Source organism: Erinaceus europaeus, chromosome 2, assembly GCF_950295315.1.
Source record: "Erinaceus europaeus chromosome 2, mEriEur2.1, whole genome shotgun sequence".
NCBI lineage: Eukaryota > Metazoa > Chordata > Mammalia > Eulipotyphla > Erinaceidae > Erinaceus > Erinaceus europaeus.
Genome location: NC_080163.1, coordinates 140,442,978 through 140,686,770, shown reverse-complemented (window position 1 = coordinate 140,686,770; position 243,793 = coordinate 140,442,978). Strand labels below are relative to the sequence as shown.

Below are 243,793 nucleotides of genomic sequence, written 5' to 3'. Positions count from 1 at the left end.
AAATGGTAACTTCACCATTTTCAGCCGATCTTGGATGGACCTTGAAAAAAATCATGTTAAGTGAAATAAGTCAGAAACAGAAGGATGAATATAGGATGATCTCACTGTCAGGCAGAAGTTGAAAAACAAGATCAGAAGAGAAAACACAAATGGAACCAGAACTGGAATTGGCATGATCCACCAAAGTAAAAGATTCTGGGGTGGAGGGGAGAATACAGGTCCAAAAAGGATGACAGAGGACCTAGTGGAGGTTGTATTCTTATATGGAAAACTGGGAAATGTTATGCATGTACAAACTATTGTATTTACTGTCGAATGTAAAACATTAATTCCCCAATACAGAAATTAAAAAAAAAAAAGAAAAGAAAAATTAAACCTGGGTGAGAACATTGCAGGTAGAAAGCACTTTTACAAAGGAAGCCCAGTGCATATACACATGTGGAAAAGCTGAGTGGGGGTGTGGTAGGAAAAGAGCAGTTGGGGGCCAGGTGGTGGTGCACCTGCTTAAGCGCTCACATTACAGTGCACAGGACCCAGTTTCAAGTCTCCAGTCCCCACCTGCAGAGGGAAGGCTTCACAAGTGGTGAAGCTGTACTGCAGGACTCTCTTTCTCTCTTCCCCTCCTCTCTCCCTCCCTCTCTTTCTCTCCTCCCCTTTCAATTTCTCTCTGTCTGTCCAATAATGAATAAATAAAAATATTTAGAAAAAGGAAAAGAGCAGTTGGGACATGAAGGCTTGGGAGGGTTAGGGGTGGGTGGGCGCTGCTGGGTGGGAGATGGCAGAGAGCTGGTCTCGAGAATTGTGACCTGGGGGAGTGATAATGTAATTTTAGGGCTCAAATATCACAGATTTTGGGGAAGATGCTGTGAAATCTAAGGTGAAGTTTGACTGGTAGAATGAAACATTAGAGATGGAAGCCTGCTGCGAGCAGCTGCTCCAGCTGTGCAGGGATGTGACAGTGTTGGTGCTGCAGAGGGCAGGCAGTTCTCTTCAACTTTAGGGTCAGAGCCACTCCGTCGGGTGACAGCTGAGGATGTAAAGCACTTAATCCGCTGCGCTACCACCTGGCCCCCAAATACTTATTTCTAAGCCCTGACTTTTTAGAGCTATCAGCTTTGTAGAGAACTTTTTTTGAAATTCAAAAGGAACTTTCTATAATTGAAAGTGACACTACAGTAACACTTTCTGTATAAAAGTATATATTCTATGTGATTTATTCTTTAAATTTTTTTTTTAAATTTTATTTATTTATTTATTTATTCCCCTTTTGTTGCCCTTGTTGTTTTTTTTTATTGTTGTAGTTATTATCGATGTCATTGTTGTTGGATAGGACAGAGAGAAATGGAGAGAGGAGGGGAAGACAGAGAAGAGGAGAGAAAGACAGACACCTGGATCCTTTTGCCAGTCCTTGAGTTTGGCGCCACCTGCGCTTAACCCGCTGCGCTACTGCCCGACGCCCCTCTTTTAAAAAATTTAAAAAAATATTTATTACCTTTTGTTGGCCTTGTTGTTTTATTGTTTTTGTTATTGATGCCATCGTTGTTGGATAGGACAGAGAGAAATGGAAGACAAAGGGAGTCGGGCGGTAGCGCAGCGGGTTAAGCGCACCCGGCGCAAAGCTCAAGGACCGGGATAAGGATCCCGGTTCGAGCTCCCGGCTCCCCACCTGCAGGGGAGTCGCTTCACAGGCGGTGAAGTAGGTCTGCAGGTGTCTCTCTTTGTCTCCCCCTCTCTGTCTTCCCCTCCTCTCTCCATTTCTCTCTGTCCTATCCAACAGTGATGACATCAATATCAACAACAACAATTACTATAACAATAAAAACAACAAGGGCAACAAAAGGGAATAAATAAATATTAAAAGACAAAGAAATGGAAGACAGAGAGAGGGAGAGAAAGACACCTGCAGACCTGCTTCACCGCTTGTGAAGTGACTCCCCTGCAGGTGGGGAGCCTGGGGCTCGAACTGGGATCCTTACACCAGTCCTTGCACTTTGCACCACCTGTGCTTTATCCACTGTGCTACTGCTTGATTCCCATGTGATTTATTCTTATCAGGTGAAGTGCAGTACTGCCTCATGGATAATCAGAGTCTACAAGTGACTAAAGAACAACATGGGTAGCTAGCGCAGGCTGCCACCTCCACTCCCTATAGTTTATTCACATAATTCAATTGAACCTTTGAATTTTTATAGCATGATAAAGTCAGTATTCAGGTGGGTTTTTTAATGTAGTCTTTAAAAATTGTTTCACAGAAGATAAATGTTACTTACATTAAAAAAATGATTACAGGGGGCCGGGCGGTAGCACAGCAGGTTAATCACATGACACGAAGTGCAAAGACTGGTGTAAGGATCTCGGTTCAAGCCCCCGGCTCCACCTGCAGGTCTACATAATTCCCTACACAAATATGTAACCTTAACCAGCTCCCTGGAGGAAAATGGCCCACAGACCATATCCTTCCAGAATGACTAGAGTGGTCATAGCAATCAAATCCACACAACCAAGCAACCAATGGCAGGGGTGGAGGGGGGTATGCTGGAGGGGCCCTGACTTGAAGCTGGGAAACTAGGAATGGTGGCACTATGGGCAGTAGGGGTTGGCTAGAGAGGAGTGACCCAGTGGGAACAAGCATGGCCCTGGAAGAGGTAGGCTCTTGGAAGCAGAAGAACAAGGAAATAAAGGACTTACCCATGGGTCACCACTTGGCTAGTCAGGATGGTGGAAGTGGCCTTCAGTGCCACCTGAGCCATATCCTATGAAGGAGGAAAGATTTTGACCATGGGGATGTGGACCAAGAGCATTCTAGGTAGAAGAGAGTTCGAGATAAGACTTGTGGGAGTCGGGCTGTAGCGCAGCGGGTTAAGCGCAGGTGGCGCAAAGCACAAGGACCGGCATAAGGATCCCGGTTCGAACCCCGGCTCCCCACCTGCAGGGGAGTCGCTTCACAGGCGGTGAAGCAGGTCTGCAGGTGTCTATCTTTCTCTCCTCCTCTCTGTCTTCCCCTCCTCTCTCCATTTCTCTCTGTCCTATCAAACAACAACAACAACAATAATAACTACAACAATAAAACAAGGGCAACAAAAGGGAATAAATAAATAAAATATTAAAAAAAGACTTGTAACAGATGACTTTTCTGGTCTACTATGTAGCTGAACCCCTGGATGGTCTTGAATATTATTACACTAAGGTGTTTAGAGTTTCTTTGAGCCAGACGTGTGAGAAGTCTGGAAAGATTGGGGCTATCTGTCACTTTCCCTGTCTGAAGCAGTTATGAAGGAGATATACACAATTTGTAAGGGTAATGGCTATAAGTCTGCTATCACTGAGTCCATGAAGTCCAGAGCCCCCATTCATTTTTGGGTAAGTAATGGGAAGCTGGGGAGGGTTGAGGAAGGGGCTCAGTGGGGAGGTTCACCTCTTATTTTTATGAGCTCAGTGGAAAAAAGACTGCTGTGAATAGATTCTGCTGCCAGGAGAGCCACAGAGATGGGCCTCATGAGTCACTGCAAACTCAGCCCAGAGCCTGCTGAGGTCAGCCTCCCAGGCTGGCTCCAGGCCCTAGGATTCCCCACTGGACCTCAGTATGTTCCCATTTCCATCTGTATCTTTGCCATCCTAGAGCTATGCATCTTTCAGCTCTCTGACTCGTCTGTGTCCCTTGCATACTGAACCTTTGAGTCTATCTCAATTTGTGACTCTGACCTCCACTTGACCTCCATCAGGGAGGCCTAGGAGGGCCAAGTAGTGGGATCCATATCAGTCTGGCTAGAATAAGCATGTAATCTGTATCATGTCCTGAACCGAGAGATGGAAGCACAGAGGCAGAGACAACAGTCTCTGTTTTTCATGGCGTTTACAATGCACAATCTCTACGGCTCAAGGGCTGCCCTGCTCTGGAATCTGTTTGCCTATGCACAGGGCTGCTAGGGTCAGCTATCGTCTGTGGCTCAAAGCCTCTTACTTTCCACTGGTAGTGAAGGGGTTTGTATGCCTGCCAGCAGCCCCCTCCCCATCTCTTTGGGCTCCTGGTAGAGCTGCGGCTGCTGCTGCTGGTGGTGGTGGGGCAATGGGAAGCAGAAGGGGAGGGACAGAGCTGGAAGCAGTGACTCAGTGGGGCGGCTGTGGGACAGTTGGGGAATCGGCCAAGGTTAGTCCTGATGCTGAAGTTAAAGGCGAATGGGACAAGGACTGGGAATGGAGCAGGACAACTCCCAGCCTCCTGTCTCAAAGTCAGACTAGTTCAGGAGGAAGGCTCCCCAGTAGCTAGTCTGGGAGTCCGGGGTGCGTGCTAATGTAGCAGCTGGGATTGGGGGGCCAGTGCTGTTGTTCTGCAGTGCCTGTTTCTGATGCCCAGGTTCCTTCAGGAGGGAGATGCCTGCCTGACAGCCAGAGAAGACAGTAGGCTCACTTTCCTTAGACCCCCATACTTCCCCCAAATACAAAAAACCAAGGGCCGTGGTTATGCTGTTTGGCAAAGCACCGTGGCCACAGAACCAACCGTCTCACAGTCTTTCCACTGCTTTCATGGAATTTCAGACCAGGCCCATAGGTCTCTAAAAGGAGGATCTCAGAGATCATCTATCGAAGTGACTTCCAGCTGTTCAGGATCCCACAACTGAAGGCAAAAAGAAGGGCAGGACATGGACACAGCCAGAGTGCTAGGTGTGAGATCTCCCCTAGGCTTCATGGCAATACCAGGAGAAACAATTATTTATTTATTTATTTTTTAATTTACAGGTGAATAAAGTGAGGCTCAAAAAGGACAGGATTGTTGGAGTATACCCAGGTAAGTGGGGGAAGAGGCTTGGGTTAATGTTTCTGTGGTTCTAGCACCTCAGTTGGCTCAAGCACCCCAACTTCCTTGGCAGGAGTTTGTGTGTGTATGTGTGTGGGGTCGAGGGAGAAGCTGGGGAGTGTAATGACTGAAATGCCTGGGAATGCTTCAGAGAGGGGCCTAGTGCACTGGTGGATTCTGACAGGCTTCCCACCCCAGAGGCCTCCAGTACAGAAAGCACCCCTTCCCATGTCATCCTGAGGGTCATACAACCTGTTTCTGGGTGCCCAGGTCTGGAAAGAAGGTAGGGGTGCTAACCAGGGGTGCCTCTCTCACACCCCACTGTCCTGGGTTTAGGAAGTCTCTCTTTCTCGGGGTTTCAGGGGACACGGCCCAGACTTTTCTGTGGTCTGGAAGGAGCAGAGGTTCCCGGTTTTGCTGGGGCAGCGCCCTTCACCCCGCGCGCATCAACACAAGAAGCTGCGCCCCCGCATCGGGCAGCCCCCAGGCTCGCTCACCTTCTCCGTCTTCCCCAGCCAGGCCGCTTCCAGACTCTTGTCCCGGTGTTCACCGCGCAGGTACTGGGAACAGCCGCTGTCTGCGGTCCCTGCGGTCCCTGCGGGTGGGAGGAGCAGCCCTCCCCGGGCCTGGGAGCCGGGATGGGGCAGCCGGCAGGGGGCGCTGCGGGCCCCTCGAGTCGCGCTGTCGTGCTGTGGCCGTCAGGCTGTCCTTCCGTCCTCCCGCCGCCAGGGGGCGGCGCTGCGCGGGCCACGCCCTACGTTCCCCGCGCCCAGGACGCGTGTAGCCGCCGCCGTCGAGGCCGCCGCGCAGGTTCGAGGGCTGCAGAGCTTCCTCGAGACGCGGGTGTGAGCGCGGCCCGCGGGACAAGCCGGGAAGGTCACAGCCTGGGGGGGGTCCCCAGGCCGGGCGGGAAGCAGTGAGTGCGAGCTCGGGCCCCAGTGGGGGCCCCGGCTGAGGGGGACCCCTCCCCCCAAGGCCCCTGGAGCGCGACGCGTGGGTCCGGGCAAAAGGGAGACCTCTGTCCGTCTCTCATTTCCCCAGGGCCCAGCTGCACCTGCATCTGCACAGCTGTGCCCTGGCACTGGCCTGCCAGGCGGCGCTGCGGCCTAGTCCGTCTGTCCGGCGGCTGCCCCATGAGCTGCGGCGTCAGCTCACACCGCCACTCTCACTTGCCCTGAGCAGGCCCGGCCCTAAGGACACGGTGATGGAAGCGTCACTGGAGGATGGGGATGAATCTCCTGGTGCCCAGGGCCACGCCACCGACTGGAGGTTTGCTGTGTGCAGTTTGAGGGACGCATGGGACGAGGAGCCACCTGCTCTCCAGAAGGAAGTTGAGGAGTCCAGTCCTCTGAGACCACCAGCAGGGGCAGCTCAGGATGAAGGAACACAGAGCAGCCCTCCGCCTGGGCAACTTCAACCTCCCGCAGGACAGATGGCCTCAGACGGGTCAGGGGATGGCCAGAGGGGCATGTTGTTAGGAGGTTCCTCACTCCAGACAAAGGAACAGGACCCCTCTGGAGTGGAGAGCCTCCTGGGCCCCATGTCCTTGCATCTCAGACTGGCCCAGGGAGAGAGTGACAGCCAAGGTGGCGGCTTGGCAGGGGATCCAGTTCCAGGCAAGGCAGTGCCAGCTGTCTTGGGCCCTGGGGGTTTGGACAGTGACTCTGTGGGCCCTGGAGACACTTTATCTGCGACATCATCAGAGCAGCTGGAGACAGGTAATCTCTGTTATTCCCAGACTGGGCCAGGAAAGTCTTGGTCGGGGAGTGGGGAAATCTGAAGGTGAATGCCAAGATTTGGGATGAGCTTTGATCCTACTCAGGCTGAAGCATAGGGTCAAGGTCTCTGGGTAGTTGATCCAATGTAGACCCATCTCCTTTCCCAAGAACTCAGCAAATTCAGTCTCCTTAAGCCTACTGACTACCTCCTGGCCCAAGACCTCTCCTGGGAACTGCTGGCCAGTGGCATGGCTACTTTGCCAGGTAGCTGGGAGAAACTAGAGGTGGTGGAGTGGGGGTGACTTGATTGGATAGGCATTCACTGCCTTCTCTCACAGGGACTCGGGATGTGGACGGCCGTGCAGTGCTGATTCTTTGTGCCCATAGCCCAGCCTGGCTTCACCCCAAGTGCAGCAGCCATGAACTCATCTGTTTCCTGCTCTACCTGAAAAATATCCCCAGGTTAAGGGAAAGGAATTAGGGAGGAGAGGAGAGTGTCTGAGCCAGGAGATGGCAGCATCCTGGAATTGGATACTGAACCAGAGCTTGTTCCTTTAGCCCCAAAGTGCAGGCTCTGGGACTGACTGTGCTAGTGGATGCTAGAGTTTGTTTCCCGAACTCTTCTCTCTTGTGGGGCCTTAGCCAGCTGCAGGTAAGTACAGGGTTATAGCCCCACACATACTGTTTTGTGAGGGGTTGGAACACAGCTGAGGTCAGATTCTTTGCAGGAAGCAGCCCCAGGGTCAGTGCACCAGGTACTGTTAGTGGGAAAAATGCCAGAGGAGGTCCCTTCAGGACTGCAGGTACTGAGCTGTGTTGGCCAGGGTTAGAACTGGGGTGCTTCTCCACCAAGCTTCAGTCACTAATGCTTCTCCTGCAGCTAGAGCAGATGTCCTCTCGTCAGAGCCTGCTGGCCCACATATCTGCTACCGAATTGCCTGCTTCATTGGGAGGAAGCCTACCTTACTGCCATCAGACTTGGTTGGACTTCAGGATGGTCAGTGCACTGGCTGGAACATAGTGGGGGTTTGCAGGCAATCTGGCCTGTAGAGCAGCTTCTTGTGGGGTGGCTCGAGCAGTACAAAGCCGCTGCAGTGGCCTGGAATCTAGGATGCTTGGGCCCAGTAGCACCTGGCACTACTTTGGTCATGACTGTCCCTGCTTACAGCGCCTGGAAGTCCTACTGCAGAACTGCCAGGTAGCTTGTGCCCTACTCCATGGGGCCATTCAGAGCATGAAGACTTTGTCCAAGCCCATGGAGTCCAGGGTGAGCGCTCCCTCCTGACTCCAGCTTACATTTCCCCTTTTTCTCTCTGTTTCTCCCACTCCCACCTCCACTGACTGTCCCCCTTAATCACAGGAAGTTGGTCAGCTGCTGCAGCAGGTACAGGCCCTGATGCAACATGTGCTAGACTCACCGAGACTGGCCTGGCTGCAGAGTGAGGGGGCCTTAGAGCTGGTCTGGTTGAAGCAGGAGGTCCCAGAGGTGTTCCTGAGCCCAGACTACAAGTAGGTGCAAAGCCAGATTCCAGGCCTTGTCCCAGCCCACCACATCTCATGCCAAGGGCTCAGTGACTGACGCAGAGCCAGCCAGGACTGTGTTTCCAAAACAGAGTGGAGTATGACCAAGCCACTGATAGGAGCCTTAAGACTATGTACTCTGTCCTAGGCCAGCACTGGAAGAGGTGGTCAAACTGTATGGCTGCGTAGATGAACTACTGCACCAACTGACCCTGCAGGGTAACCGGCGAGTACAGGCACTGGAGTTGGTCCAAACACTAGAGGCCCAGGAGGGTAGTCTGCACCAGGTGAGAACTGTGCTCCCAGGTGGTTGCTGCCCTTGACATCAAGTGCGACCTATTCCCTTCTCTCCCCAACCCCCCTCACCCCCAAAGCTACTCTCCATTCTGTTTGTGCCTTTCCAGATTAAAATGTGGCTGCAGGAGGTGGGCTGGCCAGCTCTGGAGGAACCAGGGGTACCCTCGCTGGAAATGCTGCTCCAGGCCCAAGGTTCTTTTCAGGAGCTGGACCAGGTTGCCCAGGTGAATTTGGTCACTTGTTCATTCTTATTTTGAGGCACTATTGCCAGGCACTAGGAATGTAGAGTGGGTAAAAGCAAATCTCTTCTCCTTGCTTTTTTTTTTTTTTGCCTCCAGGGTTATTGCTGGGGCACCGTGAATCCATTGCTCCTGGAGGCCATCTTTTTCCCATTGTTGTTGCTGTTGTTGTTGTTGTCATTGTTGTTGGATAGGACAGAGAGAAATGGAGAGAGAAGGGTAAGACAAAGAGGAGGAGAAAAAGATAGACACCTGCAGGCCTGCTTCACTGCTTGTGAAGCCACTCCCCTACAGGTGGGGAGCTGGGGACTCGAACTGGGAACTCAAACTGGGATCCTTGCACTAGTCCTTGTGCTTCGCACTATGTGCGCTTAACCCTGCGCTACTGCCCAACCCCCTCCTTAAATTTTTTTTTGGGGGGCACACTGATATCAGGATTTCCTTTGCTTTTTTTGGGATTTACAGTCTGACGGAGTTGGTCAGTTGTAATCAAAAGTCCCCGGCTCCCCACCTGCAGGGGGTCACTTCACAGGTGGTGAAGCAGGTCTGCAGGTGTCTCTCTTTCTCTCCCCCCGTTTTCCCCTCCTCTTGCCATTTCTCTCTATCCCATCCATATTCATGTAATACATATAGATGCATTTGCAAACCTAGATAAAGTTGTGAACAGAAATAATACAGGTAGTTTAGAGTTAGAAAAACCTTACTAGATGGGGTGCTGGGATAGCATATTCTATTTCTCTCTCTCCCCCTCCCTCCCATCCCCCTCTCTCTTTAGTCACCACCGAGGCTTCATTACTCCAGTGCTGACTTTTTCAGATGGAGAGTCAGATACCACAACAACAAGGTCTCTTCAGTATGGTAGGGGTTAGGCTTGAGCCTGGGGTGTATTCATGACAAAACAAACACACTATGCAAGTGAGCTATCTTTCTGTACCAGTTGGGCTAGCATTCTTAATATTTTAACTTTTTAATAAAGATTTTATTTATTAATGAGAAAGATAGGAGAGGAGAGATATATAAAATCAGATAGCACTCTGGTACATGTGCTGCTGGGGATTGAACTTGGGATTTCATGCTTGAGAGTCTAATGCTTTCTCCACTGTACCATCTCCTAGACCACAAGATTTTAACTTCTATTTATTATTTATTTATTTATTTATGATAACTGGGGAATGACCCCAAGGCCTCATATCCGTACATGCTGCTGAGTGATCTTCCAGGGGGTAGGTTTTAAAGAAATTATTATTCACATTTTTATTAGTGATTTGATAATGGTTTACAGGATTATAAGATTGTAGGGGGTGGTCCAGAAGGTGGTGCAATGGGTAAAGCATTGGACTCTCAAGCATGAATGAGGTCCTGAGTTCAATCCCTGGGAGCACATGTACCCTCTGGTACATGTCTGGTTCTTTCTCTGCTTTCCCCTTTCTCATGAATAAGTAAATAAAATCTTTAAAAAAAAAAAAGATTCTGGGGATATAGTTCTACACTGTACCTACCACCAAGGTTCTGTGTTCCAACCCTCCCATTCCTCTGACAGGCGGTTTTTTTTTTTCATTCTGTTTTCCTCATTTCAATAATTTTTCATTTTATTCATTTTTCATTTAGTTTTTTGAGAGGGAGGAGAAAGGGAAAAACAAAGACAGAGAGATAGGGAGAGAGAGAGGAAGAGGGAGAATGAGAGAGAGAGAGAGAGAGATTGGGGGATATCAATTGATCATAGCACTACTCTGCTTTCCATGTAATTTCCCTGGCACTATCTGTCATGTTTTCATGTGGTATTGGGGCTCAAACCCAGGGTTTCATGCATGGCAAGATACATTTTCTTCTGGGTGTGCTATCTTCCAGTGCCAAGATTGTGATTTGAGGTGAAAACTATGGGTAGACTCAGGTTAAGTTGTCAGTTGAGTGTAAGAGATACTCAGACTGAGGGGAGCAAATAATATGTGTAAAGATTCTGTGTCAGGAGGAAGCATGGCTTGCCTGAGGGGTCATAAGGACAGTGAATAAGTCATATAATTAGATCTGTGTCCCAGGAAGAATCTAGGTACTGAGTAGACAGTGATTTGGAGGATGCTTGTGGAGATACCTTTTCAAAAAGGTAGATGCAGGGCTGAGGAGACATCATAATGGTTATGCAAAAGACTTTCATGTCTTTCAAAGGCTTTGAGGTCCCAGGTTCAATCACCAGCACCTCCATAAGCCAGGATAGAGTAGTGCTGTGGTCTTTCTCTCTATGTATTTCTCTCTCCTTAAAATAAAATAAATAACCACAACAAGGGCAACAAAAGGGGGAAAAATGGCCTCCAGGAGCAGTGGATTCATGGTGCAGGCACTGAGCCCCAGCAACAACCCTGGAGGCAAAAATAAATAAATAAATAATAAATAAATAAAATCTTAAAAAAAAAGAAGAGGTAGGAGGGTGTGGAAAAGTGAAAAGAAAAAAAAGAAAGAAATAAAAGGTAAATGCAATGATCTAGGTAGAAATGAAGCTTGCTTTGGCCAGGATAGTGTCAAAGGAGCTGGATTTGAGAAATGTATAGGATTTGATGGTAGATGTATATATGAAAGGGTGAGGGGGGGTTAATAAGAGAGAGGGACCAGGAGACAGTGGTCTTCTGGGGGAAGGGTATTCGTCAATCCAATTTGTGTATGTTTCTGTATAAGTACCACACGCTAACCAATTGCACCACTGGAGCTCCTTGGGTATGTTTCTAACATACTCCCTTGGTTATCTGGATGTAGCCACAGAAGGCCATTCTGAGGATGTGGTTGTATGGATGACATTTGAAGTATGGTCATATAAGACTGTGTGGTGGGGGAGAGAGTAACTCCACTCTTTAAAAAGCACGAGATGGGGAGCAGGTAGAGGAACCACTGGAGAAGAACATGGAGAATCAGGATAGTGGGAGTGACAAGAGAGCCAGGAGAGAGGTTTGAAAGACACTGAAAGGTGAAGTTAGCCAGGTCTGAGACAGGCTGGAGATGAAGTGCAGAAGGAAGAATAGTGAGGTCCAACAATTCCTGTAGAAGTCTGGTTGAGAAGGAAGGGCAGAGAGAGAAGAATGGGGCAGGGGACGTGCAAGTGGAAGGGAGATCTTCAGTCACAGGAGAGACTTGACCAGGATGTATAGTTGTTAGTAGAAAAGGCCAGCAGGGCTCAGCTAGATCACCAGACCTGCACTGACTGAATCTATTTTCTATTTCTAGGAGCAGATTAGGCAAGGGGAAAAGCTTCTACAGCCACTGACTGGCTGGGAGGCAGTTGAACTGGGCCCCTTTGGGGCCCGCTTTCTGGACCTGCAAGCTGAGCTGACTGAATTCTCTAGGGCTTTAGCCCTGCGGCGGCAGCGGCTGGCAGATGCTGAGAGGTTATCACGGTTCTTCAAGCAGGTCGGTGAGAAGTTCTGTCCTTGACTCCAGGTGGTCAATGAGGTGATGGCTAGTTGTCCAGCTCTACCAACTTTGAGCTCTTCCTGGTTGTCCAGCCTGTTGACTTCTTGACTTCAATCTAACCACTTGGGAGGTGACCTGGGGCCAGTATCCTGAAGGGTTAGGAAGTGGGTAGGGGAAGGCACAGCAGTCTTGGTGAAATCCTCCTTCAGTACCTGTGTGGCCTTGGTTTTTTGCAGGCCTCAACTTGGGCTGAAGAGGGACAACGGGTGTTGGCAGAACTGGAACAGAAGCGCCCAGGGGTTGTACTACAACGACTACAGCTGCATTGGACCAAGCACCCTGACTTGCCTCCTGCCCACTTCCGAAAGATGTGGGCTCTTGCCACAGGGCTGGGTTCTGAGGGTATCCGCCAAGAGTGCCGCCGGGCCTGGGCGTGGTGCCAGGACACCTGGCTGGCCCTGGACCAGAAGCTAGAGGCTGCACTGAAGCCACCACCGACAGGCAGCACAAGTAGCCTATGTGTCAGCCCCATCCAGGCTGTACCTACCACCCCTCCCCTGAGGAAGGCTTATAGTCTTGACCGGAACCTGGGTCAGAGTCTTAAGAATCCTGCCCACGACTGCCACCCTGTGGGCATTGTGGGTGCCTGCCGTAGACCAGAAGCTAGAGATGGTGCTCAGCTAGGGCCATCCCCTATCATGCCTCTGCTAGGCAGCTCTGACACCAGGAGCCCCAACAGGTATGGGCAGTGGGCAGGGCAGGAGGGTAGTGGCAGGGCAGACACCTTAGGTCCTGATTTTGCTTACCTGGCAGGCTTCAGCTCGTACTAGTGGAGATGGTGACTACCGAGCGGGAGTATGTCCGAGCCCTTGACTACACCATAGAGAACTACTTCCCTGAACTGGATCGCCCTGATGTGCCCCAGGGCCTTCGTGGTCAGTGTGCCCGCCTCTTCGGCAATCTGGAGAAACTGCGGGACTTCCACCATCATTTCTTCCTGCGTGAGCTGGAAGCCTGCAGCCGGCACCCACCCCGAGTGGCCTATGCCTTCCTGCGCCATGTAAGCCCCACAGGCCAGGTGGCCTCCAGCTGATTCTGCATTCAACAAAAAAGATGTTGAGCACATACCTGGTGACAGGGCTGGATTGGGTACAGCTAGAGAGGCCAGTGAGTTGCCTGTTTCTCAGGCTGCTCGTAGTTTAGTGGAGGAGATTTAAAAGTGAAAAGAGTAGATTATGGTTGGGACTAGGAAGAATATAATCAGGATAGAAAGCCATTGTGAGTTATCAGAGGGGTAGGGATACCCCTTAAAAGAGAGCAGTTAGGCTTCTTTAAAGAATTGATGTTTGGGCTCTGAGATCAGAGGGAAGGGCTGGAACCAGAGTATTCCTTCAAGAGGAAAGATTAAATGCAAAGCTCTAGGGCAAGGAAGAAGCCCTGTGGTCAAGGAGGAGACTGGTCAAAGTGGCTGAGCTTAGTAAGCAGAGGAGGAGTCTGAAGTGAGGTAACCCCACTGATGTCCTCAGAGTTTCTGAAAGAGCGGATCTATATGCAGGACTTCTTCCTTGGGGCCATGAGCACCCCCCACCTTAGCATATAATTAACTGTTCTTGCCAGATCACCCCACTTAAAGCAGGCAGATTGACCAAGGGTATGTGCTGTCCATAAGAGCCATCTGTAAGCATTTTGGTCTTCTTAAGCTGAGGGTGGTCTGTCCAGCCTTTGGGAGTGGGTCCACTTGCACCCAGGCTGAGGTGCATGTCTTCACAGAGGGTGCAGTTTGGAATGTATGCACTCTACAGCAAGAATAAACCTCACTCGGATGCCCTTATGACTAGCTATGGCCACGCTTTCTTTAAGGTAAGTGAACCCGAGACTGGAGGGAGAAGGGAGTGGAGAGAGTATTGGGGGAGATAGGGGTGAGGAAGGATTCTGAAGCTGCCTGATGGCTCCCTGGCCACCTGGCAGGACAAACAGAAAGCACTGGGGGACCACCTGGACTTGGCCTCCTATCTGCTGAAGCCTATCCAGCGCATGAGCAAGTATGCACTGCTGCTGCAGGAGCTGGCAAGGGCCTGCGGGGGGCCGGTGCAGGAGCTGAGTGCCCTGCAGGCTGCCCAGAGCCTCGTGCGCTTCCAGCTGCGGCACGGCAATGACCTGCTGGCCATGGACGCCATCCAAGGCTGTGATGTAAGTCATCCCAGGGAGACGTGGTCAGGTGCATTTGTGGGGAGGGAGTAAACAGAAGAGTCTGGGCACCCACTGGACTCCAACTTGGCAGGTTAACCTCAAGGAACAGGGGCAGCTGGTGCGACAGGATGAGTTCACAGTACGCTCAGGGCGTCATAAGTCCCTGCGCCGCATTTTCCTCTTCGAGGACCTGCTGCTCTTCAGCAAGCCCCGCCGAGGTCCCACAGGCATGGACACATTTACCTACAAGCGCTCCTTCAAGGTGGGCCTGCCTGAACCACACACTGCCTCTCACATCGCCCCACACCCTCTCCCCAAATGCCTCACCAAGCCCCTCTCCTGGTCACACAGATGGCAGACCTTGGGCTCACTGAGTGCTGTGGAGATAGTGACCTGCGCTTTGAGATCTGGTTCCGCCGTCGAAAGGCCAGGGACACCTTTGTGCTGCAGGCTGCCAGCTTAGCTACCAAGCAGGCTTGGACAGCTGACATCTCCCGTCTGCTCTGGAGGCAGGCTGTCCACAATAAGGGTGGGTCCAAAGAGCTTACTTTGTTCCATAGGGGCCCAAGGAGGTCTCAGGGGCCTGGAAATAGTAGGGAGGAGGCTCCTAGCATCCACTGCAGGGGAAAGAACTTCAAAGTCAGGCAGTTTTGTGCTGTCACTGTCTGACTAAAGACACAGTTCTAAACTCTCTTGAATATCAGAGGCCTGCCTCATCTTTAAAAGGGAAATGGCTACCCCTGCCTACAGGATTGCTGGGAGGAGAAAGCCTAGCACAGGATAGTTGTACTGGGAATGGGTGTACAGGAAAGACTTATTAAGGGGCAAGGATAATAGAGGACTGAGGAATCCCCCCCAGTAAAAATTACCAATAGTAAAAAAATATAGAGAGAGGACTGAGGACAAGGCTGCTGCACACAAGGGCCCCAGCTGTGTACTATCTCCACCCAGAAGTGCGCATGGCTGAGATGGTGTCCATGGGTGTGGGGAACAAGGCCTTCTGGGACATCACCCCCAGTGAGGAAGCTATCAGCGACCGCACCATCAACTATGTCCTGAAGTGCCGAGGTAGCAGGCGGGGTACAGGGGGTGGGAGGTAACATGGGTTTTCAGCAGCCATGGCCTGTGCTTCCCTTGGGACTTTGACCCAGGTGCACTCTGGCCTGCCCCAACCTAACCCTTTCTCTTACGCAGAAGTTCGCTCTCGGGCCTCTATTGCTGTGGCCCCACTTGACTATGACAGCTCCTATTTGGAGGCCTCAAGCCCCCTTCCTGGAGACCCTGCTTCTTGCTCTGTACTGGGTCCCCTCAATCTACACCTGTACAGAGACCCAGCTCTTCAGGGCTTGCGCTGGCCTCTGTATTCCACCAGCTTCCCAGAGGAAGCAGCACTGGAGCCTGAAGCAGAACTGGGCAGCCAGCCATCTTTGAGTAGGTCTGGGCTTAGCCAGAGGCAGGAGGGCATGACTTGGAGTCTGGACCTCTGCTGCTGGCAGCTCACTCGGTCTTTTCCCCTAGCTCCTGAAGATTCAGAGGTGTCATCCCAGTGCCCATCAGCTAGTGGTTCCAGTGGCTCTGACAGCAGCTGTATGTCTGGGCAAGCCCTGGGCAGAGGCCTGGAGGATGTGTCCTATGTGAGTGCTATGTTGTTCTCTTATCTACCCACCACCCCCACAACCCAACCCAGCACCTAAGGTTGCTTTGCCTGAGATGGAAATGGGGGTGGGTGGGCCAGGTCACTCACCACAGACCCTATCTGACCCCTGAGCCTAGAAAATAGCTATTAGTATCAAACTTGGTGCCATAGGTCTGAGCGTGGGCTCGAAGGCAGGCAGTGGATCCAGCAGTCTGTAACTCCAAGCAACATCGCCGTTCTCTGGATCTACTGTGAACAGGGCGTGGCTAGCACCTGGGCCACCTCCACTTTACATGTGTATCCTTCTCGGCCACCTTTTTCTGACCTCTGTGCCCACTGGACAGATTAGCAGGGAACTCCCAGGGGAGTTTGGCTGCAAACCTGAACTGGCATCCTGAACCTGAGCTTCTGGTCCTCTTCTGTTCCCTTCTTCAGTGCCCACCCCAGTTATGAGCTCGGATTAGGCTAGAGCAGTGTATCTGCACTGTGGTTTGGAGCGGGTATTATGTGGTTCAGTGACTGGGCCACTCTGCCCCTTAAGAGAAACACAGGTGTGTTCCTAGTAACTGCTTCCCAACCCCTGGTCTTAACCATGCTCTTCAAACTCGGGTATGTTTACTATATTGGATGCTTACTTTTGCTGCCCTGGATCTCCAGGCCCAACCCTTTCTTGTGTCAGTTTGATTATATTGACCAAAACTGTTTTGAATACTTTTAATTAGAGTTGTCTAAAATTATGTTCACTGTTGTTAGGTCTTTGGCACCTCAGAGTTAAAGTTCTTGACTTGTAATTTACTCTTTATTGTTTACAATAAAAAATAGACTGTTACACACTCTTTGATGGTCACATGCATTCTGGAGACATCCACAGTTAATGAACCTTGGCAGGTGGGTTCTTCAGGGCAGCATCTGTGGGCATCTTATCATTCTTGTAAGTACTTGCCCAGGATAGAATAAGAGACAGACCTAGACAGGCCTCTTTGGATGAGCAGATCCACACAGCGGCCGTATTTCCTGGCGAAAGGCAGTGTGAGCTGGAAGAAAAGGCCTGTCTTACCTCTGACTTATTGGCCAGTTGCCTGTCTTAGCTCCATGTGGGCCAGGTCCTCTCAGATTGGGGAGAGGCATAGGGCAAGCCTAATAGTTGGAGATCTTTGTTGCTCTTGGGCTGTTTTGTTCAAAGGCATCTCATAGGGTTGTGGCTAACAGGACTGAGCAGTCTGACCAAAGGGTAAAAATGCACAAGTCCGGGGGCTGGGTGGTAGGTAGTACATCAGGTTGAGCGCATGTGGCACAAAGTGCAAGGACCGGTGGAAGGATCCCCGTTCGAGCCCCCGGCTCCCCACCTGCAGGGGAGTCGCTTCACAGGTGGTGAAGCAGGTTTGCAGGTGTCTTTCTCTCCCCCTCTCTGTCTTCCCCTCCTCTCTCCATTTCTCTCTGTCCTATCCAACAATGATGACATCAATAACAACAACAATAATAACTGCAACAATAAAGCAAGGGCAAAAAAGGGAATAAATAAATATTTTTTAAAAACTGCATTTGATTATATAAATACTAGATTAATGAGAAATTCACTTAACCCTTTTAAACTTACAGCGTCTAAGTAAAAGCTTTGAATCCTAAAGTTAATTTAAGAAGTAAAAAAGTCTTTGTACATAAAGAACATTTCCATAGTAAAGAATGCTTTAAAACAGGGGCTAAGACTGAAATTGCTATTGTTTGTTGGAAAGATCTGGCCCTCAATACTCCAATTTCAGTACCTCCCAAAGTCTTGGACTCATATGATGCTTTTCCCTGAAGGACTGTTAGTAATGAAGGCAAAAATGATATAATTGAAAGAAAACTCCAAAAGTTAGTAGCCCAAATTGTGTGTGTGTGTGTGTGTGTGTGTGTGTGTGCACGTGTACACACGTGCACACACACACACACACACACACACACACACACACACACACACACACACACACATCACTCTGGACTAATTTTGGCCATCATTCCTCCATCCCTGGGACCAAAGACCAAAGTCTAGCTGCCTGCCTCACTTTCTGGGTGAGACTGTCCTGGCCTTTGTAGCAAGATAGTGTCTATCTGCAGTGTCTATAGGGCTGCCATTCTAAGTGGGGTGCAGGTGGCTCTCACCTCCACCCAGCTGTATAGACGTTCCTGGGTATGCCGGTCATCCTTGAAGCTACTGATGGCCAGCAGATCCACCACAAACTGCTTGGGGCTGATGTTCAGGGTCTGCCAGGAAAGCCTATAGTTAGAAAGTGCTGGGGGCAACTTCCCACCACACATTTATTCCCAGTCTCTCAGCGGGACACAGAGCAGGTACTCTCCTAGGCCTGCTGAAGCCTCGGGTCAGGAGACATTGTCTTCCAAACTGATTTTTGGGCAAAGCTCATACCAGATAACACGGCCTTGTTTTTCTCTTATGTTCTTTCATGCCACCCTTCTGCCCCTGTTTTATACCCCTTACCACTGCCCCAGTTATGACTTGCTTTCTGTTGTCTTGAACCACCACTTATTGTATGGATGAGGAGACAGAACAGAAAGAAGAGTCTGGGACTATCACACGTACCCATAACCGGTTGGCCAGGGAGACCACCTTGGCTGTGATGGCTTTGGGGTCTTTTTGTCTGATGGAGTCCAAGATAATGTCAGTCAGGAATCGGTGGCATTTCTGAGCATAAAACATCTCTTCCCAGGACAGAGAGAAACTCAGGAAAGTGACCTCTGTGGAAAGAGTGGATATAGTCACATCTGGAATCTAGGGCCTTAAAGCCAGCCTGGGATAAATGGAACAATAAAAGGCTCCCAAGGGTGACTTTCCTTGAAGGACCCTGGAGGGGGGGAACCAAACATCTCCTGAGTAAATACAGGGTCAGGAGTAACTTCAGAGCCTTACCTCGGGGCTGGGGGCTGCTTGTGGGCAATGTGTGCCTAAAGTTGTCCATTTGCGTGGTGTAAATGATACTGTCTTCAAAGAACATGCAGGAGCCATCACTGCCCACCACAGGGGGGTGGCTCACTTTGAGAATGACCCCTGCACTGTCCATCTCACTGCTGTCAGGCAGAGGCTGCTCGGGGGCAGGGCTTTCTGTGAAAACAACATGGGAAATAGCTTTTCTTAAGCACCTCAGAATCTAGGCAGGAACAGACCAGTACAGTAAGTCACCCCAGCTTTCTAGCAGCTGCTGCCACCAGCTTCTTAGAAGTGATACCCTGGGCTGGCAGGGCTCTGTCCTGGTTCTTCTTTCTTAATTGTCCTGGAATCATTGCAAACTTCATCCTGAACTTCAGAGCTTCAGAGAATTCTGATTGCTCTGCTGAACTAAGCCTGGTATCAAATAGGACTGATAATAACAAAATTATGAACTGCAAGTATTTGTAAAATGAGAGTATTTTTTTTTGGGGGGGGTGAGGTACAGTATGAAGAGTCTACTTGACAGACACCTTCAAATTCACAGGTAAAGTCCCAAAATACTCCTTTAGGCATGCCTGAGGCACTGAAAGGGAATGTGACAGAATACTGTGGGATTGTGTTGGGGGGCTAGAGAAAAGAGTCCATCATGTTAGTTCTCAGCACACCTCTTGGTCTGTCTCTGCACTTATCCATCAACATACTTCTAGCCCAGGCCCCATAAACCTCTGTCTCATGGCCACCTCCACCTTATATGCAACATATCTGTTTTCCCAAGTCCTACTTCTTTTGTGCATCCCACCTCAGTGACAGCCCACCCACTTGCAGTCACCCAAACCAGAAACCTGGCCCTCCTAATGACCTGATGTTTTCCCATTTCCTCCCCCAACTGCCCCCACTCCCACTTCTGCTCTGCTCCTGGAGCAAGCTTTCAGAAGGCCTATCTCACTTCTGTTCTGTTTAAAATGTTTAGTGGGTGCCAACTCCCCTTAGTTGAGAACAAAGTGCTAGGTATTGAACTTGACCCACAAAATCATTCCATGTCTTCAGCCTTAGCTTCCACTCCTTCACAGGAAGCCTGATACACTAGGCTAAAGAACTCTTCCCACCAGCTAGCTTCTGCTCCCTTTCCCTGTAGTCTCCCCATCTCCCAGCCTCCTTTATGTTCTTATTCTCCATCAGCCTCTCACCTCTCACCTATGCTTTCTGTGGCTTCTTGGCCCCTCAAGTCATGCGAGTGTGCCTGCCAGTCAGAGTTGTGTCTGCTTCTTGGCACAAAGCTGACACTGGCGAACTGAAGTTCTAGACTTCCTTTGTCACTAACTCTGGCTAAGGTTTGCCTTTTATATTGTAAATTAGACTTAGGTCAAGGATGGAACAGGTCTTACCTCTCTCCTTTGGCCGTTGCTTGCTCCAGTCCTTCAAGGTAACAGTTCGTTTCACAGGAAAGTATGGCTTAAAGGTTGGCTCACCTCCCTTTTCTTTGACTCCAGTTCCTGTCTGTAGACCTGGGTCCTTCTCTGAGGCTGTGGAGTGGCCCTTCCAGGAAGCAGAGGTGCTGGGTTGGGGTGAAGCCTCACTTCCCAAGGGAAGCTGCAGAGAGGCCTCCTCCAAGGGGCTTCCCTGGGGGGTTGATAGTGGCTGAAATTCCCACTGTTTGCTGTTGACCATGTCCCATTCCCTCACCAAGGAGATGAGTTTTTGCATGGGAGTAACAGGAGGGTCTTTGGCTTCAGATTTCTGTGTGAGATTGGTTGTGGTGCACTTCTTCTTGGGAGGACTCTCAGGATGGGACCCCCAGTGTCTGGGATTGGCACATAAACCAGGACATTGAGAGTATGTGCTGGGATTGCCTGCCCTCTTGGCACCTCTGCACAGAGGCACTGGGATGGTCCGGGAATACTGTTCGGCCTTCTCTATCTGGTTGGACCTGGCCAGGGCCCCCTTGACCTTGTTCCATGGAGTCCTGTCATTGCAGTCTTGAAAATCCACAGGCATGCAGGCTGTGGTCTGGGGAAGAAAGGCACTGGTAAGCAGCTCTGGGCATATTGTGCTTCCATATGGAAATCATCCCAAGAGCTAATAAACTGGGTCTCTCAAGAATTTATTTGCTCATCTAGAACAATCCTCTCCCTAACACGAGGCAGCTGTTTTGTTGGTGTATAGTCAGACCACTTACAATCTGAGTGAGGGTGATAGTAACTTAGGAGTCTCTCATATTCCACTTTTTTTTGTCTTTTTTCCTACCAACCTAAGACTTTGGAGACTTCAGGCTTGAAAGGTTTTTCATAACCACTATGATACCTCCTTAGTCTCTAAAAGGTTTCTCATTAAGAGATTTTCTTTTTTTCTTTAACCATAGAACTGCTCAGCTCTAGTTTATGCTGGTGCTGGGGACTGAGCCTGGGACTTCAGAGCCTCAGGCATAAATGTGATTTGCATAACCATTATGCTATCTCCTCAGCCACACAGAGCCAATATTCTTTCTTCCCTGTCTCATTTGAGATTCAGAAACCAATCACTGTACTAGCAACCCATGTAGGTCCTGCTCTTCATTTTGCTATGCCTCTCAGTGGTGGGCCTGCCCTCTGAATTTGTGATGGTGCTTTTTGAGAACAGCATCAAACCAAATAAATCTGTGACTTACTTCTTTAGCGTCTCTATTGAATCCTACTAATGACCCTGACCCTTCTGTCACCACGTGCAGCCTCCTGATGGGAAAAGCTTCTTCATTTTCAGATTCTTTTTCCTGGGTCCATGACCTGCAAACTCCGAGTGGGGTTGGTTAGTGAGAAAAAGCTACCATTAACTCAACTAGTTTATCAGATCTTCTCTTTGATTATGAATGGACTCTAGACAGGGGAGAGAAGGGCTTTTAGGTCACTAGCCTCTTTTATTTTTAAAAATTAAAAAAAATATTCCCTTTTTGTTGCCCTTGTTGTTTTATTGTTGTAATTATTGTTGTTGTTATTGATGTCGTCATTGTTGGATAGGACAGAGAAAAATGGAGAGAGGAGGGGAAGGCAGGAGTGGAAGAGAAAGATAGACACCTGCAAATCTGCTTCACCGCTTGTGAAGCAACTCCCCTGCAGGTGGGGAGCCAGGGGCTTTGCGCCACCTGCGCTTAACCTGCTGAGCTACCACCCGACTCCCTCTTTTATTTTTTTTTAAGGCACTCAAACAGAGTAAAAACAAACAAACTCTAGGTCTTATTGCAAAGAGATAGGTTTCCCAAGAGAAGTATAAGGGTCTAAAGTCTAAGTCTAAGACATGGTATCTGGATCAGAGTTTTCTTACTTGTATGCCTCACACTGGGCTAGGGCTTCTGAAAGGGATGGGATGTGGTATTCTTCCACCTCCTGGCAGAAAAGGGGCCATTCCCTGTGGAGGACAAGGAGATATCTGACTATATGCAGCCAGAGTGGGATCACAGTTGGGATCATAAACTTCCAGAAGTGCTGCTTTGAATATAAGTTTACTTTTTTTTTTTTTTTTTTAATACCAGGGTTATCACTGGGGCTTGATGCCAACACTACAAATCCACCACTCCAGGCAGCCATTTTTTTCTTTTTTCTTTTTCTATTTTTTATTTGAAAGGACAGAGAGAAATTGAGAAGAGACTGGAGATACAGAGGGAGAGAGAAAGATAGATACCTGCAGGTGGGGAACGGGGCTCAAACCCAGATCCTTCCACATGGTGCTATGTGAGGGTGCATCACTACCCACCTCCCACTGGTCACATTTTGGAAATACAAACTTAAGTCTATTTTGCTATGGTGGGATGGGGTTTTATCATACAGTTTTCTTCCTTCACTTACTTAAATTCAGATGGCAAAAACAGTTTTCCAAGTCTCAGGAAGTTGAGAATGTGTCGGAACATTTGGCCATCACCATGGATCAATAGGGTCTGTCCGTATGTGATCCAGTGCACTCTCTGAGGGTTGGATAGCAGTTCTGGATACTGCAGGAGTTGGACACCAGACTCTTGTTAGTCTTTTAGTTAAAGGACTAGAAAGGACAGGTCAGTAGATTTTACTCACTTCATTTTCCCTAAGACTTTAGGGTCTCTGCCTTCCTGTCTTGTCAGTCAGAGGGAACCATAATGGGAGGTATAACAAGCAGGTAGAAACACATTCACTTCTGCTGCAAATTTTGCTGGTTCCAGAACATCCTTGTGAGGCATTAGGAACTCCACCCTATCACCTGTTTGAGTCAGGCCCTTCAAACTGTCTCCTCCATACTCAAATTACTGGGGGTCTTCCCATTGAGCTAGTCATATGATAAGAGCACTTTGGGCTATGGAAAAGGGCCAGAATCCTCATCCAAGTAAGTACCAGAAGAGGCTCAGCTCAAAAGTCAATAGGAAAGGAGGGAAGCAGGGCCACCAGTACCTTCAGTAGAGTCTGCAGGGTGGTTGCATACCAGTGACTCCCAACATAAACTTTGACGATCTGTTGGGGGGAGTACACAGTGATTTCTGCAGCCCAGTCCTCATCTAAGAAAAATAATCAGAGGTGACATGGTTAGAAGAGAAATAAGGGGCTGTGAGGTGATGTACCTTGTTGAGCGCATATACTACAATGTGCAGGGATCTGGGTTCAAGCTCCCAGTCCCCATCTGTAGGGGAAAGCTTCAAGAGTAGTGAAGCAGTATTGCAGGTGTCTCTCTCTTTATGTCCCCCTTCCCTCTTGATTTCTGTCTCTATTCAATAAATAAATACTTAAAAAAGAAGAGCAATTAGGGCATTTTGGTCATAAAGTATTCCATATTAAGATTCAGAATCTCCACAAGTCTTACAGTTGTGCTTACTATGAGAAACAGAAGAAATCCCTGATAACAACCTGTCACTCACGCTTTCCCTGGGGCTCACTTACAGTTTATGGGATGGTGAGGTGGGTTTCAAATGGCAGCTCTGAGAGTTGGTCAATGACTTGAGGTGTAGAGAAGGTAAACCCTCTGGGATTTCACTTCTGGGGACACTCTCCTTATGTCCCCTGTCCCACCTCTCTCAGTAAAACTGGGCTGATTATCCTGCCTAGATACATTGCTAGCTGCAGGGGTGGGGGTATAGCTCAGGAGTAGAGCGTTTGACTGAATACGTTGCTAGCTGCTTCTGATTTCTGTTGGGTGTGTCCAAAGTGTGTAATTTTTCATACCTCGGACTGGAGGTGTATTTGTGCTTGTGGTCTGGCAAATGAATCATCACCTCTCATCAAACCATAGTTGGAGTTTCAATACTAAATTTCTAGGCATGTCTGGAAGATGGAGCTTTATGCTGGGCAGATGCACTCATAGCCCTTTCCCTGGTGGTGATGTAGGTAAGAGGTATATTAATTAGATTGTAACTCCATAAGACTAGTTCAGTTTTTCCCATTTCTGTACCCCCAATATCTATTTTTTATTTATTATTGGATAGAGACAGAAATTGAGAGGGGGGGGGGAGGAGATAGAGGAAAAGAGACAGACACCTGCAGCACTGCTTCACTACTCGTCAAGCTTTCCCTCAGCAGGTGGGGAACAGGGGCTGGAACCCAAGTCCTTATGCACTGTAATGTGTGTGCTTAACCAGGAGTACCACTGCCTGGCCCCTCCAATATGTATTTTTGTCCTGCTATATTATAGGTGTCCAATAAATGCTGAATGCTGCTGAGTGAATAGTACCACATCTTAGCTTGAACTAAAAACAAAAACAAAAACTATTGTTAATAAGAGATTTTAAAAGCAGCTTATGAAAACAATATTGGGAGCTGTTGAGGCAGTTCACCTGGGAAGATGTCTTCTTTCCCATGAGTACAATTCAGGTTCAAGCCCATGGTCTCCCTGGCATTGGAGAAAGCTTCATATCATAGTTATCTTCCCTTCTCTTTCCCCTTCTATCTAAAAAGTCATCCCAGAACAGTGATGCCCCAGCAATGAAAATCTTCCCACCTCTCTATCTTCCAGAGAGACAAAGCAGAAAATAACAAAAACAAAAACCCAACAAATAGTAGCTTTGGACATAGTATCAAACCCTAACTCTGGGGTGATCTAACTGCAGTTTGAGCACATACCTCCCTAAGCTCTGCTTCATCTTAGGGACTGAGCCTTTCTGGGTGGCTATGAGGACTAAATGAGCAATATGTGTAGGCTCAAAGAGTCAGAGCAGACCTGTTCTTGAGGGTGCACTGACCCCATACTGGGCCAGTCTGAACTACTTCGTATGTACTGCTCAAGGCTATTCATGGACTTGGGGTGAGGAGGAGTCACTTAAAAGCTCACAAATGTTTATCTGGAGATCCTTTCCTATCCCACCTTCAGTCCCTTAGTCCTGGTCATCCTCAGCTTTCCTGTCTTATCCCTAGATCCTCTCCTTATATACTAAGTTCAAACCAAGAAGCTTCCTCATTTACTGAGCATGTCCATGGGCACCAGAGTCCTTGGCTCCAGATGTGTTTTCAGAGCCACTTTCATTGGCTCATAGGTGATGTCCCTCTTGTCCAAGAAAGCACAGAGCTCGTACACCTCAGAAATGGTCTCAGTCAAGGGCAGCCGGCAGGTCCCCAACCAATTCCTGGCCAGAGGGAAAAAAAAGCTGTCACAGAGCCATGGAACTATACCCCAGGGCATCCAGCCTGTCTTCTTTTCTTATTTAAAATATTTTATTTAATAATTAATGAGAAAGATAGGAGGAGAGAGAGAGAGAGAGAGAACCAGACATATCTCTGGTACATGTGCTGCCAGGGATTGAACTCAGGACCTCATGCTTGAGAGTCTAATGCTTTATTCACTGTACTATCTCCTGACCACACACCTTTCTATTTTCTGTATCTAGAATGTCTTGCCCCCATACTGGCTCAGACTTGTCATTAACATGATTTCCTTGATTTAACTAGAAAATTGATGATAGCTTCTAAGAGAAGTTTGAACATACAGTCTCACCTTTTTGAGTTGAGCTCTACCCATTTTTGCAAAGCCCTGTAAATCTACTAATTGCAAGCTTCCAGGCCCTTTCTCAGGTTCAAGAAGCCAGCTTAGGGCCTAGAAATTCCTTTTCTGCACCCTTAGTACCTACCCAAGATACACTATGTAGCAGTCTGCTATTGTTTTGAGAGATTGTACCTTCACTTTTAGTACCAATGTATTTTGTGACTCTAGGAGTTGTTTTACTCTGAACCTCAGCTTACCCTTTTATTGAAAAAATGACTTGTTTATGAATTTATTTACTTCATATGGTGTAAAAAGATGAGAGAAAAGAGAGAGAGAAGTCAGAGTACCATTCCAGTACACATGGCACCACACTGCGAGTCTGAGTCATAGAAACCCTGTGCTCTACCAGCTGTACTATTTTCCTGGACACCGTCTGTCATTCTAGGACACAGGCTGGGATTCCTCTGCACTAACAGGAACATTCTGAGCTCATCTCTCATGGTGAAGATCAGGTGTCACCTCCTTTTGGAAACTTGCCTGGTCTTGTTTTGTGGTGGTTGGGGCTTGGCCCTTGTCTCTCACCTCTCTGTGCTATTAGTAAGCAGCTTGAATTTTTGGGAGGAACTTGGTAGGAGGGTTTGCATGATAGTGGGGGAATATCCTCTATTTTACGGTTGTGAATATAGCCTGTCACTCCAGACCCAAAGTAGAGCTAGAACCAGAGCCAGAGAGCAAGAATATAAAGTATTTCAAAGGGGCCAGGTGGTGGCACACCTGGTTAAGTGCACACATTGCAGTGTGCAAGGGTCCAGGATCAAGCCCCTGGTCCCCACCTGCAGGGGAAAGCTTTATAAGTGGTGAAGCAGGGCTGCAGGTGTCTCTCTGTCTCTTTCCTTATCTCTCCCCCTCTCAGTTTCTCTGTCTTTCTCCGATAATAAATTAATAAAAATATTAAAAACATAAAGTACTCGAAAGCCTTTGAACCTTGCAGACCCTCACAGTTTAGCACTATCCCTCTCTTCTAAGACTTTAACTTTAATTCAGTGGTGGTGGGAGTGGGGTGGGTTTATTCCTAAGAACACTAATTCTCTCTGACTCCTGGATAAGGCCCCAGGTAGCTTCCTAGAGAAAGGCGAAGCCCAACCTAAGTGGAACCAAGATATTCATTATGGAGGGCCTTACTTGACATGTTGAAAGAGGACCCCATTCCCTGTGATGTACAGTCTACTTCCATCCAGTGTGCTTTCTATGCGGAGCTGTCCTAGCGCAGAGTCTGGGTACTTGACAAGCAGACCCAGGGCCATCATGTACAGTGGCTTTACAGACTCCAGGCCTGCTGCACGGACCCCCTTCCCAGGACTTGAGGGAGGACAAGAGGTTCGGGAACAGCCACCTGTGTTAGAGAGAAAAGGATGGTTCTCAGAGCATAATGGCTATTGCTGTGCTAAAAGCCTTGGGACCTAGGTCCTACTGCTGCCTTTAGTTAAAACTTAAAGAGGTTTAAAAGGAAGTTTTCCTTACATAACCCAAATCTGGATATTTTTCATAGTTACTGCTTTCTTCTTTTTTTTTTAAGTTTTTTTTTTTTTTATTTATTAATGAGAAACATAGGAGAGAAAGGACCAGACATCATGCCGGTACATGTATTGCCAGGGACCAAACTCAGGACCTCATGCTTGAGAGTCCAATGCTTTATCCACTGTGCCACCTCCCAGACCACAGTTTTTGCTTTCTTTTACCAGAGCACTGCTCAGCTCTAGCTTAAGATGATGCTGGGGACTGAATCTGGGACCTCAGAGAAAAAAAAAATTTTTTTTTTTTTGCATAACCATTATGCTGTCTCCCTAGCCCCGGACCTTTTTCAGATCAGTGCATTTTTTTTTGTATGCTCAGGTTTAGAGGTCAAAGTATTTGATAGGAGGTGGGGGGAGGAATTAATTTACTGTATCACTAAATTAAATTTCAGAAATTTCAATATAGCAGTCATCTGGCCTCAGGGCAAAGATTGGTACCCATAGCAGAGAGTCCATGTATGCTACAAGGTCTCTGGGATCAACAACCCCTATTCCTGGAAAGACTTTAACGTACACACTATGTGATACTTTCAAGTAGGATAGTTGGGTTGATGGCTCATGGTTGGGATAATGTTCTCCTGCAGGGGACACAATGCACAGTCTGTGGGACCCTGTTCCAGTGGCAACAGTGGGCTGGTGGTCAGGCTGCTGGGTGGTTTTCATCTACTGAGGGTGATTTTCAGTCCCCAGAGAAACCCAGCAGAGGGGTGGTGGTAGCCTTGTATCACAGATGAGGAAACTATCCTGAGATAATAGTTAAGTACCTCGATCCACACTACACAACTAAGCAGGAGCAAATCTGTATTTTAGAAAGTCAATATGGACACAAGGCCTATAGGAGCTGCTGCCCTTAGTTACTGTGCTTTATAGAAGGTTGTAAATAGGCTTTGTGGACAGATGCACAGCTTGCGGAGACTGTCTACTAACACTCTTCCCTCCCATGTTTACACAGTTCTTATGAAGCAGCCAGCACTCTGCTAGTTTCTCAGTGGCCCATGCTCTGAGCTACACCCCTGGGAATGGGTTTGAAATCACACCCCGTGGGGCCAGGTGGTAGCACACCTAGTTGAGTGCACATATTACAGTGCACAAGGACACAGGTTTGAGTCCCTGGTCCCCACTTGCAAGGGGAAAGCTTTGCGAGTGGTGAAGCAGGTCTTTGGTTGTCTCTCTGTGTCTCTCCCTTTTGTCTCCCCTACCCCTTTTGATTTCTGGCAGTCTCTATCCAATAAATAAATAAAGATAATTAAAAAAACACATTAAAAATCACACCCTGTTAAGTAGACTGTCATCATCTAGGACTGGCTCTTGAGATTTGCCATAGGATGCCACTTCTCTCAAGTAGGGCAGGCAGCCATTTTCCTGGGAAGAGGCTAGGAGAATCACATCTAAAGACAGAGGAATTTTCCCATGGAATCAATGTCTGGAGATATACAGGTAAACTCTACATATGCAAGACAGTTCCACACATTCTCAGAATGCCAGCTGAGACAGCCCCTTCCTTGCAACCTGAACAGTAACTTCTGTTGATGTGAAGGATTTGGGGGGGGGGATGATAAAAGACATATTAACAATACAGAATGAGGTAGGACTGGGAGCTTGAAGGCCTGAATAGGAGGTGTCAAGAGCAGGCAGATACAGGCTCAGCAGCCAAGGATTTGAGTAAAGTTTAAGGGGACTTCGGGGGGGGGGGGGCGGATAGCTGAAACCCTGGTAGGAAATTTGCCTCAGTATTTCTCATACCCTACAGCTGTGCCTGGGAGAAGGATGGGAGTGGCAGGTGGTGCTACCAGTTCCCAGTTGCTTATCACTTTTACAAGCTGGATAGATCTCCTTGGTTCCTGCGAAGCTTGCATTTGGGTCCAACCTTGATCTTCATGACAATCTGCTTTCCCCAACCAAGTTCAGCAGGGCACAGCTATCCATAGTGAAGAGGGGAGTCTGAACAGATAGAGGGTACACAGTGTTTCACGCTAAAATTACTCCTTCAAATTTTGCCAGTCGAAACACCAACACTCAAAGCCTAAAGTAGTTGTGGGAGGGGAGATGTTTGTTTTAGGTTATTCTAGCTCAAGCCTGACTGTTAAGGGCAGGGCAAGCTTCTCTTGGTACATACCTGTGTTCATGCGGTACAGTCTTATAGCTTCAGTAAGTTCAGGGATTTCTAGAACTTCTACTTCTGCTTCTAATACATCTATGTTGGAGAAATTATCTGGCAGTAAAATCTTCTGTGAGCGGAGAAAATTCACTTGAAAAGCAAAAGGAAATAAATTGAATTAGCAAGATTCTTTTTTAAAAAGAAATGTATTTATTTATTTTCCCTTTTGTTACCCTTGTTGTTTTAGTTATTATTATTATTGTTATTGATGTCATTGTTGTTGGATAGGACAGAGAAATGGAGAGGAGGGGAAGACGGAGAAAGATAGACACCTGCAGACCTGCTTCACTGCCTGTGAAGTAACTCCCCTGCAGGTGGGGAGCCGGGGGCTTGAACAGGGATCTTTGCGCTGGTCCTTGCTTTTTGCTCCACATGTGCTTAACCCGCTGTGCTACCACCCGATTCCCAGCAAGATTATTTCTGTCTTAAGTGTATGTCTAGGTTTTGGTGCTACAACTTATCCTAGAGCTTTTTATTCTGTAGTAATTTTAAACATAACTGGTTAGATTAGCTTTGAGTCTGCAACTTTCAAGGTGAAAACCCATTACTTAGTTTTCTTGTGTCTGAGTCCATAAATGTGGCCTGTAGCCTATGCTGGGACTTCCAAGCCAGGCTTTCCTTTTGAGCACACTGGCCCTGAGTCTTACCTAGTCAATCTTGACCCAAGAGCAGGTCATTCCAAAATAGGGAGTTGTTTTATTGCTTAGAGAGGAAAGGCCTGGTCAAGCCTGTACTGGCGGGTTGCACTTGCAGTCTGCCCCTGCCTGGATTGCAGTGTGGGAGGCAGCGACATAGCTAGTGCTAAGGTCCTGTGAGAATCAACTTGGAGATAGAAGCATATCACAAACAAATTTTCAGATGACTAATTATGAATGGGTAGGGTACCAGGACTTTGGGTCCCTAGTGAATCTAAAGTGTTTTACTGTCCCATTCATCTAGGCTACAGCCACATCTTGCAAACTGTTGGTATCTTCTAATTCTGCTTTTAAAAACCCCTTCTGTTTCATTTGGTTTAAATCCCTCCTGCTTAACACTGCATTCTATTTACATAACCACTGTATTCTATTTACATAACCACTGCCGTCTATTTACATAAATCACTTACATTTACATAAAGCACCACCTTCCCTCCAGGGCATTGGTGGTTTAGTGGTAGAATTCTCACCTGCTCCACCCCCTCTCCTTGTCACACCCTGATCCTCTCCTTGTCACACCCTGATTTTCACCAGTCACTTTTCTCTCCACCCTCTCTGCGTCACATCCTGTTCACACCCTACTTGGGAAGTATATATAAAGACAACATTGTTTGTTTTAGTTAGTTGTTAGTTTAGCTTAGCTTGGTATAGACTGCGCTGCGTCCTGCATGAATAAAGAGATACTGCGTACAGCTCAACCATGAGTCCCTGGTCGTCTGTCTCCTGTCAGTGAAGCTCAGCCCGACAGCAAACAAAGAGAGCAACACACACACACACACACACACACACACACACACACCCCTTATCCTAGGAGGGAAAGGGACTTTCTTTTGTCCAGAGTTGAAGATCTCCTCCCTCCTTAGACCCCTAGTTTAGGTAAACAATTCTATAATGATTCTGAGGAAGGTTTTACTATTCACCCTCTTTCCGTTTTATTCTGAATTTAGTGGGAGCAAGAACGGGTAGGGAACCATCCTTTGAGGGGGCCTTAATTTCCTTATTTTATGATGAAAGAACTGAGTCTAGTTACATATAGGCAGAACAAGAAGAGAAGTTGACTTCAGAATTCCACTTCAGGGCCTTACCCTTCACACCAGCTCCTTGACTCTTTAAACCACCAGCGACATCTTCTAGTACTTGTTTACACCCTTACCATCCCATAAAGAATAGTCTAAAACTAGAAACTGACTTGCCTCCTAGAAGACTCTACCCAGTCTCTATTACCTCTTCCAAAGGAAGCTCCTAAGGTCTAAGTACCCAACTGGGCCCTCATGGAGTGTGGGGTAGAGTAAGGTTGATGGACACACACCTCCCACATAAAACCACCCCGGGATAGAGCAATCACCAATGAACCGGAACTCGCTGCATTCACACTCAATCAGTGCCACGGTCTCAGCTAGCCACAGCAGGTTGTCTTCAGTCACCAGGCTTGGATACTTGGCCACTAGGTCTAGGGGCAGGAAACAGTAGTGCACTTCCTCTTCTGTATCTAACAGTGGTGTGTCCATGAGCCCCAAAGGCGCTTTATCATGCAGACCTGGAGGACATCATGAAAAGACATGTAAGCCCAGGAGGTGGCACAGTGGTAGAATTCTAGACTTATAAGCATGAGATCCTGAGTTTGATCTCTGGCATTGCATGTGATATTCTGGCTCTCTTGTGAAATAACTAACTTTAGGGGCTGGATGGTGGTATACCCAGTAGAGCATACACAGTACTATGGGTTCAAGTCTCTGTTCCAAATCTGCAGGGAGAAAGCTTCATAAGATGTGGAACAGTGCTGCGGATGCCTCTTTTTCTCCCTTTGTATTTCTTTGTCTCTATCAGAAAGGGTAAAGAAAAATGACCTTTAGGAATGGTGAAGTTGTCATTGTGCCTGAAGCCCCAGTGATAGATGTGGTGGCAAAAATAATTAAATAAAAAAAAAGAGGGGGGAGTCGGGCTGTAGCGCAGCGGGTTAAGCGCAGGTGGCGCAAAGCACAAGGACTGGCATAAGGATCCCGGTTCGAACCCCGGCTCCCCACCTGCAGGGGAGTCGCTTCACAGGCGGTGAAGCAGGTCTGCAGGTGTCTATCTTTCTCTCCTCCTCTCTGTCTTCCCCTCCTCTCTCCCTTTCCCTCTGTCCTATCCAACAACGACAACAACAATAATAATAACTACAACAATAAAAAACAACAAGGGCAACAAAAGGGAATAAATAAGTAATAAAATAAATATTAAAAAAAAAGCTAAAAAAAAGAGGTATTAGTAGCTCCCAGAGACTAGCCTTCTTAGAGGCCACAGGGCTGATACTAATCAAGAAGTCACAGAAGAAATGGGAACTAGCAGGGGAGTCGGGTGGTAGCGCAGTGGGTTAAGTGCACATGGCATGAAGCACAAGGACCAGCATATTGATCCTGGTTTGAGCCCTCAGCTCCTCACTTGCAGGGGAGTCGCTTCACAAGTGGTAAAGCAGGTCTGCAGGTGTCTGTCTTTCTCTCTCCCCCTGTCTTCCCCTCCTCTATTTCTCTCTGTCCTGTCCAACAACGACATCAGTAACAACAACAATAATAAGTACAACAATAAAAAACAAGGGCAACAAAAGGGAAAATAAACTTTAAAAACATTTTAAAAAGAAAGAAATGGGAACTATTGCCTACCAGGTGTCTCCTTCCTCTCTTTTCAAATGTAATTCTAAGGTTTGGCAGGAATATAGTAGGGACTAGACACAGAAATCTTTTATTTTATTTTAATTTTTTTTGTCATGGGACATATTCTATTTTCATTTATGTATCCAAAGTCATTAAATTCAGATTGTTTTCCCCTCTTTGCTTTTTCTGAAATGATGAAATCAACTACTTTGACTCACAGACAAAATTCCTTTTGACCCTCTTGGGAGTTCAAAACTGACTGATAGCCAGGAGAGGCTATTCTGCTGTTCCAGAAAGACTAACCTGTGCTGTAAGGTGCAATCAGACAGTGATCATTGGGACATTCCTTGGGTGTTATTAGAGGTGATTGAAAGTTTGGTGGATTTGAAAGCATTCCCAAGATGCTATGAGGAGGGAGCATGCAACTTGGTCTTGCCCAAGTGAAAGCAGTACGCAGAGAAATGAATGTGGCAGAGGATGTTTAGTTACAGTGTGTAAATAGTCATGGAGAGGGCATGTGACAAGATACAAGATCAAAGATGGTCAAGCAGAAGTAATTCAGAAAGCAGGGTACTCTCTGTGCAGAGTGAGGAGAAGGAAAGCTGGCCTGCGCTTCTGGAAGCATTGGTTGTGGTTATACCTGTGAAGGCTGGACTTTTTATAGGGAATTCTGAGGGTTTGCTGATACACTTCCATGTTCTCCAGTAGTTCAAAGATGCTCTCTCAGCAACAGGTATATCTGCAGGCCGCACACGTAGATGATGTTTCCCTTCCTTCAGATTATCTAGAGTCTGTTAGAGAAGATTACTGCCTTGAAAAATTTAGATTAAGAAACTGAAAATCATAGGGTGAGATACCAAAGGTAAAAATAACATTTTCTGAGGCACTGGATAATTAAGAAGGACAGTGTGTATATAACACAGCAGAAGAGTATTTCATTCATTTGAGAAATACGTACTGTCATTGTGGCTTACTTTGGTAAATTAGTTTGAAATAAATTGAGTCAACAACACAAAAAATGTAAAAATTTGGTCTAAAATGGCATACTGAAAATAAAAATCTTAATGATAACTTTCTATTCTGACTTCAGAAAGTTTTTGTTTGGTTTTAGATAGAGATAGCAGTGAGAGAGAGAAAGAAAGAGAGATAGAGAGAGAAAGAAGAGAGAGAACACAAAAATGAAACAGACCACAGCATTGAAGCTTTCTTTAATACAATGTGAACTGGGCTCAAACTGAGGTTGTACACATAACAAAGAATCTTACAATCCAACTGATATATTTCATTATTCCTGACTTTTGAAATAGTATTTTGGTGTTATTATGTTTATTAATAGAAACTTATTTTTAGGTGCCAGGTGGTGGTGCACCTGGTTGAGTGCACATGCTACAATGCACAAGAACCTGGGTTCAAGCCCCTGGTCCCCACCTGCAGGGGGAAAGCTTATCAAGTGGTGAAACAGGTGTGCAGATATCTTTTTGTCTCTCTCCCTCTCTATCTCCCCATGCCCCTCTCAATTTCTGTCTCTACTTAAATAAACAAATATTAAAAAGAAACTTATTTTATACTTTCTAAAGAGTAAAGTTTATTTTTATGAGAAAAACCAGAGCACTGCTCAACTCTGGCTTATGTGGTATAGAGGATTGAATCTGGGACCTCTCAGGTTTCAGACATGCAAATCCTGTGCTCTAACATGTCAAGCTCTCTCCCTGACCATGAGTAATTTATATGTATGTATATAAATATATATAGTGTATGTAAGGATACTGTATAACCAACTCTTCTTTTTTTTCTAAGAGACTCATAGTAAATAGTATACCTCAGATTCAATATGAAACTAAAGAACTTAACTTCATTAGTTGTACAGGTAAAATTGAGAAGTTGCTTATGGGAATCCTGAACTTGAGAAGAGTCCCCTGGTGGCCATAATCACAACCTGCACCCACATAACTGCTTATGGTCTGCAAAACGAAATGACCAGCTGGAGAGTATCTTCGTCAGTATGGGTGGCTGGCAACTTGAGAACTGAATAGTGGTGGGATCCAGGCAGTGCTTTTCTGAAGCACTGAAACAATGGGGAAACACTGTATATGACACACCAGAAGAGAACATTCCTTTCATTTGAGAAATACTGTGTACTGCCAGGGACACAGTCAAATCAACTAGCTGGCCTCAAGGAGCTTTTCCAGCTGGAAAAACAAACAAAAAACAACAACACAAAAGTCATTTTAAAAATTTAAGTTTCATAAGGATCCTGGTTCAAGCCCCTGGCTCCCCACCTGCAGGGGAGTCACTTCACAGGCAGTGAAGCAGGTCTGCAGGTGTCTATCTTTTTCTCTCCCTCTGTCTTCCCCTCCTCTCTCCATTTCTTTCTGTCCTATCCAATGATGACATCAATAACAACAACAATAAAACAACAAGGGTAACAAAAGGGAAAAAAGCAAATAAAGATTTAAATTTAAATATATAGATACAAAAAATAAGTGTTTTCCTTGGCTGTGAAGTTCCTCCAGGAACCCTGGGATTCCTTTCCACACTATCAACTTTAAAAAAAAATTTTTTTACATTTATTTATTTATTTATTTATTTATTTTCCCTTTTGTTGCCCTTGTTGTTTATCATTGTTGTTGTTATTGCTATCATTGTTGTTGGATAGGACAGAGATAAATGGAGAGGGGAGGGGAAGACAGAGAGGGGGAGAGACAGACAGATACCTGCGGACCTGCTTCACCACCTGTGAAACGACTCCCCTGCAGGTGGGGAGCTGGGGGCTCGAACCGGGATCCTTATGCCGATCTTTGTGCTTTGTGCCACCTGCGCTTAACCCGCTGAGCTACACCCGACTCCCGCACTATCAACTTTTTAAATTATTTGGGGAAACAGTGATTACAGGACAGTTGTTGACACTTTGGGTACAGTCTTTTACCTCCCTGTGATAGGTGTCTTCACACCACTGCTGCCACCAACACAAGTCCCACTTCACCTACATGCACTGGATATCTGTACTACATAATTGATGCCACCCCCATCACTTCCTAGTCCAGAGCTCTTTGCTTTGACTCCATACACCCCACTCAGTCCAAGCATCACCTGTGTCTCTCTTCTTAAGTACCATCTATATTTCAGAGAGGAATGATATGAAAATGAAGGAGATGAAGCTATCACCACAGCCTGCATTCCCAGCAATAGTGTAACAAGAGTCCCTACTGCTTCATGACATCGCCAATGCATGTCACCTCCTGTTTTGTTGATGTAGGTCATTCTCACAGGTGTGAGGTAGAATCTTAGTGTGTAGTTTTAGTTTGCATTTCTCTAATAAGAGAGGTGGAGTATTTATTCATATTTCTGTAGGTCATATGTATCTCTTCTTTAGAAAACTATTCAGTTATTTTGTCCAATTTTTATTTTTTGTTGTTGAGCTGTATGAGTTCTATATAGATGTTTGATATCAGTCGCTTTGTCAGATGCGTGATATGCAAATACTTTCTCTCAGTTACTGGATTGTGTCCAGGCACTTTTAAAGGGAACCCTCCTATTATCCTATTATCTTCCCACTCACAAAACAAACTTTGATATTATCACTCTCTCTTAGCAAGAGAAGGGAATTCTTACTTTCCCAAATAAAGGGAGATAATAATAGAACCCAAGACTCTAGAGCTCATGCTGTTAACTACTGCTCTTAACCAGCTGCTCTCCACTTGTCACTTTTTTTTTTCCTCCAGGATTATTGCTGGGGCTCAATGCCTGCACTATGAATCCACTGCTCCTGGAGGCCATTTTCCCCATTTTGTTGCCCTTATTGTTGTTATTGTTGCCATTGTTGTTGGATAGGACAGAGAGAAATGGAGCAAGGAGGGGAAGACAGAGAGGGAGAAAGATAAGACACCTGCAGACCTGCTTCACTGCCTGTGAAGCGACTCCTCTGCAGGTGGGGAGATGGAGGTCGAGCCCGGGGTCAAACCAGGCTCCTTGCACTAGTCCTTGTGCTTCACACCGTGTGCACTTAACCTGCTGCACTACCGCCTGGCCCCTCCACTTCTCACTTAACCTTTCTAAGCTTCTGGAACCTATTGTAAAGATTAAAGGGAATAAGACAATTGTTTACTTGCTTCCTCTTAGTGGTCAAATCCCACACTGCCTCATCTTTCATCATCCTTTCTGCTTCCACCCTATTATCAATGACAGTTAATTCCACAAAATTCCACAGACCCATGTCCTGTGATCCCTCTCTACTTTATGCATGCTGTTCCCTCATCAAGAATACTTCTCTTCCCTTTTCTGGCTCATGAGCCGGGAGCCTCCCCCACCTGGGATGGGTTATCCTCCTCTTTTGTTCTCATAGGCCCTGTATGCTTCTCGATCCAGGCTTCTGGCTTGATTTTAGGCCTGTCCTCTTCTATATACCAAGACTCTTCAAGGAGGGGATATGCTGGTGAATTCTGTTATTTTTTAATTATTTTTTATTAAGCTTTTTTAAAAAAAAATACTCCCTTTTGTTGCCCTTGTTGTTTTATTGTTGTAGTTATTATTGTTGTTGTTGATGTCGTTGTTGGATAGGACAGAGAGAAATGGAGAGAGGAGGGGAAGACAGAGGGGGAGAGAAAGATAGACACCTGCAGATCTGCTTCACTGCCTGTGAAGCAACTCCCCTGCAGGTGGGGATCTGATGGCTCGAACCGGGATTCTTGAGCCGGTCCTTGCTTTGCGCCACCTGCGCTTAACCTGTGGCGTTGCCGCCCAACTCCCATGCTTTTTAAAAATATTTATTTATTAGATAGAGATAGCCATAAATTGAGAGGGGAGGGAGAGATGGAAACGAGGAGAGACAGAAAGACACCTGCAGCCCTGCTTCACCACTCATGAAGCTTTCCCCGTGCAGGTGGGGACCAGGGGCTTGAACCTGGGTCCTTGCACACTGTAATGTGTGCACTCAGCCAGGTGCACCACCTCCTGCTCCCCTTTTTTTTTGTTGTTTTTAATTATGTATTCATTCATTCATTCATTTATTGGATAGAGACAGAGAGAAATTGAGGGGGGTGGGGGGATAGATAGGAAGAGACAGAGAGACACCTGCAGCCCTGCTTCACCACTTGTGAAGCTTTTCCCCTGCAGGTGGGGACCAGGGGCTTGAATCTGGGTCCTTGTGCACTGTAATGTGTGTGCTTAACCAGGTGCGCCATCACTTGGCCCCTGTTTTTTGTTTTTTTTTTTACCAGAGTACTGGACAGTTCTGGTTTATGGTGATGTGGGGGATTGAACTTGGGACCTTGGAGCCTTAGGCATAAGAGTCTTTTTGCATAACTACTATGCTATCTGTCCCCACCCTGTGAACCCTCAGTTTTTAATCTGAAACTTAGTGTGTAACAATTGCTGTGTTAAATAAGAATGCAGGGGTTGGGTGGTAGTTGAACAGGTTAAATGCACATGGCACAAAGCGCAAGGACTGGTGTAGATCATAGTTGGAGCCGCCAGCTCCCCACCTGCATGGGGGTCACTTCACAAGTGGGTCTGCAGGTGTCTTATTTTTCTCTCCCCTTTTGTCTTCCTGTCCTCTCTTAGTTTCTCTCTGTCCTATCCAACAACAATGATAAGGGCAACAAATGGCATCTAGGAGCAGTGGATTCTTAGTGCAGGCATGGAGCCCCCAGCAATAACCCTGGAGGCAAAAACAAACAAAACCCCCCCACCAAGAATGCAAGTAAGTGGAGGGCTGGAGAGTTGAGTTCTCTGAAAGAAAAGCAATTCAAGACATGAGAGTGCCTAAAAACTAATAGAGAAGCAGGGTGCTTTCCTCTCTCTCTCTCTCTATCTGCCGGGGGGAGGGGGGTTTGTTACTCTGGACATATGTTTTCAGATAGAAAAAGAGTGACAGAGAAAAACACCATAGCACTAAAGCTTCCCCCAGTGCAGCAGGGGGCTGATATATGGCAAAACAGGCATCCTCCCAGGTAAATTATCTTGTTGACCCATGCAGAGTGTATTCTTAAAAACTGGAAATGATGTTGAATGTCTGAAATAGGAAATATCAGCACAGGATTAAATGACTAGAGCCCAGAAAGTTCAGAGGACAGTAAAAACAATTATTTCAACTTGGGACCTGAATTCTAGAAGGAAGGTCTCGGAATGAAGGAGGTCAGGGAGACAGATACTGGAAAAGTCAGACTGGATTTGGTGATGGACAGAAAAACATTACATCCAATAGTGAAAAAAATGAATGAAATGAGGGAAATTCTGGAAGATAGCTCATGCTAAGCTAACCACATCAGAAGAACATAAATGTGCCATTGACTTCACCTGCAGATTCAAATCTCAAGATCTGATATTAGTAGAGGAAACAAAAGGGTACCCTTGAACAATTCCACATTGGCCATAGAGGAAGGACATTTTGAGTGGGGGGAAATCCTGGCCTGAGAGAACAAGTTTGAGGATGGTCCCAGATACTTAATTCGGAGGTGCCATTTGGTATGCAGGTGTGTTCTTTGTGATGGGTGAGTAATGACAGTCCAACTAACTTGGGGGATATATGCTAGTTGAGAAAATAACCCATTTCTTACTATTGGGTTGTCACAAAAGTCATGACGTCTTTTTGCTTTGAAAAACATAGAAAAATACGCCATAACTTTTCTGACAACCTAATATTTTCACTAATGTAAAATGTGAGCAGTATAATTTCTCTCCAGAAAAACTATGTCTAAGAAATATTTATTTATTTATTTTTATTTTACCAGAGCACTGCTCAGCTATGGCTTAGCCTTAGGCACTAGAATCTAGTTAAATAACCATTATGCTATCTCCTCCACCAAACAAATCTTTTTTTATCGTTGTTGTAGTTATTATTATTGTTGTTATTGATGTTGTCATTGTTGGATAGGACAGAGAGAAATGTAGAGAGGAGGGGAAGATAGAGAGGGGGAGAGAAAGACAGACACCTGCAGACCTGCTTCACTGCCTGTGAAGCAACGCCCCTGCAGGTGGGGAGCCAGGGTTCGAACTGGGATCCTTATGCTGGTCTTTGTGCTTTGCGCCACCTGTGCTTAACTTGCTGTGCTACCGCCTGACTCCCCAAACAAATCTTAAATAAGAAGGAAGCCTGGAGAATTAGCTCATTCAGGAGGGTGTCAACATTGCCATGCATGCAAAGCATGTCTGAGCCCCCAGTTCCTGCAGCACTATGGGAAATTTCCATGCTGTGATGTCTCTCCCTATCTCTTTGTCTCTCTCTGCCTGAAAAGTTTACCTTGACTGGTGAAATCTTGGTGACATAAGAAAAGAAAACCCAAACAAATCCACAAAGAATACAACTCTTGCTGACTAAGTCATCCTGTATGTATCCAAGAGGCCCAACAAAGTAGTTTTCTAAACTCTCCCAACCAACCCTCATTCTGACTTAGGAAAACAAGGAATTCTACTCAGGGGAAATACAGAAGTATTCTATAGGAAGTTTTCCCCAGTCCTCTTACCCTGCCCTTACTCTTCTCAATAACACCTATTATATTTACTTTACCATATCATTGCTCATTCCGGACTAAGTTGGTGCTGGAGATTGAACCTGGGATTTTAGAGTCTCAGGCACAAAAGTACTTTGTATAGTCACTGTGTTATTTTCCTCACCCTATGCCTATTTGTTTAGTCTTCAAGTTATAACCTACCTCTAAGAGGAGTCTGCCTTTTTTGTTTATTGCTATATTTGCAAAATCCCCACCAATACCTGTGGGAACTCAACACATTTTGTGGAATGCACTGATGAATGAATGAACCTAATAATGCAACAAAGTCTAGGCTTATAAGCTGTCCTTTGACTTTGCTATACCACAGAGTGTGCAGCTGGTTTTCTATGGACTGACTTCAATTCCATTTCTATCTCCATGAATATCACACTTCCAGGACTTTTACCTTTCATATGTTATGACCCAGAAAGTTACTAGAGGGAGTACCAATTCTCTATGGAAATACAGACGCAAATTCAAATGGCTTACTGTTAACACAAAGATAATTAATGTTGATTTTGGGCTAGAAAGATAGGAGTGAAAAAATATGTCAGTCAGAAGCAACATCAGACTGACGGCATGGGGTGTTTATGTGCATGGCTGCCAAAAGATGGCTGGCAAATGCATTCTGCTAGCAGAGCTTTGAGAATTGACAGAGGTTTTCCAAAGAAGCAGAAGTTCACAGAGATAACTTATACTCTGATATGGGGTAATTGGAAGGAATGTGATGGTAAAGAAGTTTGGGGGAGCTTGCAAGTCTCCACTTGGCAAAAACAAGGATGGTCTGAACGACTTAAAGTTCAATAAAATATCAGTCAAAGAAGCTAAGTAAAACATAGCTCTGGCATTTAAAACCTGTGCCTAGGGTGGAAGAGATAACATAATGGTTATGAAAAAGACTTTCATGACTAAGGCTCCAAAGTTCCAAGTTCAATCCCCTGTGCCACCATAAGCCAGAGCTGAGTAGTGCTCTGGTAAAATAAATAAATAAATAAATAAAATCAAGAATTGGGCGGTAGCACAGTGTAAAGATCCGGTGTACGGATCCCAGTTCGAGCTCCCGGCTCCCCACCTGTAGGGGAGTCGCTTCACAAGAGATGAAGCAGGTCTGCAGGTGTCTATCTTTCTCTCCTCCTCTCTGTCTTCCCCTCCTCTCCATTTCTCTCTGTCCTATCCAACAACGACGACAACAATCATAACTACAACAATAAAACAAGAGCAATAAATGAGAATAAATATTTTAAAAATAAAAATAAATAAAATCAATGTCTCCATTGCTGGCTCTAGTCCCCAGCCTGTCTCTGCCTTTCCCTAGTGGGGTAGGGCTCTGGGGAGGTAGGGTTCCAGGACACCTTGGAGAGGTAGTCTGCCCAGGGAAGTCAGGTTGACGTCATGGTAGTTTTTTTTTTAACTTCTGTCTATGAGTGATATCATCCCATATTCATACTTCTCTTTCTGACTTATCTCACTTAATATGATTCCTTCCAGCTCCATCCAAGATGAGTTGAAAATGGTAAAATCACCATTTTTAATAACTGAGTAGTATTCCATTGTGTATGCCTTTGATAACTCTTTTAAATTTTATTATCTTCAGCCCATCTTGGATGGTGCTTGAAGAAGTCATATTAAGTGAAATAAGTCAGAAACAGAAGGATGAATATGGGATGATCTCATTCACAGGCAGAAGTTGGAAAACAAGATAAGGGGAGGGGTAGATAGCATAATGGTTATGCAAATAGACTCTCATGCCTGAGGCTCCAAAGTTCCAAGTTCAATCCCCTGCACCACCATAAGCCAGAGCTGAGCAGTGCTCTGGTTAAAAAAAAAAAAAAAAAAAGAAAGAAAAGAAAGAAAAAGAAAAACAAGATCAGAAGAGAAAACACTAAGCAGAACCTGGACTGGAGTTGGTGTATTGCACCAAAGTAAAAGACTTTGGGGTTGGTGGGCGGGGGGAAGAATACAGGTCCTGGAAAAGGATGACAGAGGACCTAGTGGGGGTTGTAGTGTTATGTGGAAAACTGAGAAATGTTATGCAGGTACAAACTACTGTATTTACTGTCAAATGTAAAACATTAATCCCCCAATAGAGAAAAAAATTTAAAAAATTTTATTATCTTTAATGTATTTATTGGATAGAGACAGCCAGAAATTGAGAGGAAAAGGGGTGATAGAGAGATGCCTGCAACACTGCTTCACCACTGGCAAAACTTTCCCCCTTAAGGTGGCAGCCAGGGGCTCAACCCAGGTCCTTGCACATTGTTCACATGTATGCTCAGTCAGGTGTCTCACAACCAGCCCTGCTCTTTCTTCTGATTGCAGTGATGAGGACCCGAAGAACTGTGTTGAGTAGTAGGGGAAATATCAGACATTCTTGTCTGGTTCCTGATTTTAGATGGAAATATTTCAGATTTTCCTCATTGAGAATGATGTTAAATATGAGTTTGCCATAAGTGGTCTTTATTATGTTGGGGAACTGTCCTTCTACTCCGAGTTTCTGGAGGGTCTTTATCATAAATGGGTGTTGGATCTTGTCAAATGCTTCTTCTGCATTAATTGATATGACTATGTGGTTTTTTATCTTTCTTTTTGTTGGTATGATGAAGTTACATTGATTGATTTGAATATGTTGAACCATCCCTGCTTCCCAGGGATTGAAGTTACATTGATTGATTTGAATATGTTGAACCATCCCTGCTTCCCAGGGATGGATGAATCCCACTTGGTCTTGGTTAATTATTCTCTTGATATGTTGTTGGATTTGATTTGCCAAGATCTTGCTCAGAATCTTTGCATCAATGTTCATCAGGGATATAAGTCTATAGTTTTCTTTTCCAGTAGAGGCCTTTCTTGCTTTGGGGATCAAAGTGATGCTAGCTTCATAGAGCATGTTTGGGAGTGCTTACTCCTCTATCTTTCTATAAATTCTTAAATGTTGATTACATGTTGAAATTATAGTATTTTAAACACATTGGGATAGGGAGATTATTAAAATTAACATCACCTTAAAATTGTTAAGTGTAGGGAGTCGGGCGGTGGCGCAGTGGGTTAAGCGCACGTGGCGCAAAGCGCAGGGACCGGCGTAAGGATCCCGGTTCGAGCCCCCGGCTCCCCACCTGCAGGGGCGTCGCTTCACGGGCGGTGAAGCAGGTCTGCAGGTGTCTATCTTTCTCTCCCCTCTCTCTCTGTCTTCCCCTCCTCTCTCCATTTCTCTCTGTCCTATCCAACAACAAAGCAACGTCAACAATAGCAATAATAACCGCAACGAGGCTGCAACAACTAGGGCAACAAAAAGGGGGAAAAATGGCCTCCAGGAGCGGTGGATTCATGGTGCAGGCACCAAGCCCAGCAATAACCCTGGAGGAAAAAAAAAAAAAAAAATTGTTAAGTGTAGTTTATTAGAAAAAATTAATTCTGGGGGCCGGGGGGTAGTGCAGCGGGTTCAGTGCACATGGTGCAAAGCTCAAGGACTAGTGTAGGGATCGAGCCCCTGGCTCCCCACCTGTAGGGGAGTTGCTTCACAGGCGGTGGAGCAAGTCTGCAGGTGTCTTTCTCTCCCCCTCTCTGTCTTCCCCTCCTCTCTCGATTTCTTTCTGTCCTGTCCAACAACGAACGACATCAACAACAACAATAATAACCACAACAAGGCTACAACAACAAAGGCAACAAAGCGGGGGGGGGGGGGGGGGGGATGGCCTCCTCCAGGAGCAGGGGATTCATGGTGCAGGCACTGAGGCCCAGCAATAACCCTGGAGGCAAAAAAAAATTTTTTTTAATTCTACGTTTGTTATACATATACAGTTCATATATTTGTATGGGACCACCCCATGTTTTTCCTAAGGCCTATAAGAATAATGCCTGGTACCTGAAATGCTCTCATTATATACTGACATTAAGTTGACTTGCTTGAGAAAAGTCTTTAAACTTAGCAAGCTACATTTTTCTCCCAGCAAAATATTTTACATTTTGGACAGTACCTGGAGTATCTGGACAGGACTTAGCAGTGGGGAAAATGATGGAAATGTGTGAGTCTGCTCATTTGCTTGAGGCAGCTATTGATTCTCCAGCTGTATTTACACTCTTCAATGAATAAACACCACTTGAGCTGGGCCAACCCAAATGTTTATTACTTTGAAAACATGGCTTCCAAAACATAAGCACTGGTTTGACAGTCTGTTTTAGGGAGGCAGAGCCACATAATACTTTTACTGCTCAAACAATTTGGAATTTGGAATCAGGCGAAATCACTGGCCTCTTAGCTGCTATTTTCCATTTAGAAGTTGCTTCTCAGATCTTTTTTTTTTTTTTTTTTTTCTAGTTGGGAAGTAAGGACAGCAAAAGAGTTAAAGGGCTTGATAAGCTGTTTATATAATTAGCTTGTGTTCCATAAAATGGTTATTTTAGCAATTGCCTTGATTTCTTTGACTTTCTTTAGTGAACAAATGATCTGCCCCCTTTGTCCTCAAAATGCTGTTTTGGCATAGTCATAAGCAATCCTGACATGCTAAGCCATGTGTTTTAAAGCAGCTTGTAATTTTTAGCTGTATCTTTCCTGGTAAAGTTCAATGATTAAAAAAAAAAATCAGATGGATAGCTTTACAAAATAATAAAAAGTGTGTTCAGGGAGATGGCACTGTGGCAGACTACAAGACTTGCAGGCATGAGGTTATGAGTTTGATCCTTGGCACCCTAAGTGCCATAGTGATGCTCTGGTACTTCCTCTTTTTCCATAAATTGAAACAAATATTAAAAAAATTATTATCTTTATTTATTGTAAAGAAATAGCCAGAAATTGAGAGGAAAGGAAAGAGAGAGAGAGAGAGAAGGAGAGACACCTGCAGCACCACTTCACCACTTGTGAAACTCTCCCCTTGCAGGTGGGATTGGGGGTTTGATCCCAGGTCCTTGCACTTTTTAACATTTGCATTCAACCAGGTACACCATCACCCGGCTCCATAAATAAACAAATCTTAATGCCACTACTGCAAATACAAATAACATTACAGGAAATTGCACTGGTGTATGTTAAGGCTTGTTTTGATTTACCAATATGTAACTTTGAAGAGGAAACATTGACTTAGTTTCTTCTATAGTTTGGAGAAACACAAGGAAAGAATATAATATTCTTTTAAAAAATATTTATTTTCATTACTGAATAAAAACAGAGAAATTGAGAGGGAAAGGAGAGATAGAGAAGAAGAGAGACAGAGAGACACCTACAGCCTTGCTTCACAATTCATTCACCACTCCTGCAAGTGGGGAGCAGGGGCTTGAACCTGGGTTCTTATACACTGTAATGTGTGTGCTTAACCAGGTGTGCCACCACCTGGCCCCATGATTTTCTGTAAGTGAAAGTTGTGTACCTAACATGCTTGATGTGAAACAATATTCTTGATTCTTTCAGATTTTAAATCACAAAGTGTACTTTAAAAAAAACTATTGTTTCTAGTTTTCTCCTTTTAAAATTTAACAAGTCACTATGAAATTCTTCACTTGGAACATGCACTTCCACTGTATTCCTTATTATTCTGACTCATTCATCATACTTGCCTGTTGAGAAGGTCATCTCAGCAGCCAAGACACAAAAGGATGCAATATTTAGTGGTGTAAGATCTTACCTGCAGCAAAGGCATCAGCTGCAAACCCAGTGCTTGCTCATACAGCAAGTTTAGTTCTGCACAACTGGAGAAGGAGAGTTTGGAGGTGTAGAGGTAATAGTGCACATGCCTAAATGTAGAACCATCTCTGTCAATGAATAACCTCTGGCTTTCCAAAGAGGTCAAGGCTGATGCCTCTTTCCACAGCAGGGAATCTGGGAACTGAGCGAGCTTGCTTCTGGGAACAGAGAAATGCCAGCCCCCGACATTGAAGTGAAACAAATCCTCTGTTGACTCATGAGACATGCCAGGCTCTTCCTGAAGGGAGAATGAAATGAGAGAAACGCAAGAAAAAGTAATAGAAAGCACTCATAATGGAAAGAGGACTATCTTTGTAGAAATAAGGTTATTTGCTGATAACATGATCTTAAACATAGACCAAGGGTGGGGAACATCCAGCCTATGGGCCATCCCACAAAATCATTTGGTCTGGTATTGCCAAGGCTACAAGTGGGACTCCAAATTCAATAAATCAAGGAACACTTTTCATAACAATATTAAGTGTTACATTTTAAATGGCTTATAAATGATATCCAAAATATCCAAATGGCCGATAGCAGGAAAAAAGGTTTGCCATCCCTGACATAGATAATCCTATGGAGTTTGCAAGATTGCAGTTCTACAAGATCGAAGATATAAAAAACTGTATTTTAGGGGCTAGGCAGTGGTGCACCTAGTAGAGTGCACACACTACAGTGCTCAAGGATCTGGGGTTCAAGCCCCCAGTCCCCACCTGCAGGGGGGAATCTTCATGATCAGTGAAATAGTACTGTGTGCTTCTCTATCTCCTCTATCCCTCTCAGCTTATGTTTCTATCCAAAAAAGTTAAATATTAAAAAATAAAAATTGTTCTTTAAAAATATTAAAAAATAAAAGTGAAATAATTTTTTGTTTATAACAGTATCAAAAAGAACAAAATGCATAGGAATAAGTTTTTCAAACAAAAGCAACACTTGTACTCTCAAAACTTCAGAACACTGCTGAAAGAAATTAAAAATACTAAAAACAGGGAGTCGGGCTGTAGTGCAGCGGGCTAAGCGCAGGTGGCGCAAAGCACAAGGACCGGCATAAGGATTCCGGTTCGAACCCCGGCTCCCCACCTGCAGGGGAGCCGCTTCACAGGCGGTGAAGCAGGTCTGCAGGTGTCTATCTTTCTCTCCCCCTCTTTGTCTTCCCCTCCTCTCTCCGTCTCTCTCTGTCCTATCCAACAACGACGACAACAACAATAATAACTACAACAATAAAATAACAATGGCAACAAAAGGGAATAAATAAATAAATAAAATAAATTAAAAAAAATAAAAAATAAATAAATAAAAATACTAAAAACAAGGGGGAAAAATTCCCTATTCATAGATTAGAAGAATAAGCATTGTTAAAATGGCAACACTCTTCAGATGATTAGTAAATACAATTCTCAGGGGAAGAGACCTTTGGGAGGATGGTACTAAGACATCTTGGTGTCAGGGTCCAACTTCCCACTTCCCAGAGCTGGTTAATTAGTGGTCAGGCTCTAACATAGTCATGGTCAACAAAGGCACTTGAATAAACTTCTCATGTCATGTTAATGCAGGAATCTGTTAATGGTTTGGAGGATTTGCTTATTTTCTTAATTGTCAAAAGCAAATTAAGTTTTTTAAATTAAATAAACCATCAATCAACTTTTAAAATAAATAAAACAATTCTCATGAAAATCCAAACCTGTTTTTTCTGCAAAAGTTGACATTCATAGAAAGTACTGGGCTCCCCAAATAATCCAAGCAATTTTGAAAAAATGAAAAGCAAGTTTGAGGAGTCACACTTCCTACTTTCAAAACTTAATACAAAGATATAATTAGATACTGTGCTATTGACATCAAGGCAGACATAAGGCTAAGTGAAATACGATTCAGAGACCTAAAATAAACCTATACATCTATGGTCAATTTCATTTTGACAAAGGAATTGAGACAATTTAGTGGGTAAATAATAGCCTTTCCTGGGGCCGGGTGGTGGTGCACTGGGTTAAAAGCACATGGCGCAAAGCGCAAGGACCGGCACAAGCATCCTGGTTCTAGTTCGGGGCTTCCCCACCTGCAGGGGTGTCGCTTCACAAGCAGCGAAGCAGATCAGCAGGTCTATTTTTCTCACCCCCTACCTGTCTTTCCCTTCTCTTTCGATTTCTCTCCTTCCTGTCCAACAATAACAACAATAGTAACAACAAAATGGGTAAAAAATGGCCTCCATGGGCAGCGGATTCATACTGCAGGCACCAAGCCCCAACCATAACCCTGGAGGCAAAAAAAAAGGCCTTTCCAAAAACAGCATTGGGACAACTGAATATTCACATACAGAAACATAAAGTCTCTCAAAAATGAGATAAATGAGATAATGAGATAGATGTACATATGATAAAACAAATATATTAAAATGTTACAGAATCTAGGTGGTGTATATATAGTACTCGCTGTACAATTCTTTTCAACTTTTCTGAATGCTATCAAAATGGGCATCAAAATATTGGGAGCGGGTGAACAGTGTTCCAAAAGAAGAGCTGGTTGCCCAAGACAGAAAAGTCCACTTCTTCAACAAAACCTTCCATCTTCTATTTAAACAGCCAAGAAGGTGGGGAAAAAAAAAAAAAGAAAAAAGGAAAAAGGGGCGGAGTTCTTTTACCTTATAGTAAACGTAGCCTAACTATCCAGATATTATGTAGTCACTTCTGAGGTTAGAAATTATAGGGGATACAAAAAGTTGGAAAATGTCATGATACATAGAAGTGGAACTAGAAAAGCTAGTCTAGTTTTTTTGTCCTGGTTCATGGCTAAGGTTGAACATGACAAGCTGAGAGTAACTAAGAGCCTCGCCGAGATCACAAAGCAAAATCATGCAAGGGCTCTTGTTTTTAAAGGTTTTGAAGGTTTCTGCTTAAAGGTGACTAGCGGGTTGAGAATTCAGTGAGTGTGCTCTGCAGGAACACATTTTGGATGCCAAAGAAAACCCGCTTTTGAAGGTGAGCTACAGTTTTGGCCTCATTGTCTCTTATTAAGAATAGTGTTTTGGTGGAGTTACGGAATGTCGGTGGTGGGTGTGGGGTGGAGCCATATCCTGCAGTCCTATAATCTTGCACACCACAATCTGATCAATTAATGATAATGATAATAATAATAATAATAAATACAATTTTGGCTCAAGAGTTTGCCTTCTCACACTTTCATGCCTCATCCACAGGTGGGCTCTCAAGAGGGATGCAGAAGTGAAGGCAGGGGTGAAAGCTATGACTATTCCAGTTTTCTTCCCAACGTGGTGCGGAGCTGTCAGCCATGGGCAACGCGCGGCGCGGCACTTCCGGGCTGAGCCGGAAGGTGGCGCAGTGAGTTCGGCGCTGGGCGCTCAAGCTTGAGCTTCTGAGCTCAGTCCGCAGCATCGCGCGCGCCAGAGTGATGCTCCGGTTCTCTCCCTTATGAACCAATGAAGCTTTTTTTTTTTTTTTTTTTTTCCAATTGCTTCTTGTCAGATCGATCTGGCGTCGCCCCCGATACAATCATCTCCACCGGACCCCTAAATTATCTTTTCCACATGGATCCCTCGCCCCTAAACTAGCTCCTTCCACCCCCGTGTCTGGAGCCAGCACGCTCCCCGGTCTGCTGCCATGTCCCCCCACCCCGTATTTCAGACCTGGCCCCCCCATCCTGCCTCAGGGAGCGGCGCCCCCTCACATGTCCTTTCCGGGGTTCCCCAGCTCACCCGCGGCCTCACCTTAGAGTCAGCGTATCCGGGGCGCGGAGACGGGGAGCCCTGCCCCGCCACTCTGCACCCCCACCCCCTCGAACCCGGGGCCCCGACCCCCAGAGGTACAGCGCGTCCTTCCTCAAAGCAGGTACTTTCTCCCACCCCCTCAGAGCCAGCACCCCAACTTCACAAAGATGGGACCGTAACCCTTCACACCGTGCCCTGTCCCAAAGCCGAGACTCCATACCCATCACCCTAATTCCGGGGCCACAATGCTCCCCCGTTTCCCGCTGTAGTGTTTTCGGCCCCCGCCCCCCTCAGGGCGGGCCCCGTACCATGGTGGGGAATCGTCCCCCGGCGGCCAGGCGCGTGACCCGCTCTAACTGTCCAGGTTGTTCGGGGCGGAGCCTGACTGCTCGGGGGGCGGGACCAGGCTATGGGGGCGGAGTCAGGCTGCTCAGGGAACCCTTTGGGGGCGGGGACAGGCTGTTTGGGGCGGAACCAAGCTGTGTGTGGGCGGGGACAGACTGCTGCGGGTCGGGGTCATGCTGCTGGGGGTGCGGGACCTGGCTGGGTCGGAACAAAGCTGTGAGGGCGGAGCTAGGCCCTTTGGGGGCGTGGCCAGATTATGGGGGCGGGGCCTGGCGCGCAGCAGGCGGTCTCGCGAGCGGCGACAGGTGAGCGACACGGCGGGCGGGGATGGCGGAGCAGTGGGATCTGGACGAGGAGGGCATCCGCCGCCTGGGGGCGCTGACCCTGCAGCAGCCGGGTAGGGCCTGGCTGGGAGCGCAGGGGTTGGGGGATGCTGGCTGACAGACTGAGGAGAGAGAATTGAGGTGACGGGGGAGTCCTGAGGAAGAGGTTGGGAAACGGTGGTCCCTGAGCTGCTCCCCAAGCCAGGAGGGGTGACTGGAGAGGGGTACATGGAGGTGACACAGAGGAGGAGGCTCCAGGGGGAGTGAGTTGAGACTGGGGGAGAGGAATTGAGGGAGAGGAGGGCGTCTAAAGAGAAGAAGCAGAAACTGGATGAAAGGGACCCTGCGACCCGGAACACAGACCTGGACCCTCAGAATTAGTGGACATGGAGCAGTGGTAGGAGAAGAGCTGCTGACAGGGCGTTTGTGTTTGCGTTTGTGTCTTTAATCAGAAGAGCAGCTGTTTTTATACTCTCCAAGTAGGGTGGAAACAGGATGTGACATAGAGAGGGTGGAGCGAAAAGTGACTGGTGGAAGATCAGGGTGTGACAAGGAGAGGGGGTGGAGCAGGTGAGAATTCTACCACTAAACCACCAATGCCCTGGAGGGAGTGTGGAGCTTTATGTAAATGTAAAAGTGATTTATGTAAATAGACCAAAGCTTTGAATGGGATCAATTCAATCCCTATATAGGCATATGGTTAAGCAGAAGCCAGGGGGAGCTGGCATACTACCCAACACCCCTCCTCTCTCCATTTCTCTCTGTCCTATCCAACAATGACATCAATAACAACAATAAAACAACAAGGGCAACAAAAGAAAATAAATAAACAAATATAAAAAAGACTAAAAAAAATGGAGACTGAGGAAAGGGAAGCTTTAGTTATTCATGCTGGGTAGAGGGAGAGAGTGAAGATTGAGAAAAGCAGGTTTGGGGAAGAGAAGTCAGGAGAGTTCTTTTGAGTATGTTAAGTTAATTTTTTTTTTTAGACAGAGAGAAATTGAGAAGGGAGATAGAGGGAGGGAGGGAGAGATTCAACCTATGCCACCACCCTGATATTTTAGATATATTTATTGGATGATTTAAATTATAAAAAGTTTTGCTCACTGCAATACATGCAAATAATGGAAGAGTGTATAAAATAAAATTTGAAATATCCCCCCTTTCAGCCTTCTGGATGCTCAACTAGGTGTACCACCACTGACCTAAGAGTTTATTTTACTTTATTTTATTTTATAGTTATTTATTTTCCCTTTTGTTGCCCTTGTCGTTTAACATTGTTGTGGTTATTGATGTCGTTGTTGGTGGATAGGACAGAGAGAAATTGAGAGAGGAGGGGAAGATAGAGAAGGGGAGAGAAAGACAGACACCTGCAGGCCTGCTTCACCGCCTGTGAAGTGACTCCCCTGCAGGTGGGGCGCTGGGGGCTTGAACTGGGATCCTTTTGCTGGTCCTTGCGCTTTGTGCCATGTGCGCTTAACCCGCTGCGCCACTTCCTGACTCCCAAGAGTTTATTTTTTTAAAGTTATCTTTATTTTTTATTGGATAGAGACATTCAGAAATCAAGAGGGTTTTGGGAGAGAGAGAAAGAAAGAGAGAGAAAGAGAGAGAGAGAGACCTGTAGCACTACTTTACCACTTGTGAAGCTTTCCTCTTGCAGGTGGGGATGGAGGCTCGAACCTGGGTCCTTGTGCATGATAACATGTGCGTTCAACCAGGTGTGTCACCACTCAGCCCTGAGAGTTAGTTTTTTTAAAAAGTAGTTGGATATTGGAGTTTGGATCTCAGAGAAAATGCCAGGATTTGAAATGTAAATTTTAGAGACTTAATAAAGAGATAGTATTTAAAGCCAGGGAACTGTATGAACTCACCTAAAAAGGAAATGTGGATGGAGAATAAAGAACTTAAGACTCAGACTTACGGTATTTTAATGTTTAGAGTTTGAATAAAAGAGGAACAAGATGGTGTCAGAATTTAAGAAACAGGGAGTCCGGTGGTAGCACAGCAGGTTAAGCGCATGTGGTGCAAAGTGCAAGGACCAGCTGAAGGATCCCAGTTCGAGCTCCCAGCTCCCCACCTGCAGGGGAGTCGCTTCACAGGTGGTGAAGCAGGTCTGCAGGTGTCTATCTTTCTCTGCCCCTCTCTGTCTTCCCCTCCTCTCTCCATTTCTCTCTGTCCTATCCAACAACAACAATAAAACAACCAGGGCAACAAAAGGAAATAAATATTTTAAAAAAATTTTAGGCAGGGGTAGATATAGCGTAATGGTTATGCAAACAGACTGTCATGCCTGAGGTTCTAAGTCCCAGGTTCAATCCCCTGCACCACCAGAGCTGATCAGTGTTCTGGTAAGAAAAAAAAATTAAAAACTTTAAAAAAAAATTAAGAAACAGTAATGTATCCTGAGAAATGTTACACATATACCAACTACTGTATTTTAAAAATTATTTTACTTATTTGATAGAGAAATTGAGAGCAGAGGGAGATAGAGAGGGAAAGAGACAGAGAGACATTCTGCAGCCCTGCTTCACCACTTGTGAAGCTTTCCCCCTGCAGGTGGGGACAGGGGCTTGAACCCGGGACCTTGCACATTGTAAAGTGTGCGCTTAACCAGGTATGCCACCACCTGGCCCCTACAAACTACTGTATTTTACTGTCAACTGTAAACCATTAGTCCTCCAATAAGGAAATTTAAAAAGAACAAAAAAAAAGTGAATCAAGAAAGTAATGGTTACCTGTGTCAAATGCTGTTGACTGCCTAAGCAAGTTAAAGCAAAAAACTGTCTGTTAGGTTTAGCCCCCACAAAGCTCATTGGTGACTGACAAAGGAAGTTTCCTGTGAGTGGGAAGGAGGGAAGCCAGATTGGAATGAAATGAAAAGAGAATGTTGGGAGTTGGGCAGGCGGTAGCGCAGCGGGATAAGCACAGGTGGTGCAAAGCTCAAAGACCAGTGTAAGGATCCCAGTTTGAGCCTCTGACTCCCCACCTGCAGGGGAGTGGCTTCACAAGCCGTGAAACAGGTCTATCTTTCTCTCCCCCTCTCTGTCTTCCCCTCCTCTCTCCATTTCTCTCTGTCCTATCCAACAATGATGACATCAATAACAACAGTAACTACAACAATAAAACAACAAGGGCAACAAAAGGGAAAAAATAAATAGATATTAAAAAAGAAAAGAGAATGTTATGTGAGGATGAAGGGAAATCAAAACTTTTGCCAAGAAATTGGACTTTAGAGAAGATAGGAGTGGTAGCCCAGGAGGTGGCACAGTTATGAGATCCAGAGATCAGTCCCCACCATTCTATGTGCCAAAGTTCTGGTTCTTACTCTCTCTCTCTCCTTCAATAATAAATAAAAGTGGAGGAGGGGAGAGATGGACATGCACAGGGCGGTACAAGTATGCATGTGCACAGGGGCAGATAGGAAAATAGCTTAACTTTTTTTTTTTTTTTTTGGCCTCCAGGGTTATTGCTGGGGCTCAGTGTACTACGAATCCACTGCTCCTGGAGGCCATTCATCCCATTTTTGTTGCCATTGTTGTTATGGCTATTGTTGAATAGAACAGAAAGAAACAGAGAGAAGGGGAAGACAGAGAGAGAGAGAAAGAAAGGAACCCAGGTCCTTGTGCATTGTAACATGTGCTCTCAGACCTGCTTTACTGCTTGTGAAATGACTCCCTGAAGGTGGGGGGCTGGAACCCAGATACTTGCACCAGTCCTTGAGCTTTGTGCCATATGCACTACTACCCAACCCCCCAAAGCTTAATTTATTAGAGTACCAAGTTGCATGCCTGAGGCACTAGAGACTACAAGTTCAGCTCCCAGCAACTTATGCCAGAGCTGAGCAGGTCTCTGTAATTTCTCTCATTATATATAAATAAAGTATTTATTTATTTTCTTATTGGATAGAGACAAAGACTGATAGGGGAGGGGAAGATAGAGAAAGAGACAGAGAGACACCTACAGCCTTGCTTCACCACTTGTGAAGCTTTCTTCCTGCAGGTAGGGACCAGGGGCTTGAACCCTGGTCCTTGCACACTGTGATGTGTGCGCTTATCCAGGTGCACCACCACCTGGCCCCATTAAAGTATTTTTTACAGGGGTCAGGGAGGTGGTTCATCAGTAAAGTGTATAGCCTGGAGTATATGAGGTCTCTGATCTGTGCCATCGCTGTCATCATATATACCTGTACGGTGCTCTGATCTCTTGAAAGAAGTTTGGGGTGGGGTGGGGAGGAAGGAATAGAGGGAGGCAGACAGAAATTAAAATACCACCCTCGTATGGGGGCTGGGTCGTAGTGCAGCGGGTTAAGCGCACATGGCGCGAAGTGTAAGGACTGGCGGTCTAAGGTTCCCCACCTTCAGGGGAGTCGCTTCACAAGTGGTGAAGCAAGTCTACAGGTGTCTTTCTCTTCCCTTCTCTGTCTTCTCCTCCTCTCTCGATTTCTCTTTGTCCTATCTAACAACAACAGCAGCAACAACAAGCACAACAAAATGGGGAAAATGGCCTCCAGGAGCAGCGGATTCGTACTGAAGGCAGCGAGCCCCAGTGATAACCCTGTAGGCAAAAAAAAAAAGAAAAGAAAAGAAATAGGGGATATCTGGGTTCAAGGATAGGCGTTTATTATTTATTTATTTGCCTCCAGGGTTAGCACTGGGGTTCAGTGCTTGCACTACGAATCCACTGCTCCTGGAAGCTATTTTTTTCCCTTTTGTTGTCCTTGTTGTTTATCGTTTTTGTTATTATTATTGTTGTTGTTATTGCTGTCGTTGTTGTTGGATAGGAAAGAAAGAAATTGAGAGAGGACAGGGAAGACAGAGGGGGGAGAGAAAGACAGACACCTGCAGACCTACTTCACTGCCTGTAAAGCTACTCCCCTGCAGGTGGGGAGCTGGGGGCTGGAACCCGGATCCTTACGCTAGTCCTTGTGCATAGCGCCATTTGCACTTAACCCGCTGCGTTACCGCCCAGCCTCCCATTTTCCCCATTTTTTAAAAATAGGATAGGGAGAAATTGAGAGGGGAGTGGGGAGATAGAGAGCGAGAGAGAAAGACACCCTGTAGACCTGCTTCACCGCTTGTGAAGTGATCTCCCTGCGTTGGGATGCCTGGGGCTGGAGCCGGGATCTTTGCCCGGGTCCTTGTGCTTCATACTATGTACGCTTAACCTGGTGTGCCACTGCCCAGCCCCCAAGGATAGGCGTTTAAAAGATATAGTATTCTAGAGTATATTTGTAGGTTGATGATTACTATTTGGTAGAGAAGTAAAATACATAATAAATACATTTTGACTTTTAAAATGATTCAGTTCTGGAAAGCTAGCTAGTATATTGGTAACAGAGAAGAACTGGGCCTATGGAACAGGGAACTGAATCAGTACTTAAAGACAGGGTAAATGCCAGATTACTTTTCTCTTTATTTAGCTGTTTTGGAAAAAATAAGTTGTGTTCTTAGTATCATTCAAAGGTAACTACTGAGTATTATTTTGTTTTCTTAATATTATTATATGAACTCATGGGTATAAATGTTTTGTGTGTTCCAATTCATTGTAATTATCATAATCAATGTTGAACTTGTCCCTACTTTAGCTAATGGAAGCTGTCAAGTACAAGATGATAGATACATGTTTTCAAGGTTTCTAATTTTTGTTTGGATGCCTGCTTATAATAAAATTAATATTAGTTGTTTCTTAAGTGGTGCACTTACTTTATATTAGTGATTCATTAGTGATTTACAAGATTGTAAGATAATAGCATATAGTTCCACCACCACTGTGAAAGTTCTGTGTCCTTACCACCTCCCCCAAGGATAACTTCCACATTTCCCCCAAGGCCTTAGAAATGGTTTGGCTTTCTCCTTCCTTCCTTCCTTCCTTCCTTCCTTCCTTCCTTCCTTCCTTCCTTCTTCTTCTTAAATCTTTTAAATTATATTTATTTATTTAGTTAGTTATTATTGGGTAGAGAAAGAGAGAAATTGAGAGGGGAGGAAGAGCTAGAGAGGGAAAGAGGCAGAGAGACACCTGCAGCCCTGCTTCATCACTTGTGAAGCTTTCTCCCTGTAGATGGGGACCAGAGGCTTGAACCTGGGACCTTGCACATTGTGTGCACCACCTAGCTCTATTCTCCTTCTCCTCCTCCTCCTCCTTCTTCCTCCTCTTCTCCTCCTCCTTCTTCTTCCCCTTCTCCTTTTTCTCCTTCCCCTCCTCCTCCTACATCTCTTCCTCCTCCTCCTTTGTATGTTCATGTGTTTCAATTCTCTGTATTCCACATATGAATAAAACCATCCAGTAATTATCACTTTCTTCCTTACTTTACCTAGTATGATCACCTCCAGTCCCATTCATTTGGTTGCAAAGGACACACCACCATCTTTCTTTCTTTCTTTTTTTTTGCTGAATAGTATTCTCAGTATATGTCATATTAAATTTTTATCCAGTTTTCTGTTGATGGGGATTTAGACTGCTACTTTATTCTGACTATTTGTGAATGATGTAGCTATGAACATTGGGGTGCATATGTTCCTTTGTATTAGTTTTTTCATGTCTTTTGGATAAATGCCTAAAGTGGTAATGCTGGATCTTAAGGTATTTCCATTTTTATTTATTTAAGGTCTCTTCAGACATTTTTCCAAGGAGGCTGCACCAGTTTGCATTCCAACAGTGTAACAGAGTTCCCTTTTCTTTACATCCTCCCCAGCATTTGCCATTTGTTTTGTTGATATAGGCCAGTCTCACAAATGTGAGATAGAATCTCGGTGTGGTTTTTTTTAACTGGTATTTCTTTTCTTTTCTTTTCTTTTCTTTTTTTTTGCCTCCAGGGTTATTGCTGGGGCTCTGTGCCTGCACCATGAATCCTCTGCTCCTGGAGGCTATTTTTTTCCCTTTTGTTGCCCTGGTTGTTTTATTATTGTTGTAGTTATTATTGTTTTTATTGTTGTCATTGTTGTTGGATAGGACAGAGAGAAACGGAGAGAGGAGGGGAAGACAGAGTTGGGGGAGAGAAAGATAGAGCCCTGCAGACCTGCTTCACCGCCTGTGAATTGACTCCTCTGCCGGTGGGGAGCTGGGGTCTCGAACTGGGCATCTTACCCCGGTCCTTGCGCTTTGCACCATGTGCGCTTAACCCGCTGCACTACCGCCCGACATCCTAACTTGTACTTCTTTCCCTCTCTCTTTTCTCTCTCTCCCTCTCTCTCTCTTTTGTCTCCAGGGTTATTGCTGGGGTTCTGTGCTTGCACTATGAATCCACTGCTCCTGGAAGCTATTTTTTCCCTTTTGTTGCCCTTGTTGTTTTAGCGTTCTTGTTGTTGTTGTTTTTATTATTGCTGTCATTGTTGTTGGATAGGACAGAGAGAAATTGAGAGAGGACAGGAAGATAGAGATGGGGAGAGAGAGCTTGACAACTGCAGACCTGTTTCACCACTTGTGAAGCGACCCCCCCCCCCCAGATGGGGAGCCAGGGACTCGAACCGGGATCCTTATGGTCCTTGCACTTTGCACCATGTGTGCTTATCCCACTGCACTACTGCCCGGCCCCCTTAACTTGTATTTCTCTAATGATAAGTGAAGTGAAGTATTTCCTCATATATCTGTGGCTCATGTGTATTTCTTCTTTAGCAAACTTCAGATCTTTGCCTGCCTTTTTTTAAAAAGAAAATCAGGTTATTCCTTTTCTTTCTATTAAGTTGTATGAGTTCTTTATAGATAGCTGTTTGATATCAACCACTCATTAGGTGTGTGGTGTGCAAATATTATCTCCCAGTTGTTGTATTGCCTGTTTATTCTTTTGTTAAGACTTTTTTTTTGGTTTTGTTTTATTTATTATTGGATAGAGACAGAGAGAAATTGAGATGGGAAGGAGAGAGAGAGAGGGCAAGAGACAGAGAGACACCTGTAGCTCTACTTCACCACTTGTGAAGCTTTCCCCAAGCAGGTAGGGGACCAGAGGCTTGAACCTGGGTCCTTGTGCACTGTGATGTGAGCACTTAACCAGGTGTGCCACCGCCTGGCCCCTTACCTATTTTTGTGGAGTTTTATTTTGATGTGTAGTTCTTTTTTTTTTCTTCTTTTGCCTCCAGGGTTATCACTGGGGCTCAGTGCCTACAAAATGAATCCACTGCTCCTGGAGGCCATTTTTCCCATTTTGTTGCCCTTGTTGTAGTTGTTACTGTTATTGTTGCCATAGCTGTTGTTGTTGTTGGACAGGACAGAGAGAAATCAAGATAGGAGGGGAAGACAGGAGGAGAGAAAGATAGATACTTGCAGACCTGCTTCATCGCTTGCGAAGCAACCTCCTACAGGTGAGGAGCTGGGGGCTTGAACCTGGATCCTTATGTCTGTCCTTGAGCTTTGTGCTATGTGCGCTTAACCCGCTGAGCTACCACCCAGCTCCCTGTAGATCCCTTTTATTTATTTATTTGTTTGTTTATTTATTTATTTATTTTTCCCCTTTTGTTGCCTTTGTTGTAGCCTTCTTGTTGATGTCGTTCGTTGTTGGATAGGACAGAGAGAAATGGAAAGAGGAAGGGAAGACAGAGAGGGGGAGAGAAAGACACCTGCAGACCTGCTTCACCGCCTGTGAAGCGACTCCCCTGCAGGTGGGGAGTGGGGGGGGCTCAAACCGGAATCCTCATGCTGGTCCTGCCGCTTTGTGTCACGTGTGCTTAACCCGCTGTGCTACCGCCCAACCCCCCTTTAGAGCTCTTTTAATTTGAGGTATCTCCATCTATTTAGTTTGTTTTAGTTTTACTTGCCCATGGAATTGACCCTCCAAGAATATCTTTGATGGTAAGATCCTGAAATGTTTCACTGATATGTTGTTCTATGTATTTTTATTTTTTATTTTTATTTATAAAAAGGAAACACTGATGAAAACCATAGCATAAGAGAGATACAACTCCACACAATTCTCACCACCAGAACTTCATATCCATCTCCTCTCCTGATAGCTTTCTTTATCCCCTCTTTCTCCTATTTACCCCTCTGGGAATATGGATCCAGGATCATTATGGGGTGCAGAAGACAGAAAGTCTGGCTTCTGTAATTGCTTCTCTGCTGAACATGGGTGTTGACAGGTTGATCCATACTCCTAGCCTGTCTCTCTCTTTCCCTTGTGGGGCAGAGTTCTGGGGAAGAAGGGCTCCAGGACACATTGGTGGGGTCATCTGCCCAGGGAATTCCTCTTGGCATCATGTTAGCATCTGGAACCTGGTGGCTGAAAAAAGAGTTAACATATAAAGCCAAACAATGCTTTATCCATTGTACCATCTCTTGGACCACACACAAAAAAAAACCCCAAGTTTTATACATCTATTTATTTGCATAAGATAGTGAGAGAGAGGGAGATAACCAGAGTATCATTCTTACATAAGGGATACATGAATTAAACTCAGGCCCTTATGCTTCCAAGTTCAATGTGCTATTTCCTGTGCTACCTTTCAGATCCTTAAGTGCACTCTTAAGTGAAACTGGCTTTTATCTTTATGAAACTGCAAGTGTAATGAAGAATACAATAACTTCAAGTGAAGCTTAATGCCACTGCCTTCTGTCATCTAAGGTTCCAGTAGCTTTTGGTTTTAGAAAGAGACACAGAGAGACACCACAACACCACTTCACTGCTTGTGAACCTTCCCTATTTGCATTGTGCTTCTGTGTAGTGGCCAAGGGCTCATTCCAGGGCCTTTGAGCATGGTGAAGTGTGTGCTCTCTGGGGTGAGCTATTTCTCGCTCTCTTAAACCTTTTTATTTATTTACTGGATAGAGACAGCCAGAAATCAAGAGGGAAAGGGGATGATAGGGAGAGAGACAGAGAGACATTTGTGGCACTGCTTCACCACTCACAAAGCTTTCCCCCTGCAGGTGGGGATCAGGGGCTCAAACCCAGGTCCTTGTGCATTGTAACATGTGTACTCAACCAGGTGCACCACCGCCCAACCCCTGGGGTGAGTTGTTTCCTGACCCCAATGTTATTATGTTATCTTTAGCTTGTTTTAAGTTGTAGTAAGTTGCAAATTTCATTTGTTTTGTGGGTGCATCTTTCTGGAGAATTCTTTTCAGGAATGTTGTTCTGCTCTTTGTCGCTTTTTGGAGCATCATATGAACTACTTTTCTGCATCTCTTTGTCAAAGTGAATTAAGTTCACCTGTATTTCCTGGTGGAAAGGGTGAACCTAAATAGCTTTTATATTTTCAAGGTTTTGGAGCTCCGTCTTCTGTCATGCTCATAAAGTATTAAAAGTTAGGTCTTTGTGTTCCATTCTTCTTCTAGCGTTTGCCCTTCTTCCATAGCCAGTCAACAGCGTCAGGTTGAGCCTGATGTAAAGTTTCGAGACCTCCTTTGAATCTGGAGAGGTGGCAGTCGTTGACTATGTGGGTCATAGTCTGTCTGTAGCCGCAGGGGCAGTTCGGGTCGTCTCTGGCTCCCCAGCGATGGAACATAGCAGCGCACCGGCCATGGCCTGTTCGATAGCGATTGAGGAGGGTCCAATCATAACGTGCTAGGTCAAAGCCGGGTTGACGCTTGCAGGGGTCTGCGATGAGGTGTTTGTTCTTTACCTCAGCTGACTGCCAACTCTCTTTGTGTTCCCTGAGAGCTGTCATCACTGCTTCACTTTCCTCTTGTATTTTCATGTCCTCTTTCCCTTGAATTTATTAGACTTGTTCAACTCACTTACTAATTTTTCCCTGATATGTTCTTGTCTCAAAAGAGCTCTGCATTTGTATTGCTTTTTAGAGTTTATAGGACCCAGATCTCATTTCAGTGCTTGCAAATGAGATGCAAAATAATCTTGCTGGCATTCACTTGCAAAACAGATCTTTCCTAACCTCCTCCTAGGTTTGGTTGCTAATCTCAGTTAGAGCTACCCCATCAGCTGGTGAGTTTCTATTTCAATTATTTTGAAATTTTCCTCTTTTCAAAGATGTTATAAGTCTAGCTGACTTTCTCTCCACATACATGCATATATCTGTATATACAGGTAAAACGTATACATATAGTCATTTACTTATCTACACACATGTAATCATATTCTATATGTGCACTCACATATGAAATGCAATCACACAAATACATATGAAACCATACTCTTTTCTTGGTTAATATCTTGGACATCTTTCTATATTAGTATCTACAACTCTTAATTATTTTACATAGCTGCATAACAATAATATGTATCTAGACCACATATCAGACACTTCTTTTTTTTTTAACTTACTAAAAAGACGTTTATTATTTTATTTATGTATTTATTTATTTTTTAATTTTTTATTTATAACAAGGAAACATTGACTAAACTTAGGTCCTTTTCCACTATCATGCACCAGGACCCCAAACTGTCCCCCAACCCCAGCCTCCTCCCTGCCATCTTTCCCCAGAGTCCTTTGCTTCAGTGCAATATAACAACCCAAGTTTTACCTTTTGTGTTTTTCCTTTCTGTTTTTGTTTCTTAAGTTCCACCTATTTTAGACCATCTAGTTCTACTCTTCTACTGATAAACCCTCAGACATTATTTATTTATTTTGTCTTTAATCTTTTTATTATTTATTTATCATTGGACAGAGACAGAGAGATTTAGAAAGGAGAGAGGGAGATAAAGAGGGAAAGAAACAGAGAGACACCTGCAGCTCTGCTTCACTACTTGTGAAGCTTTCCCCCTGCAGGTGGGGACCAGGGGCTTGATCCTGGGTCCTTGCACACTGTAATGATTATGCTTAACCAGGTGCACCACTGACTGGCTCCTTAGTTTTTTTATTTCTCCCTTCCTTCCTTCCTTCCTTCCTTCCTTCCTTCCTTCCTTCCCCCCTTCCTTCCTTCCTCTATCCCTTTATTCCTACTATCCTAAAATCTTTCTGCAAATGTATCCTTGTGATAGTTCTGGTAAAAATTTATATTACATTCAGTTTACTTAATAACTCTTCAGTCAGTGATGAGCCACATATACAATGGTGTTACAACAGGTTCAACTATATAGGCTAGGTATAGAATAGTTTTGTGAAATTAGGTTTTGTAATGTGAAGTTTACAAAAATGGCAAAATCACCTATCAACACATTTCTCAGAATGTATGCCAGTGTTCAGCAACATATGACTCTATCTGTAGGGTTGAACCCTAGCAGAGGGATTGTTAAACTTTGCTTGTTTTAGAGAATTAATATTCCTGTGAGAACATTGAGACTTTATACTCTTGAGAGTAATTAGAAAAACCCAAGTATACTGTGTTGGTTTCATTGTCTTAGTTTATGGTGTACACTTAAAAAGAAGACCTGACCTTTTTTTTTCCCCACTATTATTATTATTAGCCTCCAGGGTTATCACTGGGGCTCAGTGCCTGCACTATAAATCCACTACTCCTGGAGGCCATTTTTTCCATTTTATTGGATAGGACAGAGAGAAATTGAAAGGGGGAGGTAGAGAGGGAGAGAGAAAAATAGATACCTGCTTCACCGCTTGTGAAGTGACCCCTCTGCAGGTGGGGAGCTGGGGGCTCAAACCTGGATCCTTGTGTGGGTCCTTGTGTTTAGTGTTAGGTGCACTTAAATGGGTGTGCCACCTCCCAGTCCCCCCAAATAATTTTATTAGGGGGGAAACAATGTACAATTTCTTATTTCCTCATGATAGGAGTCTGTACACCACTTCCACCACTAACCCAAGTCTCTCTTTACCATGGTGTTTTGGGTACTTTTTATGAATGTTGGATGCAGGCTTTTCACAGGTGGGATATGGGAGGAAGGGAGAGCTATTTTCACTGTTTCTTCTCTCTATGTAACCAGAGATCATAACACATCTACTGACAATCTCTTTTCAGAACTGGTGGAGTCTCTTTCATTGCAAGGATCCTATGCTGGAAAAATTCATTCCATTGGTGATGCCTTCAGAAATTTTAAAAACCTCCGATCCTTAGATTTATCAAGAAATTTGATAACTAGCTTGAAGGTAAGTTCTATATGCATGACCAGCCAATTTAGTCCAATTAATTTTTTAAAATATTATTTATTTATTTATTGGGTAGAGACAGAGATCAAGAAGGAAGGGGGAGATAGAGAGGGAGAGTGACAGAGAGACACCTGTAGCACTGTTCCACTGCTCGGGAATCTTCCCCCTGCAGGTGGAAATCGGGCTTGAACACAGGCCCTTGCACATTATAATATGTGCATTCAACTGGCTATGCCCAACCCCTCCAATATTTTATGAGAAGAAGTAAGAGATAATACCACCATTGGGGAATATGTTATCTTTCTTTTGAATGTGTCCAAGCTAAATTTTACTATTTACTATAAAATTCTTTCAATTTGATTCATACATGAAATCTGTACTATAAAAAATTGAGAAAGTTTCCTTTTATACTCATGGAAATTAAGCAGTTATATTAAACTATCACTGCTTAGTGTAGTAGTACAAACTTTAATGTATATAAAAATTTATAGGGGGACTGGGTGGTGGCGCACCTGGTTGAACACACATGTTACAGTGCACAAGGACTCAGGTTTGAACCCCCAGTCCCCACCTGCTGGGGGAATGCTTTGCAAATGGTGAAGCAATATTGCGGGTGTCTCTCTTTCTCTATCACCCCCTTCCCTCTTGATTTCTGGCTGTATCTATACAGTAAAATAAAATAAAAGATAATAAAAAATTTTAATGAAATAAAAAATAAAAATTTATAGGTTGGAGGAATATTCAATAGCATAGTAGTTTACACAACATACTTTCTTTTTTTCCCTCCAGGGTTATTGCTGGGCTCGGTGCCTGCACCACGAATCCACTGCTCCTGGAGGCCATTTTTTCTCCCTTTTTGTTGTAGCCTCATTGTGGTTATTATTATTGCCATTGTTGATGTTGTTCGTTGTTGGATAGGACAGAGAGAAATGGAGAGAGGAGGGGAAGACAGAGAGGGGGAGAGAAAGACAGACACCTGCAGACCTGCTTCACCGCCTGTGAAGCGACTCCCCTGCAGGTGGGGAACCAGGGGCTCGAACCGGTCCCTGCGCTTTGCACCGCATGTGCTTAACCCACTGCGCCACCGCCCTACACAACATACTTTCATACTTGAGGCAGCCGAGGACCTGAGTTCAACCCTTGGCTAACCACCATAAGCTAGAGCTTAACAGTGTTCTGGAGATATACATCTACACACATACACATACATACACTACACACACATATGTGAAGGTATATATATCTTCATGTATATTCTCCTCCCTCTCTTTTTCTCATGTTATTAAATAAATATTTGTAAAATGTCAAGGAACACTTGTAAAAGTTTTTGTTGTTGTTGTCATCACTGGGGATTCATTGGCCCAGCTTTTTTTTCCAGATAGAAAGACTGAAGGAGATACAGAGAGAAGCACAGAAGCTTTCCTTAGTGCAGTGGGGGCAGAACTCAAACCTGGGTTGTGTCCATAACTAAGCAAGTGCACTATCCAAGTGAGCTATCTTGCAAGCCCAAAAGGACAGATTCTTAGTTCCTACTCTAAGAGAAATTATGAGTTGGCAGGTTTAGGGTAGACTCAGGACATAACCTGAGGATTCTGATAATGGCAGTTGAGGGAACACATATGTAGATACAACGCTGTAGGTTACTACTGTAGGCTTTTTCTAGGAAGGGGAGAAAATAGTGGTCTTGAAAACAATGAGAGATTTCCAGGTCAGAGAGTGATGCAGAGGATATCACAATAAAGCAGGCAGGGCAGGCTTGAATAGTGTGTGTATGAGGATTAACAAACACAAAAGAGCTCCACAAACCAGACATCCACGTATGGAGATATAAATTTTGTTTTCTTTTTTTGGTAGACTCCCACATGGTGTTTCTTCCACATGTTCCCATTCTTCCGAGCTATGTACCTGTCTTGACAAAGCCCTTCTTGCAAGACTGAAAGTCAAAGACTCACAGATGCCATCCAGAATTGGTTAATGATGTCCTGGATTACTCCTCCCATTTTTTTTTTTTTTCACTTCTTAAGGGATATTTAACAACACAAGCCAAACCCAACCTCAAGGTCCTAAAAAAGGACTCTTAAGAAGGAACATACTTCCAGTTAGCACTCTAAAAGTAGAAATTCTAAATTGAAGGAGGTCTTTAGGTTATCTGGTAGCAGTTATTTGTATTTTGTCCCTCAATTTCAGAACATATTAATACACAGTTGCTTAGGTCTCCTTTTTTTCCTGGCACAGTACTTGGCACATAGAAAGGTATATACTAACTACATTTTTATATAATATTGTCATGTAAAACTATGTTAGTTTTCTACATTTTGCCTTTTCTCCTTATCTGCATATGGTCATTTCTTACAACCCTGAATCATTTCCATTAATCCCAGGGGAGAAATGTTTTGTGTTTATTTCTAGTGTAACGTTGGGGAATACATGAATTCATGCCAACTGGGAAAAGTGCAGAGAGGCTAGAAATAATTTCCTTGACTTTCACAGTGAAAGATACTAAAAGATGATGTGGGCTTTCAGGCGCCTATCAAGAGGAGATTAGAGATTGTGCCTATATGTCAAGGACTGTACTGTAACCATTAAGCACCCCCCCCAATGAAAAGGAAAATAAGATAAAATACTGCTTGAGTTAGTGAAGTATACATATTTAAAGACTTTTCAAGGTAAAGGTAGATAGTATAATGGTTATGCAAACAAACTTTCGTGCCTGAGGCTCTGAAGTACCAGGTTCAATCCCCCACACCACCATAAACCAGAACTGATCAATGCTCTGGTAAAAAAAAATTTTTAAATGGGGGTGTGGGGGGTGGGAGGAGGTAGGGGTCGGGCAGTAGCACAACAGGTAAAGTGCATATAGTGCAAAGCGCAGGGACCGGAGTTAAGGATCCTGGTTCGAGCCCTTGGCTCCCTACCTGCGGGGGGGGGGGTCACTTTACAGGCGGTGAAGCAGGTTTGCAGGTGTCTTTATCTCCCCCCTCTGTCTTCCCGTCCTCTCTCCATTTCTCTCTGTCCTATCCAACAACAACAGCAATGGCAACAACAACAATAATAACAACAGCGAGGGCAATAAAATGGGAAAAGTGGCCTCCAGGACCAGTGGATTCGTGGTGTAGGCATCAAGCCCCATGATAACCCTGGAGGCAACACACACACACACACACACACACACACACACACACACACACACACACACCTGTTCTGATAGTGGACTAAGAACATTTCTAACCATTGACTCACAATATGGATGCTAATGGGATTGAAAAATGCAGAAAGAGATGCACTGAACTGTAAACAAGGTTCTATTTGGGAATGTCTTGTATGTATCTTTTTTTTTTAAACAGCTCTTTAATTTTGCATAAAGACAGGGAGAAATTGATAGGGAAGGGGAGATAGAGATAGAATAAGATATAGAGAGACAGAGACAGAGAGATACCTGCAACACTGCATCACCACTCAAGAAGCTTCCTCCCTGCAGGGAGCTTGAACCTGGATTCATGTGCACTATCATGTGTGAGCTTTAGCAGATGCACCACTGCCTGGCCCCTGTATCTTTGTTGTTGTTTTTTTAATCTACACAATGAAACAGTGCTGCAACCTCTCCCTCTCAATTTCTCTTTGTCTCTATAAAAAGGAAGGAAGGGAAGGGGAGAAGAAGGGTAAAAGGAAGGTAGGTAGAGAGATGATGAGTCCCTGGGAGCAGTGGATTCTTCATGCCCCAGCAATAACCCTGGTAGATAGATAGATGATAGATAACCAAGATATATATATATGGAAATTAAGTGGCTAAGGAAATAATTCAGCTAATATAGTGTGGAACTTATATGCCTGAGGATCTCGATTTGATCTGTGGCACCTCATGTACCAGAGTAGAACTCTGGCTTCTTTCTCTCTCTTTCTCATGTAAAAATTTTAAAAAATTAAAATATTTATTTATTCATTTCCTTTTTTTACCCTTGTTTTTTATTGTTGTTGTAGTTATTATTGTTGTCATCATTGTTGGATAGGACAGGGAGAAATGGAGAGAGGAGGGGAAGACAGAGAGGGGGAGAGAAAGACACCTGCACACCTGCTTCACCGCCTGTGAAGCGACTCCCCTGCAGGTAGGGAGCTGGGGGCTCTCATATAAAATTCTTCTCCACTTCATATGAAACAATTAAAATAATTTTTAGAAGAAAAATAAATCATTATTTTCAGTAGTGGGTTTCAGCAAAGATGTGTCTTTTTCTCTGTGAGCTTTCTAGTCTTGATTGTCCAGTTGCCAATTCAGTGGAGGGGTGAAGTTGTTAAATCTACAGGAAGAGATCCAAAAAAGGAAGACTTTCTAGCAAGGAAAACTGACTGAATTGAGGGTTGGGAGCTTTTGTGGCGGTGGTTGTTCTAAAGAGGAAGAAAGTAGAATGGGAGGGAGGTCGAGACTGATTCAAGGGAGAAGACTTGGAGATAAGTGCTGTTATTTTCTCCCACAAAAATCCATTAACCGTATAAGTGAGAAATAGGGTTATAAGGGGACACATTTTTAATTTTTTTTCCCTCCAGGGTTATTGCTGGGGCTCGGTGCCTGCACCATGAATCCACTGCTCTTGGAGGCCATTTTTTCCCCCTTTTGTTGCCCTTGTTGTTGTACCATTGTTGTGGTTATTATTGTAGTTGTCATTGTTGTTGGATAGGACAGAGAGAAATTGAAAGAGGAGGGGAAGACAGAGAGAGGGAGAGAAATACAGACACCTGCAGACCTGCTTCATGGCTTATAAAGTGACCTCCCTGTAGGTGGGAGGCTGGGAGCTTGAACCGGGATCCTTGGACTTGAACCAGGATCCTTGAGCCATCCCTGTGCTTTGCCATGTGCACTTAACCAGCCGCGCTACCACCTGACCCCCCCCAAGAGACACATTTTTTACACCATGTCCTTCTCCAGAGTTATATCTTTTACCTATACTTTCCTCTTATAAATTGAGGTGCTTCAAGGGGTCAGGAAGTTGTTTGTGGTAAGGGTTAGGGTAGTGCAGAAATGGTTTGGACTGGCCCTTCTGAGAAGGATTAAAATGGAAGAATGGTTGAGGGAACAACATATGTACAGGACTGACTACAGGTATTTAAATGTCAGATTTTGTTAAAGAGAAAAATGTATATGTATCAGTGAATTATTTGATGTATAGAACATCCAGTGCCTGTTGGCTACAGTGTTCATACTCAAATTAATGGCAATTTCAACTTTGCATTCCCCCCCCCTTTTTTTTTCCTTCTCTTCCTTCTTCTTCTCCTCTCCTTCTTTTTTTTGTTGCCACCAGGGTTATCAATGGGCTCTGTGCTATCACTATGAATCCACCAGTCCCAGCAGATTTGTTTCCTGTTTTCATTGTTTGTTTGTTATATTTTTTAATTTATTTATTAGATAGGACAGAGAGAAATTGACAGGGTGGGGAGATAGAGTGCAGGAGAGAAAGACACCTACTGACCTGCTTCATTGCTTGTGAAGCATCCCCCTGAAGGTGGGGAGTGGGGGCTTGAATCTGGGTCCTTGCACTTGATATATTTCTCAGCTAACATGTCTAAAGATGTAGTAGTAGATACATTTCCACCTTTATCTATTCAATTTATACTCCTTACCAATTTGCAGTTTCATAATATGGTCTTTTCCTTGCAGGGGATCCAGTATTTATGTTCACTCCAAGACCTGAATTTATATTATAACAACATTCCTTCATTAGTGGAGGTGTCCCGCCTACAACCTTTACCCTTCCTCAAAGAACTAGATTTGAGACTTAATCCTGTTGTCAGGAAAGATACAGACTATAGACTTTTTGCTGTGTACACGCTACAAACTCTGGAGAAACTGGGTGAGACCATCTTCCTGTGTTCCTTGCCCCAGAATCTTCCTTTAGACCAGCTACCTCCTAACCTTTTGGATGTTGGCCAAGAGTGTGCACTGGTAGGAGTATTTGTTTATTAGTCAATATTTATGTAACTTCTTTGTGTTGGCAGGATGTATGACGAGTCCTTTTATTGTTTGCTGAATGAGTATCTGTGATTTAATCAGTTACTTCCAGCTTTAGTTTTCTTCACTTGATGGTTTCACCACCACTTCCTTCCCAACACAAAGCTTCCACGTTGAGATTTATTTTTTCAGGTGCTCCGGCTTCGCAACTGCATTAGCAATAGAAAACAAATACAACTCTTGGGGGATTAGTTGGCAAGGAAGAAGAGGTATTCCTTCAAAGAAGCTGATTTACATTTCTTTATATTTTTACTGTTGGGAATATACATTGATATAAAATTTTGATTTTACTTGCCCCTGAGAAAGTTACTGTAGGGGAACTAAATAAAGCCTTTCAGAAACTTTCATTCTTACTGTTCATTGCCCAAGCTCTACTTTCCCGCAGGAGTAGTTACACCTTTGTGGCAGTTGTTGCTATGGTATCCCAGTAGTCTCCCAGTTACTGCTCCAGTGACAACACAATAGCAGTTTTGAGTGTAACCGGTCTCTAACAAAATAAGATGCAACTAGTCTTTAGTTTTCACTCTGTGAATATAGTTTTTTAATCAACTACTGTTTATTCCAAAAAAGAAACATGCTCAGACCACGGTTTTTGCCTCCAGATGACCGAACTGTACGTGAAAGTGAGAGAAAAGCTGCCAAGCTACATTTCAGTCAGTTGGGCAACAGTGAAAACTTTCTTTTAGAGATGGAGAAAAGGTAAGAAAATTCTTTACCAGCAAGTTGTTGAATTTGCTTATAGAATTTCTGCTTAACTTTATTTTCCAGCTGAAATCTCCAAAAGTTGTAAAGTCTTCAGAAGTTAAACATACAAAGTATTAAACAGACTGAGATTTAAAAAAATACTTTTATTTATTATTGGATTGAGACAGATAGAAATTGACAGTGGAGGGGAAGACAGAGAAAGTGAGACAGACACCTGCTGCCCTGCTTCACTACTCATGAAACTTTCCCCCTGTAGGTGGGGACCAGGGGCTTGAAACTGGATCCTTGTACACTGTATTGTGAGTGCTTAACCAAGTGTGCCACCACCTGGTCCCCAGACTGAGATTATCTGGGATGAGAATCTGTCTCTCACTGGGAACACTTCTGCTTTATTAAGCCATTGGATCTGCTTCAGATATAACTATAAATTCTCTAAAGTTGTTACTCAACACGCATACATAGGGATACTATGCAATAACTTATCATCTTTATAATTGCTTGCCATCACTTTCTTGGTTCAATTAAAATTTAATACATTATCTTCTCCTATTGAATTAGGAGAATACTACCATGGGAAATATTGTTAGAGATACATTTAGTAAACGAGGAGAAGGGAAGCATTTCTCTACAAAATTTAAAGTAAGAAAATCTTGGATCTGTAAAGTATCTGAATTTTTCTACTTTTTTAAAAATTTTATTTTTCACTTATAAAAAGGAAACACTGACAAAACCATAGTATAAGAGGGGTACAACTCCACACACAATTCCAACCATCAGAACTCCGTATCCCATCCCCTCCCCTGATAGCTTTCTTATTCTTTATCCCTCTGGGATTAATAAAATCTTTTAAAATAAAGTATCATACCTACTATCCTTAAGCCCAAGCTCTAAAAAAAAAAATAGATAGGGGTCGAAAAGAGAGTTCACTGGGTAGAACATATGCATTGCCATGAAGGCGGTCTAGGTTCAAGCCGCAACGTCACATGGGAGGCACTACGGTATGGGAGTAAACTTTGGTGTTGTGGCGTCTCTCCCTCTTTCTGTATTTCTTGTTTTTTTTTTTTTTTTTACCTCCAGGGTTATTGCTGGGGCTCGGTGTCTGCACTATTCCTGGCCATATTTCCCCCCTTTTGTTGCTCTTGTTTTTTTAAATAATTGTTGTGATTATTATTATTGTTGTTGTTGTTATTGTTGTTGGATAGGACAGAGAGAAATGGAGAGAGGAGGGGAAGACAGAGAGGGGCAGAGAAAGATAGACACCTGCAGACCTGCTTCATCACCGGTAAAGCGACCCCCTCTTGCAGGTGGGGAGCTGGGGGCTCGAAAACGGATCCTTACTTGGGTCTTTGCACGGGTCCTTGCGCTTTGTGCCATGTGTACTTAACGTGCTGCGCTACTGCCCAACTCCCCTTCCTCTGTCTTTTTATATGCATGAAAAAGTGTCCCAGAGTGGCAAAATCACATATGTATGAAACCTCAGCTCTGCAAAATGAAAAATGAACAAAGTAACTGTAGCCTGAGAGGTGGCTAAAGTTCAGGACTTCTATGTGTGAGGCATTAAGTTCATTTAATCTCCTACTAAGAGTTAAATACCAATAATGTTTTGTATATTTTTGACATCTGTGTACTTATAGACATGTGTACATGTATCTGTATTTTTTTCTGATGATAAAAGTAGTGTATACCAGGGAGTCGGGTGGTAGAGCAGCAGGTTAAGTGCACGTGCAGCAAAGCGCAAGGACCAGCTTAAGGATCCCGGTTGGAGTCCCCGGCTCCTTACCTGCAGGGGAGTCACTTCACAAGTGGTGAAGTAGGTCTGCAGGTGTCTTTCTCTCCCCCTCTCTGTCTTCCCCTCCTCTCTCCATTTCTCTCTATCCTATCCAACAATGATAACATCAATAACAACAACAATAAAACAAGGGCAACAAAAGAGAATAAATAAATAGAAAAAGTAGTGTATACTTATTGCTAAGACTTTGGAAAGTATAGAAAAAGCACATGGAATAAAATAAATCATAAAACTGTCAACCACAAATTTCAATATAGTAAATATTTTTTAGTCTTAAGTATGTATGTGTGTATTTGTATATGAAATAATGTACACATATATATTGTATAGTAATTTTCTTCCTACTTACGCCACTTTAAAAAATATATTTTACTTATTTATTAGAGAGACAAGAGGAGACCGAGAATGAGAACCAGAGCATCACTCTGGTATATGTGCTATTGGGACTTGAACTCAGAGCTTCATGTTTATAAATCTTTTTATTTCTTTATTGGGAAATTAATGTTTTACATTCGACAGTAAATACAATAGTTTATACATGCATAAGATTTCTCAATTTTCCACATAACAATACAACCCCCCACAAGGTCCTCTGTCATCTTATTTTTTAAATTTCTTTATTGGGGAATTAATGCTTTACAGTCGACAGTAAATACAATAGTTTGTACATGCATAACATTTTCCAGTTTTCCATATAACAATACAACCCTCCCTAGGTCCTCTGTCATCCTTTTTGGACCTGTAATCTCCACCCCCCCATCCCAGAGTCTTTTACTTTGGTGCAATACACCAATTCCAGTTCAGCTTTTACTTGTGTTTTCTCTTCTGATCTTGATTTTTCAGCTTCTGCCTGAAAGTGAAATCATCCCATTTCAACCTTCTTTTTTTTTTTCAACCTTCTTTTTTTGACTTGTCTCACTTAACATGGTTTTTTTCAAGCTCCATCCAAGATCGGCTGAAAACAATGAAGTCACCATTTTTTATAGCTGAGTAGTATTCCATTGTATATATATATATATATACCACAACTTGCTCAGCCACTCATCTGTTGTTGGACACCTGGGTTGTTTCCAGGTTTTGGCTATTACAGATTGTTCTGCTAAGAACATAAGTGTACACAAGTCTTTTTGGATGGGTGTGTTGGGTTCTTTAGGATATATCCCCAGGAGAGGAATTGCAGAATCATAGGGTAGGTCCATTTCTAGCCTTCCGAGAGTTCTCCAGACTGTTCTCCACAGAGGTTGGATAAATTTACATTCCCACCAGCAGTGTAGGAGGGTTCCTTTGATCCTACATCCTCTCTAGCATTTGTTGCTGCTACCTTTTCTGATGTATGACATTCTCACAGGAGTGAAGTGGTATCTCATTGTCTTTATTAGCATTTCTCTGACAATCAGAGACTTGGAGCATTTTTTCATGTGTTTCTCAGCCTTTTGGATCTCTTCTGTGGTGAATATTCTGTCCATGTTCTCCCCCCATTTTTGGATGGGGTTATTTGTTGTCTTGTTGAGTTTGGCAAGCTCTTTATATATTTTGGTTATTAAACTCTTGTCTTTACATGCATGGCATGTAAAGATCTTCTCCCATTCTGTAAGGGGTCTCTTTGTTTGGGTATTGATTTCTTTTGCTGTGCAGAAGCTTTTTAATTTGATGTAGTCCCATAGGTTTATACTTGCCTTAGTCTTCTTTGTAATTGGATTTGCTTCACTGAAGATGTCTTTAAATTTATGTGGAAAAGAGTTCTGCCAATATTTTTGTCTAAGTATCTGATAGTTTGTGGTCTAACATCCAAGTCCTTGATCCACTTGGAATTTACTTTTGTATTTGGTGAAATATAGTGGTTCAGTTTCATTCTTCTGCATGTTTCAACCCATTTTTTCCAACACCATTTGTTGAAGAGACTCTGCTTTCCCCATTTAATAGTCTGGGAACCTTTTTCAAAGATCAGATGTCCATAGGTGTGGGGGCTTACTTCTGGGCTCTCAATTCTGTTCCACTGGTCAGTATGTCTATTCATGTTCCAGTACTAAACAGTTTTTATTACAATGGCCCTATACTACAATTTGAAATCTGGGAGTGTGATGCCTCCAGCTCTGTTCTTTCTTCTCAAGATTGTTTTGGCAATTCTAGGTCTCTTCTGGTTCCAGATAAACATTTGTAGATAAACATTTGATCCTTATGACCAGCATAAGCTTTTTAATTTGTTCTATTCTCCTAAAACATGTTTATAAATATAATGCTTTATCCACTGTACTACCTTCTGAACTACCATCCATGCCACTTTTTTTGTACATATTTTTAAAATTTCTTTATTGGAGAATTAATGTTTACATTTGACAGTAAATACAATAGTTTGTACATGCATAACATTTCCCAATTTTTCAAAAAGCAATACAATCCCCACTAGGTCTTCTGTCATCCTTCTTGGACCTGTATTCTCCTCCCACCCCACCCCAGAGTCTTTTACTTTGGTGCAATATGCCAATTCCAGTTCAGGTTCTACTTGTGTTTTCTCTTGTAATCTTGTTTTTCAACTTCTGCCTGAGAGTGAGATCATCCCATATTCATCCTTCTGTTTCTGTCTTATTTCACTTAACATGAATTTTTCAAGGTCTATCCAAGATCGCATGCCACTTTTAATCTGATAAAGTATCATAAACAGGGAATGGGGACACAGAATTCTGGTTGTGGGAAAGGTGTGGAATTATACCCCTGTTATAATTTTGTAAATCAATGTTAAATAACTAACAAAAAAAGATCATAAACATATTCTCACATAATTCTTTACCAGAATGTGTCTTTTGGTGTTTACTGCCCCACCCTCCCCAGCCCCACTAGAAAATAAACCACATGAGAATAATGACCTTTACTCCTTGACTGTCTTGTTTACCGTAGTACTCTCAGTGTCCAGAACAATGTCTGGTAAATATAAGGGTGTAAGAAATGTTGATAATATGTTAAATGATACGTGAATTAAATAAATGCCATTTGGCCTAGGAGCCTTCTCTAGTGACCATTATCACTATTCTGATCCACTACATGCTTTAAAATAGACTTACTTACCTACATTTTTTTCTAGCTCCCTGGGTGTCCTCCCCACACCCTGAAATTGGTTTACTCATTTTTATGAGAGATAGCTAGAGAAATCAGAGCACTGGGGAGCTTTGGCATAAGATAGTGCCAGGGATTGAATCTTTGATCTCTGAGGCCTTTGGCATGTACATTGGTGCTTTAACAGGCCTAGCTAAACTCTAGTTCTAGTTTATTGAAGTTAATTTACATAGAATAAAATTCACCCTATTACAGACAGAAATAGTGTGTTCAAAAAATTCTTTGTGGGAGTCGGGCGGTAGCGCAGCGGGTTAAGCGCATGGTGGCGCTAATTGCAAGGACCGGCGTTAAGAATCTCAGTTCAAGCCCCCGGCTCCCCACCTGCAGGGGAGTCGCTTCACAGGCAGTGAAGCAGGTCTGCAGGTGTCTTGTCTTTCTCTGCCTCTTTCTGTCTTCCCCTCCTCTCTCCATTTCTCTCTGTCCTATCTAACAGCGACGACATCAATAGCAACAACAATAATAACTACAACAATAAAAACAAGGGCAACAAAAGGGAAAATAAGTAAATATTTAAAAAATTTTAAAATTAAAAAAAATTCTTTGTGGGCTTGGGCTGTGGTGCATTGGGTTAAGCACACATAGTATGGAAGCGCAAGGACCCAACCCACGCAAGGATCTCTGTTGGAGCTCCTGCTCCCCACCTGCAAGGGAGTCACTTCACAAAAGGTGAAGCAGGTCTGCAGGTGTCTTTCTGTTTCCCTCTCTCTCTTTTTTAAAAATTATCTTTATTAATTGGACAGAGACAGTCAGAAATCAAGGGGTAAAGGGATAATAGAGAGGGAGAGAGACAGAGAGGTACCTGCTTCACTGTTGGTGAGGCTTTCCCCCAGCGGGTGGGAACCAGGGGCTTGAACCTGGGTCCTTGCACACTGTAACATGTGCATTCAACCAGGTGTGCCACTGCCTCCCCTCCCCATTTCCCCCTTCCCTCTCAATTTTTCTCTGTCCTATACAGTAAAATAGAAAAGAAAAAAAAAAAAAAAAAGGAATGGCCTCCAGGAGCAGTGCATTCATAGTGCTGGCACAGAGGCTCAATGATAACCCTGGGGGGGTATTTATTGTGTATATATTTTTCCCCCTTTGTTGTTGTAGCTTTGTTGCGGTTATTGTTGTTGGTGGTGTTGTTCATTGTTGGATAGGACAGAGAGAAATGGAGAGAGGAGGGGAAGACAGAGAGGGGGAGAGAAAGATAGACACCTGCAGACCTGCTTCACTGCCAGTGAAAAGACTCCCCTGCAGGTGGGGAGCCGGGGGCTAGAACTGGGCTCCTCACGCCCGCCCCTACGATTTGCGCCACGTGCGCTTAACCCGCTGTGCTACCGCCCGACCTCCGTGTATATTTTTATAAACTAATTTTTTAAAATGATCTGGGGCCTTATAATTTTGGGACCTCATCCTCATCACTTCCAGGCCATTTCTTCATACAGACAGACATACAGACAGGCACCACAGTATCAGAGCTGCCCTTGGTGTCACTCCCATGTGGTGCTAGAACTTGATTCTGGGTTATATGCATAGCAAGGCTTATAACCTACCTGATGAATCACTGTTCTGGCCCTAGTTCTTCTTTTAAAAGCTTTGTGGTACTGTTTATTGTAGAAATACATAGATGAGGATCAGCAGTGGCACCCCAGATAGAATACATGTGTTACAAAATGGCAGGACCCAGGTTCAAGCCCCTGGTCCCCACCCACAGGAGGGAAGCTTCAGAGAGATGAAGTGCTGAAGGTGTGTCTTTCTCTCTCCCTCTTTATCTTTTTCCTTCCCTCTTAATTCCTCTCTGCCTTTATGAGATAGATAGATAGACACAGAGAAAGAAAGAATAGCTGCTAGGAGCAGTGGATTTGTTGTTCAGGCAATGAGCTCCAGTGATAACTCTAATGGCAATATAAAAAATAATACATAAAAAACATAGATAGGGATTCCGGCCGTAGCGCAACGGGCTAAGTGTACGTGGCGCAAAGCGCGAGGACCGGTTAGGATCCCGGTTCAAACCCCAGCTCCCCACCTGCAGGGGAGAGCTGGTCTATATGTGTCTCTCTGTCACTCTTCCTATCTCTCCCTTCTCTCTCAATTTCTCTCTGTCTCTGTCCAATAACTGTATATATATATATATATATATATATATATATATATATATATATATATATATATATGGTGGGTAGGGAAGTGAGTTCATGGTTATAGCAGAGGATTTGCATGTGGGGATTCATAGGTTCAATCCCTAGCACTACCTCTTGTTGAGACTATTTTCTGGTTTTCTCTCTCTCCCCCACCCCCGTCTCTCTCATAAAATAAACCTCTTTTAAAATATTTTTAATCTAGAAAAAATGAAAAGGAATGCAGAGGTAAATTAATGTATAGCTGGATAAAAATTTTAGTGAGAATTTTATTTATAGTTTTATAATATAAAATTTATATTATAAATTTTATTTATAATACCAGAGGTAAAAGTGTTGCTCAAGTACCTAGTATTGACAGTATATTGCAGATCCTGCAATGATATATGAAGTTATTCATCTGTTTTTAATCCCCCCCTGCCTTTTTTTTTAACCATAGTATTGCTCAGCTCTGGCTTATAGTAGTGTTGGGAACTGAATCTGGGACCTCTCACATGTAACTTGCCTATTTCCACTGAGATATCTCTCTGGTCCTAAGCCTTTTTAAGTTCTAGCTTCCTAGTGTATCAAATTGTAATTAACAATAGGGTGACTTTTATGATGAAATGATGTGGCAAGTGTAAAGTGCATGGCTGTCTGTACTTACTGTGTTTCCCAAGATATATCAGCCAAGTGCAAACACTTAATTTTCTTGTCTGTTTTTCTAGCTAATGACTATGTTTGTCTACACAATAATTTTTTTATTATATTTATTTATTTTCCCTTTTGTTGCCCTTGTTTTTTATTGTTGTTGTAGTTATTGTTGTTGCTATTGATATCGTTGTTGTTGGATAGGACAGAGAGAAATGGAAAGAGGAGAGGAAGACAGAGAGGGGGAGAGAAAGATAGACACCTGCAGATCGGCTTCACCGCTTGTGTAGTGACTCCCCTGCAGATGGGGAGCCAGAGGCTCGAACAGGGATCCTTACTCCAGTCCTTGTGCTTTGCGCCACGTGCGCTTAACCCACTGCGCTACCGCCCGGCTCCCTACACTATAATTTTTGGCAGTAGAACTCTCCTTTCTGTTTCCTGTGAGTTTTTAAAAATTTATTTCTTTATTTACTCTGTTTTGTTGCCCTTGTTGTTTTATTGTTGTAGTTATTGTTGTTGTTATTGATGTCATCGTTGTTGGATAGGACAGAGAGAAATGGAGAGAGGAGGGAAAGACAGAGGGGGAGAGAAAGAGAGACACCTGCAGCCCTGCTTCACCAATTGTGAAGTGATTCCCTTGCAGGTGGGGAGCTAGGGGCTCAAAGAGGTTTTTTTTTAATTCAAAGGATATCTTACTCCCTCAGTCATTCAGACCTATGTTTGTGTCAAGAAAATAGTATCTAAATTCTGAATTTTCTAACTTTCATGATTGAAAGTTTCTCATTCCCATTATGACTATTAATTAAAGTGGTTAAACTGAACTACTTGTTAAACTACTACATGATAAATCATTTGAAAAAATCTGATCACCATAAGTGAATATTTTCTTTAATGGTCATCTCTGAGGTATTCTTTTGAGTGAAAATAAATAAATTTCTAGATGTGGTGGCACCCCTGGTTGAGTGCCCATGCTATAATACACACAGACCCAGGTTCAAGTCCCCGGACCCCATCTGCAGGGAAAGCTTAACAAGTGTTGAAGCAGTGCTGCAGATGTCTTTCTCTCTCCTCTCCCACTCGATCTCCCCCTTCCTTCTCTCCATTTCTTTCTGTTTACATCTAATAAATAATGTAAAAAAAAGAAAATTGTAAGATCAAAATAATTAAAAAACACTAATTATTCTTATGTAATAGCTCTAGAGAGAAGACAATGAAAAACTGTGTGACTGATGAAAGCTCGATAACAAAAGTCAATGTTGATGTTGACAATAGGATTGAATCTGGTAAGTTTTCTTTTTGCAGATACACAAATGATTAAAGCATTAGTTGTTTCAGCTTTTGTGAGCAATCTTGGGTAAGATGAAGACAAAATAGTTTTAGAAATAACATAAATATCAAATAAGCACAATATTCATTGGCTGTATTTTTCCTCTTTATTCTCATTGCCAGAAGAACCCTGTTTACAGAGCAGGACTAAGCCGGAATCCATCAGAGCACAGCATATACTCAGAGAGATAATTTTATCTACATTTATTTACATCGCTTTACATTATTAATGCATCCTGAAAATTACATCGCCTTATCCTACTGGCCTCCAAACATTACTAATGTGATTTGATTTTTTTCCCCAGCAGTGTCATTACTGTGCAGGAACTCAGTGCCTGCACAGCTCACAGCTCCATTGCTCCTGGTAGTCATTTCTTTTCCTTCCTTCCTTCCTTCCTTCCTTCCTTCCTTCCTTCCTTCCTTCCTTCCTTCCTCCTTCCTTCCTTCCTTCCTTCCTTCCTTATTTTCTCTTTCTTTTCTTTCTTTCCTTTTTTTATAGAGTGTGAGGGTAAAGAGAGGGAGAGAGGGGCAGTAAGAAATGGAGACACGGGGAGTCGGGCTGTAGCGCAGCGGGTTAAGCGCAGGTGGTGCAAAGCACAAGGACCGGCATAAGGATCCCGGTTCCAACCCCGGCTCCCCACCTGCAGGGGAGTCGCTTCACAGGCGGTGAAGCAGGTCTGCAGGTGTCTGTCTTTCTCTCCTCCTCTCTGTCTTCCCCTCCTCTCTCCATTTCTCTCTGTCCTATCCAACAACGACAACAACAATAATAACTACAACAATAAAACAACAAGGGCAACAAAAGGGAATAAATAAATTTTAAAAAATAAAAAAAAAACATTTTAAAAAATAAAAAAAAAGAAATGGAGACACATGGGGCCAGGTAGTAGCATACCTGGTTGAGCACACATGTTACAATGCACAAGGACCCAGGTTCAAGCCCTCAGACCCCACCTGCAGGGGAAAAGCTTTACAAGTGGTGAAGCAGTGCTGCAGGTGTCTCTCTGTCTCCCTCTCTATCTTCCCCCTTTCCTCTTGATTTCTGGCTGTCTCTATCCAATAAACAATTTTTAAAAAGAAAGAAAGAAATGGAGATACCTGCAACACTGTTCTACTGCAGATGGAGACTGGGGGCTAGAAACTAGGTTTTTTTGTGCATGGTAGTATGTGTGCTGTACTAGATATACCACCACCCACCCAGAGATTTTTTAGCCATTAACTTATTACTCTTTTGCATCAATGCAGCTCATAGCCTGTGCCTTTTGGGTTTTTCCAACTTTGCAGTTGCAGTATCTCTTATGTTTGTGCTATACTCTTGCAGCACTGCTGACAACTCAATCTGACTAAAGTGATTCTGTCACTTGAACAGTCATGCCATAGACTAGAAAAAAGCTTTCCACCAGAGGAGTTGCATGCAATGTACCTTCAGAGTAATCCTATCACTCACATCAGATAAGTCAGGTGACCTTTCTTTTGCCTCAGGGACTCTTTTATAGTTCCCTTTTATAGTTCTACTGAATTATATACAAACTCTTAAAAATAATTCCTTGGAACCAAGAATGTGCTCAGGGGCAGAGCAAGAATGTGGCTCAGAGACAAAGCATCTTATACATGTAAATCTTTGACTTCAATCCTGCATGAAAACATAAAAGAAAAAGAGTGGAGCTCTATGATGGTGGGCAATTGCTTCAGTCTCTGTTGCTTTCACAGAAAAGTGAAGTGGAAACTGGGAGGGGAACTGGCTCAGATGTACAGTGAATGCAAGAGACTTGTGGGTTTGATCCCTGCCACCATTTAGTTTCTTAAAAGATGTATTACTGGGGCTTGAGAAAGAGCTCACAATGTCAGGTAGCTGCATTGCAATGTGCTCCACCTGGGTTCCTGGCGCCACATTGGAGGTGGGGTGTGAAAATGGAGGAATAGGCGCTATTATCTCTGTCTATCTGAATGAAAAAGTAGCCAGTGAAATCACACGTGCATAAAGCCCAAGTTTTTTTGTTTTGTTTTATTCTTTTATATTTATCTTTTTCTTTTGTTACCCTTGTTATTTATTGTTGCTGTAGTTATTATTGTTATTGATGTCGTCATTGTTAGATAGGACAGAGAGAAATGTAAAGAGTAGGGGAAGAGAAAGATAGACACCTGCAGACCTACTTCACAGCTTGTAAAAAGACTCCCCTGCAGGTGGGGAGCCAGGGGCTCAAACCGGGATCCTTGAGCTGGTCCTTGCGCTTCACCACGTGCGCTTAACCTGCTGCGTTACCGCCCGACCCCGAAGCTCTAGTTTTACACAAAAAAACTTTAATTTGTGTGTGTGAGAGAGAGAGAGAGAGAGACCAGAGCATTGCTAAATTACACACGGTTCTGGGGATAGGACTTGGGGTCTCGAGTGCACTTTGCATACTTTTTAATCTTAATTTTGATAGAACAGAGAAATTGAGAAGGAAAGGGATAGAGCTGGAGAGAGAGACAGAGAGATACCTGCAGCACTGCTTCACTGATTGTGAAGCTTTGCCCCTGCAGGTGGAGAGCCAGGGCTCAAACCGGGATCATTGAGCCGGTCCTTGTGCTTCACCACATGCGCTTAACCCGCTGCGCTACCACCAGACCCCGATGACCCAGTTTTACACAAAAAGATTTTATTGAGAGAGAGAAAGAGAAGAGAGAGAGAGAGAGAGAGAGAGAGACCAGAGCACTGCTAAATTACACATGGTTCTGGGGATAGAACTTGGGGCCTCAAGTGCATTTTACATATTTTTTTACATTTTAGGTCTTTCTTGTTAATTTTTATTTAATTTTTTATTTACAAAAAGGAAACTGACTAAACCATAGGATAAGAGGGGTAAAACTCCACACAATTCCCACCATCAGAACTCTGTATCCCATCCCCTCCCCTCCCATGATAGCTTTCTTATTCTTTAACCCTCTGGGAGTATGCCCAAGTGGGATGCAGAAGATTAAAGGTCTGGCTTCTATAATTACTTCCCTGCTGAACATGGGTGTTGACAGGTCGATCCATATTTCCAGCCTGTCTCTGTCTTTCCCTAGTGGGGAAGGGCTCTGGGGAATCGAAGCTCCAGGACACATTGGTGGGGTTGTCTGTCCAGGGAAGTCTGGCCAGCATCCTGCTAGCATCTGGAACCTGTTGGTTGAAAAGAGAGTTAACATATAAAGCCAAACAAATTGTTGACCAATCATGGGCCAAAAGGCTGGAATAGTGCAGATGAAGAGTTGGAGGGTCCTCCATTTTGTAGATAGCTAGTAGGCATATTTTAGTTATATTCCAAAGGGCCTGTAGCTATACTAGTTTTTTTTCCCTTCTTTTTCTTTTTTCCCCTGAGCCTGAAATTTGATATGCAGGTGGATCCAAGTTATTGTCTGGGGGAGATGATGTCATGGCTGGGAAAAGGACCAGAAGGCTGGATCAGGGAAGAGAGTAGGTCCCTAATATGGAAAAGGGGTATAAATATTGTTGACTGTAAACCCCATCGATTTGATGTGATCTGGGGCCCATATTTAGCTTAGAAGCCTATGTGGCCTCTGCATCCCTGTAGATCTGAGCTCACATTCTGTGGTCATGAGTAGGAACATTCCAAGCCGCCCCAATATCAGAACCCATCTTCCTCAGGAGTAGCATAGAGTATGTTGTCCAGCCTACCTTCGGAGGATGGAACATTCTCCACCATTTTTTTTTTAAGAAAAAAAAATCGGGGCTGGGTAGTGGCACACCTGATTGAGCACACATGTACAGTGTACAAGGACCCAGGTTTGAGCCCCCATCTCCACTTGCAGGGGGAAAGCTTTGCAAGTGGTGAAGCAGTGTTGCAGCTGTCTCTCTGTCTCTCTTCCTCTCTATCACCCCCTTCCCTCATGATTTCTGGCTGTCTCTATCCAATAAATAAATAATGATAAAAAAAATCAACAGAGTCAGGTGATAGTTCAGCTAGTAGAGCACATGCCTTTGCCATGTGTGTAGCCCAGATTCAAGCCCCTACAAAATGTTACAGCACCAGAAGAATCTCTGGTGCTGAGCATCATTCCTTCTGTGTTTCTTTCTCTCTCTTCTCTCCCTCTCTCTAAAATAAAAAATGAATTTTTAAAAAGTTGACTCTAAAGTGATATAATTGCACATTTGGAGTCCTGCAAAACCCCAAATTTAATTAATTACTGGAATCTTAGCTATAATTTTCATAGACTGGTTATATAAGCTAGAGATAAAAGCTTTTCAGTTGATAGTATACATTATCTTATTTTCATGACTTACATATTCTTGTGGACACTTTTTTTTTTCTTTTGGCCTCCAGGATTATTGCTGGGTGTCAGTGTCTGCACCAGGAATCCACTGCTCCTGGCGGCCATTTTTTCCATTTTGTTGTTGTTGTTGGATAGGACAGAGAGAAACTGAGAGAGGAGGGGAAGACAGAGAGAAAGACAGACACCTTCAGACCTCCCAGCCCCCTTGTAGACACTTAATAACTAGTCATTTTACAGTATATATATTTTTTGTAGAACCAGCTATAGGAATTTTCCTTCTTTGGCAGGATCAATGCATTTAAATCATGGGATAGTGGATTGCTTTATTTCATTTTGAATGCTTTTTAATATTTAAAAATACAAATTTATTGTAATAATTTTGGAAAACACTAAAAAGTGTTAGAACAACACTGTAATCATTCATAAACCTGAAAAAATTCCATTCCAAGATAAAATTTTCTAGGTACATTTATTTATTTCTATACAAAGGTACAAAGAGTGATCCGTAAAGTGGTACAATGGATAAAGCATTGGATTTCAAGCATGAGGTCCTGAGTTCCATCCCTGGAAGCACATGTACAAGACTGATGTCTGTTTTTTTTTTTTCTCTCTCTTTCTCTCTCTCTCCTCATCCTATCCCTTTCATTAGTAAATAAATAAAATTTTAAAAGGTGGCCTCTTTTTTTTTTTGGTCTTTGTGTAGCCTAGAACTGGGACATGGTTGATTTCACCCCTCTGGGACACTTTTTCTTTCTTTTCTTTTTTTTTTAAGTTTTTAAAAATTTTATTTATTTTTCCCTTTTGTTGCCCTTGTTACTTGTTGTTGTAGTTATTAATGTCATTGTTGGATAGGATAGAAAGAAATGGAGATAGGAGGGGGAAACAGAGGGGGAGAGAAAGATAGAAACCTGCAGACCTGCTTCACCACTTGTGAAGCAACTCCCCTGCAGGTGGGGAGCCGGGGGCTCAAACCAGGATCCTTACACCAGTGGTTGCGCTTCACGCCACGTGCGCTTAGCCCGCTGCACTACTGGCTGACTCCCAGGACACTTTTTCATTCATATATAGAGAGGAAGAGATACCATAGCACTAGAAACTTCCTTTGGTGTCATAAGACCTCCCATGCTGGGGCTCAAACCTGGGCTTTGTATACGGCAAAGCAGGCAGACATCTTTAATAGTCTGTCCCTGACTGCTCCTTTTTTTTTGTATGAGTTGAAATAAATTGTATTTGTCATATTAAATCATAGGTTCACTCCATGAATTAAAATGATCTGAAGTATACAGTCTCCACTGAGATCAAACTGCTCTACCAGACTGTGGGGCCACTTTTTAAGTCTCACAGTAGCTCCAGCTGTTGCCTGTTTCTATTTTTATTATAAAATTAATTTTATTACTTTGAAACGTTAAAGAGCTCCTCTTTCCTCTGAAAATTGTGTTTGTGCTAGATCCCTGAGGAATGTTGCCTGTAAGCACTGTTGGTAACCTAATATAACTAAAGTAGTTATGCCATGCCAGTGGCTCTTGGAGGTGCTTAGTCTGAATTTTTTTTTAACCAGAGTGCTTTTGGAGGTGCCTGTGACTTAACCTGAGACTTCTCTTAGGCAAGTCCTGCAAGTCCTGTGTGTTACCACTATGCCATGTTAACGGTGGTGCCATGACTAGGAGGGAAAAATAGAAACTAGTTCCCACTATCTCAGTTATTCAAAACCATACTTTCTTATATTCTTTCTTCCTTCCTTCCTTCCTTCCTTCCTTACTTCCTTCCTCCCTCCCTCCCTCCCTCTCTCTCTCTCTCCCTTTCTTTCTTTCTTTCTTTCCTTCTTTCTTCCTTCCTTCCTTCCTTCCTTTCTTTCTTTCCTTCTCTTTCTCCTTTCTTTCTTTCTTTCTTTCTTTCTTTCTTTCTTTCTTTCTTTCTTTCTTTCTTTCTTTCTTTCTTTCTTTCTCTTTTCCTCCAGGGTTATCACTGGGGCTTAGTGCCAGCACTACAAATCCACTGCTCCTGGGGCTGGGTGGTGGTGCACTTGGTTGAGTGCAAGTGTTACAAATCCACTGCTCCTGGCAGCCATTTTTCCATTGGATAGGACAGAGAGAAATTGAGAGGGGAGGGGGAGATACAGAGGGAGAGAGAAAGACAACACCTGCAGACCTGCTTCACTGCTTGCGAAGCGACCCCCTGTAGGTGGGGAGCTGGGAGCTCCAATAGGGATTCTTGCATGGGTCCTTGCACTTTATACTATGTGCACTTAACCAGGAGTGCCACCACCTGGTCCCCTTTTTATTTCTTTATTAATTTTGCCACCAGGATTGTTAGAGATGGGGGCACCTACAGAAGTAGACAGGTAGTGAAGATAATTGACTTCAGTTCAAATAAAATTGATTTGTTAGCTGTTTGTGGAGTACTCTTTGGGGGCTTAAATCCAAGGGTCATGGAAGTCACTTAGGTAGAACATGTGTTAACATGTGAATTTGATCCTCAGAACCCCATGAAATCCAAAAATACAAAACAAGTGAAGTTTATGGATTGTGGAGTAGTGTTATGATGTCTCTCTCATAAAATTAAGTTAGAAAGAAAGAAACTTAAGTCAAGGCATGGAACAAAAGATCAGAGTTAAGACATTTAGATTTTAAAATGAATGAATAAATAAATAGAAATTTGGATTTAGGATCATCCAGACTTAGGAAAGTATGATATCACTCAGCAGAGAGTCTGGACCTGGGATGGTTTGCTTGAATCAATAATTAGGTTGAAAGGGAAGTAGTCAGTGAATTTGAAAAGATTATAAATGCAGTGGGAAGAAGCCAGGAAGGAAGAAATCCTTAGACAGCTTGGAAGTACAAATATTCTTCTGGAGGATAAGCATAAGAAGAGACCTGAACACAAAGTTACAGCTTAGTAACCATTCTTATTTTCTAAGCATCTGGTCTAAAACAGACATTTCTGCTTCACTTTATTTTGAGAACATAAACTTTGAGAGTATGTGTCACTATGAAAAGGAAAGTAGTTCTGTCAAAGTATTATGGTGCAAGAGCATCTTATGTTGAAATAATAGGACATTTTAATCGTGGAAGGCAACTCAAAAACAGAAATGGACAGGGGCGGGGTGAATTTTCAAAAGGCTAGCTTTATTCACCCTGTATTGTCAGTTGCACTGGCTTATAGAAGCTTTGTGTTGTCAAAGCCTGCAGATGAGAATTTGAAGAACACTTTGATCAAAAGTCCAAGGTTTTGAAACTATCTTGTTTGTGTGTGTGTGTGTGTGTGTGTGTGTGTGTGTGTGTGAGAGAGAGAGAGAGAGAGAGAGAGAGAGAGAGAGAGAGAAAGGCACCTTCCTAGAGAATACCACCAACAAAAACCCCATACAAGTTCCTATCAAAGGCCCCAGTTCTCAGAATTCTATAAGTAATAAGCTCTTATACAAGTTAATAAGCTTCTTATACATGATGTGGGTAGGAATTGTAATGTGCAAATAGGCAGTAAACTTCATTCATTTTATAACTCTTTAACACAAAACTATTAACACATTGTTACTTTAATATATGTATAAAAATGTATTAGTTTGTAAAGCTACTATTTGCCTAAGCCTGCCATGAAAGTATTTCCTGTACATTGTGCCAACAGTTTAAAACATTAATTTATCAATTTAAAAACTTGCCCTTTTATTTGATTAAAAATTATTCTGTGAGACTATTTACAGACATCCTCCTCTCCCTTTGCCCCCTTAATTTTATATATATATATATATATATATATATATATATATATATATATATATATATATTGCAGAATCAACCAAACTGTTTTATTAATTAGAAATCTGAATCCTCACAGTGGGTTAAGCGCAGGTGGTGCTAAGCACAAGGACGGGCATAAGGATCCCAGTTCAAGTCCCCAGCTCCCCACCTGCAGGGGAGTCATTTCACAAGTGGTGAAGCGGGTCTGCAGGTGTCTGTCTTTCTCTCACCCTCTCTGTCTTCTTTTCCTCTCTCCATTTCTCTCTGCCCTATCCAACAACAACAACATCAATAATAATACAATAATAAAACAACAAAGGCAACAAAAGGAAATAAAGAAAAAAGAAAAAAAAATCCAAAAAAAAAGAAATCTGAATCCTGATTAATAATATAAACTTAAAACTCTGTTGACACATCACACTTTAAAGTATTTTTATTGCTTTGCAATTTAATTTCTAAATATACCACATGAATTTCTAATTTAATGTCTTAATTGTAATGCTCTGATAAAAACTAGCAAATTAGAATAAATTGCAACAGAAATGGAAAAAAAAGCTTCTTATACAAATGTTACAATCTAACAGAAACTCTAGCTGTATCTTTATAATAAATGTCCTAGGTGAGCAGGACTAAAATACAGTTTTTCCTTTTGTTCTTATGTTTCTTATTTTTAAACTTGTTCTTTAATCATAGGCAAAATAAATAAATGCTGAGAGATCTAAGAATAGCATTCTTCTCTTTGAAATAGGTCTTAATTAATTTTTCTCATCTTACAATGAGCAAATCAAAGCAGAAAAAGGCTAGTTTGAAGTGATGAATCACTGCAGACTGTTGACTAGAGCCCTAGTTATATGCAACATTGTCTAGAGTCTCATTCCATCCATCTTCCCTGGTAGCCAAATATTGTTGAATTGGAGTGAAAGTTCTTTGTTTACTTGGCAAATATGCAAAATATTTGCCTTCCTTTTAATTTCTATTAATCACTTCATGATTTATGAAGTAATTTTATAGCCATTATCTCATTTTAACCTCACTTCAACCCTGGTTCAGGTTTTTATCATCACTGTTTGCAGATAAAGTGAGAGAGTCACAGAGGTTAAACATTGTGTTCAGATTCACATGGTTTCCAAGTGGTGGCACTAGAATGGGCTATCAGTCTTGTGGCTTCTCTTCCAGTATCTTTCCATAAGGCGTGTTGCCTTTGAGTCGGGTCAGTGCTTCATTGTATGCTTTTTCTTTTAACAGACTCAAACAAAGGGCTTTTTATTCCCTTCCCCAACCGGGAAATAAAGGATTCCCTAACAAGTATTTCTGCAACCCAGGGCAACAGTATATCAGAGCAGAAATTAGACACTTTCCCATCTGGGGCACAGGTAATGTGTTTACTTTCCTACTAATTTGTTGACTAGTCAATGAGTAATACTAAAAACTTAGCGGAATCTGAATTATGTATGAAAGTGTAAGGTTTGTTTATTGATGACATGGTAGATCCTTTTCAAAAGAAAGACAAGACCTCCATTATTTCCATTCTCCCTTTACCTGCTTTCCATTAACCTGCTATCAAATACAGTATATTTGTACATATAACTTTAAAGATTACAATTTTTCTTTGAGAATATTTCTCATAAAATGTACTAAAGTTTAGGGGCTCATTTTAAAACTCCTCCTCTGTATCCAATATCTCCATATGATTATTTTACTCTTTATATATATTTTTTCACCATGGTTATTGCTGGAATTCGGTGCCTGCACTACATACAGATCCACCACTCCCAGCAGCTTTTTATTTTTCCTTTTTCATTTCATTTTTTATTACGGCAGAGAGAAATTGAGAAGAGGGGGGAAGACAGGAAGGGAGAAAGAAACCTGCAGACCTATTTCACCACTCATGAAGCTTCCCCCCTGCAGGTGGGGAGTAGGGGGTTCAACCCAGGTCTCTGTGCACTCAACTGAGTGTGCCACCACCTGGCCCCTTTACTCCTTAAAGTTTCTACTTCTGCCTATTAGTAACTTAATCTTATATCTCAGAGGTGGCTTTTCCAAAGCTGCCTCTTCAAAGGACCATAATAGAAAAAGTCATGACTAGAGATAGCATAAAAGTTTTGAGCAATATGGAGGCAGAGTTCATGCAAGATGGAGGAAGAACTAAAAATAATGTTTTAGTGAAAAGTTAGTGTGAGGAGGAATACAGTCATCACATAAGACTTATTTATATGGATGAACGTGCTATAGGAAGCAGAATTGACAATAATTAACATCTCCAGTTTGAAATTAAAAAAAAAATTCTCTGATAAACTTTTTGCAATGAAATCACTGAAAATAGCCAGAAAAAGAAAGAAATATACTTTGACTAATCCACAACTTGGATAATTAAGACTATCCTAATAAAAATTACTAAGATTTGTTTCAGTTTGAATATATAACATCTTTATTTTATTAAAAGATTAGTGTTTGGGGTTTCTTTATATTTAGACCCTCTACTCAGATGAGTGAAAAATTATTTCAATTACCATTTTAAAAATCTTAGTACTGACTTAAAGGAAATGAAGACAAGGTATGCTTATTCTATGGTTAAAGTTAAGAAACATTTTTTAGATTAAAAACAAACACTTTGGGTGTCTGGCAGTAGCACAGCAGGTTAAGCACACGTGGCACAAAGTGCAAGGACTGGCTTAAGGATCCCAGTTCCAGCCCCCAGCTCCCCATCTGCAGGGGAGTTGCTTCACAGGTGGTTCTTCTAGTGTTTGCCCTTCTTCCGTAGCCAGTCAACAGCGTCAGGTTGAGCCTGATGTAAAGTTTCGAGACCTTCTTTGAATCTGGAGAGGTGGCAGTGGTTGACTATGTGGGTCATAGTCTGTCTGTAGCCGCAGGGGCAGTTCGGGTCGTCTCTGGCTCCCCAGCGATAGAACATAGCGGAGCACTGGCCATGGCCTGTTCGATAGCGATTGAGGAGGGCCCAATCATAACGTGCTAGGTCAGAGCCGGGTTCAGGTCTACAGGTGTCTGTCTTTCTCTCCCACTCTCTGTTTTCCCCTCCTCTCTCCATTTCTCTCTGTCCTATCCAACGACAACGACATCAACAACAACAATAATAACTACAACAACAATAAAAACAAGGGCAACAAAAAGGAAAATAAATAAAGAAACACTTTGAGGAGGTGGTCGGTGGTGCAGCCAGTAAAGATTACAAGTTATTATGCCCTTGGAGTTCAGAGCCCTCTTCACCATGCCTCCCCTGCATCCCTATCCCCACCTACAGGTGACTTTCTCTATCTCCCCATCTTCACCCTATTTATTTCTGTATCATAATTATGTATATGTATATGTATATGTATATGTATATGTATATGTATATGTATATGTATATGTATATGTATATGTATATGTATATGTATATGTATATGTATATGTATATGTATATGTATATGTATATGTATATGTATAGAGAGAGGGGGGCAATGGATCCATTGTGCAAGCACCAAGCCCTGGCAATAAGCCTGATGGCAATATATATTTAAAAATAACAAATAAAAACTACTTTGAAATAGCTTCTTGAAGGAAGAGAGAATAGTGAATAGCACTATGCTTAGGGACCTGGGTTTGAGCCCCTTCTCCCCACCTGCAGGGGGGAGACAGTTCATGAGTGATGAAGCAGGTCTGTAGGGTGTCTATCTTACTCTCTCCCTCTATATCTCCCCTCCCCTCCTAATTTCTCTCTGTCATATCAAGAAAAAAGGGGAAAAATGGCCACCAGGAGCAGTGGATTCATCTGAGTCTCGGCAATGAACCTGGTGGCAATAAATAAATAAATAAATAATTTTTTAAAATAAAAATATATAAATAAAATAAAAAACCAAGCCCTTTATTATCTATTTTGTATTAATTATTGCACAATTATAACTCATTAATTTTCAGCCTATTAAAACTCCCAGTAGCTTCAGTGATTGATACTCAATTTTTACTAGCAGGTAAAAGAAAGCATGGGAGCTCTTAAAACAGAAAAATAAGTTTGAAAAGGTGTCATAGTATAACTAATATCTTTTCTGAGCTATATGAAGCATAGAATATGTATTTCACTATTGGGTTTGTTCTTTACCATCTCAGAATATTTCATATCTTCAGTGTCTCGTTACCTACTAAAAAGAAACTCTAGCTCTCTTTATATTGTGGCTGTTGAAAGAAAGAAAGAAAGAAAGAAAGAAAGAAAGAGAGAGAGAGAGAGAGGGAGGGAGGGAGGGAGGGAGGGAGGAAGGAAGGAAGGAAGGAAGGAAGGACAGGCTTAGACCTGATCCTGTGCTTGAAGGTCTATTTATCTAGTGTGCAAGGATGGACTTGCTCTTTAATAGGAAAGTATTCTGAAGTTCAGATCTACTACACTCATACCTAAATTCCATTGGTTCCCTTTTCCTAACCTTTCCGACTTTTTTTTTTAGATACAGGAAGTGGCAAGAAGGGAGATACCAAGTGAGAACCCCCAGGAAGATGGTAAATATTTTGCTTACTGATTATTTTTCTCCACTAATCAGAAAAATCTAGATGTGTTGGTATCCTTCTAAATTCTGCTTATAAGACCTTCTGTTTTGATCATCACATTAGGTTCGCTTGTATTACTTACGATGTGGTCTATTTACATAATCACTGTTTTACCTGGGTCCCCCCTGCCTGCAGGATATTGGTTTAATCCCCACTGGTTGGATGGAAGCTTTCTATGTTCTGTTCCAGCTCTTTTTTTGCTCCGCCCCCTCTCCTAGTCATTTCATTTGCCTTGTCACTTCCAGTGAAGAGATACATAAAAGGTGATGTATCTGATTAATAAACGAGATACTGCTTCCCAGCTCAGCCATGAGTCCCTGGTCGTCTCTCTACCGCCTGTGAAGCTAGCCCAGCCTGGCATATGGCGCCCTGAACAGGGACCGGCAAATGGCACCTGAACAGGGACTGGCATAGATGTGATAGAATTTGGGAGAAGATGGAGATGCCTCAGCCCTGGGGCTCTCTACATGGCTGTTTTCTACTGGGGGATGGTCCCTTTCATGAGATGTTTGCCTTCTGACTTCCTTTGTCCTTGATTTTTTTTTTCTGTATTGACTATCTACTCTGTTTCTTTTTCTTTTTTTAAAATTTATTTATTTAAACAGGGAGACATTAACAAAACCGTAGGATAGGAGGGGTACAACTCCACACAATTCCCACCAACAGAACTCCATATCCCATCCCCTCCCCTGATAGCTTTCCCATTCTCTATTCCTCCGGGTCGTTACGGGTTGCAGAAAGTGGAAGGTCTGGCTTCTGTAATTGCTCCCCCGCTGAACATGGGCGTTGACTGGTTGATCCATACTCCCAGTCTGCCTCTCTTTTTCCCTAGTAGGGTGGGTCTCTGGGGAAGCAGAACTCCAGGACACATTGGTGGGGTCTGTCCGAGGAAGTCTAGTTGGCATCATGCTGGCATCTGGAACCTGGTGGCTGAAAAGAGAGTTAACATACAAAGCCAAACAAATTGTTGAACAATTATGGACCTAAAGGCTGGAATAGTGCAGATGAATTGTTGGGGGGGTGGTACTCACTGCAGAATATTGTGTACTTTTGCTTTCAGGTATATATTTTGCCCTAGTTTATGGATACGTGTGAACATATGCTCTATCTCAGGGAACCTGGTCTATGTCTAGGTTTTGGGACTTTGTTAGGAAGTGAACCACCTGGAATGGAATTAGAAAATACTATGAAAGGAAAGGTCTCACCTGAGTGATGAAGCTGACGGGTTGTCATTCCACACCTGAAGTCTCTGGACACAGTCTGAAGTGAAACATGCTGAGGTGGCACTTGTTGCATTTCTGTTTCTTTTTCTTAACTTTCTTGCCTTTTAGATTTAATGTGTGTTTATTCCTTCAAACTCACCACCACCATCAATAACTAGCTTGTGAGTTTTGGTTTCTTTCTTTCTTTCTTTCTTTCTTTCTTTCTTTCTTTCTTTCTTTCCTTCCTTCCTTCCTTCCTTCTTTCCTCCCTCCCTCCCTCCCTCCCTCCCTCCTTTCTTTCTCTTTCTTTCTTTCTTTCTTTCTTTCTTTCTTTCTTTCTTTCTTTCTTTCTTTTTGTTCATTTGTTTTTGTTCTGTTTTGTTTTTACCAGAGCACTGCTCAGCTCTGGCTTTTAGGGGGTGGTGTGGGGATTGAACCTGGGACTTTGGAGCCTCGGACATCAGTCTCTCTGCATAACTATTATGCTATCTCCACTGCCCTCCAGATTTTGGTGTGTGTGTGTGTTAAGACATTTATTAAAAAGTGTTTATTTGGAAAATGGTACACACACACATACACACACAAAAAAAGGAAGTTTCTAGAAAACAAGAAAGAAAAAAGGGGAGGGGGAGAATTATATTATTTATTTTATTTTATTTTATTTTCAGAGAGAGAGGGAATGTGTGTGGGGCGGCTAGATCCACTACTCTGGCAAGTGCAGTATGAGGATCAAAGCTAGGGCTTGATGCATACAAGTCCCACATTCTGCTGTTGAAACACCTCCCTGCTTTTTTGGTTTCATGTTGTGTTGTTTGTTCTTTAAGTTAATGTATCTGAGTAAAATATAATATAGTATTTTTTGCTTGTTTCCTAAATATACTCTTCCATTATGAAGTTCTGAAAATAACAGAAAGGATAGACATGTCTCTTTTTTTGTCTGTTCTCTATAATTGCCCTACTCTGAGGCTTTTTGGAGATGGCAGATATAAGTATCTGAAAGAAATGCTGCATAGCTGTGTTAGTACCTAGGGAAGAGATTTGATAGGTGTTGTTAAAATTTGGAGGCTCTAGCTGGCCGGGCTAGCTTCACGGGCGGGTAACAGAGACACAGAGACAACGGCTGGGCAGGGAAGCTGTATTTCTTTATTCAGGAACAATGATTCATAAACTAAGACAAACTAATCACCAAACAGAACTCTGCTGTCTCTTTGCGGCGGCGCAAGCACTCTCTCTTACTCTTGAACTCTCCAACTCTCTCTTACTTGAACTCAGGAACCCTCTCTTACTCTCGAACTCTGCAACTCTTCAACTCTGGAACTCTGACACTCTCCCACTTTGGAACCCTCTCTCGGGGTTCCTAGGGGCGGGGCCAAGCGGGCCTGCGAAAACTAACTGGACTGATCTAATTCTCTTGGTGGGGGAGAACTAGAACCCATTGTAAAGCATACAACAATTCCCCCTTTTCTTTTAACTAAATGGCTACAGTATCAAGGGTGTGGGGTGAACAGAAACTTATATCGTACAGGCATTTTTATAAAAAGAAACTGGCACAAACATGGAGAAACATGCAAGCAAGTAACAAGAACCAGTGTGCTGCTAAGGGAAGGCCTGAGGGGGCCATATCTGCCCCTGTGGGTTAAACTTTATCAGCTTAAAAAAAAACATTTCTTGCCTCTGGGGGGCTACTTGCCTTGACGGGCATTTGCATGGGGGCGGGGAACGGCCTAGAGTCCCAAAGGCAGCTGGCTGCAACTTACTTACTATGAAACAAAACTTGTTATTAGAATATTTCTAATAGAGAAGGAATTTGAGACTTTTACATAGCAACAACGTCTTTTTAACCTTTTGTTACACCCATTCAAGATGGAGTCAGGAAAGGAAACCTCAGGCATGAGAATAATTAGCATAGCCATTGTGTGATCTACCATTTCTAATAGAGAAGGTAATGGAGAGTTTTACACATCAACAAGTCTATTTAACCTTTTGTTTAGACCAACTTAGTTAAAATATATTGATTGTTAACTAATTTTTACCTCAGACTTTAAATGTAAGTTAATTTTATCTTTATGAGAATTACGTTGAAAACCTTTTTCATTTAACTTTGTCTAGTAAGAATTTAGCCTTAAAGTTACTGTTTACCAAACTTTAAACATACACATAAACATGGTCATTAGTACACAAGGAGAGAAACCTTTGTTACGAAGACATGTCATTTTAAACATGAATTTAAATCTGTACTGTCTTAGTTGTTGGGGGGGGGGGTTCACCATCCGGAGGTGGCTTCCTGCGCAGCTTCACTTCTAGGAATTGTAGGTTGCGATCTCTGCACAAATCTCTGCGTACTCCAGCTTGTCTGCCTTCAGACCAGACCGGCAGCTGGAGATCTCGTGTGCCCAGTTTCGGCAGGGAGCCTGGGGGTCCGGGAGGTCTGGGATCATTCCAGAATTCATAGCAAGAGGGCAGGCAGGCCACCATTGTAGAAGGCGTGGGCCTAGGTGCCCAGGGGTGGCAGCCATGATAGGCCTCCGCGGCCCTGCCCCATGGCCCTGCCATGTCTGCTGCCCTGCTCGCAGTGGCCGAGCAGCGTGGAGGGATCACGCATCCAGTGCCCTGTGCCACGCGGTGGAGAGCCGGTTCTTGTGGGCTGGCCTCGAGCTCTTGCGTGTTGGCATCAGGCTCCAGCGTGTTGGCATCGGGCTCCAGCATGTTGGCGTCAGCCTCCTGCGGGCTGCAGGGCTCTTGGGGCTCTTGTGTGCTGGCGTCGGCTTCCCGCTGACTGTTCTGAGTTCGCCCGAGCGAGTGGAAACCACAGAGTGGTCCAGAGATAAATGTTCCAGAAACAGCAAAACAGTCTCGTGAAGAAAGAGCAGAGGCCTTTGGAGATCTCTTAACAAGCAGAAGAGAAGGCCATAGTGCATAAGTAGCCAAACTGTCTTTACTTATCTGAGAGATGCGCAGGTCAGGTCCACGGGGGCGCCATTTGTTGTTAAAATTTCGGACGGCTCCAGCTGGGCGGGCTAGCTTCACAGGCGGGTAACAGAGACACAGAGACAACGGCTGGGCAGGGAAGCTGTATTTCTTTATTCAGGAACAATGATTCATAAACTAAGACAAACTAATCACCAAACAGAACTCTGCTGTCTCTTTGCAGCGGCGCAAGCACTCTCTTACTCTCCAACTCTCCAACTCTCTCTTACTCGAACTCAGGAACCCTCTCTTACTCTCGAACTCTGCAACTCTTCAACTCTGGAACTCTGACACTCTCCCACTTTGGAACCCTCTCTCGGGGTTCCTAGAGGCGGGGCCAAGCGGCCCGAGAAAACTAACTGGACTGATCTAATTCTCTTGGCGGGGGAGAACTAGAACCCAATGTAAAGCATACAACAGATAGGTTATACATTCTTGCCATTTATTCAGCCTGGGGTAGTGGTTCTCAGAGATTGAACCCAAAAACTGGATGGAATTTGGGAGTAGATTTTGTATTATTATGAGGAATATATTAAATCATTAAGCCATTGTCTATAGACTGAGTAAATAAAATCACAACTACTGTTACGTAGGGTGCACCAAAGTGGTTTATTTTTATTTTATTTTAAAAAATTATTTTTAATGGTTTGTTACAAGATTGTATTTAAATATTTTATTTGTTACAATATTATATTTAATATTTTTTCAATTTGTTATTAATAGTTTATTACAAGATTGTGTGGCTTGTTTTATTTTAAGATTCCAGGGCCTCATGCATGCACAATACCACTGCTCCCTTTTTCATCTTTTTATTTTAGATAGAAAACAGGGAGAGATATCACAGCACTGCTCTACAATTTGTGGAGCTTCCCCTGATGATGTGGTGTTCCCATATAGTGCTGGGGTTTGAACCTAGGGCCCTAGTGATGGTAAGGCACATGCTTTACAAAGTAAGCTATCTCCTGGTCCTATACAAAAACTGTTTTATTTTAACCAATTAAGAGAATTTCTCTCTCCCTCTCTCTCTCTCTCTCTCTCTCTGTGTGTGTATATGTGTGTGATTTAATAGTGATTGACAAGTCTATAAGATAGCAGAGATAGCATACCACTGTCATAACCAAAGTTCTTTGCCCCCACGCCTCCAACAATAATCATCAAAGTTCTCCCAAATTCTTAGAGATATATTAGCTACTTTTTTTTGCAAGTTCATATTTTTCAATTCTCTCTGTACCAAAGGTTTTAATTTTAATATAGTGTCTAGAAAACTCAGACACTACTGTTTTAGGAGGAAATTCCTAGGGGATTAGATTAATATAAAAATGTATCCCTAAAATGTTACAGAATCCTTACTATTTATACAATGTCAATATGTTTTGTTGTTGTTCCATGTGCATGCCTTTTTCTCACTTTACACTGTCATTTATCAAAATTATAAACCATCCCTTTCTGAGAACTTTTTTTTGGTAGGCACTATGTCCAGAGAAACAGAGGTAGTGCAACTGGGCGAGAAGAATTCTCACTGTTGTTGTTTTTCCTTGATGGTGGTTAGAATTCAGACGCTACTCACCTCATCAGTCCAAAGTCCGATCCCCAGAAAAGATGACTAGAGAAGGATATCGAATCTCTTTTTTGGACAGTAAATCTTCAGGTTCTTCTCCAGAAAAGGACTTGGTACAAAAACCCGACCCATATCAACTTATGCATGACCCCGCATTGGGTAAACGCCTGGATGTGGGTGATTCTAGCCAGATTCATCCCTATCAGTTACCTGCAGATACAAGTCTGGAAAATTATGATAGTCATTATTCTCAAACTCTATCCATGCATGGAAGTCTGGGTAAAAAACCTCAAAGAAACAAGAACTACCGAGAATACTGCATGAAGCCTTCAAGTGACATGAAGGCCACTGTATCCCATTCCTGTGGAGACTTAATGACTTCTCTCTCAAACCCTGACTCCAGCACTGGAAGGCTTATGAAGCTTAGTTCAGGTAATACCTCCTGGTCAGTTTATAGTTCTTATTCATAGATGTGGACACAAAAGTTATATTGGAAATTTTTGAAATGCATTAGCATTTCTTAAATTTGTATTCAGCATTGCTGATGGCCCATGGGACCTCCACAAACCTTCAGAGTATGAGAATAACATGAAAGATAATTTTTAGAGAAAGGCAAACCATATAGCTTTGTGTTATTTTAGTTTAAAAGTATTCTAGGGAGTCGGGCGGTAGCGCAGAGGGTTAAGCGCACGTGGCGCAAAGCACAAGGACTGGCGTAAGGATCCCTGTTCAAGCCCCTGGCTCCCCACCTGCAGGGGAGTCGCTTCACAGGTGGTGAAGCAGGTCTGTAGGTGTCTATCTTTCTCTCCCCCTCTCTGTCTTCCCCTCCTCTCTCCATTTCTCTCTGTCCTATCCAACAACGACAACATCAATAACAACAACAATAAAACAACAAGGGCAACAAAAGGGAATAAATAAATAAATAAATAAATAAATAAAAGTATTCTAGAATATATTTCTAGTAGCCTATACTCTTCTTTATTTACTTTTTTTTTTTTTGCCTCCAGGGTTATTACTGGAGCTCTGTGCTGGCGCTATAAATCCACTGCTCTTGGTGGCCATTTTTCATTTTTATTGGATAGGAGAGAGAGAAATTGAAAGGGAATGGGAAGATAGAGAGGGGGAGAGAAAGATAGACACCTGCAGACCTGCCTCCACCACCTGTGAAATGACTCCCCCTGCAGGTGGGGAGCTGGGGGCTCAAACCTGGATCCTTGCATGAGTCCTTGCCCTTCATACTATGTGTACTTAACCTTGTGTGCCATTGCCTGGCCCCTCACATTTACTTCTATTCTGATGTACTTTCAGAAAAAGATAGTTTTAGAGTAAGTGATAGAAACCACTCTTATGGTACTTATTAACTTAATTCAACAGAATCTATTAAATACCTTACTGTGAATCAGACACTGTTCTAACTTTTCAGATAAAGTAGCAAATAAAATTAAAGTCCCAAGGGGTCATAGTGATGCACTCAGTTGAGCTGTGCAAAGACCTGGGTTCAAGCCTCTAGTCCCCACCAGCAAGGTGGAAACTTCATGATGAGTGTTACAAATGTCTCTTTCTCACTCCCTCTATATCTCCCCTTCCTCTCTCAACTTTTCTGCCCTATCAAATAAACACGCCTTTAAAATTAAAGTTCCATGTCTATTTTAGCAAAGTTAATATATGTAAGTTCCTCCACAGAGTTCATATTCTTTTTTAAATGTAGTGCTAGGGAATGAACCCAGGACTCTGCACATCTGTGACTCCACTCAGTAGCCTCTTAGGCTCAACTTTCCATGTACTGTTTCTCTGAAAGGGAGGTGGGAGAAACAAGGAAGAGAGGAGAGCGAGTACAGCACTACAGCACTGCTCCACCACCCATGAAGTTTTCCTGGTGCCCTTTATGGTGCTTCCATGTGTGCTGAGGTTCTAACCCTGGGCCATATACATACCAGGGCTGGAATTCAACTGGGCAAGCTCTCTCCAGATCCACCACACTTAAATCCTTAGAAGTGTAAGACAGATGACAAATAAAACACATAAACATGCCAAGTTATGATAAATGCTATGAAGAAAAATAATTTAAGGGTAGAGAGTAATGAAGAGGATGATTTAGACAGAGTCAGGTCTGGGAAAGTTTCTCTGGTATCATAAAAGTAGAAACGTGGGAGTCTGGCAGTCGCGCACGTGGCGCAAAGCGCAAGGGCCGGGTAAGATCCAGGTTCCAGCTCCCAGCTCCCCACCTGCAGGGGAGTCATTTCACAGGCGGTGAAGCAGGTCTGCAGGTGTCTATCTTTCTCTCCCCCTCTCTGTCTTCCCCTCCTCTCTCCCTTTCTCTCTGTCTTATCCAACAACGACGACAACAAGAATAACTACAACAATAAAACAACAAGGGCAACAAAAGGGAATAAATAAATAAATTTTTTTTAAGTAGAAACGTGAATGAAATAAGAATGTACATCATGCGGATGAAGGGAAAGAACTTCTTAGACTGTGGGAAAAATAAATGCAAAGTTCTTGAGGCTAGAACATGTCTGGCATGCTCAAGGAACAAAGGAAGCCAGAGCAAAATGAGCAGAGTAAACGAAGCAAATAAATCAAATCAGGTAGCCAGACTTTGTGGAAGAGATTCAAAGCTGTCAGAGATTTTGTAGTAGACACAAATCTACTGATGTAATCTGGAATATATAGGCAGTTGGGTTTAGCTAAATTACATATATGTATTTGCCTCCAGGGTTATTGCTGGGGCTTGGTGCCTGCACCATGAGCCTGTACCATGAGTCTCCTGGAGGCTATTTTTTCTCTTTTGTTGCCCTTGTTGTTGTGGTTATTGTTTTTGGACAGGACAGGGAGAAATCAAGAGAGGAAGAGGAAGACAGAGAGGGGGAGAGAAGGATAGACACCTGCAGACATGCTTCACCACTTGTGAAGCTACCCCCCTGTAGGTGGGGAACCGGGGGGCTCAAACAGGGATCCTTACGACGGTCTTTGAACTTCGCACCATGTGCACCTAACCTGCTGCACTACCGCCTGGCCCCCTAAATTTGATATTTTTGTCAGAGGGAAAGAGATATGATTGAGAGAGTTGAGCTGAGAATATACCAGGAAGAGATTATGACTTTTGAACTCCAGGGATGTGGATGGACATGATACCTGAGGGCACTGAACAGAAGATTCATTTCCTAACCTGTCCCCTTCACAGATCTATATGCCACAACCCATTTCAACAGTGACCCTGCTCTGTTGACCAATGAGGATCAACAAGGGTCCACAACCCTCAATGATTTAACACCAGCACCAGTTCATGGCTCTTTCTCAAATAACTCAATAATGGGAGATTCTCTGAGGACACTGTTGTTACCTTCTGGGACTTCAGAAAACAGAGAGAATTTAACCAAGCGGTCATTAAGCCCATCAAAGAGAGGATTCAAAAGGAAGGACAATATCCTTGTCACCCTGACTCCAAAGCATGGTTTCAGAGATGTTGCTGGCAATGAGGCAAGTATTAGCTTGTTCGTGCTTGTACAAGAAACACATCAGGTCTAGCACCACAAAGGAGTTCTGTTGAGGGCATAGTGGTTTGAGCCAAGAGTGCTAGAAATCCAAAGTTATTTTCAGAAGTCTGTGGTTCATACTGCCAGACCAAAACCGGTGCTTCTGCCCTTGGGAAAGGGCTACATTTCTTCTTCTGCATTTCGTCTCATTCACAGAGAGAAGGGTCCCTAATCTTACAGAGCATAAGCATGGTGAGGAAGTACTTTGATAATGAGAAGTGACAGACAAAGTTTACCAACAGGAAGGAATATACATGTTACCAGGGGCTCAAGGTCAGCCAAAAAGCAATCTCTGTAGCTTTGATATTTATAATCTTATCATGTTTACACATTTGCTTGAGCTGCAAATGACTAACTTGCTTGAGACTTTTCTAAAACTGTTGCTTTTATGTCTAGAAATAAAAATTATTTCCATTCTGTTCTAAACTAACAGTGAACAGAAAAGGAACTAGATCATCTGAGGGATTTTAGTTGGCAGTGGTTCAGAGAAAGAATAACAAGTCAAGAGCCATTCCCACATGTACAATATAAGTAATTTAATTAAAATGTAATATGCTTGTTAGTATCATTAAGACTTTATTACTCAGATCATTAAGTTTTATCCCTGCCATTGCATACAATTATCCATGAATACTGCTGTCTGAACTTTAATATTATCACACTCTGTTGTTTTTATGAAGACTTTTAATTTAAAAAGAACTACAACTTTCAGACCCCTCGCTTACCTTGAAACCATGTCATATGGATCATTTGTGATCTACTTATTTACTGTCCTGGAGTAGTCAGGGGATTTGGTAAAGGACAGCTATTTCTAGTCACTTTTTAAAATTAAATTATTGGAAGTTTTTGTACACTGGCATGGATTTACATTTTTGCAGTTGTTTGTTTTTGACTTTTTATATAAATATTTTCTATTCTATTTTCAAAACTTTGGAGGTGGTTATAATTTTTGTGCATTAGAGGGGACAACTTTCAGATTTTTTTTTGCTACCCCAACTCCCACTGTTTACAGACACTGATGTCTGTTTCCCCAGAGAAAGAGCAATATGTATTTAGGTGAAGATACAGCAACAGTGAGCACATTTAGAATGCTATATTAAGAAGATATGTCCTAGGAATCTTTCCACCTCTATGCCATATTATATTGCTAAAATAATAAAGGGGCCAGCAGTGGCACACCTGGCTAGGTACACATGTTATAATGTGCAAGGACCCAGCTTTAAGACTGAGGTCCCTACCTGCAGAGGGAAAGCTTTGTGAGTGGTGAAACAGGGCTGCAGGTGTCTCTCTCCCTCTCTATCATCCATCCCCTTCCCTCTCGACTTCTGGCTGCCTCTACCCAATAAAAAAAGATAATAAAAAACATTTTAATAGTAATAGTTAAAATCTTAGCAAAATAAGATCAGTAAAATAATGTACCTGAGTAGTGTGCCTGCTTTGCTATGTGCATTTTAGGCTCAAGCCTAGCCCCCACCACACTGGAGGAAACCTGAATACTGTGGTGTCTTTCCTTCTCTCTGTGTGACATTGTCTCTGTGTGTGTCTCTCTCTCTGTAAAAGTCAGCCCAAAGGTGAAACCCTGGCAACAACAACAGCAAAAGCAAAAAAAGGTCTTGGTTTCAAATAGATATATGTCCAAACTACTTTTAGAAAGAACATTTCTGGTGCAGAAGCACACCCACTCTGGGGAGGGCAGGGTTGGGAGGGAGCAAAAGAGTTACAGGGTTTTGATTACTGTAAACCATTAATCCTCCAAAAATATATATGTGATCTGGAAGGTGGTGCAGTAGATAAAGCACTGGACTCTCAAGCATAAAGTCCTGAGTTCAATTCCCAGTAGCACATGTACCAGAGTGATGTATGACTCTTTCTCTTTCTCTCTTCTCCTGCCTTTTTCATAAATAAATAAATAAATAAAATCTTTATTTAAAAGTGATAATAATGTAAAAAAAAAAAAAGAAAAAAGAGCATTTAAGCAACGGGAGATAGCTCACCCAATGAGTGCACAAGGACCTGGGTTTAAGTATCCTAGCTCCATGTGGGAATACTGTGCACAACACCATGGGAGCTCCAAGAAGGGTGAAATGGTGCTATGATGTCTCTCCTTTCTGTCTCTTTCCTTCTGTGTCTCTAACTGAAATGAAAAGAGAAAACAAAAGTCCCAGGACCCTGGTCCAAAACGGCATTTAAAATGTTATATAAAGGGTGGGGAGAGGTAGTATAATAATGGTTATACAGAGAGTTTCATGCCTGAGGCTTTGAAGCCCCTGGTTCAATCCCCTACTCCACAATAAGCCAGAGCTGAGCAGTACTCTGGTTAAAACAGTAACAATAAAATAAAATAAAATGTTATAAAGACACTTCCATGATACTAAAAGCTAAGTTGTACATAAATTTGTGAGAAAAATCATAGACAATTTATTAAATTAATGTAATACCCCCAAATCTATGAGGCAAAATTTATTAAAAATTAAAAATAGTAAAACTGTAATTGGGAAAATAACTCAACTGGTAGAGCATTGAACTTGCATGCCTGGCTCCTTGTTTAATCCCTGGTGCACATGTACCAGAGATGTGCTGTGGTTTGTCTCTCTTTCTCTTATAAAGCTCTCTCTCTCCCTCTCTCTCTCATAGGTAATAAATTTTAAAACTTTTTTTAAATATCAAAATTATTCCAGAATTCACAAAAACTATCACCAACTTTCACCACATTATGATAAATGAAAGAAAGTATTTAAAGGAAAATTGTTCCAAGATATACACATGAAATTACCAATACATGTAAAACTAATGGCAATAAATAGTCATTTTTAACACATTCTTCTCAAGTGGCTTTGTGGTATATAACCAGACTTTCTGACTTTTTCCTCTAATCAGGTTGTTAGTTTCATTGTCATTATTATTATTGATTTAATATTGTTTTACAAAATTAGAAGATAACAGGGAAACAATTCCATACTGTTCCCATCTCTAGAGTTCTGTGTCCCCATTCCCTCCATTGGAAACTACAGTGGTTCTCCCAGGGTCACAGATATAGGTAAACTATTATTTCTTTCTTTTTAAAAAATACTTTTTATTCCCTTTTGTTGCCCTTGTTTCATTGTTATTATTGTTGTTGTTGGATAAGACAGAGAAATGGAGAGAGGAGGGGAAGACAGAAAGGGGGAGAGAACGATACCTGCAAACCTGCTTCACCGCCTGTGAAGCGACTCCTCTGCAGGTGGGGAGTGGGGGCTCAAACTGGAATCCTTATGCCAGCCATTGCGCTTTGTGCCACGTGCGCTTAACCTGCTACCGCTGGACTCCCCCTATTACTTCTATAATGATCTATCTATCTGTTTATATTTTGGCCCATTTTTTCTATGATTCTGCATTCTCTTCCTTTCTAAGTCACATCTATGCCTATTACTACTTACCAAGGTCTTTCCTTTTTTCCTCTTCTCTTTTGGATGTTAACTTCTGAAAGGACCTGCTCATTTAACTCTTCATATATTCATTGTCCTGACACAGAACACTCAGTGTAAAATATCATTGAGTGCACAGTATAGGTAGGATATTTAACCTTTCCTTCTCGTCATAGGCTACATATATGATCCAAGTCACAAAATTCATAAATATCACCGTCTTTGGTGTTCTCCTTCACAGTTATCAGACATGGTAGCGTTAGCTAGTTAATTATCATTTTACATCAAAAGAAAATGTGACTGTTCTTAATATAGACCAGATTTCTTGGCTTCCATGTGACCCCTACAAAAAAAGATTGACAGAGAAAACTATACAGTGAAATTTATAATTTTTATTCATTCATATATGAATAAATTATATATAGTCATATGAATTATCTGAATGAATTTTTAAATTATTTTACATTGTGAGTTTTGTACAGATTCACTTATATAAAACCATGTATATATATATTTTTAAAATATTTTACTTGTTTATTATTGGATAGAGACAGAGAGAAATTGAGAGGGGAGGGTTGAGATAGATAGGGAGAGAGACAGAGAGACACCTGTAGCTCTACTTCGCCACTCATGAAGCTTTCCCCCTGCAGGTGGGGACCAGGGGCTTGAACCTAGGACCTTGTGCGCTGTAATGTGAGCACTTAACCAGGTGTGCCACCGCCTGGCCCCCAACTATATATTTCTTACTGAATAAAAAAGTATCTTGGGCTGGGGAGACAGAATAATGGTTTTGCAAAAGACTTTCAAGCCTAAAGCTCCAAAGTCCCGGATTCGGTCCCCAGCACCACCATAAGCCAGAGCTGAGCAATGCTCTGGTAGAAATAAAATAAAATAAAAAATTAAAAAGTATCTTTAGTATAGTCCAACAATAATATTTAATATATGACATTTAAAATGTTAAGGGCCTAGCCAGAGAGATAGTTTACTGGGTAGTGCCTTGACATATGTGGAACCCAGGTTCAATCCCTAACACCACATAGTAATACCATGGCACCAGACAGCTCTCTCCCCCCTGCCCCCACTCCCCTCTCCTTCTCCTTTTAAAAAAGTGGAATGACAGACATGACACATGCATGAGGGCCAAGTTATACCACACACACACACACACACACACACACATACACACACACGTTAGGGGCCCAGGAGATGGCCCAATAGATAATCCACATGTTTTACTATTCATGAAGCTTAAGGTTCAACTCCCAGTACTATATGGGAGCACCATGGACAGCAACAAGGGAACTCTATAGATGGTGGAGTGATGCTTTGGTATCTCTTCCTCTTTGTCTTCTCTGTCTCTCCTCTCCTCCAAGGATATAGAATTTTAAAAATTGGGCTAGGGTTTCACATCAGTGAAACCTTCAGTTCATTTCCTGATGCTACTTAAAAATAAATAAGTAGGGGGTCAGGCAGTAGCGCAGCAGGTTAAGCGCACAGGGCACAAAGTGCAAAGACCAGCGTAAGGATCCTGGTTCAGGCCTCCAGCTCCCCACCTGCAGGGGAGTCCCTTCACAAGCAGTGAAACAGGTCTTCAGGTGTCTTTCTCCCCCCTCCCCCGTCTTCCCCTCTTTTCTCCCTTTCTTTCTGTCCTATCCAACAACAATGACATCAATAACAATAATAATAACCCCAACAATGATAAAAACAATAAGCGTAATAAAAGGGAAAAAAGTAGCCTCCAGGAGCAGTGGATTTGTGGTGCAGGCACCGAGCCCCAGCAATAACCCTGGAGGCAAAACCAACCAACCAAACAAACAAATAAATAAAAAAATAAAAATGTTAAGAGCTACAATAGCTATTACTTCACATTTATTTAGTGATATACAGTACATTTTAAGTGTTTCGTATGGTCAGGAAGTTATCTCAGTGTTAGAACACCAGACTTACATATCAGAGACCCCAGAAGCCACAGGTTCAATCCCCAGCACCACTGTATATCAGAGTTGAGTAGTTCTCTGGTCTTCCTCCCATACCCCCAGCCCTTTCTTTCATAAAAATAAATTTTAGGGGGCCAGGCAGTAGCACAGCGGAATAAGTGCTCATGGTATAAAGTGTAAGGACTGGAGTAAGGATCCTGGTTCAAGCCCCCAGCTCCCCACCTGCAGGAGGTAGCTTCACAAGCAGTAAAGCAGGTCTGCATGTGTCCTTTTCTATCTCCCCCTCCTCTCTTGACTTCTCTCTGCCCTACCCAACAATAATAATAACAATAACAGTAACAACAACAACAACAAGGGCAATAAAAATGGGAGAAAAATGGCCTCCAGGAGCAGACACTAAGCCCCAGCAATAACCCTGGAGACTAAATAAATAAATAAATATCTTAAAAGTTTTTCGGTTTAATATTTCTATATTACATAATATATTAATTCATATATAGATATCGAAACATTTGTTTTTATTTTATTGTTTAATAATATTATTTTTATTGCACAGAGATTGAGAAATTGAGAGAGAAAAGGGAAATAGAGGAGAGAGAAAGAGACCCTGAAGCACCGCTTCACTGCTCATGAAGCTCCCCCTGCAGGTGAGGCCCTGGGGCTTAAACCCAGGTCCTTGTGCACGATAGTACTCAACTGGGTGTGCCATTGCCCAACTCCTCAAAATATTGTTTTTGAATTTCTTAAACTCTCTACAGAACATTATTATAGACAATACTATGACAACTGAAATTACCCTTGAATATCTTCCATGTATCTGCCTTGAAAATATTTTCAAATCTACACAGAAAGATGATGCTATCTTTCTTTTGTTATTTTTAATGTTAACACCTGAAATGTCTGTATTTTTATTTTCTTTATTACACAAGAATGACATATGATTTTTTTTTTGTTTTTTTCTTGAGCCTCTCTCTAGTGACTTGGGCAGTTTGCATGGTGTGTCAGGAAACCACAGTCCCCCGGTCTCTGCCAGAACCTCCCATGTGGCCACTGTCCTCAGACAGCTACTGGAGCTTGTAGACAAGCACTGGAATGGCTCCGGCTCCCTCCTCCTCAATAAGAAGTTTCTTGGTGAGTGAGTGAGTACATTCTCAGTTCCTGGAGAAGGACTCGCTCAGACCTTGCTTTTTCTGTGTGTTCTGATAATACCACATAGCTCCCTTAACTTGTAATGAAAACTGACGACATACCAAAATTTCTTAGTAACACTGAAAGTGGTGAATCTCCATGTTACTCACATTCTTCTTCCCTGTTTTTAATTTTGTTTTGTTTTGTTACCAGCACTTTTTCCTCACATACTAATTATTTTGTCCTTTCTGTAACAATTTTTGGTAGGCTTTGGGTAATTGAGTGTGAGCTATGTAAAATAAAGCATGGGCATAATAATAAATACAGAAAGATTTTATGATCCTTGGCAAAGTACCAATAATAAATACAACAGATATTGTTTGCCAGAGTTAGGAAAGGCCTATTGAAATGTTATAATTTGACAAGCTCAAATGAGTAAATGAATTGAATTATTTTAGTGTTTTCGGAAATGTTAGCCTCATATGTTTATTTGTTGTTTAACGGTGATAAAAATTTAAGTTAAAACTAGAAACTTGTACAACTATATGCCACCAAGATAGAGAACCTGGAAGAAATGGACGATTTCCTGGATACCTACCAACTTCCAAAACTAAGTAAAGAGGAAGTAGATAACATGAACAGGCCCATCACAGCTAATTAAATTGAAACAGTCATCAAAAATATTCCCAAAAATAAAAGTTCTGGACCAGGTGGTTTTACAAATGAATTCTACAAAACCTTCAAAGAAGAACTAATACCTCTACTTATAAAAGTCTTCCAGAAGATTGAAGACACTGGAATATTCCCTTCCAGCTTCTATGAAGCCAACATAACTTTGATACCAAAAGCAGACAGGGACACAACCAAAAAAGAAAACTACAGACCAATATCTCTGATGAACATAGATGCTAAAATACTGAACAAAATTCTAGCCAACCAGATACAGCAGTATATTAAAAAGATTGTTCATCATGACCAAGTGGGGTTTATCCCAGTCATGCAAGGTCGGTTTAATGTACGTAAATCAATCAACATGATCCACCACATCAACAAAAGCAAGATCAAAAACCATATGATCATATCAATAGATGCAGAGAAAGCCTTTGACAAAACAAAACATCCCTTTATGATCAAAACACTACAAAAAATTGGAATAGATGGAAAATTCCTGAAGATAGTGGAGTCTATATATAGCAAACCTACAGCCAACATCATATTCAATGGTGAGAAACTGGAAGCATTTCCCCTTAGATCAGGTATTAAACAAGGTTGCCCACTATCATCATTACTATTCAACAGTGTTGGAAGTTCTTGCCATAGCAATCGGGCAGGAGCAAGGAATTAAAGGGATACAGATTGGAAGAGAAGAAGTCAAACTCTCCCTATTTGAAGATGACATGATAGTATACACAGAAAACCCTCCTACCCTATGGTTTTGTTAATTTATCCTTTCTTAAATAAAAAATAAATTTAAAAAACCTAAGAAAAACCTAAGGAATCCAGCAAGAAGCATTTGTATATCATCAGGCAATACAGTAAGGTGTCAGGCTACAAAATTAACATTCAAAGTCAGTGACATTCCTCTACGCAAACACTAAGTTAGAAGAAGTTGAAATCCAGAAATCAATTCCTTTTACTATAGTAACAAAAACAATAAAATATCTAGGAGTAGACCTAACCAAAGAAGTGAAAGACTTGTATACTGAAAATTATGAGTCACTACTCAAGGAAATTGAAAAAGACACAAAAAAGTGGAAAGATATTCCATGTTCATGGGTTGGAAGAATTAACATCATCAAAATGAATATACTACTCAGAGCCATATGCAATTTTTTTATTGGGGGATTACTGGTTTAATGAATGACTTTTTTAAAAAAATTTTTTACTGGGGAATCAATGTGTTACATTCAACAGTAGTACAATAGTTTGTACATGCATAACATTCCCCAGTTTCCCATATAACAATACAACCCCCACTAGGTCCTCTGAATCCTCCTTGGACCTGTATTCTCCCCACCCACCCACCCCAGAGTCTTTCACTTTGGTGCGATACGCCAATTCCATTTCAGGTTCTACTTGTGTTTTCTTTTCTGATCTTGTTTTTCAACTTCAGCCTATGGGACTACGTCAAATTAAAAAGCTTCTGCACAGCAAAAAAAATCAATGCCCAAACAAAGAGAACCCTCACAGAATGGGAGAAGATCTTTACATGCCATGCATGTAAAGACAAGAGTTTAATAACCAAAATATATAAAGTGCTTGCCAAACTCAACAAGACAACAGATAACCCCATCCAAAAATGGGGAGAGGACATGGAGAGAATATTCACCATAGAAGAGATCCAGAAACCCGAGAAACACATGAGAAAATGTTCCAAGTCTTTAATTGTCAGAGAAATGCAAATAAAGACAACAATGAGGTATCACTTCACTTCTGTGAGAATGTCATACATCAGAAAAGGTAACAGCAGCAAATGCTGGAGAGGTTGTGGGGTCAAAGGAACCCTCCTACACTGCTGGTGGGAATGTCAGTTGGTCCAACCTCTGTGGAGAACAGTCTGGAGAACTCTCAGTAGGCTAGACATGGACCTACCCTATGATCCTGCAATTCCTCTCCTGGGGATATATCCTAAGGAACCCAACACACCCATCCAAAAAGATCTGTGTACATATATGTTCTTGGCAGCACAATTTGTAATAGCCAAAACCTGGAAGCAACTCACTTAACAACAGATGAGTGGCTGAGCAAGTTGTGGTATATATATATACAATGGAATACTACTCAGCTATAAAAAATGGTGACTTCCCCGCTTTCAGGTGATCTTGGATGGACCTTGAAAAATTCATGTTAACTGAAATAAGTCAGAAACAGAAGGATGAATATGGGATGATCCGCCGGTCCTTGTGCTTTGCGCCTCATGCACTTAACCCACTGCGCTACCGCCTGACTCCCCACTGGTTGCTTCTGTTCTTCTTGGTCTAAGCTTTTGAGAGAGTCAACATATCAAAGACTCAACCTATGTATTAAAAAGACTCAGTCTGTGCTTTAAAAATTTTGAGACATACAATCAATTTTCCCCTCTCATATTAATTAAATAGTGATTTATATGACTACAAATTACTAAGAGTGTACATAAACACCATTCCCACCACCAAAAGACTGTGTCTCATCCCACCCACCCACCCCCACCTCCCCACCACTCCGGGAAGCCAAATGTCCACCCTCCCCCTCACCACAGGGTTTTTACTTTGGTGCCCTACTCCAGAGTTAGTCAAATCCTGCTTTTAGTTTCCCTTTCTGTTCTTTCTCAACTTCTGTTGATGAGTGGGATCATCCCATACTCATCTTTATCTTTCTGACTTAGCTCACTTAACATAATTCCCTCTAGCTGTGTCCAAGATGGGTCAGAGAAGGTGGGTTCATTGTTCTTAATAGCTGCATTGATTTTTAATTTTTAAAAAATTATCTTTATTTGTTAGAGACAGTCAGACATCAATAGAGGTGGGGGAGATGGAAAGGGAGAGAGACAGAGAGACACCTGCAGCACTGCTTCACCACTTGCTAAGCTTTCCCCCTGCAGGTGGGGATTGGGGGTTCAAACCTAGGTCCTTGTGTATGGTAACATGATGCTGAGGAATCTCTCTCTCTTTTCCACGGTGCAGACCAAAAGTAACATATGCACTCAAACAGGTGCACCACCACCCAGCCCCTGGGAGATATAATTTTGCTTTGTGCTATGTGCGCTTAACTGGCCGTGCTACTGCCTGCCCCCTATAATTTCTTAGCCGTCATAAAACACATAGCATAGCCACCTACTTAATTTTCCCCAAAAGGAGGTATGATATTACCCTACTTGTTCTACAGAGCTGGTAGTTACTGAAACTCTTTGCCTTAGATTTTGTGATTGGCCCATGTGCCCAACCTGAATTTTTGGCAGGTCCTGCCCGAGATTTGCTTCTGACTTTGGTGGTCCCTGCTCCTTCTCAGCAGTGGTTTCGATCACATCCTGAAGATACATCTAAAGCCTTCCGAAGGAGAGAGAGAGAACTGAAGGAGGCTGGACAACTAGTCCCTAATGATATGGTATGCCACTCTAATCTTTCCCTCCTACCGTTCCATTATAAGACAAGAGTAAAGCAGTAAGACTAGAAGAGTTCTTCCAAAAGAATGATATCCAGTAGGTGTTCTTGAACCAAAATATGGAAAAGCCAGTCCGAGCAAACTAGGCACAAAACTTGCTGGGATAGGAACAATTTGGAGGTTCTGTAAGAATGACCCCTTAACATTAGTCCTAGTCCTAAGATTTTTTTTTAAATAGTGTATATCAACACCCTTCCCACCACCAAAGGACTGTGTTCTATTGGGACATAGTCCTAAGATTCTAAAGAAAGACTTGAAATGAGTGGGGGGGGGGGGCGGGGGGATAGAGTGAAAATGCTTAAGATAGGAAAAACTTGGAGGTCCTGCAAGAAAGATCCACTAATTCTAGCCCTAGTCCTAAAATTCTACAGAAAGACTGAAATGGAAAAAAAAAAAAAAAAAAGAAGAACCCAGAGTGAAAATTTTAGGATCATGTCCTTGCAGATTATGACTTGATTAAAGTTGAATATCTCTGGAATTGCTTTTTCTCCCCTCTGATAGAGCAGAGCCCTAAAACAGAGTATCACCTGCTGGTTTTGGGAGAAGAAAAGGAAAAATATTGTCTTTAAGCTTTCCCCCACTCCTTTTCTTAACATTATATAATCATCTAGGCATCACATTTGCTTTTTAGGACCTTTTTATGGGTGACTGAAAATACTAGTTATTTGTCAGAGTGTACACTTGTTCTATAAGAAAAGTGGATATCTCATAGACAAGATTGCAACTCCATATTATAAATTTGTTTTCTGCACTTTATCTGTTTACCAGTAAATTTTGGTGAGATAGAGAGAGGCTGACCTCTAGTTCGCTTATTGCTAAACAAAGAAAATAATATTTTATTCCTCTGACAACACACCTCAGAATTTCAGATTCCTAATTGTATGGTTGCTTTCTGATCTAAAGGAAAGTCTGAAGCAAAAACTGGTCAGAGTACTGGAAGAAAATCTCATTTTGTCAGAAAAAATCCAGCAGTTAGAAGAAGGTACTACAACCTCAGGTGTGAGTGGGCATCAGTCCCACAATTTTGGTAAGTTCAGGCAAGACAACTGTTTGTCTAGAGATGACCTATTTAATAAGATTCATCATCAGAATTCATTTGGATTCCTAAGTAAAAACAGTGCATCTCTCTCCACAGAGTTATAAAGTAGGGGACTTTAGTTACATAGCTGAAGCTCTTTGTCAGCATAAAACAACAAAATATCATTACTTCTTGGAATAATACATTTCTCCAAATATAGCAGAAATCTGTGTTCACTATAGAAAATGTGAAAAACATCTGCAGGTGTCTATCTTTCTCTCCCCCTCTCTGTCTTCCCTCCTCTCTCCATTTTCTCTCTGTCCTATCCAACAACAATGACATAAGTAACAACAACAATAATAACTACAACAATAAAACAACAAGGGCAACAAAAGGAAATAAATATTTTTTTAAAAGAAAATATGAAAAACATAAGGAAAAAAACATATAACCTCACTCTCTAGCGTAACTGCATATCATAACTTGCTGCTGGTGTTCTTGATGTCTTAAGTTCAAGATTAAGATTTCTTTTTTTTTTTTTTTTTAAATGTTTATTTTATTTATTCCCTTTTGTTGCCCTTGTTTTATTGTTGTAGTTATTATTGTTGTTGTCGTTGTTGGATAGGACAGAGAGAAATGGAGAGAGGAGGGGAAGACAGAGAGGAGGAGAGAAAGATAGACACCTGCAGACCTGCTTTACCGCCTGTGAAGCGACTCCCCTGCTGATGGGGAGCCGGGGTTCGAACCGGGATCCTTATGCCGATCCTTGTGCTTTGCGCCACCTGCGCTTAACCCGCTGCGCTACAGCCCGACTCCCAAGATTAAGATTTCTATCTTGGGGGTCAGGCGGTAGTGCAGCGGGTTAAGCGTATGTGGTGCAAAAGCACAAGGACATAAGAATCCCGGTTCAAGCCCCCAGCTCCCCACCTGCAGGGGAGTCACTTCACAGGCTGTGAAGCAAGTCTGCAGGTGTCTCTTTGTCTCCCCCTCTCTGTCTTCCCCTTCTCTCTCTATTTCTCTCTGTCCTATCCAACAACAACAACATCAACAATAATAACTACAACAACAATAAAAACAAGGGCAACAAAAAGGGAAAATAAATTTAAAAAAAGATTTGTGTCTTGATTTCTAAAACATAATTTACATACAACAAAATGCATGCATTTTAAGTTTGATGATTTTTTGCAAATAAATATGCCCATTAAATTTATCCCAATCAAAATACAGAAAATTTCTGTTACTCGAGAAATTTCTCTCAGACCCTTGTGTAATCAGTTTCCCCCATTCTCCACCCTAGGAGATCATCAATCTGATTTCTACAGTTTATGTCACTAATCTAATGGTCTGGATATTTCCCATAATATCACATGAATATGCCATACTTATCTATCTAGTCCTCTATACAATTGTTTTAATGTTAGCTATCTAAACAAAACCTTTATTATTTATAGTAGTATGAATAATTCTAAAGATTCTTTTTTTGCCCACCAGGGTTATTGCTGGGGCTTAGTGCCAGCACTACAAACACACCACTCCCTGTGGCTATTTCTTCTGTTTTTTTTTTCTTTCTATTTTTATTGGATATGACAGAAAGAAATTGAGAGGGGAGGGAGCAATAGGGAGAGAGAGATAGAGAAAGGTAGATACCTGCAGACCTACCTACTTCACCACTTGTGAAGTGTCCCCCACCTGCAGGTGGGGAGCAGGGGCTCAAACCTGGGTCCTTGCACATGGTAATAGTTGTACTTAGCCTGGTGTGTCAATGCCTGGTCCCCAATTCTAAAGAGCAATTAAACTTTCAAAAGACCTGAAGTGGAAGAAATGAGCACCCCAGAGTAAAACTGCTTCTCTGAGATTTCCTTTCTGTCGTTCTGAGGATGCTGAGAGTACTGATATCTATCTACACTGTAATAAATAGTTGGCTATTTGGGGCCGGGTGGTGGCGCACCTGGTTGAACGCACATGTTACAATAGTTGGCTATTCTATCTATGTACATAAATCTTTGTGTACGTTGCAGATTATTATCCTAGGAGATATTCCTAGATAGAAGATGTGAACACTTTTGAACCTTTTGTCAATGTTGCCAAATCACCCCAAGAAAGTTTGTTTCAATTTACTCTCATTTCAGCAGTCCATATATTTGAATACTCTTTTCAACGCTGCATATTTTTGCCATTATGACAATGAAAAATAATATAACAATGGAATTTTTATTTGTACTGTTTTAGTAATGGCATGCTTTAGGCCAGTTGTTTAAAGTTCACCCTTGGCTTTTGTTAAAAAGAAAGAAAGAAAGAAAGAAAGAAAGAAAGAAAGAAAGAAGACAAACTTCTGCTCAGGGGCTGGGTGTTGGTACACCCAGTAAAGCACATAAATTACCATGTGTAAGTACCCAAGTTCAAGCCCCAGGTCCCCACCTGTAATGAGGGAGGGAGTGAAGTTTCACAAGCAGCAGAGAAAGGTTGCATGTGCCTCTCTCCCTTTTTCTCCCCTCCCCCCAACCACATTTTCCTCTGTCTCTATCAAAATAAAGCAAAGAAAAAGAGGGAGAAAGGGGGAAAGGGGAGAAAGAAAAAATGGGCAGTGGGAAGGGTGAAGTCATTGTGTAGTCACTGAGCCCCAGTGATAACTCTGGTGGCCAAAACAAACAACACCTCTAGCTCAGCATTCCTACACTAATACTATAGGCTCTTAAATTTATATGAAAAACTTGACATGAAGTCAGCACTAAACTTCTAGAGTTGAATCTCATTATTATTAGTGTTTAATTTATTTATTTATGTATTTTGCCACCAGGGTTATAGCTGGGGCTCAGTGCTGGCATTAGGAATCCACCAGCTCCTGGTGGCCATTTTCCTTTTTTTCCTTTTTCTATTTGATAGGACAGAGAGAAATTGAGAGGGAGAGGGAGGGCCAGGTTGGTTGAGTGCACATATTACAATGTCCAAGGACTTGGGTTTGAGTCCCTAGTCCCCACCTGCAGGGGGAAAGCTTTGTGAGTGGTAAAGCAGGTCTGCAGGTGTCTCTCTGTCTCTCTCCCTTTCTATCCCCTACCCTCTCAATTTCTGGCTATCTCCATCCAATAAATAAAGATAATTAAAAGAGAGAGGGGGTAGGGGTGAGAGAGAGAGAGATAGAGAGAGAGAGAATGACACCTGCAGACATGCTTCACTGCTTGCGAAGCTTCCCCCTTACAGGTAAGGAGTGGGGACTTGAACCTGGATCCTTGAGCATAGCAATGTGTGTGCTCAACTGGGCATGCTACACACCAACTGGCCTTCTATTATCTGGCTCTGAATAATGAAGACATCACCACTTGCCCATACTGAAAATAAGTAGGTCTTTGTTAGATACCTACTTCAGTAGAGTATTTTGCCTTACTGGTGATAAATGAAGCTGTTAGAAAGAAAGCTGTCGGGGGTCGGGCAGTAGTGCAGCAGTTTAAGTGCACATAGTGCGAAGTGCAAGGACTCCTGCAGGAATCCAGGTTCAAGACCCCGGCTCCCACCCCCTGCAGGGGGGTTGCTTCACAAGCGGTGAAGTAGGTCTGCAGGTGTTTATCTTTCTCTCTCCCCTTCTCTATATTTCCCTCCTCTCTCAATTCCTTTCTGTCCTATCCTATAAAAAAATTAAAATTTAGGGGGTCTGGCAGTAGTGCAGCGGGTTAAGCACATGTGGCGCAAAGCTCAAGGGCCAGCCTAAGGATCCCAGTTCAAGCCTCACCTGCAGGGGAGTCGCTTCACAGGCAGTGAAGTAGGTCTGCAGGTGTCTTTCTCTCCCCCTCTCTGTCTTCCCCTCCTCTCTCCATCTCTCTCTGTCCTATCCAAGAATGAACGACATCAACAATAACAATAATAACCACAACAAGGCTACAACAACAAGGGCAACAAAGGGGGGGGGGAATGGCCTCCAGGAGCAGTGGATTCGTGGTGCAGGCACTGAGCCCTGGCAATAACCCTGGAGGCAATAAATAAATAAATAAATAAATGTTTGAAAAAAAGGCCTCCAGGAGCAGTGGATTCATAGTACTGGCACTGAGCCCCCAGCAATGATCCTGGAGGCAAAGAAAGAAAGAGAAAAAAAGAAACTGTCTACCACCTTCTAGAACCTTGCTACTCAAAGTGTGAGCCACAGAACAGCAACATTAGCATCACCTGGGAGTTTGTTAGACATGCTAACTATTGGGTTTCACCTGGGACCTACGGACTCAATCTGCTTTTACCAAGATCTACAGGTGATTTGTAAGCATGTTAGAGTTTAAGAAATATTGTTCCATTATATGTTGTAATCTTTTTTAAAATATGTATTTATGGGGAGTCTGGCGGTAGCGCAGTGGGTTAAGCGCATGTGGCGCAAAGTGCAAGGACCAGCTTAAGGATCCCGGTTGGAGCCCCCAGCTCCCCACCTGCAGGGGAGTCGCTTCACAGGCAGTGAAGCAGGTCTGCAGGTGTCTATCTTTCTCTCCCCCTCTCTGTCTTCCCCTCCTTTCTCCATTTCTCTCTGTCCTATCCAACAATGTTGACCACCTATGCTATTAGGACATTTTCCTTTTTTCTTTTTTTCTTTTTGCCTCCAAGGTTATTCCTGGGGCTCAGTGCCTGCACTATGAATCCACTGCTCCTGGAGACCATTTTTTCCATTTTTTTTAAAATAGGATAGGGCAGAAAGAAATTGAGTGGGGGAAGGAAGGTAGAGAGAGGGGGAGAGAAAGATAGATACCTGTAGACCTGCTTCACCGCTTGTGAAATGACCCACTGCAGGGGGGGGATCCGGGAGCTTGAACCAGGATCCTTGTGTGGGTCCTTGCACTTTGAGTGCACTACCTCCCGGCCCTGACATTTTCTAATTGAATTGTCATAACAGTAGTACAGGACAGGGTTATTAACTCTAGTGAAACTCAGAAAAATAAACTAAGATGTGCAAGTTTAAGTGGATGACTTTTAATTCAGATCTGACCGTCACTAAGCCCTATATTCTTGTCACCACATCTGCTATCTCCAAAGAAGAGAATGGGGAATAATGTGTGGAGGTGGACATGGGGGAAACCCAATTCTTATTTTATTTTATTTATAAAAAGGGAACATTGACAAAACCATAGGATAAGAGGGTTACAACTCCACACAATTCCCACAACCAGATTTCCATATCCTATCCCCTCCCCTGATAGCTTTCCTATTCTTCAACCCTCTGGGAGTATGGACCCAAGGTCACTGGGGGATGCAGAAGGTGGAAGGTCTGGCTTCTATAATTGCTTCCCTGCTAAACATGGGTGTTGACTGGTCAATCCATACTCCCAACCTGTCTCTCTCTTTCCCTAGCAGGGCAGGGTTCTGGGAAATCAGAGCTCCAGGACACATTGGTGGGGTTGTCTGTCCAGGGAAATCTTGTTGGAATCATGCTAGCATCTGGAACCTGTTGGTTGAAAAAAGAGTTAACATATAAAGTCAAATAAGTTGTTGACTACCCATGAACCTAAAAGCTGGAGTAGTGTAGATGAAGAGTTGGGGACGGTCTCTGTTTTGTAGGTAGCTAGTAGGCATATTTTAGTTATATTTCAAAGGGCCTGTGGCTATACCAGTTTTTTTTCCCCCGAGCCTGAAACCTGATATGCAGGTGGATCCAAGTTATTGTCTAGGGAGGTGATATCGTGGCTGGAAAAAGGACCAGAAAGCTGGATCAGGGAAAAAAATAGTTCCCTAATATGGAAAAGGTGTATAAATATTGTTGACTGTAAATCCCATGAGTTTGATCTGATCTGGGGCCCATATTCAGTTTAGGAGCCTATGTGGCCTCTGCATCCCTGTAGATCTGAGCTCACATTCTGTGGCCATGAGTAGGAACATTCCAAGATGCCCCAATATCAGGACCCATCTTCCTCAGGTGTAGCATAGAGTATGTTGCCCATCCTCCCTTTGGAGGATGGAACATTCTCTACCATTGTTGATCCAAGTTGAGGGCAAGGTCCTATGGGGAACTCCACATCATTAGGCTGTCCTTCTGACTACTTTTTTTTAAAAATAATTTATTTCTTTATTGGGGAATTAATGCTTTACATTCAACAGTAAATACAATAGTTTGTACATGCATAACATTCCCCAGATTCCCATTTAATAATACAACCCCCACTATTTCATTCATCATCTTTCATGGACCTGTATTCTCCCCACCCACCCACCCACCCCAGAGTCCTTTACTTTGGTGTAATACTCCAATTCCATTTCAGGTTCGACTTGTGTTTTCTTTTCTAATCTTGCTACTTAAGCTTTGCTTAAAGATCTGAAACTTATAATCCTTTTCGTCCTTTACTATCATACCCTTTGTAGATGAGCTTCTGCACAAAAACCAACAACTGAGCGTGCAGGTGGCTTGCCTGAAGCAGGAGCTTGCTCATCTCAGAAAGCTGGAGGAGACAGTCTCCCTGCTCCAAGAAAGTCAAAGGTAGGGAAGCATCTAATTAGCTAGCTTCTGGAAGCAGGTGTTTTCCTCCAATAAGCTTCCTTGTCTGATTTCACAAGTTAATATCTATATACTTTGCAAATTAACTTTATGTAAGCTGCTTATATCTTGGTCTGTTAGCTTAGTGATCGAAGTGCAGCTTTCCAGGACTCTCTAAGGACTAAATGTCTTGGGGTGGGTTACAACACCTCAATAAGTTGTTTCTCACTGACTCTAACAGGACTTTCGTTTGGGTCAGCTAACTTTCCTCGTACTCCTAGAATCAGCCAGCTGAATCTTCTGGAAAATATCTACCTAATCGCAGAAGAAATGTTAAGAGCAGGCAGAGAGAAATAAGGAAAGACCCCTATGCATGTGTCCTCTTTGCAGGAGCTAGTTAGTGTCAGTTTTTTCATAGACAATACCCTCAGGATGCAGGATAGGCAAAACATCATTAATAAACCTCAGTGGAAAAAAAAGAAGAAAGAAAGAAAGAAAGAAAGAAAGAAAGAAAGAAAGAAAGAAAGAAAGAAAGAAGAAAAAAGAAACCTCAATGGGTGGTGGCACACTCAGCTGAGTGTACATGCTCCATGCACAAGGACATGGGTTCAAGCCCCACTCCCCACCTGCAAGGGGAATGTTTCAGGTGAAGCAGGTCTGTAGTTGTCTCCCTTTCCCTCCTCAATTTCTCTCAGTGCTATCTAATAACATAGGGAGAAAGAAGAAAGAAAGAAAGAAAGAAAGAAAGAAAGAAAGAAAGAAAGAAAGAAAGAGAGAGAAAGAAAGAGAAAGGAAGGGAGGGAGAGAGGGAGGGAGGAAGGAAGGAAGGAAGGAAGGAAGGAAGGAAGGAAGGAAAAAAAGGAAGAAAAGAAAAATGGAAGCATTGAATTTGCTTGCTGGCACTGAGCCCCAGCGGTAACCCTGGTGACCATAAGAAAAGAGACTGGTGTACTGCACCAAAGTAAAAGACTCTGGGGTGGGGGTGGGGGTTCAGGTCCTGAACATGATGGCAGAGGAGGACCTAGTGGGGGTTGAACTGTGGAAAACTGGGAAATGTTATGCATGTACAAACTATTGTATTTTACTGTCAACCATTATTGTATTTTACTGTAAACCATTAATCCTTCAATAGAGAGAGAGAGAGAGAGAGAGAGAGGTGTCAGGCAGTGGCACACTTAGTTAAGCACACACACTACAGTGCACAAAGACCCAGGTTCAAACCCCTGGTCCCCACCTGCAGGGGGAAGTCTTCACGAGTGGTGAAACAAAGCTGTAGGTGTCTCTCTGTCTCTCTCCCTCGCTATATCCGCTCCCCACCTCTCAATTTCTCTTTTTTATCCAATAATAAATTTATTATGCAATTAGTACAAAGAAGCCCTTGACATTTTTTAAATGTTTACTTTTTTTTTATTTAAGAAAGGATTAATTAACAAAACCACAGGGTAGGAGGGGTACAATTCCACACAATTCCCACCACCCAATCTCCATTTCCCACCCCCTCCCCTGATAGCTTTCCCATTCTCTATCCCTCTGGGAGCATGGACCCAGGGTCATTGTGGGTTGCAGAAAGTAGAAGGTCTGGCTTCTGTAATTGCTTCCCCGCTAAACATGGGCGTTGACTGGTCGGTCATTCTCCCAGTCTGCCTCTCTCTTCCCTAGTAGGGTGGGTCTCTGGGGAAGCAGAGCTCTATGACACATTGGTGGGGTCTTCAGTCCAGGGAAGCCTGGCCGGCATCCTGATGACATCTGGAACCTGGTGACTGAAAAAAGAGTTAACATACGAAGCCAAACAAATTGTTGAGCAATCATGGACCCAAAGCTTGGAATAGTGGAGAGGAAGTGTTAGGGGGGTACTCACTGCAAACTCTAGTGTCCTGCTTTCAGGTATATATTTTGCAATAGTTTACGGATACATGTGAACATATGCTCTCTCTCACAGAAATTGGTGTATATCTAGGTTTTGGGACTTTGTTAGAAAGTGAACCACCTGAGATGAAATTAGAGTATACTATGAAAGGAAAGGTCTCACCCGAGTAATGAAGTTGAAGGGTTGTCATTCTACACGTGAAGTCTCTGGACACAGTCTGAAGTGAAGCATGTTGAGGTGGCAATCGTTGTGTTGGTTAGGTTGTGATCGGATGCAATATTATTTGATATGGATTGGGAGAGGCATACGGGAAAGTGGGCCCTATCCAAGGGTTCCAGGACTGGGGAAAGTAGAGGCTCTATAGTGGAGATATGAGGTTCCTGCTGTCTTAGGGTTCAAAAAGATGATCAATAGTTAATGTTATCATCACATTATTTGGTAATTGGGTTAACTTTGAAAAGTCCTTTTGTTAGGGTTTGCTGTACAGTACCCAGTATCTTGTATATAGCTGTGCTATTGGTTGCTTCTGATCTACTTGGTCTAGGCTTTTGAGAGAGTCTGCATATCAAATACACAGCCTATATATTGAAAAGATTCAGTTTGTGTTTTGAAAAACTTTGAGACATACAATTAATTTTCTCCCTCTCATATTAACTAGTGGTTTATATGACTACATTTTACTAGGAGTGTACATAAACACCATTCCCACCACCAAAAGACTATGACCCATCCCTCCCACCCACTCCCACCCCCCACTGTCCCAGGAAGCTGCATGTCTACCCCTCACCACAGGGTTTTTACTTTGGTGTCCTACTTACAATTTGGTCAGGTCCTGCTTTTAGTTTCCCTTTCAGATCTTCTTACTCAACTTCTGTTGATGAGTGGGATCATCCCATACTCATCTTTATCTTTCTAATTTAGCTCACTTAACATAATTCCTTCTAGCTCTGTCCAAGATGGGTCAGAGAAGGTGGGTTCATTGTTCTTGATAGCTGCATAGTATTCCATTGTGTATATATACCACAGCTTTCTCAGCCACTCATCTGTTGTTGGGCACCTGGGTTGCTTCCAGGTTTTAGCTATTATGAATTGTGCTGCTATGAACATTGGAGTACACACCTCTTTATGGTTGGGTATTATGGAGTCCTTGGGGTATAACCCCAGGAGAGGAATTACTGGATCATATGGAAGGTCTATGTCTAGCCTTCTGAGAGTTTTCCAGACTGCTCTCCACAGAGGCTGTACCAATTTACATTCCCACCAGGAATGTAAAAGGGTTCCTCTGTCCCCACAGCCTCTCCAGCATTTGTTGCTGCTGTCCTTTTTGATGTATGCCATTCTTACAGGAGTGAGGTGGTATCTTAGTGTTGTCTTAATTTGCATTTCTCTGACAATCAGTGACCTAGAGCAGTTTTTCATGTGTTTGTTAGCCTTTTGGATCTCCTCTGAGGTGAATGTTTTGTTCATATCCTCTGCCCATTTTTGGATGGGGTCATTTGCTTTTTGGGTGCTAAGTTTGCTGAGCTCTTTATATATTTTAGTGATTAGTTTCTTGTCTGATGTATGGTATGTGAAGATCTTCTCCAATTCTGTGAGGGGTCTCTTTGTTTAATAGTTTCTTTGGATGTGCAGAAACTTTTCAATTTGATGTAGTCCCATTGGCTTGTTTCTACTTTAGTCTTCCTTGCAATTGGGTTTGATTCATCAAAGATGTCCTTGAGGTGTAGGTGGGAAAGTGTTTTACCAATGTTTTCCTATAAGTATTTGATTGTTTCTGGTCTGACATCTAGGTCTTTGATCCATTTGGAGTTGATTTTTGTTTCTGGTGAGATAAAGTGGTTCAATTTCATTCTTCTGCATGTTACAACCCAGTTTTCCCAGCACCATTTATTGAAGAGAGCCTCCTTTTTCTATTTAATCCTTTGGTCCCCCTTATAAAAGATTAGATGTCCATAGGTGTGGGGATTTATTTCTGGGCTTTCAGTTCTGTTCCACTGGTCTGTGTGCCTATTTTTGTTCCAGTACCATGCTGTTTTGATGATGATGGCTTTATAATATAGTTTAAGGTCTGGGAGTGTGATGCCTCCATTTCTGTTTCTTTTCCTTAAGATGGTTTTGGCAATTCTAGGTGTTTTCAGGTTCCAGATCAATGATTGTAGTGTTTGTTCTATTCTCTTAAAGAAGCTTGGTGGAACTTTGATGGGTAAAATGTTTACTTTTTTAAGATTAAGTATTTTATATATTTTAATGAGAGAAATAGAGAAAGAGAGATACACAGATACCAGAACACTGCATAGCTCTGGTTTATGGTGCTTCTGGGGACTGAAGCTGGTACTTCAGAGGTGTAGGAAAGAAAGTCCTTTTCTTTCCTTCTCCTCCTCCTCTTTTTTCTTTTTTTTTTTTTTAAAGATTTTTTTATTAATGAGAAAGATAGGAGGAGAGAAAGAACCAGACATCACTCTGGTACATGTGCTGCCGGGGATTGAACTCAGGACCTCATGCTTGAGAATCTGATGCTTTATCCACTGTGCCACCTCCTGAACCACACTTTCTTCTTTTTTAATAGCTGCATGGGACTCCACTATGTGCTTTTTTTTTTTTAATTAGTCCTCATCTGATCCAGAAGATAGCTCACTGGTAAAGTGGACACCTCAACACACATGAGATCCTGGGTTTATTTGATCCCTTGCACCTCAGAGGAGCAACATACACAGCACCAATAGAACCCCATGGGTGCTGGAGCAGTGCTTACTGCCTCTCCATCTCCTTTCTCTGTCTGCCTCTCCTTTTCTATCTCTCTAAATAATTTAAAACTGGGCCAGATGGGCCAGGGGAGTTAACAAACAGACTCTCATGCCTGAGGCTCTAAAGTCCCAGGTTCAATCTCCCACATCACTATAAACCAGAGCTGAACAGTGCCCTGGTTAAAAAAAAAATACTGGGAGTTGGGCAGTAGTGCAGCAGGTTAAGCACACGAGACACAAAGCGCAAGGACCAGCAAAGGTCCTGGTTTGAGCCCCCAACTCCACACCTTCAGGGGAGTCATTTCACAGGTGGTGAAGCAGGTCTGCAGGTGTCTTTCTCTCCCCCTCTCTGTGTTCCCTTTCTCTTTCCATTTCTCTCTGTCCTATCTAACAATGACATCAATAACAGCAACAATAATAACTACAACAGCAATTAAAAACAACAAGAACAACAAAAGGGAAAATAAATAAATATTTTTTAAAATACTAGTTCAGGGAAGGTCACATAGTGGTATTGCATGTGCAGGAAGTCCTCCATTCTCCAGTGCTGAAAAAAATTTACTTTGTTTATAGACATTTATATTCATAGTACCCCCCCCTTTTTGCTGCTATAAGTAATGTTATAATGAATAGTGTCAGGACTATATATTTTTGGGGATGCAGCTTATAGTAACTTCTAACACTGCATAGTAATACAGAGTCCAAGAAAACAGTCATGATTATTATCATTAGTTAACTGCAGAGGCAGGATAGATTAGAAGAGCTAGAAGTACAGATCTGGAAATCCTGGTAAGGTGCCAGTTCTGAAACTGGAATCCTGGTAAGGTGCCAACCCCTCACTGTTTCTACTTAGCTCATGATGAAAATGCTTTGGAAAGAATAGAACAACCAGTATATAAAATGTGAAATATGTTACTGCTACAGCCAGTCTGGAACATAATCAGACAGAACATAGTGAAGACACTGCCTGCTCCTAAAATAATCCACTCATAAATTGGACAGTTCTTTCTATTTAAAGATGTTACATCATTTTACATTTGTCTCTAGCGAACATTTCAGGTCTGATAGTGTCTTCTACTTTGCTTATGATTTCAATGCTGCCCTTTTCCCCTGTGCCTCAGATCCCTGGTGGTAACTAATGAATATCTACTGCAGCAGCTTAATAAAGAGCAAAAAGATTATTCTGGGAAAGCACTCCTGCCTCCTGAGAAGAGCCATCATTTGGGGAGATCGTCACCCTTTGGGAAAAGCACGTTGTCTTCCTCACCAGTGGCACATGACACGGGTCAGTATTTAATACAGAGTATCTCAGACTCTGTCCCAGATCCTAGTTCATGGAGCTAGCACTGAATACCTCTGCATCTTCTCTCTCAGTCCCAGGCATCTCTCAGTGTGCTTGACACAAGTACAGTGGTATCTATCACCTGATTAAGAAAAAAAAATTATTCCAACTACATTGTATTGGTCTTTCTTTTTAATCTCTCTTCATGTCTCCTCAAGCCATTCTTTCCTTCTGCTTGCAGAAATATTTGGCACTATATCCTAGTCATCGTGTCACATAGAAATAGTTGACGTAAAATGTGAAAAGGGGGGAGTCCAGCGGTAGCGCAGTGGGTTAAGCGCACGTGGCGCAAAGCTCGGTTCGAGTCCCCAGCTCCCCACCTGCAGGGGAGTCACTTCACAGGCGGTGAAGCAGGTCTGCAGGTGTCTGTCTTTCTCTCCCCCTTTCTGTCTTCCCCTCCCCCTCTTCATTTCTCTCTGTCCTATGCAACAACGACAACAATAATAACTACAACAATGAAAAAACAAGGGCAACAAAAAGGAATAAATAAATAAATATAAAAACTATTTTAAAAAAATGTCAAAGGGGGAGCGGTAACACCAAACTTTTTTCTCCAGTATTCACTAGAACTGTGTGATAGATTGAAAAAAAATCCACAACTAGGAGTGTTGCATTAAAATAAATGTTATTAGTTCATCAAACTTGTTTTGAGTTCCCTTCTGCCACAGTGAAAAGGTGGTGAGTTCTGGTGTCTGCCCTGGAGCACCCAACATTTTAATCATGGAGAAAAACAAAAAGTCATGTGATTGAATGAGCTTGGCAATGAAACCAAACAGATCTGAACAAAAGCCTAAAGAGGTCCTGGAAAGAGAAAGAGAGTGTGAGTAATTCCTACTCTGGAGACTTAGGGAAGGCATTGGCGAGGACTTGCTTGAGTGGAGTGGAGAGAGTAGAGGCAAAGCAGAAGAGAAGCAGAGTCCCCTGGGTCTGAGTGCAAAGCCGAAGAGTTGGGAGTTCACTGAGGGACTGTACTGCAGAGAAAATGTGGGTCGTGGTGCTATGAGAGTAAACGGGAAGGTGTAGTGTCAAAAAAATGTCCCCTAAAGAAATGACCTTTCAACTAAAACCCCAAAAATTACTAGGTTACTGGGAAAAGCATAGGTTGTGGGTCGCAGCAGTGGAGTTGCTGCAGAGAGAGGCCATGTATGCAAAGGCCATGGAATACGGCAGAACATGGTCCATTGAGGGACCTAAGGTCTGATAGGAGATAAACAGAAGGAGATTGAGCGGTTCCTTGCAGATTTTAGATTGGGAAGCAGGAGGAGTGGCAGGTTTATGTTTGACAAGCTTTCTCTGTAAGAATGGATCAGCTATATGTATTAGGGAGGGCGGGTGGCAGGGAAGTGGTGGCAAAGAGGGCTAGCACAGGGGTGGAGAACATTTTTTCTGCCAAGGGCCACTTGTATATTTATAATGCTAATCATGGGCCATACACAGTTGTCAGCTTAAAAAATAAGCACTTAGTGTTGCTATGAAAAAGGTGCTAGATTTATTGAACTTTTGATTCTCACCTGCAGTTGCCTTGGCAGGACCAGATCAAATGATTTTTTTCCCCACCTGACCAAATGATTATTATGGCTGGACGTTCGTTCCCTAGCCGTGTGCTAGAGAGCTGAGAGAGAAGACTGGTGCCGTCCACACCAGAGAGGTGGCTTCTGGCATGAGCTTGTCTCAGTAGCCACTTTGTACACGGGCACAAGGCTCTATCTTTCTTTTTCATCCTTTTGACCAGGCATTTAAAAAAAAAAAAACAATGGAGGGAGTAGTGCAGCGGGCTAAACGCAGGTGGCACAAAGTGCAAGGACCAGTGTAAGGATCCTGGTTGTAGCCCCCGGCTCCCCACCTGCAGGGGAGTGGCTTCACAGGCTGTGAAGCAGGTTTGCAGTTGTCTATCTTTCTCCCTCCTCTCTCCATTTCTCTCTGTCCTATCCAACAATGACGACATCAATAACAACAGTAAGAACTGTATTAATAAAACAACAAGGGCAACAAAAGGGAATAAATATTACTGTTGAATTTTACGTAAAACATTAATTCACCAATAAAGAAATAAATTTTTTTAAAAAGGGAATAAATAAATAAATATTTTTTAAAAGTGGAAAAAGATAATGGAGATGATTCTAAGTTTCCGATGCCTTGGTAGATATTGTTGCCAGAAGTATGTTGAAAGCCAAGATTTTGCCGTATTCCACTTCTGTTCATCTTCAAGGTCAGGCCAGAGAAAAAGGCAGGCAGAAGGGTTAGACAGTTTGTTCTCCTTGGGTGTGGGGCAGAGGAGGAGATTCTGTATTGTCATAATCATGAGATGTGATCACAACCAACATCTCACATTTCTAAATTGTAAAGTCCTCGGACTTCTGAATTTTATCTATTCCTAAAAAGAGCATTTCCATTGAAGCCATGTGTTTCTCTGAGCTGAGAGGTGAGCTGTGTTTTGTGGAAATGACAATCAAAAGGGTCCCATCCCCACTCCTATTTTTCCTCACCAGGCTTGTAGACTTGTATCCCTTAGCTGGTATGTGTCCAGCCAGTACACAGACCAGCCCAACCACGTGGACAAACCATCAAGGGAAAGGACTGCACTCTGCACTTCTGTTTGTTTTTTTATATATTTATATATTTATTTCTTTATTATTGGACAGAGACAGGGAGAAATTGAGAGGGGATGGGGAGATAGGGAGAAAGACAGAGAGACATCTGCAGCCCTGCTTCACCACTTGTGAAACTTTCCCCCTGCAGGTGGGGACCAAGGGCTTGAACCTGGGTCCTTACGCACTGTAATGTTGAGCACTTAACCGGGTGCGCTACTGCCTGGCCTCTTTTTCTTTGTTTATTTGCTTGTTTGTTTGTTTTGCTCGGTTGTTTTTTACTGAGGGGTTAGGGCTTTACAGTCCAATCATTGACATATGCATACAAGTTCATTATGTACCGGGCCCCTAAAGTTTTCTTCCTCTCCTCCGTTCCCGTCCCTGTACTTCTGTCTTTTAACTGCCCCAGGCTTATTGCTGGGGCTCAGTGCCTGCACAACAAATGCACTGTTCCATGTTCCCCCTCCCCCCCCTTTTTTTAATGGAGACAGAAATTGAGAGGGAAGGAGGAGATAGAGATGGTGGAAGGTAGACAACTGCATCATAGCTTCACCACTCGTGAAGCTTCCCCCTGCAGGTGGGGACTAGGAGCTTGAACCCTGGCCCTTGAGCTTAATAACATGTGCACACAACCAGGTGATCCACCACTGAGTACTGCACTCCTTTCCACAACTCCAGCTCTTTCTTCTTTCCCCTATAAATATCTGATAGTGCCAATCCCAAATCCCATCAAAGAACCTGACCCAGACTGAGTCATTTTACATGCTATTTACCATTGTCACTGAAGGTAGCTGTCATTCCTGGGGAAGTCAGCTGTGTTTCTAATTTTCCCTGTCTGAGCCTTGTTCTATGGGGCAGGAGTAGAGACTAAAATCTAAGCTTCTACATGGATCAGGGAAGGCTCCTGTCTCAAGTGGAAAACAAGAAAGAAGGAATGTCTCACCCTAAGCCTGGAGCTTTTTGGGAGAAAGAAAGAAAGAAATGGGACTGATGAGAACTGGATCTTCAAGGAAAGTCTGTCCACTGAGAGAGCACAGCCTGACAGATTTGGCCTTACCACCAGCTCTCCGCGCAGGATTTTTAGTAGCTCTGTTCTGCAGATTCCTTGCCCCTGCTCGCCTGGCTTTGCTAGTAGGGGACCACAAGGAGCAGGGGGACGCAACAGTAACTGAAGGGCAGGCGGAATGCGCTGTTGACCAGGCACTGCAATGTGCCAGATTCTGCTCAGCTACAGGTCTTTAAGGTCCATCCTGGCTCTGGAGGGAGTTCTGACTTTTCTCTGGCTGTACAACCACTTTTCAAAAAGACAGGACTTTATACTCCTCCAAGATAGTGTATAGAGGTTTTCTGTTCTCTCTCCTTAAGCCTCACTGCCAGTCACAAACCACTGGGCATTAAGTAATGTTCTTACCTGCAGCCTAATAGCTGACAGCTTGGTCCAATTTTAGAAACAATTAAATTCTTTTCTTTCTGTGGATATTTTATCAAGTGAAAGCCAGATGGATTGGGGTTCATTATGCTCTGGAGGAAATACTATTTGCTGGTGGGGGAATAGCACCCTCTGAGACCCTTCCTTGGTGACAAGGTCGGTGAGTCAGGAGAAGCCCATGGCTGACTGTCTCCTGTTAAGCTCCAGTGTGCACCCTCTAATTCCCCGTGTTGCCCTCTCCGGATCCCCATCCTGAGCTACAGTACTCCTCTGCACACCCTGACTCCCAGGTGAGACTCTGGGCAACCTGGGCCAGAACATCCCAAAACAACCTTTGAGGCAATGAAGTAAACAGTTGTTCTGCTTTGCCTTGTTATTTGGCTCAGGACAGAAAGTATTTGAAAGCATGTGCCTTCAGGAACTACCCTCACCTGGGCAGGCCCTTAATCTCACCCAGTCCACTTGTTACAGCAGGAAATAAGGAGCCCTGGCCCCAAAGCACCAGGCTTAGGAATAGCTCTGGTCTAGCACCTAGGACTTTAGAGGGGAGAAAAGGCTGATCCAAATCCAGACCAGAGGGTTACCCATCCTCCCCCAGCCTTGGATGTTGAACAGATGGGAGGGAACCAGCAGCAAGAAGTTCCCCCTTCACTGTTGGATACCCTGCTCAGCTGCCAAAGAATAAGGTTGGTGCCGAACTCTAACACAGCCATCCAGTTCTAGTGTCAGAAATCAGTGTTGGGACTTGCTGTGGTAAAGCCTGATCTGGCAAGCAAGAAGCATAGTTCTGACCTTTATTCTGCAGAGGCCCCACCATGACACACTCTGGACTTCGTTTCCTCAACTACAAAACAAGGAATTGGCCTATCGGTCTGGCCTTGCATTTCCTAATATTGTGAGCTAGAGTCCAGAATGGCTTGTCCTGATGGCCCCCTGGAATGGGGGCTGTCAGCAGGCTTGGGACCAAGGCCTGGCATTGGGCCCCTGCCAAACGCTTGGTCCGGCCAAGTCTGCTGTCTCATCCCTCCTCCTGCTGTGAAAGCAGAGAGGCTGAGGCCTGAAATGGAAGAAGGCAAGCTGTAATGTGGGGACTCTGGGTCAGAGCTGAAGTGAAGGCTTCAGATTTCCCTAGGGAACATCTTCAGGCAGTCGGTCTCCAGGCTCATGGAAAGAACCTAGTGTGTGTCTTTTTCTGGGCAGGGCTGCTGATAGAAGGAGCATGGGGGTGTGCCACAGAGGAGGCGGGTGATCTTGAGAGGTCACACGGTGTGCATGGCATTACCCCCACCATCATACACCCAACGCAGTCCATGTTGGTACAAAAGGTGTCTTTATTGAGGTCTGGGTAAGAACTAGGCACTTGGCCAGAGCAGCAGCTTAAATATGAGGCAAGCAGGCGGGGGTCAGCCATACCCAGGGTTAGGTCAGGGAGGTGAGGTTATAGACATAGACTCTCCCCCAATGGACAGAAGTGGAAGGGAGGGGAGAGGTGGGAAAGGAGATGCAGAGCAGTCTGGGTCAGAAGCCTGGTGGGCTGGCCCCATGGGGCTGGGCAGGAAGCGCTGGGTGGCAGGTCCAGCAGGGAGGGAACTGGGCTCTCTGTTCCACGTGCCTCTTGGGCCCAGGCCTGAGCCTCTGGCAGGGGCAGCTGTGTTGGAGGGCCTTCCGGGCCTCACTTCTTCACTTTGGCATCATAGGTACCTGCATTCTTATAGGCACTCACATAGCCACTGTCATCCAGGATGTCCTGCCGCCCGGCAATGCCCTTCCCCTTGCCACTCTCATCAAAGCGTTCCTTGTGAGAGCCTGTGTACTTGCTGGTGTCAGTCAGCCGTTCCACAGCTCCCCCTGTTTTTGCTTTCTGTTGGGACAGAGATCCCCAGGACCACCTGGTTAGGGACCCCAAGCCTTCCCACTCCAAACTGAGATTTCCCACAAAGCCCTGAGCAGGTACTTACAGTGACACCCACATTGGCTGGTTCTTTGCCTGCCACCAGCTGGCAGATGGCATCAAAGGCCTCCTCCTTGCTCTTTCCCTTGAATCGCTTGGCTGCCAGTTCTTCTAGGGCCTTCTTGAACTCTTCATAGTTGATGACTCGAGCAGACTTCCCCCTGCCAGGTATGTGGACACCATGAGTTTCCCCCTTTTTGATGTCCTCCCCGACCCATCCCAAAACCCAGCTCTCTGGCAACATGAGAAACGGGCTGCCTAGGGCTCACTTGACTTTGGAGAAAACGATGTCAACGTCGGTCCCTGTCACAGCCTTTCCATCAGCCACCTTGCAGTCCTTGCACAGCTTGGCCCAGTTCTTGCCATTCATCTCTTGCCCACTGGCCTTGGGGTCACCGTGGATGGCAAACTTGCGGAAACTCTCCTCCAGCCCAGCCACATCCGTGCTCGCAGCCATGCCACCCTGGAGGGACCCACCTTGGTCACTTCCCCGCTGAGCTGCTTCCCTCCCCAAAGCACAGAACACCACCGCCTCTACCTCAGAACCTGCAAGATCTAAACTGTGGGCACTTCGGCCACATGCTCTTGAGAGTTGGAGGTGGAGCTGCCTGGGGAGAAGGGCCAGCACACAGAGCTATACTCTGGGATCTCGGGATCCCAGAGTCCCGAGAAAGAAGCCCAGGAGGAGAGGTTCTGTTGCTCAGTGGCTCAACTCTGACTCTGAGTGGAGCTCAGAAGATGAAATCATGATGCCCACACTGGGTGAGGAACAGAGCACCACTGTCCAGAAAGACTGTGAGGGAAGCAGCTGGGACCATAGCTTTGTCTATCGCTGGCACAAGGCCTGCTTGGGTGGAAGTGAGGGTGGCAGAGCAGGCCCCCCTGCCTGGGAGTTCCATGCCAAGCTGGGTCAAGGCCAGGCCAGGCTGCTTGTTGGGCAGGTATTTAGCAGGTCAATATCTTCATCAGATCACGAGGAACCAGCAAGACCCAACCCAAGCTGAAAAGGAAGCCAGAACACAGACAAGGGTGCATGCCCTAGGCAGGGGTGCAGCTGGCCAGGCCGGGACCTTGTTACTATTTGCTGTTAAACAAAAACATGAGGGGAGCGTGAGCTTGGGGCTGGCCTGGCCACAGTTTGTGAAGCCTAGAGACAGTTGCTAAGGGAGGGTGGTGCTGCTTGGAGAATGTTGCTAAGGGCAGGATGGTGTCAGGGCAGCTCAGGGAGAAGCTCCCATGCTGCTGGGCTGGGCTGGGCTAAGGAACTGGGGCCCACGGGTGGGGCACCCTAGCACTCCCAGCGCCTGGGGCATAACCATGGCTTCCTGAGCCTCACCACTCATGGCTGTAACTTCCCAATCTGTGATGTTTAGAAGGTACAGACAATCGGGGGCTAATTTTTGAGTGGGGGTTGTAGAGTTATGAAACCCCTAGAGGTGTGCTGACATGTGGAGCTATGGCCTTGGTCAAGTAATCCTCCCCCTAAGGTCAGCATTGAAGCACCCTTGTCCATGTCTACCCCTCGGTCCTCCATAGAGGCCTCCTGGTCACACCCTGAGCACCGCCATAGCAGTCCACTCTCCCACAGCCCTGGCTCTCCACACCCTGGCTGTTCCCCCTGACCACACCCTTAACCTGGTACCAAGGCCTCCCTGACCACACCCCAAGGTCCTTCACTGTAACTGCCTTCATCCACACGCCTCCAGCCCAGACTGAGGACCCCGGTTGTTCCCTAAGCATCCACCACCACCCACCCCACCCCCACATTTCTCACAGCCTTGCACTGAGGTTCTGTGAAAGGACCCTCAGGGTCACTCACCCAAACACTCACACATACAGGCCCCAGAGCATGCCCGCCACCCTGCAATGAAATTCCCTCCACAGCCCAGCACTGTGGCCTCCCTGACCACACCCTTAGCTCCACACGGTGACTGCAGTCTTAGAACTGAGGCCTCCTGTCCATTTGCCCTGACAGAGACCCCTCACCATAGCCTCACAACTTACACCCCTTCCACACACCTGCAGTCCCTAACCACACCCTCACACCTGCCTTTGTTCACACACCCACTGCCACACTCTCAGCTCCGCACTGTCTGCAACCACAGACTTGCATTTCCAGTTCTCAGGTACTAGACACCCCCCCACCCCGTGCTCCAGTGCACCCATCTCCTCCACTGCAGCTCCCTGGCCACACCCTCAGAGTCCATCTTCTACCTGGGCCTGTTGTACTGGCTTCCAATAACCAGGGCCTGGACCCCGCTGGGCTAACCTCCCGTCTAGTCCCACTGGTCGTAACACTGAAAGCCCTCCCCCAGAACCACGCTAGCTCATCCCTAACCTGCAGTTTCAGGAACTGGAAGCGCTCACAGCTCCCACAATGGCAGCAACTCTGGGGGCCCACAGTCCCAGTCCACACAGTACCCCCTCCCTCTCCCGACACAACAGCCTCCCACCACTGACCCAGAGACCTGAAACTTGGTTCACCAAGGATAGATCTGGGGGGCGTTGGGGGATACAGGATGCTTGTCCTAGGGACTGACAGGTTCCCGCAAGCAGTGCTCACTCCTGTCTGTGGGAAGATGGAGTCCTGGTAATCTCTGGGCTGATCAGGTGGAGCAGGGCACAGGGCGCAGGCCGGAGTCCAGGGATCTGCAGGCCACGGATGGAGCGGCCACGCCCGTGAACTGGGGCTACCCACTTGCTCCCGCTGGGACAGCTGGAGTCATCAATCAACCTGGCAAGAGGTGGGGGTGGGACGCTAGGGTCCAGGGCAGGGCCGCTCGGATGGCGTCCTCATTTGCTTCCATCTGGGGTTGAGACCCCCCTTCCAGGCCGCTCCCACCCCACGCCCTTCCTCATCATGCAGGATACTGATCAGGGTGGTCGGTGAATGGGACTCCTACCGGCTTCTACCTCGTGGCTGCTCCTGCAGAGCGCCGATGGACAGAAGGACGCGAGAATGGACCCACGGACAGGGGAGACTCTGCAGCTCCGCAGCTCTGCTCCCTGCCGGCTCCGGGGCGGGACTGCAGCCCGGGCGGCCCCGCCGTATTATCTCCTGTTTCTCGGTCTCCATAGAGACTGAGTCCCACCCCCAGGGCCGCCTCGGCGAGAGAGTGACCAAGGTCACGCTGGCTCCACCCCCGGACACCGCCCTCCCGGGCGCGAGCGCTCCTGGGGGCGGAGCTGCAGCCGCCAGCCGCGGGTCCGCTACCTCCTGCCCCCCACAAGCACACAACTGAGCGCCGCCCAAAGTTCAAAGCAGGTTCCCACCTCCCGGGAAGAAAAAGGGAGACCCACCTTCCCACAGTGACAAAAGAAACGCCTTTACAGGGACCAGGTGGTAGTGCACCTGGTTGAGCACACATATTAAGTCCGCAAGGACCCAGGCTCAAGCCCCTGGTCCCCACCTGCAGGGGGAAAAGCTCTGCAAGTGGTGAAGCAATGCTGTAGGTGTCTCTCTCCCTAACAACCCCCTTACCTCTTGATTTCTGACTGTCTCTACCCAATAAATAAAGGCAAAAAAAAGCCTTTATGAAGTTGGAAGGTACCTTCCTTGAGTGGCAGTGGGGTTTATAAGTGACTCAACACCACATCTGTGATGAATGTGTGGCATCCCCAAAATCACAAACCCCCTTTCTCCGTGGGTACGGACCAAAGCCCAGGGCGCCAGAAGCAGCAGGACACTATCCCCAACAGCCAGAACCCTGGTACATTGATGGCAACTCCATCACCAGGCAACTCCATCACCTGGACCTCCTAGGTCCACATCCCTATTTCCACCCCAGGCTGGTGTGGGCAGCTTTCCAAGGTTATGTGTGTGCCTTCTGGTCTGGTGTGCTTCATTCTGACAATGGGGTGGGGGGCACCACATTCTCATCTATGTTGTCAATGGTCTGGCTGTATGAAGGTCCACAGCTATTAAGAAAGTACACATGACGCATATAGGAGGACTTGATCCCTAAAAAACTATACAGCGCACACACACACACACACACACACACACACACACACACACACAATGGGTGCGGGAGTGTGCACTAATTACTCAAAAACATAAAAAAGTTTATTGAACCTCATGACAACAATCATGTAAATCTTGTCAATAAAGTGATACTGAAATTGAAAAAAAAAAGTTTATTGGAGCCTTGCAGTCTGTGGGGCAGGTATTGCTGAGTCATGGGGGAGGAGGGCCAATCCCACCGGACTTAGGGGCCCCTAAAGTGCACTCATTGTGGCAAGGGTGAGGGTGTTGCATAGAGAGTCGGGCCTGCCACTCCTCTGTGGCCCTCCTGCCTCTCTGCTAAGGCACATCAGCCTTTGGGCAGCCCTGCACCCCAAGCGATCCACTGGTTTTGCTCACAAAAACTGCGGGTGTGGTACATGCCCCAAGGTCCTTGTTCCCAGATGCTGTCAGAGCAGCGCTGCCCAGGCGAGTCTGTGCCACTGGAATCTCATCCATGGACTCTGCTGATGTCGAATAGCAGGCGCCTCCAGGTTCAGCAGAGAGTACAGAGCTGGCTTCCGAATCTGATGAGGAATTTGACTGGAGGCCCCTGGGGAGGCCCCGGGGCCCTGGAGGGGTGGAAGGGAACTTGAGACTAAAGACTAGGACTTGTTCCTGGACACTTCTTTTCCTCTAAGCTCCCCAGAAGGATCAGGAAGGAAAGGCCACTCACCTGGCAGCCTGGGCTGCTGGTCAAAAGTCCTAGAGACAGGCACCTTGTATAAGCATGTCTTCCTCTTTTTCTGCAGAGACAGTAGGGGCCTGAGTGCCCCTTCCCCCAACTCACATGGACAAAAGCAGCAGAGAAGCAGAGGAGTGGGAACAGGGTAGTCTTTCCATCCCCTTCCACCTGGACAGGGGGTCCAGGACAATCTCCCCTACCTGGGGTTCGATCCTGGGGGGCAGAGCGAGATTCTCTAGGGAGGAGGATGGTGGAGGCTCCACTTGGCCACTGGTGGCAAGGAACTGAGAGGGACTGAGGGGAAGCAGGAGGAGGTGCGCTGGATGCACTGTTCCCTCAAATCCACCCATTCACCCATCATGAGAGGTTCCCATAAAACAGACCAATTGAAAGAGGCCCTGATCTGTTCAAAACCATGCTGGATTGGACGCAGACCTGTGTCTGGCCTTGGCCTACCCTTTTCTCCCACCTCAGATGAATCTACTATACACTGGAGAGATGCCCAGGTGGCAGGCACATGCCCAGGTGATACTCACTTGGCATTCACAGCAGCAGTCCTGGCTTTGCCAGGAGGCTCTGGGCGCACGTGGCCAGAGGTCCTCATGTAGAACTCCATCTCCTGGGGAAGGTGGTGGACAGGGAAGCTGGGAGGCCAGGCGTGGGCCCAGGGCCTTCTGGGTCCTGAGCTCACCCAGTCCCGGACACAGCACTCCCTCACTAACCTCTGTGGGAGCTGTAGGCACAGAGGTGGAGGGATTTCCTTCTCCAGGCTTCCCAGCTATGCTGGGAAAATGATCTTCAGGATGAACTTTAAAACACCTACTTCTGGAGGGCCTGGGTGGTAGACCCAGTAGAGCACATGTTACAGTGCATAAGGGCCAGGTTCAAGCCCCTAGCCCTCACCTGCCCGGGTGGAAGCTTTTACAAGTGTGCTACAGGTGTCTCTCCCTCTCTATCTCTGCATTCTCTCTCAATGCCTCTACTAAGTAAATTTTTAAATAAATAAATAAATAAATAGGGGGCTGGGTGGTAGCGCAGTGGGTTAAGTGCACATGGCGCAAAGCGTAAGGACCTGAGCAAGAATTCCAGTTCGAGCCCCAGCTCCCTACCTGCAGGGAGGTCATTTCATGGGTGGAGAAGCAGGTCTGCAGGTGTCTATCTTTCTCTCCCCTTCTGTCCCCCCCCCTCTCAATATCTCTGTCCTATCCAACAACAACAACAGCAATGGTTACAATAACAGCAACAAGGGCAGCAAAATGGGAAAAACGGCCTCCAGGAGCAGTGAGTGAATTTGTAGTGCAGGCACTGAGCCCCAGCAATAACCCTGGAGACAAAAATAAATAAATAAATAAATAAATAAGGAAAATAAATGACTGCCAGGACTGGTGTCATGCAGACACTGATCCCCAGCAATAACCCTGGTTGCAAAAAATAAAATAAAAAACCACCCACTTCTGGACCTTGCCCATCCCAACAGTCATTTCACTGAGAACAATGCAGCCACCTCTAGTAAGTCCCTGGCCTGTGGATCCAGTACACCCAGTATAGAGCTGTTCTGACCAGAGAGAGTGGTAGAGGGCACTGCAGAGTGGCCTTCTCCAATGCTAGACTCTCCCAGGGCTCCAGCCTTTTCCCCTCGCTGAGACACCCCGCAGCGGTTCACAGGCTGCACCTAGGCTGGACCACCTTAGAAAAGCTGATCCCAGGTGGGTCCTTCACCCTGAGAGGATCAGCGACAATCTCAGGGTGTGTGTATTTTATGGGAGAAGAGAGGTTTGGAGTGTGCTGGGATTCCCAGTTCCCCCCCACACACACCTTTCTATCCCAAAAGGGAAGGAAGGCGGGGAGGTGCCACAACTCCATCCAGGGCCAAGCTTTATGGGAGAACTCTTTTCTTGTTTAGCTGCTAACCCTTTCTGCCCCTTTAGACGGGCAGACCGACCCCTGAAAGCGAGGGAGCTAGTGGCCAAGGCCTGCACCCCAACTCCACCCGCCCCACGAAGGCTGCAGGTGATGGAACAAAAGGCAGGGAAAAGCCAGGTGGGGAGGGGCGTGGGGCGGAGGGGGCGGAGCCCGGTGGGGAGGCCCCGCCCCCAGCAGGGGAGGGAGAGAGGGCACGCGGACAGCTGTCGCCTGCTCAGCAGCCGTTACCATGGAGACCCAGGCGTCCTGACTAATGCAGAGATGACATTGTAACAGCAACGCCGCCGTCTCTAAAACAAGCCTATGTTTGGGGGCAACGGCTCCAGAGTAGGGCCCCTCCCGCATTCCTGCTCAGGGTGGGGGTGGGGAGGCTGCCTGCCGGGCCCAGGCAGATCTGGGGGACGGAAACCCATCGGCCACAGTCTGGCTGCACAGATGTAGAAATTGAAACTCCGGGCAAGCCTTGTGTTCAGTCTCTGTTCAGTGCCAGCCTGAGCAGAGGAAAGCAGAAGGGGTCAGGGGTCAGAGGTCAGTCACAAGGACTAGGACCTCAAGGTAACCCCCTCCCCCTCTTTCTTCTTCCCCAGTGTGATCTCAACATCCCTTGAGTCCAGCAGAGGCAAAGCCTATCCTGATAGCCCTGGGCTCCAGGGTTCCGGGTCGGGGAATCGTAGCAACAGAATATGGCCTTAGAAGCCTGAAGGGCCAAGATAGAACAGAAGCCAGGTGCCTTAGCTGGGGAAGTCCTGAGTAACACTAGAGTGTTTCTACTCAAGCCCCTTGTCCCTCATCACAGACATCTCTAGGAGCCTCTCTCGGAGACCATCCATGTACATGTATGTGAGTGGTATGTGGCTACTCTCAGTTTCAGCTCTCTCTGTACAATGAGGCAAACACATTCATCCTCCTTCGGGGGAGAACACTTTGGGTCATTTGCAGCTGGCACATTTGGTCCCAAAGCATGCAGGTAGTGACTGCAGGCAGGAACTCAAGGCGCTGGTGTCTAAGTACCCCAAGGCCAGCTCTGCCTCAAAGGGCACTGACTGCGAAGCCTGAGACTGTTTGCTACCAATCTCAGTCTCCTCTCTGAAGTGGCGGTGGGGATGATGCCCACTCAGACTGACACTAAGTGGACACCAGATGGGTACACAGCCGTACAGCACAGGGTGGGGGAGGGTCTCTGCTAACAGCTGGCACTCCCCTCCCCTTGGCCAGGCCTGGCAGCCTGACCCATCCAAGACAATGAAAACAGGAGAGGTAGGGTCCCAAGTCTTCCCCAGCCCGCCCACCAGCCAGTGTTTGTGTCCAGTTGCCATGAGGACTTGGGATCCAGGACTCAGCCTTCCCAGTAAGGCCTGCCTGGGCCCCTGATTCCCAGTCCCTGCGGGTTCTATGAACTGGACCACCCCAAACCCCAGCTGCTGACCTCAGGAAGCCACAGGGCGTGGGAATGGGGATAGGGCTGCTCAGCAGCTTAATTGGCTGAGCCCAAGCCTGGGCCAGAGGGTTTCTGCCCCAGAATGCAGAGACCTTAACTCTTCCCAGACCCAAATTCTCAGCTTTCTAGGCCCCAGTATGCTCATCTGCAGCACACGTGTGATAACATCACTTGCTTCCTGGGGTGTTTTGAGGATTAAGGGCTTAGGTTCACAGGTAGAGAGAACTGGTGATTCCATCCTGATGACCTGGTCACTGATTCATCCCTCTCTTCTCTCAAAGCCCCAACCTGCCCACTTCCAAGCTCCCACACCCCATGCCAGGAGTCTAGACAGATGTGTACATGGCGTTGGGGGAATGTGGGGCTCCTTCTGGCTGTACCCAAACTGGAGCGAGTGGGCTCAGCACACACCTGGCATTGCTCCTGCTGCCCCCAGTCCTCTTGCCCCAGCTGCTGCTCTCTGCCTGCTTTCTTTGTCCTGTCTCATCACTGGCTGTTCACTGCACAGCCAGCCACCCCCTTATGCCCAGGCCCCATCTCCCATCTCCTCAGCCCTCTGAGCCGCTTCTATACCTGAATGGGCCGCTTCTTGAGGGGACATGACTCGAGTCCCCTGTGAGCCCCCTGTGCCTCCTGCGGTGGGCGGTGCTGCGTGATGTACTCGTAGGTGCTGAGCTTGTGCCACACTGAGGGAGTGAGGAGAGGTTCAGTGCAATGGAAAGGAAGCCCTGGAGGTCAGAAGAAGAGGGAGGGCACCCAGCCCCCGGCTAAAACCACTGTCCTATAAACACTAAGCCAAAGAATGAGACCAAGCTGCCATAAAGAGCTGGCACTGGGAAGGGGCCTGGCTTCAGGGCTCTGTAGGCCAATTGGGTACCTCACTACTTGCTTCCCTGGGTCCCCTGGTTCCCTGCAAGGGAGACATACAGGGAGTTGTAGGTGGGAGACACTTACTGAGATAAAAGTGGAAGCAGAGCAAGTGACCAAGCAAGGCTGTGGAGAGCAGACCCAGAAGGATGAGTAAGATAGCCAGGGTCAGGATAATAGCAGCCTGGGTCTTCACGGGGGCAAAAGGCAGAAACACGAGCCACACATCTGTGTTATTCTTCAGGGCTGCAAGGGACAGACAAGTGTAACTAATGACCAGGACAGGCCCAGGGTTGAGGGTTGGGAATGGGCTTGGAGCCCTGACTGACCTTCAAAGTAGTGATGGGTACGCAGTTTCATAGGGTTGACAAAGAACTCCACAAAGACATAAGTGGCCACCAGCACAAGGAGCAGGACACCCAGTAAGGCAGACGCCACACTGTGTAGAAAGAGCCTGGGCCCAGACGTGGGCAGCTGTCAGCACCAAGGTGCTCCAGCTAGGTAAGGGCCCAGGGCTCAGAACGGTCCACAGTTGGGATAAGGAGCCAGGCCTCTGACCCCACAGCCCCAATTCCCTGGGAAACCAAAACTTAGGGCAAAAATAAAGATGGGCACCCACCCCAACAATTTCCACCATCATCTCCTGGGCCAGCCCTCCACTATGCCCAGATAGCAGCCATCAAGCACATCACCCTCAGACCAGCACACATGAACACCAGCACACAGGTCCCCTAAGCACCCTCATGCCCACCCCACCTCCTAGGCAGGTCCCTGGATCACACACTCAGATACACGCATCCCCAGACATCCCTGTGGCCAGCTGGCTCTCACCAGTAGTTCCTCTTGCCCACGCAGTTATTCAACCACTTGCAGTGATGGTCAAAGGCGCACACACATTTATTACAAGCACTGCAGTGCTTGGAGCGAGGGCTCCTGCAGGGGGTAGGGGGTGGAGGGGGCACAACTTGGTAGGCAGCTCATCACACCCTTTACCCCACCCAGCCTCACCCCTACCTGGCTCGAGCAGCCAGTAGAACCATAGCAAATAAAACAGACCCCACTACAGCCGGGCTACCAGAGGGCACCTCTGCCCAACAGCAGCTTTGATAGGGAATGTGCAAGGCCCTCTGGTGGCACTATGGGGTAGGACACCCATAGGAGGCTGGGACCAGGTCGGGTTCTCTAGAGGCAGAGGAGGCAGTACCATTTTGGTACTTCACATCCAAGTGATGGTGGTATAAAACAGAAAAGAGGCTTCCTTTGTAAGCAAGGTCCCCTGCACCCACCCATGAAAGGTAATGGGTGCTTGTGCAGGCAGGGCCAGAGCCTGTACTGATTTTCCTGGCATTTTTTTTTTTTTGAGTCCCTAATCCCCTGCCAGTATATAAGCATTTTATTGACATTCTCCAAGAAAACCCAGAAGGATGTCTGGACTCATCCAAATGGATACAAAAGAAAAGATGTAAGCTGGCACAGAGTCAGGAAAGTTCTCAGTAGTGGGTCAGAGGAGGCGAGGCCACATTTAGAATGGAAGTGAGAGTCTCCCATCCTCAGAGATGGACCAAGGAAGCCCCAGAGGAATGTACAATAATGGGGTATCACCCACCCACCCCACCCAAAAAAAAAAAAAAAACAGGCCAGAGTACTGGTAGGAGTAATAATTTCCAGAGCATCCACTAAGGAAGTGTGCTGATTGGATGGCTGGTATGATGCCAAAGTGCTCAGCATCTTAATACAAAGACCCCCTTCACCGAGCTGCCTGGACATTCAGCTCAGTGGTGTGGAACTGACCTTGACCCCTTATCAGAGACTAGGAGATTGGGAAGCTTCTGGAAGGCGGAGAGGGTCCCTAGTTAGACAGTCTGGGTCAACCAAAGGGGTATGGACTCTGCACACTGACTTCTTACCTACTAACAGCGTGAACCAGAGCATATCACTTGGCCTCTTGGGCCTCCAATTTCTCATGGATAAGTGAGGATAACTATCAGCTCAGGGGAGAGATACAAATCAGTTTCTGCTGTATACTCAGCTCTGTGAACTCCTGGTCTTATATGAGAAAGTTGCTACTTACGTTGCAGGATGGTTGTTCTGAGAGGCTTAGTACTTAACTATTAATACCCCCCCACCCCTGCTTGGAATTCCTAACTCGGAATGCCAGGGGGAGTGCTTTCTGGTACAGTTAATTATTAAAAATGTTTGTGACAGTGCCAAATGTCTCCTGATTTAACTGTTGGAAATGCTATTCCTGATCTTGTTTCCAGTCACCTTCTCCCATCTCCTTCACCAAATTCTGTCACTCCGTTAAGATTCCTGGCTGTGTAAACATGAAGGTTCTGCGGCATCAGGATGGCTATAATGCTCTGGGTATGCCTCTGTCTGCCTTCAGCTCCTGCCGGCAGTTCCCAGGGCACACTCACCACCCACACAGCATGCGGTCCACATCACTCACACATTCACATTGCACAAGTTGCAGTGCAGGTCCTCAATGACGTGTGCGTGTTGGCCGCGGCTGAAGATGGGCAAGGGCTCTGAGTAGTTTTTTTCCCGAACGCTGGTATCTGCTGGATCTATGGTGATAGCACTCAGATGCACCACAAGGTGACCAGCAAAGATGGTGCCTATGCACTGGCCCAGCAGGTTAAAGACTCACTCCACGCTCTACTGAATCAAGTCCCACCCAAACCTCCCAGAGAACTACTCTTCATCTCCATGCAACTTCCTTATGCAGACCTCTGCCTTCAGTGTACCCCTGTGTACAAGATGGAAAAGGAGAGAGATCATCTGAGAGTGGGGCTCAAAAACCAGTACGGCTTACTACTACCATGAAGGAGTCCATCCACAGGTCCCTGAATTCAGTACTCTAGGCCCAGTGCAAGCCCTGGCTGGTTAGACGGCCCTATCTGGTCTGACTCCTAAATGGAGAAATATGTCTGAAAGAGATTAGACTCAAAGGTTGAGGAGCTCAGAATATAAGTTTAGTTATCTTGCTTTCACATGAAGTCAACTCCAAGAGGGAAGCAGTCATCCTTTCCTAGGAGCCAGGCTAAATGGAGAATCATTTGCAGACAGGGGTTCACACACCCACCACCTCCCCAACCTGGAGTCCTGTAGCTAAGTCTTATAGCCCTGGAGCTAAGTTTCTGGGATGGCTGGTGAATTGAGCTCCTGATCGGGGGCAGCATGGCCAATTGCTAAAACTGAGGCAAAGCTCTTCCATATTTGGGAAGATAAAGAAGCAACTGCACACTGGACTTTCATACTAGAGACCCCAGAGGTCCTAGATTTAATCTTGGTACCACCAAGTCAGAGCTGAGCGGTACTCCAGTGCCTGTCTGTCTCTTAAATATACATCTTTAAAAGATTATTAAAATATGGCTCTTCCAGGACCTATCTACTCTGTGACTAGGCCAAATGCTGGAGAATGACAATGCTAACCATGTTCTACAAAGTTTGAATGTGTAAAAGTACCAAAACATTGCCCCAGGATAAACATCCACCCCAGCCCAGGGCTCCCATCCATCCTCTTGCTAATCAGATAGACACTATCCTTCCATCTTTCACGCTCTTTCCCTCAGCCAGATGTCCAGCCCCCCCCCCCCCCCCCCCGCTTTCCTTCCTTTCTTCTCCTCTCCCAGTCAAATTTCCCTGCATGTCTGCAAGACCTAGGACAGACTCAGGAACTTGGAATAACCCTGTCAGATATGTATGCCTGACCCATGACAGGGATTTTAGGGATGAAGAGGTGGTCTGGGGCCATGGAGTTATCAGCATACTAGGGCATAGCCTCCATGGCCCCAGACCACCTCTCCATCCCTAAAATCCCTGTCATGGGTCAGGCATACATATCTGACAGGGTTATTCCAATTTCCTGAGTCTGTCCCTCATTTCTGGGTCCCCTTAAGTCTGTCCTTCACTTGGACCTACAGCAAGCTTTGAAAGCTTAAACCTTATGATCCAGGAGATGACACAGTAGATAAAGCATTAGATTTTTTTTTTTTTTACCAGAGTACTGCTTAGCTCTGGTTTATGGTGGTGTGGGGGGGGATTGAACCTTGGACTCTGGAGCCTCAAGCATGAAAGTCTGTTTGCATAACCATTATGCTATCTACCCCCACCCAAGCATTAGATTCTCAAGCATGAGGTCCTAAATTAAATCCCTGGCAGCACCTGTACCAGAGTGATGTCTGGTTCTTCCTCTCTCCTATCTTTCTCATTAATAAATAAAAAAATCTTAAAAAAAAAAAAAACTTAAGGGAGGGAATCAGGCGGTAGTGCAGCAGGTTAAGCGCAGGTGGCACAAAGCACAAGGACCGGCGTAAGGATCCCAGTTCAAGCCCCCGGCTCCCCACCTGCAGGGGAGTCGCTTCACAGGCAGTGAAGCAGGTCTGCAGGTGTCTATCTTTCTCTCTCCTCTCTGTCTTCCCCTTCTCTCTCCATTTCTCTCTGTCCTATCCAACAACAATCACATCAATAACAACAACAACCTACAACAACAAAACAACAAGGGCAACAAAAAGGAATAAATAAATATTTAAAAAACAAAACAAAAACTTAAGTCTTAAGATTTACTGGCTTAAAATCTGTCAGTGGTGGACAGGGGTAGATAGCATAATGGCATAACAGTTATGCAAAAGACTCTCATGCCTGAGGCTCCAAAGTCCCAGGTTCAACCCCCTCACACCACCATAAGCAAGAGCTGAACAGTGCTCTGGTTAAAAAAAAATATATATATATATATATATATATGTGTATATATATATATGTATATATATATATATATGATAGTGACTCTCAAACTAAAAACTAAAAACTTTTCAGTTTAGTGTCAAGACTTCCATTGCTCTAACTCCTTTCAAACCTTTCTAACATCACCAATCACTACTTCTCACCATTCTAGTGTTTCTTCAGACACAATGATTGTGGGAAAGTATTTCTTTTTCTGCCAGTTCCAAAACTTCTCCCATGGCCACCCCCTAGCTCCAGGTCCATTTCCTCACTCTTTACAAAGGTCTTTTCTATTATCTTTATTTCTTGGATAGAGACAGCCAGATGGGGGGTGGGAGAGGGAAAGAGTTGAAAGGAAGAATGACAGAGAGACTCACGCAGCACTACTTCACCACTTGCAAAGCTTTCCCTCAACAGGTGGGGAGACTGAGGGCTTGAACCCAGGTCCTTGCACATTGTAACATGTGCACTCAACCAGGTATGCCACCTCCCAGCCCCTACAGAGGTCTTTTCTATATCAGGTACTGAGTGACAAACACGGTAAGAGCAAAACAGGGACCAGTGAAATAGTTCACTTGGATAGTGTGCTGCTTTGTCGTGTGTGGGACTCAGGTTCAAGCCTAGCCCCCACCACATTGAAGGCAGTTTTGATGCTGGTGGTCAGTTAGTCTATCTAGTTATCTATCTGAAGAGGAGGAGGAGGAGAAAAAGAAGAAGAAGGAGAAGAAAAGGAAAGAGGGAGAGAAAAACGAAAGAAAGAGAGAAAGGAAGGAAGGAAAGACAGACTTGTTCTCTATCCCCAAAGAGCCTACAGACTAGTAGAAACATGGATGTTAATTAAATAATGGGTTGATTACAATGAAGAAAATTCATGGCACTATGAGAATTTGGAAATGGATGGCCTCATTTAGTCCGAAAGTTTCCCTAAGGAAGCTAAAACTTGGAAAGGGATGGATAGTAGAGAGCTAGTAGAAAATGTATTAAGAGGAAATGGAAGGAAGGGGATGTCCCTGGCTGAATGTACATGTTAACAAGTGAGCAAAGACCTGGGTTCAAGCCCCTGGTCCCCATCTGCAGAGGAGAAGTTTCACAAGTAGTGAAACAGTGCTGCAGGTTTTTTTCTCTCCCTATCTCCCTATCTATCTCTACCTCATCTTCTACTTCCCCCTTTCCTCTCAGTCTCTCTGTCTCTATGCGAAATAAATTAAATAAAAAGAAGAAAAAAAGAAAGGAAATAGGCATGTTGTGTATTCTGTGGTAGAGTTCCAACCAGAAGGGTGGCTGATGTGGGGTTCCAGCTCAATTCAAGGCTGCCATGGACGAACAAAGCTTATGTCACCAAATTCTGGTTTTTCAAAAGGAACTAAAAGTCTAGATTTTTATCAGAGAGCTCTCATTTTTTAACCGTTTAAAAGAAAATAAATGTAAGTGTTCCAAAGGAATGTTTAAGATTTGCTAATTTTGTGTACTAATTTTCCCTTAATTAAAAAAACAAATCAGGTATATAGCCTGGGAGGTAGTACAGTGGCTACAGAGCTGGCCTTGGGAGCATAGGGTCCTGAGTTAAATCCCCAACACAGAATATGCCAGCACGATGCTCTGGTTCTCATCCCCCCCATTAATAACTAAATCCCATTCTAAGAATCAGATGGAGAGTCAGGCAGTAGTGCAGCAGGTTAAGTGCAAGTGGCACAAAGTGCAAGGACCAGATTCCGGTTCGAGCCCTCAGCTCCCCACCTGGAGGGGAGTTGCTTCACAAGTGGTGAAGCAGGTCTCCAGGTGTCTATCTTTCTCTCACTCTCTCTGTCTTCCCCTCCTCTCTCCATTTCTTTCTGTCCTATCCAACAACATCGACATCAGAAACAACAATAATAAAACAATAATGGCAACAAAAGGAAAAAAATAAATTTAAAAAAGATTTCTCTTAAAAAAAAGAAGAAGAAGAATCAGGTGATTGGGGCTGGGCAGTGGCACACCCAGCTGAGCACACACATTACCATGTGCAAGGACCCAGGTTCAAGCCCCGGCCCCACGCCTGCAGAGGGAGAAACTTCAGAAGCAGTGAAACACAGGGCTGCAGCTGTGTCTCTCTTTCTCCCCCCCATCTCCCCATTTCTTCTCAATTTCTCTCTGCCTATCAAAATAAAGGGGGGTTGGCCACCAGGAGCAGTGGATTAGTCATACAGGTACTAAGCCTCAGTGATAAGCCTGGTGGAAATTTTTAAAAGGAAGAGGAGATAAAAAATAATAATAATAAGGTAATAGCGAAGTGCAAGAACCAGCATAAGGATCCCAATTCAAGCCCCCAGCTCCCCACCTGCAGGGGAGTCGCTTCACAAGGGATAAAACAGGTCTGCAGGTGTCTATCTTTCTCTCCCCCTCTGTCTTCTCCTCCTCTCTCCATTTCTCTCTGTCCTATCTAACAACAATGACATCAATAACAACAACAATAATAACTAGAACAATAAAACAAGGGCAACAAAAGGGAATAAATAAATATTTAAAATATATATTTAAAAATAATAAGGTAGTAGGTGCCAGGTGATGGTACACCTGGTTGAGTGCACAGGTCACAGTGCACTAGGACCCGGGTTCAAGCCCTGAGTCCCCACCTATAGGGGGAAAACTTCACAAGTGGTGAAGCAGGACTGCAGGTATCTCTCACTATTTCTATCTCTCTCTCTCCTTAATTTCTCTCTGTCTCTATCTAATAAATAAATAAATATTTTTAAAATCAGGTGATAAAAAATCAGGTGATCAGAAAGGTGACTCAGTGGATAGATGGCAGAACTTGCATGTGTGAATCCCTGGGTTTAATCCCCAGTAGCTTATAAATTAGAGTCGTGCTGGGAGTCGGGTGGTAGCACAGCAGGTTAAGTGCAGGTGGGGCAAAGCGCAAGGACCGACTAAGGATCCGGGTTCGAGCCCCTGGCTCCCCACCTGCAGGGGAGTCGCTTCACAGGTGGTGAAGCAGGTCTGCAGGTGTCTATCTTTCTCTCCCCCTCTCTGTCTTCCCCTCCTCTCTCCATTTCTCTCTGTCCTATCCAGCAACGATATCAGTAACAACAATAATAACTACAAGAATAAAACAACAAGGGCAACAAAAGGGAATAAATGAAAAAAATTAGAGTAGTGCTGCTCTAGAGGAAATATGTAAGCTAAACTGACCTATGGACTCCTAGTTCCTGATTTCTGAAATAGCTGGGTTTTGGGGTGAAGAGAGGCAAGGGGCTTCCAGGCAGAGACCAGTGTTGTGGCAACAGAGAAATAAACAGAGGAAATAAGAAGCTGGGGAGATAGGCAGAGTCCGGAAGGTGGAAAGCCTGGAAACCATAAAAAGATCTTGAACCTCATTCTGTAAGGCAATAAAAAGCCATTAGAGGGTGTTAAGCTAGTGAGCAACTTTATCAGATTTTATTTTATTTTTCTTTCTTTTTACCAGAGCACTGTTGAGCTTTGATTTAGCGTGGGGCTATGGATTGGTCATAAGACTTCCTATGATAACCATTATGCTGTGTTCCCAGTCCCAGACTTTTAAAACAAAGTGCTTATCCCCATCTGCAGGGGGAATTCAGGTCTGCAGATGTCTCTTTCCCTCTCAGTGTCACCACCCTTCTCAATTTCTCTCTGTCCTATCAAATAAGGGGGGGGGGAGGGAGGAGAGATAAAGAAAGAGATAAAAAAAAGAAAGAAAGAAAGAAAGGGAGGAAGGAAAGAAAGAAGAAAGGAGAATGGCCACTAAGAGCAGTGGATTAATAGTGCACGCACTGAGACTCAGTGATAACCCTGGTGGCAATCAAAAAAAAAGAAGGAAGGGGAGCTGGGTGGTGGTATAGTGGGTTAAGTGCACAAGGCAGAAAGCACACAGATCGGCATCGGGATCCCGGTTCAAGCCCCCGGTTCCCCACCTGCAGGGGGGGGTCACTTCACAGGCGGTGAAACAGGTCTGCAGGTGTCTTTCTTTGCCGCTCTCTGTCTTCCCCTCCTCTCTCCATTTCTCTCTGTCCTATCCAACAACAATGACATCAATAACAACAATAGTAACAACTATAACAATAAAACAACAAGGGCAACAAAAGGGGAAAATTTTTAAAAAGAGAAGGAAGGAGGAAGAGGAATTTACTTATTTTAATGAAATTGATGCAGAGACACCAGATCACCGCTCAGCTCTGGCTTATGGGGTGCTGAAGATTGAGCCTGGGACTTCACAACCTCAGGAACAAAAGTCTTTTTACATAGCCATTATGCTCTTCCCTGCCCCCAGATTTGATTTTTTTTTAAGAATTTATTTATTTATTAATGAGAAAGATAGGAGGAGAGAGAAAGAAGCAGACATCACTCTGGTACATGTGCTGCCGGGGATTGAACTTGGGACCTCATGCTTGAGAATCCAATGCTTTATCCACTGCGCCACCTTCCATACCACAAGATTTGATTTTTCAAAAGGGCACTCTAGCAGCAGAAATACAGATAGGCTGGCTGAAGCGAAAGTGTATGTAGTGGGGCCTGCTTAGAAACTAAACAGCATAAGAAGGGAGATGGCAGTGGGGAGAAAATAGGTCAAATTCAGGGAATGAGAGATAGCTCAGTGCAAAGAGGCACTGGGTTCAATCACCTGAATACCAGCTGTGGCCTCGGAAAGTTGCTTAATATGTTGAGCCCAATTTCTTTTGTATTAATATTTATTTATTTTAAATATTTATTTATTCCCTTTTGTTGCCCTTGTTTTATTGTTGTAGTTATTATTATTGTTGTTGATGTTGTTGTTGGATAGGACAGAGAGAAATGGAGAGAGGAGGGGAAGACAGAGGGGGAGAGAAAGATAGACACCTGCAGACCTGCTTCACCGCCTGTGAAATGACTCCCCTGCAGGTGGGGAGCCGGGGGCTAGAACTGGGATCCTTGAGCCGGTCTTTGCACTTGGCACCACGTGCACTTAACCCTCTGTGCTACCGGCCAACTCCCTATTTATTTATTTATTCCCTTTCATTGCCCTTGTTTTATTGTTGTGGTTATTATTGTTGTTGTTATTGATGTCATTGTTGTTGGATAGGACAAAAAGAAATGGAGAGAGGAGAAGACAGAGAGGGGCAGAGAAAGACAGATACCTGCAGACCTGCTTCACTGCCTATGAAGTGACTCCCCTGCAGGCAGGGAGCTGGGGGCTTGAATCAGGATTTTTACGTCGGTCCTTGCACTTTGCACCACGTGCGCTTAACCTGCTGCGCTACCACCTGACTCCCGAGCCCCAATTTCTTCACTAGTAAAATGGAAATAATACTACCCTTACAGATTATTATGAGGGTCAAATGAGATCAGCCATGCACAGTGATTGGCACAGTGCCTGGCACAGATAAGTGTTCAACAAATGCTCATTACTCTTGTTTGCTGTTATTTGCTCTTGGTTCTGCTTGCTCCAAACCACTTGGTTTCCCAAGTACCCTGAGGGCAGAAACCCAAGTAATGCTGATTGAGGGGTGTGCCTACTCCAGATCATGGGAGGAATGTCTCATGAAACCTACTTAATAGCACCAAGACCTACTGGTTATCTCGGCAAAGTCCAGTTTTCTACTTACTGAGGGCCCAGGGATTATTAGGCACTGAGTTCTACTGAACCAGGAAGCCATCCTCCCCACCCCAACCTATGACACTGAGGGTCATCTGAGGAGGACAGTCTTCTCTAGGCTCCCTCTTCAAATACCTGTCACTTACCAGCCCAGAGCTTAGTGGTTCCCTAAGAAAGTATGCTCACACTTAGGGGTCATGCATTCTGGTGCTCACACACAAATCCCCACATGCTGCCAGTCCCCACTTTGGGAAACAGGCAGGACCCTTCCTAACAGACAGGAGGTACAGAGAACTGGCAGAAGCTGCTCTGAAAGGGATGAGCTGGGACTGAGTTCAGTTACTCACTCTATGCCCCTGGCTTTTAAGCTCGTCCCTGCTAACCTCCCTTAGCTAGTCCTTGCTCTCTATCCCCAGAGGCCCCAGGAATCATCTCCATGAAGCACACACAACAGTGTGTATTCTTGAGAGGCAGTTTGGAGGGCCTAGCAGGGGAGCACAACTACTCGTATACCCTCAACCGAAGACCAGTCCGTCTCTATTCGGGGAAAGCCATCCTCTTCGACTAAGCACGTAGCTTTGGGAGGGACGCACGTGGAGCAGTTAGGAAGGGGACACCCACCTAGCCAGCCAGGTTAGCCAAATCAACCCTGGCGATCAATAGGGTGACAGATATCACAGCCAGATCACCCTCACATCCAACAGGGTACATTTCCACGGTAACTGCTGGACAGGAACACCTCACCATCTGCTGTACCCCATTCTCCCAGCCTTGCAGTCATGTCCTCTACTCCTGGGAGCACTAACTAAGGCTGGAGACAATCATGCTATAAGTCACACAAACATGAAATTTTGTGTCTAGCATTATTCCTAGGAGCCTCCAGGACATCCTTATCCCATCATCTCTTGTCAATTTCAGGCTAACTCTAAGACCATCTTATTTCCAAAATCAATGAGCTCCTAAACAATACTAGTTTTAGCATAATAATCTACCCGTAAGTAAAACCACATTTTAAATGTACCACCAGGACAATTACTATGTAAAAGAATTCTACCATGACTCTTTTTGAAAAGTGAAAAATTCCTTCATCAATTAAGTAATTACTGTCTAATTTATCCCTTGTCTAGCTCTGGACACAATTATCTTCTAAAAGAGCTGTAAGGCTCTTGTGGTACCTCAGTTGATGAGATTCCCATCTGTGTGGGGCTTAGAATGCTCCAAGGTACTTTACTTTAGGCCTAGCCACTCACCTCATCAGGCAGAGGGGTCAGATGGGGGTCAGAGGCAAGGCAAGTAGGAATTGCTCCCCTGGGCACAGAAAGTCTATGCTCTCTGGGGCTCTAACGCTCAGTTTCAGGCCCCTCCATCCCATTGCCCACCCCTTCCACACACCAGTCCACACTTTCCCAAGGATACAGCATAGCCAGCAGACGACCAGTGGTAAGGCAGGAGGGGAATGAGGACCCCAAAACCGATCACTGCAAAGAAGAGGTACAGCAGCCAGGCCACAATCTGTAGTGGGTGAGGGGGCCAGCTCCATCCGTTCCGGCGGGAGCGCTGGCCCAGCAGCGCCGGGGAGGTTCCACTGGCCTGCTCTGAGGCTGTCTCCACAGTCTTCTCAGGGGCAGTCTTGTTGGAGGGCTTGTTGCAGATGTTCATCTCCAGAGGGAGAAAAAGGAGACAGCATTAGCCTGAGGAGGCTCAGGCTGGAGCCCAGATCCCCATGCCTGCAGCCAGGTTTCAACAGGGTGGGATAGGCTGGGAGATGAAGCCATCTCCCTGCTACCTGCAGGGGATCCACAGGGTCCCAGAAAGACAAAGGTGGGCCTGGGGAAGGCTGGTAATAGAGTGCTTGTCGTAAAGCTCCGGTCAGAGCAAGCTCCAGCCTCAGTCAGAGCAAGGTAGGAAGACCCAGATATTCAGGACACATTATAGCTGCCTGTTACTCAAAGTACTCTGTGTCCACAGCCATAAAAATTAAACCATTAAGACATGTTCTCATCTGGTAATAATATCAGGCTGGGTCCAGAGCAGTGAGAACACATGCTGATTCAGTTAGGATTAGTCACCTCTGTCCTGAGGCCCAAATGCAAGTGTCATAAAGGGCCCCCTTAGCCTTTGCTAAGGGAAATAGGAACGAGTATGCTCAGAAGAGGTGTCTTCCTCTCAGCAAACTCATAATCCCTTTAGGACTGGGGGACCCTAATCCACTTCCCCCTTGTCTCAGATAAACAACCAGAGGCTTCTAACTGGGAAGGAGCCAGAACACAAGAGAAAGGAAAAGATTCATCTTTGGTTCCTTCCAGCAGTAGAAATAACTCTGTTTCTCTAAAATAAATCTAAGCCTAGTGTTCTGAAAACAGAAAGGTGGGCTCACTTGCTGGAGTTCCAGGAAGGCCATGCCTCGGCTATAGCCAGACCAGCAGATGGCAGCACACCCCCACCCCAGAAGAGCTCGCCTGGTGGCCAGTCATTTGCAGAACAGGCAGGGTGGGCCTGTCATGACATGAGGAAGGGCCCATCCCCAGCATCTTCTGGGCCTGAGGTTAGGTTAAAGCTTAGTCAGGCATCACAACAGTTAGGGAGGCAGGCCAACCTGGAGATCTTGGTAGGAAGGCCAGGAGCTGGGGATAAGGCTGGCAGCTACACTCTCGTTTAGGAGCCCATATTCATAGGCCAAGAAATCTGACTAAAACCAGTGGGCACAGAACCCTCCCCAGGACACCTCCCTGAAATGCCTTCTGAACTCTTCAGCCCAACAAAATGTGATCTGACCTTCAGACACAGCTGCAAGTGTCCCCAGCAGGAAGCTTTCCCTGGTTCCTCAAGTGGAGTGTTGTAGTCTTTATGCTCAGTCTTTTTTTTTAAACTTATTTTATTTTGTTTTAATTTTTCCCTTTTGATGCCCTTGTTGTTTATTGTTGTTGTTGTTGTTGTTGGCTAGGGCAGAGAGAAATGGAGAGAGAAGAGGGGAAGACAGAGAGGGGGAGAGAAAGATAGACAACTGCAGACCTGCTTCACCACCTGTGAATCAACTCGCCTGCAGGTGGGGAGCCGGGGGCTCGAACCGGGATCCTGATGCCGGTCCGTGTGCTTCGCGCCATGTGCGCTTAACCTGCAGTGCCACCGCCTGGCTCCCTTTATGCTCAGTCTGTACTGGGCAAGTCACTCACTATGTGAAACATTTTGCCACACCTGTATCTTTCCCCTTATTCGAACCTTCCCTAAGGCAGTAAAGGTACTATGATTTGTTCACATCTGTTGCCCACATGCCTTCCCCCTAAGCATCCAGAACATACCTTGTATATAGTAGGTGCTCAATAAATGTTTGCTGATGCAAAAACATCTGAAATAAAAGGCAACAAGGATACAGTAAATGGTGTGGGATCCTGGCCCACCTGGTGTACTCTGTCCTGCCTTTAACTGTCTATTCAGCCCCCATTCTACACAGCCACCATGTGCCCATCCCTCCCCTGTGCCAGCTCCCTCTGCTCACTAGCTATTACCCTGGCTTCTGGGCATCTGCACCTAGGCATCCTGCCCTTCATCTCCCATCCCACCCCCACCCCCCCACCCCGATGGTCAGTCTCCTACAAGCCAAATCTGGCACATCTGAAGTCAGCTCTGAGTGTTCTCATCTCAAAGCTAAATGAAGTGACCTTCGTTTTCTTCCAGGGACTCCAATGAACTCCTTTGATTTTTGCTTTGTTCTCAATGAGAAGCAGTAAAATGTGAAAGTAAAAAAAAAGCACGAGCCCTCACTTTGCAGGGAAAAGATGTATGTGTGATGACCTGGCTTTGCAACCACTGAGTGACCAGTTTCCTTATCTGAAAAGACAAGGGATAGGGAAACCTACCCAGGGCTATGTGTAGCTCAGTAGAAGTAGAAGTAAAACCTTCACGTAGACGTGCTATGTGAATTATAGACAGTATAATCAACCTTAAAATACCCCCTCTGGGTTCTCCCAGGGATGGCAGCAGCCCAGCAGTCCTGGACTCCATCTGGGAGGAGTGGGATGCGAGGTGGAGGTCAAGGCCACAATCTCCCTTTGCATCTCCGGTGGGCTGAGAGGTCTGCTGGCCTAGATAAAACATTTTTCACGGATTTTATGCTTCTGCATAGTTGAAATGGAGGGAAGACAAGAGCAAAAAGGCTCTACAGACTGTAGTGACCACAGGCAGCCACCAAGTTGGCAAACCAACATCCCACCTGGCTTCTAAAATCTTTCCCTGTCCCTTCCCTGTCCCCAGGAGCTGAAGGCCACTGCCAGGATGACAAAAATAAATAAATAAATAACTCTGGTGGAAAAATAAAAGTTAAAAGACTAAAATATCTGGAGAGACTGCATAATTATTATGCAAAAGACTGTCATGCCTGAGGTTCCCAGGTCCAGGTTCAGTCCTCGGCGCCACCATGAGCCAGAATTGAGCAGTGCTCTGGTCTGTTTCTCTCTGTCCAATTTCTTTGTTTGTTTGGTTGGTTGGTTGGTTTTTGCCGCCAGGGTTATCGCTGGTGCTCAGTGCCAGCACTACGAATCTGCTGCTCTTCGCAGCCATTTTTCCATTTTATTGGATAAGACAGGGAGAAATTGAGAGGGGAGGGGAACATAATAGAGGGGGAGAGAAAGATACCTGCAAAGCTGCTTCACCTCTTGTTAAGAAACCCCCTGGGAGTCGGGCGGTAGCGCAGCATGTTAAGTGCATGTGGCACAAAGCGCAAGGACCAGCCTAAGGATCGTGGTTCGAGCCCCCGGCCCCCCACCTGCAGGGGAGTCGCTTCACAGGTGGTGAAGCAGGTCTGCAGGTGTACCTCTTTGTCTCCCCCTCTCTGTCTTCCCCTCCTCTCTCCATTTCTCGCTTAACCCACTGCACTACTGCCCGACTCCTACTCCACGCTTTGAGCTCTTAGCCACCACTTGAGGGCACCATACAAAGGAAAGACTTCACAAGCCATAGAATAGTGTTATGGTGTCTCTCCCCATTTCTCTATTTCTCATTCTTTATCTAGAAGAAATAAAGATTTAGGTGGCAGTGTACCTGGTAAAGCCAACACATTACTGTGTGTAAGGAAGGAGCTGGGTTTAAACCCCTGGTCCCCAGGGAAAGAAAAGTCACAAGGAACAAGTAGTGGAACAGTGTTGCAGTTGTTTCTCCTCTCTTCCTCTCTATCTCTCTCTACCTCTCATTCTCTATCAAAAACAAAAAAAAATAAATAACTGCTCGGAGCAGTGGAGGCACTGAGCCCTGATAATAACTCTGATGGCAAAAAAAAAAAAAAATCACCAGGAGTGGTAGAACTGTGCAGTCACAAAGTGTCAACAAAGCTCTAGTGGAGATATATTGAAAAACCTCATTATAAAGTGCAACTGCTTTCCTCTTGCCCATTTCCACTCCCACCAAAAAACTGCTTTAGAAATGTGCTATGGTGGGGGTAGACAACGTAACAGTTGTGCAAAGAGACTCTCATACCTGAGGCTCCAAGCTCCCAGGTTCAGTCCCCCTGCACTACTATAAACCGGAGCTGAGCAGGGCGAAAGAAAGAAAGAAAGAAAGAAAGAAAGAAAGAAAGAAAGAAAGAAAGAAAGAAAGAAAGAAAGAAAGAAAGAAAGACAGAGAGAGAGGAGAGGAGAGGAGAGGAGAGGAGAGGAGAGGAGAGGAGAGGAGAGGAGAGGAGGAGAGGAGAGGAGAGAAGAGGGAGAAAGAAAGCAAACAAATGTGCTGAGATCCATGCATGGTGTCAAACCTGGAGAGGCTGTGGCCATCCCTACATTCCTGTAAGATAATTGAAGGTTTCAAAAATCAATTCAATTACTACAGAGGATTTTGAGAGGAGGCTGTGAACGGTAAAGTGACTGAGTTACAGGAGCAGTAACAGTGGTAAGGCAGGAGTTTGGAGGGGCCAAGAACCTAGACCACCACAAAAGCTACCAATGGGGAGAGGCTGGCTGGGAACAAAGAAAAGGGCCAGGCTGGGAAGCAGAGCCTACCTCTGATTCCTGTACTGACACTCAAAGATCAAGGAACTCTGGGGGCAAGTTTCAAAAAGCTACTTCCTTGGGTCTCTCCTTTATTCATTTTTCAAAAACGCTAGCCTCAGGCAATTTGGCAATATCTACCAAACTCTAGTACACATGTACCCTTGGGCCCAGACATTCCATATCTCCCTATTTATCATATACATACAAAGTACATAAAGTTCATTTGCAGTCTTGTTTGTAGTAATAAAGGACAAAAGACAATATAAACAAATTGTGGCACAGCCACACAATGGAATGCTATACCACATCAAAAACAATGAGGGAATGAAATGACCTTTGATACTAAAGGCAAGATGTGGGATGGCTACAGAGCATGCTGCTGAGTGAATAAAAATCAAAGGAGATGAGCAGACATCTATGTTTCTCTGTGCACAGATACCCTCGGAGGCACGACCAGAAAGCAACATAGGGGCTGCCCCTAGAAGATCTAGTAGTGGGTGAGAGATTTGTTTTCACTATGTACTCCCTGGTACAGTTTGATTTTTTTTTTCTTTTAACTACATGCATGTACTGTCTTTGAAAAAAATTATGTCAAGTGGTCCGGGAAGTTGTTCAGTGGCTAAGGCAATAGACTGTCAAGCATGAGGTCCTGAGTTCAATCCCCGGCAACACATGTACCAGAGTGATGGCTGGTTCTTTCACTCCTCTTATCTTTCTCATGAATAAATAAATAAATAGATTCTTTTTAAAAAATATGTCAAATAATAAATAAGCCAGTGAAGTTACCTGTTGGTCTCCTGCCTCAGGGGTTTCCATGTGAACCAAATGTAGTCATATGATCCAGAGTCTAGTACCATGCCAGACAAACAAGGAACCTAACAATCTGATTTAACAACCATGCAACAAGAGTGCTAGGTATAATGTTTTCTCCTTCTTGAAAGCAGTTCTGAGTTGTCCATCTATAGTGAGGGGTCATGTCAGAGTTGGAATCAGACAATTTTACAGCACAATAGAGAAGCTGTAGGGTGAGATCTTGTCCCAGTCCTCAACGAAAAGACCAGCTTAGTCCTCTGGGACTCCAGAACCCAAAGGAAATATACATACCACAGAAAGGCCCCCAACCACTACCTTCTCTCTCTGCTATATTTGTAGATGTTGTGTGAGATATGTTCTATAGCTATTCACACTCACACACAAAGTTCAGGTTCCCCTCTCAGGATCCACTTTTAAAATAACATCACAGAGATATAACAGATGCCCAGTTCTAATACCTAGGGCAAGAGAGACAGCATAATAGTTATGCAAAAGACTTTTGTGCCTGAGGCTCTGAGTTCCCAAGTTCTGTCCCCAACACTCCCATCCGTAAGCCAGAGCTGAGTAGAGCTCCAGTTTAAAAAATAAAACATAAAAAAAATCAAATAAGTGGGAGTTGAAAGGGAAATGTTTCATGGTACACAATGCTTTACAGAACAAAAACAATTTAAAGCTTTATGGGGTAAGTACTCCACAGGTGCCAGCGAATACTCTGGTCTTACATTTCTAAGAAGTGGCTTTAGTTTGACTAGGAGATACATATCACAACTGCCAGGTAATAAGGTAGAACCCAGACTGTTCACACAGACTTCTTCAATGATAGGTCTCAGATGTAACTAGGCTCTCACTGTCTCACAAACATGCACAAGTCTGACATTAGGGCAAGAAAAGCTGAAAAACCTCAATCAGCATGATCTGCAAATACCATCTGTGCCATTTTCCTCTTGAAGTAACCACAGTAAGTTAGGATTAAAAGTAAGGCAAGAAAATGCTTTATGGGACAACATGGAGCAGAAACAAGACCAGCGAGTGGAGGCAGTGAGTGGAGGCAGAGGTTGTTGATTTTAATGAGGACATCAATTCACATGATTGTAGGAGAAAACCTTGAGAACACCCACCAAGAAACAGGCATTAAAACAAAGTTATGGTAGAACAAAGTAAGAAAAACAAGAGGGGGGAAACTGGCTAATTAGGCACCAGTGTTGCATCTCACGGTGATCATCTGTTTACAAACAAGTCTCCGGCAATGAGCCACCAGTTCCACAAACACAGGACCACCCCTCACACATCCTCTAAACCCAGCTCTCTTTTGATAAAGGATTTGTTAAGCGACTTCTTACCATCTCTGCTGTATCACCCTCATCCAAGCTTCCTTCACTGTGTTCCAGTGATAATAATAGTGTTTCAAGGATAATAATAACTATCTCTAGCATTTAGAGGGCACTTATCCTGTGCCAGGCACTGTTTTAAAGTGCTTTGATGGAACTTGCATATTAAATCCTCACAACTCTCTGAGGTGGGTCCCATCATTTTAAACTGTTCTCACAGGCCTTGCTAGACACTCGTCTCCAAGGTAGCTGACATTTCACTTTCTCAAGAGATAGAGAACATGCAAATAACATGGGAAATAACATCCCTCTTTCACAGATGAAGGTACTGAACTCAGGGAGACTAAGTAAATTCTACTAGGAGTCACAGATAGACTGGCAAAACTAGGATAGCCCTCAACTGACTCTCAATGTGCCCTGTTATAACCACACTGTCCACAGCAGCCAGAGTGAAGTGACCTTTTCGAAACTCATTTTAAGGGGGGGTGGGAGGAGATGGAGGGACAGCAAAATAGCTGGATATTGGATAGTGTGCTGCTTTGCCATGTTCATGACCCAGGTTCTTACCCAGTCTACACCACAGTGAAAAAAGCTTCAATGTTGTGTTTTTTTCCCACCCCTCGCTTTCTGCCTTTATGTCTCTATCTTTTAAAAGTCAGCGAGAATGGTGGATCCCTAAAGAGGAAGAAAGAAGGAGGAGGAGGAGAAGAAGAAGAAGTGGAAGAAGAAGAAGAAGAAGAAGAAGAAGAAGAAGAAGAAGAAGAAGAAGAAGAAGAAGAAGAAGAAGAAGAAAAGAGAAAAATGAAAAAGGAAGAAAGCGGAAGGAAAGAAGGAAACTTTTCAATGGCCTTCTCTTCCTGCTAGGATAAAAAAAAAAAAATGAAACTCTCACTATATCCTTCGAGGTTTCTTTGCCCTTTGTGATTCTTAGCAGTATTCTGCTGCTGCAACCAGCGGGACTGCTCAGTGGGTGGAGCACAGTACTTGCATGCCTACAGCCCCCAGGTTCCACCCCTGGTACCACACGTACCAGAGTGCTGCTCTGACTGTTTCCCTCTCTAAAATCTCTCTCTCTCTCTCTCTCTCTCTCTCTCTCAACAAACCCTTCGTTTTCAAGTGGTTGTTTTGTTGTTGCTTTTTTAAGACACTGAGTACTTTGCTGCCTCCAGTTCTTTGCCTCTGCTGATCCCTCTTCAAGAAACACCCTTCCCCTGGTTGACAAGTCTGGCTCCTTTTCCACTTTCAAGTCTTGGCTTCAAAGTCATCTTTGACACCAGACCCTCCCCGGCCACTCCTCTCCATTTCATCACCGGGGCACTTATTCCGACCTGCGATCACTTTCGCGGCGTCTCTGGCGCCTGCTCCCGCCCTCCGAGTCGCTGCGGAGCTCGCGCGCAGCTCGCGCGGGTCTGTGAGCGCGGCCGAAGCGCGCCGCCGGGTCCCTGGACTGGGCCCGAGGGCTCCGGGCCGAGGCAAGAGCTCCCGGGGCCCGGCCGGGTGGTGGCAGCCGAGACCCGGCAGCTCCGGCCGGGCTTCGAGGCGAGAACCGCGGCGGGGGCTCCTCACCTGCGCGTCGCGGCGGCCAAGCCCGACCGGCCCCGCCAAGGTCACCCGGCGCTTCAGCCCCGCGCCCGGCCGTCCCCCTCCCCAGGGCGGCCGCCTTCAGGCTCTCACGGCCGCGGCGGCCCCCGGGGCCGGGCGGCGGCGCGCCCCAAAACGGGGCCCCATCCCGGGCCGCACGGCGGAGGCTGGGCCGGCGAGTCCTCGGGCTCGGGCTCTGGCGGGCTGGCTGAGCGCCGGGCCGGGCCGAGGCGGGCAGGGCCTCGTCTGCCTCGAGCCCGTTCTCTGGCAACGGCGCGCGCTACGGCGCCCCACAGCGGACAAACCGCGCTGCGTCACCTCGCGCCGGCACGCCGGGGACCCCTGGCGTCAGTCCCGCCATTCCTCAGGCCCCGCGCTCTTTCCCGCTGTGACCCCCACTCGCAGCTCATCTCCGTAGTTGTCCCAAGCGCACCCTGCAACCGCCCCCACCCCACCCCGCTCCAGTTTCTCACCTACGACCCTGGTTCTCAGGGAGACGCCCCCCAACCTGAGACTGCACCCCATTAAGTGGGAGGAACCACGGGATAGAGCCATGAGGGCCCTGCCCTTCAAGCTGGGGGGGGGGGAGGGGGGCGCAGATCTAGACTGATCTGCAGGTGCTCAACAATCTCAAGTGTGAAGTAAAGGTTCAAACTACAGGGGCCCGAGAAATAGCTCGCTTGATGATGTGCTACTTTGGCATGATCAAGACCCAGGTTCAATCTCGGCCCCCACTGCATTGACGGAAGCGTCCATACTGTAGTGCTCGCTCTCTCTCTCTTTCATTATCTCTCCCTCTCCCTCTCTCTCTCTCTCTTCTACTCTTCCCTCCCTCCTTCTCCCCGCCTTCCCTGTCTCTAAAATATATAAATGTTTCCTTTATTTCCTTCCAATCAAGCATAAACCCTACTAGGAACTGCTAGCTTCCAGATTAGTTGGGAAATTCAGTCTTGGTCTTCAAACTTTACACCAAGGACACGGGGACCTCCTGTAGCACCAAACAGTTAGAGCACTCTAGGGTCATGTGTTCCCACTGATAATGAAGCCACAGCCATTGTCAACCATGCACAAAGGCGTTCAGGTCTGGACTCTGTAGGGTCATGACTGCTGCCAAGCATCTTCTGTGCCAAGAACCCATGGTCTCTTTCCTTTCCCTGACTGGACTGATTTCCTTGTAAGTTCCCTTTCGTTCTCCTTGGGAACATTCAAAAGGATTCTTTCTTTAGCTTAGAATTTCTCAAAAGACAGAAAGAATCTTAGCTTAGGAAATGGTTCAGTGGTTAGAGTACATTCCTTGCATGTATGAGGCTCCAGATTCCATAGCCTGCACAACATATATCAGAACAGTGCTCTAGCCTCTCTCTCATTTGATAAAGGAAAAAATCTTTTTAAAATAATAATAATAATAATAAAGGGGAGTCGGGCAGGAGCAGCAGGTTAAGCACACTTGGCTCAAAGCGCAAGGACCAGCGTAAGTATCCCAGTTGGAGCCCCAGGCTCCCAACCTGCAGGGGAGTCGCTTCACAGTCTCTCCTCCTTTCTGTCTTCCCCTCCTCTCTCCATTTCTCTCCATCCTATCCAACAACAACATCAATAACAACAATAATAACTACAACAATGAAAAACAAGGGCAACAAGAGGGAAAATAAATAAATAAATAAATAAACATTTTTTAAAAATAAAGAAGAAGAAAAGTTTGTTTTCTGCTAGATGTCCTATCTGTATACCCAAGCTCTAAAATGCTGGTTAGCTAGCTGACTTCCTGCTCAGAATGCACTGTCCATGTGTTTAAACATCACTAAAGTATGTAAGTCATGGTATACAATAAAAGTAACATGTCAGGGTCACAAAGATAACACAAGCAAGAGACTTTCATGTCTAAAACCCCAGAGGTCCCAGGTTAAATCTCTGATACCACTAAAAGAGCTGAGCAGTGAATGCTCCAATGAAGGGGGGGGGGAAGAAAGGAAGAGAAAGAAAGAGAAAAATAAAGAAGTAGCATATTAATTTCTATTGTGTCACATGCCAATTGTAGGTCCTTGCACAAATGACCTAATCTCTCTGTGATTTAAATTCTTATTTTCAGAATGGATAAATTTGATATAGAATAAGTATCAATGCTATTTTAGTCTCAGAAATATAGGAGGACTCCTCAACTCATGCTGGAAATTGGAGAATTTAGGGTCAAGCAAAAATAAAAGTGACTGCTTGATTCTAAGTTAGTGAAATCTATTTTAAACTTCTGACATATTCTGAGATAATAAGTATGTTGTTTGAAGCCACTAAATTTATGACAATTTGTTATAGCAGTGGATTTCAAATAGGGTTAAGTATGCATATATATATATATATATATATATATATATATATATATATATAAAACCAATGAAGGCTGTTTCATTTGAAACAGCTTTTGCAAAAGATTGAAAACAAAAAAATTCATTTGTAAAAATAAATCACAGTGACAGCTCAGATTCCCTGAGGTCTGTGTGTGACTCAGGCTAACCCCTCTGAGAAGAGTACTCCTGGCCAAATTTGCTCTTTAAAGGCACAGACAGTTTGACAGTGTTCTTCCTCATTCTATCATCATTGTGTGTTCCCCAATGCAGAATCTGACACAGTCCAGGGCATCGTGTTCTGAGGAAGGTATATCCAGTAGGCCACACACATTGCCATGCAAGGCAACTCAGGGTTCAAGCACCCCATTCCTGCCTGGGGCAAGGGTGTGTGTGGAAGATTTACAAGTGGTGGAGCAGTGCTGCAAGTATCTTTTCTTCTCTCTATCTCCTCTCTCTCCCTCAGTCTATCTCTCTTTGTCCTTCACCTTCTATTAAAAAGAAGTAAAAGGGGGTTGCTGGGCGGTAGCACAGCAGGCTCAAAGTGCAAGGACCGGTTCAAGCCCCCAGCTCCCCTCCTGCAAAGGGGGCCACTTCACAAGCAGTGAAGCAGGTGTGAAGGTGTCTTTCTTTCCCCCTCTCTGTCTTCCCCTCCTCTTGATTTCTCTCTGCCCTATCCAACAACAATAACAACTACAAGGGCAACAAAAAAAAGAAAAGAAAAGAAAAGAGAGAAAGAGGAAAAAATGGCCTCCAGGAACAGTGGATTCATAGTGCAGGCACCCAGCCCGAACAATAACTCTGAAAGCAAAAAAAAAGAAGAAGAAGAAGAAGTAAAAGGAAAACAAATGGCTACCAGGGGCAGTGGAATTGTGTAATCACCCACCAAGCCCCGGCAACAACCCTGGTGACAAAAGGAGGAGGAGGAAAGGAGGAAAGAGGAGGAGGAGGAACAAACTCCCTATGGGTAGTGAGGAAAATAGATAAAGGTGGTAGAACATAGGATTTTCTTTTTTTAAAATTTTTTATTTATAAAAAGGAAACACTGACTAAACCATAGGATAAGAGGGGTACAGCACCACACAATTCCCTCCACCAGAAGTCTGTATCCCATCCCCTCCCCTGATAGCTCTCCTATTCTTTAACCCTCTGGGAGTATGGACCCAGGGTCATTGTGGGGTAAACAAGGTGGAAGGTCTGGCTTCTGTAATTGCTGAACATGGGCATTGACAGGTAGATCCACACTCCCAGCCTGCCTCTCTCTTTCCCTAGTGGGGCAGGGATTTGGGGAAGCAGAGCTCCAGGATACATTGGTGGGGTTGTCTGTCCAGGGAAGTCTGGCTAGTATCATGGCATCTGGAACCTGGTACTTAAAAAGAGAGTTAACATACAAAGCCAAACAAATTGTGGACCTAAAGGCTGGAATAGTGCAGATGAAGAGTTGGGGGTCCTCTATTTTGTAGATAGCTAGTAGTCATGTTTTAGTTATATTCCAAAGGGCCTGTGGTTATACTAGTTTTTCCTCCTCCTCCTCCTCCTCCTCCTCCTCCTCTTCCTCTTCCTCCTTCTTCTTCTTCTTCTTCTTCTTCTTTTTCTTTTTTCCCCTGAGCCTGAAATCTGATATGCATGTGGATCCAAGTTATTGTCTGGGGATATGATGTCATGGCTGGAAAAAGGACCAGAAGGCTGGATCAGGGAAGAGAGTAGCTCCCTAATATGGGAAAGGGGTATAAACATTATTGACTGTAAACCCCATCGATTTGATGTGATATGGGGCCCATATTCAGCTTAGGAGCCTATGTGACCTCTGCATCCCTGTAGATCTGAGCTCACATTCTGTGGTCATGAGTAGAAACATTCTAAGCTGCCCCAATAATGACCCATCTTCCTCAGGTGTAGCATAGAGTATGTTGTCCATCCTCCCTTTAGAGGATGGGATATTCTCTACCATTGTTGATTCATTTTGAGGGCAAGGTCCTATGGGGGTCCACAAAGGGGTCTGTTGTGTTGTTCTTGACAGAAATGACAGGCAACAATGGAGAGAGGGATTTATTCGAAGTCTAGGCCCATCATGTCTGTTTGGGAATCTCAGGACTCCCCGAATAGGGCCCCAGCTGATGGGGTGGCCTGATAGTGACTAAAGAGTCATCAGTAAAGTATGCCTGTCTCTTGCCCTTATTCAGCTTTTGCAGTCCTTGCTTTGATAAGGTTAGCTTTGGAGTGAGTGAGAGAACTGTAATAGGAAGTAGATGAGGAGGGTATCTAAGTCTAAATAGACACTATTTCATTATGAACTTTATACTGACTCACTACAGACTATTGTGTACTTTTGCTTTCAGGTATATATTTTGCCCTAGTTTATGGATACGTGTGAACATATACTCTATCTCATGGGACCTGGTCTATATCTAGGTTTTGGGATTTTGTTAGGAAGTGAACCACCTGAAATGGAATTAGAGAATACTATGAAAGGAAAGGTCTCACCCGAGTAATGAGGGTGAAGGGATGACATTCTATGCCTGACGCCTCTGGACACAGTCTGAAGTGAAGCATGCTGAGGTGGTACTCGTTGCATTGATTAGGTTGGGATCATCGGAGGCAATATCATTTGGTATGAATTGAGAGAAGCATGCAGGAAAGTGCACCCCACCTTAAGGTTCCAGGACTGGGGGAAATATAGGCTCTATAAAGGAAGCTGAAGGTTCTTGCTGTCTTAGGGTTTAAGAAGACAATAAATAGTTATTGCTATAATCACATTATTTGGCAATTGGGTTAACTTTGAAATATCCCTTTGTTAAGATTTGCTGTATCATACACAACATCACCATAATTTATGTCCTTTGATATTATTTGTATATAGCTGTGCCACTGGTTGCTTCTGTTCTCTCTGGTCTTTTTTTTTTTTTGCCTCCAGGGTTATTACTGGAGCTCAGTGCCTGCACCATGAATCCACTGCTCCTGGAGGCCTTCCCCCCCCCCTTTTGTTGCCCTTGTTGTAGCCTTGTTGTGGTTATTATTGTTGTTGTTGTTGTTGGATAGGATAGAGAGTAATAGAGAGAGGAGGGGAATACAGAGAGGGGGAAAGAAAGATAGACATCTGCAGACCTGCTTCACCGCCTGTGAAGCAACTCCTCTGCAGGTGGGGAGTTGGGGGCTCATACTGGGATCCTTATGCTGGTCCTTGCCCTTTGAGCTACATGCACTTAACCCACTGCGCTCCCGCACGACCCCCCGTCTAAGCTTTTAAGAGACATATCAAAGACTCAGCCATGTATTAAAAAGACTCAGTCTGTGATTTAAAAAATTTGAGACAGTCAATCAATTTTCCCCTCTCATATTAATTAAACAGTGATTTATATGACTACAAATTAATATGAGTGTACATAAACACCATTCCCACCACCAAAAGACTGTGTCTCATCCCATCCCTGCCCCGTGAAGCCGAACATCCACCCTCACCCTCAACCCAGGGTTTTTACTTTGGTGCCCTACTTCAAGAACATAGGATTTTCATGCTTGAATCTCCCAGTTTGATCCCTAACACCATATGTACCATAGTGGTGTTCTGACTTGTTGTTATCATTGCTAGGGCTTTACTACTCCAAGCAAACTTCCAGACAGAAAGAGTAATGGAGAGAAATAATATTTATATATCAAAGTAAAAAAGCTTTCTCCAATGTGGTGGGCTCAAACCTGGCCCTTGTGTTTGATAAAACAGATGTACTCAGCAAAGGATACCGCCACCCTAACAAAAAGACACCCTACAGTGTGGGAGAGGGTCTTTATACAACATACATAAGATAAAGAACTAATAACCAAAATACATAAAAAGCTCAGTAAACTTAACACTAAAGAAAAAAAGAATCCCATTAGAAAGTAGGGTGAGCACATGGGCAGAAACTTCACTGAAGAAGAGATCCAGAGGCTAAACAAACACATGAAAAGATGCTCAAAGTCACTGATCATCAGAGAAATACAAATAAAGGCAACAATGAGATATCACTTTACACACGTGAGAATGTCATACATTAGAAAGGATACTAACAGGGGGTCGGGAAGTAGTGCAGCAGATTAAGTACACATGGCGCAAAGACAAGGACCAGCATAAGGAACCCAGTTCGAGCCCCCACCTCCCCACCTGTAGGGTGGTTGCTTCACGGGCGGTGAGGCAGGACTGCAGGTGTCTATCTTTCTCTCCCCCTCTCTCTCTCCCTCCTCTCTCCATTTCTCTCTGTCCTATCCAGCAACAACAACAGCAATGACAATAATAAGAATGACAATAATAATAACAACAACAAGGGTAACAACAAGGGCAACAAAAATGGGGGAAATGGCCTCCAGGAGCAGTGGATTCATAGTGCAGGCACTGAGCCCCAGCAATAACCTTGGAGGCAAAAAGAGAGGAAGAAAGAAAGAAAGAAAGAAAGAAAGAAAGAAAGAAAGAAAGAAAGAAAGAGAGAAAGACGGACACTAACAACAAATGGAGAGGATGTGGAGAAAGGGGACACTTCTGCACTGCTGGTGGGAATGCACATTGGCCCAACCTTTGTGGGAACAGTCTGGAGAGTTCTCAGAACACTAGAAACAGACCTACCCAACTACCCAGTAATTCTTCTCGTAGGGATTTACTCAAAGGAAACAAAAGCACCTATTAGAAGAGATCTGTTTATGCCTATGTTCATAGCAGCACAATTTGTAATAGCTAAAACCAGGAAGCACACCAGATGTCCAACAACATATGAGTGGCTAAAAAAACTGTGGTATCATACATTATGGAATACTACTAAGCTATTAAAAATAATAAGGTCATTGCCTTTATCTTAGATGGACCTAGAAGGCATCATGTTAAGTGAGATAAGCCAAAAAAAAGAAGAACAAATACCAAATGATCTCATCTATAAGTGGGACTTGATAAATAGGGACAGGGAAGGAAAACACAAACTGAAACATGGTATATTGCATCAAAGCATAGGACTTGGGGAAAGGATGGGGAAGGAGAGGCGGGAGAAAGCTGTGGAGTCCTGGTGCATAAGGAAATTGTATTCATGTATCAACAACTGTGCTGTAAAGCATTAATTCCCCATCAATAATAAAAAATATGGTGTATTGCACCAAAGAAAAAGACTCTTAGGGTAGGTGAGGGGAGAATACAGATCCTGGAAAAAGATGACAGAGGACTTAATGGGGATTTTATTGTTATGTGGAAAACTAAGAAATGTTATGCATGTAAAAATTATTGCATTTATTGTCAAATGTAAAACATTAATCCCCCAATAAGTAATAATAAACAGGTGCACCACCTAGGTGAACTATTTTGTCAATCATCTGACTTCCATGTATTGCATATGAAATAGATAATATAAATCTAAAAACAAACAAAAGTACAAGAATTCCCAGTTGCTTTTAGCTCAATTGCAACACCAGAGCAAGTCTTGCACAGCTCTATGAGGCAAGTCCCTGTCCACCTCTTCATTCTGTCCTCTGCGAGAACTATACAACTTCTGGAGCCCTCATTCACCTCCACCCTCAGGCCCTTTCCCACAGGGTTCCCTTTTCTTGAATATTGTTCCAGCTCCTCCTATTCCCTCTGGCTAATTTCTATGATAATGTGAGACACTTTTCTGGGACAGAAGTCAGTCCCTGAGGCAAGACTTGTTCCTGCTTAGAGCTGCTGCCCCAGACCTGCAAGGCAGGTCTGCTGGGAGAGAGGAGCCAGGCAGGGGAGGAAAGCTCAACTGTGACTTCCCACGCTCTCTTGCACATGGGTGTGTGAAAAGATTCCTCCGGCTTACATGACTTCCAGACTGCCTGAAGAGACTTCCCTGGCCACAGGCAAAAGGAGCTCATCCAACCCTGGGCTGGAACCAGCAGCTTGTCCTTAATTAGAGCCTGTGTGCCCCCCCCCGGGGGGGGGACTTCCTAGGACTTGTCACTTGTCCCAGGACAGGTCAGTGCTTCAATTCCAGCCCTGCCAGTCACCAGTTGGGCAAATTCTCTAAATCTCAGTCTGCTCCTACTTATAATGGGGATAGCAATGGCTATTGCATCATAGGACTATCTTGAGGCTGAAAATTCGGTCCTGCATGTAGAATACACAGAACACTTAGTTGGTAGCTCATATACAGTTGATCCTTAAACAGTGCAGGGGTTAAGGACACAGACACCACCTCCATCAAAATTACTTTTTTTTTTTTTGCCTCCAGGGTTATTGCTGGGGCTCAGTGCTTGCACTACAAATCCACTGCTCCTGGAGGCCATTTTTTTCCCACTTTTGTTGCCCTTGTTGTTATTGTTATTTTTATTGTTGCCATTGCTGTTGTTGTTACTGGATAGGACAGAGAGAAATAGAGAGAAGAAAGGAAGACAGAGAGGGGGAGAGAAAGATAGACACCTGCAGACCTGCTTCACTGCTTGTGAAGCACCCCCCCCTGCAGGTGGGGAGCTGGGGACTCCAGCTGAGAACCAGGATCCTTACACAGGTCCTTGCTGTTCTTGCCATGAGCACTTAATCTGCTGCACTACCATCCAACCCTCTAAAATTTCAATTTTAACTTTTTTAAAATTCAGGATAGTCTTGCTTTTTAATTTTTTATTAGTGATTTAATAATGATTAACAAGATTGTAAGATAACAGGGGTACAATTCCATACAATTCCCACTACCAGAGTTCTGTGTCCCACCTCTCCACTCGAAGCTTCCTATTCTTTATTCCTCTGGAAGTATGTACCAAAAAAAAATTTTTTTTAATTTCTTTATTGGAGGATTAATGGTTTACAGTCTACAGTAAAATACAATAGTTTCTACATGCATAACATTTCTCAGTTTTCCACATAACAATTCAACCCCCACTAGGTCCTCCTCTGCCATCATGTTCCAGGACCTGAACCCTTCCCCTACCTTTTTTTTTTTTTTGCCTCCAGGGTTCCAGTACTACAAATCCACTGTTACTGGTGACCATCTTTTTTTTTTTTTTTACATCTTATTGGAAGGACAGAGAGAAATTGAAAGAAGGGGAGGTAGAGAGGGAGAAAGATAAACACCTGCAGACTTGCTTCACCACTTGCAAAGCAACCCCCCTGCAGGTGGAGAACCGGGTATTCGAACCAGGATCCTTGTATCTGTCCTTATGCTTTATACTATGTGCGCTTAACCTGGTGTACCACTGCCTGGCCCCGGGACCAAAATTCTTTATGGGGTGCAGAAGGTTGGAGGTCTGGCTTCTGTAATTTCTTCTTTGCTGGACATGGGCATTGAGAGGTTGATCCATACCTCAGCCTTTTTCTATCTTTCCCTAGTTGGGTAGGACTCTGGGGTTGTGGCGTTCCGAGACATATTGGTGAGGTTGTCTGTCCAGGAAAGTCAGATGGCATCATAGTAGTGTCTGCAACTTGGTAGCTGAAAGGTGATAAGATATAAAGCAGGAAAAATTGTTTAATAAACAGGAGCCCAAAGGTAAGAATTGAGCAGATGAAACTAGGGGTCTTTGTGTAGGATCAATTTTAACTTTTAACTCCCTCAAAACTAACTACTGATCACCTGCTATTGACAGAAAGCTTTACCAATAACACAAAGTTGATGTACTTGAATTTTGTATGATACATATGTACTTTATATGTTGTATTTCTATACAAATTTGTACACTTTAAAAAACGTTTTTAGTGAAAGATATATAGAGAAAAGATATACAGAGAGAGAACAGAGCACTGCTCAGCTCTGCTTTATGGTGGTTCTGGGGATTGAGCCTGGGACCTCAGAGCCTCAGGCATGAGACTCTGTATAACCATTATGTTGTCTTCTGGGCCCTATATTGTACTCTTACAATAAGATAAACTAGAGAAGATGACTGTGAGTGCAGGAGGAGGTAGAGTGCATACTTGCATGGGAGAGGAGCTGAATTTGATCCTTATTACTACATGTGCTAGAACAATGTTCTGGTCTCTTATTAATAAATAAATCGATTGCTGAAAGTTGATTCCTGGGGGTGGGGGAAAGCAATGCACCCAGTAAGACACATGACTTATAATGCGCAGGGTTCTCAGTTCAAACCATGAGGCCACATGGAATCACCACAGATGGCACCAAGGCAACCATGAATGGTAAACAACACTGTGATCTCTCCTTTACTTTACTTTTATTTTTTTTCTTATTATCTTTATTTATTGAAATCAAGCCAGAAATCAAGAGGGAAGGGAGAGAGATTAAGAGACACCTGAAGCCCTGCTTCACCACTCATGACGCTTTCCCTTTGCAGGTGGGGACTGGGGACTCAAACCTGGGTCCTTGTGCAATGTAACCTGTGCACTTAACCAGGTGCACCACTGCCCAGCCCCTTCCTCTTATCTTATCCTATCTTTTTTTTTAATTTAATTATATTTATTTTCCCTTTTGTTGCCCTTGTCTTTTTATTGTTGTTGTAGTTATTATTAATGTCGTCGTAGTTAGATAGGACAGAGAGAAATGGAGAGAGGAGGGGAAGATAGAGAAGGTGATAGAAAGATACTACAGACCTGCTTCACCGCCTTTGTCGGACTCCCCTACAGGTGGGGAGCTGGGGGCTCCAACCCGGATCCTTATGCAGGTCCTTGCACTTCGCACCAGGTGCGCTTAACCCTCTGTGCTACCCATCTTATCTTACCTTACCTTACCTTACCTTACCTTACCTTACCTTACCTTACCTTACCTTACCTTACCTTACCTTATCTTATCTTATCTTACCTCTCCTCTCTCTCAGTCTCTTCCTACCTCCCTCTCCAAATTAATGAAAAAAAAAATAGGAAGTAAGAGATATCTAGCCTAGTGGAATGGGCACTTTACCATACAGTCTGGGCTCAGCCCCCTCCCTACCACATAGGAACTCCATGCCAATAGTGTAGCAATGCTACAGTGGCTTTCTTTGTCTCTCAGCTTCTCTTTCCCTCCTTCTCTCACCTTCTTCTGGGTCATAAAATTATTTACAAAATAAGGCTACCTGTGAAATACTCCCCCCCCCCCCCCCCCCCCCCGCAAGCTTAAGGCATTTACAAGGCAAAAACTTAACAGTCAGTTTCTGGCCATTCAGCATATCAAAAGAGAAGGCTTCCATACTTAGCCTTTGGATAGGAGGCAATTGAATAGGACAGAAATTTGTCTCTGACACCAGGGTGGCTACCAACACATTTCTTCACCCTGCATTTCCACAAACCCAGTTTTCATTGTAAAGTATATAATCAAAACTTTATTTTTTAAAGCTTTTTTTTCTTCTTTTTTAAAAGATTTTATTTATTTATTAATGAGAAAGATAGGAGAGAGAGAGAGAAAGAAAGAACCAGGTATCACTCTGATACATGTGCTACATGTGCTGCTGGGGATTGAACTCAGGATCTCATGCTTGAGAGTCCAATCCCTTAGCCACTGTGCCATCTCCCGGACAACTTTTTTTTTCTTTTTCTTTTTTTTTTATTTAAGAAAGGAGATATTAGCAAAACCATAGGATAAGAGGGGTACAGTTCCACACAATTCCCACCACCCGATCTCCGTATACCATCCCCTCCCATGATAGCTTTCCCATTCTCTATCCCTCTGGGAGCATGGACCCAGGGTCATTGTGGGATGCAGAAGGTGAGAAGTCTGGCTTCTGTAATTGCTTCCCCGCTGAACATGGGCATTGACTGGTCGATCCATACTCCCAGTCTGCCTCTCTCTTTCCCTAGTAGGGTGGGTCTCTGGGGAAGCGGAGCTCCAGGACACATTGGTGGGGTCGTCTGTCCAGGGAAGTCTGGTTGGCATCGTGCTGGCATCCGGAACCTGGCGGCTGAAAAGAGAGTTAACATACAAAGCCAAACAAATTGTTGAACAATCATGGACCTAAAGGCTGGAATAGTGCAGATGAAGTGTTTGGGAGTATTCCCTGCAGGCTCTTGTGTACTTCAGCTTTCAGGTATATATTTTTCCCTAGCTTATGGGCATGTGTGAACATATGCTCTATCTCAGGGGACCTGGACTATATCTAGGTTTGGAGACTTTATTGGGGAGTGGAACACCTGGAATGGAATTAGAGAATACTATGAAAGGAAAGGTCTCACCCAAGTGATGAAGCTGAAGGGTTGTCATTCCACACCTGAAGTCTCTGGACACAGTCTGAAGTGAAGCATGCTGGGGTGGCACTCGTTGTGTTGATTGGGTTGTGATCCGCGGATGCAATATTATTTGATTTGGATTGAGAGAAGCATGCAGGAGAGTGGGCCCCACCCTAAGGTTCCAGGACTGGGGGAAATATAGGCTCTATAGTGGAAATGTGAGGTTCCTGCTGTTCAAGGGTTCAAGAAGACAATGGATAGTTATTGTTATCATCACATTATTTGGTGACTGGATTAACTTTTTTTTTTCTTTTTAAACTATTTATTTTTTCCCTTTTGTTGACCTTGTTGTTTATCGTCATTGTTGTTGTTGTTATTGCTGTCATTGTTGTTGGATAGGACAGAGAGAAACTGAGAGAGGAGGGGAAGACAGAGAGGGGGAGAGAAAGCTACACACCCGGAGACCTGTTTCACCACCTGTGAAGCCAACCCACTGAAAGGGGGGGGGGCTTGAACCGGGATCCTGATGCCAGTCGGTGCACTTTCTGCCACATGCACTTAACCCGCTGCACCACCACCCAGCTCCGTAATCAAAGCTTTAATGGCAAGCAAAGAGACAGTTGACTCTCTCCTTGCTACATGCACCACTCTGTCTCAGTTTTAGGTGGGTGGATAGTTCCTTTTTTTTTTTTTCCACTTTATTGAAAGGACAACAAAAATTGAGAGGGGAGGAGAAATAGGGAGGTAGAAAGAAAGATAGACATCTGCAGTCCTGCTTCACCCCTTGTGAATCGACTCCCCTGCAGGTAGGGAGCCGAGGCCTCCAACCCAGAACCTTACGCAGGTCCTTGAGCTTCCTACTATGTGCACTTAACCTGGGGCGCCACCACCCAACCTCATAACTATTTCTCAACTTACTTATTCCAGTAAACTTTACTAAAACTTTGCTGCTGCCTCATTCTCTCTCCCGGATCCTCTGTGCTTCACAGGCCATAAGAAGGCAAAGTAGGTTGGGGGCTGGGAGGTAGTGCAGCGGGTTAAACGCACATGGATTAAGAATCCGGGTTTGATCCCACAGCTCCCCACCTTCAGGAAGGTTGCTTCACGGGTGGTGAAGCAAGTCTGCAGATGTCTGTCTTTCTTTCCCCCTCTCTGTCTTCCCATCCTCTCTTTGTCCTGTCCAACAACAACAATGACACCAATAACAACAAAGATAAACAACAAGGGCAACAAAAGGGAAAAAATAGCCTCCAGGAGCAGTGGATTCGTGGTGCAGGTACCGAGCCCCAGCAATAACCCTGGAGGCCAAAAAAAAAAAAAAGGCAAAATAGGGAGTCGGACGGTAGCGCAGTGGGTTAAGCGCAGGTGGCACTAAGCACAAGGATCAGCGCAAGGATCCCAGTTCGAGCCTCCGACTCCCCACCTGCAGGGGAGTCACTTCACAGGCAGGTGTCTGTCTTTCTATCCCCCTCTTTGTCTTCCCCTCCTCTCTCCATTTCTCTCTGTCCTATCCAACAACAATGACATCAATAACAACAATAATAACTACAACAATAAAAAAAAGAAGACAAAATAATGTCTTCGCCTTCTATCTTAAAAAAGAAAAAAAAAAAAAAAAAAGCATTGCACCAGGAATAGTGGAATTGTGCAAGTGTGATGCCCTACCAAAGAAAGAGGAGAGAGCTGGGTAGTACACCCAATAGAGGGCATATGCAACCATGCACATGGGCTTAGTCATAGCGGTCCTCACTTTTAAGGAGAAACTTCATGAGTTGTGGAACAGTGAGCAGGTTCCTCTCTTCTTTTTCCTTCTTCTCCTCCTCTTCTTCTTCCTCTCCCTATCTCTTCTTTTCACCCTTTATCAAAACAAAGGGAAAAATGACCAAACTGGTGGAAAGAGAGAGAAAAAACAATGGGGGGAGGGAGGTAGCATAATGGTTATGCAAAGAGACTCTCATGCCTGAGGCTCCAAAGTCCCAAATTCAATATTCCCCCACCACCACCACCACCACCACCATAAGCCGGAGCTGATCAGTGATCTGGTAAAAGAAAGAAAGAAAAAGAAAAGAAAAAGAAAAACAATGGGTCCTGAAGGCCACTCAGTGTTATTACACATGTGCAAGGCCCTGATTTCACCACATTGAGAAATAACAAAATCAAATTTTAATTCAAAAATTTGTGAAGGAAATGATGAGGCCAATGAAGTGTTTGAATTATTTATTTATTCACTTTTGTTGCCCTTGTTGTTTTATTGTTATAGTTATTATTGTTATTGTTGGATAGGACAGAGAAAAATGGAGAGAGGAGAGGAGGGGAAGACAGAGAGGGGGAGAGAAAGACACCTGCAGACCTGCTTTACCGCTTATGAAGCGACTCCCCTGCAGGTGGGGAAAAGTGTTTGAATTTTAAAGCACACACAGAAGACCCTGGATTTGGTCTCTGGCACTGATTGAAAAAAAAAGAAAAGAAAATCACAAGAAAGAGATAAAACATCTACAGAACTATTTTATATTTATTGATAGCATAAATTTACGAGGTCTGGGGGTCCAGGCGGTAGAGCAACAGATTAAGTGCACATAGTGCCAAGCACAAGGACCTGCACAAGAATCCCAGTTCCAGTCCCGGCTTCCCACCTGCCTGAGAGTCGCTTCACAAGTGGTGAAGCAGGTCTGCAAGTGTCTATCCTTCTCTCGCCATCTCTGTCTTCCCCTCCTCTCTCAGTTTCTCTTTGTCCTAATCAAGAACAACAGCAGCAATAGCAACAACAACAATGGAAAAAAGGTGGCTGCCAGGAGCAGTGGATTTGTAGTACAGGCACCAAACCCCAGCAATAACCCTGGAGGCAAAAAAAAAAAAAATTACTAGGTCTGTTTGCAAGAAAATCAGCGTTCAAATCCATGTTGTTCAAAGGTCAACTGTAATCTAAGCCTTACTTGTCTCTACTGGGAAATGATGCTCTCTATTTCATCAACTAATGGGGTTAAATTATCGATTTAACCTGGGTGGGGTGTGTGCAGTCACAACTCTATCTCTCTGGGTCCCAGTCATCTGGGTCACAGCACCCTTGCCAATAGGCCTATCCAGTTAGGCTTATCCCCAGGGCCACCAGCATCTCCCGCCCTGGCAAGCACAGGCCAGGGAACCCTCCTGACTGGTCTTTCTGCTTCCTCTGGGAGTGCCCTACTTCATCAGCCAGTCTATTCTCCTCAACTTATGTGACTATGTTTTAAAATGAAATGAAATGAAACAATGCTGATTATTTGACTTCTATTTACAGACAACCCCCCCCCACACACACACACACACACACAATAGATTCTTCCTGCTCCCAGAGAGAGGAGTCTCCCTATAGCTTGAAACTAAATTCTGAATCTCTTTCCCATGGCCCCCAGTTACCAGTGACCTCTGCAGCTTCATGGTCTCATTTCTTTTTTCTTTCTTTCTTTCTTTTTTTTTTTAGATTTTATTTATTTATTTATTTATTTATTCATTTATTTATTTATTTGAAAGATAGGAGAAAGAAAGAACCAGACATCCTCTGGCACATGTGCTGCCAGGGAACGAACTCAGGACCCCATACTTAAGAGTGCAAAACTTTATCACTGCGCCACCTCCCAGACCACTCATGGTCTCATTTCTGTGCAAGACCAGGAACTCTCTCTCGCAGGGAGAGCTTTTACCTGTGATATTATTATCACCTAGAATATTACTTCTTCCAGAGCTCCCTCTCCCCCCTTCCCCTCCTTTTTTTTTTTTTTATTAAAGTCCTCAGGATAAAAGAGACCATCTCTTCAAGCACTATGGTACTCTGCTTTCTGGAACTCTCAGTGGAACCAGAATGTTTGTATGGTGAGCTGATTAGGAACTGACTATCCCTCCAGACAGAGACCACAAGGGGAGGAATGATGTTTAACAGACTCACAATAACTTCCCCAGCACACATCCCAAGACAGTAAGCACTTGATGGATATTTCTTAAGAACAAAATGAACAAACAGATGAAAGGATAGTGTTATTTATAGGAATTTTTCATTTTGTCATTTCTGGGGCTTCAGTGCTCTAGGCATATATATATATATATATTTTTCCCCAGATAGAAAGAGGAAGATACAGAAGGAGAAAGAGCAAAAGACATCATAGCACCAAAACTTCCTCCATTGTGGTGGGGGCTGGTGGAGTAGGGCATCATGCCTATAGGTCGTGCTTATAACAAAGCAGGTAGCTTCCAAGGTGAGTTATCTGGCTATTCCCTTCTTATAGAAATTCTTTTTTTTTTTCATATTTTATTTTTATTTTGTTTTTGAGAGAGATGCAGAGAGAGAGAGAAGAGTACTGCTCAGCTCTGGTTTATGGTGGTATCTGGGATTGAACCTGCAACTTTCTCAGGCATGAGAGCCTGTTTGCATAACCATTATGCTATCTCCCCCACCCCATAGAATTTTTTTTTTTGTGAAACCTCTTGGAAAGTAAATAATACCTTTGGTTAGAGCTCTCACTGTGTAGCACACACCCTTACTGAACACAGTGCCCTGAATTGCAGTCCTGACACCACACGGAAGCACCCAAGTTGGAACCAAGGGATCTCTGTGGGTGGTAAAGCAGAGCTGTAGTATCTTTCCTCTCTCTCACTTGCTTTTTCTGCCTCTCTCTCTGCCTCTCTCTCAAAAAAAAAATTTTTAAATACTTGTTGACTTATTTTTGTGTGTAAAAATTGACTTTACTATATTACTATCCCTTTGCCATAGCAAATCTATTTTCCATGTCCTTTATAAACTTTTTTTTATTTGCTACAGTCAAGGCATTTTCCTCCCATTAATTTTCCTTGTTAAGTGGGTTTTATGACCACTTTGTGCTTTCATAAAGAAGTGCTGGGGGGGGGTTGCAAACTGGGTTAAGCCCACATACTACAAAGTGTAAGGACCCGCTCAAGGATCCTGGTTCAAGTCCCCCACCCCACCCCAGCTCCCCATCTGCAGGAGGGTTGCTTCACAAGCTGTGAAGCAGGTCTGTAGGTGTCTTTCTCTCTTCTTCTCTATCTCCCCCTAACCTCTCAATTTCTCTCTGTCCTGTCAAAAAAAAAATTTTTTTTTAATGACCACAGAAACAGTGGATTCATAGTGCAATCAACAAGCCCTAGTGATAACCCTGGAGGCAAAAAGAAACAGTGTTTGGAGTCGGGCAGTAGCGCAGTGGGTTAAGCACAGGTGGCACAAAAGTGCAAGAACTGGCACAAGGATCCCCACCTGCAGGGGAGTCACTTCACAGGTAAAGCAGGTCTACAGATGTCTGTCTTTCTCTCCCTCTCTCTGTCTTCCCCTCCTCTCTCCATTTTTCTCTGTCCTGTCCAACAATGATGACATCAATAATAACTACAACAGTAAAACAACAAGGGCACCAAAAGGGAATAAATAAATAAATATAAAAAAGAACACTGTTGGACATTTAGAATATTCTCTCTACTTCCTTGGTGAAAAGGCCCTGGCAGCTCTCCCATTGTTGACTATATCCAGCGCAGCCTGGAACACGATGTCACCCCTCTTGTGCTTTCTCAGACCCAGATAAAACTTATTCTGCACCTCTAGCTGAGAGAACAAGGTGTTTGGAATTGGCCCCTTATACAACAGAACTGCTGGTAGGACCATCCCTCAGAGGCAAATGAAATAAAAATCATGGTGTGTGGAAAATGTGCCCACAGAGTCCTAAGAACCAAAGATCTTAAAGCTACTCTTCCAGTAATTGCATTTTTATTTTATGTGTCTTGGAAAAATGAAGGCTTGCAGTTGCCATGTTACCTAAGCTGCAGAAGTCAGGTCTCTAACCTGGGCTGGTAAGGATTTCCATGGCAGCTGTCCTCTTTGCAGCTGGCTCCGGTCAGCCCTGCTTGCTCCCCAGGGAGGGGCATTGCCATCAAGTGTGAAATCTGTCCTTTTTGTTTGCTCATTTCTATGGGCAATGGTCCATGCGTGCAAAGTTGCTGGCTGCTCTTACTTTATTTCAGAAATGTGCAAGGCTGAGACACCTGAATTTTTCCTCGAATACTTTAAATCAGATTATGTGCTGAACCTCTCAGGCCTGCTCCCAGTGGAATTTCCTTTGAGTGTTCATATCTTGAAACCTTATGTAACCTGACACAATTATCTGAAAAGGCTTGGAATCCAAAAAGAATGGTGTTCTGAGCTAGGAATGAAGGTTGGAGGTGGGGAAGCAGCGCTCCTCTCCCCTACCTGAGACCTGGGTTATAGTTCCCTGTGACAATGCCCGATTCTTCATTCCCAAGAAAAATGCTAACCCCTGACACAATCAATGGTGGACCTCTCTCTGAAGAGATGAAGGAAGACTCGCTTAATGAGGTGTTCCAGGGGCTTTACAAAGCCCTACACCTGACTAGTAGCTAAAAATATTTCAATAACACCTCCTTCCCCAGGCTGGAAGCAAGCAAGGGTATCTTGGACCCCTTCCAGGGAGTAACCTCCTCCACTGACCCAAAACTCAACTCCTTCTGAGAACTGGGTTCTCCTGCCAGTTAGCACTGCATTTGGTGATGGTGGTGTGTGTGTGTGGGGGGGGGGTTTGTCATAATCTGTATTTTCATCATGTGGTTAGTCCAGGTGATGCTGACTGAACTTCCCCCTACCCCAAGACACACTCCCCACCCTCAACCTAACCCCCAAGTCAGAAGAGAAGAACCATGAGGATATAAATTAAGTGCAGATTGAAAATTGGGGTTCCACCAGGAGATGACCCTGCATTCCCCAAAGCCCTGGGGCCCAGCCACTCTCTTCTTTTGTTTTTCACTTTTAGAAATCCCACCCCGCTAGCTATTTGCATACCGGCAGTGAGGGACCTCCAAGGAGAACAGGCACCACTCATAGGTGGTTGGCTTTTCAAGGAATTCACTGGAGAAAATTGTAGGCAAGACTGTGAACAAAACCCCCTTCCATCTGGTTTCAGTTTATTTAAAAAAACAACACACACAGGCCTCCCCACCAGCAATCAGAAAACAGCCACAGCTTCCCCAGGGGGGGTATTAGCCACCAGGGGTGGGGCTGAATTATGTATATGCAAATAAATTAAACCAGCCAGGCCAACAGCAACTCATTTTTGTATCTTTTGCAGTTGTTCTGCCAAGAAAAGGCCTGCATCAGGGATGATGGCAGCTGTAAGGGAGCAAGTTTTGGAATTAGTTGTAACAACTTAATTCTACCATGGGGAGTCATGTTTCTAATTCAGAAGCAAATGTAAAAGAAGAGAGAGAGAGAGAGGGAGAAAAGAAAGAAAGAGAGAAAGAAAAAAAGAAAAAAAGAAAGGGGGGAGTTTGATCATCTTTTACTTTGGTATTGCAAGGAGTCTTAATGTCAACATCCCAGGTTGGAGGCCGAGGGGGCAGTATAGCCTTCTGGCTAGGAGTTGGAAGTCTAGATGGCTGTGTGACCTAGAACACGTCACTTAACCTCTCTGTTTCCTTATGTGTAGGAGGGAGAACTAATGGAACCTGCTTCCTAAGGAGAATATGAAAACAGTAAGTAAAATTAAGCTTAGGCAAGCTAACCACAAGGACTGGCATACAGCAGACACAGCAAGTGTGACATGACTATTAACACAGTGAGAGCAGAATCCAGAGAACGGTTCCACCTGGAGTTGGTCAAACTCTGCCCCCAAGTACTCTCAGCTGGGGCTTGTCTGTCCCTGGGGCTGCTCCAGAAAGCCTTTCAGAGAACATTTTCTGAGTGTTCCCCAAATTTAGGGGCCTAATCCCTGAACATCTGACTTCAATCCTGGAGGCAAAAGAAAAGATGTTCAGAGGAGGATGCCAGGCAAGATTTGAAAGCATGACTGATGAACAAGCCCTCGTGTGTCTTACTGTGCCCTTGCCCTTGTAACCAGAGGGTCTGAGCCAAGTGGAGTGGCCCTCCAAAAAGTAGAGGGTTTCAGTTCATACCCAGGTCACTTGGAGGGGAGGTAGCAATCTCCAGGGCTCTGGGGCCACAAGAGTGATGTCCTGAAAGCACAAACTTCTGTGCTTTGCCTATGCATATCCTCAGGCACTTGGACTCAGGACCCAATCAGCTCTTCCAGCTTGTCTGGACTGCCAACCTCTACTCTTCCCTGTCCAAGTCTATTTCCTGGACAGTCAAGTCAGGTCTTGCTCTAGGCCATTTCTCAGGTCTCCTTTGCCTTCAAAATAAATTCTGGCTAATTCCATTTTGTCTTTTTTTTTTTTTTTCAAGGGCACTGCTCAGCTCTGACTTATGGTGGTACTGAGAATTGAACCTGGGACCTCTGGGACCTCAGCAATGAGACTCTGTTGCACTACTATTGGTGCTATCTCCCCAGCCCTTGTTTTGTTTTTTCTTTGTCATCAAAGAAAAGGCTTTGTGGTCTGGGAGGTGGCGCAGTGATAAAGCTTTGGACTCTCAAATATGAGGTCCCAAGTTCGATCCCCAGCAGCACATGTGCCAGAGTGATGTCTGGTTCTCTCTCTCCTCCTATCTTTCTCATAAATAAATAAAATCTTTTTAAAAAGGAAGAAAGAAAGAAAGAAAAGGCTTTACCTTTACCTCTCCTGGCCAATATTTTCAGATCGAGAGAGAGAGAGAGAGAGAAAGAGAGACAGAGAGAGACAACATAGAACTAAACCTTCTTCCAATGTAGTGGCAGCTAGACTCAAACCTGGGTCACACACATGACAAAGCAGATACCCTATCCAAGTGAACCATTACGCTAGCCCCATTTTTTTTTTTTTTTACTGTTAAGTGTGTATGAGAAAGAAATAGAGAAACCAGAGAGTTATTTATCTTATGAGGTGGGGTGTATACATGGGGAGTCCCAAGTTCAAAACCTGGGAGGTATGAGTGCACCAAAGGAAGTTCTAGTGCTTTTGTATCTCTATCTGAAAAAGTAGCCCAAAAGTTATGAAGCTGCATGTGCAAGACACTGGCTCAGTAAAAGCCAGTGGGAGAGAGAGAATCAGAGAGAACCAGTGGCTTGCTATGGTATATATGGTGTCAAGGACTGAACTTAGGACCTTATGCTTTCAAATCCTGTATTCCACCACTGTACCACCTTTAAAAATATTGTTCTTGGACTAAAGAGATATAATGGTTGTGCCAAAAGATTTTCATGCCTGAGGCACTAAAGACCCCAGGTTCAATCTCTAGTACCACCATAAATCAGAGCTGAGCAATCTTTTATAAAATAAAAACTTATTGGGAGTGGGCGGTAGTGCAGTGGGCTAAGCGTAGGTGGCACAAAGCGCAAGGACTGTCTTAAGGGTCCTGGTTCCAGCCCCCAGCTCCCCACCTGCAGGGGAGTCATTTCACAGGCAGTGAAGTGGGTCTGCAGGTGTCTGTCTTTCTCTCCCCCTCTCTGTCGTTCCCTCCTCTCTCCATTTCTCTCTGTCCTATCCAACAACAACGACAATAACTACAACAATAACAACAACAACAAAAGAGTAAATAAGTAAATATAAACACAATCAACTTTTTAAAAAATTAAACTTATTGGGGGCCAGGCAGTGGTGCACCCAGTTTAGCACACATTACCATGAGCAAGGACCCAGGTTCAAGCTCCCACTCCCCACCTGCAGGGGGAGATGCTTCACAAATGGTGAAGCAGATCTGCAGGCATCTCTCTTTCTCTCTCCCTATCTATCTCCCTTCCCCTCTCAGTTTTTCTCTGTCCTATCTAACAAAATAGGGGGAAAAAATGGCCACGAGGATCAGTAGGTATATAGAGACAGCACTGAGCCCCAGCAATAACCATGGTAGCAATTTAAAAAAGAAAGGAGAGAGAGAGAAAGCAAAATTAATTAGTTAATTAAAACATTTTTATTTTATGAGAGGGACCAAAACACTGATCTGACATACACAGCGCTGGGGGTCAAACTTGTGGCTTCAGTTTTATAAAATGAGCCCTCTGAGCCACCTCCCCAGCCTCTCAGAATGAATTTTAGAAGGCCATGTGTGGCAAACAGGACCTTGTCCTGCATCAGCACAGCTCTCAGGAGTCAGACTTTGGGAATGAGTGTAGCCAAACTTAAACCTTAGAGATGGTTCTAGACTCAAACTCCAGTGTATGTATCTGGTTCTGAGAATGTAAGCGCTCTTCTCAGCCCCAGGAAGCCTTCATTTCCTAGAATATAAGAAAGTTAAAAATGGCTGACTACAGAAGCTTCTTGTGAGGCCTCTGCTCCCTGGGGCTTGGACAGAGCAAGAGGTTTGGGTGCCAGTGCAGGGGATGGGGGGGGGGGTGTCTGAGGATGAGGTGGGAGAGGGTGGCTGCCGGATAGAGGGAAGATGATGAGGCCAGCTTTGGACATGCCAATTTAAAGGCCCCATGGGTATCCAAGGAAGGTATCCAGGGGCAGCTGGACACGTGTGCCTGGAGTCAAAGGCAAGGACTTGGCTAGAAAGGCGCGTGGGAGTCTCCAGCATGTGAGTGGAAGGATGAGCTCATGGTGTAGAGGAGAGGGGCTGAGCACGAAGCCTCCACTGTCAGAGTTCACTCTCAGGGGAAGAGAAGCTGTGGAAAGAGGCTGAGAAGGTCAGCCAGAGGAAGTAGGAAGAAGCCCAGCAGGGGGACTTCAGAGGCACCCAAGGGAGGGAGGGCTGGGGGAGGTGAGGAGTGGCCAGTCTGGCAGAGGCTTGGAGGAAGCCAGGTTAACTGAAAACAGTCATGTGTCTATGGTATTTGGAGACTAGAATGTCATTCACTGGTGACCTCTGGCAAGGCTAGAAGGGCCAACTGGCTTGGAAATAGTGATTACAGGCAATTTTAGAGAAATGTGATTGAGAATGGGGAATGAGCCCAGAACAGAACTTGAAGAGAAGGGTGTAGGATTTAAATGGAATCAAGTTGTGTTTTGTTTTGTTTTGTTTTGTTTTGTTTTGTTTTGTTTTGTTTTTCTGAGGCAGTACTGGGTCCTCATACATGCAGGATACCAGCCTAATCTTTTCAGTCATTATCTTAGAGATGGAAGGAGAGAGACAAAAAAAAAGAGACAGAAGAGGGAAAGACAATATAGCACTACTCCACCATCCATAGAACTCCCCTGTGATGCTGGAGTTCAAACCCAGAGCCTTGCACATGGCAACATACTCACTCTACCCACTGAGCTATCTCCCATCCCAGCAGCTCTGTGTTATGGTGGCCAGAGCAGGTGTGCATGTTGCTGACAAGAGGCCAAATGTGGTAGGAACTCAAGAAAATGTTGCTGTTTCTCTTTTTTTTAAGATTTTATTTATTTATTAATGAGAAAGATAGGAGGAGAGAGAGAAAGAACCAGACATCACTCTGGTACATGTGCTGCCTGGGGTCGAACTCAGGACCTCATGTTTGAGATTCCAGTGCTTTATCCACTGCACCACCTCCCAGACCACAAGATTTTGCTGTTTTCAAGATGGGCAGGGTGGAGTCTGGGGCTCAGGAGAAGGTCTGGTTAGTGGCAGGAAGAAATATCCCTCTGCCATTTTGCCAGGGGGAGGAGGAGACAGAGTGCAGGACTAGGCCTCCTTGGGACTCAGTTGCCTCTAATCTGGGCCAGGGGAAAGAAATAGTAAGGGAGTACTTGGCTCCAGCAACTCTGATGTGTTCAGGCACAGAGCTTGATGTCTTGGAGACTACCCCATGGCTCTTGACCTGGGAGTTCTGTTCTGCCACCCTTAAATCCAGCTATCTTTCACCTGGCCTTTCTCCACTTCAGAGCCAGCCATGCTTCCCATAAAAGCCAGCAGATGGTGCCAGTGAGCTGCTAGAACAGCCCGAGCTAGTCAGCCAATCTCCCACCACCTCTGGCCCTTAGCACTTTGGGTGTACTAAGGATTTGATTCACCAAGCAGTGGGGGTACAAAGGACTAAGGGAAACTATGGGCTCAGGGTTTGGAGGGGGGTGCTGTGGTGGTGACTCAGGGCCTGTACTCTTTCTGGATGCCCTTCGTTTCTGCCTCTGCCAGGCTCTGCCTTAACTGCTGGGGCTCCTGTCCTCTGCTCCCCACCTCCCCACCCCCACCTCTGCCTCCCTTCTTTTCTCTGCTCTTCCCTGGAGGCCTCTGCCAGCCCAGACTCCTGGTTCTGGTAGAGGCTGGTTCTCTGCCCCTGGGCAGACATGGCCTGGCACCAAGCCTCAGACAGGGCTGGGCCAGCCCCTCCCAGTCACGACTGCCTCAACCACCTTCTTTCTAGTTCCAGAACAACTCTACCTGATAAGAAGTAAGGGGTCAGCTGCTGAAGAGGTCACAGAGAGGTTGGAGCATAAAAGTGAGGGAGTGGACTTGTCTTCCTAAAGGTGTGTGTGTGGGGGGGGGTGTTCAGTTTACATAAAAATGTTAAATCATTCAATCCCATCAGACCCTACCCTGCTGACTAAATATTTTCAAGATGTCACTGTATTCCAGAAGCTTGGCTAAAAACACCCCCTCCCCATCATAACTGTCAGACACTCTGTAGCCAAAAGCAAGTCCTCATCCACTCCAGCAAGTCTCCTTCCCATCAAGACCCATGTTGAACCCTGTTTCTCAGTCTCTGTTCTCACTTTACTTTCCAGCTCCCACCTACCCACACCCAATCCCAAGGGGAAAATTTTTTTTTTTTAACCAAAGCACTGTTCAGCTCTGGCTTATGGTGGTACAGGGGATTGAACCTGAGACTATGGAGCCTCAGACACAGAGTCTGTTTACATAACCATTATGTTATCTACCCTCCAGCCCCAAGGGGAAACTTTCAATGGACTGAAGTTGAAGAAACCACAACAGGATTCTCAGAAGTGTAATTAGAGCTGTAGGGTCCCATAAATCCAGAGTCTATAGTTTTGATCAGGAAGCCAGGCAAAAAAGCTGGTTCTATTTTTAAGCTTGGGCCATAGAGTCAGGGCAATAGGAATCAGAAGATTTAAGAAAAGGAATTTTTCTCAAGTTTCCAAAGGCAAGAGTCACTGGAAATGCATACAACATACACAAATGTACTCACATGCATACCCAGAGAGAGACATACCATATGTTACAAGAGGGGTCCAGGGCCTTCCAGGACCTTGCATGGGCATGGATGGGGCAAGGTCCCAAGACACACAGGAAGCAGGTATCCCCTCTGCCATGGAGCTCACTGACAGGGTGTGTACAATGAGCACACTCTCATTTCTGTAGTGTAGTGGTTATACATCCACCTCATGCAGACATAGGCACACTAGGTTATGTACCCAAGGTCAAGCATACACACCCTCCCTAGGCAAGTCCTGCCTCCCAAGTCAGGGTTAGCCAGCCATCTGCCTACAGGAAGAAGAAGCACAGGTGTGTCTCTGGACAGGAGATGGGTCCTTCATCCAGAGCTTCTGCCCTAAAGTGGGCCTGCCTCCCAGTAACCTCCTTGAGACTCCACCAAGGGGGCCAGGCCTAGGTGAAAGAAGCAGTGCTCTGAAGCACTGGCACAGTGCCTGGGCAGCTCAGATAGAGAATGGGCAACTGGGGCAGGGGAGATAGCATAGTGGTTATGCAAACAGACTCTCATGCCTGAGGCTCCAAGGTCTCAGGTTCATTCCCCCACACCACCATAAACCAAAGCTGAGTAGTATTCTGGTAAAAAAAAAAAAAAGGAATGGGCAGCTGGGCTAGAGGGTCCATAGCCTCTCAGGACCTAGAACAGGCATGGGTGAAGCAAGGTCCCTCGGTCCACAGGAAGCATCCTCTCTACCACTGGCTGCACTTATTCCCCTCAGCACAGAGCCTGGCAGGTACTGGCATCAATTGGCACCAACTCCCCACACCTGGCAGAGCCCTGGCATAGATGCCAAGCACAGAGTGCCAGACACGGGGGTGGGCAGGGTGGGGGGCCTCCAGGCCACACGCAAACAAGGACTTTCATACACAAGGGCTGGGAAACGCACCCACACTCATATCACTTATTTTATCCCCTGAGGAATCATGGCACAGGGCATGCACCAGTGTGTCTTAGAGGCTGCACCCACTGACTCCCGGGCGTCTCTGTTGGCCTGATTCTTGGAGTCCTTGGGGTTGGTGGGTGGGCCAGAGGTAATAGGAATCCTAGACACTTTATCAGACCCCCACGGCACCACCACTGACGCCCACACATTTACACTGTGTGGCAGAAGGAGATGGGGTCGGTGCCTCTCGATGGTGGGCTCTTGAGGGAGGAAGATGGGGTAGAGACACTTAGAGCTCTTCGGGCTTCCTGCTACCCATGCCCCAGATTCCAGGCCGGGTTTGCGGCGGTGGGCAGTTTAGGGGTCGGTGCACACCGTTCTGGAAGTGTGAGCGCGGGAATGCGGGGGCGCCGCCTGTGCCGAGGCCATGCATGTCCTCAGATGTCGGCAGCCGGTTCTGATGACCTGGCAGCTGCGGTGCAGCAGCAGTGGGTGCGTGAGGGGTGCGCAAGGGTGAGCGGGTGCGGGGGCAGGAGGGACCGACCGGTCGGCCTTCTCCAGGCGCGGCCGCCTGTAGGGCGGCTCCTCCCGCAGCAACTTTGGAACTTTGTTCAGGCTTCTTCGAAAGCGGATCGGGCCGCAGGGGCGGGGCTGGGGGGGACAGCACCTGCCCCGCGGGGGTTGCGGGAGAGCCCTGCAGGCCGGCCCCGCCCCGCCCCCGCCCCGCCCCCGGGGCTCTTTATAAGCTCTGGCAGAGGGTGCACTGAGAAAGTGAGTTCCCCCCATCCGCTCCCCGCGTCCCCGCCGCTGTTTCCCGCTGCACCCCGCGCCCTCGCCCGGGCCCCGCGTCCCGCGTCCCGCTCCCGCTCCCCACCCCGCACAGCCGGCCCGCCGCCATGGAGCGCTGGTCGTGGCCGTCGGGCGGCGCCTGGCTGCTCGTGGCAGCCCGCGCGCTGCTGCAGCTGCTGCGCTCGGACCTGCGCCTGGGCCGCCCGCTGCTGGCCGTGCTGGCGCTGCTGGCCGCGCTGGACTGGCTGTGCCAGCGCCTGCTGCCCCCGCCCGCCGCGCTCGCCGTGCTGGCCGCCGCCGGCTGGGTCGCCTTGTCTCGCCTGGCGCGCTCGCCGCGCCTGCCGGTGGCCACTCGCGTGGTGCTCATCACCGGTGAGTGCGCGGGACGCGGAGCGCGGGGACTCCAGAGGGCGGGACGGGACACCAGAGGGCTCTCCCCCGTGCGTTTACCGAGGCAAGGCGGGTCCCCCAGGGCAGGATTGGGAGGGTGCCCCCTCTCCTGCGTGTAAGGAGAGAGCCAGCTAGGAAGAGCCGAGCACCGAGCACCTCCCCAAGGCCAGGTTAACTACCTGCCACTTCGGGGAAGTGTTTGGAGGGGAAATGAGACCGGGAGTGACTGAGCAGGTACGCAGGGGAAGCTGGTGCCTGAGAAAGAGGAAGCATCCTGGAGTTTGGGGTTGATGCGATACCCGCCCCTAACTGAGAAATCTTCCCATAGAGCACACTGCTCTGAGGGACTTCAAAGGGCTTACTCGAGAATAGTCACCCCTTGAACTCTGCCTAGCATCCCCACGCCAGATGCCCCATCTCCTCTTCCCCGGAGTCAGAGGAACTGATTATATGTGGAATTGGATTTCTCTTTCCCTGCCCTTGTGAGCAATGCTTGCAGTTCGTGAGGTCACTATGAGGGACGACTGGGCATTCAACTGTCTCACATATCCCACTACCCAGCCCTAAGCTGCTGAAGCAGCAGTCTGGAATCTGCACTCAGCACCCCACCACCATCCCTCCTGGTCCCAAGTGCCCAGGAAGGTGTCTTGGAGAGCTGGACTCAGGTGCCTCTGGTAGACTGGCTGGGCTCCCTTTGTCCGGAGCAGGGAATAAATCTGTCACCAGAATGAGGGAAGGGGAAGGGGGGCTGAGGCCCAACCGGAAGTGGGATGGGGGAGAAAGGCCGGGGGGCACTGGTTCTGTTGTAGTGGGGGGATGGGCAGTCTCCATTTTCCTCCAACCCCTTAGGTTTGGACAAGTGCTCAGGGCTCTAACCTTAGATTGGGCTTGGGTTTGTTCCAGGTGAGGGATGAGGGGTGAGGGGTGGGGGATAGGGGTTGGGGGTTGGCGGGGTGGAGGACCGGCAGATACTTCTTCAAAACCTCAGTCCTCTCAGGACCCTGAATGATCAAACTGATACGGGAGAACTTTCTAGAGGTGAGCATCCTTGTGTCTCCACTCATCCTCAAAGGATGAGTGGAGATAAATGGGGCATGGAAGAAGGTATTCTGGATCAGACAAAGGGCTTGGGACAAAGGTGTGAGACAGCAATAAGCATGGAATAAGCATATCTGGGTAAGAGATACTCAGAAACCAGTCTGGCTGCTAGTGTAAGAATGCAAAGCTATTTCCTCAGAAGGGGTCTTAAATGCGGGATAAGCAGTTCGGTGGTGTTGGGGGTGGTACACAATTTAGGCTTCAGCAAAGATGGCAGAGATAGAGCAGGCTGGTTGGGAGAAGTCCGAGTTTAAGGTACAGTGTGAAGTGGCCTTGAGGCCCCCCAAACCTACCCCCCATTTTAGGGGGTTGAGGAAGGAAAGATGACAGACTTTCCTTATGAAGCAATGACTAAGTTGTGAGCTGTTCCCAGGGAGAGGGTAGCTCCTCTCCTGTTGTCTAATCTGTGATCCCACTCAACCAGCCCCAGGCCACCAGCAGAGGTCTTTGTACTGCAGCTGCTAGACTAACCTTGAGCCCAAGACTGAGGTGAAAGCAAGGAAGCTTTCTGTGACTTTGATTTCCATTTCTTGTTACAAAGCCCCTGGACAGGGGAGAAGAGCCCATCCTCTATAAGCATTAGAGGATGTCTCTGAACTTCCCTATGGAGTTTCCTCTCTCACGTCTGGAATGCAACATAAGTGGGTAACCAAGCCTTGCTCCATCTTCCAGGAACACTGCCATGTGCCTGCCTGGGCGGCCACCCATCCTTTCCTAAGAATATCTCTGAGAACTATCAGCCAATATAACTCTGGAAACTCAGCCAGGGTTTGAACTGGGTGGCTGGGTGCCTTGTGTGCACATCTGCACACCTATGGGTAGTAGGAGCCCCTGGGGAAGTACGTGAATATGTAGGAGCCCCTGGGGAAGTACGTAAATTTCAGGCACGTATAGGTAATTGAATGTGTGCAGTAAGCAAGAGAATGGGCTAGGCATAGGTGACTGTTTTGGGTCCACAGCTGAGATTTCTGGAGGCCTCAGTTTCCCCCCAAAGGGAATGCCTGTTCAGGGAGGGAGCGTAAGCAAGTGGACAGATGTATGCTCACTCCCCTCCCCCAGCCAGACTTTCCAGGACGGACCCCTCAGTTTCTGGCTGGCTGGCCCCCAACCATACAAAGCCAGGCTTGCAGCCCCCAGCCCAGCTTTGTTCTCAGCGGAGGAGGCGGGGCTGAGTTCGGAATGGGGTGCTGAGCTGCTTTGCTGCTTCGCTCAACTGGACCACCAGGGGGGTGGGCTCGAGCCTCCTCCCTCGCTGGCTGCCCACCCAGCCAGGAGCAGAATGGGAACAATCAAGGAAGCAGGGGCTTATCTGACCCCCATTCTTGGTCTGCCTGGCGGTTCCTCTCTCTACATACCAAAGACAGGAAATTAAGCTTCCAAGAGTGGTAACTGACCTATAGGTCAAACTTGGGGAGTGTGGGAAGGGATTCAAATGCAGGTCTGTTCTCTTTGCCATCCATCATTATCCTTGTGCTGGGAGCAAATGGTATGGGGCTCAGAGAATGCTCCACTGTTGCCTCAGATTGGAATTCCAAGGGTTGGGGTCAGAGTTGAGGTGGGGATGGGCCTCCAGCTTGCCTGAAAACCAGAGCAGTAACAGGAATTGTTGAAGTTGGGAAGGGAGGTGAGGCTAAGGCTGTCCAGTGCCTAGATGGTGGGAACAGAGTCAAGGCTTCATCATGAGGACTGTGGGGGAGCCTTGGAGAGGCCTTTTAGAAGCAGACTGATATTATCATTTGGAGACAGACTCCCTAGTTGCATACATAGAGAATGGATTCAGAGAGACAAGATGGGACAGAGCCAAAAGCTGGAGGCTGGGGGCTGGAGGCTAGGTGGTGGCACACCTGGTTGAGCACACACATTACTGTGCATGAGGACCTGCATTCAAGCCCCTGGTCCCCACCTGCAGGGGGAAAGCTTCAGAGCAGTGAAGCAGTATTGCAGGTCTTTCCCCCACCCCACCCCCGGCCTCTCTAGCTCCATCCAAAATAAAATATTAATAAGAAAATTTATTTTTAAAAAAATGACTGCTTCAGTGTCCAGGTAAGAAGACAAAACCTAGGGGCAGAGGAGACAGCATAATGGTTATGCAAACAGACTCTCATACCTGAGGCTCTGAGGTCCCTGATTCAATCCATACCACCATAAGCCAGAGCTGGGCAGTGCTTTGGTAAAATGCTAATATCTTTTAAAATAATTTTTATTAATTTACTATTGGATAGAGACAGACAGAGAGGGGGAGATGGAGAGGGAGAGAGACAGAGAGACATCTGCAGCCCTGCTTCACCACTCATGAAGCCTTCCCCCTGCAGATGGGGACCAGGGGCACCTGGGTCCTTGTGCACTGCAGTGTGTGCGCTTAACCAGGTGTGCCACCGCCTGGCCCCAATAATAATTTTTTAAAGTAAACTTTTGGGGCTAGGTCATGGTCTATTGGTTGAGCACACATTACCATACCTAAGGACCCAGGGTCAAGCCCCCATTCCCACCTGCAGGGGGCAAGCTTCACAAACAGTGAAGCGGTGCTGTAGATCTCTCCCTCTGCTTCTATGTATCCCCCATCAGTTTCTCTATCAAATATAAAAATAAATAAAATAAAATAAAAAAGAAGCAATGCCTGGGCAAGGGCAGCAAGAAAGCAAGAAAGGGAGGGAGGAGAGGCAGCAAAACTCTGCGTGCGAGCTGAGACCTGGTAGTAAGCACACAAAGGATAGCAGGTTTGGGAACTGGTCTCAACCTGACTTACTGTGGAATCTGGACTTCATTTTTTTCCTGCCACCAGGGTTATTGCTGGGGTTTGGTTGTTGGCACTATGAATCCACTGCTCCCAATAGTCTTTTTTTTTTTTTTTTTGATAGAACAGAGAGAAAATGAGAGGGATGGGGAAGATACAGAGGGAGATATACCTGCAGACCTGCTTTACCACTGCATATCCCCCTGCAGGTGGGGAGAACTGGCTTAAACCCGGGTCCTTGCATATGGTAATATGTGCACTTAATTGGGTGTGCCACCACCCAGCCCCTCTGGCCTCAATTTTAACTAATCAGGTGACTTTGGGAAACAACTCATTACCTAGGTCTTAGCTTTCTCATCTGTGATGTAGAATCTTAGGTCATTTTTGATGGAGTAGATATGGGGAATCAGAGAGATGACAGCTATGAAGAGTAGATGCTCAGGTGCTCAGAGAGAAAGACAAAACCTGCCACAGATGGGCCTCGGGAAGGAGACCTGCTGACTGTGGCCAGGTTGAGGGTCTAGACCCTAGTGATCCTGGGGTTGTCTCAGGCTCCACTGGGCCACAATGGGAATCACTGGCTGTTCTACTCTCACCAGGTTGTGACACTGGTTTTGGCAAGGAGGCAGCCAAGAAGCTAGATGCCATGGGCTTCATGGTGCTAGCCACTGTGTTGGACTTGGATAGCTCAGGCTCCCTTGAGCTGCGTGCCTGCTGCTCCTCACGCCTAAAGCTGCTGCAGTTGGACCTGACCAAGCCTGAGGACATCAGCCGGGTACTGGAGTTCACCAAGGCCCATACCATCAACTCGGGTTAGTTAGCATGAGAAGAGGGAATCATTTGGGGTGGGGTTGGAGGTTTGCTATGGGAGTGGATCCATAGCTTCCCACCCTGTTTCATGTCTCAGGCCTGTGGGGTCTGGTCAACAATGCCGGTACCAACAATGTGGTGGCCAATGTGGAACTGTCTTCAGAAGCCACATTCCGCCACTGCATGGAAGTGAACTTCTTTGGCACACTGGAGCTGACCAGGGGGCTCCTGCCGCTGCTGCGCCGCTCCAGCGGTCGCATTGTGACTTTGGGCAGCCCAGCAGGTGAGTGCAATCCCCCACTGGGGAGGGATGCCAGACCCTCTGGTCCAAGCTCAGCTACCTCACTCCTATATCTGTCCCCAGGAGACATGCCATTCCCAGGTCTGGCAGCCTATGGAACCTCCAAAGCAGCCATGGGGCTGCTCATGGATTCTTTCAGCTGTGAGCTCTTGCCTTGGGGGGTCAAGGTCAGCACCATCAAGCCTAGCTGCTTCAAGACAGGTACAGTCAGAACTGGATGGGGTGTACCTGGGGACTGGGGTAGGAGGGGTGTTGTGGTTTTACCTGGACTGGGAACCAGATCTGAGGGTTGGGGGTGTCGTGGACTGGAGGTGGTAGTGAGTCAGGGGCTAGACCTGAGTCTGCCTTTGACTTTCATAGGTGACCCCCACTCTGACATCACAATTCCTTCCCCAGAGTCAGTTTTAAACGTGGATTACTGGGAGGAGCGTAAGCAGCTGCTGCTGGCCACCATGTCCCAGGAGCTGCTACAGGACTACGGTGAGGACTACGTGGAGCACTTACACAAGGCATTCCTGCAGTCGCTAAGCCTGGCTGTGGCAGACCTCAGCCCCGTCATAGATGCCATCACAGATGCGCTGCTGGCAGCTCAGCCTCGCCACCGCTACTACCCAGGCCCAGGCATGGGGGTTATGTACTTCATCCACTACTACCTGCCAGAGGCACTGAGGCGCCGCTTCCTTCAGTCCTTCTTCAACAATCCCTGTCTGCCAAGGGCACTGCGGTCTGGCCAGCCTGGCCCTACTCCTGTCCAGGAGGCAGGTCAGGGCCCAGACCTGAGCCCTACCCCCAGGGTGGCCTGATGAGCTGTGTGAATGTAGCCTAGTTGCTCTGGCAATGGAGGTCCTGTGAGCTCTTAACTTTCGCTGGATGCTGGCACCGGCCAGTCTGCCCTATAGTCTAGCCTGAAGAGCCCTATCTCAGCCTACTGCCCATGACACAAGCCTGGCGAGGCTGAGCCTTCCCAGTGAGCCTCTCTACTGCTTCCTGAGCCCAAACAGACCCTCTTGGGCACAAGACTCCATTGAATAACTTGGCTAACCCAGCTGGATGGGGAGTTGAGAGGACTTAACTTCTGACAGGATCCTGCAGGCAGTACCTCTGCAAAGTAAGGTGTATCTCAGCAGGTTGGGGATACCCTCTCCCCCCCACCCCCACCTCAGCACTCTTTCTCAGCATCAGTGCTTCAGTGCTGCAATTTGAAGGGTGAATCTCAACTGTTTCTTGACTGGCTCAAGAATTAGGACCCTGACCACCTATCCAAAGCCTCCCAAACAACAGAGGGTTACCAATGCTATTTGTCTGATTGCTACTTTTTAAATAAAGCTCTATTTCTCCTAGAATGAGGGGGCTGCTGTTTTTAGGAAGGTGATAACTGCTTGGGTCACAAACTATGGCTGTGGGGCAGATCAAGTAGTGCTAGGGAACCCCTGAGGTCCAGCATGGGGGCTGAGGATCTGGACAGACCATAGTTCATAATGACCCTTTTACTGACCTTGGGAGATCAATTATTCAGAAGTCTGGGTTTCCTTATAGAACAGTGGCCATGGCCCTGGCTCAGGGAGATGGGGGACTCAAGGAAGGGGCTTGGACCCTCTAGGCCCAGGTCCCAGCTCCAAGGACCCTGCCTAAACCTCCCTCAGGGGAAGGGGCTGTGGGGCTTTTCCAGTGACTTACCCTGTCCTGAAGAATCAATCTTTAGGAGTCTGAGGAGAGAAAGCAGGCCTAGCTGCCAAGTGAGGGAGGTATAAGAATTAGAGAGGGTGGGAAAGGAAGCTGGGGTCTGGGAAAGGTTCTGGGGTCCAAAAGAGACAGCAGACAACTAGGTAGGTTTAGAGAGGGCAGTTTATTATCTGAGGGGCAGAGATGAGGGTGGTGCTTGCAGAACTACTCCCCCCACACAAAGGATACACACACACACACCCCCCACACAAAGGATACACACACACACCCCACACTAAGGATACACACACACACACACACACACACACACACAGAGATACACAGAGAGACACACACACACGCAGACCGCAGACACACACAATCCTCCTGGGCCATGGCTCTGGGAGTGGCTCACAGAGGGAAGAGGCTCACACTGCCCACCCAGGGGATCTTAGGTTAAGTGGGACATGGAAGTGACCACATGCTTCTCAGACATGTCAATGGCTGTAAACATAGGGTTGAGGGGACCTGCTTACTCTGGAGGTGGGGTTTGGTCCATCCTTGGGGTAGAGGGAGGGGCAGTGGGGGGAGAGACAAGTGCCCAGTCCCTTCTGGAGCAGTCTCCAAGAGTGTTAGGGAAACCAGGCAGTTGCTTGGACAGTGTGCCACCCCCAGGACAGCAACGAGCTGTGGGCTCTGTCACAGTGCACACAGCACACACACACCAGGGAGCCTCAGGCCAGGGTGCTAGAAGATGGGGATATAGTTGTCGATCTTGGCGCGGTGGCGCTGGGCGATGCACTCGGCAATCCACACGATATTGCGACACTCCTGTTCCTTGAGCTTCACAAAAGCATAGAAGACACCAAAATGGAACTGGTTCAGGAAGGCCAACTTGTTCAGTTTCACCTGTGGACAGGTGTGGTGTAAGGTGACTGTGACCACAGAGTCAGGTCTGAGCCACTAACTCCTCCCTATGACAAGCAGGCCCGGTACTCACCTCGTGTTCAAAGAATCGATCCTCCAGGGTCTTGTCCCCAGGGTTGCTGCCTGCACCCTCAAACAGCAGCTTGTACTCCTGGCCAGGGAAGTGAGGTGGAAAAGCATGAACAACCAGGGGGTGCTGTTGGGTATGGGGCAGGGACTTGGTGGCAATATGCCTGCTCCCCAGTCAGTAGCCAGGACACTCACCGGGTAGTAGTCAGCCACATTCTTGACTTGTTCATAGTCATCAGCCCGAGCCAGCTGGGCCAGGCCCTCAGGGTAGAGCCGCCCGCAGTGTGGAAAGAGCTTGGCACGGTCCTCCTTGGAGAGCTCTGTGCCGAAGGAATTGATGGTGATGATGAAGGCGCGGCGGTCTGCTTCAAACTGTGGGCCAGCGCATAGGCCAGAAGGGTGGGAGTGGAGGGGAAGCAAAAGTCAGTTAGTTAGTAAGACTTCTCCCAGCTGCCCCCCTCAGACCAGCAAGGCAGAATGGCAGCAAACAGGCACTTACCTCCAGGATGGGACACATGGCATCAGCTGTGGTCCCCCCCAGCAGAGTGCAGAACTTGTAGAAGGACTCCAAGTAGGCCTGTGCAGAGCATTGGGGCCACTCAGCCCAGACAGGGAAATGGGGGGGGGGGAGCTTAGAAGGCCTCCTCACAATTTCTGCCTTACCTCCCTTGCCCATGATGGTGACTGCATGGCACCACAGACTAGTCAGGGCAGCTGTCAGATCAGAGCCCCAGAAGCATCCACAAATTCCAACCATTAATGCCAGATGGCAGTGGCTTGCTGCCTCTCACTCAGGACAGAGAACAATTATGGTCAGCCAAATGCATCACAGGCCAGTGCCTAACGCTTACCCCATGGGGGACCAGTCCTCAGGGGATCTATCTTCCCCCTGCTGCTTTGCTCCAAATCTCTCTCCTCCTGTATCAGAAAACCACATGTCCATGGGCAGATGAGGAAAGGTTCATCTTAAAGGTTATAAGAGATGGTCTGACCTGGCCTAGGGGTCCTGGCCTACTCTGGGCTCCCCATCTTTCAGAACACCTCTTCCTGCCCTCACCCAGGTAGCCCAAGCATCACTCAGCAGGAACCAAGTGATCAGCCCAGTTCCTGACTAAGAGATGGTTACTGCCTACTAGGATGTCAGCCCCACATAAATGGTAATCACAAAGGACACCAGCAGGAAGAAGAACTTCCTGCCCAGGAAAATTGGATCTTCTGTGCAGGAGCAGAAGATAGGTCAGCCAGGCATAGACTTCCTTCCCCACACTGTCCCATGCTGAGGAAAGAACAGAGGTCAGCTGACCCCTAGGGAGTTCCCCTAACTCAGATCTTCCTGACCCATCATGGCTCCAGAGGCAAGAGACTATTTGGAGTTGGGAGTGAGGGCTGGGTACATGACAGGTTTTCTGTGCCAAGGTCTTCCTTCCAAGGTATGGGATACCTTTCTACCTGCTACATTCTAACTTGGAGGTCACAGGCTTCACTTGCCCCTAAGGGAGGAGATGAGATGAAATTCAAGAGTCCATGAGCCCAGCTAGTCTTGCCAGTAGCACTGAGCTTGCTAGGCTAGGGGGAGGAGGAAGTGGTAAGAGGTCTGAGGTGACTATTGGAGTCACAGGAAGGAAGTTTAGGAAAGGTTAGAAATAAGAAGCCTGGAAAGGGAGAGTGAACCCCAGCACAGAAGCTTCTTTGGAATAAAGGGGCTTGGTGGCAGAATCAGCTATCAAGCCACCCACCCAACCTGGGTGATACTGCTTGGTCCCTCTCCTCTCCCTTTCCCTGTAACTAGTCAAGCTGCCTATGCCCAAAGCCACAGGGCTGTCACAGTGGGGCCTGCAGCTACTACCACAAAAGGAAGTCACCAGCCTTCATCAAATAGTACCGCTCCCTAAAGAGGCTGACAGGACAGGTCCAGACTCTTCTGGAAGCCAGGGCAGCTGGAGAAACTGACAAGACCCCAAAGGCCTGGCACCAAGGTCACCTCCCTACTGAGACCCTGGTGTCAGCCACATGGCTGCTGCACCATCTGTCCAGTGTGCCCAGTGTTCCCACCGCCAGGCAGCCGAGGGTCCTAATCTCCCATCTGTGGCCACTGGGCTGGGAAATCGCCTGACGGGTGAGTGGTCCTGGCATGGTGCCCACAGCAGTGGATTGGTGTTTATGAGCCGGTGCCCAGACAGCCCTTGCCAGCAGCTCCAGCTAAAACCAGTCAGGTCTGGTGAGGGTGTGGGTGAGGCTGGGGGAGAGCCGCACCCCTCACCCAGTCTCAAGCAGGGAATCCGGCAACAGGCCAGAAAAGCAGGTGGGAGCCCTGGGAGCTCATGCACAGGTGAATGCACACTCGCTCTCCTCCTCTCTTGACTGGCTGGCTGGCCGGCCTCCCTATTAGCAGGGTGGGTGAGAACACTCACTCTGCAAACAGGCTGAGCTGAGTGCGATCCCTAGTGCTACCAGTATGTAGCAAGTGGCATCAGACAACCTACCCTCCTCTCAGTTTCTCATCCTCTAGATGAAGATACTGATGCCTACCTGGCTCCTAGGCTGGCGCTGAGGATTAAAAAAGCTGATTGGGCTGAGAAGACAGCATAGTGATAAAGATTTTCATGCCTAAGACTCTGAGGTCCCAAGTTCAGTCCCCAGCAACACCAAAAGCAGAGCTGAGCAGTGCTCTTGGCTGTCTCTTTCATTACAGATAAATAAATAATGAAATAAAATACTTTAAAAAAATAAAGGGTGGTCTGGGAGGTGGCGCAGTGATAAAGCTTTGGACTGTCAAGCATGAGGTCCTGCATTCGATCCCCAGCAGCACATGTACCAGAGTGATGTCTGGTTCTTTCTCTCTCCTCCTATCTTTCTCATAAATAAATAAGATCTTAAAAAAAATAAATAAAGGAGCTGATCATCTTCTTAGTTCTAGTCTCATCCTCTCTAAGGCACCTTCCCACATTGGAGTCAGAGGGGTCTTTCTGAAGATACTCTGCCCTGTGGAATCCTTCCTTGGAAAACTCTGTCTATAATTAACCTTCAAACTTCTGAGCTGACATTCAGGGCCCTGTGAGATTTGAACCTGTGCCTGTCTCTTCTTCCAGAACTGTCTCCTGTTGCTCATCTGGCACCTGCACTTTCACTACACAGCATTTGCTGGCCCAGGTTCCAGGCTTGCCTTCTGTATGTGCTGTCTTCCTGCCTACAGCACTTCAACCTTCAGGCTCTGCCAGGCTCTCCCTGAACTCACCCCAACCCCCTACAGGGAGACAGAGAACTGTTCTAGGCTGCAGCCCAGCACTGGCTAACTAGCTCCAACCAGGACTAAAGTGGACCCCCACTTGAAAGACTGGCTAGAGGTTCTCGGCAGTGTCCTGGCTAGTGCCATCTTCAGTCTTCCTTTGAGGCCTGCTCACTGCCAACTCATGTTTTTTACTGCAACCCATCAGGAGTTCTGGCACTGGAGCTCAGTATCATATCATGGCCAGAGCCCATTCTATCCCGGCCCTCCCCACCACCACCACAACCCCCCCACACACCCCAAACACCCTGGTCCTAGTCTTTCCTTGGCTCTCAGCCCTATTCTTAACCACTTTATGCCAGGAATCCCAAGCCCCAATTCCAGGAGTCAAAAGCCTGTGCCTTAGCCTGGTGTGAAGCTGATGGCCAGGCACCCTGAAAGGGACATGGTGAGTTGATTACATCTGGCTGGGTCCCTGCCTCCACCATAAATGAGTACGTTGCTGACTCTGCCCAATGCCTGTGTCGACAAAAGTCCAGATGGGGAAAGCCCTGGGGCTGTGGCCTGGGTAGTGGCCTGAGTCCCTCCTGCAGAGCCAGCTCTGGAACACCAGCTGATCTTATCTGGCCTGCCATGGGTGTTGTGGGATAGAGAACCTGTCCCAAGCAGCCCTGTGCCCATCACTGGAAACCAGAATTGAAGGAATAAACCCCCAGGTCAGGAGCCTGGTATGGCTACAGCCCACCCCAGCACCCCCACATAGATTACCAACTTGCCATGCCCGTAGCCCCACCCACTTACAATCCAGACCTGGCCAGCAGGGGGGAGGAGCAGCGGGGGGGAGGGGGACGGGACACTACCTTATAGAGTGTATTGCGGATGATCTCAATGTTCATTTCATCAAGGTCTTGTTCTGAGATGCAGTCTTGAAAAAAAGCCGCTGGGGAGGAAAGATGTAGGTGTGAGGAGTGGACTGGTGGGTCTGGTCCAGGCAAGACCCCTGCCATAATACCTATCTGCTTGGGTGCTAGAGGATGGGGGGGCAGGGATGCCAAACTGGCCTGGGCTATTGATTAGAAGTGGCAGAAGCAATCCTCTAGGCCATGTGCACTGACCTGAGCTTCTCCTGCCTCCTTGCTCCTAAAATTGATTTATAAAGGAGGCGGTCAGCCATAACATGATCTAATCTCTGCTGGGGCAGACCCAAGCTTAGACCATGCCAAAGACAGGCTTGCATAAGAGGCTGTGACATCCTCCCTTCTCGAGGGGCAGCTGTGGACTTAGAGCCTAACGCCCACTTCTCTGCATTCCCAGAAGGGCCTGGGGCCCACAGTTGGAAAACCAGCTTCCTTTCTTCTTAGGACAAGGAGTGAGTCTGGCAATTGAGTGGGCATGGACTAGTGACCCAGAGGCCACTATCAAGTTGAAAGTTACTAAGGCCAGAGCTCTCTCTCTCTCTCTCTTTTAATATTATTTATTAATGAGTGAAACATATATCCAGAGAAAGAACCAGAGAATCACTCTAACACATATGATGCCATGGATTAAATTCAGGGCTTCATGCTTTTGGGTCCAGTGTTCTATCCACTATACCACCTTCCAGGCTGCCTGTCTCTACTTTAAAGATAGAGAAACTGAAGAAGCCACAAGCAGCCCAGAACTAGCTCAGAGTCCCTGGGAGAGGCTATGGCAGATAAAGCCACAGGTAGGACTCAGACATGTGTGGCTTAGAGCCCAGCAGGTCAACCCTAGGGGTTTTTCTGGGGCCCAGAAATCTGGCTTTGAGTGAACTAGCTGGTGACAAGCTTAGTGACTTCTCCCAAGTCTCAAAACAGGCAGGACTCAGAACTGCCTAGGTGTGGTCCTGCAAGAAGCTCCCAATTCCCCTTCCTTCCTTGGCCTCTGACAAGGACCCTGAATCCTGCCAGACACACCTGCGCTGGCCCTTGGGCCCTGCTTGGTGGAGGCAAGTAAAGAGCTTGCTTCTCTCTTCTGCCTCATGGGCAGCCAGCCACTCTGGCCCAGCTTAGGGCCACCATCTGTCAGAGCTCACGAGACTCCAAGAGTCCCAAGGTCTCTCTCCACTCTGGACAAGCATAACCCTCCTCTGCCTTCTGAGAGATCTGCAGGTTTCGCAAAGGGTAGCCTGCCTGGCCCAGCCAAGGCCACAGGACAGGAAGAGGGAAGGTGGGACAAAATGAAAAAGCTAATGGCAGTGAGGAGACTGTGTTCTCTGGTTCAGGATCCCCAGGGCTCTGACTCAGAAGCCAGGCCCACCCCCATCCCCACCCCCCACCCCACACCCCAGAGGCTCACCCAGGGGTGTGTCCACCAGAATGGCATTGTAGAGCTCAGCAGGTGTCTGTGCGATGTTCACAGCCTCCATCTGCTCAAAGCTGCCCAGTGGGTGGCATTTGGGCACAAGCTCAGCAATCGAGCGTTGGTGCAGGGTGCCCGTGATGAGCAGGATCACATTGTCAATCATGTAGCTGTAACTATGGGAAACACACAGCAGCAGGGCAGCCATTAGGGTGTAAGGAACTAGGAATCCCAGCACAGCACATACACCCCACAAGAATAAGCCCAATGCACCCCTACACCAGCACCAGGGGCTTGGGGCAGACACAGACCCTCCCTAGGTGATGATGACAATGGATTTCACACCCCACAAATGATTGGGAAACAGCTAGCTACCCCATGATGTGGAACAGCATTTGGACAGGATACGGCAAGCAACTGTGGGCATAAAAGTAGGTGAGGTGTGGTGGCAGGTCTCAAGGATGAAAGAACTGAGAGATGAAAGCATGTTCTGAGAAAAGGGAACAGTGTGTGCAAAGGCCTGGAGGCATTCACTGAGTGACAACAGCTGCATTCGAGGAACAGAGCACAGGCACGGTTGGCAAAGGGCAAGGAACTGAGCAGTGCTGCCAGCAGGCTGGGTCTGCAGGCCAGGCAGAGGATCTAAACTTCACTGGAGTCTTAGGGTTCATGAGCAGGGTGGGAGCAGGCAGACAGTGACAGGCACTTTGGCTGCCAGGTGGACACAGAAGGGAAGATGGCAAGAGGAGAAAAGGCTGAGGAGAAGGGGTGTCTTCTCAGGGGTAGGTTGGAGAACAGTCCATGAGAGGGCCCTTCTGGAGTAAGGTCCTGGGTCAGACAGGGCCTGAAGAGACAGACAGCTGCCCTGCACAGCCCCACTCCAGAGAGAGCACCTCCTCCTCTGGGGCCCGAGGCCAGGGCCAGGCATGGAGCCCAGGCCGGCCTGGAGGAGACCCAGAGTCCTGACAGAAGGCTAGGCTCAGGTCAGCCCTGGGCCAAGGCTCCCCCAAGCCCAGGTTTCCCCAAGCCATGACTCCAGAGAGAATATGGACAGCAGAGGGGGCTGTGGAGCTGTGGAGGGTGGGGCTGCCTGGCCTGGTGTTGGGGGGTGGAGTGGGGGAAATAGTATGCAGAGAAGCTCCACTTCAACAAGCAAGACAGTGACATCAAGGGTCTGGGCCAGAGAGTTCTGTGGAGTCACTCACCCATGTGGGGATGGAATGGAGAGAAGAGAGGACCCCTAGGCTCCAGGACCCACAATAGTCCCTCAGCCTATTACTAGCAATAGACACAGGGAATTGGGCTGAGGTCTGGAGGAAGGGGTATCCTCCAAGACCAGAGGGGGTGGCCCACAGGAGGGTAAGAGTGGGGGTGAAGGTTGATGCCCTGAGAACTGAGCACAGGTGTGTCCTAGCTTTGGAGTGGGCCATAGCAAGGCCCTTGTCCAGTGATAGTATCTTTCAAAATTTCACATGAGGGCCAGCAAAATAGCTCACCTAGGAGGGTACCTGCTTTGTCATGTGTATGACTTAAGTTTGAGCTCAGCCCCCAGAGCACTATGGTATCATTCACTCTTACTCTGTATCTATATCTATCGCAAAAGAGAAAAAAGAAAAAAAGTTAGGCCAGGGTACTGAAGCCCTGGCAGCAACAACAACAACAACAACAACAAAAAGAGATAAAAATAATTCATGAGATAGAAAGAATTTCACTTGATTGAGAAAGAAAACAGAGCACCATTCCTATACATGTGGTGTTGGGATCAAATCAGGAGCCTCAAGTGTACAAGTCCTATGCTCTACCAGCTGAGCTCTTTCCTTGGTAACTATGACAGTATCTTTAGAAGCCAGTGCTGAGGCTGTCCAAGGAAGACCCCTCCAAAAGGAAGTGACTCCCTCCCCACACCAAGGAAAGAAAGGGAGGGAGGTGTTAGGCCAAGCCTCTACCCCAAGGGCTGGTCCACAGCCCTTTGGAGAATCCCACAGGGCCCTTCAAGAAGGCAGCAGGAAGAAGCCATGGCCCCTGTCCTGGCCTAACCTCCCCCATCTGCTTGCTACAAACTCCCCTAGTTCCCACCCAGTCCAAGGCCCTGCTATGACCTCTGCTCTCCTGGCTTGGGGCCAGGAGGTTACCCTCTCTCCACCCCCAACCTGACTGGGTCAACCACAGGATGTGCACCGAGAAGGGACAGGCATCTCTATACCCCCTTTCTAAACTGAGGTTGTCAGGCAGGGTCCTTTTGAAGCTTGCAAGCCAAGAGGTCATGATGGTAGCCCCTGCTCCTAACCTTATAGAACTGGAAGAGTGTGTGTATGTGTGTTTGTGGGGGTTTCCAAGAGAACCCACCATAGCTGTATGCTGTAGTCTCCAACCCCAACCTGTGTGTCCTCTACCCTGGACAATATTGTTCCTGTTCCTGATGCCTCTAGAAGTTCATGTGGCCCTCACTTCACCTTCTGTGATACCACCTGTACCCCATTCAGCCTCATACAGGCCATAATATTATTTCCTAAAATAGCCACAAAGACTCCCCTGAACTTGAAGATGCTCTCAGACAGACGCAGAGAACAGCACACCTCCTAGGCCTATGTTATCCTATAATATCCAGCACCACCAGCCCTACAGGTAGAGGATTCTGCCCAGAAGACCCCAGAGGAGTTCTTATTTATTTATTCCCTTTTGTTGCCCTTGTTGTTTTATTGTTATAGTTGTTATTGATGTCATTGTTGTTGAATAGGACAGAGAGAAATGGAGAGAGGAGGGGAAGACAGAGAGGGGGAGAGAAAGAGAGACACCTGCAGACCTGCTTCACCACTTGTGAAGAGACTCCCCTGCAGGTGGGGAGCTGGGGGCTCGAACCGGGGTCCTTGCAGTTCGACCATGAGCACTTAACCCACTACACTACCACCCGACTCCCAGGCAGAGGAGTTCTATGTCACCATGGTCAGTGTCCACACAAGACTACTCCACCCCTGCCTGGGCCCTGTGCCCTGGTTCTAGCCTCAGCTAACCTTGTCTTCTCAGGGGGGCTCACACAAGCAGTTTCCTTTATCTAACCTCCACCTCACTCCTTACAGCCACGACTCCATTTATGTTTGAGGTAGGGCTGGGATCAGGGCCCAGGTGAATACCAAGTCTTGGTATTCCTTAGAGTCCTAGCTTAGCTTCAAAGTAGCTTCCTATGGGAAGACTCCCCCATCTGGCTTTGCTGCTGTCCCTCTAGTGATGTGGAACAGGGCAGTTCTGATTCACTCTTCAACCCTGGCAGCAGACGAGGGGGCTGGTGGTGGAAGCACCTCCATGGCTGCTCCCAGACTTTCCTGCTAGAAGCCTAGCTGGGCATCAAGGAAAATTCCCTTCTGGGACCTTCTTCTAACCCAGGCTATGCCAGTCTTGGACAGTCTTGTGTAAGGCCCAGCACTGTTTTTACCTAAGATCAACTACAAGGCTGCTGTAGCAGCAGTTTCCATTTTACTCCACTGCCCAATGAGAGCTGGGGTTCTCCTCCTCGCTAGAAAAGACAGGGCAGGCCTGGCAGAAGTGATGCTGGTCCAGCCTTCTGCTTCTTCCCCATGCAGACAGGGAAGTCCTACTCCTACTTGCCTGGCTTCAGCAGCTGCCTCCCTGCCCCCAAGAAAGCCACTCCACCATTCCTCCCCTCATTTGGCCTCAATAGGAGAGAATGAGGTTCCAGCTGGTCAGCATTTCCCTCCAGAGGAAGACAGCTGGGGAGTGGACAGGCGGCTACCCGCCAGGCCAAAGAGGCCCTTGTGGGGTGGGAATGGGGCAGTCTGTATTCCTCTGCCCAGAGGCCCTCCCTCACTCTGTCCAAGACTCAGCTTGAGCCCACAGAAGCCACTTCCTCCAAGAAGTCGGCAGAGCCCCTAGCTAAGCCCTTTTGGCGCCACCTGCTGGAGCAGCACGGCTTGCTCCCCCATGTTTTCACCACCTTGGCAATCCTGATGCTGTAAGGAGACCCTGAGGACTAGGTCCCCCTGCCAGCAGGGGCTGTCAGCAACAACATATACCTCAGTCACATCTAGGTGCTGTAGAGTTCTATCCTGGGTGGAAAATGAATAGTGATGAAGCTATGACCTCTGTACATGCCCTGTGGAGCTTCAGTTTCACTGCTGGACTCAAGATGACCAAAGGGTGGCTCAAAGCAGAGCCAGTCAGGCCCTGCTCTTCTTGCTAAAATCCTACCTCTCCCAGAGGGCCCAATGGGTCTTCTCAGAGGGCACCTGACCCCTTGAGGCCTCGAAGAGCTTCTGTGTGTTCTCTGTCAAACTCACAACTGTCAGTGCTGTTCCTCTTTCAAGGCCAGAGGCTGGCCTAACCTAGGACCCAGAAACCACAGCAGACTGAAGACAGCCCAAAGACCCTATATTCAGCCCAAGACAGCAGCCGTGGACAGCAACAACTGAAGGGCCAGGACAAAGAGGCTGAGGGAAACCAGATGCTTTCTTTGACCAGTCAAAGACCAAGGCTGGAACCTAGGTGCCCTAAGGAAAATGACAGGTGTGCTGAAAGGTCCACCAGGCACCTGAGTTCACTGTTTGGGAACAAAGCCTTTTTCTAGTTGCCCACTCCAGGCTGATAGCATTGAGGGCCCTGGAACAGAAGAAATATGAAGCCTGCCCCAGAATGTACAGGTTACCATGTAGTAGCCACCATAGTTGTATGCTGGTGCTGCACGCTGCAGATGACCTCGTCGAGGGAGACTCACTATCTAAGGGCAAAGGCCTTCAGAGAGCACCTGCAAGTCCTCAAAGAACAGACTCACCTCTCCCACAGGCAACCTCCCTAGTTTCTCTCCCAGAACCCACTGTCCAATGGGAAACCATCGTAAGATGGCCCAGATCAAAGTTCCCTCCAGTGAAAGGGAAATGTCACAGTGGTAGAGCACAGGACTTTCATGAAAAAGGTCCCAGCTTTGATCCCCAGCACCACATATGCCAGGATGATGCTTTGGTTGCTCTCTCTCTCTCTCTCTCTCTCACACACACACACACACACACACACACACACACACACACACAAATAAGTAAATAAATCTTTTTTTACAACTAGGGTTTTCACTGAAGTTTCATGTATATATGATTTCACCACTCCTAGTGGATTTTTTATTTTTTATGATAGTGAGAGAAAGGAGAGACACCACAGCACTACTCCACCACCTGTGAAGCTTCTCCAGAGCATGGTGCTCCATGTGGTGACTAGGGGCTTAAACCCAGGTCCCCATGCATGGTAAAGTACACACTCTACCAGGTGAAATTTCTCCCAGCCCCAGTAAATCTTTGCCGGGATAGCCTGAGGGTACTTCTTCTCGAGCTAGTGCTCTCTGGGTTGGAGAGAACTCAACTGGAGCTGATCTAGGCTGCTGTGTGGGAGAGGGATCAGGAACTCGTGCTGCACCAACTTCCGCAGGAGATACACTCTGGAACTCTCGGAGCCGGAAAGCAATTTCCAAGTGTCTTTAATCAGAAGAGCAGCTGTTTTTATACTCTCCAAGTAGGGTGGAAACAGGATGTGATATAGAGAGGGTGGAGAGAAAAGTGACTGGTGAAAATCAGAGTGTGACAAAGAAGGGATCAGTGTGTGACAAGGAGGGGGTGGAGCAGGAGAGAATCCTATCATAGAACCACCAATGCCCTGGAGTGCTTTATGTAAAAGTGATTTATGTAAATAGACCAAAGCTTTGGATCAGTAAAATCCCTATATAGGCATATGGTTAAGCAGAAACCAGGGGGAGATGGCAACTACCCAACATCTCTCTCTTTCTTTTTAACTTTTTGCCATAGTATCAGGAGTGCGGGGCACTTTGTGAGGCAGGGAGACTGATAAGAGGCACACCTTTTTTGGGGTTCTACTGTCCCTCCTTACTCAACCTCTCCGTGGAGAGAGAGACTAACAGGATTGACACACCCCTCAGGCTCAAGCCCTTCCAAGCTCAACCATATCCTCACAATTCCCCAACATCTTCCTCTTACTTAATGGCCATATATAACTGGGTCAATGTCTGTAAAAGGCTTCATCTCTGTCAGGGGAATAGCAGTGTAGGGGTGAACGGAAACCTGTTGGGAAGAAAGCAGAATGATAGTGTGTAAGTGTCTTCAAAAATAACTAGCACAAGACAGGGAGGGATAAGTAAGAGTAGCAAGAGACAGAGTGAGCCTGATGGGTGGAGGAGTGGGGGCCTGATAAGCCGAGGGGCTAGAGGGGTGATCTGGCATTGCAAAATCCCGAGTCAGCTGGCGGTAAGTTCTATGAACTGCTACAGTCATTCTTCAAGAAGTCCAGCAGTATAAAAGGAGTGTCCAGCAAGTTCTATAGAAGCATCAGTCCAATGTCAACGGCCAGGAAATAAATGTCACACGTCTATCTTGATGGAGGAGGACGGCCACCGGAACTTTTCTTCTCTGTAGAGAGTGACCTGGAACCGCCAAAACATGATGGGCGAAACAGAAGCAGGAAGAGCAGACACCGATGGTTGAGAGAAAGGCAGTAGGAAAGTCTTGTCCTTCGGAGTCTGTGAATCAGGTTCTCCAGATCGTGTCAGGTCACATCATGGGTTTCTGGGGATGGTTGTAATTGTGGGTGATGTCAGAGGTCAGGGGTCCAAGATGGATTTCTGGGGATTCTATATAAGCAGATGCTTTTTTATGCGAAGGCTTGTCATAGCTGTAGTCAATTACTTATGAAAAAACTTTGTAACAAATTAGAAGTTTACTACAATTGATAACTCAATGATTATAACTGGTTTAGGTATCTTTATAATTTTGTGTAAAGGTCATCTTACGTGACCTCATGTAGCAGTCTTTATATAGCAAAGTTTTCATACCGAGTTTAAGTTACATATATTGATTCTTGACTATTTTTACATTGGGTTTTTAAGCAAACTCAGGTTACTAGAGTTAACACATTTTAGTGACAATTTTTTTTTTTTTGGTACATTTACAATATCAGATTGATGCCAAATTTGTTGTGGATTAATTTCCACAAGATAGCTTACAGGACATTTTTGGGGGCCCTCCAAAAATGTCCTGTATAGAGAATCTGTATTTTAACTTAGGAGATGATGAATTGTCACATTGAATATTTAGAGTTTTACCTTAAACACTCAGTTACTTAAATGAATTGATTTTACCTCTTCTCGTAAAAATGTAACTTCGAAGTTACAATTTAACTGTTAAGTTAATGTTTACCAAACTTGAAACACGCATATTAAACATATAGTTTATAACACACAGGAGGAGAAAAACTTGTAAATAAGATATATCATTTCAAATGTGAATTTAGAACTACTGTCATAGTTGAACCATCTTTACTCACACAGTTTAAGACTAAACATTTCATATTGGTATCAAGACTTAAAAAAGAAATCAAAAGGGGGAATGAACAATTTTTGGACTGTTTCTGGACGTCTCCAGAAACCATGGCTGCGTCCAGCCGTTTGATATAAAGTCAGTTAACTTTCAGAGTACTCTGAGCACAATGGGTCATACAAAAATTTTGGTCACTCAATTTTTTTTTTTTCACTCACTCACTCACTCACTCACAAAACACAACTGGCCAGTCATAGCATAAGACATTCATTGGGGGGGGGGGAAGTTCTGTGAATCAGTTTTTTTTTTTTTTTTGATTCTGCCATGCTGTATTATGGATCCTGGGGTGCATCCTGTAGCTAGTCCTCTTGCAGCCAGTCTTCTTGCAGTGTTTCTTGTTTTTCAGGGATATCAGCGCCATCATGTGGGTATTGCCGGACATGGCGGGCAGGAACCCAAACAGGCTTGGAGTAATTTTGTGGAAAAATACATGCGAAACCCCTCCCCATAGTCAACAGGGGGTCAGGTCCTTTCCAAATTTTATCAAGTGGGTCTTTCCATTTGACTTTAATAGCTGGGAGGGTGGGTGGTGTTTGCCAATGAAGAATTATAGGAGGTTGGTCGGAGTTTTTGTAAATATTAAAGAGATTTAATGTAGTTAAGGCTTTTGCCAGCTGGATATTAGGGGGGTACATTTTCTATTTTTCTTTATTTAATTGAGCCTTAAGAGTTTGATGGGCCCTCTCAACAATGCCTTGTCCCTGTGGATTATACGGAATGCCTGTAGTATGAGTAATGTTTCAGAGGGAACAAAAATCTTTAAATTGTTTGCTGGTAAAAGCAGGTCTATTATCTGTTTTAAGTTGAAGAGGTAAGCCCATTACAACAAAACAGGAGAGCATATGGCTTATAAGCTTTTTTGAGTTTTCTCCAGTCTGAGCTGTAGCCCACATAAACTTAGAGAAGGTATCAATTGAGACGAACACATATTTTTGTTTGCCAAAGTTAGGTATGTGGGTAACATCAATTTGCCAAAGAGCGTTGGCTTTTAAACCTCGAGGATTAACCCCCAGAGTCTGAATAGCAGGTGTTTTGATTAGACCTGCACAGGAGGAACATGTAGCAAGAATACGTTTTAACTGTGGCAGAGGAATATCAGGAAATCGAGCTCGAAGACCTTTAAGATTAACATGGGTTAGGGAATGAAAGTCAGCAGGATTAGAGACAGAGGCTAGGAGAATTCTTGTGGAGGCAAGGCGGTCAGCTGCAGCATTCCCTTCAGACAGGGGACCAGGAAGAGGGCTGTGGGAACGTAGGTGCTGAACATACAGTGGATGGGTTCGAGAACAGAGCATAGAGGCAATTTGAATTAAAAGAGGAAAAAGTGGGTTGTCATCAATTCTTACATAAGATCAAGCAAGCCATGGAAGTAAGTTAACAGTATACACACTGTCAGAAAAAAGGTTGAAGGATTCTGGTACAGCTTTTAATGCAAGGAAAACAGCATAAAGTTCTTTGTACTGAGGGGAATTATCAGGAAGTTCAGTAAAGAGAGGTTTGGGGTATTGCTGGTCTGGATAATATATAAGGGCAGCAGCTCCCTTTTTTCCACCATCAGTGAACACTGTAGGAGCAGAGGGGATGGGATCTCGAGAGAAAAGTTTAGGTACTAGTAGAGGCAACAGAGGTAAAGAAGCTATCAAATTATTAGAGGGAAAATGATTATCTAATTGTCCTGGAAAACCCATTAAACTTATGGCAAAACGAGAATGGTGGCGTATGAGCCATTCTGTATCAGTGAGAGAAAAGGGAAGAATGATTGAATCTGGTTCCCTTCCTAAGACCTGAACCGATCTGTTTCTTCCTTGGCGAACCATAAATGCTAAGGCATCAATCTCGGTAAGGAGTCTTGGAGCTCCGCCTACTGGCGTATGAAGCCATTCGAGAACGCCATGTTTCTGCCACAATGCCCCCACTACCGTGGGGGTGGAGTTAAAGATTAGAAGATTTACTGGAGAGGAGGGGGAGAATCGAACGAGGTGCATGTCCTGGAGAGCCTGGTTAACTTTTTCCAGAGCCAAGGATGCTTCGGGGGTTAACATACGCTTTGAGGAGGGCTGTTTGTTTCTTTTTAACAGATCGAACAGTGGTTGCAGGCAGCTCGTAGGCAGATAAAGATACTGCCTAAGCCAATTCAAATTTTCAAGAAAACTTTGTAAAGAAGCAAGAGTGAGATTAGAAGGAAAAGTAACACAAGGTTTTAAAGGACGAATCTGCGTTAGGGAAATCTCTGAGCCTAAGAAAGATATTGGAGGGATTAGCTGTATCTTCTCAGGAGCTACATTAAGTCCACTTCTCTTTAAGGCAGGGATTAGAAAATCACGTAGGGCGGAGAGATCTGTATCTAATTCTCCCCATATTAACACGTCATCCATATAATGAAAAACCTTAAGGCCCTTATGAATATATGGGAAAAGGGCAGATTTAACAACCTCTTGACAAATAGTAGGACTATTAGCCATGCCCTGGGGCAGTACCACCCATTCAAATCTATCGGCAGGGCTGGCATTATTAATAGAAGGAACAGAGAAAGCAAAACGTTTACAATCTTGTGGGTGTAAGGGAATAGAGAAAAAACAATCCTGTATATCAATAGCTATGACTGGAATTCCTGTGGGAATTGCGGAAGCAAGAGGCAAACCCCTTTGGGGGGAGCCCCAAACCTGCATGGTTTTATTAACTGCACGAAGATCTTGGAGGAGGCGCCATTTTCCTGAGCGCTTTTTAATTACAAAGACTGGAGTATTCCATGGGCTCCGAGAATGACGAATGTGTCCCAAAGATAACTGCTCTTGGATGAGTTTTTTTAAAATTTCTAGCTTCTCCCTAGGCAAAGGCCACTGTTCCACCCAGACAGGCTCATTAGAAAGCCAATCTAAGCGGGGAGTTCTGTTACGAACAGTGGCAGTTAGTATTGGGGGTGCTGGTTGGGTCTAGCAGTCTCACAGGAGTGAGTGTGGTGTCCTGCAGAGGTGTCTGAGGATATCACTACATCTAAAGATTCCAGCAAGTCTCTTCCCAATAAATTGGTGCTTATATCAGCTATTAAAGGCTGAAAGCGTCCGGTAGTCCCTTCTGGATCTTCCCACACAAGGGAATCTCGTGTGCGGAATGCCTGAGTCAATCCTCCAACACCATGTAAGCGTGGTCCTGGGAGGAGTTCCCAACTCTGGGGAACCTCTGCTTGTCTTAATATTGTCTTATCTGCTCCCGTGTCAATCAAACATTTAAAAGGAATATTACCAATCTTTACTGTCATAGTTGGGTGACCCCTTTCTAAAACAGGGGTGGTCCATAAAATCTCAGGCTCTGAATTCGAGCTGTTCTCTTGCTCCAGCCGGTTATTTCTATGCTGGAAGTTCCCACATACCGCGGGTTCCTCCTTCTGCTCACCCTCTGTTATTGTTACTTGGCGTGGTGGGTGTAGCGATGGATTGGGTCCCAAGCTGGGCTTCTGTTTGTGGAAGAAGGGCACAGCACCAAGCGGGCGACCTGCTTCATTCCCTCTTGGGGGCGGGGCTAAGGGAAGCCCCATACCTAGTTTAAATCCCTGTTTACATTTGGCAGAGGCGTGCCGTTCCTATGGAACCTTGACCAACAATCTCTCCTCCAGTGAAATCCTTTCTGGCATCTGGGACAAGGCATTCGTGGTCTCTGATTCTCTGTCTGGAGGCGGGGTTGCCCTGATTGGAGGTGGGGTCGCCCTGACTGGAGGTGGGGTCGCTGTCTATTTTTTGGACATTGGTTACGCCAATGCCCTTGGCGACCGCACTGAAAGCAAGCTTTTTTTTGCTTATGTAAGGTAGCTGCATAGGCCTGTAACATAGGTCCTTGAAAAGAGCTTGATCTGAGATCCTGTGTAGCTAGAATCTAAGTATCTGGGTGTTCGTTTTTAAGAGTGATACAGGCCTGTCGAAAATGCGGAAGCATTCCATCCCAGACTATGGATCGCAGAAGGAGAAAACGAGCGTCAGGATTATAAATCTTCCTTTTCAAACTCGACTGGACCCTGGCAATGAATTTAGCGAGGGATTCATCAGGTTCTTGTTGCAGGGAGAGAATGGGAGCTGAGGCTGCTCCCATGGGTGGTGTTAATCGCTCCCATGCTTTTAATGCACACAGGCGTACTTGATCAAAATACCCCGCTGGAAACTTGGCTTCCGCCTGTTGAATCCCTGTTTCTAATTGGCCTGTTCCAAACAATGCATCAAAATTACCCTCTGGCTGATTTTGAATATTTTTCCGCGATTGTTGTAAACATTCGTCACGAAAGAATGCCTCCCATTGCAGGAAGAGGGGGCCTGGGAGCGTAGCACGAGTCACATCTCTCCAATCTTGAGGGGTATTAAGGTTCTGAAGCAGGCCTTGTAAAATGGACCTGGTCCATGGGGCATGAACACCGTCATCTTTGATAGCCTGGGGTAGTTCCTTCAGGTCTGTGGCGGAATATGGATACCAGGCCTGAGGTTTTTGTCTATTGGGGGCAACATTGACCGGAAATGTGTGGACTTGCTCTGATAAGTGTGTAGCGGTAGGAGGAGTCATCGAAGTGGAAGCTTCTGGACAAGTGGCCGAAGAAGTGGTTTTGGAGGCTACAGGAGAATTCGGACATGTGTCTATCAAAACAGGGTGGGGTGAAGAAGCAGCCGTGGAGGCAGCAGGAGGTTCCGGACACGTTTCTGCCAAAATGGGGGTGGCCGAAGAAGTGGCTGTGGAGTCCAAAGGCGAATTCGGACACGTGTCTGCCAAAATAGGGGCCTCAGGGCAAGATGCCAAAATAGGGGCCTCAGGGCAAGATGCAGAGGAATTAGGGTGGGTCAAGATCACGACAGGCCTTTGCTTCTTCTTGTTTTTAAGGTGCTGGTTAAGTTCTATGATTACTTCCTTTATCTCTTTGACCTCAGCCTCTAGGTCCTTAAGCCTTTTGAGAGGTTGACCTATATATCCCTTAAAAGCTGCTATGATGATCAACAGGATATAAGGTGAAGCCCCGAGAAAAATGTCTCAGATATATAAAAATTGTATACTGGAAAAAGAATGCAGGATTTGGAGAAGATTTTCCATGGTGGAAAGATCTCCGGAAAACAATAAGAAAGAAAAAAAAATCACAGTGCCTTAACACAATATTGCAGATACCCAAAAAGGTGTGTACTTATCTAAGATGTCTTTTTGATAATCTGCTGCTTACAGGTCCCTGTTCGGGCGCCAGATGCCGGGATAGCCTGAGGGTACTTCTTCTCGAGCTAGTGCTCTCTGGGTTGGAGAGAACTCAACTGGAGCTGATCTAGGCTGCTGTGTGGGAGAGGGATCAGGAACTCGTGCTGCACCAACTTCCGCAGGAGATACACTCTGGAACTCTCGGAGCCGGAAAGCAATTTCCAAGTGTCTTTAATCAGAAGAGCAGCTGTTTTTATACTCTCCAAGTAGGGTGGAAACAGGATGTGATATAGAGAGGGTGGAGAGAAAAGTGACTGGTGAAAATCAGAGTGTGACAAAGAAGGGATCAGTGTGTGACAAGGAGGGGGTGGAGCAGGAGAGAATCCTATCATAGAACCACCAATGCCCTGGAGTGCTTTATGTAAAAGTGATTTATGTAAATAGACCAAAGCTTTGGATCAGTAAAATCCCTATATAGGCATATGGTTAAGCAGAAACCAGGGGGAGATGGCAACTACCCAACAAATCTTAAAAAAAAAAAAGTTCCTGGGGAGCTGGGCAGTGGCACACCCTGTTAAGCACACATATTACCATGTATAAGGACCCAGGTTCAACCCCCTGCTCCCTACCTGCTTCGGGGATGCTTCATGAACAGCGAAGCAGGTCTTCAGGTGTCTTTCTCTATCCCTCTCTATCTTTTTCTCTCCTCTCTCAGTTTCTCTCTATCCTACTAAGTATAACTGAAAGAAGAAGAAAAAAAAAAAGTATGCCTAGAGCAGTGGATTCATGTGTAGGCACCAAACCCCAGCGATAACCCTAACGACAGTTTCTTCCAAAGCTAAAAATCTCTGTGATTTTTATCCCAAGTCACTAGCAAGAAGCCCTTGAGTGACATGTTAGATGTTATGATTAGGAGCTCAACAGGGCCAGTGAAATAGCTCACCTGGATAGTGTGCTGCTTTGGCAAGTGCACAATTCAGGTTCAAGCCTGGCCCCCACTGCATTGAAGGAAGCTTCAGTACTGTGGTCTCTTTCACCCTCTCTGTGCCCCTTCCTCTATCTAAAGGAGAAGAAGGGGGTCAGGGGATGGTGTACCTGGTTAAATGCACATAGTGTTAAGTGCAAGGATCCGGGTTAGAGCCCCCACTGCCCACATGCAGGGAGAACAATTCATGAATGGTGAAGCAGGTCTGTAGGTGTGTCTCTGTCTATCCCCCCTTTTTTTCCTCCAGGGTTATCGCTGGGGCTCGGTGCCAGCACTACAAATCCACTGCTCCCAGTGGCTATTTTTTTTCCTTTTTTACTGGATAGGACAGAGATAAATTGAGAGGGGAGGGGGAGATAGAGAGGAAGAAAGAAAGACAGACACCTGGAGACCTGCTTCATCACTTAGGAAGTGTTCCCCCCTGCAGGTATGGAACTGGGGCTCAAACCTGGATCCTTGCTCAGGTCCTTGTGCTTAGTACTATGAGTGTTTAACCAGGTGTGCAACTGCTCAGCCCCCCATTTCTCTCTATCCTATCTAATAAAAAATGGGGGGAAGGGCTGCCAGGAGCGGTGGATTCATACTGCCAGCAATGAGTCCCAGTGATATCCCTGGAGGTAAAAAATAAATAAATAAATAAATAAATAAATAAATAAGAAAGAAAGAAAGGAAAAAAAAAAAAAAGAACCAAATCATCTTGAACCACAAGATTAATGAATCTCTACTTCTAAGGAGCCACTCTCATTCAGAACCTGTCTGTATCAAAACAGGAGGCTACCTCCACTCTCTCAAGTGGCCAAGTGGCCTCTCTAACATCACCTGATGCTTGAGTCCTCTCAATGCTGGATAGTCTTTTGTGACCCCCTGGGACCTCTCCAAGGGCTGTCTATACTAACACAGGCAGCCACCTGCACCCATCCCCCTCCTGGCATGGACTGGTCGTATGTGTTAGCTGAGGCTGGCTGGGATATACAGAAATTTGACGAGTTTCTGCTGACACTCCTTCAATTACAAAGAACTTATTGCCTCCTGCATCGTACTGTTCCAGCCATCCTGGCACAGCTCTCTGGGCAACTAAGTGACTCTGAGGGATGAACTAAGGTGACCTCTGTAGCAGTCTCCCCACTTCCACAGCTGGACCAGTTCTGCCTGTGGGCAGCAGTGGCATGGTGCCCTCATCTTCACACCCAGGCTGGGACCTCTCACTGATAATTCTACAATCTGGAGGACCACACTCCCTTCTTTTGATATCTCTAGGGTATCTTCTTCCTTCCCAGAGGGACATAAGAGTCAGGTCAGGTGGACTACCATTCTTCTCAGGAAAACTTGGTTCCAACCTTGGACCTTCCTAGTCAAAGAGAGAATCTGGCGCAAAGCGCAAGGACTGGCATCAGGATCCCGGTTCGAGCCCCTGGCTCCCCATCTGCAGGGGAGTCGCTTCATAAGCGGTGAAGCAGGTCTGCAAGTGTCTTTCTCTCCTCCTCTCTGTTTTCCCCTCCTCTCTCTATTTCTCTCTGTCCTATCCAACAACAACATCAATAATAACTACAACAACAATAAAACAATAAGGGCAACAAAAGGGAATTAACAAACAAACAAACAAATAAATAAATAGAATCTGGTTTCTCCCAGTCTCTCTATCCTGGCCCTCCAGTTGTTGCTCTCCAAAGCTGCTGTCCCAGGTTGCCAGAGGATCTTTGCAGACTGGGCTCTAGGTCTTCAGTGGTTTCTGGGTCCTGGGTTAGGGCAGTTCCAGCTGCTCTGAACACATATGGTTCCCTCCTCCATCCCCAAGTCTTCCTTTAGACACTTCTCCTCAGTCAAATAGCCACTTGCTGAGGTAAGCTAGTCATGAGTCCTCAGCCTGGGGGAGAACCCCTGGTCAAACTCCTTTGGAAGGCTATACCCATTTCTGTAACACTCCTCATTCCTGGGATGACCCCAAATGGAAAAGATAGAGGAGAAAAGAAGAAGAAGAAGAAGAAGAAGAAGAAGAAGAAGAAGAAGAAGAAGAAGAAGAAGAAGAAGAAGAAGAAGAAGGAGGAGGAGGAGGAGGAGGAGGAGGAGGAGGAGGAGGAGGAGGAGGAGGAGGAGGAGGAGGAGGAGGAGGAGGAGGAGGAGGAGGAGGAGGAGGAGAAGGGCAGCCAGGGAGGTAGAAGTCAAATGAGAGAGATACCCTGCAAAGAAAGAGACTGCAGGAGTGACTCCTGACTAGGCCATTCTCTTGGTCAAATAAATGTCAGTGGTGTCCTCAGCCTTGGAGGTTAGACACTGTGATGTGTCACGACAGAAGAAAGATCATTGGAGGCTCCAAGGATGGAGGAGGTGAGAGAATAGCCAACAGAGACAGACAAGTATACGCTACAAGATAAGGATATTTAACTTTTTTTTTCTTATTATCTTTATTTATTGGATAGAAACATCCAGAAATTGAGAGGGAAAGGGAAGATAGAGAGGGAAAGAGACAGAGAGACATCTGCAGCACTGCTTCACCACTCGTGAAGCTTTCCCCCTGCAGGTGGGGACCAGGGACTCAAACCCAGGTCCTTGTGCTTATTTTTTTTATTTTTTTAAATATTTATTTATTTATTCCCTTTTGTTGCCCTTGTTGTTTTATTGTTGTTATTATTGATGTTGTCATTGTTGGATAGGACAGAGAGAAATGGAGAGAGGAGGGGAAGATAGAGAAGGGGAGAGAAAGACAGACACACCTGCAGACCTGCTTCACCGCCTGTGAAGCAACTCCCCTGCAGGTGGGGATCCGGGGGCTCGAACTGGGATCCTTACACCGGTCCTTGTACTTTGCGTCACCTGCGCTTAACCCACTGTGCTATTGCCCAACTCTCGGTCCTTGTGCTTATAACATGTGTACTCAACCAGGTGCGCCACCACCCGGCCCCTTAACATTTTTTTAAAAATCCATTTATTGGATAGAGACAGAGGAAAACTGTGGTCCAGGAGATGGTGCCATGGATAAAGCCTTGGACTCTCAAGCAGGTAGTCCCAAGTTCGATCCCCAGCAGTACATGTGCCAGAGTGATGTTGATTTCTTTCTCTCTCTCCTATCTTTCTCATCAGTCAATAAATAAAATCTTTTTAAAAAGAGAGATAAGGAGAAAATGAGATGGAAGTGGGGGATAGAGAGGTAGAGAGAAAGAGTGACACCTGCAGTACTGCTTCACCACTTGTGCATGAAACTTTCCACTGCAAGTGGGGACCAGGAGCTTGAACCTGGATCCCTGTGCATGATCACATGTACACTCAACCAAGTGTACCACCACTGGCCCCAAGATGGGGTTTTAAAGGTGTGAGAGATGGGAGCTAATTTGGATACTGACAGGAAGCAGTAGGAAGGGAAGGCGGCAGTGCAGACTCAGAAGTATGGGTCAGGGGCCACACCAAGTCTCAGGAGTGATGGGACTGGTGGTGAGGGAGGGTCAGGATGCTGGCAGGACTCAAGAGACAAGGAGGGTGCCTCAACTAATAGAAGGGGGTTGGGGGATACAGATGTGGTGCTAGGGAATGGAATCACTTCTATTCTCTGTGGAGGAAGAGGTGGCAGAGAGGTTGGATGTGGGGGGGAGGGTGGCATTCAAGATGGGGAAGTAGCTGATCTTCCCAATCTCTGCAGAACCTGAATGGTGGTGGTCTGGCAGTGATAGGCTATGGCCTTTCAAGTTGGTGATCATGCAGGTCTGGAAGCAGGGTGCTGGCTTCCCCAGTTTTGTTCTAGGCTCAGCAGGTGGGGAAAGGTACCTCCAGGCTGAAGGCTGCTGGAATTCCTCTAGGGCTGGGGGGCTGCCAGCCAGGGTGCGACCAAGAAATGGGAGTGCAAGAGAGCCTGAATGAAGAACAGTGCTTAAATGAGGGACTGGAAGAATCTCAGCTGGGGAGAAAAATGAAGAGAGAGGGGGCAGCAAGTGGCAGGGGAGGAAGCTAGGCCATTGGCCTGCTGAGTCTGGAACCTGTGACCCACACGGGACTGACAGTGGGCTGGGAGGCCTGATGGGTGTGGGTAGAGAGAAGGTGTCTGACTCAGCAATTTCAGGGATGGAGCAGTTCCAGTTGGTGACATGGTTTTGGGCAGCCATTGGCAGGGGGTGACTAGAGCCGGTGTGGGTCACTGGAGATGATGAGGACCTGCAACGAGCAGCCAAGGGCTCAGAGGGGTTGACACACATGACTGCCAAGCACTTCCTAAGTGAGTGCAGGAGTGAGGGGACAGGAAGACCATAAGCCACAGTCAGCCACAAATATAAGGGGTGGACAGTGACAGCCCACCACAGACAATGCTTGGCTCTTGAAGCCCACTTGGCAATCTCAGTCAACTTCCAGCAGAGCTGGCAGCTGTGCGGCTTTGGCCTCACTCGGAGACCTCTCCGATTTCATGGTTTGGCAGGTTAAGACCAAACCTTGAGTTAAGGGCATCAAGATGGGTAAGGGGCTAGCTACACAAGCAGGTGGCCAAGAAAACAGTGGATGGATGACATCTGCCCATCAGTCACTGGCATGGGGTCAGGTCTTTTCTGGCCAACCTAACTGGAAAGGCCAGAACATTCACCAGGAAGTTGAAAGTCTTGTACAAACAAGGTGAAGGCTAGGCTCTGGAATAAATGCATTGCTTCCTGCTGTGTCCTTGGCTCTGGTCTTAGGGAAAGGGATATAGAAGCTACCCACGGTTAAGACCCCTCCTCCCCTTGCCCCAAAAGTAGCAGCACAAGGCATACTCCATCTCTGGCCGCCAGCCCCAGGAGGACCATGCCAGCTGTGCCTTGACCAAGGCCAGGACAGTGTAATTACAGGCCCATCTGGGCCAACAGAACAGCCCCTGGGAAAGAGCCCATGGCCAGGAGAGAGCCTGCTTGCCAGCCTGACCAGATCTTTCTGGGGGCCCTAGAGGTGTCTCCCTCCTGAGGATGAAGCCACTCTGGCTGCAGGCCCTATTTGAGCAAATTGGTCTTGATCAATAGCTAGCTGCTCCTTACTGGAGGTGGAACCGGACCAGGCAGCAGGCATCGAGACCTGTCATTGAAGGAACAAACTGGATGGGAGTGCCAAATCCCAAGAAGAAGGGTGGCGGGGGTGGGGGTGGGGATGCCATAAAGAGCTGCAATCAGGGAATGACAAGCACTAGCAAGGACCTGGAAGTGTGCCCACAACACACACACATAGCTCATCAGTGCAGGGCACACTCATGAAGCCCACCATAGCTGAGCCTCTGCTCACTACCTATGTAGCAATTACCTTGGCAGGCCCTGGCTCCTGGGCTGGCCCTGTAGAGGATGCCTCTCCTCCTCCCCATTTCCTCACTGGTAAACAGATGCTGCTTCTTCCAAGTGCCCACTGCCCTCAGCCTGCAGGTCTTGGGGGTACATCCCTCTGCCCAGCTTCTCCAGGAGGGGCTAATGAAGGCAGGTGGCATCCAATGATTACAAGCATGGGGCCATGTTTGAGTGAGGAAAGGTGGCCTGGTGTCCAGCATCACCACCTTTAACCCTGAGAACCAGGGCCACCCATGCTGGAGAAGAGAGTGAATGGGTCTCAGCTCAGACAGAGCCAGAAAGAATGAATGGTCCACCTTGAAAGACTGGTTCTTAACATTCTCCATCTCCTTGACCTCAACTCCACATAGGGCATGGTAGCCTGCTCAGTGTTCAGTGTGGGTGCAGTAGGGATGAATGAGGGTAAGGGCACCCGTCAGCCTAATCTCTGTAACACTAAAGGTTAAGAGAAAGGGGCTCTGCCCAGTGCCACAGCAAGGGGTACCCGCTCATCACATTCCCAGGCAGCAAGGAATCCCACTTTACAACTGGACTGCTAAAAGCCCAGTCCAATCACAGTGCCCAGGAGGACTGTGAAGGTAACATTACTCACGTGATGAAGTCCAGGAAACTGGCAAGTGGCTCATAAGCATGGTTCCTCATGTGACGGAACTCCACCACCATCTTCTCCTTGAGCCGGTCATCGATGACTGACACTGTCAGCGGGGAAGCCTCATTGGCCAGGAAATTGCCATAGTCAGTGCTCTGCAGGTGCAGCTTCAGGTCTAAAACCCAAAGGCAGGGAGTGAGGGCTGGCCATGCTGAGCCTCCTTGGGGTCCCAAGGGCTCCTTCCCACTCTCACACACTAGGCCCCAACACCTTCTTGGCAGATGTATCCTCCTGCTGCTGTCCTGATTTCTTGTGTCCATCTCTACCTCTAGCTCCCTGTTGGTTCAGAGTCTACCCCAAATGTAGGTCCTAGAGAAGCCCAAGGCCCTTATACTAGGAACCATCTCACTAGGCCCGAGTCCAAGGATGAGTAGAATGATTTTTCTCTTAATGGAAAGGCCATACAAATACATTCACAACCCACAGTTTTGAAGGCCCTTCTATCCAGTAAGCTCTCGGATGGCCCTAGGCCAGAGCAGAAGATTTGGGTTCCGCAAGAGATGGCTTACCCAGTACAGTGCACACCTTACCTTGCATGAAGCCTACACCATGTGAGAGCACCATGAGTGGCAGCAGGGGAACTCCACGGATAGTAAAGTGGTGCTTAGGTGGTTCTGTCTAATTTCCCCTCTCTCTAAATAAACAAAATTTAAAAACTGGGTCCAAGAAGCTGTTCAATGCTGTCACTCAAATACAAGGCCCTGAGTTCATTCCTTGGCACTGAAATAAAAATAAAATAAGGGAGTCAGGTGGTAGCACGGTGGGTTAAGCGCACATGGCTCGAAGCACACGGACCGGTTTAAGGATCCCGGTTCGAGCCCCCAGCTCCCCACCTGCAGGGGAGTCCCTTCACAAGTGGTGAAGCAGGTCTCTAGGTGTCTACCTTTCTCTCCTCCTCTCTGTCTTCCCCTCCTCTCTCCATTTCTCTCTGTCCTATCCAACAATGACGACAATAAGAACAACTACAATAAAATAAGGGCAACAAAAGGGAATATTTAAAAAATAAAATAAAATAAAAATAAATGATCTAAGGGGGGCTTAGGAGACAGCACCAGCAACATATTTTCATGCTTGAGGTACCAGAAGGCTCAGATTTAATCCCTGGCATCACCAGAGGCCAGAGCTGAGCAGTGTTCTGGTGACAAGTAAATAAGTAAGTAGCAGGCCCTGAGTCCTGATGTCTGAAGCACTGTGGCTAGAGGAGCAAGCCAACACATCCCCTGGCAGAATAAGGCTTTCAATAAAGATGATGGGCTTGGGAAACAGCTTAGTGGCTATACAAATGACTTTTAAGCCTAAGGCTCTGAGCTCTCATCTATGTCCTATCAAATAAAAAAGGTGGGGGAGAATGGCTGCCAGGAGCAGTGGATTCATAGTGCAGGCACTGAACCCCAACAATAACCCTGGAGGCAAAAATAAATAAATAAAAATTAAAAAGAGAGGGAGAGAGACAGAGACACCTGCAGACATGCTTTACCACTTGTGAAGCTTCCTCCCTGCAGGTGGGAAGCCAGCGGCTCAAATCCAGATCCTTGCACTTAGTACTATGCAAGGATACTGCCTGACCCCCCCTCATATTTTATTCTCTCATTCATTTTTTGTCATCAATGAGGCTTCATTATTGTAACTTTTTCAGATAGAGACAGACATGCAGACAGACAGACAGAGGGAGAAATAGCATAGTAGCAAGGCTCCCAACATAATAGTACTCCCGATGTACCAGGGACTCAAAGCTGGGTTGACAAATGGAAAAGCAGACATCCTCCCAGGTGATCTACCTCAGCCCTCTAGTATGGCCCCCCCCCCCAGGTGACTGAGTCCCCTGGGTAGAGGTTTTTGTTTGTTTTTTTTTTTTAGTGATTTAATAATGCTTTACAAGATTACAGGGTACAGTTTCACACCACACCCACCACCCCCACCCTCCCAATGATAACCACCATAGTTCTCACAAAGTCTTAAGAGACAGTATGTTTTCTACTAAGCCTTGTTTTTCATTTTTTAAAATATTTTATTTCATTTATATTTATTTCCTTTTGTTGCCCTTGTTGTTTTATTGTTGTCATTATTGTTGTTGTTGTCACTGTTGGATGAAATGGAGAGAGGAGGAGAAGACAGAGCTGGGGAGAGAAAGACACCTGCATACCTGCTTCACCGCTTGTGAAGCAACTCCCCTGCATGTGGGGAGCCAGGGCTCAAACCCGGATCCTTACACCGGTCCTTGTGCTTTGCGCCACCTGCGTTTAACCCGCTGCGCTACCACCCTACTCCCCTTTATTTTATTTTTGAGAGAGAGAGAGAGAGAGAGAAACACCAGAGCACTGCTCAGCTCTGATTTAACAGTGGTGCCAGGGATTGAACCTGGGACTTTGGAGCTTCAGGCAAGAGAATCTCTTTGCATAACCATTATGCTATCTACCCCACCCACTTTTTTCTTTTTCTTTCTTTTTTTTTTTAATCGATGGGGCTTGGTGCCTGCACTACAAATTCACTGCTCCTGGAGGCCATGTTTCCCATTTTGTTGCCCCTGTTATTGTTACTGTTGTTGTTGGATAAGAAAGAGAGAAATCAAGAAAGGAGGGGAAAACAGAGAGGGGGAAAGAAAGATAGACACCTGCAGATCTGCTTCACCACTTGTAAATCAATTCCCCTGCAGGTGGTGAGCCGGGGGCTCAACCCGGGATCCTAACCCGGGATCCTTACGCTACTGCCCAGCCCCCTCCTTTTTTTTTTTTCTCCTTAAGTGATAGATTCACTTGCACAAACCCATCAGTTTGAGGGACCACTAATGTCCTTGAAGTGGTCTTTGTGGATGTAGAACAAATGGTGAAAATATGAAATGAGCCCTTCTATTACAGTATTGAAATTAAGCTGACTCATTTGGTCAAATCATACTTGTGCCCTGAATATGCATGCTTGTATCTATCAGTAGGCATTGTGACCTGGGCATAGAAAGGGCTCAGATCCCCCTGGGGAAGCTACAAAATGGTCATCCAAAGGCAGCCTGGTCTGAAAGAAGGATTTTTGGATCAGACTACCCAGCACAGTGGTAATTGACCCAAACCTACCCGTCTCACCACAGCCAGAAGAGATGGCAAACTTGAGCAGAAGGCAAACTCCAGTCCTCCTGGCAGGGGCCATCGTGCCAGAGGCCCCACTATTTTCTGGGATAGTGAGTCAGGGTCTTGCCACCCTGAGCCAATCTCTTAATTTTTTTAAATATTTATTTCCTTTTTGTTGCCCTTATTGTTTTCATTGTTGTTGTAGTTAATTATTGTTGTTATTGATGTTGTCATTGTTGGATAGGATGGAGAGAGGTAACTGGGGAATGTTATGCATGTACAAACTATTGTATTTACTGTTGAATGTAAAACATTAATTCCCCAATAAAGAAATTAAAAAAAAAAAAAGAAATGGAGAGAGGAGGGGAAGACAGAGGGGGGAGAGAAAGATAGATACCTGCAGACCTGCTTCACCACCTATGAAGTGACTCCCCTGCAGGTGAGGAACCGGGGGCTCGAACTGGGACCCTTACGCAGGTCCTTGTGCTTTGCGCCACGTGCGCTTAACCCACTGCACTACCACTCGACTCCCAATCTCTTAATTCTTACTCTCTGAAGCATCCAGGGGCCAGGCGTCCCCCAGACCTCCTTGCTGGGCTGCTGGGTGGCTTCCCCAAGAGCTGGGAGCCATCACCTCCCACACTAGTGCACTAGGACTGTGAAACCTTCTCTGCTTTTGCTCCGTGTGGCTTCTCTGCCTGGGGAGGCTTGCTCATTGGCTTCCCGCCATCAGTTGGTTACCCTCGTTACTCTCCCCCAGCCCCTTATCCCCCCACTCGCAATCCATCTAACACTCAGCAGGCATAAGTCAGATGGGAATCAGTATCCCAACAAGAGGGAGGGAACCAAGACCCTCTCTAACTAGAAACAGATGGAGTCCTGCAAAGCACTCAGCCCGTGCCAGGAGCAACCTGTGTGCTGTTTCATAAACTCATAAAGGAGCAACCAGAGGAAGTAAGAAACCTGTCCAGATGGGCTGACATGTGGATTGGGTCATCCCCAACTCTGGTTTCCTCTCCTCCTCTACCACTGCCCCACATGGTACCTCCTGGACCAGATTCTCCCTCAGTCTTGGCCCAGAACAGACTCTTCACATATGGACACAGTAGCCTAGACAGCCCTTAGTTCCAGAAGAGCTGCAGGTGGCAGAGGGGTAAGAAAAGACAGGGCACTTCCCTGCCTTGACTTTGGAAGTGATCTGCACACTTACTGCCCATCTGTCAAGGGCTCTGAGTGGATATGACTCAGGAACCTGCCCTGGTATCACCTGTGGCATTAGCATTCCTAGAGAGGAAGGTGTGCCCGTGAACAAGAGGTGAGGCTGAGGGCTGGGTTCTCCTGAGCCTTTTCCCCATCGATGAGGCTTAGCAAGGGCCTTTTTTTTTTAATTTATTTATTTTCCCTTTTGTTGCCCTTGTTTTTTATTGTTGTTGTAGTTATTGTTGTTGTTGATGATGTCATTGTTTGATAGGACAGAGAGAAATGGAGAGAGGAGGAGAAGACAGAGAGGGGGAGAGAAAGACAGACACCTGCAGACCTGCTTCTCTGCCTGTGAAGGTGGGAGCCAGGGGCTCGAACCGGTATCGAACTGGTATCCTTAAGCTGGCCCTTTCGCTTTGCACCACGTTTAACCCACTTGCGCTACCACCTGACTCCCGGGCCTTTTTCTTTCTTTCTTTCTTTCTTTCTTTTTTTTTTTTTAATGCAACACCCCATACTTGGCCGCTGTGATCTGCTGACATTGCATCTGGGGAAGCTATGCTCCCAACACTGCGGGAATGCAGACAGCCGGGTGGTTTCTCCTGGCGTGTGCTGGATCAGAGCAAACCCGGGAGACTCTACTGAGAATCCTGTCCAATGCCTGAAGAGTCTTCCTTACCCGGAAACTCATTTTTAAAAGCCCCCAGGGACAAAGTCAGAGGGCTATTCCAGACCACTTTCCCTCGCCAAGCCCCAAGTCTCCCTGTGACCCAGGGAGAGGGGGATGGCCTGCCAGTCAAGAAGGCGACTTACAGGCAGTTGGGCTAGCTGATTCCTCTGATCAGACCACACAGGGCTTCTGAACCAGCTCTGACCCTGTTTGAGAAAGCAGGCATCCAGGCCCAGTGGCTGGCAGCCCCAAACCCATCAGACAGTCCTCTGGCTAAGACAAGGGCTGTTAGAAACTTCCCCCACAATCACCACCAGCTTCCTGCTCTCTCTGGGGGATTCAGAGGAGGGGTTATGGCTGGAGGAGGGACCAGTGTTCAGGAGGAGAGGCCTGGAACTTGTTGAGAGCTTCGTGGGAGACCATCCCCCCCAGCACTGGCCCAGCCCCCAAGGGCAGCTGAGGACACAAGGAGTTCTGGATGGCAGGGGCTAGTTCTGCTCTGCACACTGAGCCTCAAGAGCCTGAGAGCTTCAGTGATGGCTCCGAGAGCCCCAGACTTGCCTGGGCTAAGGCCTGAGAAGTGTTCTAGTTAGCACAGACTCAGGGGAGTGCTCTGGTCTACCCACAAGCCCAGCTGTCTACCCCAAATCCTCCCATCTGTGGCCCGGCACCAGAAATGTCTGGCCAGTCTGGGATCTCTCACAACAAAAGACCTGATCAGAGGATGACCTCCCATGTGCAAGAGGGTGCTGCTGCTCTCAGGAAGTCCTCTCTGCAATCTGACTTAAACTCTCCTCAGAGGAAGCCAATCAACTCAGTTTCCCAGGACCCTAAGCCTTTGGCCTGCTCCTCAGCACTCCTCAGACCACTGGGACCTCCCCACACCTCCTGTCTCTGTCCCACCTGGCCCCAGTGTTGTAGTGACTCTCCTCCCACCAGCCCCACCATCTGACCCCTCTGCCCAGACCTCCTCACAGTGACCTTTTTGCTGGTCTCTGCTCCATTTCTTGGGATTCTGCTCCCAAGTCCACTCTCTATACCACTGCCAGAGTCAAGTCTTCCAACTCCAATGTGTCGCTGTTGCCTTTACCCAAAATGCCCACATGGGCCCACAGCTAAAGCCTGGCTTCCTCCCCATGGCCTAGGAGGGAGGCCCCTCCCTGTGCCCTCGGTCTTTGTCTGAGACTGCCTCAGCCCTTGGTTCTGCTCTACTGTGCTACTGTCTGGCCATAGGCGCCTGCTTCTACAGTCACTGCTCCAGCCAGTGCTCCAGGGAAGTCCAAGATGCCCTGGAGAGAAATGTTTGAAGTGCAGGAAACTGGGGCTACTTCCTCAGGCCCAGCCAGAGAGCATCCCAGCCAGAGCTGGGCTGGGAGGTCACACCCTAGCCTAGAAAGTGAGAGTTCCAGCCTCCACAGTGTGCCATTGTCTACTGAGGTTGCCTGGCTCCTACAGCTTCAGTGTAGTCCTAGGAAGGCACCTGGAGAGGCTGCACCCCGATCCCCACCTGGCATGGCCATCCTTCTAAAGTTCCTAGAGTGGCACCAGACTCAAGGTGGTCCCAGAATTCCCACCTGTCCTCCAGCCCCTGCATTCCCCCACCTACCCAGGTCTCCTGGGGTCTGCACACCTTAGCAGCAGAGCCTAAGCCCAACCAGTACTCCGACTCTCACCCCAATCCTCAATTAGACAGTCACAGGGACCCGTAGCCTGGCCAATGCTCTCTCCTCTCTACAGGACAAATTGTAGGCTGGGCAGCCAGCCCATCAGGCTCTTAGAGGTGGCATCCTGATAGCCTGCCTCTCCCTATCAGAAATGCTTCCCAGATCCTCCTAGCCCTGACAGGGATCTTTCAGCCCCTCCCAGCTTCCCAGGGGCAGGCAGCCCGTGGTCTCTCCAGCCCCTCCCCAAGTGCCAAGTGCGCTGGGAGCGGCAGTTAAGAGAAGGTCTTGGCCCATTCTAGGAGGGGTGGTCCCACATGGCCCCAGAGGCCCAGCAGGCACAGAGGCAGCCCCTGGCATCATACACTAGGCAGGGCGGCCCCTGCTCTACACTCACCCATGGCCCCATGGCTTTCAGAGGGGTCCTGCTGGCCAGCTGGCCACAGCGCAGTGTGAGAGGACAGCGTGTTCTCAGACTTCACTTCTGCTTTTCCAGAGGTCATTCAGCGACAATCTCCTGGGGAGCTCAGGGGTTTTCAGGAATTGTGGCCCAGTGAGTGAAACCAGATGTGCGGACATGCTCCCTGGGGTCTGGTGTGCCCAGGCTGCCACTCCTGCAAGGCTGATAGGGCCTAGGTAGGGGGGAGGCCTGGACCCAGGTGAGGAGCTGCTCTGAAGGGAGCTGCTCTAGGCCTGGGATCAAAGTCTAGCACTCATTCTGCCTCAGAGGCTCTCAGATGCTGAAACTACCAGAGGCTCAAAGCAGAGACACAGACAGGTGGATAGGCATAGACAGATGGCCAGACTAGTGGCCCAGGGGAGCCTCTCCCCTACCTCCCCACCCCCATACACACATACCAGGGCAAGTGTGCTATGCCTGAGTCCTCTCCACAGGCTCTGAGTGGTGGTGTAACCTCTCCTTCCTATCAACCCCAAAGCGGATGTGTGCACTGGCTGGCTCTGCAGGGTAAGAATGCAACATCTGGAACCCCCAGCATGGAGACCATTAACCCATGGCTCACTGGGCCTTCAGCACATACTGAGCATCTACTTCACCCTGTGACCCACCCCTCAGCTTCTGCCAATGCCCATCACAGGCTCCTGCAAACCTCAGGTAATGCCAGTGGGTTAACACTGGGTTCCAGCGACTACATGCTGCTCCCCTCTCTCAAACACCCCCTGCCATTCCCCATCCAGAGCCTTGGTGCTACCCCCTCCACCCCCAACCCATGCAAGTGAGGTGTCCATGGTCCCTGTCCTGGCCAGGGCAAGTTCACCCATTATCTAACAGTACCAGCCCTCCTCTACAGAACACTGGCTTCAGAACATTGTTCCATAGGTGGCTAAGTGGGGCAGGAGAGAAAAAACCTGGGCTTTGGAGTCACAATGCTCTGGGCTGAAGTCCTGTCTCACAGCTGGGTACTAAGTAGCTTGTGGGATCTTGCTGGACTCAGGATCCTGGCTGGAGATGTGTAAAAGGCTCTGAATGCCAGCCTACACCAGCACCTGCCAGAGGTTATGAAAAGAGGCTGTGGTTCACAGAGGACTACAACCCACCTCTCCTGGCGCAGAGGAGCCCCCAACACATCCCAGCTCACACTGCTGCCCCGGTTAGGTGGTCTGTGTTCTGAAACCCAAGTTGTTGCTCAGGTTGTCCTACTCAGTGAACTCCCCTACCCTTCTTCACATGGCCTGTCCCAAGCCTTCCCCCAGGGCTCTGGCAGGTCCTTGTTACAAAAGCCATGGGGGGAGGGGGCACAGTATTGAGGGTGGTTATCAGGAAATAGTTCAGCATCAGACTCACTCCTGAGATTCTAAGGTTCCAGTTTAGTATCTGGCACTGCATGTGCCAGAGTGGTATTGTGGTTTGTACAGTCCCCTGCTGTGTCCTGGGGAAGGAGGCAGAGGCGGTTCAACATGTGAAACTCCTGAAGTCGGGCAGTGGTTCATGTCCCTAGTCCTCACCTGTAGGGAGAAGCTTCACAAGCAGTAAAGCTGGGCTGCAGGCATCTTTCTTTCTACCTACCTACCTATCTATCTATTTCTATCTCCCCCTCTTCTCTCAATTTCTGTCTCTATCAAGAAAAGAAAGGAAGAAAGAAAGAAAGAAAGAAAGAAGGAAGGAAAGAAAGAAAGGAAAAAAGGAAGGAAGAAAAAGAGAAAGAAAGGAAAAAAGAAAGAAAGAAAGAGCGACCAAAATGGCCACCTGGAGCAAGGATTCATTGTGCAATCACCAAGTTCCAGTAATGACCATGGTAGCAATAAAAATACATTTTATTTTATTTATTTATTTTTAATATTTATTTTATTTATTTATTCCCTTTTGTTGCCCTTCTTGTTTTATTGTTGTAGTTATTATTGTTGTCATCATTGTTGGATAGGACAGAGAGAAATGGAGAGAGGAGGGGGAGACAGAGAGGGGGAGAGAAAGATAGACACCTGCAGACCTGCTTCACAGCTTGTGAAGCAACTACCCTGCAGGTGGGGAGCCAGGGCTCAAACAGGGATCCTTATGCCAGTTCTTGTGCTTTGTGCCACCTGCGCTTAACCCGCTGTACTATAGCCCAACTCCCAAAAATAAATTTTAAAGGTTAAGCACAGGTGGCACAAAGCACAAGGACCGGCATAAGGATCCTGGTTCAAGCCCCTGGCTCCCCACCTGCAGAGGAGTCACTTCACAGGTAGTAAAGCAGGTCTGCAGGTGACTGTCTTTCTCTCCCACTCTCTGTCTTCCCCTCCTCCATTTCTGTCCTATCCAACAACAACAACATCAATAACTACAACAATAAAACAACAAGGGCAACAAAAGGGAGTAAATAAATATAGAAATATTTTTTTAAAATAAAATAAATTTTAAAATAAAATAATAAAAATAGGGGGCTGGGCAGTGGCACACCTGGTCAAACACACATATTATGATATTCAAGGACCTGGGTTTGAACTCCGCTCCTCACCTGCAATGGGGCACTTCATGAGCAGTGAAGCAGGTCTGCAAGTATCTGTCTTTCTCCCTTTCTATCTCTCCTCCCCTCTCAATTTCTCTCTGTCCTATTGAATATAATAAAAAGGGGGGAAGTGGGAGTAGTGGATTTGTAGTGCCGGTACCGAGCCCCAGCAATAACTCTGGTGGCCAATATGATAGTAATAATAATGTTACTATTATTAAAACATGTGGAACTCCTGACCCAAACCCATGTCTCACCTCATCTACTAGCAAGATCACAAAGAGCTCTGGATTGCCCTGGGGACCTGGGCAGACAAGCTAGGTCCCAACTCTGTATCTCACACCATACCACCAGCTGCAGCCCCTGGGGCCTTGGGAGCAGGCTGGAGGTGGCGTGGCAGAAGACAGCTCTTTCTCTGTGGGAAGCCCCAGGGTTGGCGGGCCAGCAGCCTCGGGAAGAACCTGGAGTCTACTGCTGGCACAGCCACAGGCAAATTACTGGGTTTCTGCTGGCATGAGGCAGAGCTCTTGCTCTCAGGGAAAAGACAGTGAGTTCTCGTCCCTTGGTCCCTGGGCTGGCATTCTGTTTCATGCTGGAGGCCTGTCAGTGAGATGAAGCCTTGGCAGGAAGGGGATGAGAATGATCAACTATCAATGCCACAGGCTGGGGCACCACCCACCAGCAAAAGTATACAAATGGGAGTGCCACCCCTATGTCCAGGAGGCAGCAGGATTTCTGACCAGGTTTACCACCCCTCTCCCTGCTCTCAAACAGGTGGCAGGTGGAGGCAGAGCCCCATTTAATTACCCTTCTACTCTCAGGAACACCTTGTCCCTGTGGCTGGAAGAATGAAAACATCTCTCACATCCCATGAGGAAGTCAACCAATCTGACAGGCGGGAGGGTGCCAGGCAGGTGACGATGCTATGTGCCAAAGGGAGGGGCAGAACTGGTTACTACTGCACCCAGGGCAAGTTCCAAGAAGTTCTCCTCTGACTGAATAGAGATCCGTCTGGACAGCCCCTTGCTAGGACATCCCCACCCAGGCTCCAAGCCTCCAGAGCTTGGAGGGCAGCTTCCCTGTGTTCCCCAGCCACAGCCCAACCTGGGAACCCAGGGAGCCAGCCTCACAGAGGGCAGGAGAGGGCGGACCACACCATCCTCTGCTACTCTCCTGCACTTTGACCTTGACTAAGGTCAAGGGGCTGTGAGGAAGAGCTGCTGTTGCCTGTTTTTCCCAGTGATGTGAGTTTGCCTGGATAAGAGTGAGGAAGGCCTGGAACCAGCAGCCCAGCTGTGCTAGGAAGCTTGCTCAGAAGCTCCACACCACCTGAGCCCTGCCAGCCCTCCGCTCTCCATATGGAGCCCTCAGAAGGAAAGACACTAAGAAAAGCTGGAGCTTACACAGATTGGGGGTAGGGGGGAGGCTGAGAAAGCCCCCCACCCCCCATGATTCACATGAAATTAAGCTAAGTCAGGCTGGATTCTCACTGGAGCAGCCAATCAGAATGCTTCACGGTGCCAAGAAGCAAGCAATGTCAGGACTATAGAAATGCTCATCTGGGGGCTGGATGGTGGTGCATCTGGTTGAGTGCATACGTTACAATGAGGACCTAGGTTCAACACCCGGCCCCCACCTGCAGAGGGAAAGCTTTACAAGTGGTGAAGCAGGGCTATAGGTGTCTCTCTTCTCTCCCTATCTCCCCCACCCTCTCAATTTCTGGCTATCTCTATCCATTAAGTAGAGATAATAAAAAATAAAAGAATAAAATAGAAATGTTCATTTTGCTTAGACTTAGGCCTGTGGACAGGATTGCAGCATCAAGCTTAATCTGGAGTTGTGAAGCCATACTGCTCTCAGCATGAAGCCTCATTTCCTGCAGCTCATGGAAACTGAACAGAGCAACCTGCATCAGGAGCAGAGCTACATCCATGCCCAGCACAGCCAGGGGGCTTGGCCAGGCAAGAAGTAACGAGGGCAGTAACATCCAGGCTGGTCTCCAGGCCTCCTCATTCACCTGACTCATGAGTCTGGTGGGATATGTGCAGGGAAGCAGTAACATGCCAGGCTGGGCCTGGGCTGGCCCCTGGATGAAACCTCCTGTTTGCTCAGTTAAGCCTCACAGACAAAGCTTTGTCCAAATGACAGAAGCCAAAGGGGGTGACAGGGAGGCAGGGAGCCTGGGCGAAGCCTGCAGGACGACACTCTATGGCCCTTCTTTTCTCCTGGGGCTTGCCACTGGTATCTAACTTAGAGGAGTGTGGAGGGAAGTGGGTGTACTATAGCTCCTGCCCTAGCCTGGCCTGATGGCCCCATGTGCTGAGTTATGGGCTGTGGCTCACCCACATCCCTTGATTTCTTCTCTTTCACCTCCAAACTAGATGCCCTGTGACAGGGTCCGGGGAAACAGTGAGGGCCCAGGAGCAGGGCCTCTTTCACCTAGACATTCCTTGTGGGCTTGGTGGCTAGGCACAGAGAGGCATCCCTGAACAAAGGAAGGAGAAATTAAGAAAAGATCCAAAGACTGTAAAGTGGCTGGGGAGGAGGAGCCAAGACAGGTGTCAGGAGTCCAGGCCCTTAGGCCACACCTAGGACCCAAATTTCTTGGTTAAGATAAGAGAGTGGATAAAGTTACTTGCGGGGGCCTGTCCAACTCTGATCCCCTTCTATGACAGTCAGGTCTGACTGATCCCCTTCTGTGACAGTCAGGTCTTACAGTGAACCACAGCCCCTGAGAATTGCTAGGGTTCAGAGTAAGCCCAGAGGCCCGGGGACCCATAGAACAGCCTTGGCAGAACTAAAGGCAGATGCAAAGGAGCCTCTGAGCAGCCATCAGAGACTAGAGGTGGGAGCAGCCAAGAAAGATCAAGTTGCAACAGCAAGAACACCACAGATGACTCTTCAGAGAGGGAGTTGCATCTACCATCCAAACACAAAGCCAGGCAGATCTGGGTAAGTACCCAGGGCCAGGCCAGAGCTGGCAGGAAAGCAGCATCCAGCACTCCATCAGGGCTGTTCCTCCACACACCCACTTCCCCACTACAGACCTGCCCGCCCGCCACGTGCAGTGCCATGGGCAGCTCCCGCCAGAACCTCGGGCTGCAGGCTAAGCTGCAGGGTGCTGGTGGCTGCAGACAGGAAGAGTAGAAGCCAGCCAACTCAGTGGCCTTTTTCCCACTGCTACATGAGGAGGAAGGTCAACAATCCTATGCAATATAGTTTTTTTTTTTTTTTAAAACTAGGACTAGTGGCCCAAGAAGCACAATGAATAAGGCATTGGACCTGCAGACATGAGGTCCTGGGTTCAACCCTCAGCATTACATTTACAAGTGCACAAATGATGCTCTGGTTCTCTTTCTCACTAACAAAAACAAATTAAAAAAAAAATCCAAGACCAGCAAATACCTCATTTGGACAGTGTGTCTGCTTTGCTATGCACACACCCCAGGTTTGAGCCTATCCTCCATCACACTAGAAGATGCTTTTGTTCTATGCTCCCTCTCCTCTCCTCTCCTCTCCTTTCCTCTCCTCTCCTCTCCCCCTCCCCTCCCCTCCCCTCCCCTCCACTCTTCTTCTTTTTCTTCTTCTTCTTCTTTTTCTTTCTCTCTCTCTCTCTCTCTCTCTCTCTCTCACTATAACACTGCTCAGTTCTGGCTTATGGTGGTACAGGTGACTGAACCTGGAACTTTGGAGCCTCAAGCACAAGAATCTCTTTACATAATGATTATGCTATCTCCTCTGACCCCCCTCCTGTCTTTTACAATTTTATGTATTTATCTGTATTAATTGATACAGCGATAAAGGGGGAGAGAGAGAGAGACCACATTACTGCTCAGCTTTGCTTTATAGTGGTGCTGGGGGTTAAACCAGGGATCTCAGAGCTTCAGGCATGAAAGTCTTTTGCATAACCATTATACTATCTCCCCAGTTCCCCTCTATTTCTTTCTACCTGAAAAAGTCAACCGGGATTAGTGAAGCCTTCACAATGAAAATAAATATATATACACACACACATATGTCCGTAAGACAAGGAGTAGGTGTTGACTAAGGTGGAAAGCAGGGAGGTCAATGGAAAAGTTCCCTTGAACCTGGGGAATAGTTAACCATGGGGGTTATAGAACCCATTCCAACTCTTGGTTCATTCCAGCGTGACCCAGGCAGGGGTCATAAGGGAAGCATGGCAGTCAAGGTGGAGTGGCCTGCACCTGTACCTTCCCCCAGGAAGCTGGGGCCCAAGGAGGTGCGAGTAGGAAGAAATAGACCAGAAATACTGAGCCATGTGATCTATCTAATCTGAGAAAGTCAATTGGTACATGTGTGAGGGCAAGTAGAGCCTGGGGCAGAGTCCCAAGGGACAGCAGCCACCCAAGGGAGAGGGTAGAGAAGTAGGTGATTCAGCTTGGCTGGCTCCCAGACCCAACCACACCCCCTTGCCCAGGCTCTCTAGCAGCTGAATGATCCTGGTGCACCCTCTAGTGACTACAAAGAAAATGACACTGTCAACTGCAAGGGGTTCCATTTCAATTCTCCAGACACTGCTTGAGAGAGATAAACTGTAGACATCCACAGAACCATGAACAAATGTGAGGGACTGGGATTAGGAGGTAGGGAGACAGCTCATCCAGTAAAGTAATGCCTTACTGTGCACATGGCCCTGGGTCCAAGTCTCAGCACCACATGGGAGCACCACGAACAGTACCAGGGGAGCTCCATGGTTGACAGAGCAGTGCTGAATCATTTCTCCGGAAGGAAGGAAGAAAGAAAGAGAAGGAAGGGATGAAAAACGGAAGGAAGGGGAGAGATTAAAAAAAAAAGAGCAGATGGTAGAATGATTCTGCCTAGGAGACTTCTCAGCAGTATTGTGAAATACTGCACAATGCCCTGAACACATCCATGGGTGCCATGTTATAAAAAAAAAAAAAAAACAGGGTTGGGTGGTGTCTCACCTAGTTGAGCACACAGTTACAATGTGCAAGGACTCAAATTCAAGTCCCAGCCCCCACCTACAGCAGGAAGGCTTCCTGAATGGTGAGACAGTGCTGCAGGTGCCTTTTACTCTCCCCCTTCCCTCTCAATCTGTCTCTATCCAATAAATAAATAAATAAATAAATAAATAAATATTACAACCAGGGGACCAGTCAGTGGTGTACCCTGTGGAGATCACACATCATGTGTAAGTACCCAGGTTCAAGCCCCTGGCCCCACCTGCAGGGAGGAAGCTTTATAAACAGTGAAGCAGGGATACAGGGGTCTCTCTTACTCTCTCCCTTTCTATCCCCCCTTTCCTCTCAATTCTTGTCTGTCTCTACCATAAAGGGAGAGGGAATAGCCACTGGGGACAATGGATTTGTCATGCTGGCACCAATTTCCAGCCATAGCCCTGTGGCAATAGAATAAATAAGTAATCAGGACAGAGATTAAACACGAGCAGATCATGAGCCCAGGGAAGTCAATATGGAGACACAGTGGGTTTGACTCTGGTCTGTTCTGCATCACTAGAATCTTCTGAGGAGGAAGACTGACAGGATGTGGAAGAGCCTGGGGATCCTCAGCTTCTACACTCTCACTCCCCAGCTCTTCAGATTTTCCCAAGTCTCCAAGCCCCTACCCCCATATCTACCAGCTCTAAAGCTGTATCTAATAAATATCAATAACTTATTCATACAGAATCAGAGCAATCTATGACAGGTGGCACTCCTCTAGGTGGGGCCTCAGTTTGTCCTTCCCAGAAGCCCATGGGGCCATAGAACCCATTCCAACTCTGAGAGCTACTGGCGTGACCCAGGCAGGGGTCATAAGGGAAGCATGGCAGTCAAGGTGGAGCAGCCTGCACCTATACCAGGGGTCATACTTGACCTTCCCCTTCCAAACCCAGGAAGCTGGGGCCCAAGGAGGTGAGAGTAGAGCCTACTACCCTTCCAGTACCAGGAGAGTTATCACTCATTCAAACACAAAGAAATATCTATTGTATAAACTGCACAGCCACACTTGCTAGGTGTGTGCTGTTAAATCCTAACAGCCTGCCAGTGTCTTATTTTTACAGGTGGGAAAGTAAGTCTCATGGTGTTGTCACATGCTTAGTGTCCCACAGGTAGCCAAAAAGGAAGCCATGGTCCGCCTCGTGCCTGACCTTGTAGAACCTAAGAAGCCTAAACTAGACCTGGTGACCTAAAGACCTGGAGAGATCCTGGGTCCTTGAGCAGCTGCAGATGCTTTATAAGAGATCATGCACCCTTTCTTCAAGCCTATTTGTATTTGATACAGCCCCCTCCTAATAAGGTAGACTGTGTCTTGACAGCAGAGGCCAAAGCACAAGAGAAGTTACAGGGCAGAAACTGAGCCTGCAGGCAGACATAGGGCTGCAGCAAATGCTCTGATCACAGCTTAAGGGTGAGTGGGTGGCCTGAGAGGATGTCAGGGAGGGAACTAACAGAACCAGGCCAGGCCTCAGGGACAGCATTTCTGCTACATCTCATTTCCAGTCTCACAGAAGCTCAGCTGTGTTCACTGTATAACATGAAGAGTCAGACTAATAAATCCCAAAGGTCTTTATGCAAAATGTTTAAGATTTCAGCCTTTTCCTCTGCAATCCAGAAGCCCTGGTCATCCAGAAAGCCTTATATGCAAGTGGTCACCTCAAAAGGCCCTAGGCATGGGCTCCACCCCAGAAATCACTGAGCAAATTCAAGGCAAAGTGTGTTATCACCCGCAACAGCAAGTTCTGACACAACCTCCTGGGGCCAGGCTTTCAGCACAGGGGTTATCAGTCAGTCTGTGGCTTGTTACTGTCTTGACCATAAATAGTTTCCCAGATAAAATCAGACTAAAGTATATACTGGTGCAAGATGTAATCAGTGAAAGGAAAACAACTTGGGGAGACAAGGAAAGAAAAAATGACTAGGTACCAGGTGAGAGGTGAGCAGGGGAGCTGTGCCTGCATGGGGCCAGTGGGGCTCTGGTCTGGATTACATGAAATTTCCAGCCCTGACCCTCAACCACCTGAGTTCTGAGTCTTTTTGCAGATTTCTTTACTAATTTTATATGAGACTGGTACTTTGGTCATTTGCAGGTCTAGGGACTGAACCCAGGGTTTCATGTATGTGAATTACCACTAAACCACACACACACTTTTCCTATTTCTAGAATGAGACGCAGAGAGAAAGCAAGCAAGAAAGAGCACATATGCAAAGGAAAAGCACTGCTCTGCCACTATGGAGGAGTTCTTATGTGTCTCGGGTCACCAGGATGGTTACTGGGTATCAGTGCCTTCTCTCTGTTCACCTGTATGTTTTCACATACCTTATTTTAGATAACTTTCCTATCTAGGAAGCCAGGCAGTGGTGCACTGGGTTAAGCACACACATTACAGTGCTCAAGGATCCAGAGTCAGGCCCCTGCTCCCCACCTGCAAGGAAGAAGCTTTATGAATAATGAAGAAAGTTCTGCAGGTATCTGTCTGTCTCTCCTTCTCTACTTTCCTCTCTCCTAAAAAAAAGAAAGGAAGGAAGGAAGGAAGGAAGGAAAGAAGGAAGGAAAGTGGCCACCTGGAGCAACAAACTCATTGTGCAGGCACCAAGCCCTAGCAATAACCCTGGTGGTAATTTAAAAAAAAGGGGGGGGGGGAGTAGGGCAGTAGCACAGTGGATTAAGCACAGGTGGTGAAAAGCGCAAGGACTGGCTTAAGGATCCCAGTTCGAGCCCCCGGCTCCCCATCTGCAGGGGAGTCACTTCACAGGCAGTGAAGCAGGTCTGCAGGGGTCTGTCTTTCTCTCCCTCTCTCTGTCTTCCCCTCCTCTCTCCATTTTTCTCTGTCCTATCTAACAATGATGACATTAATAACAACAATAACTACAACAACAATAAAACAACAAGCGTAACAAAAAGGAAACAAATAAATAAATATAAAAAAATCTTTAAAAAAAAAAAAAAAAGGAAGCAACCCAGGTGTCCAACAACAGATGAGTGGCTGAGCAAGTTGTGGTATATATATATATATATATATATATATATATATATATATATATATATACAATGAAATACTACTCAGCTATAAAAAAAAATGGTTTTCAGACAATCACCGTTTTCAGACAATCTTGGATGGACCTTGAAAAATTCATGTTAAGTGAAATAAGTCAGAAACAGAAGGATGAATATGGGATGATCTCACTCTCAGGCAGACGTTGAAAAATGAGATCAGAAGAGCAAACACAAGTAGAACCTGAACTGGATTTGGCATGTTGCACCAAAGTAAAAGACTCTGGGGTAGGTAGGGGGGAAGAATACAGATCCAAAAAGGATGACAGAGGACCTAGTAGGGATTGTATTGTTATATGGAAAACTGGAAAATGTTATGCATGTACAAACTATTGTATTTACTGTCAAATGTAAAACATTAATTCCCCAATAAATAAATTTAAAAAAAAATCTAACTCAGTCCTTATGGAAGGTCACACTTTTTGAGCACCTGTATGGAATTCCACTGTATTCATAAAGCATGGTTTACTTAGCCACACCCCACCAATGGGGTTAGCATCCTGTTGATACTAACTCATTTCTGTGACCATCAAGAAATGTGTGATCAAGCCCCCGGCTCTCTACCTGCAGGGGAGTCACTTTACAAGCGGTGAAGCAGGTCTGCAGGTGTCTGTCTTTCTCTCCCCCTCTCTGTCTTCCCCTCCTCTCTCCATTTCTCTCTGTCCTATCCAACAAAGATGACATCAAGAACAACAATAATAACTACAACAAGGGCAACAAAAGGGAAAATAAATAAATATTTTTTTAAAATTAAAAAAAAAAGAAATGTGTGAGCACCTGCATGTCCACTCTCTTGGGCTAACTTAGGGCTGTAAGCCTACAAGTGGGGCTTTAGGGCCTCACAGTACATAAACATGTCATGTTTTCACAATAGGGTGAAAACTTGTTCCCCCAAAAGGTCCACAAGTCAGCCTCCTATTAACTTTATTTTTTGGAATTAATTAATTTATTTATTTATTAGAAAGAAACAGGGAGAAACTGAGAGAGGTGAGGGAGAGAGAGAGGGAAAGAGACAGAAACACCTGCAGTTCTGCTTCATCACTTCCTTGCAGATGGAGATCAGGGACTTGAACCTGGGTCCTTGCATACTGTAACGTGTGCACTTAACCAGGTGTGCCACCGCCTGACCCCTATTTTTTGGAATTTAAAGTATATTTCACTTCTGCTGGGTCTTGAGGGGTGAACAGGAGTTTCTTGGCATAGGGAAGCATGCATTAGGCAGCAGAGCTGTCTCCTAGGGGTTGCAGAAATGGGGCCAGAGGAGGGATTCCAAGGGAGAAATGCAGGAAGGAATACTGAAAGGTCTTGGGGACCGAGTCTGTCACCAGCACCCACTAAGGTCCAGGCCTGGGGCCATCGAACTAGCTCACCTGGATACTGTGCTGCTTTGCCATATGTACAACCGAGGTTCAGGCCAGCCCCCAACACACTGAAGGAAACTTTGGTGCTATGGTCTCTCTCTTTCTGTCTGTTTCAAAATAATTTCAAAAGTATGTCTCAATAATAAGGTAGGGAAAAGGGGAGCCGGACGGTAGCGCAGCAGGTTAAGTGCACGTGGCACAGGGCACAAGGACCTGAGGAAGGATCCTGGTTCGAGCCCCGGGCTCCCCACCTGCAGAGGAGTCGCTTCACAGGCAGTGAAGCAGGTCTGTAGGTGTCAATCTTTCTCTCCCCCTCTGTCTTCCCCTCCTCTCTCCATTTCTCTCTGTCCTATCCAACAACAACAATATCAACAACAATATTAACTAAAAAACAAGGGAAAATAAATATTTTTAAAAATTAAAAAATATTTAAGGCAGGGAAAAAAAAAACACCTCCAAAACTTCCATGCCAGTTATGCAACAGGAGGCATGGCAGGAATCTGGAGGGGAGTCCCTGGCTGTCATTCTCCCTGCTCAGCCTGCCAGATCAGGCTCCACGCCAGGTGTCCTTTCAGGCCATGCTTGTGTACACTTGGCCTAATGCTAAGACAGCTCTACAGCCTGCTGGCAAGGTTCCAAGCAGAACTAGGCTTCTAAGGGAGGCTTGCCCTGGCTTCAGGCCAACAGAAGGGCAAGTGTGGGCTGACCAATCATCATGGCAGTGACACCCAGACTGCTGTCTTGTGTGCTGCTTCCCCTGAGCTCCAGGCATGCACAGCTACCACCCTCTGATACTCCAAGTTAGGACACGAGAAGCAACACCTCCTCAGCAATCACTCTGCACATGTTCAAAATCCTTTCTGCCAAGGTCTGCATCTCAGAAGCAGCTCTAGCAGCTACCCCTAGACATATAGGAAGCCAAAAGCCTAAATCCTGGGGGTCAGATGGTAGCGCAGAGGGTTAAGCACATATGGTACGAAGCACAAAGACTGGTATAAGGGTCCCAGTTCCAGCCCCCAGCTCCCCAACTGCAGGGGAGTCACAGGCAGTGAAGCGAGTCTGCAGATGTCTATCTTTTTTTTTTTTAATTTCTTTATTGGGGAATTAATGGTTTATATTCAACAGTAAATACAATAGTTTGTACATGCATAACATTTCCCAGTTTTCCATATAACAATACAACCCCCACTAGGTCCTCTGTCATCCTTCTTGGACCTGTATTCTCCCCACCCACCCACCCCAGAGTCTTTTACTTGGGTGCAACATGCCAAATCCAGTTCAGGTTCTACTTTTGTTTTCTTTTCTGATCTTGTTTTTCAACTTCTGCCTGAGAGTGAGATCATCCCATATTCATCCTTTAGTTTCTGACTTATTTCACTTAACATGAATTTTTCAAGGTCCATCCAAGATCGGCTGAAAACGGTGAAGTCACTATTTTTTATAGCTGAGCAGTATTCCATCATATATATATACCACAACTTCCTCAGCCACTCATCTGTTGTTGGAAACCTGGGTTGCTTCCAGATTTTGGCTATTACAAATTGTGCTGCCAAGAACGTATGTGTACACAGATCTTTTTGGATGGATGTGTTGGGTTCCTTAGGATATATCCCCAGGAGAGGAATTGCAGGATCATAGGGTAGGTCCATTCCTAGCCTTCCGAGAGTTCTCCAGACTGTTCTCCACAGAGGTTGGACCAACTGACATTCCCACCAGCAGTGTGGGAGGGTTCCTTTGACCCCACAACCTCTCCAGCATTTGCTGCTGTTACCTTTTCTGATGTATGACATTCTTACAGGAGTGAAGTGATATCTCATTGTTGTCTTTATTTGCATTTCTCTGACAATCAGAGACTTGGAGCATTTTTTCATGTGTTTCTCGGCCTTTTGGATCTCTTCTGTGGTGAATATTCTGTCCATGTCCTCCCCCCATTTTTGGATGGGGTTATTTGTTGTCCTGTTGTTGAGTTTGGCAAGCTCTTTATATATGTTGGTTATTAAACTCTTGTCTGATGTATGGCATGTAAAGATCTTCTCCCATTCTGTGAGGGGTCTCTTGGTTTGGGTAGTGGTTTCTTTTGCTGTGCAGAAGCTTTTTAATTTGATGTAGTCCCATAGGTTTATGCTTGCCTTAGTTTTCTTTGTAATTGGATTCATTTCATTGAAGATGTCTTTAAAATTTATGCGGAAAAGAGTTCTGCCAATATTTTCCTCTAAGTATCTGATAGCTTGTGGTCTAACATCCAAGTCCTTGATCCACTTGGAATTTACATTTGTATTTGGTGAAATATAGTGGTTCAGTTTCATTCTTCTGCATGTTTCAACCCATTTTTTCCAACACCATTTGTGAAGAGACTCTGCTTTCCCCATTTAATAGTCTGGGCACCTTTGTCAAAGATTAGATGTCCATAGGTGTGGGGGCTCACTTCTGGGCTGTCAATTCCACTGGTCAGTATGTCTATTCATGTTCCAGTACCAAGCAGTTATGATGACAATGGCCCTATAATACAGTCTGAGATCTGGGAGTGTGATGCCTCTGGTTCTGTTCTTTTTTCTCAAGATTGTTTTGGCAATTCTAGGTCTTTTCTGGTTCCAGATAAACATTTGTAGCATTTTGTTCTATTCTCCTAAAAAAAATGTGCTTGGGATCTTGATGGGGATAGCATTAAATTTGTAGATGGCTCTGGGTAGTATATTCATTTTGATGATGTTAATTCTTCCAACCCATGAACATGGAATATCTTTCCACTTCTTTGTGTCTTTTTCAATTTCCTTGAGTAGTGACTCATAATTTTCAGTATACAAGTCTTTCACTTCTTTGGTTAGGTTTACTCCTAGATATTTTATTGTTTTTGTTGCTATAGTAAATGGAACTGATTTCTGGATTTCAACTTCTTATAACTTAGTGTTTGCATAGAGGAATGCCACTGACTTTTGAATGTTAATTTTATAGCCTGACACCTTACTGTATTGCCTGATGATATACAAAAGCTTCTTACTGGATTCCTTAGGTTTTTCTATGTATACTATCATGTCATCTGCAAATAGGGAGAGTTTGACTTCTTCTCTTCCCAATCTGTATCCCTTTAATTCCTTGCTCCTGCCTGATTGCTATGGCAAGAACTTCCAACACTATGTTGAATAGTAATGGTGATAGTGTAATAGTAATAGTGCCCACTAGGGCAGCCCTGTCTAGTACCTGATTTGAGGGAAAATGCTTCCTGTTTCTCACCACTGAGTATGATGTTGGCTGTAGGTTTGCTATATATAGACTCCACTATCTTCAGGAATTTTCCATCTATTCCCATTTTTTGTAGTGTGTTGATCATAAAGGGATGCTGGATTTTGTCAAAGGCTTTCTCTGCATCTATTGAAATGACCATGTGGTTTTTGGTCCTGCTTTTGATGATGTGGTGGATCACGTTGATTGATTTACGTATATTAAACCAACCTTGCATGCCTAGGATAAACCCCACTTGGTCATGATGAACAATCTTTTTAATATACTGCTATATCCAGTTGGCTAGAATTTTGTTCAATATTTTAGCATCTATGTTCATCAGAGATATTGGTCTGTAGCTTTCTTTTTTGGTTGTGTCCCAGTCTGCTTTTGGTATCAGAGTGATGTTGGCCTTATAGAAGATGGAAGGGAGTATTCCAGTGTCTTCAGTCTTCTGGAAGACTTTTAAAAGTAGAGGTATTAGTTCTTCTTTGAAGGTTTTGTAGAATTCATTTGTAAAGCCATCTGGTCCAGGACTTTTATTTTTGGGAAGACTTTTGATAACTATTTCAATTTCATTAGCTGTGATGGGGCTGTTCATGTTATCTACTTCCTCTTTACTTAGTTCTGGAAGTTGGTAGGTATCTAGAAAATCGTCCATTTCTTCCAGGTTCTCTAGTTTGGTGGCATATAGTTGTTCATAGAAGCCTCGCATGATATGTTGAATTTCTGTGGTGTCTGTTGTGATATCTCCTCTTTCATTTACTATCCGATTTATTTGGGTCTTCTCCCTTTTTTGTTTTGTGAGTCTGGCTAAAGATTTGTTGATTTTGCTCACTCTTTTGAAGAACCAACATTTACTTTCATTGATCTTTTGTATGGTTTTCTTATTTTCAATGTTACTTATTTCTGCCCTAACTTTAGTGATTTCTGTCCTTCTGGTTGCTTTAGGGTTCCTTTGTTCTTCTTCTTCTAGGTCTTTAAGATGTGCAATCATGCTGTTTATTTGTGCTTTTTCTTGTTTCCTAATGTGTGCTTGTATGGCTATGAACTTCCCTCTCAGTACTGCCTTAAATGTGTCCCAAATATTTTTATAGCTTGTGTCTTCATTTTCATTGAACTCTCAAAACATTTTGATTTCTTCTTTGATTTCCTCTTTGACCCAGAAGTTGTTAAGAAGTGTACTGTTGAGCTTCCACATTTTGGCACCGTTACTAATCTTTTGTTGATTGTTAAGTGTTAGTTTAATTCCACTGTGGTCTGAGAAGATGCTTGGGATGATTTCAATGCTCTTGAATTGGCTGATGCTGTCTTTGTGGCCTAACATATGGTCTATCCTTGAGAATGACCCATGTGGACTTGAGTAGAATGTGTATTCCAGTTTCTTGGGATGAATGACTCTGAAAATGTCCAATAGTTCTAGTTTATCTATCTCTTCATTTACTTCCCTTATGTCTTTATTGATTTTCTGCCTGGATGATCTGTCAAGTTGATAGAGTGGGGTGTTGAAGTCCCCTACTATGATTGTATTGCTGTTAATATATTGCTGTAGCTTTTTCAGTAGACGTCTGATGTATTTAGATGGCTTTTCATTGGATCCATAGATGTTAATAATTGTTAAGTCCTACTGATTGACTGATCCACAGCATTAAGTAGTGTCCATTCCTATCTTTTTTTTTCCTATCTTTTTTAATCTTATCTATTTTAAAGTCTATCGTGTCAGATATGAGAATAGCTGTTCCTGCCCTTTTTTGTGGGCCATTGGCTTGTATGATAATTTTCCATCCTTTCACTTTAAGTCTGTGTATGTCTTGTTGAGTTAGGTGGGTTTCCTGTAGAGAGCTTATTGTTGGGTTGTATTTTCTGATCCATCTTCCTACTCTGTGTCTTTTAAGAGGTGAATTCAGGCCATTGACATTTATTTGTATCAAAGATTGAAGATATTTTAATGCCATTCTTGTAGAGTTTTATGATATATGGCATATTTATGGTGGTCTGACTGTTTGTAGGAGACCTTTTAGAACTTCTTTCAGGGCAGGCTTGATGATAGTTGATTCCTTCAACTGTTGCTTGTCTGAGGTTTTGATGCCTCCATCTAGTCTG

The 243,793-nt window shown here is 45.6% G+C and overlaps 7 protein-coding genes across 23 annotated transcripts in view; 3 read left to right on the top strand and 4 right to left on the bottom strand.

The window, feature by feature from the left end:
• Positions 1 to 5,960: 5,960 nt before the first annotated feature.
• On the top strand, positions 5,961 to 16,628 carry PLEKHG4 (pleckstrin homology and RhoGEF domain containing G4). Of its 2 annotated transcripts, XM_060185357.1 has the most exons (21): positions 5,961 to 6,513; positions 6,682 to 6,777; positions 6,852 to 6,975; positions 7,072 to 7,165; positions 7,242 to 7,316; positions 7,394 to 7,510; positions 7,682 to 7,780; positions 7,874 to 8,022; positions 8,183 to 8,321; positions 8,439 to 8,555; positions 11,781 to 11,963; positions 12,203 to 12,705; positions 12,780 to 13,026; positions 13,737 to 13,826; positions 13,935 to 14,156; positions 14,248 to 14,418; positions 14,508 to 14,685; positions 15,108 to 15,224; positions 15,351 to 15,587; positions 15,675 to 15,790; positions 15,964 to 16,628. In XM_060185357.1, the coding sequence occupies exons 1-21, from the start codon at positions 6,000 to 6,002 to the stop codon at positions 15,967 to 15,969; spliced, it is 3,594 nt and encodes a 1,197-aa protein (XP_060041340.1). In that variant the 5' UTR covers positions 5,961 to 5,999; the 3' UTR covers positions 15,970 to 16,628. The 2 variants fall into 2 exon arrangements, with proteins under 2 accessions (XP_060041340.1, XP_060041341.1); XM_060185358.1 differs by lacking the exon at positions 15,108 to 15,224.
• KCTD19 (potassium channel tetramerization domain containing 19) lies at positions 16,564 to 49,972 on the bottom strand. 3 transcript variants are annotated; one of them, XM_007517737.3, is made up of 16 exons: positions 49,866 to 49,972; positions 45,781 to 46,077; positions 33,319 to 33,469; positions 31,394 to 31,585; positions 29,312 to 29,443; positions 26,804 to 27,014; positions 25,105 to 25,265; positions 23,107 to 23,210; positions 22,534 to 22,676; positions 22,013 to 22,096; positions 21,363 to 21,477; positions 20,104 to 20,725; positions 18,701 to 18,892; positions 18,374 to 18,528; positions 17,935 to 18,036; positions 16,564 to 16,826 (listed from the first exon to the last, which is right to left on the bottom strand). In XM_007517737.3, exons 1-16 carry the CDS (start codon positions 49,866 to 49,868, stop codon positions 16,716 to 16,718), a joined length of 2,775 nt encoding a protein of 924 aa, XP_007517799.2. In that variant the 5' UTR covers positions 49,869 to 49,972; the 3' UTR covers positions 16,564 to 16,715. The 3 variants fall into 3 exon arrangements, with proteins under 3 accessions (XP_007517799.2, XP_060041342.1, XP_060041343.1); XM_060185359.1 differs by having other exon boundaries at positions 16,564 to 16,806; XM_060185360.1 differs by lacking the exons at positions 33,319 to 33,469; positions 49,866 to 49,972 and having other exon boundaries at positions 45,781 to 45,868.
• Positions 49,973 to 50,176: 204 nt separating this feature from the next.
• LRRC36 (leucine rich repeat containing 36) lies at positions 50,177 to 124,738 on the top strand. Of its 2 annotated transcripts, XM_007517736.2 has the most exons (14): positions 50,177 to 50,299; positions 63,021 to 63,148; positions 68,796 to 68,988; positions 69,749 to 69,845; positions 78,696 to 78,784; positions 88,058 to 88,185; positions 91,246 to 91,297; positions 97,064 to 97,504; positions 100,257 to 100,552; positions 106,915 to 107,080; positions 111,015 to 111,160; positions 112,121 to 112,244; positions 118,560 to 118,674; positions 124,404 to 124,738. In XM_007517736.2, the coding sequence occupies exons 1-14, from the start codon at positions 50,230 to 50,232 to the stop codon at positions 124,624 to 124,626; spliced, it is 2,268 nt and encodes a 755-aa protein (XP_007517798.1). In that variant the 5' UTR covers positions 50,177 to 50,229; the 3' UTR covers positions 124,627 to 124,738. The 2 variants fall into 2 exon arrangements, with proteins under 2 accessions (XP_007517798.1, XP_060041339.1); XM_060185356.1 differs by lacking the exons at positions 111,015 to 111,160; positions 112,121 to 112,244 and having other exon boundaries at positions 50,224 to 50,299.
• A 5,214-nt stretch (positions 124,739 to 129,952) lies between these two features.
• TPPP3 (tubulin polymerization promoting protein family member 3) lies at positions 129,953 to 133,648 on the bottom strand. 4 transcript variants are annotated; one of them, XM_016185854.2, is made up of 4 exons: positions 133,496 to 133,648; positions 130,862 to 131,055; positions 130,600 to 130,753; positions 129,953 to 130,502 (listed from the first exon to the last, which is right to left on the bottom strand). In XM_016185854.2, the coding sequence occupies exons 2-4, from the start codon at positions 131,047 to 131,049 to the stop codon at positions 130,314 to 130,316; spliced, it is 531 nt and encodes a 176-aa protein (XP_016041340.1). In that variant the 5' UTR covers positions 131,050 to 131,055; positions 133,496 to 133,648; the 3' UTR covers positions 129,953 to 130,313. The 4 variants fall into 4 exon arrangements, with proteins under 4 accessions (XP_016041340.1, XP_007517797.1, XP_016041342.1 ...); XM_007517735.2 differs by having other exon boundaries at positions 133,506 to 133,625; XM_016185856.2 differs by lacking the exon at positions 133,496 to 133,648 and adding an exon at positions 133,061 to 133,141.
• A 1,070-nt stretch (positions 133,649 to 134,718) lies between these two features.
• ZDHHC1 (zinc finger DHHC-type containing 1) lies at positions 134,719 to 159,819 on the bottom strand. Of its 10 annotated transcripts, none has more exons than XM_060185345.1 (13): positions 159,485 to 159,818; positions 153,740 to 153,881; positions 153,099 to 153,145; positions 151,216 to 151,458; positions 141,958 to 142,133; positions 140,340 to 140,441; positions 139,838 to 139,962; positions 139,596 to 139,754; positions 139,215 to 139,327; positions 135,817 to 135,899; positions 135,481 to 135,574; positions 135,272 to 135,380; positions 134,719 to 135,167 (listed from the first exon to the last, which is right to left on the bottom strand). In XM_060185345.1, exons 4-13 carry the CDS (start codon positions 151,456 to 151,458, stop codon positions 134,896 to 134,898), a joined length of 1,476 nt encoding a protein of 491 aa, XP_060041328.1. In that variant the 5' UTR covers positions 153,099 to 153,145; positions 153,740 to 153,881; positions 159,485 to 159,818; the 3' UTR covers positions 134,719 to 134,895. The 10 variants fall into 10 exon arrangements, with proteins under 10 accessions (XP_060041328.1, XP_060041330.1, XP_060041331.1 ...); XM_060185347.1 differs by having other exon boundaries at positions 153,750 to 153,881; XM_060185348.1 differs by lacking the exon at positions 159,485 to 159,818 and adding an exon at positions 159,247 to 159,477.
• Positions 159,820 to 186,492: 26,673 nt separating this feature from the next.
• HSD11B2 (hydroxysteroid 11-beta dehydrogenase 2) lies at positions 186,493 to 193,223 on the top strand. The gene is made up of 5 exons (XM_007517780.3): positions 186,493 to 186,919; positions 191,369 to 191,581; positions 191,677 to 191,862; positions 191,944 to 192,081; positions 192,277 to 193,223. Exons 1-5 carry the CDS (start codon positions 186,655 to 186,657, stop codon positions 192,681 to 192,683), a joined length of 1,209 nt encoding a protein of 402 aa, XP_007517842.2. The 5' UTR covers positions 186,493 to 186,654; the 3' UTR covers positions 192,684 to 193,223.
• A 484-nt stretch (positions 193,224 to 193,707) lies between these two features.
• Positions 193,708 to 243,793, bottom strand: part of ATP6V0D1 (ATPase H+ transporting V0 subunit d1) — a 69,512-nt gene continuing 19,426 nt past the window's right edge. The window contains exons 2-8 of the mRNA XM_007517734.3: positions 219,485 to 219,656; positions 200,081 to 200,259; positions 198,625 to 198,704; positions 195,038 to 195,115; positions 194,734 to 194,910; positions 194,543 to 194,620; positions 193,708 to 194,451 (exon numbers count right to left, since the gene is read on the bottom strand). Of these exons, the coding sequence (XP_007517796.1) occupies positions 194,290 to 194,451; positions 194,543 to 194,620; positions 194,734 to 194,910; positions 195,038 to 195,115; positions 198,625 to 198,704; positions 200,081 to 200,259; positions 219,485 to 219,656 (926 nt within the window). The 3' untranslated portion in view covers positions 193,708 to 194,289. The remainder of the gene's footprint in view (positions 194,452 to 194,542; positions 194,621 to 194,733; positions 194,911 to 195,037; positions 195,116 to 198,624; positions 198,705 to 200,080; positions 200,260 to 219,484; positions 219,657 to 243,793) is intronic.

Excerpts from the sequence above, each read along its gene's own strand:
- PLEKHG4 (XM_060185357.1), top strand. The coding sequence starts at position 6,000 with ATGGAAGCGTCACTGGAGGATGGGGATGAATCTCCTGGTGCCCAGGGC. Across the intron at positions 7,317-7,393 it reads AGGTCCCTTCAGGACTGCAG|CTAGAGCAGATGTCCTCTCG; the intron begins GTACTGAGCTGT and ends CTTCTCCTGCAG. Across the intron at positions 8,322-8,438 it reads AGGAGGGTAGTCTGCACCAG|ATTAAAATGTGGCTGCAGGA; the intron begins GTGAGAACTGTG and ends GTGCCTTTCCAG.
- KCTD19 (XM_007517737.3), bottom strand. Across the intron at positions 25,266-26,803 it reads GTCCTCTTTCAACATGTCAA|GAATTGGTTGGGGACCTGCC; the intron begins GTAAGGCCCTCC and ends CCCTCTGGCCAG. Across the intron at positions 22,677-23,106 it reads CCCTGCAGACTCTACTGAAG|TATCCAGAACTGCTATCCAA; the intron begins GTACTGGTGGCC and ends CAACTCCTGCAG.
- LRRC36 (XM_007517736.2), top strand. The coding sequence starts at position 50,230 with ATGGCGGAGCAGTGGGATCTGGACGAGGAGGGCATCCGCCGCCTGGGG. Across the intron at positions 63,149-68,795 it reads ATTTGATAACTAGCTTGAAG|GGGATCCAGTATTTATGTTC; the intron begins GTAAGTTCTATA and ends TTTTCCTTGCAG. Across the intron at positions 97,505-100,256 it reads GCTTATGAAGCTTAGTTCAG|ATCTATATGCCACAACCCAT; the intron begins GTAATACCTCCT and ends TCCCCTTCACAG.
- TPPP3 (XM_016185854.2), bottom strand. The coding sequence starts at position 131,049 with ATGGCTGCGAGCACGGATGTGGCTGGGCTGGAGGAGAGTTTCCGCAAG. Across the intron at positions 130,754-130,861 it reads ATCGTTTTCTCCAAAGTCAA|GGGGAAGTCTGCTCGAGTCA; the intron begins GTGAGCCCTAGG and ends CATACCTGGCAG. Across the intron at positions 130,503-130,599 it reads CAGCCAATGTGGGTGTCACT|AAAGCAAAAACAGGGGGAGC; the intron begins GTAAGTACCTGC and ends CTGTCCCAACAG.
- ZDHHC1 (XM_060185350.1), bottom strand. The coding sequence starts at position 151,458 with ATGAACATCTGCAACAAGCCCTCCAACAAGACTGCCCCTGAGAAGACT. Across the intron at positions 139,755-139,837 it reads TACCCATCACTACTTTGAAG|CCCTGAAGAATAACACAGAT; the intron begins GTCAGTCAGGGC and ends TGTCCCTTGCAG. Across the intron at positions 139,328-139,595 it reads CTGCTTCCACTTTTATCTCA|TGTGGCACAAGCTCAGCACC; the intron begins GTAAGTGTCTCC and ends TCACTCCCTCAG.
- HSD11B2 (XM_007517780.3), top strand. The coding sequence starts at position 186,655 with ATGGAGCGCTGGTCGTGGCCGTCGGGCGGCGCCTGGCTGCTCGTGGCA. Across the intron at positions 186,920-191,368 it reads TCGCGTGGTGCTCATCACCG|GTTGTGACACTGGTTTTGGC; the intron begins GTGAGTGCGCGG and ends TACTCTCACCAG. Across the intron at positions 192,082-192,276 it reads GCCTAGCTGCTTCAAGACAG|AGTCAGTTTTAAACGTGGAT; the intron begins GTACAGTCAGAA and ends TTCCTTCCCCAG.